Consider the following 288,358-nt stretch of genomic DNA (forward strand, 5'->3'; position numbering starts at 1 on the left):
TGGGGAGGTAAACAGGTGTGTAGGGGATGGGGAGGTAAACAGGTGTGTAGGGGAGGGGGAGGTAAACAGATGTGTAGGGGAGGGGGAGGTAAACAGGCGTGTAGGGGAGGGGGAGGTAAACAGGAGTGTAGGGGAGGGGGAGGTAAACAGATGTGTAGGGGAGGGGGGAGGTCAACAGGTGTGTAGGGGAGGGGAGGTAAATAGGTGTATAGGGGAGGGGGAGGTAAATAGGTGTGTAGGAAAGGGGGAGGTAAATAGGTGTGTAGGGGAGGGGGAGGTAAACAGGTGTGTAGGGGAGGGAGAGGTAAACAGGTGTGTAGGGGAGGGGGAGGTAAACAGATGTGTAGGGGAGGGGGAGGTAAACAGATGTGTAGGGGAGGGGGAGGTAAATAGGTGTGTAGGGCAGGGGGAGGTAAACAGGTGTGTAGGGGAGGGGGAGGTAAACAGATGTGTAGGGGAGGGGAGGTAAACAGATGTGTAGGGGAGGGGAGGTAAATAGGTGTTTAGGGGAGGGGGAGGTAAACAGGTGTATAGGGGAGGGGGAGGTAAACAGATGTGTAGGGAGGGGGAGGTAAACAGGTGTGTAAGGGAGGGGGAGGAAAACAGATGTGTAGGGGAGGGGGAGGTAAACAGGTGTATAGGGGAGGGGGAGGTAAACAGGTGTGTAGGGGAGGGGGAGGTAAACAGTTGTGTAAGGGAGGGGCAGGCAAACAGATGTGTAGGGGAGGGGCAGGTACACAGATGTGTAGGGGTGGAGGAGGTACACAGGTGTGTAGTTGAGGGAGGGGTACACCCATGGGGGTAAGACTTCCTTTTGCACTCCCACTCGAATTTGTTAAAATTATGTTTTGTGTATTATTGTTGACTTATCCAATCATAGAAATATAACGGGACACAGATTTTGAAGTGTTTTCCATGCTTTGCGACATGTTGATCCTGCAACCAGCCCCTCCCCTTCCAAACTACCAACATATCTTTATTTTGCCTGGTCCGCCTTTTTTATTTTTGACTGATGTTTCAGGACTATAGGCCTATCACTACAAATAATCCTACAATGATTATAATAGTCTGACACAGTTTCTGATGAAGTTTCCAGTCTTTGTACAACTGGCCGTCCGTGTCAAACTCGCATGCTGAAGAAACTGATGTTTCCTGAACCGCAACATCGATGAAAACAATAAATTAACAAAATACTCTTTAGTTTTCAAACATGTTGATAATCGGCAATATTACCCGTTTGTGACACATGAACCTCCCCAATATGTCCTCCTGGGAATCGTCACTTCTGGATAAACTCCTACTTGCGTCAGAAACACGCTGACCACATTGTAATGGAGACGAATCATTTAAATAAATAATTGAAATCTTAATAAGTGTTATCTTCCATTGTGTTGTGATTGGTAATAGTTGAGTGAGTTAAGTGTGTTGTAGGGAAAAGAGAAGAGCACTGACATTTTAGAGAAAAAATTATTTTCATAGATTTAATTTTTACCCCCTAAAAAGACAAGCCCCATTTTTTCTGATCCTCTTAGACACTTGGGGGTACCAACCTCCAGTAAATTTGAGTGGGGGGTGGAAAAGGAAGTCTTTCCGTCTTGATTAATTTGAAGCTGGTAAAAGAAAAAAACAAAATACTACACACATCATCACTTATCATCTACTGCCTGATTGTCTTTATAGTTTTACTGACACAGTATTTGACAGACACAGACATATTATGATCTATGGTCCCCACTGTGGTTGCCTACCTGACATTTAGTGTGTACGATCGATCTGTTAATAAGGCAGAGATCTGGTCAGGTTGAATTAAGGTTTCTCTTAGTTTCTAGCCAAGGTTTTCTGACCTGTGGGCCAGGTATTAATCACACAGGTAGGTGGGAGACAGTGAGTAAACAGTTTTGATTCTGATCAGTAGCATTGTCTTTGATGTTAAATGTCATCTACGTTTCACATGGGACAGCAGATCCTACCAGAGGCATGTATCAGTATTGATTACTCTAGCCTACACTCAAAACATGGACCATCATACAAAGTCAGTTATATCTAATGTCTGATTGTGTGCATTATGTAAATCACTCTGGAAAAATAACAAAATTCAAAATAAATCTGTCCTTTTTATTCTGTTCTGTCAGCAAGACTCATCAAAACATGTGGAATAATGGTAGACTTTCCAGGGACCCAGCATAGGTTTTAGGAGATTGTTAAAATGACATGACTTGAGTATGAATTGCCAGGCGTTATAGTGATTGTGAAGAATCATTTTTAGTTTGGATTGCATGATGCCACCATCACTGTACAATGGGAGACTTCCAACATAAATAATACCATTTTGTCATCTTGAAGCTGCCATATTAGATTATTCAAAGCCAGAGATAGCAGGTCCTTCTTAAGTTTTTAATTAAAAAATATAGTATCGGCTCCCTGAAGTAAATTAACAAAAATAAGTTTTAAGTAGAACTAGCAAACTATATTTAGATCTTTAAATGGATGAAAGATTTTCAATTTCATTCAAGGACTGATCTTTAGCATATGTTTAGAAGATTAACTTTGACCTTGCAGAACAACTGTTTCAAGAAACCATAACTTTACGAACAATTTGATACCATCTGTCTAAGGATGTCTGACAGTCTTTAGGGAACTTGTCCTGAGAAATAACCCGTATAGGGATGCCTGACTGTCTTTAGGGACAACTTGTCCTGAGAAACCACCTGTCTAGGGATGCCTGACTGTCTTTAGGGACAACTTGTCTAGAGAAACCAAGTGTCTAGGGATGCCTGACTGTCTTTAGGGACAACTTGTCCTAAGAAATCAACTGTCTAGGGATGCCTGACTGTCTTTAGGGAGAACTTGTCCTGAGAATCCTCCTGTCTGGGGATGTCTGGTTGCCTTTAAGGAGAACTTGTCCTGGGAAACCAACTGTCTAGGGATGCCTGACTGTCTTTAGGGACAACTTGTCTTAGAAACCACCTGTCTAGGGATGCCTGACTGTCTTTAGTGAGATCTTGTCTAGAGAAACCACCTGTCTAGGGATGCCTGACTGTCTTTAGGGACAACTTGTCCTGAGAAACCACCTGTCTAGGGATGTCTGACTGTCTTTAGGGACAACTTGTCATGAGAAACCAAGTGTCTAGGGATGCCTGACTGTCTTTAGTGAGAACTTGTCTAGAGAAACCAAGTGTCTAGGGATGCCTGACTGTCTTTAGTGAGAACTTGTCTAGAGAAACCAAGTATTTAGGGATGCCTGACTGTCTTTAGTGGGATCTTGTCTAGAGAAACCAAGTATTTAGGGATGCCTGACTGTCTTAAGTGAGAACTTGTCTAGAGAAACCATGTGTCTAGGGATGCCTGACTGTCTTTAGTGAGAACTTGTCCTGAGAATCCTCCTGTCTAGGGATGTCTGGGTGTCTTTAGGGAGAACTTGTCCTGAGAATCCTCCTGTCTGGGGATGTCTGGTTGCCTTTAAGGAGAACTTGTCCTGAGAAACCATCTGTATAGGGATGACAGACTGTCTTTAGGGACAACTTGTCCTGAGAAACCACCTGTCTAGGGATGCCTTAACTGTCTTTAAGGACTGCCGTGTTGTGTCCTCTGAAGTTGTCCTAGGAGAGAGCTTGTTACAATATAGATTAACATATGATATTGCCTTCCCTGTACAACATTCAACAACCAGAGTTTCTTCTTCAATGCTGCATGATTGTCTGTAGGGAAAACCCGCCTTTCAAAGAGCCTATCCAGAGGAAAGTCTTATAATCAGTGACTTTTATTTACCATCTCTTTGAAAATTTACTAAAACTTTCTAATTAATTGCATCATGATTGGATTAATCAGCTACAAATTCTGCTTTTTCTGGAGAGATCTGCTTGTCATTTACAGAAATAGAATCTTCTGGTTTGAGTGTATATTATCTAGAACATCATTCTCAGATCTTCAGAATCAGCCTACTACACAGGAAGTACTTCAGAAGGATCCATTACATATCTGGTGTCAGACAGGCAGTGGATCGGGAGCAGTTACCATTTATGGAGAATAATAGATTATACACCGAAGCACACACTGCTGATGTTGTACATAATTTATTCACAGATTTCCTTTATTCTGAAGCCTTTCCTTGGATCATTGAGATAGAATTCACTTTTTTTGTCACATTTTCAGAAAGCTGCGATCAATACTGTGTCAGGTAGATGTGGCTGTTGTCTCTGTTCCTTCTCAGACAGATATACTGGGCTAAATCTATAAACTCCAACCTTCACAGGAATAGATTCTCAGTTAAATAGTTAAAAAAGCACTAAAACTATTGGAAAAGAGAGAAACATTTTCTCTAGATAACGCCGCAGTCTCTTCATAACCTTCTTATTGGTGAACCTTGCTGATGCTACAATTAGTGAGATCATCACAAGTCTAAAAGCTAAAAGAACTTTAATTAATACATATATACATGTTACATATGTAACTACCACCTGTCAATAACTACCACCTGATTCCATTTACCACCTGTTTATAACTACTCCCTGTTTTAATATACTGATAAACACCTGTCTATAACTACCAGCTGTCTATATCTATATATACACCACCTGTCTATACCTATATACCACCTGTCTATACATGTATACCATTTGTCTATACCTTTATACCACCTGTCTATACCGACCACCTGTCCATACCTACCACCTGTCTATACCTACCACCTGTCTATACCTACCACCTGTTTATATATATATATCCTTTGGACGGCCGTAACGTATTTATGCGTAATTATGCATTTGCCCCATTTCATGCACCCTTCTGGAGCCCCACTGAGACCGTTAAAAACTAAATACTAGTTTTTTGAAAAGAAGATGTTCATCCCTATATAGCATGTCAATATCGATTCGGTCATTGCATTAGTGACGTCACAAATCACCTTTGAACATGCCCAAATAAGTCAAAAATTGAGGTCTGAAAACGGATTTTTAGTGTGTGCCCGGAAACCTGTCGTTGTGAGCTTAATTATCAAGATACAGACATGCAGATGGTCTTAAACGATAGAAGAGATATCAAAGTAAGAGAAAATAGAGAGAAAGGGGAAAGGAAGGGGAAAATAGCACCGATTTCCCACGCGCAGGTTTCTGCCTTCCATGACCCGTGCGTGGTGACCTTTAGGGGACTTCCGGTGACTGTTTTTACTTGTTTGTAGTGTGTGCTGTTTGTTATCATCGTGAAAATGGCATCAAACCGTAATCTAGATGCAAACTGCTTTCATAGATGGCATTTGTAATAACCTACTATCAAAATTGAGTCAAGTTCGAATCCTGCCGGCTGTCGAAAGGATATACAACCTGTCTATACCTTAGAACACCTGTCTATACATGTATACCATTTGTCTATACCTTTATATCATCTGTCTATACTTATATACTACCTGTGTATACCTACCACTGTGTATACCTACCACCTGTCTATATCTATCACCTGTCTATATCTACCAACTGTTTATACCTACCACCTGTCTACACCTACCGCCTGTCTATACCTACCAGCTGTCTATACCGACCACCTGTCTACAACTACCACCTGTCTATACCCACTGTCTGTCTATACCCACTGTCTGTCTATACCTGCCACCTGTCTATACCTACCACCTGTCTACAACTACCACCTGTCTATAACTACCACCTGCCTACAACTACCACCTTTCTATACCTACCACCTGTCTATACCTACCACCTGTCTATACCTACCACCTGTTTATAACTACCACATATCCATGACTTCCACCTGTCTTTAACTACCACCTGTCTATACCCACTGTCTGTCTATACCTACCACTTGTGTATAACTACCACCTGTCTATACCTACCACCTGTCTATACCTATATACCACTTGTCTATACCTTTATTCCACCTGTCTATACCTTTATACCACCTGTCTATACTTATATACTACCTGAGTATACCTACCACCTGTCTATACCTAACACCTGTCTTTTACTACCACCTGTCCATAACTACCACCTGTGTATACCTTCCACCTGTCTATACCTTCCACCTGTCTATATCTACCACCTGTCTATACCTACCATCTGTCTAGACCTACCACCTGTCTATACCTACCACTTGTCTATACCCACCACCTGTCTATACCTACCACCTGTAAATACCTACCACCAGTCTATACCTACCACCTGTCTATAATTACCACCTGTGTATACCTACCACCTGTGTATACCTACCACTTGTCTATACCTACCACCTGTCTATACCTACCACCTGTCTATACCTACCACCTGTCTATACCTACCACCTGTCTATACCTACCACCTGTCTATACCTACCAACTGTCTATACCTACCACATGTCTATAACTACCACCTGTCTATACCTACCACCTGTCTATACCTACCACCTGTCTATACCTACCACCTGTCTATACCTACCACCTGTCTATACCTACCACCTGTCTATACCTACCACCTGTCTATACCTACCACCTGTCTATACCTACCACCTGTCTATACCTACCACCTGTCTATACCTACCACCTGTCTATACCTACCACCTGTCTATACCCACTGTCTGTCTATACCTACCACTTGTGTATAACTACCACCTGTCTATACCTACCACCTGTCTATACCTATATACCACTTGTCTATACCTTTATTCCACCTGTCTATACCTTTATACCACCTGTCTATACTTATATACTACCTGTGTATACCTACCACCTGTCTATACCTAACACCTGTCTTTTACTACCACCTGTCCATAACTACCACTTGTGTATACCTTCCACCTGTCTATACCTTCCACCTGTCTATATCTACCACCTGTCTATACCTACCATCTGTCTAGACCTACCACCTGTCTATACCTACCACTTGTCTATACCCACCACCTGTCTATACCTACCACCTGTAAATACCTACCACCAGTCTATACCTACCACCTGTCTATAATTACCACCTGTGTATACCTACCACCTGTGTATACCTACCATCTGTATATACCTGCCACTTGTCTATACCTACCACCTGTGTATACCTACCACCTGTCTATACCTACCACCTGTCTATATGTACCACCTGTCCATACCTACCACCTGTCCATACCTACCACCTGTTTATAACTACCACCTATCCATATCTTCCATCTGTCTATAACTACCACCTGTTTATACCCACTGGCTGTCTATACCTACCACCTGTCTATACCTACCACCTGTCTATACCTACCACCTGTCTATATCTACAACCTGTCTATACCTACCACCTGTCTATACCTACCACCTGTTTATAACTACCACTTATCCATGACTTCCACCTGTCTATAACTACCACCTGTCTATACCCACTGTCTGTCTATACCTACCACTTGTCTATAACTACCACCTGTCTATATCTATATAAATGACCTGTCTATACCTATATACCACCTGTCTATACCTATATACCACTTGTCTATACCTTTATACCACCTGTCTATACCTTTATACCACCTGTCAATATTTATATACTACCTGTTAATACCTACCACCTGTCTATACCTAACACCAGTCTTTAACTACCACCTGTACATAACTACCACCTGTCTATACCTACCACCTGTCTATACCTACCACCTGTCTATAACTACCACCTATCCATAACTACCACCTGTCTATAACTACCACCTGTCTATACTTATATACTACACCTGTGTATACCTACCACCTGTCTATAACTACCACCTGTCTATACCCATTGTCTGTCTATACCTACCACTTGTCTATAACTACCACCTGTCTATATCTATATAAATGACCTGTCTTTACTTATATACCACCTGTCTATACCTACCACCTGTCTATACCTAACACATGTCTTTAACTACCACCTGTCTATACCTGCCACCTGTGTATACCTACCACCCGTCTATACCTACCACCTGTCTATAACTACCACCTGTGTATACCTACCACCTGTCTATACCTACCATCTGTCTATACCTAACACATGTCTTTAACTACCACCTGTCTATACCTACCATCTGTCTATACCTACCACCTGTCTATACCTACCATCTGTCTATACCTAACTTATGTCTTTAACTACCACCTGTCTATACCTGCCACCTGACTATAACTACCAACTGTCTATAACTACCACCTGTCTATACCTACCATCTGTCTATACCTACCACCTGTCTATACCTACCACTTGGCTATACATAGCTCTGTCTAAACCTACCACCTGTCTATAACTACCACCTGTCTATATCCAACACCTGTCTATACCTACCACCTGTCTATAACTTCCACCTGTCCATAACTACCACCTGTCTATACCTACCACCTGTAAATACCTACCACCTCTCTATACCTACCACCTGTCTATAATTACCACCTGTGTATACCTACCACCTGTCTATACCTACCACCTGTGTATACCTACCACTTGTCCATACCTGCCACCTGTCTATACCTACCACCTGTCTATACCTACCATCTGTCTATACCTACCACCTATCTATATCTACCACCTGTCTATACCTACCATCTGTCTATACCTGCCACCTGTCTATACCTGCCACCTGTGTATACCTGCCATCTGTCTATACCTACCACCAGTCTATACCTACCACCTGTCTATACCTACCACCTGTCTATAACTACCACCTGTCTACACCTACCACCTATCTATTTCTACCACCTGTCTATACCTACCATCTGTCTATACCTGCCACCTGTCTATACCTATCACCTTTCGATACCTACCACCTGTCTATACCTACCATCTGTCTATACCTACCACCTGTCTATACCTACCATCTGTCTATAACTACCACCTGTCTATACCTGCCACCTGTCTATACCTACCACATGTTTAAACCTACCACCTGTCTAAACATACTACCTGTGTATACCTACCACCTGTCTATACCTACCACCTGTCTATATCTACCACCTATCTATACCCACCATCTGTCTATACCTACCATCTTTCTATACCTACCACCTGTCTATATCTAACACCTGTGTATACCTACCACCTGTCTTTATCTACCACCTGTCTATATCTACCACCTGTCTATACCTACCACCAGTCTACACCTACCACCTGTCTATATCTACCACCTGTCTAAACCTACCACCTGTATATACCTACCACCTGTCTATAACTACCACCTGTCTTACCTACCACCTGTCTATAACTACAACCTATCTATACCTACCACCTGTCCATACCTACCACCTGTCTATACCTATCACCAGTCTATACCTACCACCTGTCTATAACTACCACATGTATATACTTACCACCAGTCTATATCTGCCATCTGTCTATTCCTGCCACCTGTCTATACCTACCACCTGTCCATACCTACCAACTGTCTATAACTACCACCAGTGTATACCTACCACCTGTCTATAACTACCACCAGTGTATACCTACCACCTGTCTATAACTATCACCTGTCTATACCTAACCTGTCTATTCCTGCCACCTGTCTATACCTACCACCAGTCTATACCTACCACCTGTCTATAACTACCACATGTATATACTTACCACCAGTCTATATCTCCCACCTGTCTATTCCTGCCACCTGTCTATATCTCCCACCTGTCTATTCCTGCCACCTGTGTATATCTGCCACCTGTCTATATCTCCCACCTGTCTATTCCTGCCACCTGTGTATATCTGCCACCTGTCTGTACCTATCACCTGTCTATACCTGCCACCTGTCTATATCTCCCACCTGTCTATTCCTGCCACCTGTGTATATCTGCCACCTGTCCATACCTATCCCTATTAAGCACAAGCCTTATAATTGTAGTATTATTGTATACTGAAGTACAATCTATAGGATAAAGTAATTATAACAAAGCGGTGAAGTGTCCTCTCAACAGTTTAATTGTATTTTATCTATGTATAGTACTAATGTACTGGGAGCTGTATAAGCTGTTTATACAGGGTATCATACAATGTCTCTGTAATCTGTGGCCATGGTCAATATTGACAGTAGGGAAGTCTAGTTGAGGGATCAATACCATGGTTATAGACTGTCCTCACATACTGCTAATATACTGTACATCTGGTCTGGGTCTCTACAAACAGGGATACAGGTGTGTTGTCACATCAAACAGGGATACAGGTGTGTTGTCACATCAAACAGGGATACAGGTGTGTTGTCACATTAAATATCCAATATATATCTCCTCCCTACAAACAGGGATTCAGATGTGTTTTGACATCAAATGTCTACACAACATTGATCTCTTTACACACTTGTTGGAGTGGTTGAGAACATGGTTGACATTGCTCTCGATACAGGAGATTGATGAAACTCTATATGTATCTTAATTGAGGTGTGAGACCTTTGTCTCTAGACTACAAGCGTATCGTCTTGGTTTTAGACCATACTATCTGGACTTAAGGACTAGGGCTGATACAGTAGCTGGATAAAACTCTAGATGTATCTTTCTAATTTAAGACAATACTCTTAGACTAGAATTCAAGGACTATGACTGATTTATCTTCTTGGTTTTCGGCCACGTTCTCTAAGACTCCAAGGACTTAAAATAGCTGATACAGTAGATGGGTGAAACTCTTTATGTATCTTCCTGGTTTAGGAACATGCTCTTTAGACTGAAATTTGATGCAGTATCCAATTTCAGTTCTGAGTAAGGGCTTGATTTGAGGTCCTGTGATAGTGTTCGACTGGTTAGCTCATTGCCAGTATAATGTGAACAGGTGGGGTGTATTGGTTGATGTCTTCGGCAGCATGCTTCAGTGATATAGCACTATAAAAAGGGCAAGAGTTCCACTATACAAGAAGACACAATGTGAACATACCACAGTCTCCCAAAACACACACCTCGCACTTCACACATGCTACACACAGCATACATGGGAGTCCGTCCTTACATAACCATGGCTGTTCATACATTCTGTAGGAGGTTAAGTAATCAATGTTCATTCTTTATACATACAACTGTACAATAGTATATATTTCTAATTTTCCATTTGCATCTGACACAGTGGAGCCTAGAGTCATTTATGCATTTATCACATATGGGTTGGAGAAAAGACAGAGTATCTGGGAAAAAAAGTCATAAACCCATTAGGGAACTGCCTCCATGTGGGCTTTAACATGTAACCCAGAGCTGAAAAGTTGTTATAATGTCAGTATGATTATTTTACCAAATGCAAAATGGTTTACAGTAAAACCTTTGACCACTTCTGTATAAAGACCACCAGCTTACCAAGACCGGACTTTTCAGGGTCCCAAATGATTGGATTTATAACACATGACCTGTATATAAAGACCACCTGTCTATACACACCACTTTTTCCTTGTCCCTTTGCTGGTCTTTATTGACAGGTTTGACTGCATTATAGCTAGTGGTCAGCTCATCTTAATTATCGACCAGTGTCACCTGCTCCTTTAAAAAGATCAATGAAATATAAAATGATAGGTAAAGAGAAAGTGTATGCAATGCTTACCGTGTAGTTACGTAAAATGAACCATGTACTTATCAGATATTGTACTGGGGGAGCTAGAAAAATGCTAAAATTAGTATTTGTTTAGCGATGATTGAGCTTTTTCTGTTCTTTTCTGAACAGTAAATGAACAACAAAGTAATATTGCATGAATACAATTGAATACAAAGTTTAAGCTATGTGTATGTATTTTAAAACACAGCTGTTTGCAGAGTGTCTTCATGTACCAAATTAGATTTGACCTAGAACTTCCTTGTAAATGGTATAAGACATTAGTACAGACCTTTTGGCTGCATGAAACAGGCAGCAATTACTCTGATTTGGCTGTAAATTGGAGCAGCCTTGTGAATACAATAACTACTTATTACCAAACAGATACAGACCATTAACCTGTCATGATGTGTTATAATGTAAAAGTTGGTAAGTTAATGCCGGAATATCTCCGAGGTTCCGCTGTGTCGGCAATTATAATTGTTACATTGATGGCACATCTGTGGAAAAGATCATTAAGGATTTCAAAGAAATTGCTTAATTATGTTGATCTTCAAAAAAGATCGAGATATACCAACTCTACTGCACTTCTATGATAAAAATAGGTATTTATATTGAGTTATTTAAATATAAGTGTAAATTTTCATTATTTCTATGATTCTGTTTATTTTCAATTAAGCTATTTTAACAAGAATTTTCTGGTCGATGAAAATTAAGTAGCATTTCACATACATTAAATGTTATTAGGTAATAATTAATCATTAACATGATAGTTGTCAAAATGTCTGTATATCAGAGTAAAATCAGAATAATACAGAAACTTAGATGGTGGGCAATTCAAATCACTTTTCATCTGTGGTCCATCATCCTTCCGTCCGTCCAGCCCGTCCAGCCGTCCGTCTGTTAACAATTCTTCTTATCACTATTTCTCAGAAAGTACAGATCATTCTCAAATTTCATATGCATGTAGGTTCCCCTAGGGCCCTAGTTGTGCATATAGCATTTTGGGTTCAATTGCTCAACAAGATGGTTGTTAAGCAGCCATCTAAGATTTTTTGTACTGAAGGGATCATTCTCATATTTGTAGGTTTTCCCTAGGGCCCTAGTTGTGCATATTGTGATTGGGACCAATCTGTCAACAAGTTGGCTGCCGGGTAGCCATCTTTGATTTTTATATAAGGTAAAGTTTGTTTTTGCTATTTCTCAGAAAGTAATGAACCGATCATTCTCAAATTTCATATGTGGGATTTGCTAGGGCCCTAGTTGTGCATAAGGCATTTTGGGACCATATGAATCGATCAACAAGATGGGGTCCAAATTGGTCCATTTAACACAAGTTTTGATACCTGTGTAAAAGACCACTTTGGAATAAATTAAAGACTTTTAATAGACTTTTAATCTTGGTTCATTTGGTGGTCTATATAGACAGGTGAATAAAGACTTTTAATCTTGGTTCTTTTGGTGGTCTATATAGACAGGTGAATAAAGACATTTAATCTTGGTTCTTTTGGTGGTCTATATAGACAGGTGAATAAAGACATTTAATCTTGGTTCTTTTGGTGGTCTATATAGACAGGTGAATAAAGACTTTTAATCTTGGTTCTTTTGGTGGTCTATATAGACAGGTGAATAAAAACTTTTAATCTTGGTTCTTTTGGTGGTCTATATAGACAGGTTTGGCTGTATATTGATACATTGTGCATCAAGAGTGAAGTAGTATGCCACCTGTCAGCTTAAGTCTGCAGCTCTGCTGACCAATCAAAATTAACCAAAGATTAATTTTTTTTGTTTAAATGTACAAACACAACCTGTGAAAATCACAGTATTCTCATTTTATATTGTCTTGCTTCATGTAGGTGTCCAGACTTTTGCATCAAACGCCCTGAATCTTCCTGGACCTTCCTGGGTCAGAGGGTCAACTCGTTTTAACTGATTACATGCAGAAAGATAAGAAGTGTGATAGGTTCTGATGGTCTATATATTACATTGATTACAGTGTTGGTAAAGAGTTCACTAGACTGTTAATACCACCTGATGCTGATCTGTTGTCTAGTAATACCCACCCATCCTTACTCAATGGTCGTTAAATGGAACAACACCATTCTTACACAGTAATATCATAGTAAAATTAGAGCAATACAATTTAATTTAGACTGAGGCTGCATGATGAGTTCAGATATAATGTGTTTAGGAGGAATTGTTCTAGGCGAACTTCTATTCACAATACAACGGATAGCGGATCAAATAAAGTTTTAAGGAAGCTTTTAGTAGCCAATCACAAATAAACATCAGTGAATTCCTGGTGTCTTGCAATCATTCTTTCAGAGTTTGAGTCAATGGCATTTTTAATTCCGTAAAACTCTATATTTTCCTTTAATGTTACATGCAGTAATTGGAGAATTCAAACTGAAAATTTAATTCCAGAAGGCCCCTATTTAATTAAAACTTGTCTTTCTGGAAAGCAATTTCATTTTGCCTCCACCTCTCTTAAACATGAATCAAGACATTTTTGAAGAGCAGTGAGCTGGTGTCACTTTTGTTATTGAAAACTTATAGCCAGTCTTGATGTGTTATTGTTTCATAAATCATTAAATATTAAACTCCAAATTAAATTATTTTCCTTTTAATTAATTTCTGTGATCCTTATAGCTAATACATCATGAAATTTAAAAAAAAACCCACTTTTTCCTGATAGTTTATCAGAGAATTCTCAATATTTTGCATCCGCTGCTCTCATTGGCTTAATTATTATAATTAATATAGATAAAAAAATCTGAAATTCTTCAGTTATGTTGTACAGCTATGCTACATATGATAGAATTTTATATCATGATGGAATTCAATGAGTGTTTAGCATTGTTTTGTCATACAGGAACTTCTTCGTCCCTGAAATGTTATAATGGATTGTTCCATTATTTAAATTGGAAGAGTCTAAATGTGTTTTCAGGGGCTTAATTATTAGTTTTGTTTTTTTGCTTTTTTGACTGTTTGTCTTGGGCTTTGCTTCATGAAAAGATAAGGACAGTGCAAACATGCCATGTAAATTATAACTGTTGTGGAACTTACAATTGCAAGGTATATCATTATGTACATAATTAAGGATGACAAATCATGGAAGGCTTGATTATGTCAATATAACTTTTCCTTTCACTGATCAATGCTTACCTTTATTGATATCTTTTGTAACACAATGACTTGGATGTGAATCATTTAAAAAACCAAAATGGTGAATTTCATATATTAAAAATCTCTGGGATCTGTGAGACAAGATTCACAGTAATTGTGGTTAAAATGATGTGACATATTAAACATAAAAGTGCGGATCACCTCTACAGCATGGAGATGTGTGGCGCCATGGATGGTAGATTCGGTAAGATTGTGGTAAACGGGATAGCAGTGACAGTGGAGGTCGATAGATAGTCTACACATAAAAAACACAAATTACGGATGTTCAAAGGCTCTTTGCAGGACCAGTGTATGATAGATTATCCTAACTATATTTTAATTGCACATTTACCTTTAAAACATGCAATATTGCATTTAATTTAGTGTGTGGGATGAATTTACGCTATGTCTTCAAAACTATAACCTCTTTAACAATATACTACAGAAACCTATCCGCAGCTTTCTTCTCACAATGCATTGTTATTGAGACCATCTTAATAATTAAATGATCCACTACCTCTCTGAAATGCTTTTATTTTTTAAAAAGGGAATAACGTAGAACAAGTTTGATAATTTTGTAGAGTTATGTCGCTAAAGTTAATAAGCTTACTGTTAATACTATACATATCATCACCTTCTGAACAATTTAATTATAATGAATTAAATGTTGATTTTCATAATGTGGGTCGTCTTATGTTTCTGGCTGTCATTCTAATATCTGTGCATTAGCTGACAATCACTGCACCAGACGGAAAAACAGCAAAAAGTCAATCTTCACTCTGAAGATAGCTTATGTAGGATAAATTTTGCATTTGTTTTGGTGTTGTCACCCCATACTAGACCATCAATTTAAATTTTCATATGTTATTATTGTTTTTTAATGAAACTTAATATAATATGTTTTGGAATGCATTGTCCAGTTTAGTTTTCTGGCCTATAAACACTTTTCCAACAAACATCTGATATTAGTCAATCAGTTACTGTGATTTAACTTATATTTTCCCACTTTCCCAAGACTAACTGCATATATGGGTCATAATTAATGAAGTGAGATAAGTATTGATCTAAGAAAAATCAGACACTGTGACATAGGTGTCCTTTGATCTACTAAATCAATAAACAAGAACAAAAAACATGTCTTGTTTCTGGATCCAATGATACAACACTAAAACTTAAAAATCTGGTTAACCCAGACGCTTGTAATGTATAATGAATGTGTTGTGAACGCAACCTTAAGACCATTCTTTGACCTTGAGCTACTAAATGAAAAAATGAAGTGCATGTTCTTATACATATGGAACTTTCTATTTGTGTTGATTTGTATGTAGGTGAAAAGTATTGTGTCATATTATGAAGCCTGGAACTTTGAACTATTGTCATAAACTATGAGTTATTCTTAAAGACACACTACCTTTCCGGAGCAAAACATTAATAACATCAGAAAATATATTAGGATGGCCAACTAAGACGACCCGCGTTATGAAAATTAACATGTTATTTTAATCAAATTGTTTAGACATACATTTAGTATTAACTTTAAGTTAATAACTTTTTGCAATTCTACAAAATTATCAATCTAATTTTACATTCCCATTTAAAAAAATTAAAAGCCGTTTAGAAATGTAGCGGGCCTTTATTATAGTTATGTTACTGACCTTGAGTGTAAACTTTGCTAAGACTTATAAAAAGCTTTTTAAAGTTAAAAAGTGTCTTTGTGAGATTGAATTTAATTTTCATGAGGTTAATGTCTGTACATACAAATTTAGAAAGGCTTAAGTATCCTATATATATAGACTTATGAGCTGTTTCTGGCAGTGAATGAATCTTGTTTTATTCATACTAAATTATATGCTCAAAGGGAATGTTATTTTTGTAATATATTTATTTGAAATTGTCAAGAGATTATAAGGATCATCCCTAAGGAACTTTAGCGTATTTACTGAAGCGTGAAAAAAAAAAATCTCAGTACTTAGACTTTGGGAGACTACAAAAAATATTGATAATAAAAAGCAAATAAGAATTATTTTTTTTTAAAGTAAAGATTAATTGTTAAAGTATCAAGCTCTACTTTAATTGGCTTGCAAAACCTCTATGGTATTAGTAGTCATGTTTGAAATATTATTTTTAGATTTTACAAAAGATATAACTTATTTTTGTTTTGCTTGTTAAATGTACCCTATTGACAGCCAGGGTGATCATTTAAGGACATGTCAGGTTTGTTGATGGAATAAAAAGTAAAGTTCCTTGATAAAAATGTCTGAGCAGCAGTCAGTATCCGGAAACTGGCCAAAATGAGGTTTTGAAAACTCACAATCCTAGAGTTGGAGGGATTGTGGTAAAATGTCTGGACATCTTAACCAATCGGCCACCAAGAGTTAGGACCATGGACAGGACATAATTATTTACAATACATGTACATATAAATGAATGGCTTAATTATTGTTATCTAGTAACATACATCTACATGCTCCCTAAATGTGTTAACATCCCAGACAGTCCTGTACATAAACATTCATTATAGTTTTGTATTAAGGATGAGTTTACTACATCACTTAACAGTTCCTGCATCAAAGTTATTCTTCTTTTGTGCTGAAAACGCTATTGACTTAACTTTTAGTCTTTAAAGTTAACTTTTATTATTTTTCAAAGTCAGTTTCCAATTAAAAAGCTGGTGGAGCTGTTTGCTAGGCAGAATTGCCATTGTGAGTTCAAACTTTAATTAGCAAGTTTTAGGATTGGGCAATAACTAAAGGTTCTTACCCACACTTTAAAGAGAGAAAAAGTCTATTTCCAAAATTGGAACCTGCCTTAAGTATTCGTCTAACAGCAGTAAACATGTTCAGTGTTATTAAGGTAGTGAAATTGGCTGTGTGCGTTTGTGTATCAACAGAAAGAAAAGAGCAACTGAAACATTGTCATTGCTTTAATGGCAGATATCTTCTGGATAAAGCTACCTAGAAAATTGGCTTAGTTATGATAAAAAGCTTAACTCATGTTTTATAATTTGATGGAACACAGGAAAACATGAGAAATGAAAATATGCAGACAAAAGATGGTATGCTAGGAAGTCAAAAGACATTATGAAAGGAAGAATTAGTTAGGCTTTACTTTTCTATTGAACTAGCCATAATTCAGGGTAAAACCACCCCATATAAGCAATATGAGACTGGCCTGGTACAGGGGTTGGTAAGTTGACAGGATCAATCATCAGTGATGAGGTAATTAATCTGTAAACATGTTCAGAGGTCTCTGGTTTCAGCCCCAGTCTGACGGAATGACCGAATTTCTCTTGGATTGCTTCTCAATTTTACATATAATGACTGAATTATGCAAATTATGTAGTGTTGTGCTTGTAGGTAAAATCAAGAAGCGTTCCAAAGAACAAATGAACATGGCAGTGATGGTTAGAATAAGTGAGTTACATGATGTTTAAATGGAGTTTCTACAAAGTATGGTACATGACACCTCCAAATGAGATTGTGGATGAACACAGTTATGGGTACTGTTTACCACCACAAGCGTAGATTTTGTGATTTTGACAGGGAAATATCTACCTAGCATATTTTTCATAAATTTCATGATTCATCAAGCCATAACTTGGTCAATGCTTGGCCAATTTTGTTCACCAAGCACTTAATGGAAAGATAAATTATTTCTCTGTAAGGTAAGATATGCATCAATGGTGTGTAGAGCCCATTTATTTAAAAAAAAAGGGTTTAAAAAAATAGGTCTGTTTTTCTCGACCGCCAAGTTCAAACCGTTGATATTATAATATATATATGTATACTGTTGGTGAAAAAATTTCGTGCCAGGTCCCTGTGATTGGCGTCTTACTAAATAATCCATAGAAGGTGATATTGTAGATTTGTCATAGAATTGGAGAACTCAAGAGTAAAAGATTCGGTGTATATGTGACTTCTACATATGTTCAAAGCATTGGTTTATAGTTTGTGGAGCAATTGGTCATGTTACCACACCAGTCAGATTTCTGTGAGGGCCATTTCACAGGAATGTGTACACTCTCTGTTCTTTTACACTCCGAGGCTTGCAGACATTCCATGGTTTAAACAAATCTTTCCTCCAATTTTTTCACAAACAATAACAATGATCGAAAGGCCTTCTGGTCTAAATCATTCATGCAGAACCTATTAGGATGTACCGAGGGATTTGTACCTCTTTATGCCTGCCTGACTCTGTGGCATTGCTGATTTAGGAGCAGTTATTAGGTTACATTCTCAATATCAATGGATTTCCTGGTAAACATGGTACCATATATCAACAGGATGTTTCCAATGGAATAGTTTTGGATTTTATCAAAGATTGAAATCAGAAGTCTGATCTTGCCTTAAAGTGTAGGTTTTCACAAAGTAATGAGAATATATTGTTTGAGGTAGTTTGTTTTAAGTAGGAAAGAAATTGATCCTGTCTTGAATCCAATATTTGGATTTGAATGTTTAAGAATTTTAGTGTTGTATCCAGATTGTTTTTCCTATATTGCTCAAAGATCAAGCTTGATCCATTCATTTTGTACTATCGACTGCTGCAAATTATCTGTTTATACATCTGTGTACAGAAGTGTTTGGTGGGGTGAATGTAGACGATTGCCGGTATGGTGGGGTGAATGTAGGTGATTGTCTGTATGGTGGGGTGAATGTAGCCTGACTGCCGGTATGGTGGGATGAATGTAGGTGACTGTCGGTATGGTGGGGTGAATGTAGGTGATTGTCTGTATGGTGGGATGAATGTAGGTGATTGTCTGTATGGTGGGATGAATGTAGGTGATTGTCTGTACGGTGGGATATAATGTAGATGACTGCCGGTATGGTGGGGTGAATGTAGGTGATTGTCTGTATGGTGGGATGAATGTAGGTGATTATCTGTATGGTGGGATGAATGCAGGTGATTGTCTGTATGGTGGGATGAATGTAGGTGATTGTCTGTACGGTGGGATATAATGTAGATGACTGCCGGTATGGTGGGGTGAATGTAGGTGATTGTCTGTATGGTGGGATAAATGTAGGTGATTGTCTGTACGGTGAGATGAATGTAGGTGATTGTCTGTATGGTGAGATGAATGTAGGTGATTGTCTGTATGGTGAGATGAATGTAGGTGATTGTCTGTATGGTGGAGTGAATGTAGGTGATTGTATGGTCTGATGAATGTAGGTGACTGTCTGTACGGTGTATGATGAATGTAGGTGATTGTCTGTATGGTCTGATGAATGTAGGTGATTGTCTGTATGGTGAGATGAATGTAGGTGATTGTCTGTATGGTGGAGTGAATGTAGGTGATTGTCTGTATGGTGGGATGAATGTAGGTGACTGTCTGTACGGTGTATGATGAATGTAGGTGATTGTCTGTACGGTGTATGATGAATGTAGGTGATTGTCTGTACGGTGGGATGAATGTAGGTGATTGTCTGTATGGTGGGATGAATGTAGGTGATTGTCTGTACAGTGTATGATGAATGTAGGTGATTGCTTGTATGGTCTGATGAATGTAGGTGATTGCTTGTATGGTCTGATGAATGTAGGTGATTGCTTGTATGGTCTGATGAATGTAGGTGATTGCTTGTATGGTGTATGAAGCTGAAGGACAGATTTATATGTTAGAATGACCTCCCCAGTAGCTGTAGAGTCTTTGGTCTCTTGGTCTCTAATGGATTATCTGACAGACTAGGATACAGCAGCTTCATTGGTAGGAAAATGTTTTCATTGATCATCTCCATTCAGCTACAACAACTATCGTTTGTCGTTACCAAATAATGTTGCAGTGCAAAATTGCGTTACTGCCTATTCAAAAGCCATTTTTTAAATTGTGCAATGTAATTTTAACTTCTGGTTTCTTCATAATGGCTGTGACCACATTCTGTGTTAGCAGATTGATGATTAAAATGTTCATAGGAGCTTTAAGGCTGCTTAATTAAGACAAATATCTTTAATAAAATTTGAGTCTGTTATTGATAAAGATACCACAAGGGGTCAAGCGTTTTGGTTAATACAGAATATAGAACATATATATATAGAACATATTATAGAAAGTTCTTATTCCTTGTTTTCATAAACGAAATGAAGAGTTCTGTTATTGTTTCCTTCAGTATATTTTCATTAATTGTGATCTTGAGGCATTCCTTGATCGGCAGAGATAATTTAACACATTGTCTCCTTTAATGTACCAAATATTTTAACTTGCAAACAAACAACTAGCAAACTGTTGGATTCTAAGTGTTGGAGTGTTGGTTTACTACCTGACATCAGTATCAAGGCCGTGCTGATTACAAATGAAAATTGTATTTTTGTACAATTTCAATTTACGAGAAGATTTCCTGAAGCATTTTCATGCTCATAAAATTTAATATTCATTTGAGTATGTGTTGTATTGATTATTTAGCGAAAAATGCTAAAGTATGTCAAGGTCTTAATTTGCAAAAGGCACATTTTAATTTGACATCAGGCAACGTATTCAATATTGAAACAAATTTCTTATTTTACTGTAATGGGATTGGTATGAGCTATTATGAAACAAGCGGAACAGCATTTTCTTTATTTTGATTGGTCAGAAAAGAGGTTATAAGATATAAAAATGTGTGCTTATATGTACAGTGGGCTCTCATTGGGGAATGTATAGTACTGAGTAGGTTAGGCTGACCCAGCTAATAAACAAACCTGTGCACGTGTGACTTAAGATATGAAAATATTGACTTTTTATGATGGGCCCCAATTTTGACCATAAACAAAACATTTTCCTACAATATAAACCAAAAATTAATTTGGAGCTTAATTATTTTCAATCTCTACTGGAAAAATAAAATAAATAAAACATGAGGTAAGTAAACTTGAGGCATTGTTAAGGGAAGAGTACACTGGTACACCTAACTCATTCACACTGGAATTCCATAATGAACTAGTGTAATATTTTACTTAGAAGAGCCTAAATGTGCCTTTATGGGTGAAGAAGAGCCTAAATGTGCCTTTACGGGTGAAGAAGAGCCTAAATGTGCCTTTACGGGTGAAGAAGAGCCTAAATGTGCCTTTACGGGTGAAGAAGAGCCTAAATGTGCCTTTACGGGTGAAGAAGAGCCTAAATGTGCCTTTACGGGTGAAGAAGAGCCTAAATGTGCCTTTACGGGTGAAGAAGAGCCTAAATGTGCCTTTACGGGTGAAGAAGAGCCTAAATGTGCCTTTACGGGTGAAGAAGAGCCTAAATGTGCCTTTACGGGTGAAGAAGAGCCTAAATGTGCCTTTACGGATGAATGACTTAAAGATGCTCCACGGCCAACAGAACATAAATGATACTCATCATTTGAACAATAATTGGTGTTTAATCATATATGTCTAATTCATTTTGCTTTAGGTGCATGCACAATCAGTACTTCATCATATAGGACATAGTGCCACAGAATTTTTTTGGTGATGCAATTAATTATTTTCAATATTTTTTTTTTTGAAGTTAAATGATAAGCTCAATTTTTTTAAATGGTGGTAATGGTGTAAAGTAAGTATTTTGTAACTGAAGAAAAATACCAATTTGTCCGGTAATGGTGTAAAGTAAGTATTTTGTAACTGAAGAAAAATACCAATTTGTCCACTCCCGTTTTTGATAGAGAAAAAATGTCAATTGTCTGAGTGGTGGAGCATATTTAAGGTTGAGTACTATATTTAGAAACATTGGTTCCACAATGCTGTTTCTATAGCTGTATTTTCCTCACTTTCAGCTGGCAAAATGTGAGGCAGTAATGACAGGTACAGGGAGTAGGTTGATGGTTTTCATGGCATACTCTGACTTTCCTTTAGCATCTATATCGGCCTGACACCACCTTTCAGTGACTGATGTTAAGATGTAAAACAAAAAATAAAACATTAGTCTGTTTTACTGATATTAACTGTTAGATAAGATCAGTCTTGGTTGTTTAATTTTAACAATAATGCTGGCTGTTTTTTTGGACTATCTAACTCGGTGGTTTAGCATCATCATAGTATGTAAACATCCCAAGAATTAAGAAACAAAGAATTCTAGTGTAAGTTGTCAGTTCCCAGACACAAACCAGAGATAATTATTCTTCAAAGACCACCTCTTAATTATTTTATGTTGGTAAATAATTGATTATTTGCGTAAGCAAAGATAAGGCACTATTGATATTTCTTGTGAAATATCCATGCTCAAACATAAAACTCCTGAAATAAACATTCTCTCAGATTGAACAAATCTGCACAATTCAATGAGAATTAGTTTTTGACTTAAAAAAATTGTTTATATTATTTCTAATTTGTGTTTTATTTTTTGGAATCAAAGGGTGAAAGAACTGAACATTTTATAATAAACTTAATTAGTATAGAAGTCTAAAGGATGTTGGCATTTGTTTCAGTTTCTTGTGCTATGATCTAAAACCAGAATTGAGAATGATCAAATGCAAAGTACCTGTATAACATAGAAAGTAAACCTTGGGAAAACTCCAAAATATTAAAGAGGGAAAATATGCCATATCGAGGCAGTGTCAGGCTACTTTATGACCAGGTATTGAGTCATTTCAGGCTATAAATGACAATGCTACATAATGGTGTATATTCAGCTGTGCTGATATCTACATTGAGTAACGATCTTTGACTTTCATTTTGAAGACAATTAACTAATACACTTTTTACACTTTTGTGTACGGAGACTTGATCACTCATCTGTGTAAATATTGTACTATTTTGAAATGTCACGAAGAGCCATTCACTTGTTGTGGAGTTTTTCTTTTTCAATGTGACCCTAACAGGCTTCTGTAAATTTTAACATCATAACATTGTCATAAGTAGTTGTAAAATTATCATCTCCGCGAAAAATTTATCACCAGCTATCTGGAAAATATGCAAAAAAATAGATCGCACATAAACAACACGAAAAAAACGCTGTCTCCCAAAACACGCACCTAGCAATACACACACGCTACACACAGCATGTACATGGGAAGCTGTCCTTACATGACCCTGGCTGTTAATAGCACATTAATCAAACAAACAAACAAAATCGCGCCCAAACTTATGCATCAACAAAAATATGAAAGATTTGGTCCACTAGCCTCAGTTACGATATAATCTTTTATTATTCCTGTTCAGCTGGGTGGGTACATATTATGTAATCTGTATTTTGTAATCACAGTCGTCGTGTAATTATATAGTGAGTGAGATGGTTAGTTTCTGTTACCTGTCGTCATGGTCTCCTGTCTGATGTTTAATAAATAATATATGTTACATTTGAAGGATTACACAACAATACACAGCTATGATGTGTATATTAATTACTGTATCTAGGTATTTTCTTCTCTCCTGTTTCAAAGTTTGTGAGTTTTATGCAGCCAACCCCTTTTTCAAGCATTGAGAGTATGCTTAAGAGAGTTTATGCAACCATGTGAGTAGTTGTATCTTCAAGGGCGAAGAGCTGTATTGAGAATGGAGGGAGGATTTAAAAGATAATGTATCAGAATTTGACTCGGTCAATTATCAATGACCAGGTAGCTCAATTGGTAGAGCATCTTGGTCGCGTAGCATGTCCCAAGTTTGAATCCTGAATGTGCAAAATGTGCATGACATGTAAATCTGCGGAAAAAAAGTGAAAATGTCATTGTCTGTAGATTATGCGCCTTAAATTATATTCAATATAATCCATTGTTATAGGGAAGAGATTAATAGAATAAGAAATCCTGAATGGCGATAATGATAAAGTCGGAGGAAATTCAGTGCAAATATATGTCATATCTTAGTTAATTTTCTGGCTTATACATGTATTTGAACTGCATGAATTCAAAACGACAATGAGAATGTTTACTTTTTTTCCTTTTAAGTAAGGTATTGCCAAGGAAACCTAGCTTAGCCTAGTTAATTGACTGAAGTCAGAGTTTGTTATAGACATAAAGTCCATCTGGACTGGAGACATGTATTTGGTATAGACACCATAAAAACCAGTAGATATATTACGGAGTTACACTTACTGCACCCACGGGATGTCTATATCTAAATATATCCCTATACATATCTTCCTCAATCAATACGCGGCTCACTGATAAAACAAAAGGGACCTTCTCGTGGCATATTTCACATCAAACTCTATCTGTACATTTTCAGTTTAATCGTCCATGATGTCAATAATAATAAAGCACTTTTTTATATGCAGTCAGAATGCAACAGCTTAGAAAATTTTACAACCATTATGGTGTATAATTTGATATTACTTCCCTTATCTGTGTTAAAGGTGTACATGCCTTATTACACGAACATACACGTAAAATATGTAATAGAGTTATCTCCTCCTTATTACGGTTAAGATTCTTGGTTATATTTCGATTTCAAAATCGATAGTCATTATTTAAGTGTTATCATAGTCCACTGAAAAGTAATGTATGCTGGAACAATTGTCTCCCCTTATCCCTGTACCAAATTTTTGCTTCATTGAACAGTATTTACAATCTGTGTTAGGATGGCTTGGTAGACGGGGTGGGGATAGACAGACTGAAACTGTTCTCCTGCCTTTTTGAGTCCTGATCTGACCCATTGTGCCTTGTTCTGATATCGAAATCAAAGCTTATTTTCGAGGTCAAACCTAATTTTGCCAAATTTGATTGCACACAAAAAGATTTTAACACTATCACAAATTACACTGTATACTGTGTTCAGTTTGAAGATGCTCCTCCACTGACAAATGCTATTTTTTCTCTATCAGAAACAGGAGCAGAAGAATAAATATTTTTCTTCAGACACCATTAGCACCATTGAAAAATTTAAACCTACTAATTTTACTTCGAGTAAATATTAAAATAATTGATTGCACCCTTAAAACCATTTAACAACAATTATTGTTTAAATGAAGAATATCGTTAATGCTCTGTTGGCAGTACAGCACCTTAAAGAAAAACTACAAATGTAAGATGTGTAAAATGATATGGTGCTAATGTTATCAGTCATTTATTTCTGATGGTGTATGGTTACGATGGCGAGACGTCGATTATTTCTGAAGGTCTATGGTTACGATGGTGACTTAATTGTTAATTTTTTCTGCAGGTCTATGCTTACGATGGCGTGTTGACAATTATTTCTGATGGTGTATGGTTATGATGGCGTGTTGTCAATTATTTCTGAAGGTCTATGGTTACGATGACGAGTTGTTGATTATTTCTGATGGTCTATGATAACGATGGTGAGTTGTCGATTATTTCTGAACATCTACAGTAACGATGACAAGCTTTTGATAATTTTAAAGGTCTATGGTAACGATGACAGGTTGTTGATTATTTCTGAAGGTCTATGGTTACGAAGGCTAGTTGTTGATTATTTCTGAAGGTCTATGGTTACGAAGGCTAGTTGTTGATTATTTCTGAAGGTCTATGGTTACGAAGGCTAGTTGTTGATTATTTCTGAAGGTCTATGGTAACGATGACGAGTTGTTGATTATTTCTGATGGTCTATGGTTACGAAGGCTAGTTGTTGATTATTTCTGAAGGTCTATGGTTACGAAGGCTAGTTGTTGATTATTTCTGAAGGTCTATGGTAACGATGACGAGTTGTTGATTATTTCTGAAGGTCTATGCTATGGATGGTCTATGCTATGGATGGTGAGACGTCAATTATTTCTGAAGGTCTATGGTTACATTATGGCGAGTTGTTGATTATTTCTGAAGGTCTATGGTAAGGATGGCGAGACGTCGATTATTTCTGAAGGTCTATGGTTTCGATGACGAGTTGTCGATTATTTCTGAAGGTCTATGGTAAGGATGCAGTATATAGTATGTTGATTATTCTGAAGGTCTATGGTAACGATGGTGAGTTGTTGATTTTTTCTGAAGGTCTATGGTAACAATGGCGAGACGTCAATTATTTCTGAAGGTCTATGGTAACAATGGCGAGACGTCAATTATTTCTGAAGGTCTATGGTTACGAAGGCTAGTTGTTGATTATTCTAAAGGTCTATGGTAACGATGATGAGTTGTTGATTATTCTGAAGGTCTATGGTAACGATGATGAGTTGTTGATTATTCTGAAGGTCTATGGTAACGATGGCGAGTTGTTGATTATTTCTATAAGTCTATGGTAACGATGACGAGTTGTTGATTATTCTGAAGGTCTATGGTAACGATGGCGAGTTGTTGATTATTTCTGAAAGTCTATGGTAACGATGACAGGTTGTTGATTATTCTGAAGGTCTATGGTAACGATGACGAGTTGTTGATTATTCTGAAGGTCTATGGTAACGATGGCGAGTTGTTGATTATTTCTAAAAATCTAAGGTAACGATGACAGGTTGTTGATTATTCTAAAGGTCTATGGTAACGATGACAGGTTGTTGATTATTCTAAAGGTCTATGGTAACGATGACGAGTTGTTGATTATTTCTAAAGGTCTATGGTAACGATGACAGGTTGTTGATTATTCTAAAGGTCTATGGTAACGATGACAAGTTGTTGATTATTTCTAATAGTTTATGGTAATGATGACAGGTTGTTGATTATTCTGAAGGTCTATGGTAACGATGACGAGTTGTTGATTATTCTGAAGGTCTATGGTAACGATGGCGAGACGTTGTCAGTGTGATTTCTAAGTGTGATTAAGACTGATTGAGGTGGGTCACATGAACTAGGGACTGCAGCTCTAATCAACAATCAACACATATAAATATGCTGTGTAAATGTTGATCAATACTCAACCTGTACATCTATATATCTATACATTCTACTGGAATCTTCTAAATTCTGAAATTATGCAAATCTTGTGTAAAAAGTTTTCCTTCTTGTGAACCTACATGGTAAAGTCTTGGTTTCAGTGATATGTTGTTCAGAATCGAAAGATCGCCAGGTGTAATGTAGCCATGGTTTGTGAACGCACATGTACCTATTCAATGTCAGAGCAAACATTGTAGCATACACGGGACAAAATGCAAAGTCTTGTGCGGTTTGATTTGACAGCTTGGGATCCATCAATAGTGAGAAATTCAAGAACCTTGTTACTGTATTTAGTCCTATTACATCTTCTCCTAAATATCAGTTATTGGAGACACATATTGTTCTTCTATCACATGGTAGCTTAATATGGAAATGACCACTGTGGTCACTTGTAATCTGCTCAACATAATGCAAGTACATGCTGTCTACTTGCAAAAATTTACGCTCATAATGGATAGGCAGGGTATAGCACTTTTTGAACTAAGAACTTTTTATGTGTTTGGGATGTGGTTGGACTCTGGAATCAGGCTGCTGCTTTTAGTTGCATTCAATATAAATTGGCCACAGATTCATTCAGTGCCCAAACTGCCAATGATGGACACATAGTCCTCTACTGTCAATGATGGACACATAGTCCTCTACTGCCAATGATGGACACATAGTCCTCTACTGTCAATGATGGACACATAGTCCTCTACAATGATGGACACATAGTCCTCTACTGCCAATGATGGACACATAGTCCTCTACTGCCAATGATGGACACATAGTCCTCTACTGCCAATGATGGACACATAGTCCTCTACTGCCAATGATGGACACATAGTCCTCTACTGTCAATGATGGACACATAGTCCTCTACTGTCAATGATGGACACATAGTCCTCTACTGCCAATGATGGACACATAGTCCTCTACTGCCAATGATGGACACATAGTCCTCTACTGCCAATGATGGACACATAGTCCTCTACTGCCAATGATGGACACATAGTCCTCTACTGCCAATGATGGACACATAGTCCTCTACTGCCAATGATGGACACATAGTCCTCTACTGCCAATGATGGACACATAGTCCTCTACTGCCAATGATGGACACATAGTCCTCTACTGCCAATGATGGACACATAGTCCTCTACTGCCAATGATGGACACATAGTCCTCTACTGCCAATGATGGACACATAGTCCTCTACTGCCAATGATGGACACATAGTCCTCTACTGCCAATGATGGACACATAGTCCTCTACTGCCAATGATGGACACATAGTCCTCTACTGCCAATGATGGACACATAGTCCTCTACTGCCAATGATGGACACATAGTCCTCTACTGCCAATGATGGACACATAGTCCTCTACTGCCAATGATGGACACATAGTCCTCTACTGCCAATGAGTGTACCACACACTGACTCTGTGAATCTTTTGTACCTCACTTGGCCCGAAGGGCTGGTGATCTGTTGTCATGGTCTGTTGTCCGTCCATCCATCGTCTGTCTGTCGTCTGTCCGTCATCAACACTTCCTATAAAACCCTACTTGTCATAGAGTTCTGTATAGATTCTAACCGGCCAAAAAAATTGGGGGGAGGGGAACAGAGTTTGTATAAAATTTAAATTTTAAAAGAAACAATGATCCTGTAATCAAAACATTACTTGGCATAACAAACCATGTGAGTGATACAGGCCCTCTGGGTCTCTTGTTTACAATTCCTGAAGTCTCTTACTCTAAGGACAGTGCATTTTGCCATTCGTTTTGATTAGTTTAATACCTACTAACAGGCAGGGTCAGGGAAAACTGAGGTATCCTGAGAAAAACCAAAGGTCAGTACCTCATTGTGTACCAAACAAGCACACTAAAGGTACTTGTGTATGATAGATTTGATTGGCTCCTTGTCTTTATTTCCTTTTGACTTATCAACCCTGAGGGTCATTTAAGGATTTGCTAATGCATGGTTTTAGTTTTATAGGGAAAACAGTGTACCCAAAGAAATATCAACAGCCTACAATTAGTACTATTATTCCTGAATGTCCGACCTAAGAGTTGACAACACGTGGGGGATCTGTGGTAGGGTAGTCGTAGCTACTGATTACTGTTACATAATTATTCCTAATTAAGCCTTGATCAGTGGTGCCTGCAATGATTAATTTCTCTCAACAAATTCCATTACCATGGTAACAATCTTTTACAATTTTTTCCCTAGACTTATTGTTTCAGCATAAGCCCTTGGGATAAGAAAAAAGGCATTTCACTGTTTAAATATAGCAAACTTGATCCCCCTGTAAGGCAGAATGGTTTTAGTTGATTAAATGTGTTCAAAAATGCACTCCACAAAATCATCTGTAGATCTGAAGAATTGCAGCACATCCCAAAATTGGCCAACCATTAGCTCTCTTCAATGTTTTCCGCATTGTATATCATGTGACCTCAGAACACGGATCAGCAGATTTTGTTACTTGAAGCTTGATTAATATCTGGAGAAGTTTTTTGACAACCTTTGTTATATGCCTTTGCAATTCAATGTCTCATCATCTCTTGTCCCAATTTTATACTCAGGTGGAGGAGATGTACACTATCAGAGACATTCTAGGTTTTTTCCTGATAATTTTGATGATGCTTGTCGTCATGCTACATGGGGGTAAAGATATGTGGAAGAATGATGGGGAATTACAGTTGTTTCCAAACATTTTCAACACAGAACCATTGTCAAATTGATGATGTTGCAGCCAGAGTGCACCACAGTTATGCCACATGTATAAATGATGTCATGTAAGCTGAGCTGTTTCTTTTGTGTCAGATAGAGCTGTCTTTTCTCTAGAAACCATGAAATATCCATGTTAAATATGAGAAAAAGAGTTGTCTTTTACCCAACAACCATGGGATATGACATGTGCACTCTTATTCTATAGACATGGTTATGATTGGAGGATCATTTCTCTTTACATTTGTTCTATAAATAGCAGCATGCAGCAGACAGGATGCATTTTGATTTCAGATACATTAGGTGTTAATGTTCATAATGCAACAAATTGAATCTGATTTGATTTCGACAGCACAGGAAATGGAATTTCAATTTGATATAGAGCATTCCCATTATTTGAATGGTGGTTACAGTACTCGTTACAAATGATTTACACTGTCTGTTATTGTCATTGATGCAGAAAGGTAAACAAAGCCAAGTAGCTATTGATTTCTCTCTCAGATAGTAAATAATTAAAATCACAAATTTTCTACATTTTAAGTGATTGAATAATTCAACATTGATGAAAGTGTTGTGTTGCAAGTACTTTTAGATCAATAGATTTTGATTTTCAGATCAAATTTTACTATTTTCATAGTAATAATGGGAACTGAAAATTCAGTCTAGTTCATATATATACCAAATTCATCAACCTGTTGCTTGTCAATTCTGATTGTTAAACAAATGACATATGATGGCAGCAATATAATCTTATATCTATAATCAGTATTAATTTATTACCCAGGAGGAAGGGGTACTGTAGACACAACAATTGACCGACTCAACCTCCTAAACTACTGGAAGAACTTCAATGAAACTTGTTTGGCAATAATACTTATACAGTATATACTGATAGGAGTATAATGAAACAAGTTCACTGCGGCCGCCAGTTTTTAGGTCATCTGACCCAAAGGGTCAGGATGACCTATAGTCATCATGCACCGTCCATCGTCGTCCGCCGTGCACCGTCCGCCGTGCGCCATGCGCCGTCCGCCGTCAGCCATGCGCCGTGCGTAAACTTTTCATTCAAACAACTTCTTCTCAATAACCGTAAGGCCCACAGTACTCATATTTGGCCTGTAGCATACTTGGATGAAGGGCTATCAAAGTTGTGAAAATAAATGACCTTGACCTACTTTCAAGGTCACAGGGGTCAAATAGGCTAAAATCTTTGAACGACTTCTTCTAACTAACCAAAAGGTCCAGGGTACTCATATTTGGCCTGTAGCATGCTGGGATGAAGGGCTACAAAAGTTGTGAAAAGTAGTGACCTTGACGTACTGTCAAGGTCACCAGGGGTCAAATAGGCTAAAATCTTTGAACAACTTCTTCTAACTAACTGAAAGGTCCAGGGTACTCATATTTGGCCTGTAGCATGCTGGGATGAAGGGCTACCAAAGTTGTGAAAATAAATGACCTTGACCTACTTTCAAGGTCACAGGGGTCAAATAGGCTCAAATCTTTGAATGACTTCTTCTAACTAACCAAAAGGTCCAGGGTACTCATATTTAGCCTGTAGCATGCTGGGATGAAGGGCTACAAAAGTTGTGAAAATTAATGACCTTGACGTATTGTCAAGGTCACGGGGGGTCAAATAGGCTAAAATCTTTGAACGACTTCTTTTAACTAACCAAAAGGTCCAGGGTACTCATATTTGGACTGTAGCATGCTGGAATGAAGGGCTACAAAAGTTGTGAAACTTAATGACCTTGACATATTGTCAAGGTTACTGGGGGTCAAATAGGCTAAAATCTTTGAACGACTTCTTTTAACTAACCGAAATATCCAGGGTACTCATATTTGGCCTATAACATGCTGGGATGAAGGGCTACCAAAGTTGTGAAAATGAATGACCTTGACCTACTTTGAAGGTCACAGGGGTCAAATAGGCTAAAATCTTTGAACGATTTTTGTTACTAACACAAAAGTCCAGGATACTCATATTTTGCTGGTGGCATGCTGGGATGAAGGGTTAACATAGTTATAAAAATGAATGACCTTGACCTTCTTTCAAGGTCACAGGGGTCAATTAAGCTAAAATCTTTTAACTACACCTTTTAATTAGCCAAAAGGTCCAGGGTATTCATATTTAGTCAATAGCATGCTGAGATAAAGGGCTATCAAAGTTGTGGAAATGAATAACCTTGACCTACTTTCAAGGTTACGAGAGTCAAATATTCCAAAATCTTGAATTTTGAACTTCTTCTCAAGTTCTAGCAGTGTGATTAAGCTGAAACCTGCATGAAATGATCCTGACATGGTCCCGACCAAGTGTTGTTTTATTTTATGTTGATCCAAAATCCAAGATGGCTGCCACAGATGATCCAAGATGGCTGCCACAGATGCCATCTTGAAAACACATTTGAACTTCTTCTAAAGTTCTACCAGTGCAATTTAACTGAAACTTGAAACATGAAATGCGACTGATATGATCTTGTCAAAGTGTTGTTATATCTCTGGTTGATCCCAGATTGGAGATGGCTACCATGACACCATATCTAATTATTTTCCTATACAGCTATTGTCAAGATAGTCAGATGACCGTTAAGGCCCTTGGGCCTCTTGTTCATTTTTGTTTCAGAATAAAATTCTTCAGTCATTGGCATGTTTGGCTTCCTGGATGACAGTTCTAGTTTAAAATATATGTATCTATTGTCATCATGCACTGTCCGTTGTCCGCCGTCCGCTGTGTGCCGAGCGTAAACTTTTCAAAAGACTTCTTCTCAATAACTGAAAGGCCCAGGGTACTGATATTTAGCCTGTAGCATGCTGGGATGAAGGGCTACCAAGTTTGTTCAAATGAATGACCTTGACCTTCATTTAAGGTCACAGGGGTCAAAAAGGCTAAATTCTTTAAATGACTTCTTCTCAAGTCCCCGGGGTCCAGGGTACTGATATTTGGCCTGTAGCATGCTGGGATGAAGGGCTACCAAGTTTGTTCAAATGAATTACCATGACCTTCATTCAAGGTCACAGGGGTCAAATAGGCTACAATCTTTAAACAACTTCTTCCCAAGAACCAAAAGACCCAGGATACTCATATTGGGTCTGCATGGTCAGGATGATGGGTTATTAAGTTATAATGAAGGACCTTGACCTTCATTCAAGGTCACAGGGGTCAAATAGGCTAAAAATTTTAAATGACTATGTTGTATTGTACTAATAGTCAGATGACCGTTAAGGCCCATGGGCCTCTTGTATTCATTTGCAAAATTGTTTTTCTTTTTTAGTTTTTCTCATTTGGTTCTGTAATAACCTGTCATAACACAGTCATCAGATGTCATATAAGCCAAGTAGAATGTCAATATTGTGGTTCTAGATAGGCTCGATGTCTTCCTCAAGGACGTATTGCTATCTTAGTAATCACCTGTAATTAGCCATACAAGAAGGTGTAAATAAATCAGCCTATATTAGGCTGACTGTATAGCAGGCCAGTTCATTATATCTCTCCTCAACACTCGGGAGGAAATTGACATCAGAAAAGGACAATGACGTCACAGGAAGCTGATTTTGCGCTCTCCGGAGAAACGGCTTTTAGCTAACCGACATTTCATTCTCATATCAACTATCAATCTATATTGAGATCATTTGTACAATCTATATTAAGCAAATTCATATTTAAAAACATGTTTGGCCATCTTTACCATTACATCAAAGCTTAGAAGATACTTCAGCACATTCATGTTCACAATTAACTGCTTCCTGTGCAGAAATTGACAACGGTCGCATGCACGCTGGCGGATGCTAAGCCAATATCGCAGACCTAACGTATTGACCTAAAGCATGTGAATACTACAGATTGAGCTTGGCCCAAGTAATTGAAATGACTTGTCTGTCACTCTGCTGACAAATGATCTTTGTAGTCGATAGATATCACATCTATATTCTTTTTCAGATTTATATCAACTCTGCATGAACAGAGATGTATCTTTTTGTTGTGTTGTTAGGTGCGGATCTTGATAATGTTTTCAAAATTAACCTTTGCTTAAAAAACAGAAATGTTATTAATCATTTACAAGAGCATTTCCACTTCTGTAGTGCATAGAGGTATTAAGCTACACATAAAATTTTATAGTGACTTCATCATTTAGCCATTAAGTTGTCATTAAGGCCCTCTTGTGTATGCTCCATGAAGATCAAATCATGTCTTTTTTATCACATTGCCATAAAAAGGCTTTACGTCTCTCTTAGTTACTTGAAAGGAGTTTCTTTTTTCTTCTCTTATATTGACTTTCTTCCATGTGGAGTCAGAAATTAGTTCCCCTCTTATGTGGTCTTAATTGTCTTTTTTTTTACCAGTCTAACTATTGATCTATAGTCATCATGCATCATCCATCATCGTGTGCTGTGTGCTGTCCATGAACTTTTCAATCAAATGACTTCTTCTCATTAACCGAAAGACAGGGTACAGGGTTTAGACATGTAGCTTGCTGGGATAAAGGGATAAAACTTGATAAAACATATTCCATCTTTGCATATTACAGAGTTAGCTCCCTTCCGTCACAATCAATACCTACTCGCAAGTGCAGATAACTCTGTAATATGCTAATTCGGAATACCGGTAAACAGCTGATAGCTGGAGATTTTGTCTCTGTCTTTCCCCTCATCTCCCCTCTCTCCTCTCTCTCTCTCTCCCTCCCTGCTATGTTGCCAAAGTAGTATTAGTGAAGTTATGAAGCATGAAGGACCTCCTATATGATAATATACATTAGTTATATATGTTACACGGTCTGACAACCATTAATTTTTGTAGTTATAGATAGTATGGTGTTCTTAAACTTGCTACATACATAACACAACATTAACAAACTTATTTTTGTTAAAAAAGGAAATCCTTGATGTCATTCATATTAGTCATTAAAGGTCAAATACGTGTGTGGTATTGCTTAAGCATTATATGAGATTTAATATTATATAACCAGTAAGTTTTTTCTTGATAGATGAAGAATCTCTGATCCTACACTTAACATATATGCCTGTTTAGATTTTAACCAAAAAAAAAATCAATTAAATTTGACATTACACGTCACCATAGTGCATAAAACTTTTTTAGCCCACCATCATCAGATGGTGGGCTATTCAAATCGCCCTGCGTCCGTGGTCCGTCATCCGCCGTCCGTCGTCCGTCGTCCGTCCGTAAACAATGCTTGTTATCACTATTTCTTAAAAACTGCTGCAGGGATTTTGTTCAAACTTCACATGGAGGGTCCCTTTGGTCCATATTTGTGCCATACAGATTTTGAGGCTGATCGGAAAAACAAGATGGCCGCCAGGCAGCCATCTTTGATTTTGGCAGTTGAAGTTTGTTATCAATATTTCTTGAGAACTACTGAAGGGATTTTGTTCAAACTTCACATGGAGGGTACCCTTAGTCCCTAGTTGTGCCATACAGATTTTGAGGCTGATCGGAAAAACAAGATGGCCGCCAGGCAGCCATCTTTGATTTGATTTTGGCAGTTGAAGTTTGTTATCGATATTTCTTGAGAACTACTGAAGGGATTTTGTTCAAACTTCACATGGAGGTTACCCTTGGTCCCTTTTTGTGCCATACAGATTTTGAGGCTGATTTTGAGGCGGCCATTTTGGATTTTGATAGTTAAGGTTTGATATCCCCATTTCTCAAAAAGTGCTGAAGGGATCTTTCTCAAATTTAATATGTAGGTTCCCCTAGGGCCCTTGATGTGCAAATTGCATTTTTGGACCAATCGGTGAACAAGATGGCCGCCAGGCCGCCATCTTGGATTTCGATAGTTAAAGTTTGTTATGGCTATTTCTCAGATAGTACTGAAGGGATCTGTCTCAAATTTCATATGTAGGTTCCCCTAGGGACCTAGTTGTGCATATTGCATTTTGGGACCGATGGGTTAACAAGATGGCCGCCAGGCAGCCATCTTGGATTTTGTTATTCAAAGTTTGTTATCGCTATTTCTCAGGAAGTACTGAAGGGATCTGTCTCAAAATTCATATATAGGTTCCCCTAGGGCCCTAGTTGTGCATATTGTGATTTGGGACCGATTGATCAACAAGATGGCCACCAAGGAGTCATCTTGGATTTTGATAGTTGAAGTTTGTTACCGCTATTTCTCAAAAGGTACTGAAGCGATCTGTCTCAAATTTTATATGCAGTATGTTTGAAAAAGTTTAAAAAGTAGAGAAAAGATCCATCTTCCCTTTGTCAGATATAGATCATTCTTTGGTGGGCGCCAAGATCCCTCTGGGATCTCTTGTTTATATACACTTGACTTAGGCAACATAAATACTTCCTCTTTGATTGAAGGTTCTGCTTTGAAATGCAATATGTGTATATAGAATAATTGGACCTGTACAAAATGTGAGAAAATAAATCAATGTGATAAATAATTACAACAAAAAAAACCCCAATTACTTGTATTGGTTTTTCAGCCTTTGTTAAAGTCCTGTCTTCTTTGGATCATTTTATAATTTGCAGTTATACTGATAATATAACCTTTGACTTATCAATCGTTAACACTCAAATCAACTCCTATCATCCAGAAGTTTTACCACTGCAATACTTTCAGTACTTTGATTTTTGTCTTTCAGCCGACAGCATCTATAGCTGAAGTGCCATCTGGAAATGAGAAGACCTTATTTTCATCACGATCTAGAATGAGTCTTAGACGAGGGGATAGGACAAAACGGCGGAACAGCTGTGTAGCAGACCAATCAGGTGAGTGCTTTTTTTTATCTTTGTTTCCATGACAACAAGATGCCAATAATATGTAGAATCATCAGTAAATTCACGCCCCTGTACAATGGGCTGATCGTTATAAAATCTCCTGTCTTTCCTCGCTTTCATTATTTCATTTGTTCTGCCAGTAATTTAATGAGGCTAGAGCCCTTGTCATTGCTCTCCTGCTGTGAAATTCCAATAAGATATATATGTATATGTCCACCGAGTTGCTTCATCAGTAAGCAACAGACATGGATATCAAATGAACTATTGTTAAATAGTTCACATCTGTCACAGCAGCTCAAACAAACGGTGTACAGCAGCGTTTTATCTGGCACCTTGATAGAACGGATATTAGCTTATTTTTTACTTGTTGCATTATGCAGTCAATTCTGATAGGTAGTTAAATGGCAATGTTTCTGTATATTTCTATATAATTTGGTTATGGTAATTTCTTGTTGTCATCATATGTTGAAATTCACTTAAACAGTAATATTGACTGATACCCCTGATGTGTTTACAGTCACGCCTTGTGCCCGTAAACACATGTGTTCCTATTTATGTCAGAGCATGCAAACACAATAAAAATGCAGTGACACATGTGGTACCCGATTGGTTTGATTGACACATGGAGCTTTTAATTGGTTTGTACATTATAACCAACCAATCAATCAATCAATCAATATTTTATTTAAGTGTCACATGTTAATATGTACATAAAATGATCAAGCATATATTATACAAATGCATAATAAATCTAATATCAACATCCAGCCTTATAAGACTTACGAGACACTATTAAGCATAAAACTGATTCTATCAAAAATAAAAATATTTACATTTTATCACAATAAAAATTGCTTGACATAAAAGAATTGTAATAGATTGGCGGAAAAAGTATGAATGTGGTTGGGTCGATCCCTACCCATGATTCACACCATCCCTAATCTTGGAATAAAAATACGAAAGTTGCTCATTACATTAAAATATTAATTGAAGCATTATAAAAATATTGGTAATATTACGTGTCCTATGTAACCACAGGCAGGTAAACTTAATTATCGGTCATGATTCTTTGTAAGAGACTGACTAAGATGGCAACAACTATGCTCAAAGGTTTCAACAATCGCTGGTTGGATGGTACATCCTAGTAACTACTAGTTGTTCTGTATTCAATGTGTCTGTATGTCTGTATATTTTGGGAGGCTGTGGTACATCCTAGTAACTACTAGTTGTTCTGTATTCAATGTGTCTGTATGTCTGTATATTTTGGGAGGCTGTGGTACATCCTAGTAACTACTAGTTGTTCTGTATTCAATGTGTCTGTATGTCTGTATATTTTGGGAGGCTGTGGTACATCCTAGTAACTACTAATTGTTCTGTATTCAATGTGTCTGTATGTCTGTATATTTTGGGAGGCTGTGGTACATCCTAGTAACTACTAGTTGTTCTGTATTCAATGTGTCTGTATGTCTGTATATTTTGGGAGGCTGTGGTACATCCTAGTAACTACTAGTTGTTCTGTATTCAATGTGTCTGTATGTCTGTATATTTTGGGAGGCTGTGGTACATCCTAGTAACTACTAGTTGTTCTGTATTCAATGTGTCTGTATGTCTGTATATTTTGGGAGGCTGTGGTACATCCTAGTAACTACTAGTTGTTCTGTATTCAATGTGTCTGTATGTCTGTATATTTTGGGAGGCTGTGGTACATCCTAGTAACTACTAGTTGTTCTGTATTCAATGTGTCTGTATGTCTGTATATTTTGGGAGGCTGTGGTACATCCTAGTAACTACTAGTTGTTCTGTATTCAATGTGTCTGTATGTCTGTATATTTTGGGAGGCTGTGGTACATCCTAGTAACTACTAGTTGTTCTGTATTCAATGTGTCTGTATGTCTGTATATTTTGGGAGGCTGTGGTACATCCTAGTAACTACTAGTTGTTCTGTATTCAATGTGTCTGTATGTCTGTATATTTTGGGAGGCTGTGTTACATCCTAGTAACTACTAGTTGTTCTGTATTCAATGTGTCTGTATGTCTGTATATTTTGGGAGGCTGTAGTACATCCTAGTAACTACTAGTTGTTCTGTATTCAATGTGTCTGTATGTCTGTATATTTTGGGAGGCTGTGGTACATCCTAGTAACTACTAGTTGTTCTGTATTCAATGTGTCTGTATGTCTGTATATTTTGGGAGGCTGTGGTACATCCTAGTAACTACTAGTTGTTCTGTATTCAATGTGTCTGTATGTCTGTATATTTTGGGAGGCTGTAGTACATCCTAGTAACTACTAGCTGTTCTGTATTCAATGTGTCTGTATGTCTGTATATTTTGGGAGGCTGTGGTACATCCTAGTAACTACTAGTTGTTCTGTATTCAATGTGTCTGTATGTCTGTATATTTTGGGAGGCTGTGGTACATCCTAGTAACTACTAGCTGTTCTGTATTCAATGTGTCTGTATGTCTGTATATTTTGGGAGGCTGTGGTACATCCTAGTAACTACTAGTTGTTCTGTATTCAATGTGTCTGTATGTCTGTATATTTTGGGAGGCTGTGGTACATCCTAGTAACTACTAGTTGTTCTGTATTCAATGTGTCTGTATGTCTGTATATTTTGGGAGGCTGTGTTACATCCTAGTAACTACTAGTTGTTCTGTATTCAATGTGTCTGTATGTCTGTATATTTTGGGAGGCTGTGGTACATCCTAGTAACTACTAGTTGTTCTGTATTCAATGTGTCTGTATGTCTGTATATTTTGGGAGGCTGTGGTACATCCTAGTAACTACTAGTTGTTCTGTATTCAATGTGTCTGTATGTCTGTATATTTTGGGAGGCTGTGGTACATCCTAGTAACTACTAGTTGTTCTGTATTCAATGTGTCTGTATGTCTGTATATTTTGGGAGGCTGTGGTACATCCTAGTAACTACTAGTTGTTCTGTATTCAATGTGTCTGTATGTCTGTATATTTTGGGAGGCTGTGGTACATCCTAGTAACTACTAGTTGTTCTGTATTCAATGTGTCTGTATGTCTGTATATTTTGGGAGGTTGTGGTACATCCTAGTAACTACTAGTTGTTCTGTATTCAATGTGTATGTATGTCTGTATATTTTGGGAGGCTGTGGTACATCCTAGTAACTACTAGTTGTTCTGTATTCAATGTGTCTGTATGTCTGTATATTTTGGGAGGCTGTGGTACATCCTAGTAACTACTAGTTGTTCTGTATTCAATGTGTCTGTATGTCTGTATATTTTGGGAGGCTGTGGTACATCCTAGTAACTACTAGTTGTTCTGTATTCAATGTGTCTGTATGTCTGTATATTTTGGGAGGCTGTGGTACATCCTAGTAACTACTAGTTGTTCTGTATTCAATGTGTCTGTATGTCTGTATATTTTGGGAGGCTGTGGTACATCCTAGTAACTACTAGTTGTTCTGTATTCAATGTGTCTGTATGTCTGTATATTTTGGGAGGCTGTGGTACATCCTAGTAACTACTAGTTGTTCTGTATTCAATGTGTCTGTATGTCTGTATATTTTGGGAGGCTGTGGTACATCCTAGTAACTACTAATTGTTCTGTATTCAATGTGTCTGTATGTCTGTATATTTTGGGAGGCTGTGGTACATCCTAGTAACTACTCGTTGTTCTGTATTCAATGTGTCTGTATGTCTGTATATTTTGGGAGGCTGTGGTACATCCTAGTAACTACTAGCTGTTCTGTATTCAATGTGTCTGTATGTCTGTATATTTTGGGAGGCTGTAGTACATCCTAGTAACTACTAGTTGTTCTGTATTCAATGTGTCTGTATGTCTGTATATTTTGGGAGGCTGTAGTACATCCTAGTAACTACTAGTTGTTCTGTATTCAATGTGTCTGTATGTCTGTATATTTTGGGAGGCTGTGGTACATCCTTGTAACTACTAATTGTTCTGTATTCAATGTGTCTGTATGTCTGTATATTTTTGGGAGGCTGTGGTACATCCTAGTAAACTACTAGCTGTTCTGTATTCAATGTGTCTGTATGTCTGTATATTTTGGGAGGCTGTGGTACATCCTAGTAACTACTAGTTGTTCTGTATTCAATGTGTCTGTATGTCTGTATATTTTGGGAGGCTGTGGTACATCCTAGTAACTACTAGTTGTTCTGTATTCAATGTGTCTGTATGTCTGTATATTTTGGGAGGCTGTGATACATCCTAGTAACTACTAGTTGTTCTGTATTCAATGTGTCTGTATGTCTGTATATTTTGGGAGGCTGTGGTACATCCTAGTAACTACTAGTTGTTCTGTATTCAATGTGTCTGTATGTCTGTATATTTTGGGAGGCTGTAGTTACATCCTAGTAACTACTAGTTGTTCTGTATTCAATGTGTCTGTATGTCTGTATATTTTGGGAGGCTGTGTACATCCTAGTAACTACTAGTTGTTCTGTATTCAATGTGTCTGTATGTCTGTATATTTTGGGAGGCTGTGGTACATCCTAGTAACTACTAGTTGTTCTGTATTCAATGTGTCTGTATGTCTGTATATTTTGGGAGGCTGTGGTACATCCTAGTAACTACTAGTTGTTCTGTATTCAATGTGTCTGTATGTCTGTATATTTTGGGAGGTTGTGGTACATCCTAGTAACTACTAGTTGTTCTGTATTCAATGTGTATGTATGTCTGTATATTTTGGGAGGCTGTCGTACATCCTAGTAACTACTAGTTGTTCTGTATTCAATGTGTCTGTATGTCTGTATATTTTGGGAGGCTGTGGTACATCCTAGTAACTACTAGTTGTTCTGTATTCAATGTGTCTGTATGTCTGTATATTTTGGGAGGCTGTGGTACACCCTAGTAACTACTAGTTGTTCTGTATTCAATGTGTCTGATGTATGTCTGTATATTTTGGGAGGCTGTGGTACATCCTAGTAACTACTAGTTGTTCTGTATTCAATGTGTCTGTATGTCTGTATATTTTGGGAGGCTGTGGTACATCCTAGTAACTACTAGTTGTTCTGTATTCAATGTGTCTGTATGTCTGTATATTTTGGGAGGCTGTGGTACATCCTAGTAACTACTAGTTGTTCTGTATTCAATGTGTCTGTATGTCTGTATATTTTGGGAGGCTGTGGTACATCCTAGTAACTACTAGTTGTTCTGTATTCAATGTGTCTGTATGTCTGTATATTTTGGGAGGCTGTGGTACATCCTAGTAACTACTAGTTGTTCTGTATTCAATGTGTCTGTATGTCTGTATATTTTGGAAGGCTGTGTGGTATGTTCATGTTGTGTGTCTCTGTATAATAAGCAGTGGTGATGGCTATAGTGACCTTCAGTTGCCTCATGTGTAGCTGTCATATACCAATAATCCTCTACATTTAATTAACACTGCAGTGGCCAATGTAGGGAATTTAAGCTGTGTACCTCTGGCAGGCATGAGTGATTGAAGGACACCAATGAGAAAATACTTGAACAATTCCGTAATGGTAAACAGTTTTCCCCAATAGTTCCTCAAGCCTTAAGTTATCGTAACCCTAAGGACAAATTGTTACAATGTTTTATGGTTGAGATAAGATGTACTTTGCCTCAGTGCTTGGGTCTGCTGCTACAACATGTTCTACAAGATAACAAAATCAGATTAAATTAATAAATTGAGTTCTGTGCAATATGCAGGTGTCGTGGGAGATTTTGAGCTAACATGTCATTGATTTTTGGGTTTAGGATTAAAAAAGAAAGCAAATGGAGGGCCTATTATACTGCAAATGTTTGTCACACTGATTTACAAGGATCATACAAAAGAAAGCTGTCTGTATAATTAACAAAAAGGAACATTTTTGACCCTTAGAGTGTTGTACAAGGATCATACAAAAGAAAGCAAATGTCTATATAATGAATAAAAAGGAACATTTTGACCCTAGATTGTTGTACAAGGATCATAAAAAGAAAGCAAATGTCTATATAATGAATCAAACAAAAAGGAACATTTTGACCCTAGAGTGTTGTACAAGGATCATACAAAATAAAGCAAATGTCTATATAAATGAATAAAAAGGAACATTTTGACCCTAGATTGTTGTACAAGGATCATACAAAAGAAAGCAAATGTCTATATATAATGAATAAAAAAGGAACATTTTGACCCTAGATTTGTTGTACAAGGATCATACAAAAGAAAGCAAATGTCTATATAATGAATAAAAAGGAACATTTTGACCCTAGAGTGTTGTACAAGGATCATACAAAAGAAAGCAAATGTCTGTATAATCAACAAAAAGGAACATTTTGACCCTAGAGTGTTGTACAAAGGATCATACAAAAGAAAGCAAATGTCTATATAATGAACAAAAAGGAACATTTTGACCCTAGATTGTTGTACAAGGATCATACAAAAGAAAGCAAATGTCTGTATAATCAACAAAAAAGGAACATTTTGACCCTAGAGTGTTGTACAAGGATCATACAAAAGAAAGCAAATGTCTGTATAATCAACAAAAAGGAACATTTTGACCCTAGATTGTTGTACAAGGATCATACAAAAGAAAGCAAATGTCTGTATAATCAACAAAAAGGAACATTTTGACCCTAGATTGTTGTACAAGGATCATACAAAAGAAAGCAAATGTCTGTATAATCAACAAAAAGGAACATTTTGACCCTAGATTGTTGTACAAAGGATCATACAAAAGAAAGCAAATGTCTGTATACAATCAACAAAAAGGAACATTTTGACCCTAGATTGTTGTACAAGGATCATACAAAAGAAAGCAAATGTCTGTATAATCAACAAAAAGGAACATTTTGACCCTAGAGTGTTGTACAAGGATCATACAAAAGAAAGCAAATGTCTGTATAATCAACAAAAAGGAACATTTTGACCCTAGATGTGTTGTACAAGGATCATACAAAAGAAAGCAAATGTCTATATAATGAATAAAAAGGAACATTTTGACCCTAGAGTGTTGTACAAGGATCATACAAAAGAAAGCAAATGTCTGTATAATCAACAAAAAGGAACATTTTGACCCTAGAGTGTTGTACAAGGATCATAAAAAAGAAAGCAAATGTCTATATAATGAATAAAAAGGAACATTTTGACCCTAGATTGTTGTACAAGGATCATACAAAAGAAAGCAAATGTCTGTATAATGAATAAAAAGGAACATTTTGACCCTAGAGTGTTGTACAAGGATCATACAAAAGAAAGCAAATGTCTATATAATGAATAAAAAGGAACATTTTGACCCTAGAATGTTGTACAAGGATCATACAAAAGAAAGCAAATGTCTGTATAATCAACAAAAAGGAACATTTTGACCCTAGAGTGTTGTACAAGGATCATACAAAAGAAAGCAAATGTCTATATAATGAATAAAAAGGAACATTTTGACCCTAGAGTGTTGTACAAAGATCATACAAAAGAAAGCAAATGTCTGTATAATCAACAAAAAGGAACATTTTGACCCTAGAGTGTTGTACAAGGATCATACAAAAGAAAGCAAATGTCTATATAATGAATAAAAAGGAACATTTTGACCCTAGAATGTTGTACAAAGATCATACAAAAGAAAGCAAATGTCTGTATAATCAACAAAAAGGAACATTTTGACCCTAGATTGTTGTACAAGGATCATACAAAAGAAAGCAAATGTCTGTATAATCAACAAAAAGGAACATTTTGACCCTAGATTGTTGTACAAGGATCATACAAAAGAAAGCAAATGTCTGTATAATCAACAAAAAGGAACATTTTGACCCTAGATTGTTGTACAAGGATCATACAAAAGAAAGCAAATGTCTGTATAATCAACAAAAAGGAACATTTTGACCCTAGATTGTTGTACAAGGATCATACAAAAGAAAGCAAATGTCTGTATAATCAACAAAAAGGAACATTTTGACCCTAGAGTGTTGTACAAGGATCATACAAAAGAAAGCAAATGTCTATATAATGAATAAAAAGGAACATTTTGACCCTAGATTGTTGTACAAGGATCATACAAAAGAAAGCAAATGTCTGTATAATCAACAAAAAGGAATAAAAAGGAACATTTTGACCCTAGAGTGTTGTACAAGGATCATACAAAAGAAAGCAAATGTCTATATAATGAATAAAAAGGAACATTTTGACCCTAGAGTGTTGTACAAGGATCATACAAAAGAAAGCAAATGTCTGTATAATCAACAAAAAGGAACATTTTGACCCTAGATTGTTGTACAAGGATCATACAAAAGAAAGCAAATGTCTGTATAATCAACAAAAAAGGAACATTTTGACCCTAGAATGTTGTACAAGGATCATACAAAAGAAAGCAAATGTCTGTATAATCAACAAAAAGGAACATTTTGACCCTAGATTGTTGTACAAGGATCATAAAAAAGAAAGCAAATGTCTATATAATGAATAAAAAGGAACATTTTGACCCTAGAGTGTTGTACAAGGATCATACAAAAGAAAGCAAATGTCTATATAATGAATAAAAAGGAACATTTTGACCCTAGATTGTTGTACAAGGATCATACAAAAGAAAGCAAATGTCTGTATAATCAACAAAAAGGAACATTTTGACCCTAGATTGTTGTACAAGGATCATACAAAAGAAAGCAAATGTCTGTATAATCAACAAAAAGGAACATTTTGACCCTAGATTGTTGTACAAGGATCATACAAAAGAAAGCAAATGTCTGTATAATGAATAAAAAGGAACATTTTGACCCTAGATGTTGTACAAGGATCATACAAAAGAAAGCAAATGTCTGTATAATCAACAAAAAGAACATTTTGACCCTAGAGTGTTGTACAAGGATCATACAAAAGAAAGCAAATGTCTGTATAATCAACAAAAAGGAACATTTTGACCCTAGATTGTTGTACAAGGATCATACAAAAGAAAGCAAATGTCTGTATAATCAACAAAAAGGAACATTTTGACCCTAGATTGTTGTACAAGGATCATACAAAAGAAAGCAAATGTCTATATAATGAATCAACAAAAAGGAACATTTTGACCTAGAGTGTTGTACAAGGATCATACAAAAGAAAAGCAAATGTCTGTATAATCAACAAAAAGGAACATTTTGACCCTAGATTGTTGACCCTAGATTTTGTTGTAGTGTTGTACAAGGATCATACAAAAGAAAGCAAATGTCTGTATAATCAAAAAAAAAGGAACATTTGACCCTAGAGTGTTGTACAAGGATCATACAAAAGAAAGCAAATGTCTGTATAATCAACAAAAAGGAACATTTTGACCCTAGAGTGTTGTACAAGGATCATACAAAAGAAAGCAAATGTCTATATAATGAATAAAAAGGAACATTTTGACCCTATTACCGGAAGTCAACATACAAGGATCATACAAAAGAAAGCAAATGTGTAAATCATCCATTGCTTGATTGATGAAAGGCATTTTAAGCTATAAATAAGAGCAGCAAACTCAAAAATTAAGATTCTGTTAAATATTGACAGAGAGCTAATAAAACTAAGATTCTGTTCAATATTGACAGAGAGCAATAAAACTAAGATTCTGTTAATATTGACAGAGAGTAATAAAACTAAGATTCTGTTAATATTGACAGAGAGTAATAAAACTAAGATTCTGTTAATATTGACAGAGAGCAATAAAACTAAGATTCTGTTAATATTGACAGAGAGCAATAAAACTAAGATTCTGTTAATATTCTGTTAAGATTCTGTTAATATTGACAGAGAGTTAATATAAAACTAAGATTCTGTTAATATTGACAGAGAGTAATAAAACTAAGATTCTGTTAATATTGACAGAGAGCAATAAAACTAAGATTCTGTTAATAATTGACAGAGAGTAATAAAACTAAGATTCTGTTAATATTGACAGAGAGTAATAAAACTAAGATTCTGTTAATATTGACAGAGAGTAATAAAACTAAGATTCTGTTAATATTGACAGAGAGCAATAAAACTAAGATTCTGTTAATATTGACAGAGAGTAATAAAACTAAGATTCTGTTAATATTGACAGAGAGCAATAAAACTAAGATTCTGTTAATATTGACAGAGAGTAATAAAACTAAGATTCTGTTAATATTGACAGAGAGCAATAAAACTAAGATTCTGTTAATATTGACAGAGAGTAATAAAACTAAGATTCTGTTAATATTGACGAGAGAGTAATAAAAACTAAGATTCTGTTAATATTGACAGAGAGCAATAAAACTAAGATTCTGTTAATATTGACAGAGAGCAATAAAACTAAGATTCTGTTAATATTGACAGAGAGCAATAAAACTAAGATTCTGTTAATATTGACAGAGAGCAATAAAACTAAGATTCTGTTAATATTGACAGAGAGTAATAAAACTAAGATTCTGTTAATATTGACAGAGAGTAATTAAAACTAAGATTCTGTTAATATTGACAGAGAGTAATAAAACTAAGATTCTGTTAATATTGACAGAGAGTAATAAAACTAAGATTCTGTTAATATTGACAGAGAGTAATAAAACTAAGATTCTGTTAATATTGACAGAGAGTAATAAAACTAAGATTCTGTTAATATTGACAGAGAGTAATAAAACTAAGATTCTGTTAATATTGACAGAGAGTAATAAAACTAAGATTCTGTTAATATTGACAGAGAGTAATAAAACTAAGATTCTGTTAATATTGACAGAGAGTAATAAAACTAAGATTCTGTTAATATTGACAGAGAGCAATAAAACTAAGATTCCTGTTAATATTGACAGAGAGTAATAAAACTAAGATTCTGTTAATATTGACAGAGAGTAATAAAACTAAGATTCTGTTAATATTGACAGAGAGCAATAAATAAATTCTGTTAAATTACAGAGGAATAAAACTAAGATTCTGTTAATATTGACAGAGAGTAATAAAACTAAGATTCTGTTAATATTGACAGAGAGTAATAAAACTAAGATTCTGTTAATATTGACAGAGAGTAATAAAACTAAGATTCTGTTAATATTGACAGAGAGTAATAAAACTAAGATTCTGTTAATATTGACAGAGAGTAATAAAACTAAGATTCTGTTAATATTGACAGAGAGCAATAAAACTAAGATTCTGTTAATATTGACAGAGAGTAATAAAACTAAGATTCTGTTAATATTGACAGAGAGTAATAAAACTAAGATTCTGTTAATAATTCGTTAATTGATTGACAGAGAGCAATAAAACTAAGATTCTGTTAATATTGACAGAGAGTAATAAAACTAAGATTCTGTTAATATTGACAGAGAGCAATAAAACTAAGATTCTGTTAATATTGACAGAGAGTAATAAAACTAAGATTCTGTTAATATTGACAGAGAGTAATAAAACTAAGATTCTGTTAATATTGACAGAGAGTAATAAAACTAAGATTCTGTTAATATTGACAGAGAGTAATAAAACTAAGATTCTGTTAATATTGACAGAGAGCAATAAAACTAAGATTCTGTTAATATTGACAGAGAGTAATAAAACTAAGATTCTGTTAATATTGACAGAGAGTAATAAAACTAAGATTCTGTTAATATTGACAGAGAATAATAAAACTAAGATTCTGTTAATATTGACAGAGAGTAATAAAACTAAGATTCTGTTAATATTGACAGAGAGTAATAAAACTAAGATTCTGTTAATATTGACAGAGAGTAATAAAACTAAGATTCTGTTAATATTGACAGAGAGTAATAAAACTAAGATTCTGTTAATATTGACAGAGAGCAATAAAACTAAGATTCTGTTAATATTGACAGAGAGTAATAAAACTAAGATTCTGTTAATATTGACAGAGAGTAATAAAACTAAGATTCTGTTAATATTGACAGAGAGTAATAAAACTAAGATTCTGTTAATATTGACAGAGAGTAATAAAACTAAGATTCTGTTAATATTGACAGAGAGTAATAAAACTAAGATTCTGTTAATATTGACAGAGAGTAATAAAACTAAGATTCTGTTAATATTGACAGAGAGTAATAAAACTAAGATTCTGTTAATATTGACAGAGAGTAATAAAACTAAGATTCTGTTAATATTGACAGAGAGTAATAAAACTAAGATTCTGTTAATATTGACAGAGAGTAATAAAACTAAGATTCTGTTAATATTGACAGAGAGTAATAAAACTAAGATTCTGTTAATATTGACAGAGAGTAATAAAACTAAGATTCTGTTAATATTGACAGAGAGTAATAAAACTAAGATTCTGTTAATATTGACAGAGAGTAATAAAACTAAGATTCTGTTAATATTGACAGAGAGTAATAAAACTAAGATTCTGTTAATATTGACAGAGAGCAATAAAACTAAGATTCTGTTAATATTGACAGAGAGCAATAAAACTAAGATTCTGTTAATATTGACAGAGAGTAATAAAACTAAGATTCTGTTAATATTGACAGAGAGTAATAAAACTAAGATTCTGTTAATATTGACAGAGAGCAATAAAACTAAGATTCTGTTAATATTGACAGAGAGTAATAAAACTAAGATTCTGTTAATATTGACAGAGAGTAATAAAACTAAGATTCTGTTAATATTGACAGAGAGTAATATAAAACTAAGATTCTGTTAATATTGACAGAGAGCAATAAAACTAAGATTCTGTTAATATTGACAGAGAGTAATAAAACTAAGATTCTGTTAATATTGACAGAGAGTAATAAAACTAAGATTCTGTTAATATTGACAGAGAGCAATAAAACTAAGATTCTGTTAATATTGACAGAGAGCAATAAAACTAAGATTCTGTTAATATTGACAGAGAGCAATAAAACTAAGATTCTGTTAATATTGACAGAGAGTAATAAAACTAAGATTCTGTTAGTAATAAAACTAAGATTCTGTTAATATTGACAGAGAGTAATAAAACTAAGATTCTGTTAATATTGACAGAGAGCAATAAAACTAAGATTCTGTTAATATTGACAGAGAGCAATAAAACTAAGATTCTGTTAATATTGACAGAGAGTAATAAAACTAAGATTCTGTTAATATTGACAGAGAGTAATAAAACTAAGATTCTGTTAATATTGACAGAGAGCAATAAAACTAAGATTCTGTTAATATTGACAGAGAGCAATAAAACTAAGATTCTGTTAATATTGACAGAGAGTAATAAAACTAAGATTCTGTTAATATTGACAGAGAGTAATAAAACTAAGATTCTGTTAATATTGACAGAGAGTAATAAAACTAAGATTCTGTTAATATTGACAGAGAGCAATAAAACTAAGATTCTGTTAATATTGACAGAGAGTAATAAAACTAAGATTCTGTTAATATTGACAGAGAGTAATAAAACTAAGATTCTGTTAATATTGACAGAGAGTAATAAAACTAAGATTCTGTTAATATTGACAGAGAGCAATAAAACTAAGATTCTGTTAATATTGACAGAGAGTAATAAAACTAAGATTCTGTTATATTGACAGAGAATAAACTAAGATTCTGTTAATATTGACAGAGAGAATAAAACTAAGATTCTGTTAATATTGACAGAGATAATAAAACTAAGATTCTGTTAATATTGACAGAGAGTAATAAAACTAAGATTCTGTTAATATTGACAGAGAGTAATAAAACTAAGATTCTGTTAATATTGACAGAGAGTAATAAAACTAAGATTCTGTTAATATTGACAGAGAGTAATAAAACTAAGATTCTGTTAATATTGACAGAGAGAATAAAACTAAGATTCTGTTAATATTGACAGAGAGTAATAAAACTAAGATTCTGTTAATATTGACAGAGAGTAATAAAACTAAGATTCTGTTAATATTGACAGAGAGTAATAAAACTAAGATTCTGTTAATATTGACAGAGAGTAATAAAACTAAGATTCTGTTAATATTGACAGAGAGCAATAAAACTAAGATTCTGTTAATATTGACAGAGAGTAATAAAACTAAGATTCTGTTAATATTGACAGAGAGCAACAAAACTAAGATTCTGTTAATATTGACAGAGAGTAATAAAACTAAGATTCTGTTAATATTGACAGAGAGCAATAAAACTAAGATTCTGTTAATATTGACAGAGAGTAATAAAACTAAGATTCTGTTAATATTGACAGAGAGCAATAAAACTAAGATTCTGTTAATATTGACAGAGAGTAATAAAACTAAGATTCTGTTAATATTGACAGAGAGTAATAAAACTAAGATTCTGTTAATATTGACAGAGAGTAATAAAACTAAGATTCTGTTAATATTGACAGAGAGTAATAAAACTAAGATTCTGTTAATATTGACAGAGAGCAATAAAACTAAGATTCTGTTAATATTGACAGAGAGTAATAAAACTAAGATTCTGTTAATATTGACAGAGAGTAATAAAACTAAGATTCTGTTAATATTGACAGAGAGTAATAAAACTAAGATTCTGTTAATATTGACAGAGAGCAATAAAACTAAGATTCTGTTAATATTGACAGAGAGCAACAAAACTAAGATTCTGTTAATATTGACAGAGAGTAATAAAACTAAGATTCTGTTAATATTGACAGAGAGCAATAAAACTAAGATTCTGTTAATATTGACAGAGAGTAATAAAACTAAGATTCTGTTAATATTGACAGAGAGTAATAAAACTAAGATTCTGTTAATATTGACAGAGAGTAATAAAACTAAGATTCTGTTAATATTGACAGAGAGTAATAAAACTAAGATTCTGTTAATATTGACAGAGAGTAATAAAACTAAGATTCTGTTAATATTGACAGAGATAATAAAACTAAGATTCTGTTAATATTGACAGAGAGCAATAAAACTAAGATTCTGTTAATATTGACAGAGAGTAATAAAACTAAGATTCTGTTAATATTGACAGAGAGCAACAAAACTAAGATTCTGTTAATATTGACAGAGAGCAATAAAACTAAGATTCTGTTAATATTGACAGAGAGCAATAAAACTAAGATTCTGTTAATATTGACAGAGAGTAATAAAACTAAGATTCTGTTAATATTGACAGAGAGCAATAAAACTAAGATTCTGTTAATATTGACAGAGAGTAATAAAACTAAGATTCTGTTAATATTGACAGAGAGTAATAAAACTAAGATTCTGTTAATATTGACAGAGAGCAACAAAACTAAGATTCTGTTAATATTGACAGAGAGTAATAAAACTAAGATTCTGTTAATATTGACAGAGAGTAATAAAACTAAGATTCTGTTAATATTGACAGAGAGTAATAAAACTAAGATTCTGTTAATATTGACAGAGAGCAATAAAACTAAGATTCTGTTAATATTGACAGAGAGTAATAAAACTAAGATTCTGTTAATATTGACAGAGAGCAATAAAACTAAGATTCTGTTAATATTGACAGAGAGTAATAAAACTAAGATTCTGTTAATATTGACAGAGAGCAACAAAACTAAGATTCTGTTAATATTGACAGAGAGCAATAAAACTAAGATTCTGTTAATATTGACAGAGAGCAACAAAACTAAGATTCTGTTAATATTGACAGAGAGCAACAAAACTAAGATTCTGTTAATATTGACAGAGAGTAATAAAACTAAGATTCTGTTAATATTGACCGAGAGTAATAAAACTAAGATTCATATTGACGGGAATTCTTCCACACCAGCAGTCACCAAAGTTTGAGTGTAGCTGACATTATCAGTATAACTACATCGGTAGGCGCTTGTCACTGGCATTAAGTGTTCATCGTATACAGTCAGTTGATTGACCTGTCATTGGCTGTGAATGCTAGTCCACACTACGGAATTACGATGATGTATAGACAGGTAGATTCTGTCACCACAAGTGAACATTCTGTTGCGCCAAATCATTGAAGCGTAAAAGGAGTGATCATACTTTTTGCCTAATTCCATCTTTTGGAAATGAATCATTTGTCAGGCTTATGTAGGATTTGATCTGTAACCGTTCATATTTTAGTACAGTCAGATTTTAGAACAATGGCAAAAAAGTGAAAATTAGGATGTATTAGCATGGATATGAATTGAGCACAATTCAGTGGTTTAACATAGTGAAAATGCATTTTTTATAGATTTTTGCATTGTGCATGAATAAGCGATAAACACTAAAATAAAATAAAACTACCGCTGAAATAAATACCTTTACAGTATTCAGGAGACCACTATAATCAAACAACACCACAATACTTCCCCAAGGAGGATTTTTCCTGATGTTTTAGTCTCATTAAAGTCTCTTTTCAACCTAGATCAAAGAAGTTTTGAGATTTCAAAATGAAAATTATCAGTATATCTGTAGCAAGTTGCCAAATACAAATTTAAATCATTAGACTTGTATTATCAACCATTTTGAAAATGTTTTACTTCACTGAGCCTATATATCAGAGCATTGTTAACCATTTTTTGTCTTTACCAATTTTCACATGGGAACAGATTTCATGTTACAAATGTTACGACCTAATTGTTGTTGTGGAGTAGTTAGTGTCTCAGTGCATATATTACAAGTAATTCTTTGTATTCGACTCACTGGTAGCAAATGTTAAACCTACATGGGGAAATTGGACTAAGGTACTGATATGGACCATGACTGGCGGTTACAGTGAGCTGGCTTTCCTTAGCCATCTCTCAAACCTTGCATATTGTCCTTAAATGAGCCTAGCTGTTAACAGGATAAAAAACTAAGCACTCCTACCTTTACAGGGAGCTGACTTTACTGAGGAAACCTTGCATATTTCCTTAAATGAGCCTAGCTGTTACAGGACATAAAAGCAAGCACTCTTATCCTTTACAGGGAGCTGACTTTACTGAGCCATATCTCCCAAACCTTGCATATTGTCCTTAATGAGCCTAGCTGTTAACAGGACATAAATCTAAGCACTCCTATCCTTTACAGGGAGCTGACTTTACTGAGCCATATCTCCCAAACCTTGCATATTGTCCTTAAATGAGTCTAGCTGTTAACAGGACATAAACCTAAGCACTCCTATCCTTTACCAGATCTGACTTTACTGAGCCATATCTCCCAAACCTTGCATATTGTCCTTAAAAGCCTAGCTGTTAACAGGACATAAACCTAAGCACTCCTATCCTTTACAGGGAGCTGACTTTACTGAGCCATATATCTCCCAAACCTTGCATATTTCCTTAAATGAGTCTAGCTGTTAACAGGACATATAACCAAGCACTCTTATCCTTTAGACAGCCGTGTATGCGATAGTCACTCTTCCTAGTACCTATGACAGACAGTGGTGTCTCTACCACAGCTACGCTGTTGTGATATTGATTCGGCTCCATGATGTATGACATTGGAGCTTAAGTAAGGAATTATTCAGCAAAATCACAATACCAATAGAATAGGTCAGTAGCATTAGTCAAATGATGACTTTCTAGTAAGAATCGCTGATGACATATTCTGAGAATAAAAACAAGATGACAAATGCTGGAGAATATCGTTGCATAAAATTGTAAAGGAATACCATTTTAGTCATTCCTTAAATAGTTATATAAAAACTAACCACTGCATGGATAAATCAGCTAATTTTTATTCTGAAATGTTTGCTGTAACATATCCCATATGTTTGTTGTAGATTTTAAAAAAAAGAGAAAGATGTGTGGTATTCTTTATTGGTAAATTTTGAAAGAGTTTGTGGAAAAAGTTTTACCAAAACATTGTTATTTTGAACAATCAGTTAATTGTAAAGATTGCATTCAGCATAATTTTATGTATATTATTAAAACAAATAGTTATAAAAGCTATTAAAAAAGAATTGACAAAGTTGAATCAAGTTGTGAAGTTGTAAAATGTAATAAACGTTAAGGAGGGATTTGTTAATAACGTAAAACGTTGTACCTGATAAATCCAGAACACCTGCCATGATATGCAATTCTAATCAAGAATCTTTAAAGAAAGGGTCAAAATGGTTTGCAAATATTGGTGTGGAAAGATAACAGACATCTAAGCATTGAGGGTCTTTCAGTTGGCATTCACAGCCAAAATGAATGCCAGCTGGACAGAGGGAAATTCAACATGAATTAAGGCCAATTTCATGAAGCAAACTAGCGCTTCATGTTGAATTTGCCTCTGTTCAGTTGGCATTCAAATTGGCAATGGATGCCAACTGAAAGATGCTCAGTACTTATGTAATTTACATTTTCCAATGTGGTAATTTGGAAAAAACTGACAAAAAAGACACTACTGGTATGTGCTAAAATTGACACAGAGATGGAATCATATGGTAAGTTTGATAACAATCTTTTGTGTAATGCAAACATTATTAAGTTGAAAAGCTGCCAAATAAAGTAACAATATTATGAATGAGGAAAAGTTGGCAAAGATAGTAAAATGTAAAGGGAGGATATTGATGTTAGTGCCTTTTAAAGAAGTTATATTCAGAGATGTATTTTAAAAGGTTGCTTTGGGTAAGGTTCTAATTGCTTTGAGTTGCTTCCAATTTTCAGCTGTAATATAGACATGTCCGAACATTAGATTACTGCTTCGGTCATTGTACTGATATCTATCCCTCAGAATATAGAACTGTTATATCATATTTCATTGGTCATTACCTAGCCGGTTGGTCAGTGTCCAAGCTTATGACTCATTTAGTCCACACAGTTAAGGCCTTCAATGTATGGAATTATCCCACGGAATATGTATCTCTGAAGTCAATTCCTATGTATATGATGTCTGATTGGCTGCCTGTAGAACCAGGGGAAATACCCAGGGTCTGAGAGAAGAATGACAGTTAAGAGAGCCGTGTTGGACACATTAATCTTCAATAATTAGTACTGTATAGCACTATAAATTTGTGGGGTCATTATTTGGCAGTTTCCATAGTAAAACAGACAATTTCGTTGAGGGTAAATATCATGGGTTAGGGATCCCTATAGTTTGTTAATTTATATTACACTATGGTTCTTAGCAATGTTTATGATTTTCCTAATATTTTCCTGCATGGTGTGCATTTCAATAAAAATGTGGACATTTCAAAAATAATCTAACAACAAAATTTAGACACTATATATATAATATACAATGTCTTCAAGCTAAAAAATACAGGTATTTGTTACTGTATTGTCCAGCTATATCACACCTGTGTATAAGACACAAAGGCCTTTATTGGTAACATATTGGTTTGTTGTTGGTTTAAATGTTTGTGTCCTGTATACTAATTGTGCATCTACATCATCCAGTGTAACCTTTTGACCTCTGCTGACATCAGATGTCCCTGTATACGAGCCTTGTCCTTGTTACATGGTAACTCATCCCTGTAACAACTGATCAATTCCCTGTAATTCATGGTGTCAGTTTAACACACAGGAGATGTTAGTTGTTTGAATGATTGACAATGTGTTTACATAGATAACCTGACCCCAGAGTTGGTGACCAATCTGCTCCCCAGGGGAATGTTAGCCGGACAAGAATTTATGAAGCCTTGTCACAAAGATGACAGCCCTAGGTACATCACTACTGATATGTCCATGTACAGAGCTCTTAGGCCAACATCAGTTGCACCGTCATCATGTGAAACCTTGTTTACTTTCTCCTCTTTTTTTTTTGAATATTTGAGCAAAACAGCCTTTGTTTTTTATGTCCAATGCATTTATAGGTAAAACTATACAGTCTAGTTTTTACCTGTTTTTAGCTCACCTGGCCCAAAGGGCCGGTCAATTGATCAAGCAGGTGGTCTTTACATAGAGATAGTTGCTTAAAGACAGGTTTTACTCTATATATATGTATACATTAACAGCATTGGGGGAATTGCTCATGTTGAGGTTTCCATGGAATAGTTTACTTTCCTGTAGCTATAATCAAATTCAATCTTATTGTAGCTAATCAAATTCAATTGTTATTGTAGCTATAAACAAATTCAATTGTTATTGTAGCTAAACAAATTCAAACTTCGTTGTAGCTCATCAAATTCAAACCTTATTGTAGCTAATCCAATTCAAACCTTATTGTAGCTAATCCAATTCAAACCTTATTGTAGCTAATCCAATTCAAACCTTATTGTAGCTAATCCAATTCAAACCTTATTGTAGCTAATCATATTCAAACCTTATTGTAGCTAATCAAATTCAAACCTTATTGTAGCTAATCCAATTCAAACCTTATTGTAGCTAATCCAGTTCAAACCTTATTGTAGCTAATCAAATTCAAACTTTGTTGTAGCTAATCAAATTCAAACCTTATTGTAGCTAATCAAATTCAACCCTTATTGTAGCTAATCCAATTCAAACCTTATTGTAGCTAATCCAATTCAAACCTTATTGTAGCTAATCTAATTCAAACCTTATTGTAGCTAATCCAATTCAAACCTTATTGTAGCTAATCCAATTCAAACCTTATTGTAGCTAATCAAATTCAAACTTTGTTGTAGCTAATCAAATTCAAACCTTATTGTAGCTAATCAAATTCAACCCTTATTGTAGCTAATCCAATTCAAACCTTATTGTAGCTAATCCAATTCAAACCTTATTGTAGCTAATCCAATTCAAACCTTATTGTAGCTAATCCAATTCAAACCTTATTGTAGCTAATCCAATTCAAACCTTATTGTAGCTAATCCAATTCAAACCTTATTGTAGCTAATCCAATTCAAACCTTATTGTAGCTAATCCAATTCAAACCTTATTGTAGCTAATCCAATTCAATTGTTATTATAGCTAATCCAATTCAAACTTTATATAAATCTTCTGTATCAAAAGTCTTCATTTGGGGATTGAACTTCTACTCTAATGATCAAAGATAAAAGTTGTTGTATCTGAAAATAGAATATTTCTTCTTTCTGCATCCATATATGACCCAATTAAACCAAAACTTTAAGCTGTTCATCTAAAACAAATTAGTGCTTACTTAAGATTGCTTTTCAGGTTCAAAAGTCAGACCATCAAGGTCACTAGAAATTGAAAAAAATTGTTCTTGTAAAATATTTTAATTCAATTCTTAATGCATTGATTAAAATAAAACTTTATATACACTTTTTCTACCAAGAGTACTTGCTGAGAATTGTTTTGAGGTTCAAAGGTCAATTAAAGGTAACATTTCTTAAATATAAAAATTCATTTCATAGTATAATGCAAATCCCCATGGATGAATCATGCACTGAGCCCACACTTGCTAACTTGAGATTGTTTTCCAGGTCTAAAAGTTAAAGTCATATACTGTAACAGATTAAAATCAAACTATATCAATGATGGGGTCAAATAGAGGGCAACTTAACATAGTGTAACCCTTCCGTCTACAGTAGAAATGAAATAATTTTGTTTATATTTAGTCTGCAAAATGCTTGGCTGAAGGCTAACAATTTGAAAGAAACTAATATGGCTCTGCACTGTAGGTTCCAATAGGCAGGAGGAACAAATCTCAAAAATTGAGTAAATTCAGTAAAATCCTTTTGATATAGAAATAAAAGCAATTCCAACCCCTTTTGGTCTGTCGCATTATTGAATAAAAGACCAGCGTTTTTGTAGAAACTATAACCTTGAACTGATCACAGACTGTTATGATGCCAGTTTATTCATACTCAGCTGAATACCAAATTTCACACGGTGTATCTAGTCATCATATCGACATTGTATATGTATAGTAAGTAATTCTGTAGAAGTTCAGAAAACAAGTTTGGTAATCCCAACCAGTTTGTTTTAATGTTTTATACAGTGTAGTTTACAGGCCTGTCTCCAATGTAGATTGCATCGTGGTATATATCCATTAGCTTCTTAGATTTACCACCGAGACCAAGAGTAAGGCTCTCAAAGAAAATCTTTAAATAACAGGATTCCCAGTGTCGTACTTGAATGGTACTTGAGATAGCCGAGTCTAACATTATTGACAATAGAGTGCAGGCTGAATAATCTTTCTTCGGTACACAAAAGGTTTCCTGAGGCTGTTAGTAAACAATAGATTTTTTAAATGTTTGTTACCATGGATACAGAGGATATCTCAATTGTTGTCATGTTATCATCACTAAAACATTATCTCAGATATTTGTTATCATCACAACAATATATTTCAGCTCTCTCTGATGGTAGTCAAATTTGCCATTTTTGTCCATTTCTTACTTATATATGAATAAAATCCTCCAAAAGGTTTCTTACCATAACAACAATAGATCTCAAATTGATACAAAGAATGCATTCTAACAGGTTTTACAGAAAATGATGAATTATTAATTTTTACTAAGCTTTTGAAGAGCTATAATTTGAGTGTATGTAATAAAAGCAACAGATAATTTCAAGTACTTGGTATAGATTAAAGCAGCTAGCAGAAAGCTTTGTTTTTAATGACATCATCAGATTGCAAAACATCATGTTACCTTATTTGCAACAAATTAGAAATATCATTTTTGTTTGACTCCAGGGTAAAAGCCTTGTTACAAACAAGTGGTAGCATATATGTATATATATTAAACCCTCTGAAAGGACTTTAAAGAAATGCTTATGAAGATCTTCTAAACGTGGCATGTGAGAAAATAATAATTCTATTCTAAGGGATCATTTGCTGCCTATATTGCAATGATGGAAAATCAGCTATTAATTGTGAGGGATATGTAAACAATAGTTTGATGACAGGCTCTAGACAAATTCAAAGATATTTGGACATGTTTTGTCTTGTGAAGGAGAGACATTCTAAGAGATGTTTTGTAACATATAAATTGGTCAAGGTAAATTACCTGTAGAGAAATTGCAAGAAAGATATTAATAATATGTCTGAAAGGAAAAGTTGTAGAAAAATTAAAAGAAATTTTAGAAATGTTAAATGTCTTGGAGAAAAATTGCAGAGAAATTGTAGAAGAATTGTTTTGTTAGAGTCATTAACCAGCATAGGTATACAATATACAATCCTTACATATCTATGTATCAATACTGTTATGTAAGCAGTCAATGTAGGGCACAGTTATGAAAAATCTACTTTATCAGCTTTCCAGATCACAAGAAATATCTCAATATAAAGCGATTGATGTTGGGCAGATATGATATATCAGAAACTATATCAAAGAGGGCAGACCAAGGGTTGCTATAGTCAATTCTTATCGCATACATCCATGCAAGGTTTTGTCTAGAGCATTGCAGATCATTCTTAAACCAAATTGCAAAAAAATGGTGGATTTTGGAGTTATTGATGGCTGCCTCCATTCATTCACAAACAATAACTATGTTAACCCTGTAAACTATGCTTGCTCAGGAAGTCAAGTTGAAAATGCTCGTGATCATATATTAGGAGTTATATAACTGTGTCAGGGAGATATTGATTGGGCTAACTAATGTTATAGCTAGACCTTATAACCATTTATAAAGGCCTCTCTAACAGATTGCATGCTGATGCTGCGTCTAGATTTTGAGTGTAATATAGATGAAAGTGAGCTTTGTGAGTTCCAGTGGCCAGATTAAAATGTCTGACTCCTGCTCCAGCTGTGCTTCAAGGTGATTGATGTGGTCCCAATTAAGACCACCCTCTAACCACTTGGTCATTGGTTTGACCTTTCTTTACTCAGCAATTTCCATGGGACACTTGGTTTAGAATTAGATAGGATAATGTAGTATCAAAGTCAACTATTTAATTGACCTCAAGAAAATAAAAGGGCTTTGTACAGGGTGATAAAACTGTTGTTGATATGATGTAATTTAATCATTGGAAGTTAAATGGATTTTTATCTTAATTTGTATTAATAAAAAATGCTGTGTGACCCTGTATGACCTTATTGTACTATAAGACTTGTTGTGTGACCCTGTACGACCTGATTGTACTATGGACTTCTGTGTGACCCTGTATGACCTTATTGTACTATGTGACCACTATGTGACCTTATTGTACTATAAGACTTGTTGTGTGACCCTGTACGACCTTACTGTACTATGTGACTTCTGTGTGACCCTGTATGACCTTATTGTACTATGTGACTACTATGTGACCTTATTGTACCATAAGACTTGTTGTGTGACCTTGTATGACCTTATTGTACTATGCGACTTCTGTGTGACCCTGTATGACCTCATTGTACTATGTAACTACTATGTGACCTTATTGTACTATAAGACTTGTTGTGTGACTACTATGTGACCTTATTGTACTATGCGACTTCTGTGTGACCCTGTATGACCTGGGGCCGCGGTGGCCGAGTGGTTAAGATGTCCCGACATATTACCACAAGCCTTCCACCTCTGGGATGCGGGTTCGAATCCCATGTGGGGCAGTTGCCAGGTACTGACCGCTGGTCGGTGGTTTTTCTCCATGTACTCCGGCTTTCCTCCACCAACAAACCTGGCACGTCCTTAAATGACCCTGGCTGTTAATAGGACGTAAAAAAAAAATAAACTAAACTGTATGACCTTATTGTACTATGCGACTTGTTGTGTGACCCTGTACGACCTTATTGTACTATGGACTTCTGTGTGACCCAGTATGACCTTATTGTACTATGTGACTACTATATGACCTTATTGTACTATAAGACTTGTTGTGTGACCCTGTATGACCTTATTGTACTATAAGACTTGTTGTGTGACCCTGTATGACCTTATTGTACTATAAGACTTGTTGTGTGACCCTGTATGACCTTATTGTACTATGCGACTTCTGTGTGACCCTGTATGACCTTATTGTACTATAAGACTTGTTGTGTGACCCTGTATGACCTTATTGTACTATAAGACTTCTGTGCGACCCTGTTTGACATTATTGTACTACTCTGTGACCCTGTATAACTTTATTGTACTATATGTGACTTCTGTGTGCCCATTATGACCTTATTATCCCCCGCCCAACGAAGTTGACAGGGGATATACAAATGGGTTCTGTCCGTCCGTCCGTCCGTCCGTCTGTCTGTCCGTCCTTCCGTCCGTCTGTCCGTATGAATGGTTTCTGAACTCTAAAACCAGTAGAGATATTTCCACGAAACTTCATACACAGATTGGTCTTATGGTCTAGTAGTGCCTTTTGCTATTTTTAGGTTTTCATTTTTTGCACTTTTTACGTAACCATGGAAACATTGCTGAAAATATCATATTTTTGTACCAGGTTCGTTTCCGTAGCATAACTGGAAAACTGGCACATTAGTCTTATGGTCTAGTAGTGCCTTTTGTTATTTTTAGGTTGTCACTTTTTGTGCTTTTTTCTGTAACCATAGAAACATTGGTGAAAATATCATATTTTTGTAGCAGGTTCATTTCTGAAGCATGACTCTAAAACCAGCAGAGATATTTCCACGAAACTTCATAGACACATTCTTTTTATGGTCTAGTAGTACCTTTTGCTATTTTTAGGTTTTCATTTTTTGCACTTTTTCCGTTACCATGGAAACATTGCTGAAAATATCATGGTAAATGGTAAATGTTACTTTGCAAAACTCCACCCATCTTTGTGTATATAGTTTAATATAAATGTCATGGCTGTATACCTGATTCAACAATTGCAGCCCCGCTCTACTTGAATTATACTCCATCTTTCTTTAGCTCAACTTCCTTTTTCCTGGTTTTTTTCATACACATAAGTCTCCACAATCAAACTTACTTCAGCTTTGATATCTCCATTGCTGGGGGATCTGAATGCCTATGTCCTTGTTATATTATGTGACTACTGTGTGAGCCTGTATGGCCTTATTGCACTTTTTGACTACTGTGTGACCCTGTATGACCTTATTGTTCTATGTGACTGCTGTGTGACCTTTTATGACCTTATTGTTCTGTGTGACTGCCCTGTGACCTTGTATGACCTTATTGTACTATGTGACTGCTGTGTGATCTTGTATAACCTTATTGTGCTATGTGACTGCAGTGTAACCTTGTATGACCTTATTGTGCTATGTGACTGCCATGTGACCTTGTATAACCTTATTGTACTAAGTGACTACTGTGTGACCCTGTATGACCTTATGGTACTATATGACTACTGTGTGACCCTGTATGACCTTATTGTGCTATGTGACTGCCATGTTACCTTGTATGACCTTATTGTACTATATGACTACTGTGTGACCCTGTATGACCTTATGGTACTATATGACTACTGTGTGACCCTGTATGACCTTATTGTGCTATGTGACTGCCATGTTACCTTGTATGACCTTATTGTACTATATGACTACTGTGTGACCCTGTATGACCTTATTGTGCTGTGTGACAGCCATGTGACCTTGTATGACTTTATTGTACTATGTAACTGCCGTGTGACCTTGTATGACCTTATTGTACTATGTGACTGCCGTGTGGCCTGGTATGACCTTATTGTACTATGTGACTGTCGTGTGACCTTGTATGACCTTATTGTACTATGTGACTGCCGTGTGACCTTATATGACCTTATTGTACTATGTGACTGCCGTGTGACCTTGTATGACCTTATTGTACTATGAGACCTGTTGCTGTAAACATATGATATATAACACTGCATGGCCTTGCCGTGCTCTTCTGCCTATTGTGCTCTCACATTCCTTGTTTTCTATTTTGATACAGAATTCTAGGATATGTTACACTGTTCAATCAGCGTACAATGTCCTGGACTATCAGTAAGCAGAAAGCTTTTCTCTGCTGTAGAATCCCCAGACCATCATTGTCCCCTTGGGACCTAGTATTTCTAGATCTGTTAATGATAGGGATAGCAACCAGAGTCTGCTTAGAAAGGGTCTGGGGGAACAAGCTCTGTCAGCTTAATACAACAAAACAAATAGTTGTTAATGATCTCTGAGAAAACCTGCCAAAAGAAATATTGGAATTACATTTGTCATGGATTATTTAATGTATCTTTGATGGGTTCTATAGCATGTATGGTACATTTACATTTGAATTGTTTCAAATTTCTGTTCACTTTATGGCTATTAAGTTGACAAAGTGTTGATATTGTGATTAAGTGTCTTGGAGAGCTAACAATTTTGTTTAATCACTCAGAGCCATAACAGTTTTAAGAGATAACAGAGGCTCCTGATCAAGCACGGGTGTAATATCCACATACTGGTATCACTGGCAACAAGAACCCTCCATTGCTGGTATCACTGGCTATTATAACCCTCCATTACTGGTGTCACTGGCTACAATAACCCTCCATTACTGGTATCACTGGCTACAATAACCCTCCACTAATGGTATCACTGGCTACAATAACTCACCATTACTGGTATCACCTGCTATAATAACCCTCCATTACTGGTATTACTGGTATCACTGGCTAGAAGAACCCTTCATTACTGGTATCACTGGCTACAATAATAACCCTCCATTACTGGTATCACTGGCTACAATAACCCTCCATTACTGGTATCACTGGCTACAATAACCCTCCATTACTGGTATCACTGGCTACAATAACCCTCCATTACTGGTATCACTGGCTACAATAACCCTCCATTACTGGTATCACTGGCTACAATAACCCTCCATTACTGGTATCACCTGGCTACAATAACCCTCCATTACTGGTATCACTGGCTAGAAGAACCCTCCATTACTGGTATCACTGGCTACAATAACCCTCCATTACTGGTATCACTGGCTACAATAACCCTCCATTACTGGTATCACTGGCTACAATAACCCTCCATTACTGGTATACCTGGCTACAATAACCCTCCATTACTGGTATCACCTGCTACAATAACCCTCCATTACTGGTATACCTGGCTACAATAACCCTCCATTGCTGGTATCACTGGCTACAATAACCCTTCATTACTGGTATCACTGGCTACAATAACCCTCTATTACTGGCAGTGTCACGTCCACTCAAACTATTGTAACCAAACTAAACTAAATTGTTTGTTCATTTGTTTTTGTTTGTTTTAACAGACAGGGTCATATAAGGACATTAAGCCATCCCCAGGAATTGTATCATTAGAAACTGAAGCTAACAATGAACATTAATTTAATTATAGACTTTTACCATTTCATTATTTCGAAGACAGGATAGAGAAAATTTAGACTTTGGTTGAAATCCATGACTTCTGACCACAGCTACAATGTTGCTAGGAGATGTTGACTGCTGATTGGGCTATTATGACATGTTGGTGTATGTTATACTCCGAATCATAAAATGTTGTACCATAAAACCCCTTCGTAATAAAATTCCTTGGGTTTTTACTACATTTTGTGACCCTTGGGTAGAATATCTCTTTTCTTCATGTCTATATGTGATAGTGACAATCATTGATATATATTATTCAATATTGGTATAATAAACAGTTGTGATAATCTATCCCATGATTCACTGTCTAGCTTATCATCCTCTCCAATTAAGGCATGTTCACCAATCAATGGGTTTAGACGATCTGCTTTGGGAAAGATATAGAAACAGAGGAATTCTATCATGAGTCTGACAACCAGCTTCTGTGTAAAGATAATGCTAAAGAGACCCCTACAGGAAAGCTGCATGGTCTTATTCTACTTAAAATCAATGAAGGTGTCCCTTGCTAGTGTCGGTGGTAAATTTCTAACTAATCTCTTTCTGCTGGTTAATTGATTTCCCTCCAATTTTTTTTTAAAAATGGAATCATTAAATTTGCAAGGCACTGATTATCATGACTTGATTATGCCATTTGTAATTTTCTCTTGACAGTCTTTACTGGATGCTTAATGCTTTAGAATAATATTGGAATCTCTTGGAATTTATTCAGAAATTGTCTGCCATCTACAGAGATGGAATTATAATGAATGTTGTTTCCAGAGACTTAATAGGTCATTAGAGATCTCGATATGTAATAAATGAACAAATAGTTATAAACTTTTAGTTTTTTAGGTCATCTGACCTGAAGGGTCAGAATGACCTATAGTCGTCATGTTTCCTCTACTGTTGTCTGCCTTCTGCCATGCGTTAACTTTTCACATTTTTAACTTCTCAAATTCTACAAGTGTGATTGGCTGAGACTTGAATGAAATCATCCTGACATGATGCCAACAAAGTGTTGTTATTTTTCGGGTCGATCCGAAATCTAAGATGGTCGCCACAGCCGCCACTTTGAAAACACATTTCAAAATTTTTCTCAAGTTCTACCAGTGCGATTTGGCTGGAACTTGCATGAAATGATCCTGACATGGTCCCGACAAAGTGTTGTTATTTTTCGGGTCAATCCAAAATCCAAGATGGCCGCCATAACTGTTTGTTATGTTACATTTATTGTCAATGTTAGTTATATAGGTGAGAATGTCTTAGTTGGAATCGTTTGTTGTCAATAGTGGTTATAGAGGAGAATATCTTAGTTGGAAATGTTTATTGTCAACAGCGGTTACAGAGGAGACACTGGTGATGTTCTATATTTAGCTTTGTCACCATTTCAATCAATATCTGGTATCAGCGGGCTCTAAAATCTGCATCACGTAATGTACAGAAAAAAATCTGTATATATAATGATCTGCTGCTGATCAGCAAGGGGATCGTGTGGATGAGCTCTTGCTTTGAGGATTGCAGGCTGTTACGTTAAATTGTCTGAATGGCTGTTTGATTGGCTATTGATTATAAGAATCAGACCTGATGGTTTAGGCTAGTCCCACAACAAGCCATCAACACAATGCGCTAAGTGGAACAATCACTTTCCATTTCTACGATTCATTCTAAGCTGAGGCCGATGTTTCCCTTGTAGACGTTGCCATATTTGAAAAGTACTGCTAATTCAAGAAGTGTCCCACTTCTTCAGTTTCTTCCTAGTTTAGGGATTCTTCATTATCTGTCTGTATGCCTATCTTTCAGCAGCCTTCCTAAATGCCCATGCTGTTTCTCTTGATCTTTGATGGATTTATTTTTGCTGAAACAAGTCTTTTTTAATTTAACTCTTAATAATTAAACACATCAAAAGGTTATGGGGATATTATAAATTGATTCAGGTTGTCTGTCTGTCCCTCCATCTGTCTATCCGTCCATTGGCTGGTATATACATCTGTAAACAAAATGATGGACCAACTACTCCTTCTAAACTACTGGAGGGATTTTAATGAAACTTAATGGCAAAAATCCCTCTATAATGAAGATTGGGTGGCATCAGACAAAGCGCAAACTACTGTTACCTTCATTCTGTCACCTCGTTGTCATATCCTTGACCTGGTGTCCCTGATTTCTTATGTAGGACATTAATACCTTATATGTACAGACAATGCTAATTTGAAAACAGTCTAATATAAATATAACACATTTCTTGTTTATTGCATTAAGTATCAATGATTTTATAGCAATCAAATTTATATTGTTAAATTTGTCTTTAATTTCCCAACAATGACATGCAAACATTGCAATGGAATAAGATAGATAATTTAAATTGATACATAAAAGCCAGTCAATATGATATATAACAACCATAATCAGTGAAAAAATAACATAATGTGAAATTCATTAAGCAACTACAGTTAAAAGTGTGATGTTGTAGGATACATCTCCATGAATAATCAGCCTTCCAAGTCAGACTTCAAAATCTGAAATACAGAGGATTCCGCTTATTTGAATAAGTCATTTTCCAGAAGAAAATATGCAGATAACCGGAGTATTCGAATAGGCGGAGATGACATTTTGCACCTTCGTTTGACCCCACACATATGTATGTTAACAGGCAAATAGATATCGTTTCGTTTACTTGATAAATTATATACACGTAAATTATTTAACCTTAGAACGAACAACAAGTAATTATTTTCGAAGTTGTAAATCGATTTTAATCATTTAATAACAAAAAATATTCCAATATTATATTTTTGTTTACGTTAGATCGACACGTGAATCTTTGAGAAACAGCTGAACGATCGATATCAAATGCAATAACTAAACAGGATTGAATTTGTGTCTGCAATTCTGAACATAAATAATAAACAAATTAACGTACATTTGCTTGGCAAAATGAACTTACGATCGTGATTAAACTTCAAAGTGCCGATCAACTAGTAGTGTTGTTTTTACACATATGTATGAATTCGAAAATGGCGGCAGGTGATGAAGCCATGCGTTCACTGGACCTAAATGTGTTTTTAGAATTCTTCCTGTATTGTTGATCGATACAGCGAATAGCTTGATAACATTTCAGAAATTAATGCATATTCAAGTAGCAATGAAACAACGTAGCAAGTTACATACTGTACAAAACTTGCGGTAGGTAGTTATTGCACGCCGACTTTGCATGCTTTTACGTCTGGAGACGCTTGATACGCACATGTCTGTCGTAGTCAACAAGACTCTGGTTGAATGAGACTACTAGAATGGCGATTGTTGTAAGGAAGCATGGTTTCTCCAACCGATCGCGAACTAAGGTATATTACGTTAATAAATAAACATATTTGAAAGTGCAAATGCTTTCATCAGATGTTTGAGTCAGTGATTATACTAAAGTAATGATCAACCGCTGCTGATGTAAATCGTAACAGCGTCGAATAACTTTGCAGATTTATGCATAAAATAACAAGCCATACGATAACGTTAATCTGTCACCATGATGATTTCTAGTAAAAGCGAAGTATCTTGAAACTTATATCGGCGAATTTCGCTATAAATATATTGCAAAATTGAAAAATATTCGATTTTATTTTTGGAATTTCCCAAATATTTTATTCAAATAACAGGAGGTCATGTAAAAGTCTATTCAAATACACGGAGTTGAAAAACAAAGATAAAGAAGGGAAAAATCGGGACCGCAGAATTTTATGCAAATAACCGAAATATTCAAATAACTGTTATTCGATTATGTGGAGTCCTCTGTACCTAACTCTGGAATTATCTCCCTTTTTTTCCAGAGCTATGTCCCTTTATTTAATTCTATTTGCAGTGCTTGATTATCTCTTGTGCAGTTCTGCTGATTGCAGAGTATAAAATTATCATGTTTTAATGTAATGTAACCTCGGTTTCTTTATATTCCTAATTTACACAGCGGGTCATTTAAGGACATCAAGATCGATATTCAAAGTAACTGTATCAATGTGGATTACTCCCAGTATGTATCTCCTGCCAAAATCCTTGGAGCACATCAATATCACTTAATTACTGTAGCTGTGGTAGAGCTATGGCCTAGTCATCAGAGCTATTACATCATTGTATATCGGCTATCACACCCTGGGACTCCACCATTCTATACACAACACTGCAGTTTTGTCACATACAGCTGTAATGTTGATTTTACTCAAGCATTTTCCTTTTTTTTTACATGTTTTTGGCTATTTCAAGCTCTTATGACCCTAAGGGTAACGACGAAACCTTTGTTTTCCTAGTGCCATTATTTTCTTGAATGATTGGTTCTTACACCCAAAAGGTTGATGTTTAGCCAACGAGTGGCATATGCCAAAGGTATAAGTTTGTTATGAATTTTGTGCAAAAAAATGATGTCTGCTGATAACTAAAGTTTAAAGGTTACAAATCCATTGAAAAATCTTATCAATTTATTCTTGAAATATCCAAAAGATATCAGTGACCAGATACTGTATAGTATCCCTTAGTGGAGTGAAGACTGGCCAGCAATTGTTCCAAGAAATTTTAATATCTTTAGACTTAATTCTTTCAAATGATGGATCGCCAGCTCTCAGTCAAACTGGATGTGACTTTGTACTTTGAATTGTGACATTGAATAGGTACATGTGTATTTGTGGACACAAGGTGTACGATGTTACATCTTACGATCAGAAAATGTCATTTAAGGCATCAAATGTGGACAAACATTTTGAGCTCACCAGGCCGAAGGGCCGGTGAGCTTATGTCATGGCGCGGCGTCTGTCGTCCGTCAATCTGTCCAACAATATTTCCTATAAATCGCTATTAGTCATATAGCTTTACATGGATTTTACCAAATGCCTGAAACATCCTCTGGGAAAGGGGGAACAGAATTTGTATAAATTTTGGCTCTAACCCCCTTGGAGCAGAATGAGTGGGGCTGAATAGGGAAATTAGAGATAAATATTTAAATTCCTTCAAAAATTGAACAACAAACCAGCTGTATTGAGAACATTACCTGGCATTACAAACCACAAAATTTGAAACCATGAGACGTTAATATGACCAAAATTTGTCCATTCCTAATTTTAAATCAATTTGAACCACAAAATTAAATGCATATTTTACAGAAATGAAATTAACTTTGTACTGATTGCTTGAAAACTCACCAATCAGTTAATCAAGCTTGTTTAATTGGTTAAAAATCCTAATTGTATTCACTGAAACTTTTATTAACAGAATGAGAGCTTGATTGATCAAGCTGCTTAGTGATGTAGCTAACTCCCATGCCCGGTGTAATTACTCAACCTATAGTTTCTTAAATCAACACTATTGACACAAATAAAGTCCATTAACCTTAGAACAGTATAAACACTAATCTACAGCACTGATCTCTCATTTAACCTATTTTACTTTGTTGGCAATCTGAATTTTACTTCTATGTAACAGGAGAGAAGAAAATGTAGCGGCCAGACCAGGATTCAAACCCAAGACCTTTAACACTAGCGGAATGCTCTACTGCTGAGCTATCTGGTCACCGATGATCGACCCAGTCCAATCCTGCTACACTCCTCTCTCCTTTTTCAAAGTTTTCCCCCTCGAAGACATACAAGACTCTTATACCACCACCGTGGGTATTTAAGTTGGGAGCCAATCTTGTACCAGGATGAGAAAATGTAGCGGCCAGACTGGGATTTGAACCCGGGACCGATAGCAGAAATTGCTCTTCCGCTAAACTACCTGGTCACAAATGATCGACCAAGTCAAATCCCGCAACATCCATGAAGTAATTCAGATATTGGTTTTGAAATTGATAAGTAGTAGATTTAAAGCTTTTAACGATGTTCCTTCTCCACTAAATGGTAGAGATGTTGAAACCTATCTTAGGCTGTGGTTTGATGTTCGATGCTCCTCTAAATGGTAGGATTGTTGTTACCTATTCTAGGCTGTGGTTTGATGTTCGATGCTCCTCTAAATGGTAGGATTGTTGTAACCTATTCTAGGCTGTGGTTTGATGTTTGATGCTCCTCTAAATGGTAGGATTGTTGTAACCTATTCTAGGCTGTGGTTTGATGTTCGATGCTCCTCTAAATGGTAGGATTGTTGTAACCTATTCTAGGCTGTGGTTTGATGTTCGATGCTCCTGTAAATGGTAGGATTGTTGTAACCTATTCTAGGCTGTGGTTTGATGTTCGATGCTCCTCTAAATGGTAGGATTGTTGTAACCTATTCTAGGCTGTGGTTTGATGTTTGATGCTCCTCTAAATGGTAGGATTGTTGTAACCTATTCTAGGCTGTGGTTTGATCTTCGATGCTCCTCTAAATGGTAGGATTGTTGTAATCTATTCTAGGCTGTGGTTTGATGTTCGCTGCTCCTCTAAATGGTAGGAATGTCTTAACCTGTTCTAGCTATGCTTTGGATTGATGTTCGCTGCTCCTCCAAATGGTAGGATTGTTGTAACCTATTCTAGGCTGTGGTTTGATGTTCGATGCTCCTCTAAATGGTAGGATTGTTGTAACCTATTCTAGGCTGTGGTTTGATGTTCGCTGCTCCTCTAAATGGTAGGAATGTCTTAACCTGTTCTAGCTATGCTTTGGTTTGATGTTCGATGCTCCTCCAAATGGTAGGATTGTTGTAATCTATTCTAGGCTGTGGTTTGATGTTCGATGCTCCTGCAAATGGTAGGATTGTTGTAACCTATTCTAGGCTGTGGTTTGATGTTCGATGCTCCTCTAAATGGTAGGATTGTTGTAACCTATTCTAGGCTGTGGTTTGATGTTCGCTGCTCCTCTAAGTGGTAGGATTGTTGTAACCTATTCTAGGCTGTGGTTTGATGTTCAATGCTCCTCTAAATGGTAGGATTGTTGTAACCTATTCTGACTGTGGTTTGATATTCGCTGCTCTCTTCTAAGGCGTAGGATTGTTGTAACCTATTCTAGGCTGTGGTTTGATATTCGCTGCTCCTCTAAATGGTAGGATTGTTGTAACCTATTCTAGGCTGTGGTTTGATGTTCGATGCTCCTCTAAATGGTAGGATTGTTGTAACCTATTCTAGGCTGTGGTTTGATGTTCGATGCTGCTCTAAATGGTAGGATTGTTGTAACCTATTCTAGGCTGTGGTTTGATGTTCGATGCTCCTCTAAATGGTAGGATTGTTGTAACCTATTCTAGGCTGTGGTTTGATGTTCGATGCTCCTCTAAATGGTAGGATTGTTGTAACCTATTCTAGGCTGTGGTTTGATATTCGCTGCTCCTCTAAATGGTAGGATTGTTGTAACCTATTCTAGGCTGTGGTTTGATGTTCGATGCTCCTCTAAATGGTAGGATTGTTGTAACCTATTCTAGGCTGTGGTTTGATGTTCGATGCTCCTCTAAATGGTAGGATTGTTGTAACCTATTCTAGGCTGTGGTTTGATGTTCGATGCTCCTCTAAATGGTAGGATTGTTGTAACCTATTCTAGGCTGTGGTTTGATGTTCGATGCTCCTCTAAATGGTAGGATTGTTGTAACCTATTCTAGGCTGTGGTTTGATGTTCGATGCTCCTCTAAATGGTAGGATTGTTGTAACCTATTCTAGGCTGTGGTTTGATGTTCGATGCTCCTCTAAATGGTAGGATTGTTGTAACCTATTCTAGGCTGTGGTTTGATGTTCGCTGCTCCTCTAAATGGTAGGAATGTCTTAACCTGTTCTAGCTATGCTTTGGTTTGATGTTCGATGCTCCTCCAAATGGTAGGATTGTTGTAACCTATTCTAGGCTGTGGTTTGATGTTCGATGCTCCTCTAAATGGTAGGATTGTTGTAACCTATTCTAGGCTGTGGTTTGATGTTCGCTGCTCCTCTAAATGGTAGGAATGTCTTAACCTGTTCTAGCTATGCTTTGGTATGATGTTCGATGCTCCTCCAAATGGTAGGATTGTTGTAATCTATTCTAGGCTGTGGTTTGATGTTCGATGCTCCTGCAAATGGTAGGATTGTTGTAACCTATTCTAGGCTGTGGTTTGATGTTCGCTGGTCCTGCAAATGGTAGGATTGTTGTAACCTATTCTAGGCTGTGGTTTGATGTTCGATGCTCCTCTAAGTGGTAGGATTGTTGTAACCTATTCTAGGCTGTGGTTTGATGTTCGATGCTCCTCTAAATGGTAGGATTGTTGTAACCTATTCTAGGCTGTGGTTTGATATTCGCTGCTCCTCTAAGGCGTAGGATTGTTGTAACCTATTTTAGGCTGTGGTTTGATATTTGCTGCTCCTCTAAATGGTAGGATTGTTGTAATTATTCTAGGCTGTTGAGTTTTGATGTTCGATGCTCTCTAAATGGTAGGATTGTTGTAACCTATTCTAGGCTGTGGTTTGATGTTCGATGCTCCTCTAAATGGTAGGATTGTTGTAACCTATTCTAGGCTGTGGTTTGATGTTCGATGCTCCTCTAAATGGTAGGATTGTTGTAACCTATTCTAGGCTGTGGTTTGATATTCGCTGCTCCTCTAAGGGTAGGATTGTTGTAACCTATTCTAGGCTGTGGTTTGATATTCGCTGCTCCTCTAAGTGGTAGGATTGTTGTAACCTATTCTAGGCTGTGGTTTGATGTTCGATGCTCCTCTAAATGGTAGGATTGTTGTAACCTATTCTAGGCTGTGGTTTGATATTCGCTGTGCTCCTCTAAGGCGTAGGATTGTTGTAACCTATTCTAGGCTGTGGTTTGATATTCGCTGCTCCTCTAAATGGTAGGATTGTTGTAACCTATTCTAGGCTGTGGTTTGATGTTCGATGCTCCTCTAAATGGTAGGATTGTTGTAACCTATTCTAGGCTGTGGTTTGATGTTCGATGCTCCTCTAAATGGTAGGATTGTTGTAACCTATTCTAGGCTGTGGTTTGATGTTCGATGCTCCTCTAAATGGTAGGATTGTTGTAACCTATTCTAGGCTGTGGTTTGATGTTCGATGCTCCTCTAAATGGTAGGATTGTTGTAACCTATTTCTAGGCTGTGGTTTGATGTTCGATGCTCCTCTAAATGGTAGGATTGTTGTAACCTATTCTAGGCTGTGGTTTGATATTCGCTGCTCCTCTAAATGGTAGGATTGTTGTAACCTATTCTAGGCTGTGGTTTGATATGTTCGATGCTCCTCTAAATGGTAGGATTGTTGTAACCTATTTAGGCTGTGGTTTGATGTTCGATGCTCCTCTAAATGGTAGGATTGTTGTAACCTATTCCAGGCTGTGGTTTGATATTCGCTGCTCCTCTAAATGGTAGGATTGTTGTAACCTATTCTAGGCTGTGGTTTGATATTCGCTGCTCCTCTAAATGGTAGGATTGTTGTAACCTATTCTAGGCTGTGTTTGATGTTCGATGCTCCTCTAAATGGTAGGATTGTTGTAACCTATTCTAGGCTGTGGTTTGATGTTCGATGCTCCTCTAAATGGTAGGATTGTTGTAACCTATTCTAGGCTGTGGTTTGATGTTCGATGCTCCTCTAAATGGTAGGATTGTTGTAACCTATTCTAGGCTGTGGTTCGATATTCGCTGCTCCTCTAAATGCTAGGGATGCCATGACCTGTCCTAGACTGTGATTTGATGTTCAATGTGATAAAATATCCTTTGCATGCAAGGAGAATTGATAATTGGTTGATTTTGCGATTGCTAAACATCAGAAATTCATATCACGTGATGTCTGCATTTAATACAATTTAGTTCACTCCTTTCAGTCACTTGAGCTTATTTCACCATTCTTATATTGCAATTGACTAAATTTATCTGGCCTATCAAACTCAGTTTAAGTTTACCCCACCTGCTTCAGAGCAAATGTAAATTCTACATTTGATGATTATACTGCACTGTGAATGCAATGATCTGTCTGTAAAAATTAAAAAAAAAGTTGTTTTATCAATACACCTGCTATGATAAGCCCTGAAAAAGTCCTGGTTGGCATATATTGCACACTAGGAACACGTCAACATTAATCAGGTTCAGCTGTGTTTAATTACATCTTAATAACTTGATCTCCTATGTTTATGTTATATTTGGGGAATGTTTTAGCTTATCTTTAAATTTACCCCTGAAGACACACTTAGACTCTTCTAAATCAAAGATTAGACCAGTCCATTTTGAAATTTTAGGAGTGAATGAGTTAATGTTAATCATTCCATCAATTCCAGATCAAATAAAGGTATTGTAATATGCTGTCCGAGGATTCAAATGACACTTGAGTAAATAAATATGTAATTTCTAAGTTTTCCTCTACAATAGCTTTGATTTGTAGATATAGCTGTTGCTAAACCATTATTTTTATTATATCTTTCACTTGCGAAATATGCCTCTTTGGCTCAGTTGGTGTTATATTGAAGGGTGCCTATGTATTGATATTGTCTGTAATAATTAAAGTGAGGATAATAACTGATAGTGTGTGACAAATAATTCTATAAAAAAAACTAATTATATGTAATGAACAGATTTTATTAACTATTGAAAAAAAAAATTGACATTCCATAACAGCTTCATAAATTTACAATAAAATTTACAGCAGATTATACAATACAGCGCTGACTATACAGACTGTGCACACATCTTTTATTGTCAGCATCCATGTGTCCTCTCCATGTGAACTATTGATCACTCAGGAGAAGTAAACAACTTTGGGTTCAGTTGGGATGGGCCAACTTTGAAATCCTAGCTGAAGGACTGGAGCTAGATATCTATGACCTTGCCAATTTGCTGTCAATATTCTGTCAATGTGACTCCGTAAATCTTGCACTCACAAACATTGTCAAAGCTTCCTGTTGTTCTGTGGAACTCTCAGAGAGCTGTTACAATTGAGTTGTAGGATTTCCTACAGAATCATACATATATAGTTATTCTCTTATGACCAAGTCAGTCACTGTATTGATAAAGCTTGCTATGAGGGCTGAGTGGAAAGATGTCCCGACATGTTACCACAGATCCTTCACCTCTAGGTCATGAGTTCAAATTTCATGTGGGACAATTGCCAGGTACTAACTGTATAGACTTACAGGTTGTTTCTCTCTGGGTACTCTGGCTTTCCTCCATATCTAAACTTAACACATTCTTAAATCAACTTGGCTGTTTCTAATTACCAATACAGCATTTGTTTTTAATTATAAACCATAATTGTCTTATAACTTTGTAAAGGCAATTACACATGTAATCTCCATTGTAGGTAGAATGTTGATATCTGTGAGCAGTTTACATTAATGTTGAATTGTTCCCTATTACATTGCTACCTTTTTGTCCGGTGCCAGATTTTGGAAGTATATAACAGAATGTAGGTTCTGATATTTATTTATCATGAGCACTTTATATATGACCCACTTGATCAAGTTTTTAGCTCACCAGCTTAAAGAATAGCAGAGCTTTTGACATGGTCTACTCTGACGTCCGGCCGTCCAGTGTCAACTTTTCCCTTAAAACAACTTATTCTGCAAATGTAGGAGATATACAGTCTTGCAATTTTGCTTGTAATATGCTGGGATGAAGGGCTACCGAGTTTGTTCAAATAAATAACCTTGATCTTCATTCAAGATCACAGAGGTCAAATTTGCTAAAGTCTTAAAATGACTTCTTGTCAGTTAAACCAAGTGGCTGAGAAACCTGATATTGGGCATAAAACATGCTAAGATGAAGGGTTACCAAGTTTATTCAACTGAACTTTGACCTCTATTCAAGGTCGTAGAGGCCAAATAGACTAAAATCTTTACATTACATGTTATTAAGAACTAAGAGGCCTAGAAACTGTTGTTGACTATATATCTGAATTGTCTTGAGCATGGCCATGATTACCAGATAGCAGATTAGCAATCTTTCAACAACTTCTTGTGAATAACTAAGAGGCCTAGAGGCCTGATTTTGGGCCTGTGGTATGCTTGGATGTAGGGCTACCAAATTTGTTCAAGTGAATGACCTCGACCTTCATTCAAGGTCACAGGGGTCAAATAGGCTAAAATCTTTAAACAACTTCTTGTAAATAACTAAGAGGCCTAGAGAATGCATATTAGATTTGTAGCATAGTGGAGATCTAGGGACTTTCAGTCATGGTCTAATTCATCAGATATATCAAAACCTGAACTTCTTATAAAGAGTTATTTTGTATCACCTTAATGGTTTGCCACTACTATATTCTTTGAGGTGTAGTGTAGTGCCAATGGTCAGATGACTGTTAAGGCCCATTGGCCTCTTATATAATGCTATATCACTGAAGTATGCTGAAACACCCCCTCACCCAGTCACATTATACTGACAATGGACAAACCAGTCGTCCCAATCCATTTATGCTGAGCGTTGACAGGAGCAGAAACTACAGCTTATATAGACTTTGGTGTATCACGGTAGGGGAGAAAACCCAGAGTCTTCACAGGGGTGGGCCCTCAACTGAAGGCAAAATGTGAGCTTGTGTCAAGGGAGACGTTAGGAAGAATAAAGTAAGTAAGTAAGAAGAGAAAAGATAAGATCCTAAATTTAGTCACCTTTATGATCATTCAATAGGGGCAGCAGGTACATAATGCCCTACATGCAGGGCCAAAAAAAAACAACACTTAATTGTTCCACATTGACATAGATGACAGGTGAGAAGTTTTCTGTCCTTGTAAACATGTTGTATATTTTTTAGGAATGCATTTGATTTCAAAGATATTTCCTCTCGTTAATAATATTTAACAATTATTATCGTCAAATTCACAATTTCTTTTACCTTCGGCAATGTCAACGCAAAACTTGTGGTGATAGGGTGGGGGTATTTGAAAGGGTTGTTAGATAGTGTTTTTATAATATGCAGGGTGTGCTAAAGTTTTATATAGTGATGAAGTCTGTTCTGAACAAAATTTGAGAATATGCCGGTTTGGCAGTATAATGGGACGCTATACTTTGGGACAACTGGATACAACCAATGTTAATATTAAGGGTCATATCTGTGTAATTTGGAAACGAAGCAAGCAGACATCTCTTCCCCTGGTGACATTTTCAATTTATATCATCTGAGGAGTTCTGCTCTGGAGGGAAGTGTTTAGAAGCTTCAAACAACACCAAGACACCCAAATAACAATGCTGTGGATGATGTCTCCAGACGCCTTTATTTTCATCAATTGGACGAGTGCTAAAAAAAAGGTGACAGCTAATAATCGTAACGGTGTGAAATTGTGAAATACAGAAGTCCGGTTTAAATGCCATGATAGCCGGGTGTAACCACATGAGAGGAGGATACACAGAGCACAGGTTGTATTTTGTGGAGTTGCCAACATCTTTTAAAGGATTTCACACTTGATGGCCAAAGTCCATTACTTCTAGCTCAAATGATGGTTTTTCTGGTTATATATGGTCTGCACCTAAATTACTCCTGTTCCTGATGTGACCAATTCAGCTGTAGAAACCAATAGAAAAGCTAACAGGATAATGTTAATGTCTCAGACTACAGCCCCCTGTAATGACAAAACATTTGTAGTAATCGTCTACTATACAGCTTAATCTATACCTTCACCTCTCGATTGTAACATTCTCCAGGCACACAATGTGTATGTTATATATATGTGTGTGTGTACTATGGTAATTTTATACTGTTTTCTAGGACTAAGAATTTTACAGTAGTTTTCAATCAATTTGGCTTTCTTAATAATGCTCCTACTGATTGATATATGACCATGAATAGTACATTAAATGGTTCTCTATAGTTGGTTCAGATGTATTTATGTTCACAAGAAATAATAAATTGATTAATGTTTTTTTGGAAGTTTTCTTTGATCATACCAACATCAAACCTTGGTTTGTTCCAATGCATTAATTTGTTGTTGTTTTTGTTGAGGCTTTTTTACAAAGTTTATTTTTGCTTACACCAACAGACCTTTGGCTTGAGTTTGCTTACAATAAAGTGTGTGCTAGAGATCTCCACTAAAACCAATGCTATATTTGGGTTTAAGTAAATGTTCTTTTTATGGCAATGTTTTACTGAAAGCAAAGGCTGGTTTTCCTAGAAAAGATGATTTGCTATTGTGTGCCCCATTGAAGGCCAGTGATTTTATGGGTGATTTGCTTTTGTATGTCCCATTGAAGGCCAGTAAATGTATCGTATTTGCTATTGCATTTGCCATTGAAGGCCAGGACTAGTTGACTTAGAATAGGTGAGTTACTATTGCATGTGACATTGAAGGCAAGGGCTAGTTGACTTAAAATAGGTGAGTTGCTATTGCATGTGCCATTGAAGGCCAGGGCTAGTTGACTTAGAATAGGTGAGTTGCTATTGCATGTGCCATTGAAGGCTAGGGCTAGTTGACTTAGAATAGGTGAGTTGCTATTGAATGTGCCATTTGAAGGCCAGGATTAGTTGACTTAGAATAGGTGAGTTGCTATTGCATGTGCCATTGAAGGCTAGGGCTAATTGACTTAGAATAGGTGAGCTGCTATTGCATGTGCCATTGAAGGCCAGGATTAGTTGACTTAGAATAGGTGAGTTGCTATTGCATGTGTCATTGAAGGCCAGGGCTAGTTGACTTAGAATAGGTGAGTTTCTATTGCATTTGCCATTGAAGGCCAGGGCTAGTTGACTTAGAATAGGTGAGTTACTATTGCATGTGTCATTGAAGGCCAGGGCTAGTTGACTTAGAATAGGTGAGTTGCTATTGCATGTGCCATTGAAGGCCAGGGCTAGTTGACTTAGAATAGGTGAGTTGCTATTGCATGTGCCATTGAAGGCCAGGACTAGTTGACTTAGAATAGGTGAGTTACTATTGCATGTGCCATTGAAGGCCAGGACTAGTTGACTTAGAATAGGTGAGTTGCTATTGCATGTGCCATTGAAGGCCAGGGCTAGTTGACTTAGAATAGGTGAGTTACTATTGGGCATGTGCGAATTACGTACCCGGCCTACATTGAAGGCCAGTCTTTTGGCTACAAATATTGCAGCTATTAGAATAGGAGAGTTGCTATTGCATGTGCCATTGAAGGCCAGGGCTAGTTGACTTAAAATAGGTGAGTTGCTATTGCATATGCCATTGAAGGCCAGGGCTAGTGGACTTAGAATAGTTGAGTTTCTATAGCATGTGCCATTGAAGGCCAGGACTAGTTGACTTAGAATAGGTGAGTTTCTATTGCATGTGCCATTGAAGGCCAGGGCTAGTTGACTTAGAATAGGTGAGTTTCTATTGCATGTGCCATTGAAGGCCAGGGCTAGTTGACTTAGAATAGGTGAGTTGCTATTGCATGTGCCATTGAAGGCCAGGGCTAGTTGACTTAGAATAGGTGAGTTGCTATTGCATGTGCCATTGAAGGCCAGGGCTAGTTGACTTAGAATAGGTGAGTTGCTATTGCATGTGCCATTGAAGGCCAGTATTAGTTGACTTTGAATAGGTGAGTTGCTATTGCATGTGCTATTGAAGGCCAGGACTAGTTGACTTAGAATAGGTGAGTTACTATTGCATGTGTCATTGAAGGCCAGGGCTAGTTGACTTAGAATAGGTGAGTTTCTATTGCATGTGCCATTGAAGGCCAGGGCTAGTTGACTTAGAATAGGTGAGTTGCTATTGCATGTGCCATTGAAGGCCAGGGCTAGTTGACTTAGAATAGGTGAGTTGCTATTGTAAATTCTACTTAGTGATGACCAACTGTTCTTCTTTGCTATGACCAAGTCAAACTGGAAGCTAGAATACTGTAACCTTTCTATTCACATTTTCTACTGTCAGGGCCAATAGTAATTTGTACACTCTGAATAGCAAGAATCTGCATACTGGACATTTCTTCAAAAAACCATGATATTGGCAAATGGGCTTGGGATAGATTCTTTTCTATTGACATGTTCTATTGAGAGTTGTCTTCATAGAATAGATTGTTTACATTGGTCATTTGTGGTTTACTGAGAAAACTGACACTTACAGGTTATTTAGAGTAGAGTAAATGGCGGTGTGCTATGTTTAGGAGGGTATGGGGCTGTGGTGGCCGAGTGGTTAAGATGTCCCGACATATAACCACAAGCCCTCCACCTCTGGGATGGGGGTTTGAATCCCAAGTGGGGCAGTTGCCAGGTACTGACCGCTGGCTGGTGATGTTTCTCCGGGTACTCAGGCTTTCCTCCACCAACAAACCTGGCATGTCCTTACATGACCCTGGCTGTTAATAGGACGTTAAACTAATAAACCCAAACCCACTATGTTTATGACCACATTATCTTCTGCAAACTTAACACTTAAAATATTGACATAGATCTTGCACTCAGAGTTGTAAGGCTTAACTTGTCCTGGATACGCATTTGAACTCTTCTTATATTCTTAGCCTGGAATAGTTCATTATGAATTTTCTGGGATAAATGAGTAAACAGTTGTCAATTAGCCACCACTAAGTAAGGCGTACTGTAGTTGGAGTAGAATATGAAAGTCTGTGCTATACTGACCTTGTTGTACTCCTAGAGACAGTTGTGAAGCCTACACTGCTCATTTGGTTACATCAATCAGATTTAATCTCTATATCTAAATATCTTCTGCTGATATTTGTACATTATTCCACCTGACCTAGCTCTGGCCTCATCAGTAGCAGTTATGGTGGTGAAGTGCCAGTTTCCCCGCCCAGACCAGACCACTGGTACCAGTTAATTCAATTATACACTGTCATTATATGGTGTCCTATATCAGCAGCTCAGCCATGAGACAAATCTGTAACATAAATTTTGTAATACAGATACTGGTCATTTCTCTACCAATTTCCAATCTCCCTAGTCTATAGATATATTTCTCTACCCCCATAATACTGGTCAGTTTTCTCTAGATGCCACTCCAGCCCCCCATAATCTGTACCTAGATAGTCATTACCTCTGCCCCTCCACCCCCAGTCACCAACTGTTCTAGATCTACCGTCATTTCTCTCCATTCCATCTGTTACCTAGAGAACTGGATCTTTAGCCACTCCACCCCCCCCCATAATCTGTACCTAATACTGTCATTTCTCTGCCACTCCAGCCCCCATAATCTGTACCTAGATCCTGGTCATTTCTCTGCCATTCCAGCCCCCATAATCTGTACCGAAGATACTGTCATTGTCCTCCAGCCCCGAAGTACCTAAGGATACTGGTCATGTCATTCCAGCCCCCATAACTGTCTGATACCATTTCTCTACACTCCAGCCCCTCACCTAGATACTGGGTATTTCTCTGCCATTCCAGCCCCATAATCATACTGGTCATTCTCTCTTCCATCTCCCAGCATTCCCCCATAATCTGTACCTAGATACTGGTCATTTCTGATAGCCCCATAATCAGTACCTAGAACTGGTCATTTCTCTACCATTCCAATCCCCCTAGTCTGTACCTAGATACTGGTCCCATTTCGTCTGCTCTGCCACTCCAGCCCCCATAATCTGTACCTAGATACTGGTCATTTCTCTCATTCCAGCCCCCATAATCTGTACCTAGATACTGGCATTTCTCTGCCACTCCAGCCCCCCATAATCTGTACCTAGATACTGGTCATTTCTCTGCCATTCCAGCCCCCATAATCTGTACCTAGATACTGGTCATTTCTCTACCACTTCAGCCCCATAATCTGTACCTAGATACTGGTTATTTCTCTGCCATTCCAGCCCCCATAATCTGTACCTAGATACTGGTCATTTCTTTGCCACTCCAGCCCCCATAATCAGTACCTAGATACTGGTCATTTCTCTACCATTCCAATCTCCCTAGTCTGTACCTAGATACTGGTCATTTCTCTGCCACTCCCAACCCCCATAATCTGTACCTAGATACTGGTCATTTCTCTGCCATTCCAGCCCCCATAATCTGTACCTAGATACTGGTCATTTCTCTGCCATTCCAGCCCCCATAATCTGTACCTAGATACTGGTCATTTCTTTGCCATTCCAGCCCCACAATCTGTACCTAGATACAGTCATTTCTCTACCATTCCAATATCTGTACCCTAGTCCACCCCTATCTGTACCTAGATACTGGTCTATTTCTCTGCCATTCTCCAACCCCCATAATCTGTACCTAGATACTGGTCATTTCTCTTCCATTCCCCATAATCTGTACCTAATACTGGTCATTTCTCTGCCATTCCAGCCCCCATAATCTGTACCTAGATACCAGTCATTTCTCTACCATTCCAATCTCCCTAGTCTGTACCTAGATACTGGTCATTTCTCTGGCATTCCAGCCCCCATAATCTGTACCTAGATACTGGTCATTTCTACCTAGATACTATTTCTCTCCCCACTCTCAGCCCCCATAATCTGTACCTAGATACTGGTCATTTCTCTGCCATTCCAGCCCCCATAATCTGTACCTAGATACTGGTCATTTCTCTACCCACTTCTCTGCCACCCATCATATACCTAGATACTGGTCATTTCTCCCATAATCTGTACCTAGATACTGGTTATTTCTCTGCCATTCCAGCCCCCATAATCTGTTACCTAGATACTGGTCATTTCTTTGCCACTCCAGCCCCATAATCTGTACCTAGATACTGGTCATTTCTCTACCATTCCAATCTCCCTAGTCTGTACCTAGATACTGGTCATTTCTCTGCCACTCCAAGCCCCCATAATCTGTACCTAGATACTGGTCATTTCTCTGCCATTCCAGCCCCCATAATCTGTACCTAGATACCGGTCATTTCTCTGCCACTCCAATCCCCATTATCTGTACCTAGATACTGGTCATTTCTCTGCCATTCCAGCCCCCCTAATCTGTACCTAGATACCGGTCATTTCTCTGCCACTCCACCCCCATAATCTGTACCTAGATACTGGTCATTTCTCTACCACTCCAGCCCCCATAATCTGTACCTAGATACTGGTCATTTCTCTACCACTCCAGCCCCCATAATCTGTACCTAAATACTGCGCATTTCTCTGCCATTCAAGCCCCAGTTAACTGTACATAATCTGTGCCTAGTTACTGGTCATTTCTCTGGCATTCCAGCCCCAATAATCTGTACCTAGATACTGCTCATTTCTCTGCCATTCAAGCCCCAGTTAACTGTACATAATCTGTGCCTAGTAACTGGTCATTTCTCTGGCATTCCAGCCCCAATAATCTGTACCTAGATACTGGTCATTTCTCTGCCATTCCAGCCCCCATAATCTGTACCTAGATACTGGTCATTTCTCTGCCACGCCAGTCCCCCTAATCTGTACCTAGATACTGGTTATTTCTCTGCCACTCCAGTCCCCCTAATCTGTACCTAGATGATACTGGTTATTTCTCTGCCACTCCAGTCCCCCTAATCTGAACTTCAGTGACCACAACTTCAGTGACCACATTTTTGTGTCATGGCAGTCACAGCAATCAATACAACATTTGTGAACTAATTGTTTACAGAGTAAGTCAGACCTAACTTGATTAATGCCCCTTTTGATACAGTAACTGTTCATGCAGTGTTTTTATACAAAAAGTAGAAACACCATGTTTTAATGAACATTACCATCATTTGCAATGGTGCCTGAAGGAGAAATAACACTAAGACAAATATTTAAAGTAGAAACTGCATTTGCATGAGCTTCATTCATAGAATGTTTAGTGAGAAATAAAAACTGATGAGTTTAATGGAAGGGATGGCAAGATAACCTGTATTAATCTTAACCACAGTGTTACAGAGATATCATCATCTTTTATGTTTAATATGATTGTTCTACCATTGAACTACAATAGCAATGTATAAATTGTTTTTGGCTATATTTCTGTTTACTCTGCGAAGCAATTTCTTCTAACTTGTCGGATGTATCCTTGAGGTAAATTGATGCCACTTTGAACTGTAAGGCGTGTTTGTACACAATGGCTATAATACATCTGACCTTTGATTATCAGGTTGTCATATTAGGTGTACTTATTATATCTTGCGTGTGCTTTGTTTTTCTCATTTGTCTCCTTAGAGATTTTACCTCGTTAGCTGTGTCATGCATAAATGTTTTCCCCTTTGCGCCCAAGATATACATTATAACAATCTAGTTGTCTTGTCAACTCAGTTGTAAACACACATTTGTCATTGGAAATAACTACAAATGTGATGAAGAATCAACAATAAAAGGGATCTGGCTGTCAATTGTCCATGAACTTGTCATGAACTCAATTGTCCCTCTACATGTACAGTAGCCTTCAATTATATAATGGTTAATAGGTTCTAGTTCATCATTCAGTGGTATTTGTAGGGAATTTGCCTTACAAATGTGAGTGTTTAATTAGATCTTATATATTCTTTATATCAGTTTACTGCAATCATCATAACAGCTTGTTTGTTTCAGAATCTGTTGGTTCAGGGGACATATCTTGTCACTATATATATATATAGACATAATGTATGTTGGGTTTTGGGTCATATTAACAGCCAGGGTCATTTAAGGATGAGCCAGTTTTGTTGGAGTGGAAAGCCAGAGTACTCAGAGAAAAACCATTGACCAGCCATCAGTACCTGGCAACTACCCCACATGGGATTTAAATGTCAGACATTAGTTTCTCTTATCACTTCGGCCACTGTCACCCCATGTCTAATGCAAAAACTTTAGAATGGTTTAAGATTGTCCATTTTGAAAAGAATTGTCTGGTGTTTTACTTTGTCATTAAGACCTGATTTCTGTTTCTTTGTCAATTAATTTGGGTGACAGGTTTAAATGTAAAAACACAAAGACTATCTCACAAAAGATGCTTAATGGATCTCATTATTGCATGTAGAGATAGGTTTTTCTTGTTCCTAATGTGTATAAAATTCATTTTGAAATGGAAAATTAGACATTTAGATACATATCCATCTTGAAATGTTGACAAAAATGTTTGCTAATAGTATATGTTTATAGAGTCCTCATGTTATCAAAGATTTTAATTGAAAAGAAAAGTAACATTCATTTGTCAGATAAAGTTCTATCAGTGGTGGGTGCCAGGTTCCCTATGGGATCTCTAAGTAATGCGTAGTTTTTTTGAGAGCAATATCTTTTGAATGCTTTATTTTCTAATCTTCTAGAGTTCTCAAAGTTCACCCTGGTTATTAATTAGTGAGTTGAATTTTCAAAGTTTGCTTCTTTGGGAAGATAATGTTATTTACACCTTGTGTTTTCCTATTTCAACAAAGGAGTAAATTGAATACAGCCCAGTGATGTATCTTAGACAGAGCAGTTTTGTCAATTTGGACACTACAAACCATGACATATATGGACACTACAAACCATGACATATATGGACACTACAAACCATGACATATATGGACACTACAAACCATGACATATATGGATCACTACAAACCTGATGACCATATACTGGAACAACTACAAACCTATGGGACATAATGGACACTACAAAACCATGACATATATGGACACTACAAACCATGACATATATGGACACTACAAACCATGACATATATGGACACTACAAACCATGACATATATGGACACTACAAACCATGACATATATGGACACTACAAACCATGACATATATGGACACTACAAACCATGACATATATGGACACTACAAACCATGACATATATGGACACTACAAACCATGACATATATGGACACTACAAACCATGACATATATGGACACTACAAACCATGACATATATGGACACTACAAACCATGACATATATGGACACTACAAACCATGACATATATGGACACTACAAACCATGACATATATGGACACTACAAACCATGACATATATGGACACTACAAACCATGACATATATGGACACTACAAACCATGACATATATGGACACTACAAACCATGACATATATGGACACTACAAACCATGACATATATGGACACTACAAACCATGACATATATGGACACTACAAACCATGACATATATGGACACTACAAACCATGACATATATGGACACTACAAACCATGACATATATGGACACTACAAACCATGACATATATGGACACTACAAACCATGACATATATGGACACTACAAACCATGACATATATGGACACTACAAACCATGACATATATGGACACTACAAACCAGACTACATACAACCATGACATATATGGACACTACAAACCATGACATATATGGACACTACAAACATGACAATATATAGGACACTACAAACCATGACATATATGGACACTACAAACCATGACATATATGGACACTACAAACCATGACATATATGGACACTACAAACCATGACATATATGGACACTACAAACCATGACATATATGGACACTACAAACCATGACATATATGGACACTACAAACCATGACATATATGGACACTACAAACCATGACATATATGGACACTACAAACCATGACATATATGGACACTACAAACCATGACATATATGGACACTACAAACCATGACATATATGGACACTACAAACCATGACATATATGGACACTACAAACCATGACATATATGGACACTACAAACCATGACATATATGGACACTACAAACCATGACATATATGGACACTACAAACCATGACATATATGGACACTACAAACCATGACATATATGGACACTACAAACCATGACATATATGGACACTAAACATGACATATAATGGACACTACAAACCATGACATATATGGACACTACAAACCATGACATATATGGACACTACAAACCATGACATATATGGACACTACAAACCATGACATATATGGACACTACAAACCATGACATATATGGACACTACAAACCATGACATATATGGACACTACAAACCATGACATATTGGACACTACAAACCATGACATATATGGACACTACAAACCATGACATATATGGACACTACAAACCATGACATATATGGACACTACAAACCATGACATATATGGACACTACAAACATGACATATATGGACACTACAAACCATGACATATATGGACACTACAAACATGACATATATGGACACTACAAACCATGACATATATGGACACTACAAACATGACATATTTCATGGACACTACAAAAACCATGACATATATGGACACTACAAACCATGACATATATGGACACTACAAACCATGACATATATGGACACTACAAACCATGGACACTACAAACCATGACATATATGGACACTACAAACCATGACATATATGGACACTACAAACCATGACATATATGGACACTACAAACCATGACATATATGGACACTACAAACCATGACATATTTGGACACTACAAACCATGACATATATGGACACTACAAACCATGACATATATGGACACTACAAACCATGACATATATGGACACTACAAACCATGACATATATGGACACTACAAAACCATGACATATATGGACACTACAAACCATGACATATATGGACACTACAAACCATGACATATATGGACACTACAAACCATGACATATATGGACACTACAAACCATGACATATATGGACACTACAACTACAAACCATGACATATATGGACACTACAAACCATGACATATATGGACACTACAAACATGACATATATGGACACTACAAACCATGACATATATGGACACTACAAACCATGACATATATGGACACTACAAACCATGACATATATGGACACTACAAACCATGACATATATGGACACTACAAACCATGACATATATGGACACTACAAACCATGACATATATGGACACTACAAACCATGACATATATGGACACTACAAACCATGACATATATGGACACTACAAACCATGACATATATGGACACTACAAACCATGACATATATGGACACTACAAACCATGACATATATGGACACTACAAACCATGACATATATGGACACTACAAACCATGACATATATGGACACTACAAACCATGACATATATGGACACTACAAACCATGACATATATGGACACTACAAACCATGACATATATGGCCCTTTGTTAAATCTTTGTGTAATTTAACTAAGACATAATGGCTAACTGTTTCTTACTGTAAAGTTTTCTTGTGTCAAATTTGTACAGAGAGAAAGATTTTAAAGTGTTTCATCTTCAATTACATTGCTGCCAGCGGCCATGTTTGGTACTGGAGAGTTCAACTACAGCTGTAAAATATCATCAATATTCTTCTGTTTTTCATCTTATATAATTGTTTTAAACAGAAAGCTTGTTGTTGCTGATTCTTTCTTTAGTGAATTTAAGTAAGTAGGTTACCATTGCTTTATGCTATATCATTATTCATGTTTCCCTTGAAGGCCTACCTTATTTCTGAAACATTTACCGTTTGAGTTTATTATAACAATGATAATGCAAGAACATTGATATGAGGACACCATAAACGAATGCTCTGTGATTTCCTGTGTAAAAACATGTTAACAATCATGCAATGAAGGTTCAGTTTCCTTTTTTACAAATTGCGTAGTGATACCATAAATTGATAAATGATATGAGTATTAACTGTAACTAGATGTGTTGGGAAGTTAGTTGAATACTTATGTTAGCTGATGTTGACCATGTTGCACTCTAACATCGCACCATGTGAAGATGGAAAGTGTGACAGTATGCTTAGAGAAGAACATCAGTATGTCACATGTATGTCAATTCTCTTAAAAGTGACCTTGACCAAATAATCACAACAATCAAATGGAAACTTGTGAATTAGGCCAGCCACGATTCTCATTTATGGTAAGAATATAGTCATTTGTGGCTGGGAAAATTGAATTAATTTTCCATTTTTGTATTTCCAGAAAAAGCCACACTTGAAGAGACAGAGCGAACACTGTACGCCTTAAAGAAATTAGCTCAGAATCCTGAATGTACCTCTTCTCTCGTGGACGGACTAGCCAATTATATGCGAATCATCGTCACGGTGACAGACAGCTCGGAGTGTCCGGCCATTGAGAAAGCCATCAGTGAACTGCTTAATCAGATCCTGCAGGTGAATGTGTTAGAATGATGATGACTGGGACTGGCGTATCTCTGTGGTAATAGAAAGAAAATTTTGTTTCGTCTGTCCAGTAAGAATGGTTGCTACAGTGAAGTGAACATTTATTTGAATGTGCTGTAAAAGTTTTTGTACTTTCCATAGAATTACATATTAATTACGGAAAAATAATCACTGAAAAAATGTTTCAACAAAAGTACAACAGAAATTTAGATAAAAGTTTAAATCGTATAAATCACCATGAAAATAAACACAATGTCACTATCAATTTCATTATTTACCTAAATTACCATGGTTTCTAAAGTTATTTTAGTGTTTACTTTTGTACAATTTACCAAAATTATGATGGTTTCTAGAGTTATTTCAGGTTCTAAGCTTTGTTATCTTGCCATGTCATTTTCATAGGATTTAAAATGTCACATGTTGATGATTGAGAGGAGTTTAAATGGCAAAGGGGAATGGTCGCTGTTGCAATTTGAAACTTTGAAACAGGAAATTACATGTATATAATTGCTTTTTGGTGATCAATTTCACCCACAGCTAGGCTATCATTTCATTAGTTTTCAACACAAGATTAATTCTGCTCCAAATAGTTTTCAACGTGGGCAGATTCAACAACGTTGCAATGTTTATAAAAAATATTTTCAGTTGCATTCTTACACTTAAACAGCGATTTCACAGATCTCTCAAAATGTCATATATTACAATCATGTAATCAGCTAGTTTTCATCTTTTAAAAATACTTAGCAGTATTCATTTTAAAGACAAATCACCTACAGATGTAATACATTTTGAGGCCTATTCAATAATTGTCTCAATTGTCTATAATCCATGGGAGGACAAAGTATTAAGATATGTCAAATGTTTAAAAAAAACATAGACAGACTGAAAAACTTTGAAAACAATTGAAGCCAGGTGACTTTTTGCAGTTTTAGGGTCAGGATGATCTATTGTCATCATGCACTGATTGTCATCGTGCACCGTGCGTTGTCTGCTATGCGTAAACTTTTCATTCAAACCATTTCTTCTCAATAACTGAAACGCCTAAGGTACTGATATTTGGCCTGTATCATGCTGGGATGAAGGCCAGCTACCAAGTTTGTTCAAATTAATTACCTTGACCTTTATTCAAGGTCACAGGGGTCAAAAAGGCTAAAATCTTTTAACAACTTCTCCTCAAGCACCAGAATGCCCAGAGTACTCATATTGGGCCTGTGGTGTGCTGGGATGAAAGACTACCAAGTTTGTTCAAATGTGGTTGTTGACTCACGTAACCTTTAGTAGTTGTTGATTTAATCATTGTATATAGTAGAATATAGGTATGCTTCTCATTGACCTTTGCTTTAACACCAATCAGAATTGTTGACTGCAATTAACCATTGCTTCAACAAACCAATCAGAATTGTTAACTACTACAACAGTTGTAATTGATCACTCTGATTGACCATTGGTTAACAGTTGTAATTGATCACTCTGATTGGTCATTGGTTAACAGTTGTAATTGATCACTCTGATTGGTCATTGGTTAACAGTTGTAATTGATCACTCTGATGGACCATTGGTTAACAGTTGTAATTGATCACTCTGATTGGTCATTGGTTAACAGTTGTAATTGATCACTCTGATTGGTCATTGGTTAACAGTTGTAATTGATCACTCTGATTGGTCATTGGTTAACAGTTGTAATTGATCACTCTGATTGGTCATTGGTTAACAGTTGTAATTGATCACTCTGATTGGTCATTGGTTAACAGTTGTAATTGATCACTCTGATTGGTCATTGGTTAACAGTTGTAATTGATCACTCTGATTGGTCATTGGTTAACAGTTGTAATTGATCACTCTGATTGGTCATTGGTTAACAGTTGTAATTGATCACTCTGATTGGTCATTGGTTAACAGTTGTAATTGATCACTCTGATTGGTCATTGGTTAACAGTTGTAATTGATCACTCTGATTGGTCATTGGTTAACAGTTGTAATTGATCACTCTGATTGACCATTGGTGACAAAATGACTAGCTAGAGACTCTCATTGGTCATCAGTGACCAATTGTACTTGTACACTTACTCCAGTACAGATACAGCTTCAGAAATTTAGAAGCAATCCAAATCAATGCAATTGATATGAATTTAATATAGTTAAATGCAACATTTATTGTAGCAACTGTTCAGCTAGCTTCTATGAATACCCTCATTAAACTCGCGGCTTGAATGTCAGTTACAAAAAGGAACCTTTGTCAATGGGTACATTGTGAATAAAAAAAACAGCCTTCTAAATCATTGAGTTATTGATTGTAATAATGAGCTGGTCTGTAGCTGTTCAGACTGACAGCCAAATTGTACTGAATAAACCATGAATTGGTCGGTGGAAGAGTTGTGCATTTCACTTCTCTATCTCCGGATATTTCCGGGTCATCTGTCCTCTACCGCTGTAGGTCATGATTTAATGTCTGGTTTTACTTCTTTTTAATACTTAGATTTTAGATTTAATACTTAGCTGAACTATGACTTAACCAGCGGGAATGAAAGCTTAATTGTGTAGTGACTTATCTATATTTCCATGCAGAAGATTTCCATGGCAATTAAATTTCACAATTTACAGTCTATGATTCTATAGTAGTCCATTACCAGAAACAAATTCTATGAGAATTTTTTCCCATGGTTTTCAATCATATACAAAATATAAGAAATTAAATTGTATGGGCATTGAGATTGGTTTATAGCTTGTGTATGAAATCTGCAATTTATTGTTAGCAAAAGGCTTAGGAATGTTGCGTTTGCAAAATTCTTTACAAGTACAAAAGATAACTTGACTTAAACAGATTTTTTGCTTGGTGTTTTAAAGCATTATATGGTGATCATTTTTATTTTCTTTTTCAGACATGTTATGATGAGCTACAAAGAATTGAAAGTTTTGAGGAAAAATTCAAGATGTTTTTGCTGTTAACAAAATTAATGACCACAGCTCTAGAACTCCTTCGTGGTGGTCAGTCACTTCACTTCACTGCTCTTAGCATCATCAATCGTATCATTGACATTTGTATCGTCCATAAAAATCATGAGGTCACATCCACCGAATTTCTGCAAAGTACCGATTGTATCCCTTTACCACCAGGGAGCACTGGTGGTCAAGATAGTGTCAGTCCTCAACACAAAAGCCCGAAACATAAGACCTCAAATAGCAGCCCCAAACAACGTGGGGGGTCCACACAGTGTGCCCACCATCACCATGACGATTCCGCCACAAGTGCCAATACAAGTGCTAATACATTTCAAAGGATTTCCTCTGTCCATTTCAGGAAAAATTTTGGAGGACATTCGGATGGAGGTGTTCACTCCGAAAAGACAGACGATTCAGAAAATTCTGATAATGCAAATACTAATTCGTGTGGAACTAGTGTGTTTAAAACACCGCTGGAATTCCTGACCACGTGTGATCCTAGTCAGATACTTAGTGTTCTGCATAACAGTATCACAATGCATAAGCGAATTATAGGGACACGACAAAAATGTACCCCAAGTACTAGATCACGTTTCTGTACTCATCATTGTTTACAAATCCTAAGTGCCCGGATCCTTGTTGTCATGAGTCACGGACTACAGGTCCAGTATCGTATTGTGAGTGGGGGACATATCAAAACACTTGTCGAGGCCTTAGATCCAAATCATGACCCAGTAAGTACTCTGAATAATGTCAAACACAAAACAACATACGAATCATTAAGGTAGTATATTCAAATCCTTTTCATTGCAGTGGAATCATCTTTATGGTTTTGCATTTAGCTCTAGATCTGGTTCTAATAAATGTTCTGGCCAAGATCAAGAGATAGACTAGCCAAACCTGGAAAATAAATGTTTCTGGAATAGTTAATCTCATTTCTAGCTCATCTGGCCCGAAGGGCCATCCGTCCGTCAATATTTCTTTTAAATAGCTACTAGTCATAGAGTTCTGCATGGATTTAAATCAAATTTGGCCAGAAACATCCTTGTGGATGGGGAACAGAGTTTGTTTAAATTTTGGCAGGAGGTGCGGTGCCAAATAGGGGAAATAGAGGTAAATCCTCTAAATTTGACTTGTCCTAGAGTTCTACATGGATTGAAACCAAATTTGGCCAGAAAAATCCTTGAGGGATTAAAATTTTGGCTCTGACACCCCCATGGAGGTGCAGGAGGGGCGGGCCCAATAGGGGAAATAGAGTTAAATCCTATAAATCACTTCTAGCGTTTGCATGGATTGTAACTAAATTTGGCCAGAAACATTCTTTGGGGAAGGGGAACAGAAATTGTATAAATTTTGGCTCTGACCTCCTGGAGCAGAAAGAGTGTGGCCCAAAAGGGAAATTAGAGGTAACTATTCAAAATCTTTCAGAAAAGAAAGAATGAACCTGTATTCAGAACATATTACTTGGCATTACAAACCAGGTGAGCAATACAAGCCCTTTGGGCCTCATGTTGTGTTGTCTAATTAAAATGGGATTGATTTATTAACCCAGAGATTTTAAATCCAATATATTGGCAGACGGTATTGGAATAAGAGTAGTAATGAGTTTCACACTCTACTTTACAATACATCTCGCTGAAAAATGACCATCTCAATTTTATTTCAATCCTTTTTAGTTTATTCAATTATTTGAATAAAAAAGTTTTATACAGAAAGTAGCAGATGCTGATTTCAGATTCTTTTGTGCTTTTTCCTATAAGAATGAGTCAGAACTTTTGATATGAAGAACATAATTCATCAATTCCTTATGTTTTTGTTTTAGATGTCATTTGAGATATTATTACATTGAAATGAACACAAAAGTCTATGTAGGGTTACCATATGGTGCCAATTAGTTGCCAAAAATAGTGTTTTCTAAAGCTTTACCGCTGAGTCCATTGAAAAAATCAATATTAAGCGTTATGAAAAGAACATTACTTTCTGTGTTTCTGAAAAGAAGAAATATAAATATTTTGATTGCATTTTGTGAAATAAGAAAAACCAAATCAATAAATGTTGTGACTTTTCTTTTCTAGCATTTATTGTGCCTACTGCTCCAGTCTCTAGCTTCCATTGCCCTAACTCCTAGTCACCATCAGGTCCTCAGTGACGCTGATATAGCCGACATGTTGATGCAGCTGCTGTTGCCTAGCGATGAATGGTATTACACCAATCACAGTACCAAGTATGCAAAGTTTGTCAAGTACCATGCTGCTCGGATTCTTGTGTATATGGGCCTGTTACACAAACTCGGTGGTCGAGTTGACTTGTTTGACAGAAAGCGTATGTACTTCCCTTAGTCTTGTAAACTTAAAAGGTCCAACCAAATGCTGTTTTAAAAGGTCTAATATTTGTATACTTTGACCATCTTTCTTCAAATTTGTCACAATCTGCTCAAATCTGACTATGCAATTTAAACAACTTGCAATTAAAATTGAACAATTAAGAAAATTCTCTGGTGATGATGCCATCTTATCTAAGGAGGTGGCAGACATTATAGTTGCGTCATCATGGATACCAACACAATCGCTGACCCCTATATTAGTAAATGAATAATTTCATGTTTCTTAATTCAGTCAACACCTAAGCTGTTTTTAGTACTATTAATAGTAACATATACTACGTTACATGCATATTTTTTTATTTCCACACAAAAACTTTACCTTGCATTGTCAGCTTTAAAATCTAATAGATCATTGCCCATGAATAAATTCAGGAGATTTATGATTGAACAAATGTAATACTTTGTGGATTTCGTTAAGGACACTTAAATAAATTAGCTTATACTGGGTAAGTTACTGTTGGATATTATGTATATTCCAGCTTTCAAAGAACTGTCAACCAATGCCTATCTACAAGTCCACTCTCCAGAGGATAGTTTTATAGAACTGATGGCCATGGGTCAGGTGGTTATGTGGAACGATAACCAGCATTTACAGGCTGCTTCTCTTGAAGGCTTAGTGGCCAAACTTATACAGGTAATACATCCACAGATAATGCATTCACAGGTAATACATTCACAGGTAATACATTCACGGGTAAGACTTATACAGGTATTGTACACAGGTAATACATTCACAGGTATCATATTTATGTAGTACATAGTACATTTTTAAGCACATATGCTTTCAATGGCCCATGTGCTTTTATACATGCACAGCTCATGGGAGTGATTTGAGCTTTCTACCCCATTTACACCTTCAGTTCATATGCGAAGCTTGTGCTTTATCACTTAAGATTTTGGGGTAGTTCTTATGTTTTGGTATGGGATGTACTGTGCCATAGAGTTGTTCCAGTCTTGGAGATCCCATCTGTAAGCCAAGTGAAATATTTGTTAATATAATGAAATATTCAAATATTTGTTAGTATGAATGCGGATCGAATCACATGTTAAACAATATACTTGAATTGGGAATGAAGCTCATTTCAATTGTTTGTATTCCAAAGCATGTTTCAATAGTCAAATGAAGTGAAAATTCATAGGTTTAATAAAAATCAATTCTGAGAACCATGGATCAATTCTGAGAACCATGGTTGTGAAATAATATACTATCATAGACCAAGAAAGACAACTCCCATACGCAACATAATTCAGTTGCTCAACTCTATATAAACTATACTAAGGATTTGATTGTATAGCTCCATAAAAGGATAATATAGGAAAATTGTACTTTTAATGTTTTTCACTTCTATGTTTAATTGTATTTGATAACATTCGCTGCAATCATTGTTAACATGATTACTTAAAATTCTTTGTATATTTTGACTTTTTACAGATCAGAACCTCTATGTGAATTTGTTTCCCTGTATAATCATGAGTATTTAGTTCATCAAAATTGAAACCTCTTTTGACCTGCTGTAGGACTTACCTGTTAGTTTGTGGGTTCTTAACATTTTGTGACCTTGACCTGTTGTAGGAGGCGATGAACGATGAGAGCGAGGATACAGGTGAGATCTACGACCTGACTCTCTCCTCATCTATACAAAGTATCTGTGGCCTGATGGAAAACCAATGTAGTACAATGTTAACACCGTTCACCTCGCCAACCTGTTCCTTACAGTTCCTCGCAGAAACAGACAGTAAACCTTTCCGAGAACTTCTCCTCATGGGACTTCCTATGCTTGTACATCCGGTTATAATATTACGTTTGCTTGCTCATAAGGTGTTTGGAAATATGATCCGTAGAAAATCATTATTTGCAGAGACAAAATTAAAACCACCCCCTCCAGAAAATCTCGAACAAGCTGATATGTGTCCACCAAGATGTAATTCCGAGGCTGCAAAGTTACATGATATAAAGCGTGAAGTAAATCGTAGAAGGAGGTCTCATCATCCAATCATAACAAAGTCTTCGTCTGAGGAACTGGATTCTCCCGCGACATTAAATAGCCCAGTGGAACGAGAATTCGCAAAGCAGAATGGCATTCAAACAAAAAATGGCACCACTCAGCGTGCTCTTCGTGCCATTGGAACAAGTTTGGCAAATCCATTTGATTCAGGTCTGTCCAAGCAACAACAGCAGCAGCAACAACATCAACAAGTGCAGCAGCAGCAACAACACCAACAACAACTACAGCAACAACAGAACCAACAGGCAAACGACATTCACCAAATTAACAATACTGTCAGTAGTTCAGATTCTTCTGGGGATGTCAAGTCATCCGCTTCCAAATCCAGGCTTTTTCATTGGCCAAGTAAGAAGCGATTATCAAAGTCGCAAAGCAATGTGTCTTCCAAAGATAGTCAGGACAATAATGTGGGGAGTTTAGACAAAGCCGATTCCAAGTCATCCGTAACATCATCAGAAAATGATATTGATATTCTTGCCTTTCAAAGAGAACTTATAAACCTTCCAACGTTTGTAATGGACACGCCCGCTACAGATGTGTCTCCAATGTTCTCACGTTGTAGTTCAGTGCCAGAGAATTTGGCATCAAGGATGAGTAATAATGATTCAACGACTCCCGAAATGTCTACATATGGTTCTGATCATCTTCATTTTGTGCAACGACGTGGAAAAGGTGAGGATTTTGGTTCGGATCAAGCTATCATTACTAGTTTGCCAAAATCCCCATCTAAGGTTACCATAACAACCACTGACTTTACCCAGCCTTCAAATCAAGGAGGCGGTCCTTTAGCCTTAACACTTCCCACTCAATCATCCATTGATGATGTTGAGGAAAATATTGCCAATATCACTGTGCGCTTTGAGGCCCCTGCATCACCCATTTCTAGTTCTAGTCAAAGTCCACAAGCATTTGATTTTCCTTATCCATTTGAACATCTGAAACTTGCTGCCAATAATTGTTTAATAAATGAAAAATCATCAGCCAATCAGGTGGCTACGTCTAATTTTCTCATTCCTTCACCAACATCTGCAACATCACCAACAGTAACCACTGGTTCTACAGTATCGCCATGGTCACCATCATGTGTGTCACAATCGTCCATCAGCACCAACCTGCCCCACTCAGAGATTCCGGGGGCCCACCGAGGAGTACTACGGGTAGTGGAGACTTGGATACGTGTTTGTAGCAACGACCTTGACTGTAGCAGTCTAATTGTACATGAGATGCGAGATTTTCTCAGGAAAATGTCTGTACTAGGACACGAATATAAAGCTTGGTGCCAAAAAATTGGAGGGCTACTCCATCTGGAGGTAAGTATACAAACATAAAATGATAAATGATATCTAGATTCTATATACAAACAAAAAATATAACTGACCTAAAATCCCTAAATGAAGTTGTCGTAAAAAAACAACAACTGCATTACACGAAAATTTAAAGAATGTGAATAATTTAATGGCCCTTTATATACTCGATATCAAAGATTTATGGAAGATCGGGCTACAGCTTTATAAATGTTAAATGTGTGAAATTTTGTTTTAGGAGAAAAATGTTATGAAACAAAGATCTCAAAATGCAGACGATCCAGATAATGTCAATGCTCAGTACAAAAAGGTAAGAATTGTTCCTGCTAATTTCCTCAAAAAATGATATACCGATAATTGTAGCTTATTGACATCAGATGCCCCGAGCACTAGGAGGACTGTGTGATAAGGGGAATAACTCTGTCTGTTTTGTACTTCGTGTAACATTGTCATCTCAGGTTAGACAGCTAGGTGTTAATATCATACTGCCAATCAAGGGAGTATATTATCATGCAAAAATATTTTGATGTTATTATGAAATTGTAAGTAAATATTGGGGATTTGAGGAAACTGCAGGTTATATTTTTGAAGAGGAATGAAAATCCAAAATGACCTCAGTGTCTCTTAAATTGTCCACAATCAGTGAAAAAATGGTTTACCAAGGTTTTCAGGGACTGATTACCGCATGCTCATATTCAATAAGTCTTGAAAGAGCCATAGCAATTGCATCATTTTTACTGCAGTTAAAATTTTGGAGAAAATCATCCAGAAAGAATTCCCAAAATTAATTGTTACTTATCCACCTCTCAATTATTCTACTATTCATAGAAGAATTATAGAGTTTAAATATGTGATTAGTTGTGAATTAGTTAGATTACCATCTTATGATTAATGAAGCGCATTCCAGAAAATTGACATTACAGTGAAATAACCTACTATATATAATGTTAGATTTTAATTTAGATTATTAGAATCTTGCATGGATCTGTCAATAAAGTACTAGTGGACAGGGATTTCTCCCATACCTGACAGGGTTATCCCACGGTTGCTAGGGAAAAGATAACTCTGTCATTTACCGGGGTAGGCAAAAGACAGCTCACATGACCTTGACAATGACATCATTGATACATGCGGAGATTATTGTCATTAATTGTCAACCTTGGTGATGGCTTTGACCGCCACCTCTCAGCAAGCCTCCGGTTGACCAGCCAAACTCTTTCACTCGGGTAGTGAGATATGCCTGTCCACTTGACAGACTCATGTATTCTAATAATCTCAACCCAAGTGAAAAAACTTGACTAATCAACTGATTAATTGATGGTCAAAATCTTTCATAAGGGTTGAGATATCCCTGACCACCTGTCTGACCCATGCAAGATTCTTTTTCTCCCATTACTTTAAAGAGAAATGGTGAAAATTCAGTTGATATGAATGTCGATGTGTGTAAAAATGGTTTCATCATGTAATAGAAAGACCTTGAACTGTATCCATGGTCAAGGAGGGTCAGATATTCTTAATCATAGAATGATTAGTTATTAAAGGGGGTGTTCATTTGATAAGACAATGTAAAAAGATGAAGCTGTACATAACAAGTGTTATATAGATTATAACAGTGCTATGTCAGTACACACAGAGTATGGGAGAGGTTCCAGAGACAGTGTATAGCTTGGTCACTTGTCAAGAGCATACCATCCTTGTGCCTTCATTATCATTGAAAAGTTGTTTTTCATCACGATTTTGCCACATGCCAGTAGCAATGAAATACCAAGGTGTTTCATTAGTAGAGGCTATCTGCTGTGTATTGTTTGGGTTTTCCCATTCAGCCTGACTCTGTACTATGAGGAGTGTACTAAAGGCTTTGATGTGAACATAAGATTGTATCTGACTTACATTACATCCAGGGATATTAATTACAGATAAGATGGCTGTTTATATTCCCTGATCAAACATGAAATAATTTCAATACATACCCCGGCTGTATAAACTCCCGTGCACTATCCATTTCCTTGTTTGATGTGTGCTATGTAACATAATGTTCTGCTCTTCATATAAACAATTAACAGATGGTTTATAGTTTTAATTAATTTTTCTATAATGCAAATGATTCCACAAACCCAATTTGTGTAGTCAAACCTGTCTATAAAGGCCAGCCAAGGGACAGAGGAAAATGGTCCTTATAGCCAGGTGGTCTTTATACACAGGTTGAATGGTATTGAATTTGGTCACTTAAGACCCCAGAAAATTGGTCTTAGTTAAGTAGGTGGTCTTGATAGTCATGAGATATGAAGTAAAAAAGAAATCATTTGAAAGTCGCAAACAAATCGTTTGGGTCACAGATGGTCATGTAGTCAATAGCTGTAGAGGAATAAGGTACATATTAATTTGTTTGTTAGTTCTGGATAATCCATTAGAGGGATAGAAACAAGGGGGATTGTTATCTGGGAGGGGGTTAAGGAGGGGGAGACAACAGGTCTGTATACACATCGGGAGGTGTTTGGAATACTAGGGATACAGAGAGGGTAATTGGAGGGGTACAACAGCAGACTTGTTATGCTTGAGGGAGTTAGGGGGAAGGGCTGTCTGTCAGTGTCTGTCCACAAAACTTGTTTGGACATCTTCTCCTTAAAGATGCTCTACCCCCGCAGAGCATAAACGATACTCATCATTTGAACAATAAGTGGTGTTTAATCTTGTATATATATATATATATATGTCTAATAAACACAAAAAAATAGTATAGAATGATTTATTTTGATTTTGGTGCATGTACAATTATTACTTCATTCTATATTGGACATAGTGCCACAGATTATTTTCGGGACGTAATCAATTATTATTAGAAGCTCGATCATGCTTTCCCATGGTGGTAATGGTATGAAGTACTGTACACAGGTTATATTTCTGGGTTTTTATTTTCCCTATATTCACTGTTACACCGAAATCCATGAATTTTAAACATTATCGAAATATAACTGAAAAGTATTGTTATCATTACGTGTACATGTTTATATATAGACAATTACCTGTCAACTGAGTAAAAACAAGCCAAGATCGTGTAAAGCAAACAATCTATTTATAACAACTCATTACATGCATTAGTACGATCTGTTTTGTAGTATCAGTTCTACTTCAGTGAATTCTTTCGAGTGAACTCAGGGGTGCATGACGACAGTGTACACACAAGGCAAGATTTAAAACACACATGTTGACAAGGAAATTATCAAATTTTTATGTACAATGTAAATAAGCTTAAATAAAACTGACTTAAAACAATGACGATGTTCAAACTTTTCCCGAAGTATCCGGAGCAGGCCAGTACCTGCACAGTTAAATTAAACCCCCACAAATATGTTCATTAAGCAAAAACACAAAATACTGACCCCACAAATTTAAGCGCTGTAGATTAAGTGCGGTGGAGCATCTTTAATTACTGGTTATTCGCTCACCTGGCCCGAAGGGCTGGTGAGCTTATGATATGGCGCGGCGGCCGGCGGCCATCCGTCCGTCAACATTTCCTTGAGTCATAGAGTTCTGCATGGATTGTAACCAAATTTGGATAGAAGCATCATTTGGGGAAGGGGAACAGATCTTGTATAAATTTTGGCTCTGACCCCCCAGGGCCAGGAGGGGCTGGGCCCAATAGGCGAAATAGAAGTAAATCCTTTAAATCGCTACTATAGTTATAGAGTTCTATATGGATTGTAACCAAATTTTACCAGAATCATCCTTGGGGAAAGGGGAATAGAGTTTGTATAAATTTTGGCTCTGATCCCCCAGGGGCAGGAGGGGTGGGGCCCAATAGGGGAAATAGAGGTAAATCATTTAAATTGCTCTTAGTCCTAGAGTTCTACATGGATTCTAACTAAATTTGGCCAGAAACATCCTTGGGAGAAGGGGAACAGAGTTTGTATAAATTTTGGTTCTGAACCCAGGGGGCAGGAGGGGGCGGGGCCAAATAGGGGAAATAAGAGGTTAGTCATTTAAAATGCTACTAGTCCTAGAGTTCTGCATGGATTGTAACCAAATTTGGCCAGAAACATCCTTGGAGGAAGGGGAGTTTGTAAAGAATTTGGCTCTGATACTGGGGGCTAGAGGAGCGGGCCCCAATAGGGGAAATAGGGGTAAATCCTTTAAATTGCTACTAGTCATAGAGTTCAGCATGGATTGTAACCAAATTTGGCCACGAATGTGCTTGGAGGAGGAGGAGTTTGTATTAATTTTGGCTCTGACACCCTTGAGCAGAAAGAGTGGGACCAAATAGGGAAATTAGAGTTGAATCTTTAAATTCCTTCAGAAAATATTACTTGGCATAACAAACCAGGTGAGCGATACAGGCCCTCTGGGCCTCTTGTATTTCAATGAAAGTTCACTAGAATGTTCAGAGGACCATATGTAGATGATTTATTTATCTACAAATTTTGGTTGCTATGGCTACTATACACAGGTTTTGTGAAAGGACCAATAACTTTGTTAGTGTTTGGATCAGTTTTGTTTAAACTTGGTCAATAAATACAGATTTCTTATTATTCATCATTACATGGTTTAAGGGTTACTGATGGAAACATTTCTGACGCTTCGGAATGGTCAAACTTTAGTTATTGTTTGATTAAAATGAAAATATTTGTATGTGCATGCATGGCCTGGTATAACAAAATGACAAATACAATGGTAATACATAATAATGTATTGTTCAAGATATCCGATGTCATTTGGTTGCCATGGTTATTAAATCAAACATCAAAATGAGTGTAGTGCAGGAGTTTTGGATAATAAAATAAAATATTAAGGTATTCTAGATAGGTTTAATTAGTGAAGTAGTAAATGATAAAATTGATAATATTATGATAGCCTTTCTGTTTTAGATAAAGAATCAAGTATTATAGGTAAATTGATCATAATTATTGCAGAAACATGAGAGATATCCTTGACAGTTTGGTAAAGGTAGAAAGATTGCATGATAACATTATTGTAACAAAAATGTTTATTTGTACATGTGTGATGAAGATTGGGAGAAAACGAATTAGGTTTGGGTAATGTTTCAGTGAGGGGTTATCATTACTTCAGGATCTGTACACACAGGTCGGTAAGTATGCCATGCTACAGAAGGAGATACACACTCTGTCAGGCTGTTATGCTAAAAATGAGGAACTGTTTGTACATTATCTCCTTCATACCTATCTCTTTAGCAGGTGTCAGTATCATGGTCCGCTGACTGGGGGAACTTTGACACCAAACACTTTTTCTTTCTCTCCTCTAAAGATTCGGAGCTGCTGATATGAAAATCATTGATATCTCTGCAAAGCATGTTGCAATTATGACCTCCTGCTGGGAAAAAGGAAATTGGAAAGCTTATATAACTTTATGTCAAGATATTAATTTGATATGTTTTCAAGCACTTTTGCTATCAGTGCATCTGTTATGTTTCTAGAGATGTTTAACTATTGAGTTATAAACTTTTGTCTCTGATGGACTTTTCTATGGAGGAGTACCGGCTAGTAGATCTGAATTAATGATTAAAAGGAATTCATTCCGATTATAAGTGATCCTTGATAGATAAAAAAAGATTAAATGTATACAGGGATGGACTTCTGGAAATGTGCAGTTGCCTCATATATCATAAAACTGATCAGGAGCTGTTATATTCTTATAATAAAAACCTTCAATACCTGGGATGGATGTACATGTAATGAAGGCTGGACAAAAATGTGTTCATTGCCACATAAAACATATCTTGGATACCTGGAACCACGTTGCTACACAAGCGAACAAATTAATAATTTGGAACAAAATGTTGGATCTACATGAATATGACAGTTCTTAAAACAAGAAAAATGGATATTTAACACTAAAATTAGGATTTTATGTTTTCACGAGATTATGTTAGGACAAAAGTACTTCATTTATTTATAGATCACCTGAATTAAAGCTGGAGAAATTCTGTAAGAAATTAAAAAGCTCAACATAATGTTGTACAAAAGAATTAAGGCTGAGTAGATCGACACAGTCACCATTTTTACAAGTTTGTGTTCAGAATATGGACATGTGCCATGCTATCATTTACAGGAATTTGATTTGGTGTGGAGTCAATTAGAAATGTTTTACGTATCAGGTTACCATGGCGACTGGCAGATTACCTACAGCCATACCTACCTTGACCCCAACAGATACAGCTGATCCCAAATTGCCTGGATTGACCTGTGACCTTTCAGAGAGATTCAGTAATTAGCTGGAAGTATTTTGTAGGTGTGTATTTGTGTCTGAGAGAACATCAGACAGGAATCTAACTGAAATATGGATGCATTTCTTACTGAAGATATAAATGGAATTCCTTATGTTGTGTTTATATCGGACTACATGGATCTATATGGATGTCACGAGATAATGGAGCAACATTCAACAAGAAATTTCTGAAGGGGCAATCAATATAATACCACGTGACGGTCAATATGATTTTGGATATTCATTTTAAGAACTTTGACCGTCTTACATGTAAAACATATAACAGTTCATTTCTTCTTTTGACAAGCTTGTAATTTCCCATTTTTAACAACATTAATATATACTGAGAAATTGAAAAGAAAAGTTATCTATAGTATACTTTACATACTGAACATCAAAATGACAAAAAATCTTTTAGGATTTCACGACAGCTAGGACCCACATGTTTGTCAGTACAAATTTGAAACATTCTTGTAAGGATTTATCAAGTCTATAATAATGAAACAGAATAATTTGACTGACTTACTGATAGAAGTAGTGATTTGGTTTAGATAAAACATAATGAAATATCAACAGATCAATGTCTATATAACATCTGTGTTCAGTTCTAGATCAAGGAACTAAGGCACTGTTGTAAATAGGAATGAGGAAATGTTGGCCATGCAAGTTTGTGCAAATTACAAAGGCATGCGGTAATTTTGCTAGAATGTGTTTACATATAAAGGAGTTCATCCTACAGTTTGAATGAAATCAGCTGCCGATTATTATCAGGATTGAACATCACTGAAGATCTTTACAAGCATATAAAGGATTCGGATGGAGGCGACCTTTCCAGAGTGCATGTGGCATACTTATTCCATTGTGGGAGCTAGGAAGCACACATTTGTGTCTATGGTAGATTTCCACGGTGTAGATGTTTTCGGTGTATCATTTGTTTTCGTACTACTGAATTGTGGTTGTTTTGATGAATATATCAACCTTTGTAATGTATAAAACAGAAATAATTTACCAATTCTGTTTTATTTCGTTGTGGAACATTAATGATCCAAATTTTAACCAGTACATCATTATTTAAACTTCGATGAAGTAAATGAACAGGAATTTACAAGAAGGAAACAATATTTGGACGTTTTTATAACATGTCAGTGTATATTTTGCCTGACAATTACTTATACTTCTGGAAACATTGGTGCAATTATCACTGACTGTCAAATGGTTTATAATCATAAACCATCTGAATTAAGCATCTTTGATCTCAGGAAGAAACCCTGCTCTATGTTGTTTTAGTAAAAAAAACAAAAACATTTGGTTTGAAAGACTTTAAAACATGAACAACAGTCAGGTGATTAAATTAAGCTAGTTTTATCATCCAGACTGTTTTCTACAAGACGTATTGCGTGTGATGTGTCCCTGAGGGATGATGACAAACACCGGTGTGACCGTGATGAAGGGAGGAGGCTTGTCCTGCTTTTACTGGGAAAATGTGGAGAAGTTTGTAAACTTTTGTTAAATCGTGACAAATTTTATCTCGGAGAAGTAATTTGTGATTGTGTCAATGGATGAATACTTTATAATTGAAATATCTTTTGATGTAATGCATTATTGATTACAGAAATATATTTTGAAATAATGCATTATTGATAAGTCACAATGATTCCTGGATAAAAAATCAACATTTCAGACAATATATATATATAGGTGCACAGTGTGGCCCTGTGGAAAACTATTCCAGCAAGGGGAGATAACTTGCCAAAGTAACAGCTGGCCTGCGTCATTTCCCAGGGAGAAACAAATATATGGCAGAAAAAAACAAAGATTGCACTGGATGGTCTACTGTGGACTTTTCAATAATGGAATTTTATGTTAAAGTCTCTGTTAAAGAGAGCACAAGAGGAAATATAGTTACGAAATAAGGCGCCAGGACCCTATAATGAATTATCCAAAAGGGAGATAATTCATGTGAATTAGGATTTTGTTGTGGAAAACTCACTAGAATATTATGGAAGGAGATAGAACAATGAGGACTACCACTACAGAAAGGAAATGTGATGTACTGGTGCCACAAATAATTGACACTTTGTCATTGAAGCATAATAGCTGTCTAAGATTTGATGAAACTGAATACTCCGGTCAGTTTTGTCCAGAAAAGCATTTTTCGAAAGACAGGTTTGTGGTACAAAAATGTAAAGGCGTTAAGTGGAAATGTAAATACAGACAGAACAGCCGTCACATAACATATCAGGGATCAAAATTAGATAAAATGCCATGTTTCTGTGGAAATACACCTGGTTCAGAACTGTACAGGTATACCCTGAGACATTTAGCACAATTTGGAGTACAGTTCAGAGTGATAAAGAAAGTCAGATTAAAAACATTTTCGGATATTGTGCAGCGTTGGTCTATTTCAACAGAACCAGGAAATATTTCATTAAGGGGAGATAACCAGCCCCTGGATAACACTTTTATTACTGAGAGGATTGAATACCCTGGATTCTCGGTTGATATAGTGCTACATCGCCAGGTTGAAGTAAGTTTACTCTATAACTCTAACAAAATCATTCAAAAAATTAATATTTTAGACTCATATGTTCATGTGTATGATTTAAAATAACTCCAGCAGATCAATGTTTGTAATACATATTTTGAAATTTTCACATACTAGATACCTTTATGTATGGTATACAAGATGGCCGTGGTTTCCGAGTTGTTAAGATGTCCGGACAAATTACCACAAGCCCTCCAACTCTGTTGAGTAGCTAGTCGACAGGTACTGACCGCTGGTCGGTGGTCAGTGGTTTTTCACTAGGTACTCCAGCTTTTGTCTACAGCCTGGCTGTTCAAATAACATGAAGCTAATAAAACTAAAATCAAACTGTTCACATGGTGGTTGACAATGGTAGCAAGTTATATAAAAAAAATTCCATTTTGGGATTGAGTTTTTTATAACTGGATATGTATCTTGAATAAATTTTAATTGGTTAAAAAAGTGTCACCAGTTTTCTGAGAGAAAAGACTGTAGGATACTAATATACACAATTAGCAGGGTTTAGAAGTTCTGTTGTGATTCCAATATCTGTGATGAAGATAGGAGAGAGAGTGAAGCTGTGAGGTTATCGCTGTCTAAGTGGCCACATCACTAGAAAGGTGGCAGTGACTGTTTACTGATAGTACTCGAGCAGAGATAACACTGGTATTTATGGTTGGTAAGCTCTGTAAGGACTGTCCTATCGGCCATACCTGATATATGGGAATAAAGATCTTTACTTTTCAAGACCACTAATATCATAGTCTCTTATGATACTGCGACGCAATTTTGTAGTCTCTTAATATGATACTGTGACTCAACTTTGTTTACTCTATAACGATACTGCGGCTCAATTTTGTATAGTCTCTAATGATACTGCAACTCAACTTTGTAGTCTCTTATGATACTGCAACTCAATTTTGTATAGTCTCTAATGATACTGCAACTCAATTTGTCTCTTATGATACTGCGACTCAATTTTGTAGTCTCTTTTGATACTGCGACTCATAGTCTCTTTTGATACTGCGACTCAATTTTGTAGTCTCTTTTGATACTGCGACTCAATTTTGTATACATGTAGTCTCTTATGATATTGTGACTCAACTTTGTAGTCTCTAATGATACTGTGACTCCATTTCGTATAGTCTCTTATGATACTTTGACTCAATTTCATATTGATTTTGGACCCCAATAAAACACACAGCCTTGTTAAACAGGTCGTCTTTGTACACAGGTCGAATTCCGCTCAATTTTGCTTGAAGTGGATCATTTTGAATCCTAGGAAAGTGCACATGTAGCCTTATTAACAGGTGGTTGTTATATGTGTAGATGTTACTCTGTATAGCCTTGTCATTAACTCATGTATACAAACCTGTACATGATATGAACATTATAATAAATAACGTTATAATTGTTTAACTTTCTGCTATTTGACTACACTATCATAACCCATACTAAACTTTCAGTGTGTTAGTTTTACTTGATAATGTTTGTATAACGGTGCTGTTAGAGATGCTATCTTTGGTCAGAGTGTCTGACGGTCAACAGAGTTTTTCTTGATGATGTTTGTATAATGGTGCTGTTAGGGACCACTATCTTTGGTCAGTGTGTTGGATGGTCAACAGAGAGAGACATACATAGATAGGGTGACCACTTCATTATGGTGTTTACAATCCTGGGGCTGTGTAAAGGATATAGTATTAATAGACTGGCTAGTGCACAGTGCCACTAGAACAAAGGATTCTCTATCAAGATAAAGGAAATTTTATTGAATGTCATATACTGTATAGTGCTTTAAATTTGCAGGTTTGATATTTGTTGGATTCCAGAACAGCATATTCTCGAGGTGTAATTTCGAGGTTCACCTACACATGTAATTTTTGAATTTATATAACACTATTGTCCTAAGGTACTTCAATGAATTTCTGATTATTTCACAAATGCTTTAAGAATTTGCTTATTTTGAGGACAACCCAAACACAACTGAAAAATTTTACCACTATAAACAGTTAGATCAAGACACACGAAGCCAAAGTGCTACATGTATATTGTCACAAAAAAGTTAAATTAAATTCCCACAGGAAGCAGAAGAAATATATAGTGAGGCAACCTGCATGACATTTATTTATCATTTTATCAAATGGTCAGGATAACATGTGTGTATAGTCATTATGCTTCATCCTCTGTCGTCTGATAGCTTTGTCTATAAGCTTTTTTTTACATTTAGAACTTTTCATGTTATAGCATTAGCAATAAGCTTACACTAATGTCTGAATTGATCCTGATGGTTTTCAGACTATGTAATGTTCTTTTTCAGTTCAAACTGAAATCCAACATGGTCACTACAGCCTTCATCTTGAAAATTCATTTTAAAACTTCTTCTCAAGTTCTACCAGTGTAATTTAGCTGAAGGTGTTTTGCTAAAATTCAAATGCCATTGTCAAGAGACAGTTAAGGCCCTGTGGGCCCCTTTTTTATGCACATTATAATAGTCTTTCACCCTGAAAGAAAACAACTGAGGTGTTAGGCTTGATGCAAATTGAAGAGTATCTTTTAATAATCTCTCGTTAAGCATGCATCTGCTAGTACTGCTTGAATGGACAGAGGCACAAAATCCAATGTTGTCTCCACTGAATCTTTCTTGCAAGCATTTTTTTTATGATAAAGAAAAACACTGTCTTGAGCATCCAACTAAATAACCATTCACCATCCGTCCAGTCCTCTATTGTCACAGGTTGATGGTGATGCTTCAAGCTTTGTTTTAGAGCCTGAATAATATAAGTTATTGTTTTGCGTTTTCAAGTAAAAAAAATGAAAATTGGTAGGCATGATTTTATGTATACAGATATTCTTTTTACTGGTCATTGTACATGTAATTTCAAATTTTGTTACAATGTATATTAATTTGTACACAATATAAATATGTTCCTGTGCATTCCTTACAAGTAGGTTGTGACAGGGATGTTATTGGTAATCCGAGGTTCTCCGAGGTTCTCCGGTGGGACACAAAGAGATCTATCAATGTCTCGTTAGAGTTTCATCAATAAACCTGGTAATAGCACTCCTCCACTCTCATTACGCCTCACTTACAAACACATTTTTACATATTACCATATTTGTTATTAAAAACGCATTGTAACATATCCCCCATTTATCAAAGCTCCATATTTGCGTTCCTGTCTGTATGTGTATGTCCAATAGTGGAACAAAAAGCAACTTCTTCTGCTATAGGACTGAATTAAAGGATTTGTTTGTATACTTTGTCATTTGTTGTACATGTATATAATCAGGGAAACTGATTTTGTATTTAGGAGCTTTATGGAATGTTTTTCTATCTCTTTCTATAAAAACTCTTTTAAAATACTGATAATAGATTTCCATAGCATTGAAAGTACGGTGGACCTTGACATTCTAGACACATCCCCGCCAAAACCATCAGGATTGTTAGTTTTCTGGATGGTTGGCATACCAAGATCATCAGGGGTTGACTGTACATATGTATCTTTATCATTTTTTGATATGATAATTTTATAAAACTGTATCTAAGAAACTAAAAATTCTGCCCATTTACCTAAAGTTTCTGATAATCAAACCTAAGGTCTAGCTGTTTGGTCCTGATAATTGGACAACATTGGTCAAACCTGTCTATTAAGATCACTCAAAGGACCAAGCAAAAATGGTTTTTAGATCCAAGGTGCTTTATACACAGGTCAAAATTGTACTCCCAGACCCTGAAAAAGTGGTCTTATTAAGCAGGTAGTCTTTTTACAGAGGTGGTCGCTAAGGCAAGTTTGACTGTATAACTAACATTAGCCTCTATCACTTTGATTGGAACAGCTAGATGAATTGATTATTATTTGACTCACATGTCTTATGATCTGTGACAAAAAGAAAAATTTAGGAATGAATATGTTACATTCTGGAGCTGTAAGACAATAATTGTATCTCTTAATGAATCCAAATCATCTCATATTTATTTACAATTTACAAATGTAAAAATATATACATTTGTATTGTAATAGAAGATATTAGTAGGAGTATTATTTTTGCTTTCCAATTAAGATACAAACATCACTGTTGAGAAACCATTGTTTATGAGTGTATATAGTATGTCTATACTTCAGTTAATTCCTGTTATATACGGTTTATATAGTTGAAGTGTTTTTACCTAGGTAAGTATACACTACCTGTAATCGACATATAGAATAAAGCTCTCACACGTCACCCTTGTATTAGCCTCACATAGGTTTGTTTACTTTCCCCCGAGATAACGAAACATAGTTTTTCCTCCAGCACCAGACCAATTACGGTAACCTAATGTCCAATGGTTTCACGAGAGGATTAACACAGAAAACAAACTCGATTAGACAGACGGGCAGGTCTGTTGGCTCGCTGTCCCACCCAGATTTCCTCAACTGACAAAAACGGATCACCGTGATCGATATCACACCCAGATTATCAGGGATATGATAACACTGCGTCACGGGGTGACATGTTTGTGGAGATCTGTCTATGGTAATGTTTGGAGACAGTTCCGAAGTGGAGATTTTCTACGAGTGTTGAAGATATTTTTTTCTCATCCACATATGGGTTTGATATTCATCAACATTTCTGATACTATTTAGTATTATAGAGACTTTAATTTTCTTCTGGATTATAGACTGAACTCCAAGCAGCCTGCTACAGATTTTTTCTAATTTTTTTTTCTTATTTTTGTGTGTGTGTATTCTCCGTATATTCACCCTTTTGTCACAATTGCCTACAATGAAAAGATCTGAACATGAACTTGTGGTCATGTCAATTTTATATTGAAAAACCTAGAAAGATCGACTTTTGAAGTTGTAACATTTATTATGTGTTATAGATAAAGAACCAATGGTAGATGACATCAACACAATGAAGAATTAAGTCGGATGATTTAGGCTGCACATTTGACCAGATTGCGAGATCTATCGTAAAAATCAAGTATTTATGATAAAACATGCTTTCACATGAAAAAGTGACAGAACTTACAGATCAGACTTGTTATGACATGGGTTAAAACTTTTACGACTTCATTTATTGGAGCTTTTCTGTGAATTGGAGCTATAAAGTGGTCATGTAAATGTTTGAATCTCTTAAGGAGTTTGCATTGTGCACACATTATGATGTTGTAAGTGGTTGTAAACCAATGTAAAGTGTTGGCTCCTAATTGTGGACATTGTTTCTGGGCTGAGGGTTTGTATGGCCATATGGCCGAGTGACTTAAGTACTTCTGCAGCGGAAGCCTCCAGTAGAAGTATGTTACAACCTGTACAGATTGTAACAGCTCACCTGATCATTGACCGTAGCTCAAGTGGATTAAGTCTTCTACTGTTCTCTGTGCTTTAATATTGTGTCAGGAAAAAATGTGGAATAATTGGATGGTTTGTTATCATTAAAACAAGGGATTAGTTAAGGAATTATGTGCATATGCTAATGTGCAAAAAATCAATGTTAAGATAAAAAAAGAAGACATAACGTCAAATCATATATATGCTGAAGTTATCAATTCAACATGGATTGACTTAATGCATGAATGCATTCACCTGCTACCCAAAGAAATTTGGAAAAATAATATTTTTGACAAGTGGATAACACATGTGTTGATATGTATAGTGAATTTGAAGAGTTTTCCTGAAAAAGTTCTAATTCTGGAGTAAACGAAAATTCAAAGCTTGAATTATTGACAAACGATACATAGATCCATTTTATGGTTGATATTAAGTCTATATAATGGAATACATTAAGACTGCAAAAACATGAAGTTATTCTGGATTGTTTAGAACATCAGTGTTTGAACGCCTACAATAAATACCTTTTAGTCTCTAAAACACATTTTGAAGACTCAAACATACAGAGGTATAGAGATATACAATTACGATAATTCAGAGGAAGCAGACCAGCAAGGAGAGTACATGTATTTGTGTTAATATAAGAAAGCAGTTGTTTCAAATAAAGAACATGTTCTTGTGTAAGCAACTAACAGATATATCACAAGCTGTACAAAGAGTGTGCATGCTGAAGGATGGAATTATTCGGTGCCAAGTAATGTAGGATGGTTTCTCTACAGCGGCCAACATAATCCCACCGTCCTAGGTTACTGTATACAGATACAGGTTTGATGTCCAAGTCTGCGATACAGCTGTGAAACATTAACCTGTTGGGACATTTCTGTCGCTACAATTATTGGACACGGCGAAGAGGAGCAAAGTTAAATTGAATCCTCCTAATATGATCACACCCTTTTACCTTCACTTCAGACTAAAATCAATGGAGCGCCTTAGGAGAGTGCTTAATATCTCAGGCAATATGCTCCATCAACTATTACTCGGGGAATTTACACATTGAGGGTGAAAAGTTGAAATTTGTGTCCACATCACTTATCATTGGAATTTAGTGGATTGTTAACAAAGCCTGGAAATATTCTACAGTTTCATCTTAAATGTAGCTCATCATTAATGTATTATAGTGCTGTTCATCACAATGTTTGGAAAGCTGAATATTGATGATGAGATGAAAGAAAAAGCCGAAAGCCAATTGTCAGTGCATCTTTTCTGGATTAAAATCTATTTCATCACCATGCGTTTCGGTGCTTGATATGTATGTTGATCAGTTTGAATTAAAAGAAACGAAATGCTAAAGAATTAATTTGGATTATTTAGAACTGCCGGACAAGTCGTTGGACCACAGTGTGAGGTCTATAAGTGTACAGACTTATTAAAAATCAATCAAGTACGTAATAACCTGTAACATTAGCGACAAAAACCAATGAATATATCATCACCGACTTACATGGATCATGTTTCAAAGAGCTCTCCATAATCAAGGATCATTTAAATACATAGACAAGTTAATAACCTGTACAGTTGACATAAGCCAGTGTGTCTGTCTTCACCATTATTTGGAATTTAAAGGTTCCCGATTTACCTGGGCGGCCGAAGGATAATACATAAATTTACCTGAGCTATTATCAAAATTTCACAGGTAAATATCAACAGCATCGATGCACTGCTATGAGAGTTTGATAAACACCTACCAACAGACTAACTTTATGGCCCGGAGAATTTATATACTGCCAATCCGATACTATTTTATTGCCATGAACTTTGACCTTCAACATCAAATTACGTCATTTTTATGCAACTCTAAATTCTGGAATTTTAGCAGTGTCATTAGTGTTGGATATGCTTAACAAGAAAATTCTAGGAGTGACCGATGGTGGCATTGATATCCTTAAGTGATTCTGGATTTTAACATTTACATATTTCATCAACCTTAGGAAAGTCTTAACATATAAAGAAACCATGATTGAATGTTTCTGAACATATTGATTGTGCTATTTCTGCGTTGGGATGACCCGTACAATTACATTAGATTACTGTGTGAATTTATCAAAGAGGATCATAAGTTTCTTTGGACACAAGGTATACAAACCTGATGTCCAGCGTAATGGTCACTAATGGCCAGATGTACATGTCCTAGCATCGGCACATTTGAGGATGGTCAGTCCGATGATGCTGTTTTAGCCATACAGTCAGACCAATTAGTCAAATCCGACAAGTGTTCTTGTAGCAGTATGGTCAAGGAAGACATTCCAAAGGTTTGTTTTGATTTGTATCTTTTAATAGTCATAGTATTGTAATTTATAACTTTTACTATAGAATTTGAACTTGAAAACTGGCCATCTTTGTTAGTTGTATGACAAAACCAAGCTATACATACCTGTACAAGACCAAACTGTCAACTAAACAATCATTTCAGTTAAAACAGCAATTGAAGCCAATACCTTGTAATTGTCTCCCCTTTTTATTATAATTGGGATTATATCTAATTTGAATAGTGATATACCAGTTAGGATTCCCATATGTAATTAGATCATATGCTGCCTCAATCTTCATTAAATGTCCAAACATGGATAGAACAAGTTAATATCAAAAAAATTAAATCTTCATTGAGCAAAGCTCAAAGCCATATGATAATTATATAATACCTGGTACAATCATAGTTAGCAAGACAAAGTCTTAGTAGCAATAGGTAGAGTCATGTAAATGATAACTTTTAGGTCACATGACCCAAAGGGTCAGGATGACATTTGCTAGATTGTCATCATGCTTGAGCCTTCATCCACCATTGTGCATCCTGTGCTGTTCACCATGCACCTTCCTTAAACTTTTAATTCAAATGACTTCTTCTCAATAATTGAAAGATACAGCGTATACTCATATTGGGTCTGCAGCATGCTGGCATGAAAGGCTACCAAGTACTTTGCTCTAATTCATAACCTTGACCTTCACTCATGGTCACAGTGTTAAAAAAGGCTAAATTCTTTAAAACAATTTCTTGTGAATATAACTAAGAGGCCTAGAGACCTGATATTGGGCAAGTGACATGTTGGGATGAAGGGCAACCAAGGTGGTTCCAACGAATGACTTTGACCTTCATTCAAGGTCACAGAGGTCAAAATGGCCAAAATCTTTGGTCCAACTTCTTGTGAATTTACTAAGAGGCCTAGAGACCTGATATTGGACAAATGACTTGTTGGGATGAAGGGCAACCAAATTGGTTCAAAGGAATGACCTTGACTTACATTTAAAGTGACAGGGGTCAAAATAGCCAAAAGGGATATGGTGGGATGCAGGGCTGCCAAATTTGCCTGAAATGATCCTAACATGGCCACCACAACTGCCATCCTGAAAACACTAACTGTTGTTTTATTTTGTGTTGATCCAAAATCCAAGATGGCCACTACAGCTGGCACCTTGAAAACACATTTTGAACTTCTTTTTAAGTTCTGACAGTGGAATTTGGCTGAAACTTGCCTGAAATTACTCTGACATGGTGTCCAAAAAGTGTTGTTACAATTTGTGTTTATCCCTAATCGAAGATGGCCACCATAACACCATATCTAATTAATTTTCTATACGATGGTTACCAAGGTTGTCAGATGACTTTTTGTATGTCTATTATATTGAGTATTTTTTAATCTTAGACTGGTTGCAATGCAGTGCAAGTTAAGATTGTGAGGTTTTATGCACTAAGATATATATGGTAGCTACAATATAGTTATGTCAGTGTAAGTGGTCTGACAATAGGTCCATATTTTATACAGAGAAAAATCTTATATAACTAACTACTGTTTTATATATAGGCTAGACTATTACAAAACTGATAACTACTTAGCGACCGGCACTACAGCCACTTACGACACTGGGTGGTGCCACTATATTTAAAACGATTTTGTCACCTCCAGCCAAGTACTCTTATACACTCATTGTGAAAAAAACTACGACCTCACCAGAGGTCAAGGTCACAGGAAACTAGGCGACTGATCAGGTCAAGGGTCAATTTATTTGAAGTTGAGATATGAATGTTTGTTACATATAGCCTTAAGTTAGCACTGAAAGACTTATCACAGCTAGGGTCATGTTGGAGAAATGGCTGACTACGTTTGTGGACTTATTCGAAACCAAATAAAGGGAGAAATTATTTATTTACATTTTGTAGCTGAAAATATTTGATGTTCATTGTAATGAAGTCTTTCAGCTTTATCAGGGAAGTCTTGACCATTTTTTTTATTGTTAACCCCACCCCCCACCGACCCACCGCGGAATTGTAACTGGTTTAGGGTTGACAATATATATAGTTACTATAATAGCCCTCCACCTGTGTTGAGGTGTATGAGTTCAAAACTCAGATGGGACAGTTGGCAGATTTTTTAATGGTTGCAAGACTTAAATAAAATTAATAGAATATAAAAGCCCATCTTTATAAAATGATTGATTTTCGTTCATCATCGATAATAATCATTAACAATTTTCATAATGTATCCAAAATGTCCAAAATTGTGGGGAAGGTTAATTTGTCTCAATTTTCAAATCATGATACGAATTTAAACTACACGAGAAATTCATTAAGTTGGTGTCATACTAGAACTCAGGAGATTGTTGATATTAAAGGCCTCGAAAAATTGCTATGAAGGCTATCTCACCTAAATATTATCATGTAAAGTACATATTCAATCTGAATGAGTGTGTTCTGGTGCATTTACACCTGAATTAAATTTGTACCTGTGGTCATGATTCTGACGAGAATGGTAAATGTTTATAAAGATTGCCTTCATCTTTGATTTAACAGATTTATGCAGAGCTGCATTACTGTATTGTTATAAACAGCTTTGGTGAAGTCTAATACATTATAGCCATGTAATGTTAAGTCAGCGTGGCTAATCCAGTGATGGTTTCTTAGGATCCTTAGTCTGATGAGTATTTGATGATGCTGCGGCCTCAACTGTCAATAAACCTTGATCGTTTTATCTCTACTGAGCACTGTTTGAGCTTAAGATTTGATTGTATTTCTATGGACTGAAAGTGGTGAAGACACTAATGTCGATGACCAATCATTTACTTGTACATGTCTAGGTTTAAACAGTTCACCTCACAAGTACATAAACAGTCTTAGTAAACATGATGAAATATCTATAAAGGTTTCATCTAACAAGATTATACTGGTATAAAAATAATCTGTACTGGAACTGATAGACTAATGAGGATTAGTGAAGGAAAGAATAAACAAATATGAGTGATTGGTGAAGGAAAGTATGAACGAGTATGATTGTGTGTTGAAGAAAAGATTGAAAAAAGATGAGTGAGGGATGAAGGAAAGATTGAACAAAGGTGATTGTGTGTTGAAGGAAAGATTGAACAAAGGTGATTGTGTGATGAAGGAAAGATTGAACAAAGGTCATTGTGTGATGAAGAAAATATTGAACAAAGGTGATTGTGTGATGAAGGAAAGATTGAACAAAGGTGATTGTGTGATGAAGAAAAGATTGAACAAGGGTGATTGTGTGATGAAGAAAATATTGAACAAAGGTGATTGTGTGAGGAAGGGAAGATTGAACAAAGGTGATTGTGTGATGAAGGAAAGATTGAACAAGGATGATTGTGTGATGAAGAAAAAATTGAACAAGGATGATTGTGTGATGAAGGGAAGATTGAACAAAGGTGATTGTGTGATGAAGAAAAGATTGAACAAAGGTGATTGTGTGATGAAGGGAAGATTGAACAAAGGTGATTGTGTGATGAAGGGAAGATTGAACAAAGGTGATTGTGTGATGAAGGGAAGATTGAACAAAGGTGATTGTGTGATGAAGGAAAGATTGAACAAAGGTGATTGTGTGATGAAGGAAAGATTGAACAAAGGTGATTGTGTGATGTAGGAAAGATTGAACACGGATGATTGTGTGATGAAGAAAAGATTGAACAAAGGTGATTGTGTGATGAAGAAAAGATTGAACAAAGGTGATTGTGTGATGAAGGAAAGATTGAACAAAGGTGATTGTGTGATGATGGGAAGATTGAACAAAGGTGATTGTGTGATGAAGAAAAGATTGAACAAAGGTGATTGTGTGATGAAGGGAAGATTGAACAAAGGTGATTGTGTGATGAAGGAAAGATTGAACAAAGGTGATTGTGTGATGAAGGGAAGATTGAACAAAGGTGATTGTGTGATGAAGGGAAGATTGAACAAAGGTGATTGTGTGATGAAGGAAAGATTGAACAAAGGTGATTGTGTGATGAAGGGAAGATTGAACAAAGGTGATTGTGTGATGAAGGAAAGATTGAACAAAGGTGATTGTGTGATGAAGGGAAGATTGAACAAAGGTGATTGTTCGATGAAGAAAAGATTGAACAAAGGTGATTGTGTGATGAAGGGAAGATTGAACAAAGGTGATTGTGTGATGAAGGAAAGATTGAACAAGGATGATTGTGTGATGAAGAAAAGATTGAACAAATGTGATTGTGTGATGAAGAAAAGATTGAACAAGGTTGAGTGATTGATGAAGGAAAGTATGAATAATAAATTTGTTGATTGTCTTCCATCATCGCGGTCCCATCTCGTCCGATATACAGAGGTGCTACACATGGGGATTTTATAGACAGTTACCTGTCACGATGTTAAGTTATGTCATTTACCCTGTAAATATGATCAGGGATATTGAGCTATTTTGGAGCCTATGGCTATAATGTTAATGTTCTGATTTAGCCTTGACTAATAACACTAGACCTACTTACTGTTAACAGTTCTCAGGATTTATCATAGATCTTGGTTTGACCTAAGGAATCTGCAATTACTTTGATTCTTTTGGTTGATTTGAGCTCTGTACAATTCAAGTTAAGGGATTTTCTGACAAGATGTAATGTACAAGTAGGGATCAACTATTTTTTTCTTTTTAACAGAGTTCTAATTACTTATTGCAGCTTCATCCTATTATGCAATATTAGTACAGAACAATTCCAGGTCAATGAGCATTTACCTACAAAAGGTAAAATTAATGGAAAATTTGTAAAATGAAATTAAGATATACCTAGAACAATTTATATTGACTTTCTCACAAATTACCTCTAAATATATAATAACAAAAAAGAAAAAAAAGAAATAATCTTTTCTCATGATATAAATAACCTGTTTTGAAAAGAAAAAAAAGTTGATAAATGATTTTGCTATATTTTGATTTACAGCTCCAACAACTGGTTGTAGCTGGTGACATTCCATGTTCTAAGGAGGAGGCGGCTACCCTGGCCAGTATACAGTTACATATAGAGGAGGCGTGGCCTGAACATAACCTACCAAACCACTCCCATCCCAAACCCCCAGATCTCACCTTCCTCCACGGGGGTAAACTCATAGACCATAAACTCTGGGCAAAGTCCACTGACCCACAGGAAAATCTCCGTAAACGTAAGGAGTTAATACGTAACAATCGTGCAGGCCGTATAACAAGTTCTCGTCGTAAGGGGAGGCTAGTCCGTCAGCTATCTTGTGTTAGTAGTAAAGACCTTGACATTGGAAGTGAAGTTGACCTTACGAAATTCCTACCACCAGATTTTAACTCGTCAAAGAAGATTCGTTGTATTATACAAGTAAGTACAGATTATTTTAAGTAATAAGTAAAATAGGCAAAGACAGTCATCACATAACTGCACTGTAATGGAATGAAATGATTAACCTTGACGCTGCCATATTTGAAAACGGTTAAATACTTTCGAACTACTGGTCACAAGGATTATTTGCATTAAAATCTTAAAATAAAAGCTTCCTCATGAACCAATCAAAGTACTGAAAGTACTGAAGGAGGCGTAGCTCAGATTCTAGACAGGGTAATGATATATTGAAATATTAAAGATATATCATAAAAGAGGTAATAGTACATGTTCAGGTTATTTTCAATCAATATGGATTGAAATAACAGATTGAAAATTCTGTGCTTTCGCAGAATGACTGTTGTTTATTATAGAATTAATGTGGATCAAATATTTGAAAATTGGTTAAATCATGGAAATGTTAAATCTTATAAAGTTGTTAAAAACAAATGCTCCAAAGATCTTGAAAATATTGTATGCGAAATAAATATGAACAATGAATAATGATATATAGAATAAAAATGATGCAAGACTAATATATATTCCTTTTGAAAGTTTGTGTTGGTTTTTACATGTTTTGAAATTTCAATCATAGTTTGAACTTTCTACCATCTGGGCAAAGTGTATGAAAGTGGTAGTTATGCTCCTGCTGAGCTCAGCATATACTGGCAGTAGAACGACTGGCTGACCCATTGTCAGTTTAATGTGACCAGGTGTGTTGGGATGCTTGGGTGTCTTCAGCGGCATGTTCCAGTGATATCATAATACATGTAGCACAATGAAAGGACAAGAGTTCCACTATACAAGAAGACCCTACAAATACAGCGCAGTCTGTGCATGCTACACACAACATACATTGGAGGCCGTCCATGCCATTAATGAACCCAACAATCAAATATTGCCAAATCCAGTGTCAATCTGTCAATGTTAACAACAGTGTAAGGTGAAGTTGAAATCAATGTCCAATTTCCTCTCAAGGGATATTCCATTAAAACATCTAACCCAACTCAGGATATTATAAACATTGATACCCCTGATTTCAATTTCAGAAGTTAATACTGGATTGGAATATTACATTTTGTTGCAATGAAAGTACTAGTTAAAGGAATTGTGCAGTCAAAAATTATAATTTCAGTTTATGCTGGAAATGGCTTTATAAGCACGTGTAGAAACCTCTCCGTGCCATACATATGTTCTAGCTCTAAACCGTGTGACATCATAATAGTCCGTGGCTTATAGCTGTACTATAACTGATGTGCTATCACTTACATCGACGGTCACAGGAAAAGCCGATCAACGATTTTTTATGATTACTTTTGAGTGAAGTTAATCATACAATAACTTTGGCTCGAATGTAAATAACTAAAAGAGTGAAATTCGATGTTTCAAATACTCTAATTTATGCTCTAATAACAGGTATCTTCGTGTAATTATGAAAGAAAATCCACACAGAAATAAAAGTTTCGATTTTTTTTTGTCGAGGAGTTCAGCAACGAATAAGCTTTAATTACATAATATTTTCCTGTAGTCTGTATCTTTGATACATTGTGAATTACAAAGTTTGTGCCTGTAAAATGAAATTTTATGAAACAATTTCAGAAATCCTTTATTAAAGTATTGACGTACATACCAGAAACATATATACATATATGTATACGGTGTATATGTTTCTGTACATACACACCGATGATTGATCATTACCAACATTGTGTTGTGTGTTGCTAACCGAATAAATTGAGATACATTTATTACAATACCGTAAAACGTTTCAACATGTGGTAGAAAGAATTTATTTTTGATATTATAAAAGATCTAAATATTGAGATATTAGCAAAACAAACAATTTTTTCAGACTGTGCGGTCGCTTTCAATTTTTAATCGATATACGAATAGATACATCTATATAGATATATAATTAGCCATATGTCTTTGGTTTGATGGTTATGTAATACCTGGGCCAGGATGTTGTTTACCTGTACCAAACGCCATTCATCGAACTCACCTGTAAGTACCTGGCCGCGGGCAATTTGCTATTCGGTGGACTATGTCGGGTATTTGCTATTGTCTTACTGTCAATCAGGTTAGGACATCCGTTAATTGGATTGTGACTTGAATTATGGAAATCCCGTACATCTATGCTCTAGTTTTTTTTATTGTCACCTCCATTTTTAAAATGAAGATGTAAAAGCAAATGGAAATAAAATATCCCTGATCATACATGTACCTAGGAATATATATATTACATATATATATGTCGTACACAGGTAAAACAATAATGGAAGTTGACTTATTCAGAAACAAAAATGGTTCTAAGAACTATTTCAACTAAAGATTTAACCTTAAAAATTATTCCAGTCTAGTACTGTAATTACGGAATCGTGGAATATAGCAATCACCCGTAATTTCTAAGGTTTTAGGAAAAATTCTAAGCATGTATTTTCATAGCTGCAATATTGTAGCTCAAAAGACTTTTTGACAGAAAATGGTGTCGTCTTTAGAAAGGTATAGTAGGCCGGGTACGTATATTCGTTCTAGTATTTTCACTGTTTCGAATCTACATGTATAGTCATACAAGAAGGGTTACAGCATTACCACACTAAATATACTTATATAAATATCACCAAGTATAATTTTGAAAAGGTACAACATTTCATATCTATATGATGCCTGTATACAAGTAATTTTATTTTTTCATTTGAACACTATGTGTGGTTACTTTTTGGATTATACGATAAATGTTCATATATCATACTATTAAATCTCGGTATGATATACAAAAGGATCGACAATAGATATACTATTTTAAGGATTTAGTATAATTTTGAAATTATGAATTTAAATCTACACTTATACTGTAATTTAGAAACACATATCAGAAATATCATTGATGTATTTCTGCTTTTTAGTAAACGTTATGGATAAAGTTTCAAAGGCAACAATATTGATATACATATCATTTTCGGTATAAGTTCGGTATTGTCACTCCAATATCACATAACTAATAACCGTCCACATTTTACTTTTACTCAAAAACTGTGACGTATTTGCATCGTTATGGTAGAAATTTGAAATAAAAAACAATAATAAGTAATAAGATAGTGTTACATTATACTGGTTTTTTTTATTACACAGAAATTTATATAATATGCTATCTAAATCTCAGTCCAGACTGATCCGAACATCATTTTGATATCGCTATCAAATTGGACAGATTATCTAATCTAAAGTTAGATATATGCTTGTTTGAATGTTTGAAATGGTGTAAATGGAATGTTTTGAAACTGAAAATATCTACATCAGTATCTCATTATCTCTGAACCGTAGTCAACACTACCCGTAAATCACGACCAAAACCAACCGATAGTGCTAAAAGCTAGGCGATTCGTTGGGTGGGACTTAATTTTTCATTCATCCAAAGCAATATCCTGACGTATTATCAAAACAATATTTTGGCTGCACAAATCCTTTAATATCTTAACGGAATATCCCTTTGTATAGAATATACAACATCTGCAAATAAACAAGATATTGTTAAAAACAAGAAAAAAATATATTTCACCTTACATAAAAAAATATTTTTTGTCTTACATAAAAAAAAAATATTTTTCGTCCCACATAAAAAAAATATTTTTCACCATACATAAAAAATATTTCTTGTCTTACACAAACTGTTTTACTTGAGCACGTAAACGTTTTACGTGCTCACGTAATAAGTTTTACGTGAGCACGTAAAAGAAAAAAATATTTTTCACCCTATATAAAATCTTTTTTTTTTTTGGGTCCTACATTAAAAAAAATATTTTTCGTGTCACTTCTGTGCCGCCGTACTTTTATGTTTATTTTTGAGAAATGTTTTGTTAATAATGTTGCTTCAGAATGAATCAAACTACACAGTGATGCTATCATTCCCAAATATTATTCGACATGAGGACTTCAAAAATTAATTAAAACGTTTACATGTCAGAAAATGGGCGATTTTCTCTGTCGGAAATACTCAAAATATTGCCGATTTTTTATAACTTAAACACAATATATGCGCAAATTACCTGAAATATCGTAAACAAACTAATCAAAATTTGTATCGTGGCTCCATCAATATATTTGCTATGTAAAACACTGTTATTGCTGCTTTGTCCGTGCCGATTCACAGTCCGTTCACCGCTTCTTTCACTTTCTATCGTTCCGAGTAATGTGTTTATTGTAGGATGTTAGTACATTATTTGCCGTTGAAAAATGCACGAAAATGATCTGATCAACTGTAAATGAAACATATTAAAGGATTATTGAAGTTTTGACAGCAAGTTTTTAACAAAATTATCAACACTCACGGCTGTAAACTCGCCAGCCATTCCAGGACCAACACGGCGTCAGGTAATGGCGATAGTACGGGACCTCGCCGTTTTTCATGTACGTCAGATTTTCGTTCGGTCAAATTGAATAAAAAAATCGTCAAAATCATTGTCAGATTATATCCTTTTAGGCCTGTGATATTTAAATATCATGACATCGTACTTATAATTACAAATATATACCGTAATATCAACAGCAGAAGCCATGATGGCGTCCCCGGTAACATGAGTGAAGCAGTGAACACATGTGTGATTTAACACTCTGCATTGGAGTGCGTCGGCAGAGTTTGTAACAGTTGTCTCCCTTTGTACGGACTGTTCTTGTTGACATGTTCGTTAGTTTGGGGAATTCTAGTTCATTTTTTATAAAATATTAGTGGATAGGCCTATCAATATTTGATTAAATACACGTAATTGAAAAGGCATTTACTGTCAGTTGAATTATTTTACTTACAAACAAGTTTATATGCAATTACTGTTAGATTCGCGGTTTGCAAGTTAGTCTGCCGTAGGTTAGTAAGGCTAACAGATCTAGATGCAGCGCACTCACTAGTATAAGTACCGATATTGAGACACACTTTCGGTGAGAATAACTAATAACTAATTGTAACATTGAAAATAAGTCTAAAGTAATTAAGTGGGAAATTATAATGTGACTGAAACATGTAATAAACGGAGAACCTCTGACTGCTGTATAATACACAACGTACGTTGCAATACACAGTGTAAAGTTATCTCCCGTAGTTCCGGAAACTGTCGATAGGATTACCAAGGTATAGTGTTCCGGTGATAATTGAAAACCAGAGTGATTACATGATGGCAGGCTGCGCCTCCATAAAAAGCCAGGTTTTTTTATACCAGGACAAATGTAGCTTTCTTGGATATAAAACAAGAAATTGTGTTGACATCAATAATGTACCAATGACATCCTAGCAAAGATGTATGATGTCTCAATTGTGTTAAAATCCTTGAGCAGAAAAATGCCTGAGAATTTTTTTATTGAGTTCCGTAGAGGAGGCTGGAAAATGGTCCTATCCCAATTCCATAGAAAAACTGGGGTATCGTCCCATCCCAATTCCATAGGGAAGCTGGGATATTGTCCCATTTTAATTCCACAGGGAAGCTTGGGTATCGTTCCATCCCAATTCCATACGGAGGCTGGGATATCATCACATCCAATTCCATATGGAGGCTGGGACATTGTCCCATTCTAATGCCACAGGGAAGCTTGGGTATTGTCCCATTCCAATTCCATAGGGAGGCTGGGGCATCGTCCCATTCTAATGCCATAGGGAAGCTGGGTATCGACTCATCCCAATTCCACAGGGAAGCTTTGGTATCGTCCCATCCCAATTCCATATTGAGACTGGGTTATCATTCCATCCCTATTTCCATAGAGAGGCTTGGGTATCTTTCCACCTCAATTCCATATTGAGACTGGGGTATCATCCCTTCCCACTTCCATAGGGAGCCTGGGATATCATCCCATCCCAACTCCATTGGGAGCCTGGGATGTTGTCCCATCCCAACTCCATTGGGAGCCTGGGATATCGTCCCATCCCAATTCCATATGAAGGCTGGGTATTGTCCTATCCCAATTCCATAGGGAGGCTGGGATATTGTCCCATCCCAAGTCCATTTGGAGACCGGGGATATTGATGCCCTACAGACATTTAAAGTAATTTAACCATTTTTACATTTACTCAGGAGAAGCAGAAACAACTGTGGCATACCCCATACTATGACAGTGAGATTAAACTTAAACAACAGTACATCAAGATCTGTAAGAATCTGCCGTCGTTTGGCTGTAAGCTTTACCAAGTGAAGGAACTTTTACGGGGCAACACACAGAAAAAGGTAGGTTATAGCAAGTTATATATTCTCATTAGGTTTTGTGTAGAACAATTTACAATAGATTAAATAAATACAGCACATAATTGGCTTTAAAAGAGTGAAATTCTTTACTATTTAATGATTTTAATTGTCAAAATAAACATGTGTTCTGTTAGTTTTCCAAAAACTCAAAGTTGGTGATGAATTGTTTGAATATATACTAATCTGCAGGCTGTCCGTCTTTTGGGAATCGCCACTGACAAAATAGTTTTGTTAGATAACAAGACCAAACTACTACTGAAAACCCAGAGTATTCGAGACCTTGAGGAATGGAACACAGGAAGTGGGAAATATCACGATGGACTTGTTCTGGAATTCCGTGGTACCAAGCCTTGGCACCTTTCCATGGCAACACTGGACAACCTCAAATCAGTTACGGCTGTGTTGTGGGACGCCTTGGACATGGATGGGAGATTCCTCAACAACGGAACACTCCGAAGGGATAGCTTTGAATTTGGTAATGATACTGTATATATAGTCATAGCTTATTTCTGTAGATTTGGTAATGATACTCACATAAAGTCATAGCTTATTTCTGTAGATTTGGTAATGATACTCACATATAGTCATAGCTTATTTCTGTAGATTTGGTAATGATACTGTATATATAGTCATAGCTTATTTCTGTAGATTTGGTAATGATACTCACATAAAGTCATAGCTTATTTCTGTAGATTTGGTAATGATACTCACATATAGTCATAGCTTATTTCTGTAGATTTGGTAATGATACTCACATATAGTCATAGCTTATTTCTGTAGATTTGGTAATGATACTGTATATATAGTCATAGCTTATTTCTGTAGATTTGGTAATGATACTGTACATATAGTCATGGCTTATTTCTGTAGATTTGGTAATGATACTGTACATATAGTCATAGCTTATTTCTGTAGATTTGGTAATGATACTGTATATATAATCATTGCTTATTTCTGTAGATTTGGTAATGATACTGTATATATAGTCATAGCTTATTTCTGTAGATTTGGTAATGATACTGTATATATAATCATTGCTTATTTCTGTAGATTTGGTAATGATACTGTATATATAGTCATAGCTTATTTCTGTAGATTTGGTAATGATACTCACATATAGTCATAGCTTATTTCTGAAGATTTGGTAATGATACTGTACATATAGTCATAGCTTATTTCTGTAGATTTGGTAATGATACTGTACATATAGTCATAGCTTATTTCTGTAGATTTGGTAATGATACTGTACATATAGTCATAGCTTATTTCTGTAGATTTGGTAATGATACTGTACATATTGTCATAGCTTATTTCTGTATATTTGGTAATGATACTGTACATATAGTCATAGCTTATTTCTGTAGATTTGGTAATGATACTGTACATATAGTCATAGCTTATTTCTGTAGATTTGGTAATGATACTGTACATATTGTCATAGCTTATTTCTGTATATTTGGTAATGATACTGTACATATTGTCATAACTTATTTCTGTAGATTTGGTAATGATACTGTATATATAACATTACTTATTTCTGTAAATTTGGTAATTATACTGTACATATTGTCATTGCTTATTTCTGTAGATTTGGTAATGATACTGTATATATAACATTACTTATTTCTGTAAATTTGGTAATGATACTGTACATATTGTCATTGCTTATTTCTGTAGATTTGGTAATGATACTGTATATATAACATTACTTATTTCTGTAGATTTGGTAATGATACTGTACTTATAGTCATAGCTTATTTCTGTAGATTTGGTAATGATACTGTACATATAGTCATGGCTTATTTCTGTAGATTTGGTAATGATACTGTAAATATAACATTACTTATTTCTGTAGATTTGGTAATGATACTGTATATATTGTCATTGCTTATTTCTGTAGATTTGGTAATGATACTGTATATATAATCATAGCTTATTTCTGTAGATTTGGTAATGATACTGTACATATAGTCATTGCTTATTTCTGTAGATTTGGTAATGGTACTGTACTTATAGTCATCGCTTATTTCTGTAGATTTGGTAATGATACTATTTATATAATCATAGCTTATTTCTGTAGATTTGGTAATGATACTGTATATATTTTCATAGCTTATTTCTGTAGATTTGGTAATGATACTGTACATATAGTCATAGCTTATTTCTGTAGATTTGGTAATGATACTGTACATATAGTCATAGCTTATTTCTGTAGATTTGGTAATGATACTGTATATATAATCATAGCTTATTTCTGTAGATTTGGTAATGATGCTGTACATATAGTCATAGCTTATTTCTGTAGATTTGGTAATGATACTGTAAATATAACATTACTTATTTCTGTAGATTTGGTAATGATATTGTACATATAACATTACTTATTTCTGTAGATTTGGTAATGATACTGTAGATTTGCTAATGATACTGTAAATATAACATTACTTATTTCTGTAGATTTGGTAATGATGCTGTATATTTATTCATTGCTTATTTCTGTAGATTTGTATCACTATAAGACACCTATCTGCTAGTTTGTCAATTGTGTGTTTAAGGTATTTAGATTTGATATTAAGGTTAAGGGGAGATAATCCTGTAGCAAAATCATCTACATGGACAATTATCGACAAGTATTAAATTTTAAACTAATGGAAAATACTTCTGTAGCAAACTGAAATTTTGAAATATCGAATTTGAACTAAGGGGATACATTTTTGTTGCAAACTTTATTAACTAAGGGGAGATAATTTTGTAGCAAAAATAAGCAATTCTTAACAAATTAAGATTAATAGGGACTGGTCATGCAGTCAAAGTCAGTATAATTTTTTAAATGACGATGCAATATTAATGAGTTGGATGAATATATTTTATTTTTAATCTATTCAGTAATTGCCTGCTCTGATACTAGAAACACATTAAAACACAATATACACAAGCTTAATAAACAAGAGGCAGCTCTTATAAACAAAAATCATTTTCGTCACAGATTTTCATAGAAAACCACCTTTACTGCGACCAGCTTTGGAAGGGGGAAGCAAGTACTCAGAAGAGCTGGAAAACCTGCAAAGGCTGTTACATTTCCCCGAAGAGGTAGCAATACTGTTGACCGATATGGAACATGCCTTGTTTAATGAGATTCCTCCGTCCCACTACATACGACAAGTGACCACTGACCTGTCGCGGGGGTCAACCGTCTACAGGAAACTGTCCAGTGTTGAGGATCTAATACAGAGGTTTAATGAGGTGAGAACGCATACAAACGTGGTTCTTAGCTACTGAAACAAAATTATTACTTCATTGCATTACGATTGTCAGTTTTTGAAAGCTATCTGTAAGCAAGCAATAAAATGGAACAAGAAAGTTAATCGACCACATGCAAAATTAGAGACTTTTGGTGTGTGCTGTAGGTGAGTTCGTGGGTGACCCAGCTGATCATCACACAGCCAACACATGAAGATCGTAAGGCCATTCTGTCCTGTATCCTCCGTCTAGCCTTCTACTGCTGGTGCCTCGGTAACTTCAACACTACCATGGAGATTGTGGCGGGGCTCAAGTGAGTTTTTTATTGTAATCTCTAATTCTGAATCACCACCTTCTTTTGTTTTAATGTCTCTACCATGAAATACTAGGCATATACCTATATGTCCTTAATTATTTTGTCTTTTTATTCTGTATTTGCATATTAAATATCTGCCCTTGCGGGTAAGTAATTTGATGTTTCATAGGGTAATGTCATACTTTTCAGAGAAAACAATGTTAAGTTGGACTCACTAAATAATAACATCATAATTGATATTTACCAAAAAGGGAGATAACTCTGTAAAATGCAAAGACAGAATATCTTGGTTATTGTAAACCACCATATTTTGGCAGCAACGCATCATGACTTTTTCTTGATGATTTAAAACCAAGATCTAGACTTCTATTGTCCAACTTTGCTTGTATTTGAAACAATTATTAAGGTTATTTTCGATTTCTCGTGAAATACACAAAATGAAGTTGCATACAAACATAAATTGGTTTACATTCATTATCAGATAAAAGTGTGAGCTGTATATCTTTACTTTTTTAATTTTTCTTTTTTAATGAATTACAAATTTTGTAAACTTTTTGCCGAGTGCAAATTTATAAATGATCTGTAACAAAGGGTTGCTGAATGTGCATAAATCCTGGTCTTCTGTTTAAATTCAGGAAAATTATAATATTCATTTATATTGTAGGTTTGAGAACCAATTGTATTATCCTATTGTAGGTCAGAAAAGCTGAAGCCGTTTTGGCTGTCCTTATGTGATGAAGATCTATCGACCCTGCACATGCTCTCTAACTTCCTGCTGTCTCGTGAGCTGACCCAGGAGTACCGCGAAGCAGTGGGGCGTGGCCTTGACATTCCAACATGTAAGGTGGTGCCATTTTTCGGTGGATTTCTGCGAGAGCTCCGAGCGCTTTTCATCAATGTTCCAAGCATCATAGTTCTTCCTTCCAAGGAAAACCAGTCTTTGGAGGTACTTCATTATTGATATTTCAATAAAACTTACTCAAATAAAAGATAACCTCAAAATTCACGGGACCTTGGTATTGTTTTGAGTAATGATATCCAAGTGTTTTAGTTCAATTAACTTGAAAATATGATAAAGAGTTTTGAGTCAGGACCAACAAAATACTTTCAATCAAACAGATAATTCAAGTTATATGAGTTAAATGAATTTCAAATCAAATGAAAAATTAATATACATCTTCCATGGTGCAGTTACCAGGCTGGACATCCTGCATAAATACTCATTGTTTTTTAATTGACATGTTGTAATACTATCTAAAGGATGTTATCAACTTTCTGTTGGAATCCTGGTGTCAGAGTGAATAGAGTGATGTCTTCCCTGATATCAGATATTGTCAAGTTTGTTTGTGAGAGTCCTAAGTAGACTGGGACGTGAAGAGGTGGTCTATTTTCAATGACTTCCTGTTATGCATGTTTCGTTGAAGTACATTGTCTGCTTCTTTTAACTATATTATTGGTTCATTAGTTTGGTGGGCATGTGTAAAGAAATTTTATGATATCAATAGTCTGATATGTGACCCGATCATTTAGGAATAAAATATTGTAGATACTTGTATACAAGGTCAAGATCAAACTACATACATTGTTTCCATTTGTTAATGATCATTGAAGGATTTAGTACAGAGCTGGTAGGTGGTATACAGAAAGGTGCAGGTGAGGTACATACTGTCTTTGTATTCAAAAATCCTGGTAAATTAGTATTATACATTACAGATCACTGAAAAATTACTTAATATCTTAATGTTTCTCTTCAGCTTTCCATTTCTTTTATTTCAAGTTTATCTCAGACTTTAATGGAGAGGACCGTTTCATGACGAGGATCGGTGTCGGGGGCCTTATAAACATGGACAAGTTACAGCAGACTCATACCATCCTTAACGACATCAGTCTTTTCCATCACCATGGGAGGGGACAGGAAACAGCACAGCGAGAGGAGGAAGAGGTCAAAAGGTCAAACAGTGTTCTTCTAATCATCTCTCAAAGATCAAAATGAACAACTTGATTTTTTTCCCTTTTTCATGCCTAAAATTTCCTTTTTTACAAAGTTTTTAAGATTTAAAAACTACTGAATACAAGAGCCATTAGATCATTTATGCTTGAACATAATCTAAAAGACCATTAATAGGAATGCAAACATTTTGGCTTTGATGTTTACTCGAATGTAATGGCTATGTTGATATTAATTATAAGAGTTGGAAAATTAATTTGAAAAAATACTGAAATCAAATGGCCTTTTTTGGAATTTGAAATTCAATACTAGCTTTGCCTTATCTAATTTTTGTTTAAATTCTAATACACAGTCAGGAAGACTTTGTGGTTGAAGAAGTTGAGAATGAAGAAAACGACTGTGAGAGTGACTATGACCTTGACCTTGACTCTTACCAACCTGTTCAGCCAATCATGAATGACCATGAAGTGGTAGTGATAACTCCCAAACTGGCAGGTCTAAGTCACCACTGGCTACAGTGTATGCACCACGGCAGTACTGTGATTCACATTGAGGACGATAGCTGCCGCACCTATGTATGCTACCTCAAACTGGAACTGGACAATGCAACTCTAACATGGAGAAAGCCCTCCTGGAGTTCGCTTATGCCTGGAAATACATCCTATCCTGATTATATGTTGAAGGGAGAGTCAGATTCTAGCTCAACTCAGGCTTTAAGTATACGTTACACGGGCGGGGAAGATGTGTATGACACATTAGAAGAAGGTTTTGTAGATCTCAAACTTGTGAAGGAGGTATCACATGGGAATGAAGAATCTCTGGATCTCAACCTTGTAGGGAAACGTCATAGTATGGACGACCTAGATGCTAAAGTTAACAGTATATCTATTCTATATGGTTCTGGACATTTAGAGAACAAACGGTTATGGTTCGTGGCACCTAAAAACATGTGTAAGATCTGGTTGCTAGGGTTACAGAGACTCATTAAAGCGGCTCACAAACTTCGACGTCAAACAGACAAAAGGATACAGCTTCTAAAGAACCAATACCTACAGCTGTATTACGACAACGAGAAGTGTGTCGGTCCTACACCTGCCGAGGCCATCAAGGTATGATACAGATTTCATGTCTTGTGATTTGTCTTTCTGTATGTTATACTTGATCATACAATTTTGACCTAAAGCTTGATAGCTATATTTGTAACTACAAATTTTATGAATTGTTAACAAATTTATTTTCGCAAGATACAAATATTTGCATAATTTTGCCAAAGAGCTCAAACACACATTCAGATGTTTAAATTTGTGAATAATTATATCAAATGTATATATGATCACATACTCGTCAGTAAGAGGCCTATTGATTATCAATTTATTTATAACAAAGAAGTTGAAAATAATGAAGACACAAAATATGGTATGATGCGCGAAAAAACATCCATCACCATTGTCCTTATAGTATATCTGTATGTTCTATTATGTGTGCATTGTTTTTGTGAACATTCATGACCATCCTTTATATATAATTTTATGTGTTGTTTTTGTGTGATTTAAGACGAAGGGGCAGAAAAATTTGACAATATTCTGTCCACACTGTTAGAATTACTTCTTTGTCCTAAAAAAGCAGTGGTTTACCGTAAATCATATGATAATGACCCATGGAGAAGAGTTTAAACAGTATCCTCTAATAGATTGGTGACATTTTATCAAAGAATATTTATTTATTATTATTTATTTAACCATGAGGACACATTTCAACTCTTCTTAGCAAACGCCATTACCCTCTTTATGTCAATCATGTCTATACAAAAAGACCACCAAAGGAACAAAAAGGTGGTCGGTACACCCAGGTGGTCTTTACACACAGGTCTGTTGACGTGACTATTTCAGACTCTAAGGATGTGGTCTGATTAGAAGGCTACATTAAATTGTTGTATCTGTTGCAGATATAGGCATGGTTAACTGTTCATTAGTTTCCACAGTAACCACAACAAATCTGTTACACGCATATTAAAGATAGACAGAATATAATAGGATGAATGCATGGTTAACGGTTTCCGCAGAATCCACAAAATTTGTTATATAAACAGATTTTGTTACTCGCATATTATAGATATATGATAGGAACACTGACAGGGAAGAAAATAACTTCATTATTACCATGGATAAGCTGTAAGCGTGTTCACTATAAATATATTTTACTGTATAACAAGTATTTTGACGCAAAACTAAATATACTCAACATGAAATTAAATTTGGCTTCTGCAATTGATGAAATATTTGAACTGTAGATAAATACTTCAAAGGTAGTAATTTATGAGAGTGAAGAGGTAGACAAGCAACTGATTGTCCTTGTAAGGCCAGACAAAACAGGTGATAGAGAGATTGTCCTTGTAAGGCCAGACAAAACAGGTGATAGAGATTTGATTGAAGATCCACGATACCTTACATGGATTAATGAGTTATTGTACTTTATGAGGCTGGCTAAGGACATATAACCTCAGCTGAGATATTGATCATGGTGAGGTAATTATCTCAAGGATCCATACTGTGCAGCACTTGAGAAACTCAAACCTTATGGATCAGAAATTATTTTTAGTTCATGTCTGAATTGAATCTTCTTCATTCTTGATGGTATTTAAGAAAATAAGTAATAATTAACTGTCTATCATTATTTTAATGGCTTAATTATGCATATTGTGAATCAAATGTACATGAGATGACAACATTTCAATGAAACTGTTCTATAGATTATTTCAAATTCTATCTACAGGTGTTTGGTGGGCGGCGTTGGCATGTAGAAAGACAGCTGATGAGTACTCAAGATGTCCCAACGTCTTTCAAACGTACTGGCAGTTTTGTTACCTCAAAGATCTTTAACAAAAAGTCAAATGCTGGATTTTCTAATTCTAAGGTAATACTACCTTGCTTTTATTCATTACGAAATTTAAAACATATTTATTGTCTCTGTAACTGCAGAATTGATTTCCCATCTGTATCCAAGGGATACAGGTACAACTATTACATCTTAAAACTATCAGTACAGTACATATTGCTTTATAATCTCCATGTTTACAAAAAATTACACTCATGGCTACCAGTACATATTGCTGGATCTCCATGGTTACCAGTTTATGTTGCTGGATCTCCATGGTTACCAGTACAAATTGCCGGATCTTCATGGTTACCAGTAAATATTGAAGGTAAATTCCATGGTTACCAGTACATATTGATGGATCTCGATGGTTACCAGTACATAATGCTGGTTTCCATGGTTACAAGTGCATATTGCTGGATCTCCATGGTTACCAGTATAAATTGTCGGATCTCCATGGTAACCAGTAAATATTGAAGGTAAATTCCATGGTTACCAATACATATTGATGGATCTCGATGGTTACCAGTACATAATGCTGGTTTCCATGGTTACCAGTACATAATGCTGGATCTCCATAGTTACCAATACATATTGCTGGATCTCCATGGTTACCAGCATGTAATGCTGTATCTCCAAGGATACCAGTACACAATGATTATCCCCGTGGTTACCAGTACATATTGCTGGATCTCTACGGTTACCAGTACATATTACTGTATCTCCATGGTTACAGGTCCATTATGCTGGATCTCCATGGTTACCAGTACATAATGCTGTATCTCCATGGCTACCAGCATGTAATGCTGTATCTCCATGGTTACCAGTTTATAATGTTGTGTCTCAATGGTTACCAGAACATTCTGTTTTATCTCGAAAGTTACAAGTACATAATGTTGTATCTCCATGGTTACCAGTAAACAATGTTGTATTTCTATGGTTACAAGTACATAATGTAATATCTCCATGGTTGCAGTTCATAATATTGTACCACAATGGTTACCAGAACAGACTGTTTTATCTCCATGGTTACAAGTACATAATGTTTTATCTCCATGGTAACCACTACATAATGTTTTATCTCCATGGTTACAAGTACATTATGTTGTGTGTCCATGGTTACCAGTACATTATGTTGTATCTCCATAAAAGTGTACAAGCTGTTACATGATCATGATTATAACACACATAAAACCTTAAATAGTTAATGTGCTATTCTCTCTCTTTTTTTTTTTTTTTTTTTTGTATCAGCTGATAAACACTTACTTGTCTGTGAGGCCCTGGAAGTGTTGACATTTGTTGTGTAAATCTAGAATCGTGTAATTACCAGGTAGACAATCCATATGGCTTCATACAGAATAGGTACAGATGTATAGTTTTACAGGACAGACGGTAGAGACGTTATTAGATCTGACCACGAACAATGTCATAACAGAGTTTTGGATAACATTTTATAATGTAAGTTATTCTGGTCATATAGCTAAAATATTGTAGACTTGTTATATATGCATTACTGCAAGTATTGGAGAAAGTAAATCGAGACTAATTTAATGACATTTATATGGATTGCCATCTTCAACTTGCTTATAGATTTGATTCATATCCATGAAGTGTCAATATTAAGCTAAAGAAATATTTTGTTTTCTTTTGCAGGATTCCAGTCCTCGAGGGTCAGGTTCTATAGTACCGAATCTATCTTCATCCGACTTACAGAAAATGTCATCACAAAAGACACATCGTACACCAAGCCCGCTTCGTAAAAATAAGTTATCTGAAGTGAACAAATCCTCGATGCCATGTTCAAGTGACCCAAACTTACACCAGAACCAAGTGGTTCAGAAACCAAGTGGTGGTAGTCCCAGTCTTGGATTTAGGCCTAGAAGCATGACGTTTAGTTTTACGAACCGTTACCGATCAAAACGTCGTCGTATGTCGTTGGGTATGCGTACCAATGACAACAAAATGACCCCAATTACTGACTCCTCCCAACTGACATTCCTGGATTTTGTTGATTTGTTTAAATCCTTCAGTCTACGCTGTAGACGAGATCTAAAAGACTTGTATGAACAGCTGGCTTTGACAATGAAACCGACGCCTGGCAAAGACATTCCAACAGCACTCAAGACTAATACATATAACTCGGCCGGTAACGACACATGTAAGTTTTATTTTAATCTTCTCAATTGTATCAATGAGATTACCTCAGATGTTTAAGTTATCAGATATCAAAAGTAATGTACAGTCAGTCATTAAATTGTCATTAGGGATTGGGGGACATGATAAGCATTCCTACAATCAGATATCCATTTTGAGAAAGATATAATTATATCTTGGAATAAGATAGAAATGGCGAGAACACTAGAAATAATTACTGAAACTTAATAACTTAAAAAACCATGGTGCAGTAAATCAGTGCCTTAGTGACAACCTGTTCAATCAAACCACCATTTTACTGTCGTGTCGGTCTAACCGTTGACAAAATAAATGATGTAATACCTCGGTATGTTGAGCGACAGTATTATCAACTGGTCAAGTGGTTCTGTCAATTGTCTGGATGGGCGGAGTTTAGACAGCCTACCCGACGTCAGGCGAGAACGAGTGGGCGGAGTTTATCCGACAATGTCATGGCTGCGTCTGATAAGAAAAACGTGTGTGGAAGATCTTATGCTAACGGTGTACTGACGGACGGTAAACTTCGTTGTGAGATACTTGTGAAATCTTCATTATAAACTAAAGGATTATCTCTTTTCATGAGATTAGTAAAAAAAAAACTGATGTTACGAGAGGAGGTTGTCACAAGATTATAAAGAACATGACTGCAGGGGGGACATTTGACCTAGTCACCTGTTCATCAGAACCCAAGCAAAATTACCAACGAAGTCTTAAGTTTATAGAATGAAACAGTCCCGTTTATTGGAGAGGAATGTTGGTTCCATCGTCCATTTTAGAATTTAGTGGCAATTTGCTGCATTTCCACGTAAGTCCTAACAATAACAGCGTTAGATCTACGAGCGTATTTGTCCTTGAATGTTTAAAAAACGGCACATTCTGTAACATTAACAGCCAAAAAATCTGGAGTGAATTAAAAGTACTTTAGATGGCATTGATATTTAAGAAGTAGATTGATAAAGAAACAAACAGAGGTAAACTTATAATTACCGCGAGGCGGGCCTCACGGCAGCCATTACGTTGTTCTCGACGTAGCCTAACGTTTATGACGCACATTCCCTACCGTGAATTATGCTAGCGATGACGCGAAAAGTTATCCAGTCTATCCCGGCTGAAACATGGACAGCAGCTCATGAAAACGGCGTTATCGCGTTCAATGCCAGAGCTTTCTTTGAAGAAACGTCTGTTGTAAAAATTGCGGGTAATAGAAAGTATGGACACATCCTGCAGTTTTTATGAATACGGTAATACCCGATGAGTTCAGGATAGATCTATCACACGTGGGTCACACATATCACACAATATAAGCGACGCCCACCAAACAATCAACTTGCGTTTAGCGTTATGTTGTAACCCAGTATGCAATAGTATTCTGCAAGTTGCGCGGTGAGTACATCACTGTCATTGTCAACGGTTAGACCGACACGACAGTAAAATGAAATTTAACCAAGAATGACCTTTTCCTTGATAAAGTTAGTGGTATTTTGTCATCATTACAGGCATAATAACCAGAAACAATGCCCTAGATCTGACGAAGGACAGTCAACAGAGACGCAAGATATGTGACGCTATAGCAGTGGCGAGTATCGTGGCTAATTGTGCTGGGGTGGATACGTCACAAAACAGGTGTATCGGTTTGAAGGAGTTTCGGGAATTCCTTGGAGACCACCAAGAGGAATACCTGGACGATGAGGAAATCATAGAGCTCATACAGGTAGGTATCTGGATCACTGGTGAATGAAGAGAATTGCACTGTCCTCGATATGCACATGGCGCACGATAAAAGCCAATACATATCTGTATAGATATGACCACTGCAGTAAAAATGGTTGGTAGAAGTGTCAACCAGAAGGATGCAATATACAGGTTTGCATCAAAGCTTGCTCAAAATTTGGTTGTTCCTTGAAGAAGCTCATGACTGAAATTTCTACTGTTTTTGGACCTTCGTTCTTGTACATTCCATCATAAATGCACCAAAATCATTTAGGCCAAACTCTGCATCTCGCAAAGAAATCCTGGTCATATTTTCTCTTGGGGTAATGGATTTTGAGCCCATCACAAAGGTTAGAAATGATCTGGGCCAGTAAACAGTAAACAATCAATAATTACAAAATGTTCTTTGTAGATGTTACATATAGTTAAGGCATGTAGAGCTAATTAAATACAGGTAGACAATGTTTACAGGTACTAAACATAATCACAGACTTCTTGAAATGATAATCAAATACAAGACCACTTGGATTAGACTAGTTCAGGTATGAAATAGTTAATCAAATACTAGACCACTTGGATTAGACTAGTTCAGGTATGAAATAGTTAATCAAATACTAGACCACTTGGATTAGACTAGTTCAGGTATGAAATAGTTAATCAAATACTAGACCACTTGGATTAGACTAGTTCAGGTATGAAATAGTTAATCAAATACTAGATCAATTAAATATAGGTCCACAAAGGTTGATTAGATCTGTTGTTAATTAGTAATTAAGGTTAAAAGAAGCTTCATCAAAGAACACCAAGCACCTGTCAGGTATGCATGTCATTCTACGTTAATGTTTTATATGATTGCAGCGTCATGAACCAGACAAGTTTCTACGAGAAACCTGTTGTCTGTCATTTGAAGGGTTTGCCAGATTCCTGATGGACAAGGATAATTACGCCTACCTTCACGAGAAGACCAAACATAATGATGAGGTTAGGGACCAAACTTGTCACCAGTATACATATATATTGTACTGTGTAGAGAGTACTGACATATTAGTCATATAAAATAATTGATATTATTGGAAAATGTATAACTGGTTATTTTCACTTTAATTTGGTTTTAAGAGTATATATAATTCCATCATTTCTAATATGTTATGGATCAAATGCTTGCGACAAACAAATGTTGACTCACAAAATATCATCCCCCAAAAATTCCCTGCTGTATGTTTCAATTCCAAACTCATAAATTTTATCATGCTGTTAATTATTTTTTTAACTAGGACATTGACCATCCTCTGTCTCAATACTAAAATCTGTAAATTATTTTGTTGACCAGGACATGGACCACCCTCTGTCTCAATACTAAAATCTGTAAATTATTTTGTTGACCAGGACATTGACCATCCTTTGTCTTAATAATAAAATCTATAAATTATTTTGTTGACCAGGACATTGACCATCCTCTGTCTCAATACTAAAATCTATAAATTATTTTGTTGACCAGGACATTGACCACCCTCTGTCTCAATACTAAAATCTGTTGATTATTTTGTTGACCAGGACATTGACCATCCTCTGTCTCAATACTAAAATCTGTAAATTATTTTGTTGACCAGGACATTGACCATCCTCTGTCTCAATACTAAAATCTGTTGATTATTTTGTTGACCAGGACATTGACCATCCTCTGTCTCAATACTAAAATCTGTTGATTATTTTGTTGACCAGGACATGGACCATCCTCTGTCTCAATACTAAAATCTGTAAATTATTTTGTTGACCAGGACATTGACCATCCTCTGTCTCAATACTAAAATCTGTTGATTATTTTGTTGACCAGGACATTGACCATCCTCTGTCTCAATACTAAAATCTGTTGATTATTTTGTTGACCAGGACATGGACCATCCTCTGTCTCAATACTAAAATCTGTTGATTATTTTGTTGACCAGGACATGGACCATCCTCTGTCTCAATACTAAAATCTGTTGATTATTTTGTTGACCAGGACATTGACCATCCTCTGTCTCAATACTAAAATCTGTTGATTATTTTGTTGACCAGGACATTGACCATCCTCTGTCTCAATACTAAAATCTGTAAATTATTTTGTTGACCAGGACATTGACCATCCTCTGTCTCAATACTAAAATCTGTTGATTATTTTGTTGACCAGGACATGGACCATCCTCTGTCTCAATACTAAAATCTGTAAATTATTTTGTTGACCAGGACATGGACCACCCTCTGTCTCAATACTAAAATCTGTTGATTATTTTGTTGACCAGGACATTGACCACCCTCTGTCTCAATACTAAAATCTGTAAATTATTTTGTTGACCAGGACATGGACCACCCTCTGTCTCAATACTAAAATCTGTAAATTATTTTGTTGACCAGGACATGGACCATCCTCTGTCTCAATACTAAAATCTGTTGATTATTTTGTTGACCAGGACATGGACCATCCTCTGTCTCAATACTAAAATCTGTAAATTATTTTGTTGACCAGGACATGGACCATCCTCTGTCTCAATACTAAAATCTGTTGATTATTTTGTTGACCAGGACATTGACCACCCTCTGTCTCAATACTAAAATCTGTAAATTATTTTGTTGACCAGGACATGGACCATCCTCTGTCTCAATACTAAAATCTGTAAATTATTTTGTTGACCAGGACATGGACCATCCTCTGTCTCAATACTAAAATCTGTTGATTATTTTGTTGACCAAGACATGGACCATCCTCTGTCTCAATACTAAAATCTGTAAATTATTTTGTTGACCAGGACATTGACCATCCTCTGTCTCAATACTAAAATCTGTAAATTATTTTGTTGACCAGGACATGGACCACCCTCTGTCTCAATACTAAAATCTGTAAATTATTTTGTTGACCAGGACATTGACCATCCTCTGTCTCAATACTAAAATCTGTAAATTATTTTGTTGACCAGGACATGGACCATCCTCTGTCTCAATACTAAAATCTGTAAATTATTTTGTTGACCAGGACATTGACCATCCTCTGTCTCAATACTAAAATCTGTTGATTATTTTGTTGACCAGGACATTGACCATCCTCTGTCTCAATACTAAAATCTGTTGATTATTTTGTTGACCAGGACATTGACCATCCTCTGTCTCAATACTAAAATCTGTAAATTATTTTGTTGACCCAGGACATTGGACCATCCTCTGTCTCAATACTAAAATCTGTAAATTATTTTGTTGACCAGGACATTGGACCATCCTCTGTCTCAATACTAAAATCTGTAAATTATTTTGTTGACCAGGACATTGACCATCCTCTGTCTCAATACTAAAATCTGTAAATTATTTTGTTGACCAAGACATTGACCATCCTCTGTCTCAATACTAAAATCTGTTGATTATTTTGTTGACCAGGACATGGACCATCCTCTGTCTCAATACTAAAATCTGTAAATTATTTTGTTGACCAGGACATTGACCATCCTCTGTCTCAATACTAAAATCTGTAAATTATTTTGTTGACCAGGACATTGACCATCCTCTGTCTCAATACTAAAATCTATAAATTATTTTGTTGACCAGGACATTGACCATCCTCTGTCTCAATACTAAAATCTGTAAATTATTTTGTTGACCAGGACATGGACCATCCTCTGTCTCAATACTAAAATCTGTTAATTATTTTGTTGACCAGGACATTGACCATCCTCTGTCTCAATACTAAAATCTGTAAATTATTTTGTTGACCAAGACATTGACCACCCTCTGTCTCAATACTAAAATCTGTAAATTATTTGTTGACCAGGAATGACCACCTCTGTTAATACTAAAACTTATTTTGTTGACCAGGACATTGGACCACCCTCTGTCTCAATACTAAAATCTGTAAATTATTTTGTTGACCAGGACATTGACCATCCTCTGTCTCAATACTAAAATCTGTTAAATTATTTTTTTGACCAGGACATTGACCATCCTCTGTCTCAATACTAAAATCTGTAAATTATTTTGTTGACCAGGACATGACCATCCTCTGTCTCAATACTAAAAATCTGTAAATTATTTTGTTGACCAGGACATTGACCATCCTCTGTCTCAATACTAAAATCTGTTGATTATTTTTTGTTGACCAGGACATTGACCATCCTCTGTCTCAATACTAAAATCTGTAAAATTATTTTGTTGACCAGGACATTGACCATCTCCTCTGTCTCAATACTAAAATCTGTTCTCAGTTTGGAATTACCATCCTCTGTCTCAATAAAATCTGTGATTATTATTTTGTTGACCAATACTAAAATCTGTTGGTTGATTATTTTGTTGACATTGACCATCCTCTGTCTCAATACTAAAATCTTTGATTATTTTGTTGACCAGACATTGACCATGCTCGTCTCATACTAAAATCTTGATTAATTTGTTGATTCCAGGATACATTGACCATTTTTTTTTTTTTTTTACCATTTTTGTCCTCAATACTAAAATCTGTTGATTATTTTGTTGACCAGGACATTGACCATCCTCTGTCTCAATACTAAAAATCTGTTTGATTATTTTTGTTGACCAGGAACATGGACCATCCTCTGTCTCAAAACTAAAAATCTGTTCATTATTTTGTTGACCAGGACATGGACCACCCTCTGTCTCAATACTAAAATCTGTTGAAAATTATTTTTTTGACCATCCTCTGTCTCAATACTAAAATCAGTTAATTATTTTGTTGACCAGGACATTGACCATCCTCTGTCTCAATACTAAAATCTGTTGATTATTTTTTTGACCAGGACATGGACCATCCTCTGTCTCAATACTAAAAATCTGTTAAATTATTTTGTTGACCAGGACATTGACCATCCTCTGTCTCAATACTAAAATCTGTAAATTATTTTGTTGACCAGGACATTGACCATCCTCTGTCTCAATACTAAAATCTGTAAATTATTTTGTTGACCAGGACATGGACCACATCCTCTGTCTCAATACTAAAATCTATAAATTATTTTGTTGACCAGGACATGGACCATCCTCTGTCTCAATACTAAAATCTGTAAATTATTTTGTTGACCAGGACATTGACCATCCTCTGTCTCAATACTAAAATCTGTAAATTATTTTGTTGACCAGGACATTGACCATCCTCTGTCTCAATACTAAAATCTAAAATTCATAAAATTTTGTTGACCAGGACATTGACCATCCTCTGTCTCAATACTAAAATCTGTAAATTATTTTGTTGACCAGGACATTGACCATCCTCTGTCTCAAAATAATACTAAAATCTATAAATTATTTTGTTGACCAGGACATGGACCACCCTCTGTCTCAAAATAATACTAAAATCTATAAATTATTTTGTTGACTGCCAGGACATTGACCATCCTCTGTCTCAATACTAAAATCTATAAATTTTTTTTGACCAGGACATGGACCATCCTCTGTCTCAATACTAAAATCTGTAAATTATTTTGTTGACCAGGACATTGACCATCCTCTGTCTCAATACTAAAATCTATAAATTATTTTGTTGACCAGGACATGGACCATCCTCTGTCTCAATACTAAAATCTGTAAATTATTTTGTTGACCAGGACATGGACCATCCTCTGTCTCAATACTAAAATCTATAAATTATTTTGTTGACCAGGACATGGACCACCCTCTGTCTCAATACTAAAATCTGTAAATTATTTTGTTGACCAGGACATTGACCATCCTCTGTCTCAATACTAAAATCTGTAAATTATTTTGTTGACCAGGACATGGACCACCCTCTGTCTCAATACTAAAATCTGTTGATTATTTTGTTGACCAGGACATTGACCATCCTCTGTCTCAATACTAAAATCTGTTAAATTATTTTGTTGACCAGGACATTGACCATCCTCTGTCTCAATACTAAAATCTGTTGATTATTTTGTTGACCAGGACATTGACCATCCTCTGTCTCAATACTAAAATCTGTTGATTATTTTGTTGACCAGGACATTGACCATCCTCTGTCTCAATACTAAAATCTGTAAATTATTTTGTTGACCAGGACATGGACCATCCTCTGTCTCAATACTAAAATCTGTAAATTATTTTGTTGACCAGGACATGGACCATTCCTCTGTCTCAATACTAAAATCTGTAAATTATTTTGTTGACCAGGACATGGACCACCCTCTGTCTCAATACTAAAATCTGTAAATTATTTTGTTGACCAGGACATGGACCATCCTCTGTCTCAATACTAAAATCTGTAAATTATTTTGTTGACCAAGACATGGACCACCCTCTGTCTCAATACTAAAATCTGTTGATTATTTTGTTGACCAGGACATGGACCACCCTCTGTCTCAATACTAAAATCTGTTGATTATTTTGTTGACCAGGACATGGACCATCCTCTGTCTCAATACTAAAATCTGTAAATTATTTTGTTGACCAGGACATGGACCACCCTCTGTCTCAATACTAAAATCTGTTGATTATTTTGTTGACCAGGACATGGACCACCCTCTGTCTCAATACTAAAATCTGTTGATTATTTTTTGACCAGGACATGGACCATCCTCTGTCTCAATACTAAAATCTATAAATTATTTTGTTGACCAGGACATGACCATCCTCTGTCTCAATACTAAAATCTGTTAAATTATTTTGTTGACCAGGACATGGACCATCCTCTGTCTCAATACTAAAATCTGTAAATTATTTTGTTGACCAGGACATGGACCATCCTCTGTCTCAATACTAAAATCTGTAAATTATTTTGTTGACCAGGACATGGACCACCCTCTGTCTCAATACTAAAATCTGTTGATTATTTTGTTGACCAGGACATGGACCACCCTCTGTCTCAATACTAAAATCTGTTGATTATTTTGTTGACCAGGACATTGACCATCCTCTGTCTCAATACTAAAATCTGTAAATTATTTTGTTGACCAGGATATTGACCATCCTCTGTCTCAATACTAAAATCTGTAAATTATTTTGTTGACCAGGACATGGACCATCCTCTGTCTCAATACTAAAATCTATAAATTATTTTGTTGACCAGGACATTGACCATCCTCTGTCTCAATACTAAAATCTGTTGATTATTTTGTTGACCAGGACATTGACCATCCTCTGTCTCAATACTAAAATCTGTAAATTATTTTGTTGACCAGGACATGGACCATCCTCTGTCTCAATACTAAAATCTGTTGAATATTTGTTGACCAGGACATGGACCACCCTCTGTCTCACTATTACATCGCCTCCTCACACAACACCTACCTCACAGGTCACCAACTTACTGGGGAGTCTTCTGTCGATCTCTACAGTCAGGTACGAGTATAGACATTGTTGGACTCTACAGTCAGGTACGAGTATAGACATTGTTGGACTCTACAGTCAGGTACGAGTATAGACATTGTTGGACTCTACAGTCAGGTACGAGTATATACATTGTTGGCCTTTACAGTCAGGTACGATTAGACATTGTTGGACTCTACAGTCATGTACGAGTATATACATTGTTGGCCTTTACAGTCAGGTATGAGTATAGACATTGTTGGCCTCTACAGTCAGGTACGAGTATAGACATTGTTGGACTCTACAGTCAGGTACGAGTATAGACATTGTTGGACTCTACAGTCAGGTACGAGTATATACATTGTTGGCCTTTACAGTCAGGTACGAGTATAGACATTGTTGGACTCTACAGTCATGTACGAGTATATACATTGTTGGCCTTTACAGTCAGGTATGAGTATATACATTGTTGGCCTCTACAGTCAGGTACGAGTATATACATTGTTGGCCTCTACAGTCAGGTACGAGTATAGACATTGTTGGCCTCTACAGTCAGGTATGAATTTAGACATTGTTGGCCTCTACAGTCAGGTACGAGTATATACATTGTTGGCCTTTACAGTACAGGTACAAATTTAGACATTGTTGGACTCTACAGTCAGGTACGAGTATAGACATTGTTGGCCTTTACAGTCAGGTATGAGTATAGACATTGTTGGCCTCTACAGTCGGTATGAATTTGACATTGTTGGCCTCTACAGTCAGGTACGAGTATAGACATTGTTGGCCTCTACAGTCAGGTACGAGTATAGACATTGTTGGCCTCTACAGTCAGGTACGAGTATAGACATTGTTGGCCTCTACAGTCAGGTACGAGTATAGACATTGTTGGCCTCTACAGTCAGGTACGAGTATAGACATTGTTGGCCTTACAGTCAGGTACGAGTATAGACATTGTTGGCCTCTACAGTCAGGTAGTACGAGTATAGACATTGTTGGCCTCTACAGTCAGGTACGAGTATCAGACATTGTTGGCCTCTACAGTCAGGTACGAGTATAGACATTGTTGGCCTCTACAGTCAGGTACGAGTATAGACATTGTTGGCCTCTACAGTCAGGTACGAGTATAGACATTGTTGGCCTCTACAGTCAGGTACGAGTATAGACATTGTTGGCCTCTACAGTCAGGTACGAGTATAGACATTGTTGGCCTCTACAGTCAGGTACGAGTATAGACATTGTTGGCCTCTATCAGTCAGGTACGAGTATAGACATTGTTGGACAGTTGTACGAGTATAGACATTGTTGGCCCAGAGCTTGACTCCCAGTATCATTCTCATGTTTTCTGTCCTGTAAATCCAATCTTCTTTAGGTGTTATTAACTTTCGTGAATTTCAAGATCAATGAAAATTTATCAAGTTTACTAAAATTATTATCTTAACCTGAATAATTTGATAATATGATAGTTTCATTATTTTTTAAATCTATGAATGTTAATCTTTGATTTTGTGTTTTTGGATGTTATTGATATTTTGTTTTTTCCAGGTATTGATTATTTTTCGGTTTTGTTTTATTCAGGTGTTGTTGATGTTTTAATTGTTTTTTCTAGGTGTTGTTGATGGGTTTTTTTTCTATCTGTTCTTGATATTTTAATTGGGTTTTTTTTCAGGTGTTGTTGATGGTTTTGGTTTTTTCCAGATGTTCATGTTTTAACTGTGTTTTTCTGTGTGTTGTTGATGTTTTAGTTGTTGTTTTCCATATGTTGTTGATGTTTTAATTGTTGTTTTCAATGTGTTGTTGATGTTTTAATTGTTGTTTTCAATGTGTTGTTGATGTTTTAATTGTTGTTTTCCATGTGCTGTTGATGTTTATGTTGTTTAAGATGTTTTTGATGTTTTTATTGTTTTCCAGGTGTTGTTGATGGGCTGCCGTTGTGTAGAACTAGACTGTTGGGATGGAGATGATGGAATGCCAATCATTTACCATGGCCACACCCTCACCACCAAAATATCATTCAAGGTGATTTCTTGTATTCTTAAACATAAATCCACACAATTATAATCTTTAATTGACTTATCATTAGGCATATATAGCCCCACCTTGTGCTTGCAAATGCACATGTTCGTATTTGTTGATGTAGCAAACATTGTAATATACACAATTCAAAAAGTCACATGCAGTATCTGGACACTTTCATTGAACTTTGTCACTCTGTACATTTTATGTTGTTTTTTTTCTGAAAATTTATTCTAGCTACATTGTATATATGCTAGGAGGTTTTGATGACATTGTTTTTATGGCAGGCTGTTGTGGAGGCCATCAATAAGAGTGCCTTTGTGATGTCACCTTATCCAGTCATCATGTCAATAGAAAACCATTGTTCTCTCCTCCAACAACAGAAGATGGCACTCATATTCCAGGTATGAACTAGTATCATTTTTTATTTGCCCATTATTTTATAATGGCAGTTGTGTTTTAATTCCGATGTGAGACCTGATCAGGGCCTGTCGCGTTTTTACAAATGATGACTCTATCACATTCAACGTATGACTAACCTTGACCTTCAGTAAAGATCACAGGAGTTTGAAATGGCTAAAATCTTGAAACAGCTAGCTTCTTTATTTGACCTTTGTTGTTTCAAGGTGAAAGCTGCAATGGAATTACGTAGAGACAATGAAAGTACATGTACTAAGTATTTTTCTCTATCAATCATATATTATTTTACAAAACAAATATTACTTCTTTCAGATATTTAACAAAAGTTTTTGTTTGAAGCGGTTCTGAATTTATTCTTGATTTTATGTGAAATGAAGTTACTTGTAATCACCAGTCGGTGGAAATGATAATTTAAGGTCTCATATCCTTTTCTACCCCACAGAGTGTATTTGGAGAGAAGCTGGTCACCACATTCCTGTTTGAGTCGGATTTCTGTGAAGACCCCCAATTACCATCTCCATGTCAGCTCAAATTCAAAATTCTTGTAAAGTACAAAAAGATACGACACCAGGAGAGCTACACCCTTAAAAAGGTAAACTGCATCCATCACCCATTCCTACCTAGAACGATGATTATCAGTCATGTACTGTTAACTCCTGAAACTATAAACCATCACCCATTCCTACCTAGAACGATGATTATCAGACATGTACTGTTAACTCCTGAAACTAAACCATCACCCATTCCTACCTAGAACGATGATTATCAGACATGTACTGTTAACTCCTGAAACTAAACCATCACCCATTCCTACCTAGAATGATGATTATCAGACATGTACTGTTAACTCCTGAAACTAAACCATCACCCATTCCTACCTAGAACGATGATTATCAGACATGTACTGTTAACTCCTGAAACTAAACCATCACCCATTCCTACCTAGAACGATGATTATGAGACATGTACTGTTAACTCCTGAAACTAAACCATCACCCATTCCTACCTAGAACGATGATTATCAGACATGTACTGTTAACTCCTGAAACTAAACCATCACCCATTCCTACCTAGAACGATGATTATCAGACATGTACTGTTAACTCCTGAAACTAAACCATCACCCATTCCTACCTAGAACGATGATTATCAGACATGTACTGTTAACTCCTGAAACTAAACCATCACCCATTCCTACCTAGAACGATGATTATCAGACATGTACTGTTAACTCCTGAAACTAAACCATCACCCATTCCTACCTAGAACGATGATTATCAGACATGTACTGTTAACTCCTGAAACTAAACCATCACCCATTCCTACCTAGAACAATGATTATCAGACATGTACTGTTAACTCCTAAAACTAAACCATCACCCATTCCTACCTAGAACGATGATTATGATTATAGACATGTACTGTTAACTCCTGAAACTAAACCATCACCCATTCCTACCTAGAACGATGATTATCAGACATGTACTGTTAACTCCTGAAACTAATCCATCACCCATTCCTACCTAGAATGATGATTATCAGACATGTACTGTTAACTCCTAAAACTAAACCATCACCCATTTGTTGTCTCAGTCAGTCATATCATATACAGTCAAAAGATAGCAATTCCATGTAATGATTTTGAGTATTTACTTCAGACAAGGTAAGGGTCAGAGATAAGAATATACGTTGTGTGTATTTCCTGGAATAGCAAAATGCTAATGTGCTTTTCTGTTATTAAAGTTATTGTGTTAATTGCCAAGAGAAGTATATATACCATTTCTCTTCAATAGGTACCGTCTTGTCCAAGGACCAACAGTATGGTCTCCACAGAAAGCACATCTATATCTATCAATGATTTCGATGATGATGACGATGATGATGAAGACGAAGATGAGATAGGTGATGGTGAGTGTTGTGATTTTAAAATAAATGTCCTGTTAACGGAAAAATGTTTAAGATAAATGGAAATAAAATTTTGTTTCAATGGCATTTCTTTTTGCTAAGGGGAGATATTATTAATTCTTTTTGCTAATGGGAGACAATTTTATTATTTTCTCTAAGGGAGACAATTTTAATATTTTTGTTATGGGGAGAATGTATATAGAGATTGATTTTAATATTTTTGTTATGGGGAGAATGTATATAGAGATTGATGGGAATGTATGTCCTACAGTGAGACCTTTAGAATTTTACCTGGTATTTTTGGGAAGCCTATTAAAACCTTAACAACAATACAATTTTACCTGGTATTTTTGGGAAGCCTATTAAAACCTTAACAACAATATAATTTTACCTGGTATTTTTGGGAAGCCTATTAAAACCTTGACAACAATAGAATTTTACCTGGTATTTTTGGGAAGCCTATTAAAACCTTAACAACAATACAATTTTACCTGGTATTTTTGGGAAGCCTATTAAAACCTAAACAACAATACAATTTTACAGTGAAGGAACTGAGAACATCGGTTGACAGTCAGGACAGTCAGACGGGAGATCAGGACGACAAGGGACGTAACTCTGGGTCACGAGCTAGAACAGACTCATTCCTGGATTATCAGTCAAGGTAAAATAGAAACAAACAGCTTAGATATAATGTATATAGACTATCCTTGTCCATGATTATCCTTGGCTCAGAAGAACATTACCAGTGTCTTTTGAATCTGAGTGTATGATGATGTCCTTAGATAATTGTAGTGCTACAAGTAAAACATCAACTGTTCTGGTACCTATGTTCAACCTACCATCCTTTTCATAAGATCTTCAAACTATATAAGATATACTAATCATTTCACAGATTCTGATCTACAGCCAAAACCGAACTGCAGATTATGTACTTATTTAATCATATTTTATTTGAATTTTTCTAATTTAATTGGTATTTATATAATGGCTGTAAACCAACCGTATCTTTTGCTGATCGAGGCTTATTGCATGATTTCATGCAAAACAACTCATACATGCCAATTTATTTTCCCGTCTTAGGCATGTATTATAAGTTTCACTATACATATGCTTGAAACATTTTTGCTGTGAATTATTTTTACAACTGTTAATCACCCTCAAAATTTAATCACACAAAAATCAGTAGGTTTGCATTATTTTTCAAAGAATTTAAGGCAATAACATATCCTATGTATAATTATTCATCAGACCGTCATCTGGATCTTTCGGGGAGAAGACTCGGCCAAAGAGCCATCCGGATCTAGACTGGCAATTTGAGGATGATATACAGGAAATGAAGACACCTCCGAAAACCAAACAGAAGAAGGCGAGCCAGATAGCCAAGGAGTTGTCTGACCTTGTTATATATCTACAGGCAATCAAATTTAGAGGTTTATACTTTAGTTAATTTTCCATTATCATATCTAGTCCTTTGACTAATTCCATAGTTTATTACACATTTTCAGCTTTACTTACCAGTACATATACTTTATTTTCGCAAAATATAATCTTTACGTAGTTTTGTGGATTTAAATGTTTTGTGAGTAATTGTACAAAATATTAATTTACTGAAAAGGTCTTGCATCTGGGGTAGGACAGTGATATATTATGTGATCTAATGACCAGTGTATGTGTTGAATGATTTTCTCTAATCCAAATAATTTATTGAAATAGGGGGGGGGGGGGGGGGGGGGGGGGGGGGGGGGGGGGGGGGGGGGGGGGGGGGGGGGGGGGGGGGGGGGCGGGGGCAATGATTTTCTCTAATCCAAATAATTTATTGAAATAGACAAAATAGATAAGAAAAAATTGCTCTGGGGGTAGGGATTTCTCTGTTTGGGTCACAGACACTGATAACTACAACCCTTAGCTCTGTTCTAACTAAATTCAACCAGTTTTAGACAAAATATATTGAATATGAACATTTTTTAATACACTTTAGGGGGTACTTTTTATGCAAGAGGGGTACATGCCTTTTTAAGCAGGAATAAAAAGTATCCGGATACCTTTTGGTAGGGGGGGGGTTACTTTTTATGCATGACACCGGCCAGTTATAGGTATTCGTCAATATGTTGACATTAAGGACAACACGAAATATAACAATAATTAAAATAATATACCAGAAAATAAGGTTTCAGAAATTCAGTATTAAAATATTTTATCTATAGATAAGTTAATTAGTATTCTTTCAAACTGTAAAAATATATAGCTCATGTTCTAAATCTGAATCTTCACCAAAATGAAAAATATAAATGTTTTGTTAATTAATGTTGGTGATTTTGTATTTTGAAGTTCTGAGTTATGGTAGCATATTACTTAAAATGAAGTTATGTTTTCCTTTTAAAGGGTTAACTGTCAGCCCCAACACTTCAATGAGGAAGAAACCAGCAGGGAAGAAAGTCCTTTTAGGGAGCAACCCAGGCACCCCTCCCCTTATCTCTGGTAAGTCTGTATTACAGACAAGAAAGTAATGCTGATACTTATATTCTTATGTCATTATGGTAGACATTGATACTAGGGGGAAGAAAATTTGGGACAAGGGGAGATAATCCTAGTATCTTTGTGACTGCATTGGCCATGCAGTCCTGTTAATTATAAAAAATAAATTTGTTACGTGTAGACAATATACTTTTCTTTTCTGGTTTGCAGATGGAGTAATAATTAATTAAATTTCTTTTAAGTTTTACTTATATATGTATTGATGGAAGTTAAATTATATTGATAGTATTATAAGCATCATTGAGTACAGCCTATACTCTTGAATGAGTGTAATTGCTGAGTTGGTTCACTCCCAGGCCCTGACCATGGTATACAATAGCTATAGTATTGTGACCCTTGATACTGATGTTGAAATACAAATGTATAAACTTGTGTATGTTTACAGATAAACCAGACATAAACATATTCTCTGGTTATTCCCGCCAGCGCCGACCGGACAGCACCCCACCATGTTACCTTGTGTCCTCACTGAACGAAAGCAAGGCCAAACAGCACTGTAGACGGAACCCCATTGGTGTCATCAAATATCCTTTACTGTCACAGTCTTAATTGTATTTCCATTTAAAATGTTTTTTGTTTTTTTTAAGATAGTCAGTATAGTAGATTCACCAATACTGAACTCTAGTTTCTCCCACAGAAAGAGAGTAGATCTAGCTCTGCCTGTCCAACAGTTTAAGTGTGATTAATATATGGGGAATGTCAAGTATTGTTACCTTACACTTAATATTCACTGTAAAATTGTTCTAATTAGCACCATGTATAGCGTAAAGTGTATAAACTTGAAACCTTGCTATATGAAGATGTTTATAGGTAGATGTCTAGTACAGTATATAAACTTGAAACCTTGCTATAGGGAAGATGTTTTTTAGATAGACAAGAAGACACTATTTTTCCTTGAAACCTTCTATGTTACTCATACAGAGAACAGCTAATGATGACCTAGACACCCCATTGTGCTAGAAGAAGGTATGAGAATAGATTCGTCCAACTTCAACCCCGTTATATTCTGGGCCTTCGGAATCCAGATGGTGGCCCTGAACTATCAGACAGAGGGTAGGTACTATCCCTGGATTACCTCAATATATGTGGTTTTCTATTTCTCCATACTTTATCAAAGAACCTCAGGATTGTGAATTATGATTTATTAGTTTAACGTCCTATTAACAGCCAGGGTCATTTAAGAACGTGCCAGGTTTGTTGGTGGAGGAAAGCCGGAGAACCCGGAGAAAAACCACTGACCAGTGGTCAGTACCTGGCAACTGCCCCACATGGGATTCGAACTCGCGACCCAGAGGTGGAGGGCTTGTGGTAATATGTCGGGACATCATAACCACTCGGCCACCGCGGCCCCAACCTCAGGAAGACATTAGTATATGATCATCTTATCCATATAGAACGAGTGTTGTTATTTCAACTCCAATCACATTAACCTGATTGTGGTGGTTAACCTTCGCCTGGTGACTACCTTGTAAATTTATATTTTAAACAAGTCTGCTCTGTATTTGATTAATGTCTGCCATGGAAAGAGGGACATACGTAGATTTACTTACAGTGTTAATTCATATGTCCACTCCTGTACCTAATCAATTCTGGCCCTGTTCCATCTGGCTTTGATATATGGGAGGCAGGTTGTGGTATTCATTTTAGAAATTTCTAGTTCATTTGAATATGAACCCTTTATATGTTTATATGAATATAAACTGTATTTTCTAATGTAAAGGAGTAGGTACAATAAGGGGCAATTATGGCCCCAGAATGTATAGAAATTCAAACAATGTCAAATCTCACAAAAAAAGCTTTCCAAAAGAGTTGAGTATCGATATTTTCGCAATCAAAGATGATTTTCCACTTACAGTATTTGTAGATGGGTTAAAAGACGATATATTTAGGCCATTTCATGCATTTTTATACATTTTCTTTGCAAAAATGGCTTCAAAAAGCGTAGTTTTCACATTGGCCGCAGCTTTGTCCAAACACCATTTTTTGTCAACAGAACCAACATAAAAATTTAAATCTTTATGCAAAATGTCGAATTTGGACACAAATGCGGCCAATCCGAAAAAAAGAAAATTCTATGAAATTAACGAACCAGAGATCGCAGCGGCGGTAATAATAACATAAAACGGTATCGGGCACGGCTATTATTTATCCGGAAAAAAATAAATCGGAAACATATTCAGTGTGCATATATGAACTAAGAAATTTTTTCAACTAATTACGAAGCATGCGTGGCAGTCGTGTGACGTTCTGTCCCCTGTTCCGAAGGTAGTGAGTCCGAATCGACATTTATACATATATATATATTTTTAATTTCTGAACCCCAACTTTTAAGGAAATTATCAACTCATCCTTTCCCAAAAAAATATATCTATTTATATATTAAAGACCAATTACCTTTCCGAAATAAAGAATTAATATTATTTCAATAACATTAATTGTGTAAGAAAATTATATTTATCGATGACCTAACACAAGGCTTCAACATTTAACAAATGCAAGCTTTCCTTCGTAATCTATTCTAACAGTGAAGTACACTTGGCTGTTTTGCTGTCTGGCGCAGTCAGGACGACGGCTAAAACATAATACGACCCGCGTTATGAAAATAGCATTAGGGTTATTTTGAATAAATTGGTCAAAATGTGTTGCCAATTGAAGTATTAATAGAAGCGCTAAAGAAACTTTTGCAAAATCTACAAACTTATCAAACCTCGTTTTACATTCCAAATATAGAAGAAAAAAGAATGCCTTTCGGAAAAGGAAGCGGGCCTTTTAGTAATAATATGAATAGGCATATACCCAACATTTGAGTTAATTTTAGTAGGCCTACTAGTTACCAATTACAAATTTAAAATATTATATTTCATAAATATTGAACCAGGAACAATCTTAACCTATATAACCGTAAAGTGAAATTTGTTGTTCCAATTATGTTTTCTCCCATTATTCCAAGTTGACATAATTAAACAAAAAAATAATAATAAGGACAACCATTACAATATTCAACATAAGGTACTATGTACATACTTTCCCGGTAGTTAAACATGAAACCAATGAACTTTTACTACTGTGGAAACAAATGTTAATAATGCACATACATTAATCAAATGTTTATTGAATCTAACAAATAAACTATGTTTAAATCAAGAAGACTGTATGGTTGCCATGCTACCAGTATTAATACTAAATATTTAGGAATAAACCACTGCAAGGACACTGGCGTTGCTTGTCAAAAGTATTTTCTTACATCAAAAGATCATGCTTGAAAGTAAATAACATAAAAACAGCTTATTAGTCGAAAAGAAAGGGTAGATGTGACGTAACGTAATTCCCAGAACAGGATACAAACCTCTGGAACACATTGAAAAGGTGTAAGTCCGAAGTCACTTGTGCGGTTGAAAAATGCTTGTAAATTAAACATGACCTGTTGTACATGTATCTAAATCTATTATCTTCCATTATTGCACTTGGAAATATTTACATGAATTAAAGTATTGTCGATTTTACTTTTGTAAATAGCGAGCGTATACATGTAATACATATCGTAAAGTAGTACCGTAGTGTACATATGTAGTAGTGCCATAAGATTGTGATAATATTACCTTTTTGCTATCCTTTTGGGACTTTGATATAAAATTCAAGAAATGTGAAGACTACCCTGTTGTTTTTATTTCTACGTTACCCTCAAATAGAATTAGATGATTAAATAATGTCAGAATAATACCGACAACTGAAATACAGAAATGGAATGAACAGACGTAAAATTAGATTGATTAAATATCTTTAAAATCTCATTATTTTGTGTTTTTAGTGTCTAGAGTGTTGTTGCTATGGAGAGAAAACGGTTGCTATGGTGTAACTATGGGCTATAATATGGTTAAGTGTTATGAAACATGACATGGTTTCGATGATTTCTTATACACATCACAAAGTACTAACTTTCTTAAAGTTTCCACCTTAATCTACGCGTTAGAAATTTTTAAAAGCAATTCAAGCAGTATGTCTGTTTTTGCATCAATACTGTATATATTTCTGTTGCAGATGATTTCCAGTCGGTATGTTATATTTCTGTTGTTTTTTGCCATTTCGGGTCAGTATGTTATATTTCTGTTGTCAGTATGTTATATTTAGTTGCAACAACATAACATGTTATGTTTCCTCTGAACAATCTGTTGTTTTTTCCCAGACAGATGATTTCGGGGTCAGTATGTTATATTTCTGTTGTTTTTTCCTCTGACAGATGATTTCGGGTCAGTATGTTATATTTCTGTTGTTTTTCCCCTGACAGATGATTTCGGGTCAGTATGTTATATATTTCTGTTGTTTTTTTCCCCTGACAGATGATTTCGGGTCAGTATGTTATATTTCTGTTGTTTTTTCCCTGACAGGTTGATTTCAGATGATTTCAGTTGGACAGATGATTCGGGTATGTATGTTATATTTCTGTTGTTTTTTTCCCCTGACAGATGATTTCGGGTCAGTATGTTATATTTCTGTTGTTTTTTTTCCCCTGACAGATGATTTCGGGTCAGGTATGTTATATTTCTGTTGTTTTTTCCTCTGACAGATGATTACGGGTCGGTATGTTATATTTCTGTTGTTTTTTCCCCTGACAGATGATTTCCGGTCGGTATGTTATATTTCTGTTGTTTTTTCCCCTGACAGATGATTTCGGGTCGGTATGTTATATTTCAGTTGTTTTTTCCCCTGACAGATGATTTCGGGTCGGTATGTTATATTTCTGTTGTTTTTTTCCCCTGACAGATGATTTCGGGTCAGTATGTTATATTTCTGTGTTTTTCCCTGACAGATGATTTCGGGTCAGTATGTTATATTTCTGTTGTTTTTTCCCCTGACAGATGATTTCGGGTCAGTATGTTATATTTCTGTTGTTTCCCGACAGATTTGATTTCGGGTCAGTATGTTATATTTCTGTTGTTTCCTCTGACAGATGATTTCGGGTCAGTATGTTATATTTCTGTTGTTTCCCTCTGACAGATGATTTCGGGTCAGTATGTTATATTTCTGTTGTTTTTTCCCCTGACAGATGATTTCGGGTCGGTATGTTATATTTCTGTTGTTTCCTCTGACAGATGATTTCGGGTCAGTATGTTATATTTCTGTTGTTTTTTCCCCTGACAGATGATTTCGGGTCAGTATGTTATATTTCAGTTGTTTTTCCCCTGACAGATGATTTCGGGTCGGTATGTTATATTTCTGTTGTTTTTTCCCCTGACAGATGATTTCGGGTCGGTATGTTATATTTCAGTTGTTTTTTCCCCTGACAGATGATTTCGGGTCGGTATGTTATATTTCTGTTGTTTTTTCCCCTGACAGATGATTTCGGGTCGGTATGTTATATTTCTGTTGTTTTTTCCCCTGACAGATGATTTCGGGTCGGTATGTTATATTTCTGTTGTTTTTTCCCCGACAGATGATTTCGGGTCAGTATGTTATATTTCTGTTGTTTTTTCCCCTGACAGATGATTACGGGTCGGTATGTTATATTTCTGTTGTTTTTTCCCCTGACAGATGATTTCGGGTCAGTATGTTATATTTCAGTTGTTTTTTCCCCGACAGATGATTTCGGGTCAGTATGTTATATTTCTGTTGTTTTTTCCCCTGACAGATGATTACGGGTCGGTATGTTATATTTCTGTTGTTTTTTCCCCTGACAGATGATTTCGGGTCGGTATGTTATATTTCTGTTGTTTTTTCCCCTGACAGATGATTTCGGGTCGGTATGTTATATTTCTGTTGTTTTTCCCCTGACAGATGATTTCGGGTCGGTATGTTATATTTCTGTTGTTTCCTCTGACAGATGATTTCGGGTCGGTATGTTATATTTCTGTTGTTTCCTCTGACAGATGATTTCGGGTCGGTATGTTATATTTCTGTTGTTTCCTCTGACAGATGATTTCGGGTCGGTATGTTATATAAATGTATCTGCTGTTTCCTCTGACAGGTGATTTCGGGTCAGTAGTAATATTTCTGTTATTTTTTCCTGACAGGTGATTTTCGGGTCAGTATAGTTATATTTCTGTTGTTTCCTCTGACATATGATTTCGGGTCGGTATGTTATATTTCTGTTGTTTCCTCTGACAGGTGATTTTGGGTCGGTATATTTTATTTATGGTGATTTCCCTGACAGGTGATTTCAGGCCAGTATGTAATAATTTCTCTTGTTTGTCCCCGACAGGTGATTTCAGGCCAGTATGTGAGTAATAACCATACTGCCAGTACATACATAGAAGTTGAACTACTCGGTATACCTGTAGACTGTGCCAAACACAAAACCAAGGTAGTACCACGTAACGCTCTCAACCCAATCTGGAACGACTACTTCACATTCCATGTAAGGATTTGTGTGTTATCTTATATCTGTTAATAGTGAAGAAAAACCATCATCAAAGAAATGAGTTTCATAATTGTTTTTTTATTAATTTCAATTGCACAGTGTTTGCAGTGAAGGAAAATGAAAGAAATTTAGTTCAAGGTACAACTATCAAAATTATCATTAAATGAAGTTTGAATAATTCAAATTCAAACAAATATCTGCTTGGAAAAAAATGTTTGCTTGCTTTGCAAGGAAAGAGTTTTGATTAAAATGATTTGTAAATAGTTTATGATAATGAAATAAAATAATAAATACAATTTTTATTAATTTTGTGTTACCTAGGTGATGTTTGCAGACCTCGCCTTTTTAAGATTCGTCGTTGTGGATGCCAACACAAGCCATATGGTCTCTCAACGTATTATTCCACTCAAGTGCCTTCGAGCAGGTACCAGAAATGTTGCAGTTCATTTATAGGAGAAAATAGAATAAAAATTCTAAAATATAAAAATAGAATACCTGTCCACAAACAGTAGTATGGAGACATTTACATGTGCTTACCAGTAATTTCCTTGTTAAATGGAAAATATATTTGCTTAAAAAGCCAAATTGTTTTTTAAAGTTATTCGCAAAATATATTCATTTTACTTTACTATCATTAAGAAAATTAAACATTCAATCACTAACTGGACATTAAAAAAAAAAAAATATTCTGTCAACAGAAATTGTTGAGGATAAAGTATTTGATAACAGAAGATAAAAAGTAAACAAATACTATATTGTGTTTATTTTTTATAAATTAAGGATACCGCCATGTTCGACTACGAAGTCAGACCAATCAGCCATTAGAACTTTCCACGATATTTATAAATTCCAAACATGAGGAGGAATCATTGTTAGCCTGTTCTTCCCATGATATCAACGGCCATGACAGCGCTAAACGCCGCTTGGTGTTTGCCAAGGTTAAGGACGAAAAGGACTCTAAAGAAGTAGGTCACACATAAAGTTGAAAATGTGAATGATGTGATCAGTATGTGTCTTTTATTACTAAAGAATCGATGACTCCTAGTGATGTTCTGGGTTGTACAAAGAGACATTTTAATGAAATAAATGACCAAAGGCTCAAACTGTTAAATTGCTTATAAATGGGAATATTATATTTTCTCTGTAAATGATTTCACAAATAAAAAAAATCAAGAATTTGAATCATTTCAATCCTGTTTATTTTATATAGCTGAGCCCCACAGGAGCCAGAGTGAAGCGACGGATGTTCTTCATCAGTGTATTTGGAGTTAACGCCCCTGATAAATACGTGATACTTAAAGTTACCCAGGACACAACTGTTTATGACACAATAGCTCAGGTAGGGGAAATAACTCTAAAGTAACCAACAAAATCATGTAATATATTAATCACATCAGACTGACCTTCTGTTTAATTTTCTGTCATGGTATTTTGGACATACATGTATGTACTGCAGTTATTGAATTAAGACTCACTGCTTACATATATGCCAGTTGGTCTACATTTTGATTCAGTATTTAGTTTGTAGGCCCTGTTTAGTGTTTTTTTGGTAGTTTTGTAAATGTTGCCATGATACTGTTTGTTGTATGTTTCATTGCATTGTTTCTAGGCCCTGATGAAAGCTGGCCGCTCTGATGAGAAGGTGACAGATTATGTACTAGTGGAGGAGGTTCAGAGTGGCTGGGAGCGGTCCATGTCACAAAGAATACTTGATATGATGGAGAAAGTCCTCATCGCCCAAAACGAGTGGAAGGGCGCTGGCAAATTTGTTCTTCGAAAGCTAAGTGACGATCCTAGTAGTCGTGCATGGATGACCACCATGTTGTCTATTGAACACAGGGTATGTAGCATTTTGTTATGTCAATTAGAATCAAAATTTGCATGCTTTCCTAATGTCTACCGTACTTTCTGAGTTCCTCTTTCAAAGTCTTGTGACCTATCAGAATTGTTATTTTTTAGAATTATATAAAACCAATAATCTAGCTGTGGGTAATTAGGGCCCCGCATCGAGATGCTGGTGCCCTATAGTAATCAGGTTGTCCGTCCGTCTGTCCGTCCATCCGTCTGTCCGTTTTTTTTCTTTTGCACATTAATGATGGAAGGGAGTGGAGTATTTTCCCCATATTTTACATGATGATTCCCCATCCATCCTAGATCTGCTTGGTAATTTTTCAGGCTGAAATTAAATTAAAAAATCGGCCATCTTGGATTTTAACATTTAAAAAAATCACAATGTTGTTGCTCTTAACTGATAAACATTTTGTTATAACATTATGATGCAAAGTTGTTCAGAATTAAACAAGGAGTTGACTGTCCAAAGGTAAGGTCATGGGCCAAGGTTACTAAGTCAAAGGTCAAGGTCAAATTTATTTGAGTTAATTGTATGCTCTTAATGTAATGTTAGCTTGGAATCAGGATTCAAGTTAAATACTTGGAAGACTTTTTCCAAAGAATTATAATAATGTACCATCATCGGTTTCCCAATTAATGTTGACATTAATTATTTATTAGCAACATATAGCTAACACGGAAGAATTCGTTGTCAAAATACTACTTTTCCATTTAAGCACGTCAGACACATAGCGGGGCCCTTTCTGACGTGTCAGTGTTCTAGTTTTGGTTGATATACAATTGAATTAACCATTTTACCTTCATACCATATATACCATATATACCATATATACCATATTATACAAATATTTCATGGCCTACTGTGCTCTAGTTCATAATATTTAACCCGAGGTGGTGGTAATCAACAAATGTTATATTGCACGAGGCCGAAGGCCGAGTGCAATATAATATTTGTTGATTACCATCACCGAGGGGTAAATATTATGAACTAGAGCACAGTAACCCATGAAATATTTGTTTTATTACATAATCACAAGTTTTTCAGTTGAATATTATTATAAAATGAATACGACAATCACTTAACAAAATCATCAGCACCGTACCGTACGGAAAAGCTTCAAATCCTATTGAAGATTGACGTATAAACCACGTACGTCATGTTGTAACTCCGGTTTGGATGTCTTAATGTCTTCTTTAACAATATTAGACCTGCATGCAGCCTTTTGATCTAATACATTCGCCGTGTCCGTCCTCTACTCGATAAACGTCTACATGACGTGCTTGTTTCGAGATCTTTAAAGCTAGCGCGAAATTGAACGTGAACCTTTGTGACGTCATAATAACGTAACTCACTGTTACGCGCAATTCCTCGGAGGTTTTCTACAAAACTAGACAACAACAGCGAGGTGTTCCTAAAGCCGTGCAATATAACATCTCGAACCGTGCAATATAACGTTTCCATGGAAGCGTGCAATATAACTTCGAACCGTGCAATATAACAAGGTTTTATTGAACGGTCGGTGTAATAGTTGAAAATATTATATTTCTTCATATTATACCATATATACCACAGCCTTTTAAAGCATACACCCACTCATAGCTTAACGTACTGTTACACACTACATACAATTTGGAGATAATTTTCCTTCACTCAGCTAGTGTTCAGAGGTGATGAGTTGGAATCCCTGTCTGGTACGTTTCTAGTGATCTGTTTTATTTACCTTATGACACTCCTTGTTGATGTATTTTCAGCGTAAGGTAGAAGAGTCGGCTGACACTGCTGACTGGGACAGTGTAGAACAAGTCTTCCTTGTCTGTGTGTACAACGTAGCTCCAGACCAGCCGTACACCATCTTCAAGGCTCCAACCTCCAGCACCGCCCAGGATATCATCACACAGGTTTGAAATATTCTTTTAACTGTGAAAATAAAACAACTGTATACAAACAATCATTTACTTCACCTTAAAAATCTTTGTAGTCATCATTTATTAAATATATTATATCAGCTTGTAGTAATCTCCCGGGACATTTGTTCACCTAAAGATGCTACACTACTGACGAATAGCATTTTTCTGTACGAAAAACATTAGCAGACATATAAGTCTTTTTCTTCAGTTACAAACCTTATTTTGTGACGTTACACCATAACACTACTGAAAAATTTGAGTGTTCTAATTTTCTTCAAGACAAAAATATTAAAACTAATTAAATGTGTCCCAAAAAAAATCCATTGCACTATGATTTATATGGAAGTTTATTGAAATAATGAATTATATTCCCTGGTTTAACAGGCAATGATGAAGGCACATCGGACAGACACCGACAATCTACGTAAGCTTGTCCTGGTGGAGGAGTTAGAAATGACCGCCACCGAATCACTAGGGGTCCACGCCCGACGCCATAGTGGTGAACATGTAGAGCGAAGAATTCTCTCCCCTGATGAGAATGTGTACACAGCCCAGTCAGAATGGATAACAAATGGAAAATTTATGATCATGGATTATGCAGAATATGAGTCCAGTGAAAACCAGGTCTGTATTTTTTTTGTTTTAATTGGGTCAATTCATTGGTTCAAAATTAAAGAATTGAATTAAACAATTAAAGAATTGAATTAAACAAGTAAGATCACAAAATTGATATTTATACATTGTATTTTGAAACTGTTGGTTTTATGTCGAATCGTATTTTATGCAGTAATTTTTGTTCAGTTAAGCCTTTGAAGGTTATCAATCAAGATGACTTTTGACTTGTAGGATAAGAAGAAAGGAAAATCCACGAAGGGGAAATCTGACAAAGGAAGCCTTTCTAAAACCAAAAGTACCAAACGTCTGTCTAAATCATCATCTGTACCACCAGAGAAGGAACTCTTCTGTTCTGCAACTTCAGGTATCACAGTTAAACCTGTCATCTTCATGTCTTCATTATACAAACTTGAAAATTTCAAAAATATTTGAGATAATAGATATTTGAGATAATAGAACATATTTTATCAAAACTGCCCATGCAGCCTTTGATTTTCTTTGCCCCTTCATCTTACCCTCTTATTTAACCCATTTCTCATCCCTTCCTTTCTTCTTTGTACTTTTAGGCTCACTTATACATTTGAAATGGTTTAATTATATAATTTTAATCTGTCAAAGCTGAAGTATGAATTCACTTATGAACATATAAAACTTCTTTTACAGGTTCCTCAAGTGGTGGGTCGTCCTCCATATTCCCAGACCTCAGTCAAGTTCATTTATCTCAGCAAAATACACCAAAGACATCATCCAAGCTCAAGAAGTTTTCAGCCAAATTTTCATCCAAGTCTTCAAGATGATAAACTATTGTACAATTAGTTCCTACATTAATGTATATATCTGTACATGACACCATGTGTATATACTTTACAGTGATGTAAAATTGATACAAGAGTTTCCTCCCCTGAGTTTGTGTGTTAGATATGACAGGACTTGTGACGAAGCCACTTGATCCTGTTACTTTAATTCAGATCATTTTCCTGTTGCATGATGAACGTTTCCTTATGAAAATGAATGGTTCACTAAGCTCAGGAAACCAATTTCACCAAACTCCCTGCCTATCAGATCTACATGATGCAGGTTTCAATGTTTGTGAGGAGTAGATTTGTCTGACTCCTCTGTGTAGTACAATATTACACATTGTACATCATGGAATATTTTAGTGAAATGTTGCAATGGTTTAAATTGTGTTAAAGCCATTATGTATCAGTATAATAAATTCTTTGGAACCTCACTACTGTAGGTTGTAAGTTTGAAATCCACATTGGACAGTGGCCATGCATTGTACGTACTGATGTGTAGGTTGTTTTTTTCTTCGGTACTTTTGATTTTCCTCTGCCTGCTAAACCTGGCTCATTCTTAAAGACCATCATGGCTGTTAACAGGACATTGAAAAAACAAATGTGAATGCTTTCAATTGATATCCTAAACACTGAACATGTCATATACATGGTGTCAGTCTATAAATGCCATCTTTGGGAGCTGTGAATCAATCAAAGTTTATAGCAGGAATGGGAACTTAATGCTAATGTGAAGATACAGTACTGAAATCAACATCTATAATAAATAAGATTACTTTTAAATATGTCTTTTTTTAGCAAATTGATTTGCTTGATTGAACCTTGAAATAGTACCACATGGCTGTCGTGTAAAGAAAAATTAATCTGTTTTCAATCATTTCCTTTTTTTCTCTGCAATGTTTGCTGCTTAAGACAAATAAGATGGTAATTTAAAAAGTGGAAAGATGGATTAACTATTTGTCCAGGTAACCTGATTCAGGTGAGCGATCATTTCTCATTAAAGGTATCGATGAAATATTCACATGTTATTGTTGGGTAAGGAATGTATCCCAAATGTGTTGATTCATGGTTTGTTTTAGTTGATGTACAGGTGGACTATATTCTTGGATTTGAATTATACTGATGATTTGTTAGACATTGTACTTGAGACATACTTGTACTTGAGACATACTAGTACTGGAGACTAGTACTCGAGACATACTAGTACTCGAGACATATAATATAAAACCAACAGTCAAATTTTTATTGTGGTTTGGAGCATTCATTACTTCACTTAAACTTCCTTTAATATTTGTTTTATCTTGTTATTTATAATACAATATCCAGTAAAGTAATAATTACAAACAATTTGTTTAAAACACTGCAATATGAGATAAACCACAGAGTTATTCCATTTTGTGTTCGTTTTATATTAATTACACTTATTACATTTTCTTCTATATTGTATTTGTATTTCATGCTACTGTCTTTTGTAACTTGTATACAGGTGTATATGTTCATGCATCCAGTATCATGGAGCCCGTCAGGACCAGCTGCTAGCTTCAATATCAAACCAAACTCTTTCTACATTGTAGTTTTTACCAAATATATTAGTTTATGAAAGGAATAATAATGATACTGTTTTTACAGGATTTTATTCCACTTTTTTATTAAGTTGTATTAATGACTTTGAACTTTGAAAAAATCTGTATACACTTAACACATGCATGCATGACAGTCAAACAAGACCTTGGCAATTTGGCAGACACTTTAAAGATGGAGGCAGTCAGAAACTTTGTGTTAACCTCACTTCGTCGATTTGATATACACTTCTGCCCTTTAGAGAAATTTATGTATTTCTAACTCAGTTTCACCTCAGCAGTCTAACAACATTTCACTTCAGCAGTCTAACAACGTTTCACTTCAGCAGTCTAACAACGTTTCACTTCAGCATTCTAACAACCCTACACTTCAGCAGTCTAACAACGTTTCACTTCAGCAGTCTAACAACGTTTCACTTCAGCAGTCTAACAACGTTTCACTTCAGCAGTCTAAAACATTTCACTTCAGAAGTCTAACAACATTTTACTTAAGCAGATTATCAACATTTCACTTCAACAATCTAACAACGTTTCACTTCAGCATTCTAACAACCCTACACTTCAGCAGTCTAACAACGTTTCACTTCAGCATTCTAACAACCCTACACTTCAGCATTCTAACAACCCTACACTTCAGCAGTCTAACAACGTTTCACTTCAGCAGTCTAACAACTTTTCACTTCAGCATTCTAAAACATTTCACTTCAGAAGTCTAACAACATTTTACTTCAGCAGTCTAACAACATTTCACTTCAACAGTCTAAAACATTTCACTTCAGCAGTCTAAAACATTTCACTTCAGCAGTCTAATGATATTTCACTTCAGCAGTCTAACAACATTTCACTTCAACAGTCTAACAACGTTTCACTTCAGCAGTCTAATAATATTTCACTTCAGCAGTCTAAATCATTTCACTTCAGCAGTCTAACAACATTTCATTTTAGCAGTTTAACAACATTTCAACAACATTTCACTTCAGCAGTCTAAAACATTTTATTTTAGCAGTCTAACAACATTCCAACAACATTTCACCTCAGTAGTCTAATAAATTTTCACTTCAGCGGTCTAATAATGTTTCACTTCAGCAGTCTTACAACATTTCACTTCAGCAGTCTAACAACGTTTCACTTCAGCATTCTAACAACCCTACACTTCAGCAGTCTAACAACGTTTCACTTCAGCATTCTAACAACCCTACACTTCAGCATTCTAACAACCCTACACTTCAGCAGTCTAACAACGTTTCACTTCAGCAGTCTAACAACTTTTCACTTCAGCATTCTAAAACATTTCACTTCAGAAGTCTAACAACATTTTACTTCAGCAGTCTAACAACATTTCACTTCAACAGTCTAAAACATTTCACTTCAGCAGTCTAAAACATTTCACTTCAGCAGTCTAATGATATTTCACTTCAGCAGTCTAACAACATTTCACTTCAACAGTCTAACAACGTTTCACTTCAGCAGTCTAATAATATTTCACTTCAGCAGTCTAAAACATTTCACTTCAGCAGTCTAACAACATTTCATTTTAGCAATTTAACAACATTTCAACAACATTTCACTTCAGCAGTCTAAAACATTTTATTTTAGCAGTCTAACAACATTCCAACAACATTTCACCTCAGTAGTCTAATAAATTTTCACTTCAGCGGTCTAATAATGTTTCACTTCAGCAGTCTTACAACATTTCACTTCAGCAGTCTAACAACGTTTCACTTCAGCAGTCTAACAACGTTTAAACAACATTTCTCTTCAGCAGTCTTACATTTCACTTCAGTAGTCTAATAATATTTCACTTCAGCAGTCTAAAACATTTCACTTCAGCAGTCTAAAAAAATTTCAACAACATTTTACTTTAGCAGTCTAACAACATTTCAACAATGTTTCACTTTAGCAGTCTAACAACTTTTCAACAGCATTTTACTTCAGCAGTCTACAATGTTTCTCTTCAGCAGTCAATTAAACTATTATGATGGTACAAAAGTCAAATTTTTTGTCATATTACCTTTTTTGAACATGCGTAAATATTTTACCTGCACAAATGTTTTTTGTTGAGCTTTACCAGTAGTAACTAGAGTTACTCCCCTTTGTTTCTGTTTGTCAGTGGATCGATTGACCGAGAAATGTACAGAGTGGTCATTGGTCGAATGTAAACCATTTCAAAACTTGTTTTAATTGTTGTTTCTATTATAAACTAACTTGGTATTATTGATTGTAGAAATATTACATGTTGTGAGAGAGCCCTTTTTGGCAGCCAACAGAATTTTGTATATTGTAACAAGATCTGTGTCTAGTGTCAATGATTGATGACAGCAGCTCTTTGTTAAGTTGACAGAATGTACGTTTAGTGACCCTTTAATGTATTTAGGATTATAAGTGCATGCTCAGTGTAATGTTTATCCAGTCGTTTTTATAGAATAAATAAGCATCTGATGGGATATATCATGATGATATAGGTAAGTCTAATCGAAAGAAGTTTTAAAATCTCAAATAAATTGGTTTTTTGTTGTTTTTTGTAGATCTATTCATATTGGGTTTGTTCTAACAAATTTGAAAAAATACATATTGTTATATTAAACCAAAGTCAGTTAATCTCAATATTAGCCAATGAAAACAAAGTAATTAAATACTTATTTGCTATTCTAAAAAGGAGAAACATCTGAATTATAGGAGAGTTAAACAGGTTTTCTTACATATGCATGATATTCTCAGCAATAATGAAATCTTAAATTTTTTAAAGGACTATAGATACGGTAATGGCTCTCTTTGGCCCCTAAATCTACCAAATTTCAAAGTAAGTATATAGAAATTAATTTGCTGCTTTTGAAATATTGAATAAAAACTTACTGATATTTTTGTTGACAGAAAGTATGTTATTGCTATATAACCATGGTAACTTTGCATAAATTATGCAAATTCGAAAATTTGGTGAATTTTGGCATATTTTTTGATAGTTTTTCTTTTAAAAGCAATAGAGCATAACCTAGAACAAACTTTATATTTTAAGGGAATTAGCAGACACGAAGAATACACCATTTTGAGAAATATAAAAGTTTGTTCTAGAATGCGCTCTATGTTAACTAGATGAAAAACTGCATAAAATAGGTCAATTTTGATTAATTTTTCACATTTTGCATAATTTATATGTAATAAAAATGGTTGTCATGGCAACTAGAACTGCTATATTACCTAATAACACTATCAAATATGTCGTGTATGTAGTTAATATTTGAAATGCAAGATTAACATCCTTAAATAACAGATTTTGAAAAATAGCGGATTTGGGGGCCACAAAAGACCCTTACCCTACCTAGTCCTTTGCAAATACTGAACTGAAGAATAATATTGCATTTACAGTTTAGATAACTCGATTTAGCGTTTTATTTTGATAACCAGCTGTTAATGTTTACTGATTGACATCTATGATAAATGAAAAAGTTGCCTCCCTTGAATTTTAATGACTAATTTATGTTACGTTAAGTATTGTATGATTTCATAGATATTTCTGAGTTAAAATTCTATTGAAACATGTTTTAGTTATAACAAAATAATGTTATGACATATATATCTAACTAGGTTTTATTTAGGAAAAAAAGTATGAATTTATATCGCTTTGAATGCTATTGTTGTAAGTTTGGACTAGAGATACACTGTACGTGTTGAGATGTGTATTAACTGTAGATAGTACATCAAGTGTTAAGTGTCCTTTTGGAACTAGTTTCTAGTCATATAGTCTTATTGTATGACGTTGGGTTGAGCTTGTGAAAGTAACACATCGACTGTATGATGGTACAAAAAAACTAAACTTCTTTTTATATATGACATCATTTCATCATGAACGACAATGACCATAACTAATCTTTATGGCATCATGCAGTATTGTGAATTGCAAAAGTTTGGTTTTACACGAAAAATCATGTATGAAATGTTTTGTGTATTAGAATAGTCACTAGAAATGTTTTCATGACACGAATTATTGAAGAGAAGTCACTAGAATTGTTTTCATGACATTATAATTATTGATGACTATGTATGGCGATGCTTATTGTTTTATACATTTTTGAATAGCTATAGTTACGTTAACTGATCTATTTAATGCATAGAAGATCACAAAGAATGTCCTATGGCGGCGACATCATCCCATGGCTCATTATCACACCGTATATGGCGTGTCTATAAATATATATATATGACATCATCCAGTATGATATCATTCAGTGTTGTTGTTTATTTAAAGTCCAACAACATATTTCAATGTCCTGTTTCATCATAAGAGTTTTATGTAGTAAAATACTATTTAAATCTCTGATTTCATAATGAAATAAATGTCTCTGATATATCGTAATGGTTGTATTTGATACCATGCGGGTATGACGTCATGAGTTCTCACACATGACATATGTTGTAATTGTTGTGTACAAAGAGCTTGTTTTTCTGTCACCTCCAATGTTATTGTTTATCTGTGACGTCAGTGTAATGGAACAGTCCTAAATCTAAACTTCAGTTTTAATTAACCAATCACAAACGACTTTCTTAAAGATAATTTTGTATTAGCCAATGAAAAATGACAAAAAAATAAGAAAGATAAGTCATTTTTCATTGGCTAATACAAAATTAAGTCCACGATTGGTCAATGTTCCTAAAGCGAAGTTTTGTTGCCAATGACGTCACACACTTGGAAGTGGTTCGTGTACGGAAATAAAATCTATGATCTATGTTGATAGTGTGTGTTTCGATGTGTGCAACAGATTGTGGGAAACATATCATTGTGATTTAATAAATATATCTATTTCTATTGCCCGTGTTATGTTGTAAGTAATCTGATTCATCCCTCCAAACACATTGATTAGGAAGTACATTGTTGCCACTAATGAGATATCATCCGCATTTCCAAAATTCCATAGAGAACGACTGGAATATCCATTTGAACATTATTTCAAAATTGATCTCATCCACGGCCTTCAAAAAGGCAATAGTTAAAAACCTTGAAGAACAATCCACATAGCGTAGATCTCCGGTAAAGCTACATTGTACATGTACAGTGGATCCACTGTTCTTAAGGACTGTCACCACTGGTGGTAGAAACGACTTTTTAGAAGAAGATGGAAAATGGGAGAACTTTGTTTAATGTGTCGATCTGTCCGTCTAATAAGATTTAACAATGGGAATATAGATATGTTAATTCAAATTAAACACAAAACAGAAAAGGTCCAAAGCACGTTTACAAGTAATTCGATTAACTGGATTCTTGTAGCCAGACCAATGCTATTGGCTATATATGTTCATGTGTAAATTGTGGAGTCAAACAATCGGCATTGTAAGGATTAGGAAGAAGACAACATGTAGATGGTAAGGAAACGGACTACAGTGATGTGGGGGGGGGGGGGGGTTGGACTGATGAGAGAACCCAGTATGTGATGGAGATGAATTTAGTGATCCAAGCTGTTTCTAGGTGTTCTTGGAAACAACTATTAGTATGGCACAGGAAGAAATACCACCCAGGATTAGAAAGAGGACTTCTGAAGCTGAAAAACCGAAGAAGTGAAAAGTCTATGAAGGTAGGGAAAGTGTTGTGGAGCAGGCATCAGGTCACCCTGTCATCTGGTTTATATGTAACTAAAGTAATGGACATTCAGAGTATAAAATAATTAACCTTGAACAACACAAGACTGATAATGAAAAGGAAATTTTAGAAACGGATCACACATGCAAAGCGAAGAAAAACAACACCAGTTTCAAATGATGGGTGCTGAAGGACAAGCATGGCCATGGTTCGGAACTCCTCCTTTCTTCACTCGGAAGAGTACCGCATGTATCTCTCAATGTAGTCAATCATGGCCCCAGACCTTCATTATCTGCAGCTCAAAATTAACTGATATATTTTTAAAAACAGACATATGGAAAATAAATTCTACCAACATCCATACATACCAAACGCTTCAATAGGAAATTATGGCTTTAATTACTCGTGTATATGGTCAAAACGGAAAAATTACCATAAATATTTTGTCAGCTAGGTATCTTTGAGTGACAATAGCTCAAAAACAAGCACACGGACATATGCTTTAATTTTCTTCAATTTTTTTATGATTTGAATTCCTATTCCAAAAATATATAGGAGAAATAAGGTCAATACAAGACAAATTTTGACTTCGAAGAGAAGTGTTTTTATTCATTAATTAGATTACCAGTAGTAATCATAATATTGTGCCATCAGCAATTTACAGGAAAGAACCTTCCGTATAACGTTACAGGAAAGAACCTTCCATATAAAGTGAGTTTTTTTTATTATTTATATTTTTTTGTCAAACAATATCAATTTTTACATTAATCATATAATCATGAAATATGAATATATTTATCTTCCATGCACATCTTGGTAGAGTAATAAAATATACCTTCCGTATAAAGTTACCGGAAAGAACCTTCTGTATAAAGCTGCAGGAACCTTCCGTATAAAGTTACAGGAAAGAACTTTCTGTATAAAGAAGTTACAGGAAAGAACATTCCGTATAAAGTTACCGGAGAGAACGTCCCGTATAAAATTACAGGAGAGAACGTCCCGTATAAAGTTACAGGAGAGAACTTCCCGTATAAAGTTACAGGAAAGAACCTTCTGTATAAAGTTACTGGAAAGAACCTTTTGTTGTATAAAGCTGTAGGAAATAACCTTCCATATAAAGTTACAAGAAAGAACCTTTTGTTGTATAAAGCTGCAGGAAAGAACCTTCCGTATAAAGTTACAGGAATAACTTTCCGTATAAAGCTGCAGGAAAGAACCTTCCGTATAAAATTACAGAAAAGAACCTTCCGTATAAAGTTAAAGAAAAGAACCTTCCATATAAAGTTACAGTAAACAAATGTATTTAGTCATAAGTATATTTTATATAAGGAATTACCATCATCTCTGTTTATATAGACTGATTTAATACAACATTTTTACAGCAATTAACATCATTCAAAGTTAGCTGTAGGTAAAACTTACAATAACCTATTTACCCAGTTCTTAAATCCATCAAATTTCTGCCAAAATAATATAAAAAAGCACACATAAACAATTATAACATTTGTGACACCTGGTAATGACGGATGGGTTGTGATGCTATTCTTACTATATAAACAGATTCTTTTAATTTCATGACATCGTAGAAAAATATGAAACAAAAATGATATTTTCTGAAATTAACATGAACTTTCAATTCACGAACCATATCTATATATATATTGTAAATAAGTATTACGTTATATGTATTCACATACACACACAAGGCGAGGATGTATGTCTAAGTATGAACAGTCATGCCTAGTTACATGTACCTATCGTAATGTCACAAATTACATTACACAAAATACTACCCATTTCATCTTTGGTAAACGCCATGCTGTAATCACATACAGATACTTACTGACATTGAGTAGCTTTTGTGCTGTTACAAGCAGGGATTAAAAATTCAAAAAGACTTGGTGTGCAACAATGACAGAACATGGCTTCACGTACATGTATCTCCGTCACAATACTCAAGTACTCTCTAGATTTAGGTTATTGTGATGTAACGTATGTTAAGTTTGTGTTCGATTTACATTTAATTAGACTTATTTCATTAATGAATTTAACCTTCAAAAATCATCCATATATTTACACCTCGAACACAATCTTCATCCTAATAAATACCACAAAATAAAACAAAGAATATACAGGAATCTGGAATGAAACTTAGTTTTGTATTAATTTCATTGTGTTGGTGAACAACAAACAGAAGCATTAATATCAATCATCTGAAATAGAAAAATTTACTTATCCACCAGAACCATGGAACAGATTGTTTTAACAACTTTCAGGAAATATTTATATTTTGGCGCACAAGTAAGGTCGAGGAATTTATATTAATACAAATGCCTGCTGTCTAAATTGATAAATCATTCCTAAATAAATTACTAACCACGTGATTGTCCGCCCTGGTATTCACCTTATTATACTATACACTGTTCAAGGCGTTTTCACGATTATCAAATGCATATAACGTACGATATTGTCCAATGTTTAGCCGTTTCTGGCAAAACCAACGTGTATGCGTACAATGTCGGGGAAAAAAGCGAAGGAGGTTAAAGTCATGTGCGATATTTGATCTGTTTGATGGACATCTAGCTAATCCACACTATTCCATTTACAGCGTAGCCAATGGTCCCCGACCACAGATGTACGTATTACTGCTATGATCGTTGGTAGATCCACGGAGGTAACATACATCCTGTATTTGTTCTTATCAGTCAATTTCATCTCTAAAAATTACGGCCATGAGCTCTCCTGCAAATAAACAAATGCGATAGTATCCATCGTCAATAGCAACCTCTTCTAAGTTGAGATATCTTTTTCAAGGTAAGCAAAATACAAATTAATTCACCTCAGAATAACAAATTCTGTATCCATTTAAAAATGCAAATTCAATGTACATTTTAACACTTTTACAAATACAAAACAATGTCATTAAAAACTATCGTTATTATCACATTTTGTTATGCACATTTATATCCAAATCTTCGTTGTCGCTGAATCAATGTATTGATATATTTTATATAATATTGACATAATTCATTTAAATGACTGTATGTTAGAGAATAATCATATGCCATGATCCATAAATGAGTCAGTCTGTTTGGACAATCCTTCCCCAATACTACTGGCCTGTTTGATGATAGTAAAATGCAACTAAATTTGGGATCTTACATTTTCAATTCCTCTAATCGACTTTTTTCTTCCTAACGTCTCCCTTGACACCGCCTTGCGCCTGTGAGAAAGACTCTGTGTTATGACCCTTGGTCGAGATACAGTTTCTTTTCCTGCTTAGCTCTCGGCATAGTGGGACAACTGGTTTGCCTGTTTTCAGTATAATGTTACCGGTTGGGGTATGTTGCTTTCCGTCTTTGGCTTGAGATAACACTATGATAAGGCAAAGAGTTCCAATATACTGAAGCCTCTTAAAACATACATACATGCACAGTCATATACACATTCATATACACATCACATTACATACAGGGGAGGCCGCCCATAAATAACCTTGAGTGTTAATAGGATCAACCACCAAACCAACAAACCACTGCAGATACACATTGATGTTGTACATCAATTCAAAAAGACTGCATAACATGAAATTATTCACAGGTAAGTCAAAACAATAACTTATGGCTTTAGTTTTCATGCATTTCCATAACATTGTACTTTGATGCCTTAAGCATACAACAAAAGATACCAAACTTTGCTGGCAAAGTGGAATTCATTCGTACCAAAACTCTGCATTGCTATATGTTGAATTGGTACCAATAAGGTTTAGCAAGGCAGACATTAGGGAGAATGTGCGAGAATTTAATTATATTGTACTATCTGGCTTCAGGCAGATTCAAGTGGTACACCGTTTCCACTGCGACATTCAGTATGAATACATACTACGGTTGAAATCTGAATTATTTAGGGTCTGAACCAAAGGCAATGATCATTGAACAGTATCTGTGTTCCTACATAAGACAGTGCCCGTACCGTAGTATGCAATTAAATTTCTACCAGGAAGGGAATACACGAGTACATGTATGAAACTGTATTTTTTGCAAATCCCATATTGGTGATGAAATGTCAAATGTCGATATCAATCAAACAATGTCTTTATGCAAGAAACTGCATATAAGAATCGTCGAATTCATATTGACGTTTCGTAGACATTTCTTAAAATCGATGGAATAATGTGTATATGAAGGATAGTTTATATATAATATTTACACTTACCTTCTTCCTCTGCTGTAATACAATTGATACGTATCGTACAAGGGGACCAAGCGAGACAACAAAGAGTAATGCAGGTACATGTAGGGTTGCAAGGCAAATTATATCGCGAGTCTACATTCATTTGGCTATCAGGATGCGCATTTTGAGGGGTCCAAAAGGTTAGATATACATTAAGGTGAAATTGCTTCCGTGTTATATGGATCAGCATGCTTAAAAATTACCACATGGAGCTGATTGTAAGTACAGGTATTCAATTCCATCCATATCATTTAAATGTCAAAAATAGTTGCCTACCGACTCGGAATGATTACAAGTGAAGGCGTGGCTCACCTCTCATTTTCAATACTTTTGGTCATTAACACCCCGATTATTTCTAAAAAGATGACATTCTTTATGTTTATTAGGGATGCATAACCTTTGCGGATATAAGAATGTTTGATTTTTTCAGCAAATCTAAGTAATCGTCACATGTAAGTAATTCATATCAAGTCCATGTGAAAATTCAGGTGTAATTTTGGTGTCTTCATTGGAGAAATAAATACTTTTCAACATTTACCGTGGCTCTATTCATTCAGGGTCTCAAACGTAAAACCTTTGTTGGTTTTGGACCTGTAGTATAAAGAACCATAGGGTTGATAAAATATTGTGTTATTATCATACAGCGGTTTCCAATGCACCAAACATTTAGACAACAAAATATCCCAATTACCAAGCAGGCATACCATTTATTGGTGTGTAACTTACATTGGGTGTTTTAGCATATCCAGTGGTGCGCACCATTGGCTAAGCTAGAACACCTAATGTGTGTTAAATACCAATGCATATCAAAAATATGACAACCAATGCTTAAGACGCACAAATGTGGGCTGTGACACCAAAAAGGGCTAACTTGGATAACACCTATAGCAAACGACATAGCAGAATTAAGATGTTTAGAAAATATCAATGGACTAGCGAAAAAATAAGTACATGTATATTAAATAGAATGATCTTTTAATTCAGTGTAACAATAGAGTAATCTGCTAGATACACTGTGTATCGTAAGTGTACAGTCGACTATTTGTACCACCACCATCTACTTCGTATACCTTGAACTTACTTTTATATATACCTAACACCATCATTACATTGAACGCTTATCTAGGGTCTAAAGAAAATTCACGATCGGGTAATCTTGTTCTCGTAGCCGTGGTTCTATTCCGGCTGTAAAATAAACAGAGCCCACATCATGTGTAAACAATACAAGAGGCCCAGAGGGCCTGTATCGCTCACCTGGTTTGTAATGTCAAGTCATGTTCTGAATACAGGTTCATTGTTTCTTTTCTGAAGAATTTGAATATTTACCTCTTATTTCCCTATTGGACCCCGCCCCTCCTGCCCCCGGACGGTCAGATCTAAAACTTATACATGTACTCTAGGACAAGTAGCGATTTAAAGGATTTACCTCTATTTCCCCTATTGGACCCCGCCCCTCCTGCCCCCGGGGTCAGAGCCAAAATTTATAAAAGTTCTGTTCCCCTTCCCCCAAGGATGTCTGTGGCCAAATTTGGTTATAATCCATGCAGAACTCTAGGACAAGTAGCGATTTATAGGATTTACCTCTATTACCCTATTGGGCCCCTGCCCCTTGGGGTTCAGAGCCAAAATTATACAAGTTCTGTTCCCCTTCACCCAAGGATGTTTGTGGCCAAATTTGGTCACAATCCATGCGGAACTCCATGACTAGTAGCGATTTAAATTAAATGTTGACGGACGGACGGACGGACGGACGGACGACGGACGCCGCGCCATGACATAAGCTCACCGGCCCTTCGGGCCAGGTGAGCTAATAAAAAAGTTGGTTATCAAAACAGCCGGATGACTTTTAAAAAAATGAAAATGTCATTAGTATTGTTCTTTGTAAAGGAATTACATTGGGTTCAATTTCAATTTGTTTCAATTTGTTTATTTCCGTAATATTTTCTAATGGTAAGAGAAGAACGCCCTGAGGAACACCAGCAGGTTCTGGCTAACAATCGTACATGTACATTGTATACTATGGTGACATAATTCTGCCATCGTGTTATCGGTAACTCGACTTCATCAAGCTAATTTTGTCGAATACTCTTACAACATGACTAGTTGAGATATTCATGCCGGCAAATCAAAATATACCATGACTTGCCAACATGATCATATTGGAAAGTGAAAATACATTATCATGGACCTCGTCGTAAACAGCTAAAATGACTTTTCCAGATATGAGTCGACTTTTGGACACAATTATCTCGACAAATTTACTTGCCAACATAATTATCTCAACAAGTCGCTTTATAACTTGATCAGTCAATATAATTTGCTCGGCAAAGTTGAATTACAGTAACGCGACATAAAATAATGCGATAGCTGAAATGCCATCAAACTCACACATTTAATATGAGCGTCATGAATCCACCATAATAAAAAGACACATGATACATCACCTTCGAACAACGAAGTAAGAGACAGCAGCAATGAGAGCAACTCCAAACACAACCCCCAGGATGATTCCGGCTATAGCTCCTCCACTGAGGGAGGAATCGCTGTTCTGTGTCCGCTTCGCTGGAAAAAGGCATAATTATATACCACCATTAATATTGCACATTGTATGTAATACTACTAAATCAAACTGATTGTTCGTTTACTAAATTGGTTTCAGATACATGTATGTAATTAAAAGACATTGCACGATACTGTGTGGTTCTGTAACATGCGGTGTTTCATGTTATTACTTTCGCGACCAAAAGAAAATTCGTGAAAGTTGATAAGAACTACTGAAAAGGAAATCCAAAACTGTATTTGTTATCATGGAAAGTTGATTTACAGTATGTGAGACAATGATTCAGAGAACAGAGATGAATTCGATGACTTACCAATGTTGCAGTTGTCACCTTGCCAACCAGCCACACATCCGTTACTGCACGTGCCATTGAACCGCCCACAGGCATTATTAAGACAGTTTGTATCCTCACATGTAACATTGCACATCAAACCATAGAAACCGGCACGGCAGCCATCCTGGCATATACCTGATGTGACATCACAAATCGTCTTCTTATTGTCATCCGGCTGGCAATTCAGGCACTCATCTTTACATGTCATTCCATAATAACCCGAAGTGCAACCATTCGAGCAATAGCCAGTAAATTTTTCACATTCATTTACATCGTTCGTTTGGAAACAATTGCCACAATTTTCTGAACAGAGCAATCCAAAGTTCCCTGGATAACAAGAACCATGAAATGTAAAAGTGCTGTTGTCGTATTTGTTAACACACTCTGGACATGGGATGCTACAGTTGGCACCTCTATACCCAACCCCACTAAAACCAGTGTCGCACATCAGGCAATCCCCGGAAGTTTGGTCACACACGTAACAATTTTCCGGGCATTTTTTCTCGCAGTAACTTCCGTATTTTCCCGGCATGCAACCTGTTTCACAGTGTGTTGTCTGATTACAGGTGACATCTAAACAACCATCACACTTCGTGGCGCAGTTCGCTCCATAGTAACCTGGTTTACATTCTAAAACATACGAAAAAAATCTTAAATATTGGTTAAAATATTGAAATATCTGGCCAAAGGGTACATGTGTTCCCAAGCTTAGTAGGAGAAAGCAGAAATGAGAGCCACTCCGAACACGACCCCATGATGATCCCGGCTATAGCTCCCCCACTGAGGAATCGCTGATCGGTGTCCGCTGCGCTTTAAAAAAACATATTTATCTGTACAACTATCAATATTGCACACTGCCTGTAATACTACTGAAATCAAACTTATTTTGCATTAACTAAAATGGTTTCTGCAACATGTTACAAAGACGATTTACATATGTACCTTGCGTGCCCAAAGTATCAGAGCGCCTAACATGGTCTACAAAAAGCCAAACATTTGCTCATACTGTAATACACTACATGTACGTTAAGGTATGTCAAATGGTTTACAAATAAAGACATCCTTTCTTCACTTATTTCTTTCATGGCAATAAGCCATATATTTCTTCTGAAGCAGTGTTATTAATGGCCTATAGTATATTATATTTACCTGAACATGCCCCTGTCTCCCGATCACAGATGTCCGTGACACAGTGTTCGGAACAGCCGAAGAAACAATAGTGACCATACGCTCCGTCCTTACAACTAAAGCATGTTCCGTCCGTTTGGTTACACCCCTTGTCACTGCAATAGGCGGAGCAGGCAAGGCCACAGTTCTCTGTATAAAATCCAGGTTGACATCCTAGGGTGCAGTTTCCGTCTGTATTGTCGCACTTCCGGTCAATGCAGTTTTCGTTACATTTCTCGTCGCACATATGTGTAATAGATGAGTAATGATAGCCTTCCACACATGGACCATTGCACACTCCAGTCAAAGAACTGCAATTCTGATTTAAACAGTGGCTACAAGGGACACAGTTTCCCTGATACGCGTAATAGCCGTCTGCACACTGGTTGCAGTAGGCATCGTGTTCCGGTGGCAATGCAAACGAATGGCATGTATTACAGTAAGGAAATTCAACACTACATCTCATGTCACAGGTCGGAGGTATCCAGTCACCTAGGCAGCCGTGTTTACAAAGTCCTGTCAAAGGATCACAGGATCCATTGCAGTGGGGACTACATTCCGTGTCACAAGTCGGGCCATGGTAGTCACCAAGACAACCGTCTGTACATGTGCCGTTATTGGTGTCACATGTGCCGTTGCAGTGCTCACTACACGGGCAGCATCCTTCGTCCTGAATAAACCAGGATTCGTTTTTACACTGCAAACACTTATAAGTCCCTTGTGTGTCTCTTTTGGCGCACTCAGATCGACGACATGCACACATATCACCGTAAACTTCATTCCAACCATCGCACATTCCGAGACAGCTTTTGCCGTCACGGGAACACATTTTACAATGACTCGGGCAAACGTCCTGACACGTATCACCATAGTAACCATCAAAACATCGGATACATGTGCTGTCATCAATGCAGTTTGAACAATTACCAAAACATTGCATTGAGCAATCATCTCCAAACCAACCTGCTGCGCATGTGCAGGTTCCTGTGAGTTGATCGCACTGGTTATCCTTGCAATGAGCAGGGCATGAGGCATTGCAATGGCCACCTGTCCGCCCCGGCAGACACTCGTAACAGTGCTGTTGGCCAGAATTATCTATACATTTCGAGCAGTTAGGATCTTTGCATCGCTCATAACACATATCGCCTGTATAGCCAGGTTCGCATTTAATACACGAGCCCGTGGTTTGAAAACAGCTCGAACCGTACTCATTTACACAGTGTTCAGGGCAGCTATTGTTACATCTCGTGCCCCATCTGTCCCCGTTACAGCCGTACGAACAGTCTCCTGTCTTAGCATCGCAACCATGCCTACAGTCTTCCGGACATTTTTTCTCGCACACGTCTCCGTACCAATCCGGTTGGCAGCCAAAACAGAGACCAGACTGCCGACACCCGGAGTAACAGTTAGGCGAACAGGTCTCGTTACAATAGTCCCCATGGTAGTTCTGGGCACAATAATTACACAAACCCGTCGTCTGGTTACAGCCGTAACGACAGTTCGATGTACAGTTTAGCTCACATTCATCTCCATAGAAACCACTAACGCACGTACCATTGCAGGTGTTGTTCAGACAGACGCCATTGCAGTTAGTACAGTTTTCACCTGCAGTATGTAACGGAAACAGATTAAAGCTTCATTGTAAAACATTTTGCAACAACACATTACGGTGATAATTGACGAAAAAAAAATCACAATAAGACATCTCAATATTCTGTACAATACATGCCAACGTCAAATGTATGTATAGTAATATATAGCTTCAAACAGATCGTTCTTATTTAAAGATGCATTTCTAGCTTTGATCTTGTCCAATGCAGCATTATGACGGACATATGGATTCAATACATAAATATCTCGAATCCACATAACAATTTATCCTACTTAGGAAGCCATGGACATATCTCGTTCTGTGTTCCACTGGATTATGTACAGAAAACATTTCATGAGTAATAAACTAATTTCAGGCTTCATAGCAATCCTTTAACAGAAGCGACGCCCATCTTTAAAGTCATAGTTTTTCGTTATTCGATTCAGTTTTGCTTTGAGATATTTCAGGGGTGGATATCGTGACGCTGATAGATGCTGACACAATGCCAACTACATGAATAATGAATATGCATGCGATGAAATTCACAAACAAGTTTCCGGAAAAAAGGGAAATAGGATATTCTGCTCATAACTGCCAATGCAGCAGTTTTTTAGACAAATACTTCTACCTGTAAAGAAGTGTTTGTTTTTACGATATTGATGGTACAGTATATCAAAACACGATGTATGACCTTATCTAAGAACAAATTAATTTCAATAGTCACATAATAATTCCATACAAAAGTTAATGTTACATCAATATTTTGCGTTTTGACCAGTTTTTAGGTCTGAAGTCTGTTAGGTCTTTGGCTAGCTAGAGACATGCTAGAGTTAGAGCTTTTTTCTACTTACCGGAAGTGTTAGCAAGATTTCTTAAAATCTAGAGAAGTTATGTTAATGAAATTTGGAATGATGACAAAGGTCATGTTGAAGAGAACATTGATACAATTTGAAGATCATATATTCATCCCTTTAGGAGATATCGACATATTTGTACACTGTTCCTATATAGCATATGTCTTACTGGGAGGAGTTTTGTTTCTGTGTTTTATGCATTTTCAGCTGTGATATTATGTCATAGTGCACAAGTTACATTCTGAGTATTCTGAGTATTGATGCCAAATAATGGTGCATCATCCGAAGTATCTTGGGAAATTTAAAGATGCTCCACCACTGACAAATGGTATTTTTTCTCTATCAAAAACAGGAGCAGACAATTAAGTATTTTTCTTCAGTTACAAAAGTTACTTACTTTACACAATTACCACCATTGAAAACTTTGAGCTTCTTATTTTACTTAAAGTGAATAGTCGGGCAAAGAAAACCAGTCTAAATGCGTCCATTGGCCTTCCAAAAGTTCTCACATATTAATACGACGTTCAAGTTCTGCTTAGTTTCCCAGTTCTGACCATTAAAGTAAAGAAAAGTTGAAAGCGTTGAAAGCGAGGCTGTGTGGAAATGTAACCACGGACATAGTGAGCCGGGAGGACGTTTTAGAATTCCCATACTTTAAATTAATTTCTTCGTACGCAGACAGATTTTGACGAGAGATTTTATTTTTCCATTTCATAAGAAATTATACTGGATACATTCACACCATTTTTACCGACTTTAGCATTCCTTGCCCGACTGTTCACTATAAAGTTGAAAATATGAAAAAAAATTAATTGCATCCCGAAACAATTCCGTTGCACTATATCCTATATGGAATGAAGTAATAATTGCGCATGCACCAAAGGCGAAAAGAATTATTTCATGTTATTTTTTGTGTTAATTAGGCATATATATACATGATTAAACACCAATTATTGTTCAAATGATGAATATCATTTATGAACTGTCGGCGGTGGAGCATCTTTAACAATTGACCAGGGCTATACTGGCATTTTTTAAAAAGAGACAATTTGTTGTAATTCCCAATCTTAATTTAATTTATAAAATGATTATAGAGATATTATAATAAAAAGCATGGATCAACTGCAGTGCACAGCATTGCCAGAGACCTCCGAGGCCATTAGCCTCTTGTTAACATTGTACTAAGAATAGCTGTTTATCAATCAAATTTGGGTCAATTCTGTGTTGTGACATGTATAATCGAAAACAATGCATATTTCTGTAGTTATTTAAGGTTTTAGGAATCTTTTATGTAAAATCTGATCATAGTAATGGTTTTTTTAATTGAGAAAATTTAATCAGTATTTTGCCGATTACATTTTGCATGTGTTTTAAAATGAAAACGATAATATAAAATCCCTGTGACTTTTAACTACATATATCTTTAACGTGTCAAATAACAAACGTAAAGCTGAACAGGTTACGAATACAGGTACAATTTAACGATCCTGAACTCTAGTATTGTGTACTTTAATCCTATTTAACTGTACATGTACGTACACCGTATATCCTTATAACATGTTCAACTGATTACACATGCTTTATATGAAGATATTCACGTAATACTATGTTTAAGTAAAGTACACATATATACAAATACAATGTACATATATATACGTAAACTCGCGATCGGTAACCAGCTGCGTGTTACCTTTACCGTTATAATAAGTCACCTGGTGATACATCGTTGTGTACGGTCCACATAGCCTTTGTTTTTTTGTTTGATTAATTAACGTCCCATTAACAGCTATGGTCATGACTCATTTAACACGAAATTTAAAACTGTCTTACTGGTGACAGGGGAATGTTTTATCCCTGCACAATCGTGTGTTTATATTATACTACTTAAAAGAATTCTTTTATCATTTTCACTTCGGTTATAAAGCAAACGTGCAAACCTTAATTTAATTATTCGATAAATCTTAATGATTTATCAGCAGATACGAGTACAAACGTGTTATATGAAATCATATTGCGAGCAAATGTTCATAGATAATTAAGATATAAAGTTGTTCATAATGGCAATAAGAACGGGACATTAGAACCCATTCATTCAGAGACAATATTGAAGGCTTGTTTTGATCATATGAACATTGGCATTAGATATTCGGACACCGCTGTTCACAGCTTTCTCCCTATTTTCTTGATTCGTGATTTGACCTTTGAACTGATTATGATACGATTTGCATAATGCACATGTGTAGCAGTGAGATGCTACCAATCTTTTTATGCGTTCTTGCACTCAGTCAAACAAATTCATTGGTTTTTTTTTTGGAATTTCCTGCGCTTTACATATATCATATCTATGATGTCATCGGCCATCGTACTACATGCATTATTGAACGAAATAAATCCTTTCTAAAAATACAGGTGAGAAATTAAATTCTTCAATAATAACAAATTATTAACAATACCTAGCGAGAAATCGTCCTCTGGTATCAGATGCTGGGAATTCACGGTTGACTGTAAACAACACAGCGTGAAAATACATAAGGTTAATAGAACCAATACACTCCATCCATCTTCCATGGTTAATATGTCACTGGGTGGGTATATACACGTTCATCTGATACTATCACAGACCAGCTACACTGATAAAACTAACAAATGTAGCCATATATTTATACAAATCATACAAAAACTTTCCTTTCATTAACAAAAAAAAATTCCATGACTTATCCATCTTACTCGTAGATGTATTTTATAATTTAACCGTATTTCTAAACACCTGGTTGTGAAATATTTTGAAATCGTTATCGAAGAAAATGTTACCAGATAGTTGTGTATATTTATCTAGTGATAAGCAGCTATATAAGTAGGCTGCCCCCTAAAACGGACAAGCGGATCGCGGAACGATAGTTCTATAAGGAAGAGTTGTTATAGATTATCGATAAAGTCTTTACCATAATGCTATCTTCCTTAAACAGACACGTTAATAAGAGAAGTTGACTTTGATAATGAGTTGTACACTCCGTAATATTTAGCAATGCCTCCGTGTCCGTACTGTTGTGCCGTGTCCGTTCCGTAAACTGATGACGCTATCTAAAGGTGCGGGTCGCCTACATACATGTATATAGATATAGGTCGTACCTCTCCTTTGATAACAGAAAATTAATGATCAGAGGAATTGATCTGGTAGCACAGGAATCCCACTGTACTGTAACCTATTATACATATAAAGGTGGTCCTATGCACTTTTCGGAAAAAACTATCAGATATGTTGGTTAAATTTCAAGTAATCTAGAATAAGAGATTTTGAATACCTTTGGTTGCAAAAGGTTTCTATTAATAGCTATGGTCATGTAAGTACGGCGTTCCATGCATGCGGTGTGTTAAATGTATGTTTTGCGAGGTGCGTGTTTAATTACGTAAAAGAGAGCATTTTTAGGTCATATTTTAATCGCCTTTTGTCCTTCGTGCGTTCGTTGTGCGTGGCAGTCGTCCGTCGTATATCCGTAAACAATTAAAATTTTCGACGTCTTCTCCAAAACTGCTGAAGCAATTTCAATGAAATTTTGCATAAACCTTCTAAGGCATACGACCATTCAAAATTGTGAATTATAAAGTCCCCTATCCGCAAGGGGCTGTGGGAGGGGCCAAAAGGGTTAAAATTTACTATAATTTCAAGAAACTTCTTTTTAAGGTCCTTTACAAAAACTGTGAATTATATTACCCTGGGGTCTCTCGTTTCCCTCTTGGGAGAGGGTTAAGTTTACTATGAAAAGTGAGCAAACAATACTCATTAACGTGTTTTCCTTAAATAAACTGTAGCAAACTTTACCCCCTCTCCAGGGGTGGATGCGAGACCCCAAGGTCATATAATTCACATTTTTGTGAAGGTTCTTAATACCTTTCTATCTATGAAAAGTAGGGGAGAGTGGGGCTAGTTGAGCCACAGGGTTAGTTGAGCAAGTGGCGGGAAATAGTTTTACGTCATGTTTATGACGTCATAATAGATTTTTCCGAAGCCGCCGTTATTTGAAGTGGACCTTTCTATCTATGAAGTGTATTTGGTTCAATCACATCTGTGAGTGGAGAAGATTATTATAGATCATTATGATTCTACCTACCTGATTTCATCTTTTCCTTCTATTTGAAAGATTTTCATATAATCATTGCGGAGGTTGGATGAAAAAGCAAGAGCCTAAAATGAAAACATGTGCAGTACTTCTAGTATTAGTGTTCTGTTGAAAGTGATAAAAACTCTTTCACAACGGGGATAACGTCTTTGTGATATACTTCCACTAAAAGTGTGGAATCAAAAGATGCAGAATATAAATTCGTTAAATATAACTTCCTAAAAGTCGATAGGCGATTCCCGGAGTATCAGAAAACCGACCTGCAGCGTCCGATCTCTAGACCCTACTTACAAAGTATAACTCGTAAGATTAACAAATGACATTCACTACTCGTCTCACTGGTCAGTGGTTATAAGTTTGCATGTGAACAAATTAGCGTGACTATTGCTCGATACGTGTCACCGGTGCTCTTAATATAGTTATACTAGTATTTATATTTGTTACCAAGTTTGAAGAAAATCGGTTAACCCTTATATTACAGTTTTTGTACGGAAATGGCAGAGAGTGACTTTTTTTTTATTAAATCAAAGGGCCAACACTCTGCTAATTAAGATCTGCCAAAATTGGCGATCGAACTTGGCTAAGCCCTTAAGGCATTTGACTTTGTTACTAAGTTTTAACAATATTAGTTTTAAGATTTGTTAGTTATTACACAGTAACTGCAGAAAAATGACATTTGTAGTAAATTAAAGGGCCGTAACTCTAATAAATAACATCCGCGGAATGATTTGATCGAACCTGGCCAGGCACTTGAGGAATTCAACCTTGTTACAAAGTTTGAAGAAAATCGGTTAATATTTATTACAGTTATTGTCGGAAGTCGCAGAAACTGACGCCTTTAGTAATTCAAAGGGCCATAACTCCGCTAAATAAGGTCCATCAACAGTCGCGATCGCACTTGGCCGAGCCCTTAAGGCATTTAACCTTGTCACCAAGTTTGAAGAAAATCGGTTTACATTTGTTACAGTTATCGCACGGCAGCGAAGTGTTACACATAGACTGACAGACAGACGGACAAACCCAAATTAATATCCCCCGTTTCGGAGAAAGCGGGGGATAACAATGAACTCAACACAAATTGACTTTGTTTCAGAGAAATGGGAACTCAGGGTAAAACTTCCTCTTCTCATTTATGGAGATATTAAAACTTTATTTATGTATGTTTTTTCTGGCAGGCGCATGGTTTCTTCAAGACTCAGTATATTTGCTGGAAAAAAGAGTTATTCCCCCCTTAGAAGTCTTTTCAGGAGACTTTCAGGTGGTGTTGACTCTTTCTTTTTACAGACGAGGTCAAAGTTTGACGAAGTTATCCTTTCACTCTGTCCTTTCACTCTGTGGGTTGGTAGACTGATTCCTTGTGATGTACTCAATTTCATTGCATTGTTCTTTTTGTCAATGACAATTTTGTGAAATGTTTATTCATCTCTTCAACACATTCATGACTTTTAAAGATTGATATCATACTGAAAAACAATATCGTTCAGTTTTGGAATATCATCACGTACATATTCATTACTAGTACTGTTGTTTTTCGGCATGAAATTCTTTAACAATCCAACATTGTTTGCGCCCCTTTTTCAAGTCTCTCACGGACGTTTGCAATGTGTAACACTGTAAACACTGCGAGGTATGCAGTCATCAGTCTTGCCTTGTTTTCTTTTCCTCGTATTGTTTTTGAGCTTTTTTCGTTTACGTGGATTTTTCCACTTATACTTTTCAGAAGTTGGAGACAGCAATTGGATTGCAGGCTTCACCTTTCTGGAAAGACAAAACAAGTTATACAATTAGTTCATTATGAACGTTTCCTATAAATCGCTACTTGTCCTAGAGTTCTGCATGGATTGTAACCAAATTTGGCCACAAACATCATTGGGGGAGGGGGAACAGAACATGTATAAATTTTGGCTCTGACCCCCCAGGGGCAGGAGGGGCGGGGCCCAATAGGGGAAATAGAGGTAAATCCTTTAAATCGCTACTTGTCCTAGAGTTTGGCATGGATTGTAACCAAAATCAGCCACAAACATCCTTGGGGGAAGGGGAACAGAACTTGTATAAATTTTGGCTCTGATCCCCCAGGGGCAGGGCCCAATAGGGGAAATAGAGGTAAATCCTTTAAATCGCTACTTGTCATAGAGTTCTGCATGGATTGGAACCAAATTTGGCCACAAACATCCTTGGGGGAAGGGGAACAGAACTTGTATAAATTTTGGCTCTGATCCCCCAGGGGCAGGGCCCAATAGGGGAAATAGAGGTAAATCCTTTAAATCGCTACTAGTCATAGAGTTCTACATGGATTGTAACCAAACATGACCACAAACATCCTTGGGAGAAGGGGAACAGAACTTGTATAAATTTTGGCTCTGGCCCCCTGGGGGCAGGAGGGGCGGGGCCCAATAGGGGAAATAGAGGTAAATCCTTTAAATCGCTACTTGTCATAGAGTTCTGAATGAAATGTAACCAAATTTGGCCACAAACATCCTTGGGGGAAGGGGAACAGAACTTGTATAAATTTTGGCTCTGACCCCACGGGGCAGGAGGGGCGGGCCCAATAGGGGAAATAGAGGTAAATCCTTTAAATCGCTACTAGTCATAGAGTTCTGCAGGGATTGGAACCAAATTTGGCCACAAACATCCTTGGGGGAAGGGGAACAGAACTTGTATAAATTTTGGCTCTGATCCCCCAGGGGCAGGGCCCAATAGGGGAAATAGAGGTAAATCCTTTAAATCGCTACTAGTCATAGAGTTCTGCATGGATTGGAACCAAATTTGGCCACAAACATCCTTGGGGGAAGGGGAACAGAACTTGTATAAATTTTGGCTCTGGCCCCCTGGGGGCAGGAGGGGCGGGGCCCAATAGGGGAAATAGAGGTAAATCCTTTAAATCGCTACTTGTCATAGAGTTCTGAATGAAATGTAACCAAATTTGGCCACAAACATCCTTGGGGGAAGGGGAACAGAACTTGTATAAATTTTGGCTCTGACCCCACGGGGCAGGAGGGGCGGGGCCCAATAGGGGAAATAGAGGTAAATCCTTTAAATCGCTACTAGTCATTGAGTTGTGAATGGAATGTACCCAAATTTGGCCACAAACATCCTTGGGGGAAGGGGAACAGAACTTGTATAAATTTTGGCTCTGGCCCCACCGGGGGCAGGAGGGGCGGGGCCCAATAGGGGAAATAGAGGTAAATCCTTTAAATCGCTACTAGTCATAGAGTTCTGAATGAAATGTAACCAAATTTGGCCACAAACATCCTTGGGGGAAGGGGAACAGAACTTGTATAAATTTTGGCTCTGGCCCCCGGGGGCTGGAGGGGCGGAGCCTAATAGGGGAAATAGAAGTAAATCCTTTAAATCGCTACTAGTCACAGAGTTCTAAATGGAATGTAACCAAATTTGGCCAGAAATATCCTTGGGAGAATAAGAACTGAGTTTGTATAAATTTTGGCTCTGGTCCCGGGGGGCAGGAGGGGCGGGGCCCAATAGGGGAAATAGAGGTAAATTCTTTAAATCGCTACTAGTCATAGAGTTCTGTATGGATTGTAACCAAATTTGGCCACAAACATCCTTGGGGAAGGGGAACAGAACTTGTATAAGTTTTGGCTCTGGCCCCCCAGGGGCAGGACGGGTGGGGCCCAATAGGGGAAATAGAGTTAAATCCTATAAATTGCTACTTGTCCTAGAGTTTTGCTTGGATTGTGACCAAATTTGGCCGCAAACATCCTTGGGGGAAGGGGAACAGAACTTAAAAATAAATTTTGGCTCTGACCCCCTGGGGGCAGGAGGGGTGGGGCCTAATAGGAGATTTAGAGGTTAATATCAAAATTCCTTCAGAAAAGAAACAATGAACCTGTATTCAGAACATTACTTGGCATTACAAACCAGGTGAGCGATACAGGCCCTCTGGGCCTCTTGTTTTATTTATGCAGTTACATGTCACTTGGTGATCACACCATGTATAGTCAATATGTTTTTTGTTTGATTATTTTAACGTCCTAACATTTTGATGAGAACTTGTAAACAATGTAAACTTTAATATGCATTATAACCACCCCTGCGAGACGTTGATGAATTATTCAGAAAAAATCATGAATATTGAATGAATATTCTTCAATTATGCATGTAATTAATGAACTTAAAAACTTCATGAATAATTTAAATTTTAAGAACATTCAAGAATCCTTTCATTCATGAATCTCTTTTATTTATTAAATCATGAACATACATGAACAACCCATTCATGAAAACTCATAAAAGGTTCATGACAATTCATAAAAAAAATTTTCATTAACTTAAAACCATCATGAATGTGATAATTCATGAGTTGTTCATGAACTACAACTCGCAGCAGTATGCACAAGCAATTCATGAATATTCATGAACTTGAGTCCTGTTCATGAAGTTTAATGATTTTGTTTGTTTGTTTGATTTATTAACGTCCTATTAACAGCTATGGTCATGTAAGGACGGCCTCCCATGTATGCGGTGTGTTGCGTGTATGTTGTGCGAGGTGAGTGAACTGGGAGACTGCGGTATGTTCGTGTTGTGTCTTCTTGTATAGTGGAACTGTTGCCCTTTTTATAGTGCTATATCACTGAAGCATGCCGCCGAAGACACCAAGCAACACACCCCACCCGGTCACATTATACTGACAACGGGCAAAAGAGTTGTCCCACTCCCTGTTTCCTGTGCGCTAAGCAGGAGCAGAAACTACCACTATTATAGACTTTTATAGTCTCGGTCAGCGGACAGAACCCAGAGCCTCGAACGCTCAACTCAAGGCCAAAAGTGAGGCGGTTCCAAGGCAGGCATTAGGAAACAATGTCAGTTAGGAAGAAGAGAAAAAATAAGATCGTAAATTTAGTCGGCTTTTACGATAATTCAATAGGGGCAGCAGTATTTTATAGTTTTACTTATAAATATAAGATACCTTGTTGATGTTAACTATGTATTTTAGTTTTTCAAACTCGATCACATACTGATATTTCTGAAAACAATTAACTTATTTCCTATTACAAATGACCAAATAATGTCAAAACAAAAACAGTTTAAAAAAAAAACCAATTATGAATAGTGTTCCCTATTTCAACAACAGGCCCATGGGCCTTAACGGTCATCTGACTATTGGCACAATACAACATAGTACTTTAAATATTTTAGCCTAGTTGACCCCTGTGAATGAACATCAATGTCGTTTTTTATATACAAATATGGTAGCACTTCATCCTTGCATGTCACACGCCCAATATCAGGTCTCTAGCCCGCTGAGTTATACACAAAATAGTTATTTCAAAATTTTAGCCTATTTGACCGCTGTGACCTTGGATGAAGGTCAAGATCATTCCTTTGAACGAACTTGTTTGTTCTCCATCCAAGCGTTTCACAGGCCCAATATCGGGTCTCTAGAACTCCTAGTTATTCTCAAGAAGTATGACCATCCTGGACCTTTCGGTTTTTAAGAAGTCATTTACAGATTTTGGCCTATTTGACCCCTGTGACCTTGAATGAAGGTCAAGATAATTCATTTGAACAAACTTGGTAGCCCTTCATGACATCCAAGCATGTTGCAGGCCCAATATGAAAACCCTGAGGCTTTCCGTTCTTGAGAAGTCGTTAAAAGATTTTAGCCTACACATCTGGTAGTTCTTCATCCCGGCATGCTGCAAGCCTAATATGGGTATCCTTGGCCATTCGGGTCTTTAGAAGAGGTCGTTTAAAGATTTGAGCCGATTTGACCCCTATGACCTTGAATGAAGGTCAAGGTCATTTATTTGAACATACCTGGTATGCTGCAAGCCAAATATGGGTATCCTAGGCCATTCGGTTCTTGAGAAGTCGTTTAAAGATTTTAGCCTATTTAACCCCTATGACCTGGAATGAAGATCAAGGTCATTCATTTGAACACACTTGGCAGCCCTTCATGCTGCAGGTCCAATATGGGCATCCTAGACCTTTCGGTTCTTGAGAAGTCGTTTAAAGATTTTGGCCTATTTGACCCCTGTGACCTTGAATGAAGGTCAAAGGTCATTCCTTTAAAAAACTTGGTAGCCTTTCATCCCAGTATGATACCGGCCAATTATCAGTACCCTTGGGCTTTCTGTTACTTGTATTGAGAAGAAGTCGTTTGATTGAAAAGTTTACGCACGACGGACTATGCATGATGACAATAGGTCTCAGATGACCTAAAAATGCAAAAACTCTCACTGAAAGTATCAATGAAATCAAACTACTTTAAAAACAAGAGGCCAATGGGCCTTAACGGTCATCTGACTATTACACAACACAATGTAGTCGTTTAAATATTTTAGCATAATTGACCTCTGTGACCTAGATTGAAGATCAAGGTCATTTATTTGAACAAACTTGGTAGCCCTTCATCCAAGTATGTTACGGGTCCAATATCAGGTCTCTAGGCCTCCTGGTTATTCTCAAGAAGTTGTTTAAAGATTTTAACTTTTTTGACCCCTGTGACCTTGAATGAAGGTCAAGGCCATTCATTTGAACAAACTTGGTAGCCCTTCCTCCAAGCGTGCTGCAGGCACAATGAGTATCCTGGGCCTTTTGGTTCTTGAGAAGAAGTTGGTTAAATATTTTAGCCTATTTGACCCCTGTGACCTTCAATGAAGATCAAGGTCATTCATTTGAACAAACTTGATAGCCCTTCATCCAAACATGTCAAAGGCCCAATATCAGGTCTCTAGACCTCCTACTTATTCTAAAGAAACTGTCTAAAATATTTTAGCCAATTTGACCCCTGTGACCTGAAGGTCAAGGTCATTCACTTTATCAAACTTGGTAGCCCTTCATCCAAGCATGCTGCAAGCCCCATATGAATATCCTGGGCCTTTTGGTTTTTGAGAAGAAGTCGTTTAAAGATTTAAGCCTATTTGACCTTCGTGACCTCGAATGAAGGTAAAGGTCATTCATTTGAACAAATTTGGCAGCCCTTCATCCCAGCATGCTACATGCCCAATATGAGTATCCAGGGCCTTTTGGTTCTTTAGAAGAAGTCGTTTAAAGATTTCAGCCTTTTTGACGCTTGTGACCTTGAGATCAAAGGTCATTTATTTTAACAAATTTGGTAGCCCTTCATCCTAGCATGCTGCAGGCCAAACATCAGTACCCTTGGCCTTGAGAAGAAGTCGTTTAAAGATTTTAGCCTTTTTGACCCCTGTGACCTTATCTGAAGGTCAAGGTCATTTATTTGAACAAACTTGGTAGCCCTTTGTCCCAGCATGCTACAGGCCAAATATCAGTGCCCTGGGCCTTTCGGTTGTTGAGAAGAAGTCGTTTGAATGAAACGTTTACGGACGGCAGACGACGACGGACGGTGCATGATGACAATAGGTCGTCCTGACCCTTCGGGTCAGATGACCTTAAAATCCTGTTTCATTTGCAATCGTAACCTACTGGCCTAGCTGTCTTTTAGGTCTAGATGAGTAGCTCTAAACAGCAGTGGTTTAAAAAAAACAAGAGGCCCAAGGGCCTTAACGGTCATCTGACTACCTTTGCAATAATCATATGGGAAATTAATTAGATATAGTAACATGGTAGCCATCTTCGATTTGGGATCAACCAGAGATGTAACAACACTTTGGGCCCGAGGGATCATAAAAACTCTCGTATAGATTTTCCCTATCATTTTATTCACGTATAAATAGGATGTCACCCTTGTACGAGGCCTACGTGTGTGTGTATGGCGCGTAAACCGCGAACAAGAAAGCGTTACTGTGTTTATTGATTTCATATAAAAGCAATATACGCTAATGATTTATTTAACTGCTCCAAATCTTTTAGTCGAAGGACGTAAAAATAGTGAACACTGGCATGACACATTTATGTTGTGTTGATGGATTTATTGACGATGGGAGCACAGAAATATACAAAGCGAGAAGTTTATTGACAATAGGAGCAAAGAAATATATGAAGCTGTTCAAACGTTTATATTCGCCAACTCTGTGATGGCTACTTTGCGACATTTTGATCCTGTTTAACTCTCCAAATATATAGACATGCGGGAAGGCCTTCTTGCTTTAGTTGTTCATAGTACACCACCTTTATAGACTCTGTTGTGTGAGGCGGTGTCAAGGGACGGGTTAGAAACAGAAATAATTCAATATTTAGTCGCCTTTTACATACATTGTATCGTGCAATGGGACAGAAAGTCATACCTACAGACAACTAAGTGTTGTCAAGTGAATGATATATCAGTTTTGTCATCTCTCACAGTAAACTGTAGTAGGTTTGTTTTGTCAGTGCGATAAATAGAAAACTATCAAGTGCCTTATTACTACTATCTCCCATAACATATCCGAACCACATCAGGGGTCCGTCCTTAAATGTCCCTAACCTAATATATTTGACACAAATGTCTGCATTTATAAGAGAATTTATTTTTGTCTGATTGTTATAAAGAATCATTTCTGTTTTGTTTGTTTGCTTGATTAAATTAACGTCTTATTAACAGCTAGGGTCATGTAAGGACGGTCTCTTATGTATACGGTGTGTAACACACACAACTTTTTGACATTATACTGACAACGGGCTAACCAGTCGTCGTAATCCCTGTAAGTTAAGACTTAAGCAAGAGCAGAAACTACCATTTTTATAGACTTTGGTGAGTCTCGGCCAGGGGATGTAGAACCCAGAGCATACCTCACAGGGACGAGCGCTCAAGAGAATGCCAAAAGTGAGGCGGTTTCAAGAGAGACGTTAGCTAGAAGAATGTAAGTTAGGAAGAAGAGAAAAGACAAGATCCTAAATTTAGTCGCGTTTTACGATCATGCTATTCACAGCACGGCCATTTTGAAACGAAATCGAGGCTTGGGATGCAAACATGGCAACAAGTAGTAAGCCTACAGAGACGCGCTTGTCATGGAGCAAATCTTTAGCCAACATTTGGTGGAACAATGGACAAACGAAAAGGCAAAGATCCCTCGATCGAAACAACAAAATGGATATAGCAATTTTTTAGAAGGCTATATTCATGACGTGGAAGGTAAGATTTGTTAGGATCAAGGGCATAAGTACAAAAATATGACGATGCATGTCCCAGATAAGAAATGTCTTACGAACCACACAAGGGCTATATTGCTTGGAAAATAAAGCACTGCAGGATTACTATAATTATGGAATCGGAATTATGCGACCCAATAATTTACAGCTTGAAGTTGGTCTTAATTTTAGTGAAAACCGATGAAGATGTTGTTCATGTCAGGGCAAAGGCCTGTCAATCTATGAAAAACCAATCCATCTTACAGATTAATGGTATATATCGGAGTTAGTTGATGATATTCATTTACATGTTGAAGTTATGCATGCATATTACTGGTTACTGTTTGTGTTCATTGCATTTTTTCATTGCATTGTTACATAATACAATAATGAGTTTGCAATTTGTGTCTACTCCCTTAAATTCAAACAATAAAAGGTGTTGCATATAGGGTGAAAATCCGCCCACGATATTCTTTTGATTTTTGAATTTAAATTAGTTAATTGCATTAATACACATATGTCTATAACACTTAAAACCCGATTGTACCATTATTAGGTCTACAGCGCCCCCTACATTATCACTGGTAAATTTAAAGCCTATTGGGCCTTTTACCTGGCATAAGTCATAGTAAAAACACTTAAATCTCGTTTTTCTTATGATTAAAAATACCACGTAAAATTGCTTTTTTAACGACGTATCACACTTTGCTGTATCCAATATCATTTTATCACAAATGAAACTTTAATATCAAATTTGACATAAAATATGACTTTTGAAGTTTTCAATTTTTCGTTTAAGCAATAGAATAAGTAAGGCGCTGCTCGAGTACCCTAAATGTTTGATGTTTAAAATTATATTCAGGTTATCATCGTTTCACCATAAACAGCTGAAGTTGATGAATCACTGGATATGCCACGTTTTTTTTAGGTTTATTTTGTCTACCCCCTATTTTTTCCATAATATCAAAGTACTGAGAGTACACTGTCAAATATTACCGACTTTTCTGTAAGAGTAGAATGTGATGATGAGTTGCGTATTTCAACCAAGCCTTGAAATTATTATCATAAAATCATGTTTATAATATTTTTCAGTGTATCTGTTTTGAAACAGTGGGACATATAATACTGACAGTTATGATTTAACATATACACAATGCCATGTTGCATTCCAGAAACTGTATAAGCATTAAGGTAATAAATATGACAGTATGTGTCCTTTGCCCACTGTTAAAGGGAACTATCAATGTTGCCATCGTCTAAGTTAGGGTGTTAGAATTGTACATGCTATACCCATTGCATACGATCGTAAAAGGCGACTAAATTTGGTACCTTTTTTGCTAGCGTCAATCAGACATCAGACGAGGCGTTATGGCTCATTTTACCTTAAGTATCGCGAAATAATACAACCAAAAAGTTTACCAGGTACTGATTACAAGTTATTTCTCATCAAACATCCTTCATGAAAGTGCATGGTTTCTAGATTATCTAATGAAAGTTCTAGAAACGCTCTAAAAAGTTCTAGAACAGTTCTACAACGGTTCCAGAACGGTTCTACAATGTTAAATGAGACTTTTTCAGAAATGTTCTGAAACTATTCTAGAAATGTTCTAGAATTGCTCCAGTTTTCAATTCCAGAATATTTTTCTAGAATTGTTCTAGAACATTACTATAGAACAAATTCTAGAACAATTCTAGAACGATACTAGAGCATCGTTCTAGAAAACGTTGTAGGACGATTGTAGAATTCCTTTAGATTAATTCTAGAACAGTTCTAGAACTGTCCTAGAACTCCTCCAGTTTCCAATTCAAGAATTGTTCAAGAAAATTATTCTAGAACATTGTTCTAGAACGATTATAGAATACTGTTCCAGAACAGATGCTCTAGAAAAGTCTCATTTAACGTTGTAGAAAGATTCTATAATTCCTTTAGAATAATTCTAGAACAGTTCTAGAACTCTTTCCAGAACCGTTCTGGAGCAGTTCTAGAAATCCCTGCAGGGATATAAGCAACACATTCCCACCCAGTCACATTATACTGACAACAGGCGAACCAGTCGTCCTACTCCCTTAATGCTGAGCGCTAAGCAGGGTGTAACGTGTGTTTCTGAACCCAGAACCTACCTCACAGGGGCGAGCTCTCAATCGAAGGCCAAACGTGAGGCGGTGTATAGGAAGACGTTAGGAAGTATAAATCATTTAAGTTAGGAAGAAGAGATGCTATGATACGATCCTAAATTTAGTCGCCTTTTACGATCATGCACTAGGGGCAGTAGGTACAATTTCCACGCCCTACCTGCAGGACCGCGTTTTCATCGTTAGTTCATTTTAATGTCATAAGGTCATCTAACCCGAAGGGTCAGGATGACCTATAGTCACCATGCTTTGTCCATTGTCGTGCACTGTACGCATTTCGTCGTTCGTATAAACTTTTCATTGAAACGAATTCTTCTCAATATTCGAAAGGCCCAAGAAACTGATGTTAGGCATGTAGAATGCTGGAATGATGGACCACCAAGTTTGTGGAAATGAATTACCTTGACCTTCATTCAAGGTCACAGAATTCAAAAAGGCTAAATCTGTAAACGATTTCTTGCGAATTACCAAGATACCTGATATAAGGCCTGTAGTATGCTGGCATGAAAGACTACCAAGTTCATTTATGGTTACAAGGGTCAAATAGGCTAAAACCTTTAAACGACTTGTTGTGAATAACTAAGAGGCACATATGAATCTGATATTGGGACTGTAGAATGATGGCTTAAACGACTACCGAGTTTGTTCAAATAAATGACCTTGGACTATCTTCATGGTCGCATGAGTCAAATAGACTAAAATCTTTAAACGACTTCTTGTGAATAACGAAGAGGACTAGAGACCTGATATTGTACATGTAGCATGTTTGGGTGGAGGGCAAATGTTCCTAAATCATCGTGCCCGATAGGCCAGGGTGACCTAAAGTGATCGTACTTCGTGCGCTGTCGTTCATAAAATTTTCATTCAAACAATTTCTTCTCAATAATTGAAAGGCATTAAAACTTGATGTTAGATCTAACGTATTCTCAAATAAAAGGTTACAAAGATGTTTGTCAAATGAATGACCTTGACGTTAATTGAAGGTCACAGGGTTCAAATTGGCAAACATAAACGACTTCTTGACAAAAACTAAGACGCCTTGCAGTATGCTGGAATAAAGGGCTTCAGACAGGTCAAATGTATGAAAAAGCTTTTCAATATGTGAAAGGCCTTAAGAACTCAGATAGTGGGTCTGTAAAATTCCGCATGATTTGTTTACTTGACCTACTTTCATGGTAACCTTTTTTAACTATATCAGACACCAAGAACGTCAATTGAAGAGTTCCTAGCGTGCAATATATTATTTGGTGCCCCAAAAAAGTTGAACAATTTCAGTCCACTGGATTCTTTTTCCATTACTGCATAGTTTGACCATGTTTTTTTATTGTGTGAATAATAGTCAGACATCGGCTGTTTGACTTACGAAATAAATCCTAGTTATCCATGACATGCAATAGACATCAAAACAACAGTATATCCTTTTGAGAAATATCTAAGGTCAACATATAAGTTACATCGAAATACATTTCGCTAAACGGAACATTTGCTTAGTAATAAGTAAATAAACCCATGAAGACAGAAATAGGAAATACTTCTGACGATTGGTGTAGGAAATATAAGTCATATTGACCTTATTTTGCTTGATGATACAACATATTGTATAGTTCCAATCCATATATGACCCTAAAATTAACATTTTGTGATATATAGGCAAAACAAGTTTTTTATTTAGATGTAGGTCAAATATCAATATTCATGTCAGTTTGAACGAACTTTGGTACACCAACTTACATGGGATACGTTTTATTCAACTATGTCGTCGCTAAAGCGGCTTTTGATACATGATAGAGCCGAGAGAAGGACAGCTTTCGTTTAACATTTTTAACTCCTAGTACTCTCAGTACTTTGATATTGGGTAAGAAATAAAGGGGGTAGACGTACAAAAGTGCCAAAAAATCGGCATATCCAGTGATTCATCGGCACAAAATTTTCATGAGTCAAGAAATGATATATGAAGATATTTTTGATTGCTAAAATTTTAGGGTACTCGGGGTTTGTCATTGTTATCTAAGGAATTAATTAAAAACTAATGAAATGAAATTGCTCTATTTTCATGAAAAATTAAGAGGAAAACTGGAAATTGCAAGAAAACCCCAACAGATCTGTCTAAGTATTGTATATCGTTAAAAAGATAATACGAAATGCTATGTTATTACACCAAAATAATTTATCTTTGGGTTTTGTATGCCTAAATATGATACATTAAAGGCGCACAAGTAGGAATCGGACGTAAAACTTACAAAAGGTGGCGCTGTAGTCGCATGATTAATCTATTCATGGAATAAGTACTGTTCCGATACGTATTATGTGCCGATTGGTGTATTCGCACCAACAAAACAAAAATCGATCGTGGGCGGCCATGCAACACCTCCTTTGCATAAAGACATTAAAAAGAAACCATACCATACAGTGTGACCCAAATATATTTGAGGACACAATATATGAACAACCCCACATAAACCGTTATTACTGTAACATGTATACGTGTGATGTTTTACTTTATTTGTTCTTATGATCTTGATTGTTGTAAGATTTAGCTGATGTCATGAGGTACGGCACAAATGTCATCACGCTGTCTAATGGATGGAATAAAAACGATCAAGGACTCGGTGATGTATTTTGCTGAAGAATAAATATATCTGGCAAATTTGAGCACTCTGACTTGGAGGGTCCCAAGTTTTAACTCCAGTACAAGTCTGGCCATGCATTTTCAACTATGGACCTCTACCAAGGACGTAGATGACTCGATCACTTATAAATCCTTGCTTCTACATATTGCCTCTCAACTGATGAAGCCCGGGCAACTGTAAAAGATTAAAATTTAGTAAAAGGGCAGAAACTCAGATTTGACTTGATTTTTATAGTTTATCTCCTTTGAACCATGTATCAAAAATGTAAAATTTTATCAATTTTGTATGGACCATTTTCAAAGTATAAATTTAATCCATTAAGCCATAATAAATGCATAATTATGCAAACTTATGAAATTAAGAGAATAATGCAAACTTGTGCCAATTGAGTCTTGAGGGAAACATTTTTATGATTCTTGTTTTAAAGGGAGGTAATTTATCATTTCTGATGTACTATAACCTATAAAATCTAGCTAAATTTTACTTAGCAAATGCATAGATTTAAAATCCAGATTACTATTTGTACAGATTTTTTTAGTTGACACAGCAAATCGTTATATATTCTACAATAAAACTATAGGTATTTGAAGTTCTTACTTCTGTACAAAATGATAAAGATGTATCTTAAGTTAATTGTTGATGGGTAACATAATACACATGTATAAATTAGCATCTGGAATCATAAATTTAACAAATGTATAACAGGTTTTAAGAACAAACCTGTATTGAATGAATTTTAACATTGGAACATATTTTATATCCTATGAAAGCTGTACAGTCATCTACTTTGACAATGATATGCTGCAACCAGGCCAGTTTAATACCAACTGCTCTCTACCTGTTCTATTATTCGTGAACCCATTATTATAATAGGTGGAATTGTGCAGAAAATCATCGACCATTCGGTCATCTCTATGTGAATGCATGGCAGGGAATGAGCCACATTATAGGCCTTTTATACCTTATCTGCCATTTCCTGAAACTTGGGATGAAAGCTGTGCCACCGTTACAAAGTAAGACCTCCCTGCCACAAATCTGGCACATTCTTCAAAGAACTGAGGGTTTAGCACCCAAACCTGTCGACAGTTTGGAGATTTTCAAGGTATTATCAACTACCGTATTCGCCTTAATTAGCGCCCCTCCCCTTTTCTTGAAAAGAGTTGAACTCAAGCAATATATCCCATTTAACTTGAACTTGTTTAATGTTACAAGTTATTTAAGCGCACTGGACTCTAATTACGGCGAATACAGAATTTGACGATGAGTATTTCATAGGAGAACAGTGTATAAGCCTTTAATCATAGTGACTAATCCATAGTCAATTAATAAATATATGTTTCTTTAGTTAATAGCAGAAACATCAACTACTCTTGATAACATAACAGTTTTATAGACTTCGTATATGGTACAAGTCTGTCAAAGCCCTTATCACTGGCCAACATTCATATAAAAGACTCAACTCAAAGGGAGTCATTAGATACATGTATAAGAGAAAACATGAAATTTAAAACTTGCTTACTTTTTATAATAATTCAATTAGAGGTGCAGGTGCAATACTCCAATGCCATATTTAAAAGACAGTATTGATGAGATATCAATTAAATTCGATTTTTTTTAAAATTTTAAATTGAACAGATCAATCCAAAAAAACAGCCACCATAAAAAGAAAAGACGAGTGAGTGAGGGTGTCCTTCCCAATTTGTACTGTCCTGTTCAGCCTATTCCCTGTAAACTGTTCAAGGATACACTTCTAGAACAACTGACAGCCATGAAAAGTGATTCGCAGATCTTGCGATGTTTCTCTAATAGTGTGGAAAACCAAATCACCGAATCAAAATTTGGTCTTGTTCCTTTAGGTTCTGTCCTTTCCTATCAACAGAAACCTGTTACATATGATGGTAATATTTATATCATCAATCATACTGATGAGTCTGTATTTCCTGAATTCCATCTGCCAGAACAGTCTTGTCAGTATGCATTTGTATTTAATTGTGCTGAGCTCGACATTTTTACAGGCATGAGCACTGGTAATTCACTATCTGTAGAAATAGAACAGACATGCCATCAGAGCTTAAATAAGCTATGGCACGATATCCGTCGTCAAAGGTTAATGTCTACCATGTTTAAGGACATTTGTGTCTGGAGGGCAGAATACAGATGTTTGGCTGCTCGGCTACTTAAGACTAAAAATATTCAGACTGCTGCCATGAAATTTGGCTTAGAACATGAACGTGTTGCAGCAAAGCTGTACTCAGAAATAACTGGTAACAATGTTTATTTGTGTGGATTTGTAATCAACCCCAGTTGTCCATACCTTGGAGCAAGCCCAAACAGGAAAGTTTTTGATCTTGATTCTGTACCCAAGTATGGATTGTTAGAAATAAAATGTCCCTACCAAGATACATTTGACGAGTGCAAGTAGTCTGCGGATGGAACATACAAGCTTATACATGTACACCAGTACTATTACCAAGTCATGGGACAAATGGGGTTGACTGGACTTCAATGGTGTGACTTCTTTGCGAAATGCAGACAAGATTATCATAGGGAAAGGATTCACTTTGATGCAGAGAAAAGGCAAGAAATGAAGTTGTTATTGGACAGATTCTACGTTAATCATTTCTTGTCTGAAATCCTGATGCATCAATGAAAACTGCAAGGTCCAAAGTCATTTAAGGATTACAATGTTATGTGAAGTCCAAAGTCATTTAGATTACAATGTATTATGTGAAGTCCATAGTCATTTAAGGATTACAATGTGTATGTGAAGTCCAAAGTCATTTAAGGATTACAATGTTTGTGAAGTCCAAAGTCATTTAAGGATTACAATGTGTATGTGAACTTTTATGTTGAGTACAGCAATAGTGTCTGAAGGAAAAAAAACCTACATTTCATTTAGCACTTGCCACACCATGATACATGTACACAGACAACAAAATTCGACAATAAAAAATATTTTAAGTTTAATGACATTCTAAAGATGTATATATGTAATTGCAAAACAGTAATTTCAATCCAGTTACATGTAGTGTATTTCAGAATATTTCTAGATTTTCATTTTAAGCACTTGGTGCTGTAGTTTTCAAATAATTTTAGAACTCAGTGATAACTAGACAAATAACCAGTTCTAAACACATACTCGTGGTAAAAAATAGAAATATCTATGGGGAAAAAGGTAGTCTATGACATTTGTTTTGCATAGACAAATTATTTTACATTTAAAGATGCTCCAGTGCTAACAAATGACATTTTTTTTGCTATCAAAAACAGGAACTGACAAATTAGTATTTTTTCTTCAGATACAAAAGTGACTTACTTTACACCATTACCATCATTTAAAAATTTGAGCTTCTTAATTATTTTACTGCAAGACAAAAATATTAAAAATAATTAATTGGAACCGGAAAAAAAAATCTCTGGCACTATGTCCTATATGGAATGAATTATTGATTGCGCATGCACCAAAAACAAAAATTATTTCAAAATAATTATTTGTGGTGTTAATTACACATATTTATATACAATTAAGCACAAATTATTGTTCAATTAATGAGGAATGCTCTGTTGGCGGTAGAGCATCTTTAAGGCTTTTTCTTTCTTTATATATATCATAGCTATTAAAACCTGTATAATCCAGAATCATGTCTATACAGGCCTATATAATATGTTGGTCACAATGAAATTCGGTTAAAACATATAATATTGTATTTAATTACATTCTGTGATGTTTGCGTATGTATCATTGATACATCCTAATTGCAAATTAAATACAGGTATAACCTTGTAGTCAAACAAAAGACTACTAAGTGGACAAAGAAAAATGATTTGTATATGCAGGTGGTCTATAAACAGAGGATGATTTTGTTAAATAGTCCATGTTGGACCCAAGACAGTGATCACCTGAAAAAGGTGATTTTAAACAAAATATTGATCACAATCAGTGCATCGATCATTGTACTACAGTTAAAGATGTAACAAATTAATAACCCATTTCATTATTATAATACTGATGTGTTTGAATTTTGCAAACCCAAGATTAATTAAAATTAATAATTGTTGACTTGGTATTGATCATCAACTTATAATTAGACATAATATATACAGATATAGATCTATCTTTATATTTCTTTATTATGAAATATGAGTTAAAACTTAATTTACTACATCATAATGCAGAAATGACTGAAGGTATTCAATACTTGTGATTAACAATTTCCAAGATGATTACTTGCACTCTGAATCTATACTAATGTTTAATTGGTACTCATCACAATTCAAATGTTGCTCACATTCTTGGAAATAACCAACGAATTCAATACATGTTACACTATGGATGTAAAATTTATATTTCTAATTCAAATAGGTATATTTGGTCTTTTGATACTTGGGGCTGTGGTGGTTTAGAGTTAGAAGATGTCCCGACACATTATCACAAGCCCTCCATATCTGGGTTGCAGTTTGAATCCCACATGTGGGGCAGCTGCCAGGTATTTTTTTCAAGTCTTGATTGTCCTTGAATGACCCAGCTTGCTGATGATAGGACACTAAACTAACAAAACCAAAATCATTATTTTGATGTCAATATTAAAGTAAATCTCATGTTTTGAAGTTGCTCATTCACTATACCAATACAAAAATTATATATACAATATAAATAATAAATGTAAAGCCATGGAAAGAGAGCTGGATAATTTTGATACAAGATTTGAATTATTTAAAGAAAATAATATTAATAATGAAGAAGATTGATAAATTAAGGCCTACCATGTTGTCTATATCATGACTTTGTTGTTAATTGTGTGTAAAATTAATGAAAATGACTGTGCCGTTTATAAAAAAATGAAAAATGTTTTTTTTTCTCACTTCCTAGTAAGTTTTTATCTACCAATAAACAAATATGTAATATCATACTTCAATGGTATTGGACATCTGATTTAAATGATTCATCCTTATTCAAATATACATATATCTGATACATAACTGGCTATATCACTACTGTGCAAGACTCTTGACATTAAAATAAAAATATGGTGAAGCTTATGATTAAGTTAACAAAACTTGTCATATGGCAACTTGCTACAAATGTTGATGATAATTTTTGAAAATCACAAAAGAAACTTTAATCAAGGTTAAAACATGACCTTGACAATCTTCTACAAAGAACCTTCATATAACATTTTACGCTAAAATAGAGGTCCTCTGAAATTTGTTAGTATTGCACACACTGTCCATATTTGATTTATCGAAGAAGCTAAATTTAATGGAATTATCTCATCAAAAAATATGGTACTCTTTTATACGTCGAATTGCCCTCTCTACATGAATAGGAAGTCGTGCTATTTGATGAGTTTGAGTCACCTCATGTGCAGAGAATTTGCCCTTTTCACCTAAGAATTGAGGTATAACCAAAGTTGCTTTCTTTTCCTGTAGTAAACTATCAATCAAAAATCCTTTGTCAGCCATAAATTGGTTATGCGGCTCTAACATATCTAAATTACTGACAGGGCTGTAATAGACTTGTCTCCTATACAACCAGTATAAAGTGAGCTAATAAATGACACATCACCACAAGGTGTGTTATGTCAATTGAACTTTTAAATGTTGTATGACTCTTGTAACTGGAATAAGTTTCAGAGTTCAAAACCTTTGAACTTGGAGTTTGTACTTTAATTTCTGTACAGTCTAGAATAACTCTAGTGTTAGGATAAGTTTCCTTAAAACAAGCTGGCATGTTACTGTTAATTACCTCTCGCGATGGCCAAATATTTAAACTACCTAACATCATGTTCAAAGAATGGAACACATCTAGTATAGCGGACCCCACTTTTTTCCGCGAAATATCACGAGTTTATTGACGGCGACCTGTATATATACAGACCGCGTGAGCGGGCGGTCAAAAATAAAAAATATGTGTTTTTATGCAAAAAATGTTAAAATTTGAGCTTACCGTGTCCTTTTTTGGTTAAAAACTGAAGTCTATAAAAGTGGTATTTTCTGCTCCTGCTTAGCGTTCAGCATACAGGGAGTGGGACGACTGGTTCGTCCGTTTTCAGTATAATGTGACCAGGTGTGTGTGTTGCTTCGCTCGGCGGCATGCATCAGTGATATAGCACTATAAAAAGGGCAACAGTTCCACTATACAAGAGCCCTGCAGGTAGGGCGTTAGAATTGTACCTGCTGCCCCTATTGCATGATCGTAAAAGGCGACTAAATTTAGGATCTAATCTTTTCTCTTCTTCCTAACTGACTTTATCTTTCCTAATGCCTCCCTTGGCACCGCCTCACTTTTGGCCTTGAGTTGAGCGTTCGCCCCTGTGAGAAAGGCTCTGGGTTCTATCCCCTGGCCGAGACACACCAAAGTCTATAAAAGTGGTAGTTTCTGCTCCTGCTTAGCGCTCAGCATACAGGGAAGTTGGACGACTGGTTCGCCCGTTATCAGTATAATGTGACCGGGTGAGGTGTGTTGCTTGGTGTCTTCGGCGGCATGCTTCAGTGATATAGCACTGTAAATAGGTCAACAGTTCCACTATACAAGAAGACACAACACGAACATACAGCAGCCTCCCAAAACACGCACCTGTGATCACAATGTATTATAGTTCGTCAAAGTACTTAAAAATAAAAGATCATTGTGAGTTTTTAGTATGACCGAGTGCTGTGTTCTAGTCCGGTGTCTTATGCTTCAGTAGGATAGCAATATAAAAAGAACAATAACTCCACTTCTATAAATGGGCATAGTAGTCATATACCACAGCCTTTCAAAATATTCACAGAACACCACACATTTCAGCCTAATTAATCTGTTGTTTTACTTTGTTAAAGAAAGTTGTTTTGATGTTATATCTATTCTGATTTAATTTTGTCATAATAGTAAACTGTGGCTGAAATCTGCATCAAAAGGAAGCCTTATTGGATTGTATACATGATTATATGGTAATATACCACATCACACATTTCAGCCTAATTAATTTGCTGTTCTGTTTTACTTAATTTGAAATTGTATCTATTCTGATTCATTTTTGTCAATCAAATGTTATTAAAATGTAATGAGTCATGCAATTGGATACTTTATAGGGTCGAACATGAGGTTATATTTCTTCGGTAATCAACTCAAATGATGATACACGGTATTTATAATGATACACGGTATTTATAATGATACACGGTATTTATTTGAAAATGTAATCTTGTTGTTTAACAATACTTCGAATTTGTTGTATTCCTTTCGACAATTATTCATCTTCACCAGTGCTACATTTGACGGCCATATTAATATGGCATTGGTATACCCTGTCGATGGATACATTGTAAGGTGTTGTATAAAACGTTCAAGGACATCAGTCGTGTGACAGAACACATTGTAGAAAAAAGGCAGTTTGTTATCGATTACTAGCATTTAGCATGAAGTCAATTGACTGTCGTATTGATTCAATGATGTTAATGAAATATTTATGTTTATTGGTTTTAACAAATCACATTACTTCAGATACTGAACGGAAATATACATAATGTAAATCGAAAAACATTTTCACCTGTATAAAATCCATAAGAACCTATGGAAATCCGATCGACACATTATTACCTATTATTACACAACTGTGCGGGCAGTAATGGTTGACATTTCATTTCATCGTATTTTATTAATAACAAAGGGATCAAACAACAGGCAAGCCTATAAAGTCTTCTCCCGTTGACATGGTTAACATGTTCTGTTTCACAAGGTAATTCAATGGCCCATTTTCTTGCATACAATACTGACTTCTGGAACCTTTTGTTTATTGAGGCTTAAATGTTTTTAAACGAGACATGCTTCAGTGATACAAACAATTAAACATCGAAACACAAGGCTAGCCTCTCCCTTGTGAGGAAGGCTCTGGGTTCTGTCCCCTAGTTTTCTTTCTTTTATTTCAATTCAATTCTTTTATTGACTTTTGGGTCAATGACCCATCCGTACAAAAGTATAAACATTGTATACATATTGTGTACAACATGTATTATAACATAATTTCATTTGGATTTCAAAAGCTAGTTAATTTATTAATTATAAGTGCAGAAAGAGATTCTTCATCAGATGTACTAAATTTGTACAAATATTTATATACTCTCACTACTTATTACAAAATAAGTATAAATCAGCTTTAACTGAAGGTAAAACAAATAAGCCGACATATTTATATTAAGAGACTTCTGATAGTAATCAGTCAGAGAGACTTATCAACATGAGATTCAGTTCTACGTGTTAACGCTGTAAAATCCAAGTCTAATTAGGTTTTTCTTGTATTGTAAATATGTGTTAATTTGTAATGCACTTGCGACAAATATGTATAAGCGAAAAACCGGTGGTGAAAATATCTCAATTAATGTTCATCATGCTCCGTTTATTATTAATGCAAAATATCAAATAGGTTAGACAGAATTTATGTATTCATTTCAATAAATCCCATGATATATACCACATGACGGTAATGGAGGACATTCATTAACCATGAAAAAAACCCTGCTTTATAGCGACCGTTAAAAACAGCTAATTTTGGGACGTCGTCTTACTTGGCATGGCCTAATTTTTACCTTTCAATTAGATCTAGGCTTCGTATGGAAGGTGATATTTGAGTGTTGATTGTTCATAAATGAAGTTTTAGTCCCTGTACATATGTGTTATTGGGTTCATTATTTATGAAATTGACACCTGATTGAATAGGTAGCTTTATCCAGTAAGTTCTGTAACACATACCCCACCCCAGTGTATGCAGTGTGTTGCGTAAATGAATCTGTACGGGGAAACCTGTTATCTTTTTTCTTTAAAATGAGCGTTTAGCAGGAAAAGAAGCGATCATTTTTATAGACAATGTGTTTTGTTTTGGCTACATGACATAACCCATAGTTTTCTTTACTGGGACGGGTGCTCACCGCAAGAGAGAAAGTGGGGCATAGTGGTGAAAATTCGGTATGAATGTATACGAATGGAGAGTAACGTAACAAATGCTTGAACTGTTCAGCCTTTGCAAAATTGTTTTATGAGGACAGAGTGCAAATGTTAAAACCGCAAGTGCATTTGATGACGTGGTTGTTTGCCGAAGATCGTGATTTTTGTTTTGGTAATGATTTTAAATTCCAACACTATTTACATATAACCTTGCGTCTGTGTCTAACGATCTTCAGGTGTTTGTAAAACTTTCTTTCTAGAAAATTCCGGCGTCGTTCTCCTGATTTATCCTCCGCGTAAGATATGTATGGCAAGTAGAAGTCGAATACATTAAAACGTCATCATCACGAACACCTGACAAGCAACACTTAATGTCATACCATCAGAATATCATTTCATGCACCAATTGTCAGCCACAGATGCATACCAAACAAACAGGATCTCACATTAAGGCCACTTCATTATACATCAGCATGGAGCGGCTTACACGAAAATTATTAATTATTCACTAACGATAATTAAAAAAAATAATTGAATCGATAAGTAGGTAAAACTATTAGTCATGCCTTTTTAGATAAAGTTCCAATTCATTGTGTTGCTGGATAGCACAGATTCAGCTAAAGACTATAGGAATAAATCAAGAATACATGGTCATTATCTGAAAATATAAGTTCTATTTTGGCAAATTAAGAAAAATATGGCTATCCGTCGATTCCGTCCCGAGTAAAAAATACCGCTTTTTACAAACACTTCCCTTTTCGAAACATTCATTAAAACAACACAATTATGTTATTAAGCTATAAATATTCTTTCAGACATTCTCCTCTATTCTAAACCATAAACTGTCTGAATACCATAGCTGTTAATAGCACGTTAATTAATCAAACAAACAAAAGTCTGAATACATTCGATCTATATGTGGTGGGTATACCACGACAATGTCAATGCTGAAAGGTCGTCCTTACATGACCATAGCTGTTAATAGGACGTTAATTATTCAAACAAACAAAAGCAAGATGATAATGAATGTATTATAACCATTTTAATAATATTTTCATTCTTCACGTTTTTGTATATTTTAATTTGTAAACAAAACAAAAAGTCAGTTCAAGTGAATGTCTGTTGAAAGAAACAATGACAAAACATGGGACAGGTGCCAAATATACAAACATCTAGGGTACTGCAGGAAGAATCGTTCCTGCTGCTCCTCCTATTGTGAGATAGTAACATTTATATGAATCTTATCTTTTTCTAATTCTCAATTGACTTTCTCCTTGTGTTTGGCCTGAGTGGAGCGCTCGCATCTGTGCGAAAAACACGCTTCAGTGAGATAGCAATATAAAAAGGTGAGGAGTTTCAACATTGCCAGGAGACAAATATACCACAGCCTCCGAAAACATATATATCACTTAGTCACATACTACAACATATTGCACATATGTGAGATCCTGACTGTTATTAGGACGTTAATCTAATTAAAATCATATCAAAATACAATTACATCCAATATACTCGTAGTTAAAAGCCAATTACCTTTGTTTCTCTTATATTTTTGCAAAGATCATTTAAAATTCACCAGTGCCCTGCAGGTAGGGCGTTAGAATTGTACCTGCCCCCTATTGGATGATAATAAATGGCGACTATATTTACTTTCTTTTCTTCCTAAACTAACATCTTCTTACTAACGTCTCCCGGAATACCGCCTCACGTTTGACCTTCGGTTGAGTGTTCTATTATAGCGAAATTTCTTACGTTTATTGTTCTTACCTAATTGTTTGTAATTTACCTGTGAATGTTTTGATAGTTAATTATTCTGTTTCTCAGATCTACCATATGTCCTTATCTTTGTGGAATTACCGCCAATTAATAAGACGCTCAATTCTTCACTTATCAATCAAAGTGTGTATACTGTCGATATCTCTACCTGAGGCGATGGTGTCATAGTCTTTTTATACAAAAGCGCACACTCTATTGTATTGTCAAGTCTTTTAATTGTTATGTAATTAACCTTACATCCAGAGTTACCTGCCAAACTGGACAGTAGTCACTTAATAAAAACGCCTTTTGGATATTTGGACGCCAGTTGGATCCCAACGGTCAAGCGGACAAGACGGTCCACTATATCGGACTTTTATTACATATTTAGATTACCAATATCAGTGAACTTAAATTTACCTTCTAAGCAATGTGCCACTATTTTGTTTATTTATGAAATGAAAACCAATTCAAATTACCAATACAAGAAACGAGTATAAGCCAGTCGAACTCTTTGTTTTGTGTCCTGCTAGTTAACCCATTATCATCGGTCCGAAAAAAACCAATATTCAATCAACAATCATTCACAACACAAACATTCTTATGATAGTTCGTCCCTGCGAGGTAGCCTCTGGATTCTGTCCCTGGCCGAGACACACCAAAACACACTCGCACTTCATAGATACAACATACCGCATACATGGGTGGGGAGAGGGAGTGTCGTTCTCACATGACCCTGACTGTTAACCGGACGTTAATTAATCAAATAAAAAAGACAAACCATAAAAATGGTAGATTCGTTTCTGCTTCTGTGTAAGAATCATTAAGGGAGCGGGACGACTCGTTCGCCCGTTGTCAGTTTAATATGACCGGGTGAGGTGTGTTACTTGGTGTCTTCGACGATATGCTACAGTGATATAGCACTATATAAAAGGGTAAGAATTCCACTATAATTAGGATGAAAGTACATTTTTGCTATTTTGTATTTTGACTGGTGCTTTGATGAAATCGACTCATTTTAATTAATTTACCTCGATAAACCAACGAAATCAATGCCTATATAACCATACACCAAGCATGTATTTGATAATTAGGAAACCTCGACCAGAGTTACATCCCTTGGGATATCCTTACAGTGTACTCTGATGACCATATTTGTAATTTAAGCTTTTAATCAGCAGGCCATCTCCTGCAATATTCATGATTACGTTGGAATATGGAATTCGATCGTAAAAAAATCACGCGTATTCAATTCCATGTTCTCTACATAACAATTTCATAAATTGACTTCAATTAAGGATTTAATTGAATATTTGTATTATGGAGATATAACACTAAACGCTTCACGGTTTATGACCAGAGTAAAATATGAATGTTTGTTGTACCTGCATAACAAAAAAAATCTAATAATCTTATAAATCAATCAAATACAGACACTTTCTTCAAAATACACAGGGACGGCATTACGCTGTTGTTATAACTAATCAGAAGCAACGTTACAATGTTGTTTTTCTGTATCGGTTGGTCAAGTATTTTAAAGCCAATGAATATCTCTAATACAAGCCAAACTGAATTATTCTGTCAAAGAAAAGCAGTTTCAAAGCATTGTTTATCGATACAGCTAAAATGCTTTTAGCCAATCCATCATAACGTACATGTACAAACTTTAGTACCATGGGTTTTACACCTTAATCACTGTATACATTGCTGTTTTTTTAAAATAAAGAACTTGACCCATGTCATATGGAGGAACTGTGGAAGTGATACAACACAACGACGGTCGAATTCGATGTGGATACTATTTCAACGGAATACTGGTCAATAAATACTCTAAAACCCTATTTGGGATAAAAATACTAATCTTAAAAGCAATCTAAACATATAAACGCCCTGAAATGTACACAATTCTCAATCATATATCGAAAACATGATAGCTCGTCATGAAGTGACTGTCGTGACTGAAACTAAACCCAGTCTTAATAATAGATGCAGTCAACCCAAAGTACATAGAACGCCATAGTTTATTCATCTTCTGCACAAAATAACACTGAATAATAGACATGTTATTTCAATTCTTTCAAAAGAATACTTTTGTCGTTAAAAAGACCTCTACACCACAAAGACAAGTTATTTCATGTTGCGAAAGTCGACAGACCAGTATCTGTGACAAATGCAGCCAGAAGCATCCGTATTGATTGCTATGCTTGGCAGAGTCATGGTTTACTGGGTACTAGACGCTGGGGATTGAGTACTGTTTGTTTACCACCACACCACCATATATCTACAGACACCTTAGCAACTACAGGCATTCGGCAGATATTTATTAGTCGTGTATCTCATATATTGAATCAGATAGAAATTTTTTATCAAAGACATGTAACAGACTCTACTCCAAGGATTATGTGAGCCAACAATCACGATTTTGTGTAGATGGTTTAGAATAGTTACACGAACCTCGGTCGGCCAGTGATGCGTAGCGTGGATAGGCGTTAAAATTAGCACAGTAATTACACAGGATTATCGAATGGGGTTTATTATACGTCCAGATGTACTGGAAAAGAATACAAGTAAGTTATTGCATCGATAATTATTTCTGTGCTGAACCTTAGGTTGATACAGAACAGGTTTCATATTTTCATACAACGAAATGGGTATGAAGCCATTCAAATGTGTTTTAATGTCTTATCTATAGCTTGTGGTTATTTTCAATATATTTCGTTTTTAGTGCTTTGTACCTGTTCATATAACAAAGGAACAGCAGAGTTAAATAGCCTTTTAAACTATTTTTAATTAATTGGGCATGTCCCATAATTTCTTATCGAACCGATGATCTTCGATGTGTGTTTAATTATTAATGTGTGAATCAATGTGTGATTGATATATATGTACATGTTATATGATACAAACATTCTCTTAATTGCATTTTATGCACATATAAAAAGAGTTCACTTCATCATTAATTTTCAAGCAAGAATGACTACATTTTATTGACAGGTTTGTTTATTTTAAGTCTTATTAACAGCCAGGGTCATGTAAGGACGTGCCAGGTTTGTTGGTGGAGGAAAGCCGGAGTACCCGGAGAAAAACCACCGACCAGCGGTCAGTACCTGGCAACTGCCTCACATGGGATTCGAACTCGCATCCCAGAGGTGGAGGGCTTGTGGTAATATGTCGGGACATCTTAACCTTATATTTATTGACAGGTCAAATTGTTGACAGTTTATTGTCGGTATAAAGGATTAAAACGTTTTTGTTTTGGGTTTCAGAATAAATGGATGTCACAAAATCAAAGGCAGATGTCTCTGTTTGGCTTGATAAAATGGTAAACTAACGAACGTATTATGTCCGCTATACTTATGGCGTTCAGAAAAGCTGTAAATAAGGCCAAGCTGAGTGAAGAAGAACAGAAACATGTTCGAGAATGTTTTATTTGTAATGAAGAATTCAAGGATCCTCGACTGCTTGACTGCTACCATACCTTCTGTTTAGAATGCATAAAGGAATATGTAAATGCTAATTGTAAAGGCGAAAGCTTTAAGTGTCCGTTATGTAAGTCAGACACAAAGCTCCCAGAAAATGGACCTGACAGTTTCGAAAAGAATTGCTTCGTCGGAGACGTGCGGGCAGGCGATGGAGACGGAAAGGAAAAGCAATCATGCGATGTTTGCGGTGAGAAATCTAAAGCGGCATCGTTTTGTTATGAATGTAACCAGAAGCTGTGCAAATTTTGTGTGACTTTCCATGAAAAACTTAAAGCTACGAAAGACCACAATGTTGCAGGGATTGACGAATCTGGTGCACGCAAGGTTAAACGCAAGCCGAAATGTCCTGCGCACGATAAGAATGAACTTCAATATTTCTGTGAGGAATGTAAAGAATTAATTTGCATAGACTGTAACATGACGTCACATAAGCATCACAAATCACGTGATGTCGTAGAAGTGGCCGATAATTTCAGACGAGAATTAGCGTCAGAGATCAATAAAGATGAATACTTTCAACACTTAGAAGCACTTAGCAATTTCAGTAAAAACGTTCAAAAGAAACGCAATATGAATGAGGAAAATGATGATAAGCTGATGCAGTCTGTCCAGGAACAATTGGAAGCGTTTCAAAAGGTTCTAAATGAAATAAAACTAGATTTCCTCAATGAGATATCGGATACAGGGATGGCAAGTGAGAGCGAGGAAAAAGACGGGAGAAATACAATGGAAAGACGATTCAAATCCTTTGCCGCGATTTATTACTTTAGTCAACTTATATTGGAGCAGGCTGACGACAGAGCTCTCGTGTCTCACACAGTGAACTTAAGAAAACGTCTAGAATCCTTAAGCACCGATAACGCCAACAAATGCAACGACACGAAGAAAGGCGGGATCACCTTTGAACCTGGTAACTTAGACAGGGCAGTATTGAAAGAACTATTCGGGAAATTACACGACCCCGCCATTGAAGGAGATAATACAAAAACTAATGACGAAGTTGCCCAATCTGATGCGAAACCAGTATTGGTTTGTAAGTTCGACTGTCCCCCTGATGACTGTGTCATTTCAGGCATAGCACCAACTGATGAAGACACGGCATGGGTCTGTATAGGAGCGGAATCTACTGTGCACTTATTTACTGTGGAAGGGAAATGTGAACAAACCGTCACTTTTAGCCATGTCCTTGACGATATTACTTTCATGAGCAGAAGAGCATATGTGACATCCAACGGTGCAAACTTAGTCCGCACAGTGGACGCATCAGGTAAAAAATCAGTATACACAAAAGCAGAGATGTGTGTTCGAGGAATAGTGGCAGATACAAGCAAAAACATTATTTTTGCAGGATGTGTTGAAAATGATGCTTTCTTTGATGTTGATCCCGAGGATATTTCGTCGATTCTTTCCATTGAAAAAGATAAAGGAATCACCAGTTTACCTTTGAACCGTGACGTTCCATATCCTGCCAGACTGGCTTTGAATGGAAATGGTAACCTTGTGATATCTGATTGGGTAGCACAAGCCGTTATTATACAGGACGGCAAGGGAACAATACTGTCTTGTTACAAGGGGGAAAAGGGCAATAATGGATTGGAAACAGATTTCAACCCTCGAGGTATATGCGTCGATAAGGAAGGGAATATTTATGTTGTCAACAGCGAGACGGATACTATTGAAATGCTCGACGCCTCAGGAAGTTATAAGAATGATATCTTAGATAAGGAGGATGGCTTAGATAGCCCTTGGTCTGTTGCATGTGATAAGTCGAATCGGCTATGGGTAGGCTCCCAAAAAGGGGCCATGATGATATTCAACTTGTCAGAGCGGAGTGCTACGGGAAAAAGACCAAGTTCGAAGTCATCAAAAACGGATAAACGAGGCAACACTGCCTCAGAAGATTCTGGTAAAAACAACAGAAATCAGTCTAGAAACGGACAAGATAAATCTGGTTCATCTACTCCAGTTCGTAGATCGGATTCCAGATCCAAGACTGGAAGTCGAAGTGACAATTCAAGAGGGTCGGCTGGAAGCGGTAGTAGTAGAAGATGACTATAATGAGTACCATGGTAAACATGATTTATTTAACAATACATATTTTATGTCTTATTCAACTGTCTCAATCGAACGTAAATATTTTATTATCAATCTCTAACAATGACACTGCACAATGATATGTCGTGTATTGTGAACTGTTCTAACGAAGTCGGTAGACAATGTATGTTGTTTTACATTATTCAAAGCTGACGTACCTGATATGTTCATTTACTATGCAACGTCCAGGTATCTTGGATACGTCTAGAAACCCCTTTGATCTGTTCGAAACTTTATAAGATAAAAGGCACAAGATACATATATTTATTTCTTTTTTATATTTTGAATATTTATCACATACACTTTATACATTTGTTGTTATAGTAATAAAAGGTTGTCACAATTAAGTTATTAGAATACTAAAGATTGGTATTGCTCTGTTGCATGTATTGATTTGTTTGTTTGTTTGAATAATTTACGTCGAGGGGCACAAAATGTTGGAAAACCCGAGGCTTACCGAGGGATTTACAACATTTTGTGATCCCGAGGGTAGAATATCCCTATCCTTCATATCAACGTATGAAAGAGTATTTTTCTATCAAACCTCAATATTTACTACTATTTTTCTCTCTACCATTTGAAATAAATTCGAAAAAAACGCCACTGCAAGTCAATTCCCCATACATGATATTTTCAACGCAAATTCCGTTGTTTGTATCTCTTAAAGTTAATTCACCCTAGTTTCTGAATAAAAAAAGTTAAAATTGTACCTAGAAAATAATAATTTTGTTGACGCCCTGACGTCACGAGGCTTAATTGCATGGGTAGTCATGCAATACAGCTTCAGGCGACATAAGTATATTACCCTAGACCAGCCAGTATTACACGTGTAGGTATGAGAGAAAGCTGCATATAAAATGCTATTTTATATAACATTATTATCTAAAATGTCCATTATATTGATACAACATAACTATATGTAACAATAAATAGTTTCCTCAAGTGGAAAAAGGTAGTCAGTAACTATATATTTACATTCCATGTTGCATTCGCCTATATACCACTAGTATACCAAATTGTGGTATATGAGAGTTTGTCTGCAATTTACAGTGATGATGTATCTGTGTAGGAATACAATGTTAACAAACATGGCCGCCAGTTAACAATAAACAAAGCTAGTAGCCTATCATCACATATGATTTGGATTCGAAATAATTAAACTTTAAATTTAAAATGTTGGCATTAATGAAAATAAAATGAAAATGAAGACGAAAACATTTAAAATTGCAGTAATTAATATTTGGACGCTTAAATATTAAAATACGAAATTGAATTAATTAAAACGTCAATAAAACGGCGTCCAGCGTCTTAGAACGTCGTCTGTTACTGTATCCGGATCACCAGAGGAAATCAAAAACCACTTTGATTTGAGACAGTCGGGCAACACAAGGAAAATACAGAATGGGACTTAAAGAGTTTTTCAAGGTACATATGTACCTGGTAAGCTTTTGACTGTTTAAAGTATAATTACACCGTGTAATTTCGAGATAAACTCAGCTTAAACTAATGGAATGTTCAACTTAGGAACAATCACATCGTTTGAGCTTTACACAGCATAAAAATTTACTTAGCAACACTGATTCCGGAGTGACTAATACATATGTATCTTCCGAGAACAGTAATGTTGTGAATTGATGATTAAAGGGGAATAAAAGCGAAACCATGCACACTCAATCCTACAAAACTATAATAGAAAAGTCAGATTTAAATAGGATTGCATCTTACCTTTCAAGTGGCACAAAAAATACTATTATCCTACGTCAAAATATGTGGTTTAGTTAAATCTTTTTGTCCACTTTGTCTCTCGTGGAATAGCGCGATATTAACTGTCACATCAAGAGATATAATGTTTAAATGTTTTGAAAGTGTATGTTATTTTGTAGATTGTAACGTTATATTGCTAAAATAAAGTCTGATGTGGTATAAAATGTATTTTTGTTTATTTTATCTATGATACCTTGAGGAACTATATTATATTATATCTGGAAAATATCCGCTGTTCCGGTATTTGTACCTGCTGACGTCAGCGATGTGACAAGCGGCAAATTTAAAAGCATTATCAGCGACGTTTCTTAAAAATTAGTTGAATGTAAATATATAACGGGCGACATTCAATTTATCTGTCACCCAAAGTGTATTCATATTGACTATATACTACAATTTGGTAACTGTTTATTGCTTAAAGTGAATAGTCGGGCAAAGGAAACCAGTCTAAATGCGTTCTTTGGCCTTCCAAAAGTCATTGTATACCATAATGATGGTCAAGTTCTGCTTACGGTGTCCAGTTTTGACCTTTGAACTTTTGGGGAAGCCCCGTGTAAATTTAGCACAGTTCTAAATATAAATTCGCCAAACTCTTTGAAAACGAGGCTGCGTGGAAATGTCAACATGGACATGTGTTTCTTAGTCGTGTCGGTTTCGTTTCGTGTGATAAACCACTAATGCGATATGTAAATTGTTGTTTTGAGATGATACATTTGATGGAAATGAAGTATTCTTACATTAATGACAATGCTTTGTAATCATTTTTCGATATAAGCATCTTTATACATGGAAATCGACACAAATATTCTGCCGATGCAGAGATGGGGCCCCGGCAAGGGGCCAATTATTGCAGCATCGCATTCGTCGTATTTTACATCAACCGAATCATGAAGGTTAAATACAAATAATCGTAACATAATTTCCCATTAAAACCACACGAAAATGTTCCATACAACGTCCATGCATGTAGCTGTCAAAGATGTGAAAATAAATTAGCTCATACATAGGTATTTTACAAGTACAATATATGTGTTCAATTATTCGTGTAGTTTTTTTGCAGAGATTTAATTAAATTACCTATGTCTCTGGTTTTTTTTTTTTTTTGTAAACAATATTTGAGTTCTGGAGAGAGATGACATGAATGTCCAGCTGGAAGGAAAGAAACTTTTATGATGTATATGTATTGTACAATGTATATATGTAAACGTACATTCCACGTAGCTGCTATGGAATTACAACTAGGAAATTCTCTCAAACATTGATAATATTTAATTCTTCACATTCATGTAGGCCTATGCTGTGAGAATTAACACATCATATATATTTCCAGAAAACATATAGGCCTACATGTATGTTACTTTCCTTTTCTGTTGTTTCCTGTTCTTTTTTGTGCTCTGGAGAAAAAGATGATTGAGTTGGGAGAAAAGTAATTAATTAAGAGAAATGTGTACCACAGTACTTTGTCTGTAGCCGAGGGGTTCTATACTGTTTTAATAGTCCAGTAATTAATAATTAAATTGAAAATTTCAAAATTAAGATGAAATTGTAAATTCAATTTTTGAATGAAGTGGTTCCCCTCCTTTGAAAGTACACTGAGTGTATACCCTTTTTGGTTTTTAGGAATAATACCTGAATAGGAACCTGAAATAACATGACAATCAATCAGGTATATGTGTGTTGGGGGGAGGCTAAAAGACAGAAGAATCATTAGGTTGGGAAGTTGTAACTTGGATGGGGGGTTGAAATATAGATGAAATAGCTACAGATAACTGGAAGTGGAAGGATGCTTTATCATTGATCTGGTCATTGCATATTTGGGGTTTACATGGCTTTTTTTTGGTTATTTAGTCTCATTGATTTTGGAGCAACTTTGAATCCACATGGTACAGTATATCTTTCTTTTTTCCATGTGTAGCTATTTCTTCTGTATTTCACCCCCCCGCCAAAGCTACAACTTCCCAATAGGTACCACTTTTTTGTTTAGAACTCAAATCAAAGACAGATGTACATAGTACTACATACTACATTTTAGTCTATGTGTTTGTAATCACTGTTACTACAGTATTAATACATAAATGGTCTATGTACAAGTTACACATAGACAATAAATGTGAAATTTGGTTCAGACAAAAAGATTTGTAACATTTCAGATAACTTGCTAGTTTTATGGTTTTATTTATATGTTGAGTCTACTCTCTTGTAAAGTAGAATTTAGAAATCCTAAGACAATGGTATCTAAATTGCTATATGTAAAAAAATCCTTATATTTAAAAGTAATTGAAAAGCTATCTCACAAGCCCTGACAAACAAATGGGCAGGCATATGGATGCAAGAATTATAATCACTGGATCAAGGGGACTAATATAAACAAATATTTCTACAAAGTTAAACAATGAAAAATTATTGCATCATAATTTTATTTAATGATTACAGTTGAAAGAAACATTTAATAACTTAATACTGTTTAAATGTTCTATTCATGATCTTATAGGTCCATATTGGTAAAGTTTACTTTCAAGAGCACTCAAATCAACATTCTTCAGTCTTCATATGATGCTAATTGTATGTATATGTATACATACACTTGTATACAGGTCCAAGGGATGAAATTTCTGTATTCATGTCACTATGCATGCATGGTGCCTGAAAAAAAAGAACCAACATTTTTTTTATATCTGTTGCATACGACAAAAATTGAAATGATCAATTTCAAATATATATAAATGAATAAATGTAGGTTCATTCTACAGGTTTTTATTTTTTTATTTTAGAGAAAACATTTTATAAGTTGTGAATGTGTCACTGATGCATTTAATAGAATCACATATTGTTTCAAAAAAGATACAAAATTCATTATCTATAGTTCCAACAAAAATTCAGAATAATTATAAATGATACATGGCTGCAGAACAGTTCAACTCTGTAAAGTTTGTCATATACACACGAACCAGGTACAGTTGTAATAAATATACAAACACTATTTATTATTATGACCAGAAATAATACTGTATGTGTCCTCCAAATATATCTAAAGAACAAGCTTAAACCTACATGTACATATGTATATGTGTATATCAGAACATATACAATATAATTTTACCAATTAACCTACAATGTAAATCCTACATACAATGTATGTGTATAACACTACCAGAACAGAACAATAATTTACAAATTAAAAATCTATAAATATATACATCAGAACTGTATGAATTGACCGGTAGCATAATATTATAGATTAATTGAAACAAATCTTAGCTTGATAATGCACTAGCGGTTACATTCTAACTGCATTACAACGGTACATTTTATAAATATACAGGGCATTCATTACCCCTAAAGAGGCCCCACGAAAGAACCGCCATTTACCCCAGGGTTACGTTTTACGCGATTGGGGAACAGGTAAAAAACATGTGACCATATGTGACCACTCATTCATGAAAAAAATACTTCTAGGAACTATTTACATAATGATCAAAATACGAAGACTCACTCACTATCAGCTGAGCAGGGAGTACAGTAGCGGTCCGGAGCCGCGTGCTCGTTTGAACTGTTCTCTTCACTATAACAAGTTGTATTAACACTCTCCATGCGTCGTAATGTTTACCGAGTCATTTGTTGGGACTTTGTCGCTGCTCCATTGCCTTTCCTTTCGCATTTTAGGTGAGTCAGTTAGTTGTTTTGGCGGAAACCTTTCGATTCAAAACTACGGTAGCCATGTTTCGTTTACTACGGAGAGTGGTTGATGTTGCGCATGCGTTAAGGTTGAACTGCACTGATAGCCGGTCGGGACGACGCATTAGGATTCCCATAATAAATATTAATTTCTTCGCATACAGAGCGATTTTGATGGGAGATTTTATTTTTCTATTTCATAAGAAATTATACTGGATATATTAACACAATTTTACCGATTTTAGCCCTTCTTTGCCCGACTATTCGCTTTAAGTATACACATATAACAATTATTAAACACGGGACTGTTTACCTTACGCATTATTCCTAATGAAACAGCTATATTTTTCCAACTATATGCGATGATGCACATAACGGTGGGATGTAAAGGGTTTCGCATACAAATTCGGGGTGGACATACTATGAATGGAAACCAAGTAAAGTGTCACAACACATCGATCGCATACACAGAAGTATGTCCTTAAGTGACATTAAACTTCGCCAATAACTTGTATAATCAGTGAGAAAGTGTGATTTACAGACACATAGGTGGGTTTGTTTGTTTGATTAAATTAACGTCTGATCAGCCAAGGTCATGTAAGGATAGCCTCCAATATATGTGGTGTGTTGTGTTTGTTTGTTTGTTTGTTTGATTTATTAACGTCCTATTAACAGCTATGGTCATGTAAGGACGGCCTCCCATGTATGCGGTGTGTTGCGTGTATGTTGTGCGAGGTGAGTGTACTGGGAGACTGCGGTATGTTCGTGTTGTGTCTTCTTGTATAGTGGAACTGTTGCCCTTTTTATAGTGCTATATCACTGAAGCATGCCGCCGAAGACACCAAGCAACACACCCCACCCGGTCACATTATACTGACAACGGGCGAACCAGTCGTCCCACTCCCTGTATGCTGAACGCTAAGCAGGAGCAGAAACTACCACTTTTATAGACTTTGGTGTGTCTCGGCCAGGGGACAGAACCCAGAGCCTTCCTCACAGGGGCGAACGCTCAACTCAAGGCCAAAAGTAAGGCGGTGCCAAGGGAGGCATTAGGAAAGATAAAGTCAGTTAGGAAGAAAGAGAAAAGATAAGATCCTAAATTTAGTCGCCTTCTACGATCATGCAATAGGGGCAGCAGGTACAATTCTAACGCCCTACCTGCAGGGCCATGGTGTGTTGTGTGTATGAAGCAAGATGAGTATCTTGCAGTATATTCGTGTTGTGTGTTCTTGTATAGTGGAACTGTTGTCCTTTTTATAGTGCTATATCACTGAAGCAATGTGCCGAAGATAAACCACACATGCTTTAAAGACGATACTCATCGTTTGAACGATAATTAGTGTTCAATAGTTAATACATCTGACTTATTAGCACAAAAAAGAATATAAAATAATATATTTTGCTTTTGTTTCATGCCCAATTAGTACTTAATTACATATAGGACATTAATTATTTTTAATATTTTTATTTTGAAGTAACATAAGAAGCTGATTTTTTATCAATGGTGGTAATGGTGTAAGTAAGTAACTTTTGTAACTGAAGAAATATAATAATCTGTACGCTCCTGATTTGATAGAGATAAAAAAAAACGTTTGTCAGCGGTGGAGCATCTTTAATTAAATATACACGTAACTACAATTATTGTACGTTTATTTCTTTCTAACAATATGCTAAGGTAACTGCTTATTATATAATGTGTAAATTAATGGCAATATCAAATATATTATTCCCATCTTGAGTTGTTGCTGCCAGCAAATACGCACATTGGGGTTTTGTATCTAACTATTTATGAAAAGATCAAACAGACGAAAAATCTGAAACTCATATCAATATTTATGCTGATTTACATTAAAAATTTATATTGTCCGTTTTGTGAGACCATTTTTTTTTCTAGCATGAATAATCACTGATATGCCAGCTAAGCTTGTCTAGAACATTATTCTCTTAAATCATTCAAAAATTTAAAACTCTATCATACATTTATGATGTCCACAAACACACTTTGCCTTTTAAAATTAATATTTAAAACACATGGCCAGGGAACAATATCATAACGTAGTATAATTTATCTCCGTCAAGGTGCCTTTCAGGTATTTTTGTGACATGTGCATAATTAACTTTGTTATCAAATAATTTCCCAAGACACGCATGTGTGATGCATTCGATGACAATGTGAATATTAAACACTAATCTCCAATGAGGTGTATAGTAGACAAAGTTCCACTACTCTGGATTTCAAGCATTACTTCATAACTTTTCTAAAAGATACTCATATTCTTATTAATATTCATATATGTAAAATTCGAAATTGTTTGTCGCGAATACTGTGACTAATGATTGACCTACCGCAGTGTTGTCCGTCAGCTTCAATAGTACTGAATTATACCAAACACATTTTACTAGAGTTCATATACATGTGTACAATTGTCAAACCGTTGTAGCATTGGTCCATGGTTTTTAAAATACCATTATACGAAGACAAATTGGCCCGTTATGTGTGAGGAAACGACGATGGCATTTCACATGGACTTTAACGTCTCCAGGTTCATAAATAATCGGCATGAATAGTACAGTAGTCATAACCATAGTGTTCACAGTGTAATAAGGTGCGAATGATTATAGACTGCATATACGACATATGGGGGAGGTTTTTACCGGGACACCTAAATGACATACAGACTTTCAATATAATTAACTCGGTTTGCAATTATAAAGCACTTAAATATGTACACGACATCGATGTAATCGGATATATACCGCAGAATCCACATACCTAATACATACCTGGTTATAGTGTGTCTATTCTTATAAGACCTAGCAGGGGTAGTCATAATACATTTTTTTCTCATGTCACAAAATTTCTCATTTTTAGCTCACCTGGCCCGAAGGGCCGGTGAGCTTATGTCATGGCGCGGCGTCCGTCGTCCGTCCGTCCGTCAACATCTCCTTTAAATCGCTACTAGTCATAGAGTTCTGCATGGATTGTAACCAAATTTGGCCACAAACATCATTGGGGGAGGGGGAACAGAACTTGTATAAATTTTGGCTCTGACCCCCCGGGGCCAGGAGCGGCGGGGACCAATAGGGGAAATAGAGGTTAATCCTATAAATCGCTACTTGTCCTAGAGTTCTTTTGGCTCTGACCCCCCGGGGGCCAGGAGGGTCGGGGCCCAATTGGGGAAATAGAGGTAATTCTATAAACAGCTACTTGTCCTAGAGTTCTGCATGTATTGTAACCAAATTTGGCCACAAACATCCATGAGGGAAGGGGAACAGAACTTGTATAAATTTTGCCTCTGACCCACTGGGGCAGGAGGGGTGGGGCCCAATAGGGGAATTAGAGGTAAAATTAAAATTCCTTCAGAAAAGAAACAATGAACTTGTATTCAGAACATTACTTGGCATTACAAACCAGGTGATCGATACAGGCCCTCTGGGCCTCTTGTATGTTGTTATTGTTAAGTTTTTTATTAGGTCTTCCAACTTCTTGGCCTTCTTGTCTTCCATTTTAATGCCTTATTCTGGGGTTCAACTTACTTGGATATTTTGGTATTTTAATTAATTTTGTATTATGTTATTCCATACGACTACAACATATATTTTCGTCACACAATGCACTTACATCTTTATCCGTGAATGTCAATAATACAGAGAGCGATGATATTGAATTGGGAAAAAGAGACCCATAACACTCAGGAAAAAAAACCCAATAAAATGAGACCTTAGTACCAACATGTAGGGCATTACAATTGAACCGGCTGACCTCATTTCATGGTCGTAAAATGTAACTTGGATGTTTTATTAGGTCACCTGAGAGGAAGTCTCAAAGCCCTCTTCAAACTTTGTGAATTATATGACCCTGGGGTCTCAGGTTTCCCCTGGGGAGGGGGTAAAGTTTACGTTAGTTTTTATAGTGAAAACACATTTTGGAGCATTATTATGTGGTTATTTATAATAGAAATTTAGTCAGATGTTGTCAGAATTATCCCTATGAGATGACCATTGAATCCTATTAACAAATTTTCCAAGACTGACCTCCAGGGGCCTTAGGGGCATGGCCAAAAGCGTCAAATAGGCTAACACAAAAATCTTCTTCTGAAATTCTGGAACTGGTAGAATCAAATACTCTTCATATATGGAAAGGTCTTAGGTCCTTTAAAAAAAGTATGAATTATATGACCCTGAGGTCTCATGGGTCAAGTTTACTATAGTTTATTTAGGAAAAACGCATTTATAAAATGTAATTTGCTAATTATTAATAGGAAATAAGTCAAACTGGGTTAGAATTTATAGCCTGAGGTAGCATTTCATCGTCATATCCATATTGGTCCTGGTCTACCCCCAGGGGCCTTAGGGACGAGGCCAAAAGGGGTAAGCCCTGCAGGTAGGGCGTTAGAATTGTACCTGCTGCCCCTATTGCATGATCGTAAAAGGCGACTAAATTTAGGATCTTATATCTTCTTCCTAACTGACTTTATCTTTCCTAATGCCACCCTTGGCACCGCCTCACTTTTGAGTTGAGCGTTCGCCCCTGTGAGCTGTGAGGGAGGCTCTAGGTTCTGTCCCCTGGCCGATACACACCAAAGTCTATAAAAGTGGTAGTTTCTGCTCTGCTTAGCGCTCAGCATACAGGGAGTGGGACGACTGGTTCGCCCGTTGTCAGTATAATGTGAGCTGGTGGGGTGTGTTGCTTGGTGTCTTCGGCGGCATGCTTCAGTGATATAGCACTATAATAAGGGCAACAGTTCCACTATACAAGAAGACACTACATGAATATACCGCAGTCTCCCAAAACACGCACCTCTCACAACATACACGCAACACACAGCATACATGGGAGGCCGTCCTTACATGACCATAGCTGTTAATAGGACGTTAATTAATCAAACAAAAAAACAAACAAAATCATGGGAGTGATTAATTTACTTACAGTGTTTGATCCAACATTGGTTGTCAGGAAAACAAGTCTACAGATGGTGTTGCATGTAACACTCGTCCCCTGCCGTCATTTACATTTTCTACTAAAAAGCATACTATCTCACAGCATCGAGAAATGTCTCATACAAAGTCATTTTACAAGTTTCTTAAGATGAGTATAAACAAAATCCATTGATCCATTCTTAGGTTTTTGTGTAGAATTCAACGTACTTAAACGTTATTTTAATAGTTCCACTATACAAGAAGACACAACATGAATATACCACAGTCTTCCAAAACAAGTACCACGCAACACATCGCATACATGGGAGGCCGTCCTTACATGACCATAGCTGTTAATAGGACGTTGATTAATCAAACAAACAAACAAACAAACAAAGTTTTGGCCCCTTATTCAATTCCATACTGTGTTACCGCGTACCTTTGTAGCACACGTCTTCAAAATAAAAAAAAAATCGTTTTAAGTGGTCTTAACATACCGACTGGAAACCAGTCTCCTCAAAAATATCTATTTTAAGTAAGAGTGACCTTTGTAGGTGACCTTTTGATCCCAAACTGTGTTTTCAAAATCCGTATTTATCTATTCTCAAGTTATCGTCTGGAAATTAATCTCTGCATAAACAATTTTTTAGTAATATTGACTCTCTGACCCCTAATTAAAACCCAATCTGTGTCGTCAAAACGATATATTTTTAGAAACAGTGACCTTAGAAGTTGATAACATCCGGACAGACAAACAAAAGAAGACAGACACTATAGTCCCCTCCGGTTCAAATAAAGAGACTAAAAAAGAGTTACAAGTAATGGTAAAATACCATAGAGCAATGGTACGATACCCTAGAGCAGCATTTACTTCAGTATTATTGTAACATCGGTAAGAGACATTTTTTGCGTATGTGCGTTGCTAAGTATTATGTAAAAAAATGTATACATACAAAGGTTTAAGTCACACAGTCAATAAATTGTGTCACGAGTCATGGTCGAACTCTGAAGAATGCATTCGATCTCGGCCGTCGTCAGTATAATGTGACCAGGTGAGGTGAGTTGCTTGGTGTCTTCGGCGTCATGCTTCAGTAACATAGTGTTATAAAAAGGGCAATACTTGCACTATACAAGAAGACACAACACTAATATATCGCAGTCTCCCAAAACACGCACCTCACACTACATACACGCTGCACACCCATACATGGGATACCGTGCTTAAATGCCCATGGCTGTAAATAGGACGTTAATTGAATCAAACAAACAATGAAACAGATGTATTTGCAATACACAATCTAGCACAAATACATAAGACTTTAAATGTTTGTTGGACGTTCTGGGAAACCAACCGATCCACCAGCAAAAACGTAAATATGTCCATAGATTAAAAACAAAATTGTGTAAAATAAGAGGCATATGGGCCTTAACGGTCATTTGACTCATTGCACAAAACAACAAAGTCACAGTATAAAGTAGTGGTTAACAATTAATATAAACAATACAAGGAACTCATTAGTTGGATATGTAAGTTTCCGAACAAGGTAAATGTCATTTGTTGAACAAACTTGGTAGCCCTTCATCCATATATGGTTGTAACCCATTCAAGGATTAAGAAGGAGTCAGATTTTAAAGCCAAATTCAGCAAAGCTCCCATTTTGGACCCCCGCAGTACTACCCCGATGTGTCTTACCTCGGTCCTTTTAAAATATGATTGTCCTCACCTAAAGTTCCCCCTTCTGAGCCCCGCCCAGATGTCCTCAAGGGTCGGACCTAACTCGTTTATAATAAATATGATTGTCCTTCCCCAGTGATGTTTCACACATAATACGGATGCATTAATCCACTCAAGGAATAAGGAGGAGTAGGCTTTACAAGCAAAATTTCATCAAAGTCCCCCCTTCTGAGCCCCGATCCTCTGTCCCAAGGGGTGGACCTAACTAGTTTGTATAATACATGATAGTCCTTCCCCTATGATGTTTTTACAAAATATGGATCATATCCACTCAAGGGTTAAGGAGTAGAAGGATTTTAAAGCTAAAACAAGTACTCATTGTAATGGACACCGTTACATAATCCTCCAAACGACCACCCCCCTCCCCATCCCCACCTGCAACTAATTAAGAATGCAGTTGCAGTGTATGAACATCTTGGAAGAAATTTTGAGGAACTTTAGTATTCAATGAATTGCAAAAATTTGAAAACATTAAGTTGGCCCAGCGACATTCTTTCAAATTTTTTATCACATTGATCAGCATCCCTTAATACCCCTATATACTAATTTACATTGCAATCAGAGACAGAAATATAAAAACAGGATGTTGGTCCAGCAGCCATCTTGGAATACCAAAATCTTTACGAAAATATTTGCATGTTGTTCGCCATCACTTAAAACCGCTATAACCAATTTTCATTGAGATTGGAGACCTAAATTTGAAGAACAGGAAATGAGCCAGTGGCCATCTTGGAATACCAAAATCTTTACGAAATTGTTTGCATGTTGTTTGTTTGATTAATTAACGTCCTATTAACAGCTGTGGTCATTTAAGGACAGTCTCCCATGTATGCGTGTGTTGCGTGTATGTTGTGCGAGGTGCGTGTTTTGGGAGACTGCTTTCGCCATCCCTTAAAACCCCTATAGGCCAATTTTCATTGAGATTGGACACTGAAACCTGAAAACAAGAAGTGGGCCAGCGGCTATCTTGGAATACCAAAATCTTTACGAAAATGTTTGCATGTTGTTCACCATCTCTTATCTCTTCAAACCCCTATCGACCAATTTTCATTGAGATCGGAGACCGAGACCTTAAAACAGGTAGTGGACCAGCGGCCATCTTGGAATACAAAAATCTTTTATAAACGTTTATATGTTGTTCGCCATCCTTTAAAACCCCTATAGACCAATTTTCATTGAGATCGGAGACTGAAACCTGAAAACAGGAAGTGGGTCAGTGGCCATCTTGGAATACCAAACTCTTCACGAAAATGTTTGCATGTTGTTTACCATCTCTTAAAACCCCTCTAGACCATTTTTTATTGAGATCGGAGACTGAAAACAGGAAGTGGGCCAGCGGCAGATCTTGGAATACAAATATCTTTACAAAAACGTTTGCATGTTGTTCACAATCTCTTAAACCCCTAGAGACTAATTTTCATTGAGATCGGAGATCGAAACCTCAAAACAGGAAGTGGGCAAGCTAAAATTAAGAAAATTTGCCCTTTGGGGCCCCACCCCTCAGCCCCTAGGGGGTCGGACCAGGCTCATTTATATAAAATATGATTGTCCTTCCCTAATGATGTTTCACTCCAAATATGGAGGATGAAGGAGGAGTAGGATTTTAAAGCTAAAATTAAGAAAATTCCCCATTTGGGGCCCCGCCCCTCAGCCCCTAGGGGTTGGACCAGGCTCATTTATTTAAAATATGATTGTCTTTCACCAATGATGTTTCACACCAAATATGGAAGTAATCCACTCAAGGTTTAAGTAGGAGTAACGTTTTAAAAGTAAAAGTTAACGCACGACGCATGGCGCACGACGACGGATGAAGCACGGTGACTATAGGTCATCCTGACCCTTCGGGTCAGATGACCTAAAAATATATAGATTTCATCTTTTTTAATAAAATTTTTATATCTGTCAGTCACAATTTAATGGAACGTCAAAACTTACATAGCGTTTAAACAACAAACATGAGAAATAAATGTTGATAATGTTTCCTGTGTTATAAATGTAGACTTAACCGAATGTCTCTCAGAGAGGATTGTCTTTTATCATAACATGTTATCAGTCATAGTCCTATGAGCAAGCGATGTGTCTTAGTATGACAAGGTACATCTCCATAGATCTGACTTACTGTATTCCTCAGTTTTAATTGTATGGTTTGGCCATTCTTACAGTGTAAGAACAAGATCGTGTTTGACGGTAATTAAATAGCAGGGACGATGGTTAGCTTAAATCAATGATCAATGGGTAGTCTTATTTACAAAACGTGATATTATTACCCGGTAACAATATGTTTGTTTTGTACTCGTTGGCCATGAACATGACTTTAGAGGTTGGACTGTTTATACTATACACCTTGCCCATGGGATGCCATCCTCGGGTTGGGATGCCATCCTCGGGTCAGGATCAATCGGGCAAAATGCGACCTACTGATGATCATGGTGATTTGCAATAAGGAATGCAGATAATAATGATTTAATGAAAATGATAGGTGGTGGTGATGATGATGATTATATAGATCATGATATTGAAACATATTAGTCAATCCTAGATATTTACATTTTTCATTGCAACCCGTCTATGTAACATTACTAAACACAGTTGGCTTTGATCAATGCATCAACTGACATCTTGTGATCTCATGACTGTAAGTTTGACACTCATTCCTTAAAGTGTTTTCACAATAATAACATTTCAGGACTGTGTGTCACTACTTTGATATTCAATGACGTGTAGCATACATTGTACAGCACTAATATTGTGCGTCATTGCTCGCGTCAGCGCACAATATTTACAGTCAGTGGTGAATTGATAGTATTAACCCTGTTGATTTCAACCAAAGGTTACTCAACTTTATTTTTCGATAGATTGAGTATGTCGCGCAATTTGGAGCAGCGCGGATGAATTTATGATGGTCCAAATCAGAAACTTTTAGTGTTTTCAGTACCGATCGTACGTTCGATGAACATGTACAAGTATCAAAATAGGTTTGAACACATAAACATGTACGTGTGTAAATTCAAATGTAGAAAAGCTACATTGTTTATGTTACTACCGTACCTCTTTGAGCAATGCTTCCGTGCGTATGATAAATAAACAATGTTGTACAATGTACAGTTTTGCACATTCCGATGACGTCGGAATGTTTACATGTTGTGTGTCGGTGAGTCTGTGTTGTTCGCTACAACATGTAGATCTACATCCTATTTGTATTTTTAACATCTTTGGTTTTAAGCAAATGGATAAGATACATGTATGTCAGGACAACATCAGTCTTTGGGTTGCATAAGTTTAACCAAAATGACCTAGCACGATAATGCATTTTTGTTCGCCTCGGGGGACAGACAAGTCCTATACGTTATCTACTGTGAATCGGCGAGAGTAGGCCTTACATACACAATGTACGTTTGGGTGTTTCGAAATATCAATGAAACGGAATCCTACAATTGTAGCTTTACAATACTTGTAATAGATATCTCTAATATTTATTGAAGTGTTTGAAACAACAATATAAATATAAGCTAACATTTTGAGAGCGGTAAACGTTTACAGTAGTGGGCTTACCTGTGTTTGTACATGTTCCTCGAAACGATGTCCGATACATTTGAAAATCTCCAAAATCCGGAAACAATGACATGGAACTACCAAAACACCCGTGTATTCAAGTAATTTCAAACGTGAACTGATTAAGTAAAACTCAAGTGATCACAAAATTGAAGAATCTCTCTGTCACACGTACCTCCTTGACACAGGCTGTTTGAATCGGACGCCGCGTCACAACTACGTTAAATATCCTGCCACGTTATGAATTGTGTAAGCAGTGTGTAATCATAAGTAAAAGATTAAAACCAATCGGCTTTGCACCATGGTGTTTTTAACAACAGATAAATAAAACGATTTATAGTTCCATAACGGGAAAACCCCAGATATATGCTTCATCAGACGGAACTCATTTTATTTTTATGTTCATTGAAAAATTGGCGGGAATTTCCGCCACTTCGAGTGGCTGTTCCAAATGCCTGTCGGAACCAAACGATATAATTCAATTTTAGTCTTATAAATGCCATAAACACTATCAAGGGTACATTTTGAGCTATGAAAATAATAGTTAAGACTGTAAATATAAGGATTAAAGTCTCTTTCTGGTGATTCTATCGAAGGATAAAGTTGAGCAGGGTATCCAAATATTTGTTTCATGGAACGCTTCGCGGTCCATTCCAAATATCGATACCCTACTCAACTTAATCCTTCAATAGAACCACCAGAAAGAGACGGTGGAGCATCTTTAAATATTATTATTTACTAGATAAAACAATGCCTTGCAATTGACATATTGGAAAATTAATTTTGATATATACTCCGACATTTTGGTCTATGACAAAGACAAACAGACATTAGAAAATGGGGACGTGCACTCTAAAATGTATCAATGTTTCATCAAAAATGCATCACCGTAAAAGAGATTTTGATGTTAAATTAACAGATTTTGACTGTAGATTTAAAAAGGCTCAATGCATTTGAAATGCAAATATTCAGGGCAATAACTATAAATGTTTAGAGCCTCATGAATATTTCATACTCTGACCTATCTTTTTTTTCTCTCTCTCTTTTGCTTCGTTTATTTGCATAAAATATTTAATAAAGTTATGAATACATGTTGCATAATAAGACCTATTTATTACAAGCGCATACATATGATACTACAAAAAACAGTCGCACTCCAGAGCATATTTAGTAATATATAATATTTATATTGATACTTAACTATGCATTTGCATTCTTAGAGTATAGTATAGGATACTTAATTCGAGTATTTTCAGTACTGAAAAACGTTTCCAGAAATAATCACTGATAATTCTGAAATTATGTTTTTAGGTCACCTGAGACGATGTCTCGAGTGACCTATTCTTATCGCCTTTTGTCCGTCGTGTGTTTGTTACTTTTTCAACTTCTCAGAAACTGCTGATTCAAATTTTTAATGAAAGTTTGCACGAACCTTCTTAGGCATAAAACCAATCGAAACTGGGAAATATAGAGGGCTGTGGGAGGGGCCAAAAGGGGTAAAAATGGCTAAAAATTTTCTTTTCCGCTCGCAGATGAGGTAAAATAAAAAACTCTTTATCGATTAAAGGTCTCAAGGCCCTCTTACAAAATTGTGGGATTTATGAGTATTATTTGCTCAATTTTTATAGGAAATGAGTCATAATGGTTAGAATTATTAGCCTGAGACAGTATTTTAACATCATATCTATATAGGTTCCTGCTGACCCCCAGGGGCCAGAGGGGTTGGGGGCCAAAAAAGGTCAAAATGGCTGAAATTTCGAAAATCTTTTAAATTCAGATTTGATTGAATCGAATGCTCTTCACAGATAGAGAGGCCGTTTGACCTTCTCCAAAATTTGTGAATTTCTTGGGTCTCAGATTTTCCACTAGGGAGGGGGTCAAATACACTATAGTTTATATAGAGAAATCACATTTATGATAACCATAGCTGTTAATAGGACGTTAATTAATCACACAAACATAACAAACACAATTTTCATAGGAAATGTAACAGATGTAATGAAACCAATGGTTGTTTGTTTGATTAATTGACATCTTATTAACAGCTATGGTCATGTAAGGACGGCCTCCCATGTATGCGGTGTGTTGCGTGTATGTTGTGCGAGGTGCGTGTTTTGGGAGACTGCGGTAAATTCATGTTATGTCTTCTTGTATAGTGGAACTATTGCCCGTTTTATAGTGCTATATCACTGAAGCATGCCGCCGAAGACACCAAGCAACACACCCCACCGCAGTCTCCCAGTACACTCACCTTGTACACGCAACACACCGCATAATAGGCCGTCCTTACATGACCATAGCTGTTAATAGGACGTTAATAAATCAAACAAACAAACAAACATTATACGACAACGGGCGAACCAGTCGTCCCACTCCCCGTTTGCTGAGCGCTAAGCAGGAGCAGAAACTACCACTTTTATAGACTTTGGTGTGTCTCGGCCAGGTTACAGAACCCAGAGCCTTCTTCACAGGGGCGAACGCTCGACGCAAGGCCAAAAGTGAGGCGATGCCAAGGAAGGCATTAGGAAAGATAAAGTTAGTTAGGAAGAAAAGAAAAGATAAGATCCTAAATTTAGTCGACTTTTACGATCATGCAATAGGGGCAGCAGGTACAATTCTAACGCCCTACCTTCCTGCACTCTTCATACAAAATGTAGATTTAAAGGTTAAATTTATATAATTTTTTACTGACTTTAAGAAATTGATGAGCCAATATATAATGCTTATACTTCTTTGTTTCATTCGTTATCTGAACTCAGGTGACCGTTTGGCACATGGGCTTCTTGTTATTTTAATGGTCTAGCGACGAGCATCTGGAACAGCCAGTCGGCGGGAATTTCCGCTAACGTTTTAATGAACATACAAATAAAATAGTTGCTTTCTCTGATGTTAAGAACTCCACATAACAGTGCAAATCAGTTTGATTCTAGGCATATGCACAGTAGGATTATCAATTGATGTTTACACCATCCATAACATGGCAGGATATTTAACGTAGGTGTGCCGCGTCGTCTGATTAAAAGCGCCTGGGTCAAGGAAGTGTGACTAACAGAGTTTCTCCAAATTCGCGATCACATGACTTACATTTAATACATTAACATCTAACATTACTTGAATACGCGGATGATATACTGGTTCCGTATTGAAATACTTGAATGTCTTTATGTACGGATTCTCGAAATTATTTTTTTTAATATTCTATAATGAACTGTAAATGTTACAGATAAAAATTATCCGGTTTTCATAATGTTAGCATAGATTTATATCGTTGTTTCAATCATTTCAATATAGTCATTATATATCCATTATAAATATGGTAAAAGCTACATTTGTAGGATTCAGTTTCATTAGTATTTTGAAGCACCAAAACTTAGGTGTTTGTTTGTTTGTGTTTCATGGCCCATCGACAACTAACGTCATTTGGGGCCAAACTACTAGTCATGTAGCAGGACAGAAGTCGAATAATGATTGTATCTAAAAGATTAGGATAAGACGTAGCTAAGTAAGAACCAAACACCACAGATTGTTAAGTTTAATTTCATAAAAAGATTGTATGGGATTAAACAATTTTGGTTAAAACACAAAAAACTCATGCAATGTTGAAGAAACGACAAAAGGTTGGGTTGATTAGATGGAAAACGTTCATATTTTGTAAAAAATGCCAATCTCTTTGATAGTTGAAAATACGATTTTGTATCACGACATGGAACAGTGTGTTCATAACGGAGACATCGTAATACTTATCTCGTAAGTGTTTAAAATCAATACAGTGCAATAAATGTATGTTCCACTGTGAGAGGAGAATCACATGCATGGCATGTAGAAGGATCATCCCTTCTTAAGAGATAGGAATGTGTAAATATGAGTGTCCAGTTTAGAGCCGAGAGAGAACAACTTCCTCTCTGCGTTCTCTCCGACAGAACAGTTTAGGATTAAGGGTAGGTTGTATTTTAAACATTTTATTGTTTGTTTCGGTAGACCAACTTCGTTGCCCTATCGGCCTTTTTCATTCCCCTTTATACCCACTTGACTGGGGATCCAGAGAGTGTAACTTGAGAACACAATCGAAATGTTTGGATCAAAAGATTTTGGATTAATTTGTTCCTAGGGTTTCTTGATTTCAAAGCCCGAAGAACCAAAAGAGAGTCGGAACAGATCATTGCCTTTTCAATGCGGTGTTCTTCCATATGGTCGAGCGCCAGACCGATAACACATGCTTCAGTAGAGAAAATGGAGACAACGTCCTTGAGTCGGATAGAGGAAGAGTTATTATATATACAGCATGCTGCCGGAATATTTTACCATCTGATGAGCCGTCAGTGCAGATTTGATGACATGGTCAGGGAAAGCCCTAATGCACTCCCGAAAGAAGGGTTTGTGTTCTTCGGGTAGATTTTGGCCTCTCATGTAGAGATAAATTGATATCAGGTGTCTGAATGATTTGTTTGTTTGTTTGATTTATTAACGTCCTATTAACAGCTATGGTCATGTAAGGACGGCCTCCTATGTATGCGGTGTGTTGCGTGTATGTTGTGCGAGGTGAGTGGACTGGGAGACTGTGGTATGTTCGTGTTGTGTCTTCTTGTATAGTAGAACTGTTGCCCTTTTTATAGTGCTATATCACTGAAGCATGCCGCCGAAGACACCATGGTGGTACATCTGACACTTTGTACTCATCAATGGTGTCGAAATTTATATTTAGTTCCTGTAAAAAATGCAAAATTTGTTGGTATGAGCTTTTGATTTTGTGGAAATATTTCTTGATGTTGTGGATTGAATACAAGGTTGAATGCTGGGTGTTTGGGATTGGATTTCAGTTGAGCAACATACTTAAAAGTGATCGGGTTGTGTAGTGGTTAAGTCACTCGTCTTTCACCTAGCCGGCCGGGGTTCGATCCCCGGCATGGACGTGAAAAGGTTAGGGGGTCACCTGCCCGATCACATGGGTTTTCTCCGGGCACTCCAGTTTCCTCCCACATTAAGGCCCCTCGCGCGCTTACATCCGGGCCATCGAGAGTGATTTACATAAGTTGTATAACTTGTTTCTCAATCGATGTAAAATAAATAAAGTTTACATTTTTAAGGAGAATTTGTTTTGTCGTTCGTCCACAGATGGCTCATTAGCTTCCATATCGAGACTTTTCACAGGTTTTCGAAAAGCTCCAAGTGCGAGACGCAGTCCTTGATTCTGGATAGGGTCATGCATCTGTAGATAAGACCTGCGAGCCGATCCATAGATAATTGAAACGGAGTCAAGTTTTGATCTAATATTACCTTATGTGATCGAGATCGGGTTATCTCAGTCGAGAGCTAAGATTTTATAACATAATTCCAATCGAGGCTTTAGCCGAGTTTGTGATGTTACAGAATCTTAACCCGATCTCGATCACATACAGGTAATTGATTTTTTTTGCTCACACTTCCGCATATATCTAGTTGTATATAATAAACCCTATCTATATGCGTTTAGAGTACACGTGTATCCTGTCAGGGACCTCTCGGATCAAAGCCGAACAACCACTTCATCTTCGTTTCGAATTTAACTCCAGTCCAGATTCTTTCTTTTGGTGTTCGCATTTTCATTTTCTGTTACGAAATCGTCTACATCATCAGGTGTAGTTGTTATGAATCTTGGGTTGAAGGTCTGATTTTTGCTTTTTGATTCATTAATCTCGCGATCCATAGGGTATATAGAGACCGCAGAACCAAATGATTTTCCGTAGACGATAATGTTAACGTTTGCCAATGTCCAGGTTAAATGAAGTTTTCAAGTCTGGTCAACCATCACTAATTTTGAAGAAGATCATCTCACATACCTGTGAATAAATTTTTTTTCATATCTACCATCTTGCTAAACTTTTAAGTGGGGGGTGCCATCTTATGTTGAATTCCGCACCAAAAAAAATGACCAAAATTTTCATAAAATTCCAATCTTTATTAATTTTCATAAAATTCCAATCTTTATTAATTTTAAAATTTCTTTACATATTTTACATCTACATGTATTGCCCAAACAACAAATTAAACATTTGAAACTGATCCACCCTGAATACCCAATCAGAAGCCTCCGAAACATTCACCCCTCTATGAAATCTTGTGCCCAAAAGGGGATTTCCAGGATTCTATTTTTGGTTTGATCCTGCGGTCCCTTTAGTGGGCAGGCTAGTTGCGCTGGGTAGTGAAGGGGATGTCCCTGGCGATGGAGCTGTGGCTAGTTGATTATGGGGTGGGTTGGCAATAGAAAGGCATTGGGATGCCGCGACTCACCTGTTGACTAAGGCGGAGATTTTTGTGGATTGAACGGTCGTTGAAGAAATTCCTTATCAAATACAACATGGTCATCAAGGCCTTTGATTTACTCGTGTCTTGCACACATTATTATCTCGCCGTCAAATGAGTGAATAACGTACTAAATTTGTATGTATATGTTCCTATAAAAGGTTTGTCAATAGACACAATTTTACCGCGTTTTCCATTTTGTCAAACAGGTACAGTGTTACCAACTCTGAAGTTCATGTTTTTCTTGATCGATCGAGCAGACGATTATCGAACTGAATAATCGATTAGTGTTGACGTAATAAAAAATGTGTTGTCATTGAATGGTGACGTTTTGTTTTATGTTATGCAAACTGTAAATCAGCTGATGATCTGGATTGTGACTTTATTTACCATAACGGGATATTATTGATACAATATATATTTCGGCAAATTAAATATGACAACATTTTTACAAATTATACCATGTACAGTATTGTATCTACATGTATAACTGCTATGTGTGCGAATCCCTGCAGGTAGGGCGTTAAAATTGTACCTGTTTGCCCATATTGCATGATTGTAAAAGGCGACTAGATTTAGGATCTTCTCTTCTTCCTAACTGACTTTATCATTCCTAATGCCTCCCTTGGCACCACCTCACTTTTGGCCTTAAGTTGAGCGTTCGCCCCTGTGAGGAAGGCTCTGGGTTCTGTCCCCTGGCCGAGACACACCAAAGTCTATAGAAATGGTATTTTCTGCTCTTACTTAGCGCTCAGCATACAGGGAGTTGGATTAATGGTTCGCCCATTGTCAGTATAATGTGACCGGGTGGGGTGTGTTGCTGAGTGTCATGCTTCAGTGATATAGCACTATAAAAAGGGCAACAGATCCACTATACAAGAGGACACAACATGAATATACCGCAGTCTCCCAAAACACGCACCTTAAACAACATACACGCAACACACCGCATACATGGGAGGCCGTCCTTACATGACCATAGCTGTTAATAGGACGTTAATTAATCAAACAAACACTCAAAGTTATGTGTGTACACATATTGTATTGCGATTTATACACTTGTTCACCGATTTCAAATTATTTCGTCAGTTAAGCGGACGGATACATGAATGAGTTAAAACTCCGCCAAAAATCACGTAAAGGTACCAGACAAATTAGACGAGAGAGAAAAATCTAGCACAGGGTATCACGTGAGATTACCCTGTCCGAGGTGCGAGAAAAACTTAGTTAGGGTTATTTCGGTCGATCACTGTAGATAACGAAGACGACTTCTCAGTCCCCTTGGCTGAATACAATGTGTTGTCGTGCTACTAGTAACATGACATTTTGCGTAAAATGGAATTACCTTGTTTTTACATTTGCGTGTATCTGGAATGTTACAAAAATACAAGTATGATGTATATGTTGTAGCGAACACCAAATCGTTGCCGACACAACATGTACACATTGGGACGCCATCGGAACTGTATATTGTCAACAATATTGTATATTTATCACATGTACGGGTAAAGGGTAGGCATTAACAAGGTTATTTCATACATTTGTATTCACTCATGTACATGTGTTCAAACCTATTTTTGTGCATGTTCCCCGAACGTACTATCGATACTGAAAACATGATACGGACCATCATGTATTCATCCGCGCGGCTCCAATTATGCGTGACATACTAAAGATATCGCGAAATATGTTTATACTATCAATGCACCACTGCATGAAAAATTTAAAAAAGGCTCGATAAGTATGTTTTTTGTAAAATCGAATTCGGCCAAATAAGCCCTCTTTGTTCTTCCTGTACTCTATAGCCATGTACACTAGTAAACCTAATGGTCATTTCGTGACAGAAATATGTACCAACCCCCTTGGGCTTCTTTAACTAAAATCTACATTTTTTTGCATATTTTGGCAAAATTCGCAAGCAACAAATCAATTGACGACTCAACAGTAATATCTTAGGTTAGGCCTTATGCATATACGCCAAAGAAGTGACATAAAGACATGACAGGGACCCCTAATACCTCAAACTATGAAAAGTCGTATAAGAACAGTGCTGGAGGCCGATACAATAACATAATGGTAAAGGACGTAGATGTAACTAACTGATCGCCAATCAACGTAGCCCGCCTCGTGCTCTCAAACAGCATACACAAGCTGGTATCATTTGGCCGTGACCGTGGAGTTTTGTAAATGTTACCTACAAAACGTCAACAACTGCTTTGCGATATGAAACGGTATCTATGGTAACAGCTTTGTCCTTTGAATCGACTCTGAAGTTTAAAGTATATGGAGAACCCAGTGGGTCAGCATTGCTCTCAGACTGATATTGTCTTTTGTCCAAACATGTCCTAGTGGTCGCAACCTATCAGGAAACAGCAGCGATTTCAGTCGTGTAACAAAATATTGATTAATAGATTGCAAAAAATGTATCATCTATTGATTTATTCGTTTCTTGAGTTAACTTCTCTTTGTGATACTACATATTATCGAAAATGCTAAAATGTTTGATTACTTTACTACAGCACATCCGTTAGGTCTGCACTAATTAGAATTGTGCGCACGATGATAACATGGTATTTAGGTATTTTTTTTACTGTAAGTACATTTTACTGCTGTCTCGTAGGAGCGAATTTTACTAAAGATCGCAATTGTAAACGTAAGCCACGATTTAAAGTAAAAAGCAAAAGTGTCGCCCCAGGACACGTTAATTCGATACTTGTTTACTAGAAAGACTGCCCATAAACAATGTTTGACTAAGGTTATTTTCAAATGTCCTACGCATCTGTTTCAGTATCTATAACAACGGTAGTAGTATTAAATCTGTATTTAATTAAGAACTCACCGCATTGTCGTGGATACGATTGGATGATTGATTGCTGTTACTGTCTCATTAGTTACGAGGTTAAAAGGAGGGTACATAAAGCTTGTCCATGTCTCTTGAAATGGTATCACTAAAAAACTGCTGTCAAAATAATCACCAACACGTCCTACATAGGACACTGGTAATGAGTACACAAACCCCGTACAGCGGTAAACAGGACTATGCCAGGCGAACGCTCAACTCAAGGCCAAAAGCATGGCACACTTGCAAGGAAGATATGAGGATGACGAAAGTCGGTAAGGAAGAAAACGAAGTAATAAAGTCTGATTTATTTCGTGAAAATGCAATAATGAAAGTATTATGATTTTCCTAATCAAAACTTTGTGATAGTGGTAACAAATAAATTTGTAATTATACAAAAGCGTCACAGAAACAAATGGAACACGTGCTTTACAGTAAGGATTTAATTTTTGACTAAATCGTGTTAATGTGCCCGGGTGGGGTACAGTATATTGCTTGATGTCTTCGGCGGCCTGCTTCAGTGATAGAACAATATAAAAGGGGCAAGAGTTCCACAATACGAATTTATCGCAGTCTCCCAAACCAAGCACCTTCAATCTACACACGCTACACACCACATTCATCGGAGGCCGTCTGTAAATGATCCTGGATGTGAATAGGACTAATCAACTAAACCACACCAAACCAAATATATATTGCTATAATCACGTTTAGGTCGCATAAAGTCGACGTAAAACAATTTTACAAATTATCACTCAATTCTTCATCAATAGTTTGTAAAATTAAACATTTGGCTGTCTGTCTGTTATACCTGAACAATTGAAATGTTTTCTGTCTGAACCTCTTTCACACAGAAAATAAGAATAGCTTAGCATTACTAATTCATGGCGCGCGACAAAGTTAATGTTACAAAACCACTGTTATCAGGTCATACTGAAAGTAGTGTTATTTTACTATAGAGTAGGTCATTTCCAGTCAATTCCAAATATAGGTCATAATTACGTAAGCAAGTTGAGGATTACTTTATCAATGTATTTATGTTTTTTTTAGCTTTATTTTTACAAGTGTTTGAACGTGGCTACACGTTAAAGTGGACTCAAGGGATTTCTTTTCAGGTGAGATATTACTTTTTTATCTGAAACTGCATGCATATTTTGTATATAGGAAAAAAATTATATACCTGTCAAAGGGAAATTGTAAAGGTTTTATTTCTATTCATTATATCTATTGTGTATTTGCCACATAATTCAGGTCCTTATTCCTCAACAGGGGATTAGGTTTATCATAATGAAAAAAATAATCTGATGTCTTGCAAAGTATGCGGCGCCATTGTACTATTTTCTCCGCTTTTTGAAAATCCAAAATTGGATTTACTTATATCAAAAATTCGAATTCTTGATATCAAGAAAATATTTATTTTTGGATATCAAAATATCAAATTTTTGATATCAAGAAATTGAATTTTTCTTTTACAAAATAAATCGTATTTTTGATATCTAAAATCGTATTATGGATATCCATATTAAAAATATTATTGGATATCCATAATTGATATTTCAAGAAATAGACCATTTTAAATTTATTGTATAAAGTTATATTTCATGTTAAGTTCACTGAAACTATATGTCGCTTAAACATTTGATATTTGAACATGGATATGTAACTTGAGGATTTAGCTCCCGAAAATTATATGCCGGCCTATGAGAGAGCCGAAATCTGAGGATCATATATTCCTGGTTTTGAGTAAAGCACCTTCAATCACCACCATGTTCAGTACCTTCGGGTTTTGTCGGAATTCCGAATCGTATCACGTGACTGACGTCCACATGGTATGCACGTGGTGAGCCAGGTAACTAGCGTAAGCGCAGATGTGCTTGTTTACGTTTTCTTTCTGGCTTATAAGAGCAAATCGTGCTGGTATATGTCCACAAAGCGAGTATTTGAAACATCTTATTCACACATTGCCATAATTCAATATTGTGTGTATCAAATATTGTAATGTGCGAGCGTTATATTCATTGTAGAACCATTCTGCTGAGGTCGACCACATGTTTTGGTTGCGAAAAATTGTTGACATTTTCTCTTGGTTTCACAACTCTCGTATTACTTCGAGATTGTCACGACGATGTTCGGAAAAGTTCGGAATGATTCGGCATCTTTCGAGCCTATTTTTTATGTGTACACGTTAAAAAGATTTTTTACTTTTATAATTAAAAATACTTTCAGTGCTGCAACTTTATTAAAAGTGGTAAAATTAGAAAAGTTAATCCTCGGACAGACGGAGCAAAATGTGTATAACACTTAAACTTTGTTTGTTTGTTTGATTAATTAACGTCCTATTAACAGCTATGGTCATGTAAGGACGGCCTCCCATGTAGGCCGTCCTTACATGACCCTGGCTGTTAACAGGAAGTTGGAATAATCAAACCAACAAACACTCGTGACTATGTGATAGGCCTAAAGGCTCTTGACATATCAAATAATTGAACTCATTTGATAAATTTCGTATCAAATAGCTACTCATGTAAGATCCTCTATTTACGGTTCTCCTGCTAAAGATGTATATAATGACAATATGTTCCCATGAATCTATGAAAACTATATTTACTGTACCATTTTCTTGCTGAAGACGTAGTAGCATTTGCTACTTTTCCAGGGTCATTCATATATATAACGGTTTTCTACAAATAAGAGCATCTTGACAATCCTTCATGAATATTTATACATGGATACATAGCACACGTAATAAGAATGATTAAGGCCTTATGTATCAAACGACAGACGACATCAATTTAACCGCATGTAATGATATATTAATTACATTTGCTCACATATTCTCTCTGTCTGAATTGCGACTTAAATATTATTTTATTCTTAATTTTCGTGCATTTGTAGTTTTTCCAATATCACTGAACTAACAACAAAAAAATCCATAGAAAAATATTTCGTAATTAAGATTATATAATTTAATTTCCTTTATTTTGTCTCATTCGTTAAAACAAGTATTTTTTCGGGACAAATGGTAGATGTTGATTAATCGAAAATATGTAATTGGAATGTGATAATGACTATAAATTACATGAGAACATAAAGTACATAGGTATTAATCCCGTTTGTCGATTATGTATTGCCATCATCAGGCGATGTGAATGTGACACTGAAATTCATCAAAAAGTATTGACAATAACTCACTTTTTCCCTTGAGTTGAGCGTTCGCCCTTGTGAGGAAGGCTCTGGGTTATGTCCTCTGGCAGAGACAGACCATAGTCTATAAAAAGTGGTAGTTTCTGCTCCTGCATAGCGCTCGGCATACAGGGAGTGGGACGACTGGTTCACCCGTTGTCAGTATAATGTGACCGGGTGGGGTGTATTTCTTGGTGTCTACGGCAGCATGCTTCAGTGTTATAGCACTATAAAAAGGGCAACAGTTCCACTATACAAGAAGACACAACACGAACATACCGCAGTCTCCCAGTACACTCACCTTGCACAACATACACACAACACACCGCATACATGGGAGGCCGTCCTTACATGACCATAGCTGTTAATAGGACGTAAATAAATCAAACAAACAAACAAACAATCATTGAAATCAATGACGGAAATATAAAAAAACAGGAAGTTAGCCCAGCGGCCATCTTGTAATACCAAAATCTTTACGAAAATATTTGCATGTTGTTCGCCATCCCTTAAAACCTCTATAGACCAATTTTCATTGAGATCGGAGACCGGAACCTTAAAACAGGAAGTAAGCCAGTGGTCATCTTGAATTACCAAATATGATTGTCCTTCCCTGTTGATGTTTACACCAAAATATTGATGAAATCCGCTCAAGGGTTAAGGAGGAGTAAGATTTTAAAGCCAAATTTCATCAAAGTTCCCCCTTCTAAACCCAACCCCTCTGTCCCCAGAGGTCGGACCTAACTCGTTAATATACAATATGATTGCCCTTTCCCAACAATGTTTCAAACCAAATTTGGTTGTCGTACATCCAAGGATGAAAGAGGAGTATGATTTTAAAGCTAAAATTTAGAAAAGTTCCCCTCTTGGGGCCCCGCCCCTCTACCCCTAGGGGTCAGACCTAACTCCTTGATATAAAATATGATTGATCTTTCCTTATGATGTTTCACAATAAATATGGATAAAATCCATCCAATGATGAAGGAGAAGTAGGACTTTAAAGCTAAAATTAAAAAAATGTTGCCCTTTCAGACGGGACCCCACAACCATACAAATATGCTATCCAATACATAGGTTCCCCGTAATTGGGGACCTCGCATCTATTGCCGTCTAAGGCCCCGGGGGTCAGCCCTATCATTTGTACAATTGCAAATCCCAACCCTAAAAGGATGCTTACCATTGCATTATAAGTGCTCTTCCATTCTTAGTTGCAGAGAAGAAGTCGTTTATATGGAAAATAGCTAAATTGACCCCTTTTGACCCCACCCTTCAGGCCCCCGGGGGGGGTCAGCCCCATCATTTGCAAAATTTTGAATTCAAACCCTATAAGGATGTAACCATTGCATTATGAGCGTAATCCCATGTTAAGTTGCAGAGAAAAAGTTATTTATATGGAAATTGACCACTTTTGACCCCGCCCCTCAGGCTCCCGGGGGGTCAGCCCTATCATTTGCACAATTTTGAATTCCCACACTATAAGGATACTACCATTGTATTATGGGTGCTATAACGTGCTTAGTTTCAGAGAAGAAGTCGTTTATATGGAAATAGCCAAATTGGCCCCTTTTGACCCCGCCCCTCAGGCCCCCTGGGGGGTCAGCCCCATCATCATTTGTACAATTTTGAATCCCCATCCTATAAGGATGCTACCATTGCATTATGGGTGCTATCCCATGCTTGGATTCAGAAAAGAAGTCGTTTATATGGAAATAGCCAAATTGAACCCTTTTGACCCCGCCCCTCAGGCCCCCCGGGGGTCAGCCACATCATTTGTACAATTTTGAATCCCCAACCTATAAAGATACTACCATTGCATTATGAGTGCTATCTCATGCTTAGTTTCAAAGAAGAAGTCGTTTATATGGAAATAGCCAAATTGACCCCATTTGACCCCGCCCCTCAGGCCCCCGGGGGTCTGCCCCATCATTTGTACAATTTTGAATCCCCACCCTATAAGGATGCTACCATTGCATTATGGGTGCTATCCCATGCTTGGTTTCAGAGAAGAAGTCGTTTATATGGAAATAGCCAAATTGAACCCTTTTGACCCCGCCCCTCAGGCCCCCGGGGGGTCAGCCCCATCATTTGTACAATTTATAATCCCTACCCTATAACGATACTACCATTGCATTATGAGTGCTATCTCATGCTTAGTTTCAGAGAAGAAGTCGTTTTATATGGAAATAGCCAAATTGACCCCATTTGACCCCGCCCTCAGGCCCCCGGGGGGTCAGCCCCATCATTTGTACAATTTTGAATCCCCACCCTATAAGGATGCTACCATTGCATTATGGGTGCTATCCCATGCTTGGTTTCAGAGAAGAAGTCGTTTATATGGAAATAGCCAAATGGACCCCATTTGACCCCGCCCCTCAGGCCCCCGGGGGGTCAGCCCCACCATTTGTACAATTTTGAATCCCCATCCTATAAGGATGCTACCATTGCATTATGGGTGCTATCCCAAAAAATGATTGTCCTCCGACCAGCGGTTATGGAGAAGAAGTCGATTGTTGACGGACGGACGGACGGACGACGGACGACGGACGGACGGACGACGACGGACGACGGACGCCGGACGCCATGTATGGCATAAAGCTCACCTTGGTCCTTCGGACCAGGTGAGCTAAAAATGATTGTCCTTTCCAAATGATGTTTCAAAACTAATATGGATGAAATCCATCCAAGGATGAAGGAGGAGTAGGATTTTAACGCTAAAATAAAGAAAATAACCCCTTTTGGGACCCCGCCCGTCTGCCCCTAGGGGTCGGACGAGGCTCATTTATATAAAATATGATTGTCTTTACCCAATGATGTTTAAAACCAATTATGAATCAAATTTGCATTGCAGTTAAGGAGGAGTAGCGTTTTAAATGCAAAAGTTTACGCACGACCCACGGCACACGACGACGGACGGAGTACGTTGACTATAGGTCATCCTGACCCAGATGACTGAAACATTAGGTCTTATGAAGATGCCGTAAACCACTTGTCTAAATGGTACATAAATAGTACGTCTGGTAATTAAATTACCAATTTGTCGGCTACCTGTCAGTAACTTATAAGGTAGCGATTGGATTGTATTCTGTCTAACCTTCCTTCGCACACAAAACATGCACTAGTTAGCATTGCAAATTCATGGCTTGCGACAAAGTTGATATTACACAATCAGATATCAGGCCAATCTGAAACAAGTGTGATTATAAAAGATAAGGTCATTTAAAGTCTATTCTAATTTGAAAACACCGATGCATAAGTAAGTCGAGGATTATTTCGTGAATTTCAGGTGTTTGAACGTGCCTACTATTTACAGTGGTTTGCTCCCTTTCAGGTAAGATAATGTTTTCTTTTTTAAACAAATTGCTTAGTGTGCACATCTATACTTGAATAAAACCATTTATGTGCCTGGCAAAAGGATATTGAAAACAATCTATTTACAGTTCTCTTTTGTAAAACACTGCCTTTTAATTGAAATTTTGGCGGCATGTGTTTGGTAATTGTAAGCTACACCTGCAAGGAAAATGTAAGTAGAAAAGAGATATAGTACACAATATACATATTGTATGTCTGCCACACGAAGAATAATTCAGATCCCAATAGAGATTTGTATAGTCTTATCACGATGAAAAAGATAATCTGATATCGTATTGCAGATCCTACGTACTCCATTCTTAAATCTATAAGTCTATTTCATAGAAAATGTAAGGTTTTGCAGTAAATGAGTACTGAACATTTCACAAATCATGTGATTTAGCTAATCCCACTGATTAAAGACAACAATAGACGAATCTTTAACATTAGTGAATCTGAAGATTCAACCAGCTGTTCCAATCTTAGATCTTAGAATCTCAGATCTTAGATTACAATACACGTAGAATTCCACAGCAATTTTGACGACACTTTTAAAGGTTATGCCCATGGCGCAACTTCAGCAAAAATCAGAAGGGGAATGTTTACTTAAGGCATTATATTGGGTGTTTGGTAATTGTAAGCTACACCTGGGTGTTTGGTAATTGTAAGCTACACCTGCAAGGAAAATGTAAGTAGAAAAGAGATATAGTACACAATATACATATTGTATGTCTGCCACACGAAGAATAATTCAGATCCCAATAGAGATTTGTATAGTCTTATCACGATGAAAAAGATAATCTGATATCGTATTGCAGATCCTACGTACTCCATTCTTAAATCTATAAGTCTATTTCATAGAAAATGTAAGGTTTTGCAGTAAATGAGTACTGAACATTTCACAAATCATGTGATTTAGCTAATCCCACTGATTAAAGACAACAATAGACGAATCTTTAACATTAGTGAATCTGAAGATTCAACCAGCTGTTCCAATCTTAGATCTTAGAATCTCAGATCTTAGATTACAATACACGTAGAATTCCACAGCAATTTTGACGACACTTTTAAAGGTTATGCCCATGGCGCAACTTCAGCAAAAATCAGAAGGGGAATGTTTACTTAAGGCATTATATTCATTCGAATGTTCAACGCCATAACAATATTAATATAACAAAATAGACGTGCATTCATTGAAAATAATATCACATTTCTTCATAAGGTAAGCGATGTGCGTGACATCGTCAATATACTGTGTTTTAATTAATAATGTTACGGATTAACCGCTAATGTATTATGAATGATCAATTGGAAACGAACAAACTTTGATAATGTATTACATGTTGTGAAACTGTATGATCTAAGCTCATTTGAATAAATCCGCTAGTTATCGTTTTGTAACCCTTCCCATGGGTAAAATTTCGTACTATCACAAGACACAATATGATTATATCGTAATCTCCAAAAGCACAGATACATCCACACAAATATAGCGATTAACAAAAATGCGCATTGCGTCATTACGACATCAGGTCAGTTAGAACGACGTGACGAAACAGGTACATATCACTACACCAACGGGGGTTATAGGATAATTATTATATCATAACTTCACTTTTTGTTTCTTAAAGTGTCAGTTCCGAGCAAGCGGAAATATAAGGCGATAAAAGATTGGTTCACACGTTGTCAGAATAATTTGACAATTGCTTATCTTGATGTTTTTTTAATAACGACGTATTATTTTACACTTTCTTGGTTACAATAAATTCACGCATATTGGTCATATATTTGCCAGATGTGTGCAATTTCCTCAGACATTACATCTACAAATTATCACAAGTTAACAAGTTGTTTATCAATAACACTGAATCTTCACACATCTTTTAGCTTGTGAGAGTAAAAGGTCAATGTCATCGGGTTCAAATGATGGCACTGTATTTTCACTAGAACATAATTTTCAACGTTTTGAAATTCCACATTTATACAGCTATGTAAACGTAGAGAATAAACTGAAAACATGTTCCAATGGATTTATCTTTGACATAACTGGCCCGTCATACGGCCATGTCATACATATGCTGTAGTAAGATACTTGCGTAATAACACTCTTATATAGTGTTTTGACGTCATAATATATATATTACGTCGCATGACTGTCACAGTAGACGAATCCCCACTGGTTTTTTTATATAGAGACGAAATTAAACGTTTTACAAATATATTTCTATTAATAAAAGATGTGGTAAATGGAATCTTACACTCGTGACTATGTGATATGACTAAAGGCTCTTGACAAATCAAATAATTGTATTCATTTGATAAATATCATATCAAATAGCCACTCATGTAAGATCCTCCAGTTCTCCTGCGAACGACGTATAAACTGACAATATGTACCCATGGATCTATGAAAACTTTACACTGCTCTTGCTAAAGACGTAGTAGCATTTGCTACTTTTCCAGGGTCATTCATATATATAACGGTTTTCTACAAATAAGAGCATCTTAACAATTCTTCATGAATATTTATACATAGCACACGTAATAAGTATGGTTAAGGCCTTATGTGTCAAACGCCAGACGACATCAATTTAACCGCATGTCATGATATATTAATTACATTTGCTCACATATTCTCTCTGTCTGGATTACGATTTATATATTAGTTTATTTAATTGTAAAATCAATCTACCTTTAATTTACGTGCATTTCTAGTTGTTTTTCCCCCATTATCATTGAACTAACAAATTCTTTTCTTATAAAACACTATTAAGTTACTGAGATTATATAATTTCATTTCCTCTACTTCGTCTCATTCGTTGAGCGAGTATTTTTGGGGACAAAATGATTGATATTGATTTATCGAAAATATGTTATTGAAATGTGATATTGACAATAAGTTACATGATGATATGAGGTTAATCAGGCGCATAGGTATTATACTTGTCTGTCGATTATATTGACATGATCAGGCGATGTGAATGTGAAACAGATATACATGATAAAGTAACGTCTCCCTTGACACCGCCTCTTTTTGGCCACCAGTTGAGCGCTATACAAGAAGACACAACACGAACATGCCGCAGTCTCCCAAAACACACATCTCGCACAACATAAACGCAACACACCGCATACATGGGAGGCCGTCCTAACTTGACCATAGCTGTTAATAGAACGTACATTAAACAAACTCTATAACAATAGAACAATAAAAACAAACAATCAACCAACAGAGATGGAGGGCTAGTGTTGATATAACTAGAATACCTTACGTATGTATGCTGTTTGCAATGTGATGTGCGCATGAATGTACTGTATGCTGTCTGCAATGGGATGTGCGTATGAATGTACTGTATGATGTCTGCAATGTGATGTGTGCAATAATGTACTGTATGCCTTCATATATTTTTCAAAAATCGTTTGAGACTCCAGTAATGACAGTGCTGTATCCAAGATGGTAGCCAATTTTCTTTCGCGCTGCTTGGTTACCATGGTTATTGACGAGATCAAATCATATAATGACTAAACCATAATATGTTATGAAAATAAATTTATAACGTATATTTGAACCATACGAGACACATATGACTTTCTATAATTAACTAAAGGGTCAATGACGATGCGTATTGTCTGAATGATCTCTTCGCTCAGTCGCTATTTTTAGTTGCAGTTCCCGAAGGCTTATGCAGTTTATCTAATGAAAGTCATGTTAAAGATGCTCCACCGCCGACAGAGCATAAATGATACTCATCATTTGAACAATAATTGGTGTTTAATCGTGTATATGTATGTCTAATTAACACAAAATATAATATAAAATAATTTGTTTTGCTTTTGGTGCATGCGCAATCAGTAATTCATTTCATATATATATATGATATAGTGCCAGGGAATTTTTTCGGGATGCAATTAATTATTTTTTTATATTTTAAACTAAGTAAAATTAGAAGCTCAAACTTTTCAATTGTGGTAATGGTGTGAAGTGAGTAACTTTTGTAACTGAAGAAAAATACCAAATCGTCTGCTCCTGTTTTTGATAGTGAAAAAATACCATTTGTCAGCAGTGGAGCATCTTTAACATACTGTGCAGTTTAAATTTAAACCTATACATTAGTTACTTGTGTCGAAACTCGGTGTAAGAAACGTATATTTATATATTGCAATCGTTTCGTACAAATCCAATTACTACCGTATTGCTCAACCATAAAGATAACACATCATGCACACATTGGATCACGATACTTTTGTTTGATTGATATATTAACGTCCTATTTACAGTCAGGGCCATGTAAGGACGGCCTCAAATGTATGTGGCTGTTGTATTACGATAAAATAAACTCACATGATGAAATATATCTATTGTTTTTAAACATAATCTTTCGATCTGTGGTCTTTCAAATAATATGCATATTATCAAAAACTATGAATCATTAGATTAAAATTGTGTTTTTAAATTGCGTTACAGATTGGAATAGTAAGCACAAAATGCAAGGAATAAATACGAAGGTAAGACCATTATTAGCTCACCTGGCCCGAAGGGGGGAAATAAAGGTAAATCCTTTAAATCGCTACTTAGTCATAGAGTTCTGCATGGATTGGAACCAAATTTGGCCACAAACATCCTTGGGGGAAGGGGAACAGAACTTGTATAAATTTTGGCTCTGGCCCCCCGGACACAGGAGGGGGCGGGGCCCAATAGGGGAAATAGAGGTAAATCCTTTAAATCGCTACTAGTCATAGAGTTCTGAATGAAATGGAACCAAATTTGGCCCACAAACATCATTTGGGGGAAGGGGAACAGAACTTGTATAAATTTTGGCTCTGACCCCCTGGGGGCAGGAGGGGCGGGGCCCAATAGGGGAAATAGAGGTAAATCCTTTAAAATCGCTACTTGTCATAGAGGTTCTGCATGGATTCACACCAAATTTGGCCACAAACATCCTTGGGGGAAGGGGGAAGAGAACTTGTATAAATTTTGGCTCTGGCCCCCGGGGGCTGGAGGGGCGGGGCCCAATAGGGGAAATAGAGGTAAATCCTTTAAATCGCTACTAGTCACAGAGTTCCGCATGGAATGTAACCAAATTTGGCCAGAAACATCCTTGGGAGAATAAGAACTGAGTTTGTATAAATTTTGGATCTGGTCCCAGGGGGCAGGAGGGGCGAGGCCCAATAGGGGAAATAGAAGGTAAATTCTTCAAATCGCTATTAGTCATAGAGTTCTGTATGGATTGTAACCAAATTTGGCCACAAACATCCTTGGGGGAAGGGGAACAGAACTTGTATAAGTTTTGGCTCTGGCCCCCAGGGGCAGGACGGGTGGGGCCCAATAGTGGAAATAGAGGTAAATCCTATAAATCGCTACTTGTCCTAGAGTTTTGCTTGGATTGTGACCAAATTTGGCCACAAACATCCTTGGGGGAAGGGGAACAGAACTTGTATAAATTTTGGCTCTGACCCCTGGGGGCAGGAGGGGTGGGGCCTAATAGGGGATTTAGAGGTTAATATTAAAATTCCTTCAGAAAAGAAACAATGAACCTGTATTCAGAACATTACTTGGCATTACAAACCAGGTGAGCGATACAGGCACTCTGAGCCTCTTGTTGTAAAAGCGGATTATTTTTAATTAATTCTGCGAGATTACATTATAACCAGAGGGATCTTGGCGCCCACAACAGAATGTCCATGTCTGACAATAGAAATATGGATAACTTCTCTACTTTTAGAAGTATCATACGGATTTACAATTTTTTGTTGTCAAACATTAACTGTTTATTGGATTTTGACCACTGTAGAACAAACTGGTATCAAAACTTCCAACTTCTGTTCTAAAAAAAATGAAATACCAAAAAAGGTCTTAAGGTCATCAACAAACATAACTTTAATTATACCATTGTTTAAAAGAATCCTTTTATTTTATACTTAAAAAAATACACCTTTCATTATTTAGTGAAGTGTATAGATTGTGGAAGTATCGATATATCAATTAAAAAAAAAGCTCAAAATCTTGAGAGTATTAATGATAATAATTCATCAGTATATATGTAGTGCTACACTATGACATTCATATTCGATTAAATTCACGGAAACATTAATGATATTGAACACACAAACTTTTCAATAAGTAAAGTGAATTAGATATCTCAATAGCCTATAATAACAATATATGCTTTTATTGTATTTTATACATTTGATGTTGTTTTTTTACAAATTTACACATGCAAACTAGCTTATGGCTGACTTATTTAAATAATATTACATACATGTAAGTTAATTTTATCTCTACGCGCATGTAATGTTTATACCACGCGTGTTTAGATGTTTAACAATATTTTTATATAATGTTGACAATACTGTAGATATGAATCATGTTGGTCCATATTATTGTACCGTCAACACACTGTTTCCAGACAGAGTAGATTGTGATACAGTATGTCTGTCATTTCATCGCGAATTACTGTCCATGTCATATAAATATTGGAATCAATGCACACATTCTATAAATACTGAATTACTACGCATATCATATTAACAAAGAGGTAATTGTGCATAGCAATCCAAGATGGTTACCAAAGCCGCCATCTTGAAAATACATTTGGAACGTCTCCTGTACTGATGCGGTTTAGCTGTAACTTACGTGAAATTATGACATGGCCACGACCAATTGTTGTTGATTTTTTAGTCGATCGAATAAAGCTGCAATGGCAATCTTCAAAACAAATTACTTTTAAAATTTCTTCTTCAGTCTCAGACCTCTAACAAAACATTGCACAAATGGATGTTAACGTGATTCCGACAATTTTGACTAAACCTTTTTTATGACTACATCAAATGACACAGTCTGTCGGTGGTGAGTTCACTTTCGAAGCAAGACAACTAGTTAATCAATCTGATTAAAAAACAGTTCCTTATAACCACTCAAGTTCAATAGAGTAGAGGTAAACGTACAAAATTCCCAATAGAGTCAAACGTAGTCTTGGGCCTGTAGGTAGGACGTTAGAATTGTACCTGCTGCCCCTATTGTATGATCGTAAAAGGCGACTAAATTTAGGATCGTATCTCTTCTCTTCTTCCTAACTGACTTTATCTTTCCTAATGCCTCCCTTGGCACCGCTTCACTTTTGGCCTTGAGTTGAGCGTTCGCCCCTGTGTGGAAGGCTCTGGGTTCTGTCCCCTGGCCGAGACACACCAAAGTCTATAAAAGTGGTAGTTTCTGCTCCTGCTTAGAGTTCAGCATACAGGGAGTGGGACGACTGGTTCGCCCGTTGTCAGTATAATGTGACCGGGTGGGGTGTGTTGCTTGGTGTCTTCGGCGGCATGCTTCAGTGATATAGCACTATAAAAAGGGCAACAGTTCCACTACACAAGAAGACATAACACGAACGTACCGCAGTCTCCCAGTACACTCACCTCGCACAACATACACGCAACACACCGCATACATGGGAGGCCGTCCTTACATGACCATAGCTGTTAATAGGACGTTAATAAATCAAACAAACAAACAAACAAACGTAGTCTTAAGAAGGATCTGTATTTTAATCAGATTGCTAGTTACTGGACATTTAATCTCGGGAAACGTAACCACGTCTCAGGACTTCACATCGCATTTGAAATGTATACATTAGATATATCTCGCGATAATACAGAACTGTTCTGCAAGGGAGGTAACTCGTACAGAACGTATCAACCTCCAGCGAGATAAGGTTGTGTGATGCAAATTAATTAACTGCTTTAAAGTTGCCATTCTGATAAAGATTTATCGGAACAGAATTGCCAGAAAGCATTGCATTGCATGACAAGTTAAACTTGGTAAAGGATCATGAGGCGATCGAGCAGACGCCACCCGTATCTTATTTTCCGTATAACCGTTGTCCAGTAAGTAAGCCATTTCACTATAACTCTCAATGCAATGACAAAATGATTTATTTTGTATTTCATGTTAAGCAATCGGTAGCTAACCAAAACCACTTCGATGTTGAAGGCGCCGTCCGCGTAACTACTAAAGACACCTACAGTGTAAGAACGTTAAAGGCCAATAAAGGTAAGTCTTCGTTCCTTCGCTTGCTAGATCATAGCAGTCTATTAAAAGAACCTAAATTTAGTCGCCTTTTACGATCATGCGATAGGGGCAGCAGGTACAATTCTAATGCCCTACCTACAGGGCCGTGGGTCATGTGAGAACGGCCTCCCAAGTATGTGTTGTGTAGTGTGTGTGTAATGCGAGGTGCATGTTGTGAGAGATTGTGGTATATTCTGTTGTGTCTTCTTGTGTATGGAACTGTTGCGGTTTTTAGTTCACCTAAGACGAAGTCTGAAGTGACCTGATTTAATCGCATTCGGCTCCGTTCCAGTCAAATCATGAGTAATTGCCGTAGGGCAGCGGTGTGAGATTTCACAAATTCGCAGTAACGTTTGACGACATTTCTCCTCATGGATCTGCTGGAATATCTAGGGGGTTTCGTCGATATCTCCGAAACGGCTTTGGCATTCATTTTGTTACGGTCCTCTGACGGTACTATATGTCCTTAAACAATTTACATTTTCGTCTTCTCCAAAACTGTTTAAGCAATTTTAATGAAATTTTGCATAAACCTTCCTAGGCATAAAGCCAATCAAAGTTGTGAAGTATATGGTCCACACACGCCAGGGGACTGTGGGGGCCAAATAAGGGATAAAAGTGACTGAAATTTTAAAAATCTTTTCAAACTAATTGTACCATTCCATCTATTTAAGTTGTATTTGATTCTATCATTTCTGTAATTTCAGAAAAATATCTTTTGAAGTTTAAGACTATTTGACCCTTTTGACCACACCCTTCAAGCCCCTTTGATGGAGGGGGGTGGGTGTCCATGTAAGATCGCTTTGCAAAATAGATCTATATGGCATTTCACGCACGCGGATTTATTTGTGTTAGGATGGAGAAAACCGTTTATAGTGCACCCGGGCCTGCCTTTTGCTTTATTTGTGTTAAGTTAATATTTTGATCATGTATCAGTACCGTGCGTCATATCCTTTTAGGTTATGACATACATGTATATCGAATAGACCTGTAGGCCTAAACATACAATCGAAAAATGTTTACAGAACCACGAATGATCATTTATGATTTCAAATATGCTGTCGAACATGAAAAACACATGACGTACTTTTGCCTACCATCTGAGCGAGAACAGTCCCCCACTTTGCTTCTAAATAAGAATCACGTTTCAATACATACAATCCTATATCACAACAGGTCGCACGCGTATCGAAATCTTGTTCGCCCATCGAGCCCATTAGAACTGTAAAATAAATGTTAATAACATCGTCTGACATTGTGATCCAGAGCGACTCGGAGTAGCCTTGACTAACAATATATAAAATGGAAATCCGACGATGGTTGTGACGTCACGTATTAATCAGTGATTTGACTGAAGTAACATTTCTTCAAAATGTGAAATACATGTAACACATTAAATCAATCCTTTCTCTTTGATTGTTCTTTCGTTTTGGATATTGGCGCTATATATTTCGCGGAAGTAGGCATACGTGTACAATGGGAAATATTTTTCAGGGAATTATTCATTAAATCACTTAAATAAGATACAGAAAATGACCTTATTTTGTCGGCAAAGTTTGCCAAAAACCAGTATGCTCTTTAAAGATGCTCCACCGCCGACAGAGCATAAATGTTATTCATCATTTGAACAATAATTGGTGTTTAATCGTGTATATATATGCCTAATTAACACAAAAAATTACATAAAATAATTTATTTCGCCTTTGGTGCATGCGCAAATCATTACTTCATTCCATATAAGATATAGTGCCACGGAATTTTTTCGGGATGCAATTGATTATTTTTCATATATTTAACTTGAAGTAAAATTAGAAGCTCAAACTTTTCAATGATGGTAATGGTGTAAAGTATGTAACTTTTGTAACTGAAGAAAATTACGAAATCGTCTGGTCCTGTTTTTGATAGTGAAAAAATACTATTTGTCAGCGGTGGAGCATCTTTAAGAATATCTTATTATAGCAGATCTGAAAAAAGTAAAATGAAAGACCGGAAGTAATTTTAACGGAAATTTAGTAATGATAAGAGAGAAAAAGACTTTCATTATGCAGACACGGAGAATAGGGGAATACTGATTTTCCAAGCTTCGGGATTTAGGCCACATTTTCTGACCCCTCCCATGGAATACCCCTATCCTCCATGCATACATATAAAAAGTATTATAGTCTCTCATACCGTTAATCAACCACTGATTATGAAGCTAATTCAACATACAATAATGCGCTTATGTTTTTGTACTTTCAGATAAAAAAGAACGATTGGGAAAAATCCCAATAATTGTGGCGGTTTTATTGGTAGCTGGTATTGCAGTTGGTATATATTTTGTTGGTAAGTTTAAAACCATAATAACACAATACATGGGAAAAAGACTGACTACAATTAATTTATCAATGTCAAAAACCTAACCCTATATGACCCACTAGAACCACAGTTTGTTTTCGTATTGCGTCTTTTTTATTTTCTTCAAGCTAGCCACGAAGGCAAAAAACACACAAAAATTACATTTTTTGAAAGAAACTGCTAATTCAGACTTTCAAATTGGTACATATGTATATTTCAATTTCATCAATTTATCTTGTAATTTATCATATTTAACTAGAATTAAGACAGTATGACATGAAAAGCCGCTGCAACAATAAATTTTGATTGCTTCATCTTAAAACAATCTACCCTAGAGATCCGATGTTACCTAGGAAACACGTATGTTGAATACCCCGCTAGAGCATGCGCCTTATTTTCATAAAGTGTATTATAAATCTACCAGCGATCAAAACTAGGTCATCGTCTGAAGCCACATACTGACCAGGAAAGACGCTAATAATACAGAAAAATACTTTTAAAATCCCATTTCTACTTTTGTAATACAAAACTATCAAGTAATGATTATAACAATAATGACAGGTTGATTACATTGCTATCGCTTGTTTATCTGGCGAACTGTCAATAGCTGAAGTCAGCAGATGCGCAAGCATCAACCGGAGATGGGTCAAAACGCACCTAACTTAATAAAGGCGCTTGGCTCAGCCATTAGCGGCTTTAAAAGAGTTTTGGTTTTATATATTTTATGTCTTTGAATATGGTACATGTATTAAATTAGCGTTACTTTCGTTGCATGTGTCTGCTATTGTTCAATTCCGGCAGAAATGTTGTGGGGTTTTTTCACCCACGGGACATTAAACTACATGCATGTCGTCCATAAAATAACCTTAAAGTGCTCTCATATTAACGCAATGGCCGCTAATGGTATTGCAAGTGATAAGTCTAATAGCAATATATGTGATCTAGGTCGGAGTATGATTATCTGTAACTTATTATTAGAAATATTTTGTAGTTTTTTCTCACGACAAAGAGTTTCTGTTCCAGGACAGCAAGTATTAAACAATAAGCTGTAAGCTTAATCGAGTTATGTCCCTTTAACTAACCATGCACATTATATCGCAGAAAGCAATTATCGTATCGAGTCAAAATATTTGTACATGTCAGTGATGACATAGATTTATGGCTCGCTTAGAAATTTATGGATTTTTTATTTCAGTATAAGACTACTTTTGTGGCTTTTTTTCCTATATAAATCAATTTCATATTAAAATTGTTTAAATGATCCTGAGTGAACAACATTTTACTATTCCATGTATTCACGACTCTGTGTAAACGAGTGCTTTCTCACACAACCTTGAATATTCTTTATCGACTTTAAACGTATGTTTACGAGTACCCTGGTTAATCGAAAACGATCCTGTAAATTCCCTGTCGTATTTTGCAGAAAGTAGTGTATACAGTTCTATCATGTGTATCTGTATGCTAGCATTAGTAGTTCACTGTATCCAACCGGATTTGGGTAACTGTAGTTACGCTCCACAAAAATGGTGAAGGTAATTTCAGTCAAATTTCGCATGCTTCAGCTAACATGTTTGTAGGTCAATAAAAAATAGCCCTGCAAATATGCCCATGTGGAAGGTAACTGAATTCCTGTAGTTATGATCTCGTCAGTGGGTAACTGATTCACTAGATGTTGGTAACTGAAATGCAATAGAATAGTAAACTGTCTTGTAAATACCACACAATAATTAACTGACATGAATATTAAAGTGCAGATGGACACACCTTTTCCTAGTTGATTTTATAGTAAGATCATGTCACTGAGATAGCAAATATAAATGAAAATATTGTGAAAAAAATACAAAACACAAAATAATCCACATCCTTTTCTCTAACAAATTAAGATTATGTAGATGATTCAGTGAAAATTTGGCCAAAGATAAAAGTCTTAATGCGTTCATTTTCATTCCATAAGGCCTTACATATCAAAACGATCAAGTTCTGCTTACGTTGTCCAGTTTTGACCATTGAAAGTATATACAAGCCACATTTAATTTAGCACAGTTCTAAAAATAAAAACTGCCTTACTGAAATCAAAGCGACAACGATTTTAAATCATGCATATTCCTAATCAGTATTTGTTTATCAAAATGTATACTATGAACGGATCTGGCATCTCGAAATTAATTGTGAAAAGATAACCAAAGGGCTATGAAATATACTATTTCACCTGTTAATTCTTGTATGTACACCTCGTGTCGTCTTTTAAAGAATGAGGAAGGCAAATATTCAGAACACTAAATCATATAAAACGTAAACAACAAATATACATGAGATCAGCATTTTATTAATATATGACTGGTGTATTTGTTGTTTTATTCGCCCATGCATTTCTCAGAAGTATTCATCAAATGCAATATCAACCCCAAAATCAGCGGCGAAAAGCATTCAAGGAAACTGGACTTAGTCCAGATACTATATTGCGAGTCCAGTAACCTATCTCAAAATTTGATCGAGGGAATCTCCCATTAGATGTGACGTCATAATCTCTAAAGCCTAAAGGGACTTTCCTTCTGCAATGACGTCAGAATAATTAAGCAATGATGTCACTTTTTCAACTTCATCGGGGTATGAAAAACATTTTGTTTATAATTAATTTTTGAGACAACAAGATAAAATAAAATACGATTAAACGTACAATTTCATTGATTTTCAATTGCATTAGTTTTCTTTCAAATTAATACCCAGCGTCGTTTTATCTGTTGATACGTCACAATAACGTCAAGGTTTAACGCCGGGACACAAGATAAACCTTAGAAACGCCCACCTCATTAAAATTTACAACACATATAATACTGCATATATCATATATTGGCTTTTTGTTTTATATTAAACCATAATTATTTTTGTTTAAGCGGAACAGATAAGAGGGAAGAAAGAGGTGGATAGATAATGAAAGAGGGATAGTGGGTCATGTGAGGACATGACAGTAGTTAACAACTTATTTACAATCATTTGATGATGTTTTTATATAAATAATAGTTTTTGCGCCATTAGACACTTCAAAAACCAACACCAGCCAAAACTTTCAACTTTTCTAGAGTTATTAAAAGAATCGACCGATCAGAAATACGGATGAAGTATGAAAACAAAGAAAAACAAGAAATTGTCACTGGACAATATGACGGGCTTTTCACAAACAAGGATTTCCTTTCAAGGTCATTCATATTAACAAACTGGTTGGCACTAATCGCAACGTGTTACTTGTCCAATTTCAGGACTCTATGCCTTCCAAAACGTCAGAAGAATTCATCTAAAAATTTAAGGATTTTTTGCCCTTATGGCATTAAATGAATGTCAAGGTCAAATATATTATTAAACTAGGTAGGCATATATGTCAGCATGCTACAAACCAAATATTAGGTCTCTGGGTCTACCAAAACTTGAGCGGATGTTTTTAAAAGATTTTTTCGAAAATTTGCACTTTTAAACTTTGACCCTTATTCCAACCAAAAGTTAACGTTTTACAGAAAAGTGTTACCCAAGTTAATTGCTCCATTTTCTATTTTACATAACATATCTAAAACAGAAAGAAATGCATTAAGCCGTCAACGAGACATTGACATAAGTTCAAAACCGGAAGTGAGGTCATAGCGGCCATATTGAATGTCCGACCGATATAAAAATGCTGCTGTCTAACCTTCAACTCGTGCCCTACAATATGGTGACATGAACATTGGTATATATCTTGCCATTTCGGAAATCCTTTGTATACAAGTTTCTGTGCAGAATAATAATAAAAAAAGAACAAAAACAGCAGGTCTTTTCACCTATATGTGAAAAGCCCTAAATATGCATGAATAATGAAAAAAATGTATAATAGGTTGGTCGATCCGAGCCTTATTCGTCAGTTACGCTCCATGTTTGTCAGATACCCACCGTTCACCTAAAATCATAACTCAATTACGCACATTTGAATTTCAGTTGCCCACTAAATGACACTTTTGTGGTGGCTTGTTTCGCTTATTCATTATCATTTACTTATTCGTTACGCTTCAAATTTTATTTATACAAAAATGATTCGTGAGACACGAATAAAAACCTTTAAAATATCGCAAATAACGTAAACTGAGACATGCGAAATCTGACCTAAATCACCGTCATCATTTTTGTAGAACGTAACTACCGTTACCCACATCCGGTAGGGTACAGTGGTAGTTGAACTTTACGCAAATTTTCCATATATAACAAATTAGAGAGACCAATTATTTGCTCTGTTGTTCGACGTTGAACGTTTTCGATTATTGTTATATGTTTTTCCAAATAAGGACACCATGCTTGAACAGCATATCAATATGTGGCCTAAGTAATGCCGTGTATAAAAGTTTGAAACTGTGTTGGTCTATATATTCTATATTCCTCTGCAATACTCCCATAACTAAATTTGATTTGTTGACCTTTTCACAGATATGTTTATCAAAAGTAAGTTTATCATTATGGTGACACCAGTATCCTTCTCCAAGTCCACAAATTTTAATATTTGGGCATTTTCTTTCAGTCTGTATCTATATTTAGTTAATATCCCAATCGCATCATTTTACATTTATCCGGGTGGTAGTAAAGTTGCGAGATATCTAACCATTGTCTTAATGAAAATATATCTTGCTATAATGTTATACCATCCTCTTCTTTTTTATTTCTCTAAAAGCTTTCGTTTCATCCGCGTAAAGATAGGTGACTGTTCCGGTACTTTTTATATCGGGCATATCATTTAAATAGAGAACAAAGTGAAGTATTTTTGTGTATATATATTCTTTCTTGTTTACAGTTGTATCACAGAACAGAGAAAATGAAGGTAAGGGTATTTAGGTTTGTTTTTTGTCAAATGATCAAAGGTCATATAACAAAACCCCCAACAAATTATATTATGTTACATTAAAAGAATCATACATTATGTATCATCGAGGCCTTAATGGTCATCTGACTAATGGGACGATACAACACGGTTCTGTGACCTTGAATAAAGCTTTAAGGTCATTAACTCGAACAAGCAAGGTAGCCCTTCATCCTAGCATCTTACATGTCCAATATCAGGTCTCTAGACAATAAAGAAAGCCTGATCCATAATTAATATTCGGGTCATACATTTGAACAAACTTTATAGATCTTCCTCCATGCATGATACAAGCCCAATATTAGGTCTCCTGTCCTCTTAGTTATGGACAAAGAGTTGATTGAAGATTTAGCAATTCCTGTGACCTTGAATTAAGGCCAGGACCATTCGTTTGAACAAACTTAGTAGCCCCTCATCCAAGTGGTTTGATTATTTTAACGTACTAATTACAGCCAGGGTCATGTAAGGATGGCCTCCCATGTATGCAGTGTGTAGCTTGTGTGAAGTGTGAAGTTCGTATTTTGGGAGACTGCGGTATGTTCGTGTTGTGTATTGTATAGTGGAACTGTCGCCTTTTTATAAAAAGTGCTATATCAATGAAGCATGCCGGCGAAGACACCAAGCAACATACCCAACCCGTTCACAATATACTGACAACGGGCGACCAGTCACCCCATTCCCTATTTGCTGAGCGCTAAGCAGAAGAAGAAATTACCTATATTATATACTTTAGTGTGTCTCGGCCGTGGGACAGAACCTAGAGCCTTCCTACCAAGGGCGAACGCTCAACTCAAGGCCAAAATTGAGGCGGGGGATCTAGGACAAGAGTTCCACTATTACATTGAACGAATATACCTCAGCCTCCAACACATAGACACTCACACATTGCAGACATGGGGAGGTTCATTTAATGACATTGACGATTAATTGAGTGCTAATCTAATCAACAAAACAAACAATTATCAAAGCACAAAACAATTTATTAGTTATACGTAAACTTATTTTAGTAAATGTAAGTTTGTTTTTCAGACCTCAGGAAAGTTTCTAGAAAACCGCATACAGGGAAGACTCTCAATGCTGTTGTTCCCGACGCAATAACGGAGTTCGGAGAGAATTTTACATCGAGAGCAATAGAACAAGAAACCAACAAACGCATAAACGGCTCTATCTTTAGTGGGTAATTTGTATATACATGTAACATTAAAGTAAAACTGAATAAATACGCTAAAATAATAATTAAAATAAATGATTTAATATACGTTATTATTTGTGAATAAGCCATATCTAAATTTGAAACAAAATATATTCATTGAATTAAAAAGAAAGAATAGAGATCAAACGAAGGGACTGTTATTGATTTAGTCATTTGTTTATTAACAGTAGACGACATATTCCACGTATTTTTTTCAGAGACAGATCCTGCTTGTCGTGATTTAGCGAAATCCTCTGTATTTGTGTTTGATTGCTATCATCAGAGAACTTTTAATGACCTTCCCGACAACAGCACTGTCAAATGTGTGTAAGTAGATCTACAATACTGCCAAAGGGTGCAACAGAAATCAGTAAATGACAACAACTCCCAACAGCCTGCTCAAAACTCTAATTTATCATATCTACCAACGTACACGTTATAAACCAAAATCATCTCTCCACCTCAAAATTATCAATATCTGCCTAAATGATTTCTCCTATTCTGAAAACGAACAGTGCTTGGAACATTTGTTATACTGTTACAATAAAAGCAGATGACAGATGCATCGTCTCTGTTTTGATGTCAAACTTGTAGCGGGTTAGTTTTAACACTGAATCACTTAGATAAGTCATTAACGACTCTCTTTTCTCCTCCATCGGAACCGTAGATATTGTAGTCAAGTCAACTTACTATAATACAATCTGATTAAAATACAGATCCTTACTATTGAACGGAGTAGTTATTAGTATCTGAACGAAGTAGATATAAGGATCTGTATTTTAATCAGATTGTATTATAGTAAGTGATGCTGCAATTGTGAGGCGATCTACTTAAATGACATAGTTCAAAATGGCTTTATTATTAATCTAATAAAAGCCGCATGCTTTTGGTTTTATTATCTGGAAATACTGCGACCAGATGTAAATAATGATTCACATTAAAAGATGTCAAATATTTCGCAGCACCTTCAACTCGGATCAAGGATCCCCCAGTATGTGTGTGGTTTTAGTTTGTTAATATTAATGGATATACAAAAACATGTTATTTCAAAGACACATGAATTATCAACTATAACAATACAAAAGCTGTGTCCGACTGTATCCGTATTGCATACAACTGCGTTACTAAAAGAGGAAGTCGATAATAGGCTTTACCTTTTGGTCGGGAAAGAAATGGTGCCTGTGTTGTAATGGAGCACCGTCACTAGAGCACATTTTCTATACTTTTATCGTAGTTTTCCAATTATTTCATGTCCACGCATTTATTTATTATTTTTGTCCAAATCAAAGATAACGAACATTCTCAATAAGTTAATATCTACCGTACCTCTCACAAGACGTACAGTTCACAATTTTTAGACATGCCGTATAATCTTCATTTATGTGGGGAAAAAACAAGGTAAGCGTTATAAACGAGTGCTTAGAAACGTTTTTATAATAGTTTTCATAATCATTAATTTGCTTTATTAGCACCAATTGTAGCTCTAAAGACGAAACCAATTTTCTGTCTGAAAGTCTTCAATATTGCAGTAAGTTAATATGGTAATATATTGAATGAAAAATAAGGTGTTATATTTTGTCTATTGTTTTCCTAGTTACCTGAACAAGGTGGGATCGTGCATACAGGCCCTTCTAGAGGAGGAGTATGGATGGAGTGGAGTGTGAATTACTGGACCAATTCTTTTTACTTAATCTCAACGCACAGTTGCTCTTAGAGAGAAGCAATTTCAACGTTAAAACAGAATGTAAGCATTTTTTCTTCAAATTGGAAATTATGGTTTTAGTACTGCTATTGTTACAATGTACATGTAACACTTTTATCAGATATCATCAGATAGGCAGCACAAGTAGACAAACGTGCAAAATGTGTACGGGCTGTCTTCGAAATGTCAGTATTAAATCGAGACGAGGATAATATTATCTCGCAATTACTTACAAATGTATCTCGCAAAGAGTAGTGAAATCGCGTCATTTCGACATATCAGAATACTTTACATAATGCATACTGAGCAGATCCGAAATCGTTATCGATAATCAGTTTTACTGATTAATTTAACCCATTATCTTATTACAGTTGGAGTTACTCCCCTTTAGCTATATTAGGCGGCACGCTTCAGTGATGTAGCACTATAGAAAGGGCAATAGTTCCACTATACAAGAAGACACAACACGAAACATACAACCACAGTCTCCCAAAACACGCACTTCGCATTTCACACACGTTACACACTGCATACATGGGATGCTGTCCTTACTTGACCCTGGCTATTAATAGGACGTTAAAATAACCAAACAAACAAATAAACAAACTTAAGCTATTAAGTATTGTAAAAATCGTATTGTATATTTAAATAAAAATATAATGTTTGCGAAATGAATATATGTTGAAAACTAAATTGGAGAGGACTTGAATAGGCGCACCCTGATGTCCAATCCATTTGAAATATATAATAGCAATAACATCTTGTTGAAATTAAAAATCATGACGTTCATTTCGAAGAACATAACGTGGTGCTTGTAAACACATTACGACACAATGAAAATTTATAATTTGTCACTATTTACAGTATAGCTAAGGGTAAACTGTTTGCACATTATAATCACAGAGTTATGTGCTCCTGTGGGTAGGTATTGATTGTAACATGTTTATTAGGGTAACTTAAAACGACGTCATTTTTGTAAAATCAACTAACAAGAGGCCCATGGGCCTTAACGGTCATCTGAAAATCCTTTCAACAAATTATAACAAGAGGGAGGGAAAACAAATATTTGGTGAAATAGAAACCGAAACAACGGTGCTTTGGACAGAGTCACAATACAAAATCTTTTTCTCATTCGCAAAAGGTTGTTTGATAAAATTTGGCCAAAATTTTATGATGTGTTTATGACTACTAGCTTTTTCAAAACAAACTCCCTCATGTTCTCCTATTGGGGTATGGGGGGGGGTAAACAAAACCGTGGTTACAGATAGCGTTTTGAAGGAATTTTTTAGAGCTTCTTTGTGATCAGCTGTGAAATGAAGATAAGGACAGATTGCCGCCAACAACATGGTTTATGTGATAGTGTGGTGGAAAGGCTCTTTACCAACAGAATGACCCGTAGGTGTTGGACAGACATGGTTGTCAATGCTGCTGCATGTGTATAATCATAATGAGTTAATTACTGTGTTTTGATAACAGCTCAGTTATATTACAGTTGTTTGCAGTTGTCAAATTGCATGATTTATAGTTGGGATTTATTAGGTCACCTGACCATAGGTCATGGTGACATGTTGTGATAGTCTTTTGTCCATCATCGTGCATCATTCATTGTGCGTTATCCGATGTGTGACGTCCAATAACATTTATTTGTGAACATGACATCTTGAGTAATTATGAATCAAGCTTAATAAAACTTTGTGTGTAGGCTAACATTGGAAATATCTTGAACAAGTTCGAAAATCAGCTTGATTCAACAATCATTTATAGAGTTATTGCCCTTTGCACTAATAATTATAATTGAATCTTGTGGACATGATAATTCGAGTTATTATAAACTGAGTGTAACGAAACTTTGTGTGTATAAGACTGACATTGGAAATATCTTGGACAAGTTGGAAAATCAGCTTGATTCAACTATAATTTACAGAGTTATTGCCCTTTGCACCAATAATTATAATTGAATCTTGTGAGCATGATAATTTGAGTTATTCTAAACTGAGCGTAATGAACCTTTGTATGTAGACTAACATTGGAAATATCTTGGACAAGTTCGAAAATCAGCTTGATTCAACTGTAACTTAATTAAAGAGTTTTTGCCCTTTGCAATAATAATTATTGAACCTTGTGAACATGATAACGTGAGTAAATATGCACCAAGCTTAATGAAACTTTGTATGATCCATGTTCCTATTTTGTGAACAAAAGACATCAGTTGGCTAGTAAATGACCTAACTATTATCAGGTGACCGTTAAGGCCATTGAACTATTATCAGGTGACCGTTAGGGCCCAATGGGCCTCTTTGTTAATGTGTTTTTTTATTTTCACGATTCATTTTTCATGCCTTTGCAAACATCATTCTCATATGACTGTTTATTTTGAGAAATTTTGTAGGGTAATTAATTTCACAAATTTTGGCAAATACTTAAATTTGAACAAAATTAAAACTGTCATGAATATTAACAACTATGTAGCATAAAGTCAGTACTGAAATTGAAGTTAATGGAGGATGATTTTCTATGATGTGGGAAGATAAGCCACTTGTAAATCTCGGCTTTGAACTGCTCTCACAACCATCCCACAGCACACTGTCAACGACCACATCAGTGGCACAGCAATTACTGCTCTAGCAAAAATAATGCGGCTTAGTACATTACACAAATCCGATATAAATTGACAAATATAAATATTGTAGACAATGAAACTAAAGAAACATCAGCAAGTACCATGATCCAAGAACATGGAAAAATTCACATGATTCCTTTTGTGTGCAGCACATGCACCATCAGCTGAGTGACAGAGACAGCATGTAGAAACCACAATGATCCCCTCCTTATGTAAAATATGTAAAATATTTGTCTTTTTGAAAGAGCACAGGCAAAATGGTTCCAGAATTAAAACAAAACCAAATGGCCTTCATCTGGCCATCTTGGATTTTGATAATTGAATTTGGACAGTAAAGAGTGTATCTCTACCAAAAACAATTTTTTATTACGTAAACATTATATAGGGAGGTTCCCCTTGTTGTATCATATTTTGAAGGAAAAGGAGGGAAATAAATAAAAATGAAAGTCTTCAGTAGAATGATTTTGATGATTTAGTTGCTGGCAGCATAATGGTATGTAGATCCATGTAGGATGTAATGTTCTATGTAAAACAGTCGAGAAACAATTAAACCTGTGGAGACGTCATTGTATAAATGTCAGCAGTTGTGCAGGCGACATAGGACTTGTTTACCCAAACTCTGGTGCAGCATTAATTCTAATTAGCTTAGAAAAACAACATGTAATCTATCTTGATACTTTTGTAGCTTTAAGTGTTAAGTCAAACCCACAAAGATCTTGGAACGAGTGTATAGAGAGAAAGTGTGGTATTCTCAGATGTCACATCTCAAATAAACATGTATGTGGTTACTTTTTGAACATGCTATTAACAGCATATTCAGTTATTGATTGTCATAACCATCATTGGTAGGGGTGAACATCGCCGGAAATTTTAACAGGGAATAGACTATAGAATAGTCTATTGCATGTAGACTACACAGTAATGTTTTTGATTGAATAGCAAGGAAAGTGTGAGATTTAATGTGACTATTAGTTTGTTACTTATGTGAGTATTTCATTTTAGTCCAAATTTCAGAAAAATATGATTATTGTAACTATAGCGATAGCTTATTAATTGACATAGTATCGGCAATAGCTTGTACAAATTGCCATCAATTAATCAAATTGAGAGGTATACCATCATGATAATGTTTAGTCTGATGTACAGATTACTTGTTACGCCATTCAATGATTGCTTTTGTGTTTTGCATATTGCTACTTTCTGAAATACTGTCACACAAAAACAGCAGTTTAGGATGTAACAGGTAGTTTTGATGGAGATCGAGAAGCAAAATTTTCATTATAATTAAAAATAAGCAAGATTAACTGTTTAGTATATAATCATAACATTTTTAATGACTAAACTAGTTTTGTTTCTATACATTTGGTATAATTGAATTAATTTACCTGTATTAGAGGGTGACAGTTTCAAGTGTCACCCTGAGGATTTACCTTGGGTGACATTGATATTCCGAGGGATGACACTAGGAACTGTCACCGTCTAATGCAGATAGTATTTATTTCATTACAGTTTCAAGTATTTGCAACCTATTGAAACATTTTACTTATTTTAGCAAAAGTCAAAAACTCACCCTTGGCAGTAAAATAAAATATCAGCTACCATACTGTAACGTTTATAACAATTGTAATATAAAATAAGCATTCAGTAAAAAATAGTCTTGTTGTCTTATGTCTCCTGCCATGTGTTAAAATCTGAATGTTTTTGTAAATTTCATTGAATTTTGGTTTTGTCCTGTCGTCTGTTTCCAACATTAGCAATCTCACGAAGACGCTTGTAATCGCATGTCTCTGTTCACCTTATCAACGACAGAAAAAAAAAAATTGATCAACAGACTGATTTGGCAAAACTATTAATAAATAATAGCTTAAAACAAGATTTGGAAGCGTCGCTTCAAAAAAAAATTGTGTCGAAAGAGAAACTTGCACATTTTTTTTGAGCGATTAATATTTTTCACAGTCAAAAATACACTATCACCCGTTGCTAGGGGGTTGCTATTTTATCCTATTGTACTTAAATGCTAACTCACTCACTCAGCTATGTGACAGCGTGAAATGAAAAATATCTCTTGACCAATCAGGGTGTAGGATTCTGACTTTAGGCATAATAAATATAAGTATATATATTGCTTAAAAATGAAGCCACAAACGAACCATCGTAGAATGATTTGATTGTTGCCATTTTCCCACTTCATTACACTGCCAATCCCCAATGGAAGATTGTTTCAATTGGCGGTGGCGGTTTGACTCAATATCCTGATGTAATCACCATGATATGATAAGAATTGATTAGTGATTAGTTTAAATTGATGGATTGGAGTCCTGGTTGTGCTCCAGGGTTACATGTTGTGTAATCATATTGAGCTAGGAATTGTATTCTTCTGATTCACACACATCACTTATCGGCCGCTAGTGTAAATTATGTGGTGTGAAATCATGTAAGTTGTTTTTCAGTCGGTCTTACATATCTTGAACACAATTTATTTTTGTTATATGCTTGTAATTGATATCTAGGATGTCCTATCCATGAGACCACTATTGTATCTACAGTGTAAATGGAGTTGTTGTTATGGAATTCACATGAGTGTATTTGTGTCGTTATGGATAGTAATTAACATGAATATCAATTATAATAGCTTTACCGCTGTAAGCCAATATTATGGTATATTCATTTTCACATCTGAAATATAATCAAGCTTCCTAATTGGTTGTCAGGACAGAAGTTGAACCTTAAGAAGATTGATTTCTGTTATCTCACTATATATATATAGCTACAGTTACCATGTTAGAACGATTAACACCCCCCCCCCCCTTTGGTAAATTTTGACAACATGACAACATTGACATTAGACAGTGCTAAACAAATTTGTTTTGTGTAAACTTTTGTGCACTATCGCTTACTAACCCCTGGGACCATAGGCCGCATTTGCTGCAGTTCTAATAAATATTTATAAAATTACCCAGCCTTACGTAAGAGAGACAGAATAAAAAACATTATACAATATCAGTGCGGGTGTCTGAACTCTAGATCTGATGTACCCAGAAAGGCAATCAAGCATGACACAGGTAAGTCACTCCGAGCACGGAGACAGGACATGACAGTGTGGACAGTGCTGTAGCAGACGACTATTTTGAACAGCGAAACAAGTCTATCATATCAATATTGATAAAATAATAAACAAACTTCTTTATAACAAAGAACACAATTAACAAAGTTCAAAGTACAAAAATATGTAATTTCACATTTGAAGTAATTAAATTAAAATATTGATTTTTAGGTCACGTGTACATGTTTAAAATAACTCGGAAGTATCCAAATTATTCCGATCTATTTCGATCTGTACAGGTATTGCCGATATTGACCAAGTGATACGGCTCGGGAGGTTCCGATCTATACGGGTATGGCCGATGTCGGTCACGTGGTGCAACTCGGTTTTCCGATATTACCCGAAAGTTTGAAACATATGGCGTTGACTGTGGCAGTTCTTTCAAAACGTGTGATATTTCATGCGACATTTACCGCTATGTCAATAGTATATTGGTGCTTTCATGGATCTGAACCATCATATATAAGCGTCCATATTTACACACTGTATGTTTTATGAGAGTTTGTGATGATAAAATTACAATAAATACAACTTTGATATGTAAGTTTATATGGCTATCAATGAACTAAATGTAGTGTACACTCTTAAAAATAAATTGATTGTGAAATTTTTACGCAAATACATGTACGTATAAATGAGGCCTAAAAAAGGCCAAATTTCCAATTTGAATTTCAACTTAAATACATTATTTAAAAAAATTGTGTGTTTAATTTTCTTGATTTTTTGTCCACATAATTAGATAGTTGTATGGGTTACAATGATAGAATATAAAAAAAAATGACCACAGAACTTTTGAGAAATTAGCCTTTCTATACCCTACCCCCTAAAAATTGACTTTTTCACAATTATATATAATTAGACCAAATTAGTGTGGTTATATTTGTGTAAAGTACATCTTATATATTCAACATTATAAAGTGTAATAATCTCATTATACATATTGTTATAACTGTTAATTTTATGTCACGATGCCACCGATTTGACTCTCCACAAAATTCAGAATTGGCACAAATAAGCCATCATTTTGCCAGAATATCATATTTAAAAATAGTTGTGGGAAATTCCATGAAGATTCCACTTCATTTACCCTTTTGACAATTCATAATTTATAATGTTTTAACGGAAAAATATTTGATCAAAATCTATCTTTCCATCGTCAAGATATCTTAGCTTCAATAGTCATTATAGGCAAATATTCACAAGCAGAAAGGAGTATATATGATAGGACCAGTATTTGGTCTTAATTTTTCAGGCCGAAAAATATTAACTCTGATCCAAATCAATTTTAAATATTAAATAACCGTATAGGGTAGAGTGATCTTAAGTCGGACACGATCTAGAGTCGGACATTTTTAACACGTCTTACCGCCCTTATTCCGGTTACCACGTTACAAAAAAACGCTGTCTACATGCTAAATGAAGTATTGACTTTCTAGAGTTGTCTCCCGTTGATAACTTTCTCGTTTACATATTTTGCCAAGTCCGATCGCGAATAGTAGCAAAAGCGGTACATTTCACTGTGAGAGCGGGTAAAGTTTTGTGATTTCAAACTGATATGAGAAGTCATTTCTTTTGATTATTACGGCATGCAACTTAAAGCTGAAGTTTAGCTGTAAGATTTGTGTAAAACAAATGCAGAATTATCTTCAATTTGCCGATAGACACAGCATTTTATCTGATAATTTGGTTCAAAGTCGCAAACGTGATTTGATCTTGAGTCGGACACCAAAAATGTCCAAAACGATCATAAGTCGGACAGTGAATTTTAACATTATACCAGTGAATATATGTGATATATAGACATAAAGAGGTGCTGTAATTACCCTTTTTTCATCATATAAGTTTGAAACTTTCATCCCTTATTTTTTTTATAAATATTTCTTATCTATTTTTTATTTTCTAATCAGTCTTTTAAGTTTCCTTTCAGGTCACCATTGGTATTCTTCTTTAATTTTTAATCAGAATGTATGGCAGCGCACATTTTAGTAGAAAAACGTGTGTAGCCCAATGAATAAATTTTAAATATACATATACAACAAGATTTCTCATATTTTATTGGTGCCATCCTGTTGATTGTACAGTTACATAATGTACTTTGTAAAGCAAAGAAGTGATATCGAGTACGCAATACACGAATATTTTTACTTGTCCATCAAATAGACAATTTTCTCTGACATATCAATGGTATATATATCAAAACTCATTCTCTGAATCATTTATCTAAAATATCGGCAACACAAGCTACAATGTAGACACAGAAACTTTAATTTGGGATGGCCATGACTCATGATTAGCACGGGAAAAGGATGTTGTCCATCCAGCCATCCTGGAATTTGGACACAGCACTTTTGGTTGTATAGTTTTCAATTCTTTTTAAAGTAATTGGAGCAGGTTCTGCATGTGTTTATTAGGAACACCGGAGTTGCTATTGGCAATCGTCAATTCCTGAAAATGTTTGTGCTTTGCAAAGGACAAAGTCTCCTAGCATCAAAAAATGTACAGTGTATTTCAGAATGGGTTTAGAGCGACAGGCATTTCTCCTTATTCAACTTATGCAACCACGATAAAACACAAACTCAGATTAGGCAAATACATGTAGTTGTTTAATGATAAGGCCAGTGTGCTCGCCACGTCTGACCACGTAACATCGATACATAGCGCGTTTGAACTGCAGATCCCTTTCGTGGTTTGGTACGTCATGTTCTAAACTTTTACTAACATTGATAATTTTTCCCTGGAATCTTAGAAATAACTGAATATACTTTCAAGGAACATCTTATGTTAATACATATAATAACCCAATTTCAAGCATTGTATGAAACAAAACCAATATACATTCCCTTATTAAAATTGACCGCAGTTTCTTTCGTTTTTCAGTCCATGAAATATCTACAACTATTTCGTCAGGCTCATTTGTTATACAAGCTATATTTATTGATTTCCCAGAGATACACTGTATGTAAGGTGGAAACATTTTAAAGTGAAGTATATAGCCACATCTCGTGCCCGCAAACGCACGTGTATCTATTCAATGTCGGAGCAAATGTAATGTTGTAGCATACACAATACAAAATGCATTTTTAGTCATGTGCAGTTTGCTTGACAACTGGCGATATGTCAATTACCGAAAGTAATATGAACAACAAATTTCTTATTTAATGATAAATGACTAATATTTTTGATTCAGAATTGTATAAAATGTTAACTTAATCCGATTGTCCGACGTAATATCAAAGCAATCTGGACTGTCCGACTCATAGTCAAATGCGTCCGACTCTCGATCGAATTGCAGGTTAGGTACTTTATTTGCTCTGTATTGTATTGTAAGGTAAAAAACGAGAGTATCGAAATGGAAATATGATGCAGAAAGTGTGCTCTCTCGGACGGTACCCATTAGATTAATAGTGGTCTTCATATCTCGACGTACTGCTGTTCTGAACACAAAGGGTGTCCGACTTACGATCACTTTACCCTATAGGGCCTAAATTTCTCAAAACATAACTTTTTATAACCATGTACACGATGTGCTCCATCTATGACGTCATCATATTGATGATTTTCTCTCTTCTCGCCAAATTTTGCTAGAAATTCATCATCTTTAGGTTAGAAAAGGCCGCTAGGCTTGAAATGGATTTGGCCGCCACCTTGGAGCAACTTTATATTTTGCATGGATATGCGTAAATACACGATACACAACGTGTGAAAATCTCTTTCTGCTCCACGAAGGCGGCCACATTCATTTTTAGAGAAAACCACTCAAAAAGTATGATTTTTCAAGGATTTTTGTAAAAAATGGCGGGAAACTGCATGTTGATGACGTCATAGTGAACATAATTGACACATGCAGGATATTTTCGGGATGTAATGTGTTAGCAAATGTATCCAACTGTTATATGGCAAAACATGTTGTTCTTTACTAGAGAATTAATTTTGCGGCCATATTCGAGTCTTAACGTACCTTCTCCTTTGAATTTTGGCGCCAAAATTGTAGCCTTAAAAAGCATCTACGTAACAACAATCAAAGTTGATTACTCGGCAAAATTGGAATATCTTGATTTAATTATGTGTTTTCCTTAAAACACATACATGTATATTAATTTACAAGTGTCAAATATTCACAGTTTAACGGAGATTATCAGAAAATGTTAACAGTCCAATTACTCTATTGCTATGAAATCTTGTTCTATTCAGTACGAGAACGTATCAACATATATATCAGTCCATTTCTTCTTTTTCGTATGAGATCAGTCTGTCAATGATGATGATTAGTGATCTATGAGTTATGAGTTTGTATGAGTTATGTAATTTGCTTCATGAAAAAAACATACGTGTAGCTAAAAGTTAAACCAATCTGGCCAAATTCAAAGATCTGACAACATTTCTCCAAGGTTGTTGTATAGCTATACACCTACTGTGCAAATTTTGATTTTCACCCTGTATCAAGCTTTCGGCAAACCAAACTAAGTACAATCTCGACAAATAAGCCGTTTATCGACTATTCTATCCTTATTTTAATGTTAAAAGGTAAGACACAGTTATAGATCTCTATTCTTCATAATCTTAGTCGCAAAAGTGTTTTCATGTGCAGTTTCAATATTGACCCTAGGATGTCAGAGCAAACTGCGCATTCGATCACTGTTTGGAACATCCTTAAATGATATATGCTTTCACTGCAACAGGGTTAAATCAAAAATAGTTTGAGACCAAACTTCTAAATATTAAATGATTATTTTCAGACTGATTGGTGAAACTTCACAGCATACAGTTTTTCTTTTGCTAAAATTTTGGTAACTTAGCTGAGGTCATTATACACAGGTCCTCTGAAATGGCCAATAACTTGATTTTTAGTGTTTCAATCAATTTGTTCAAACTTGGTCAATTGGTGTGAGGTATGGACCTCTATATTTCGCCATGGTTACCATGGAAATGTAAAGGATGAACATGTTCTGATATAAGGGGTCCGGGTGTTAGCCATTGGCATAAACAGTTCTAGTCTATCAAAAGTAACTATAGAATGCTAAATTGCTGCTCTCCTCCTGTTCTTGTCATTTTCTTATGCTGGTTACTGTGAGAATAGTTGACCCATATAAGATAATTATTCCATTATAACCATGTAGACCGGGGTTTCAATGGTTCCTGACTACCATAGTGTCCCTAATTGATTATTTCACATCTTCCTCTTTTACACATTATCTCATGGATTTATTTAATAGACAACTACTGCTATCGTTGATGGTAAAACTGACATTAAGAAAAGATGGACAAAGGCAGCTGTTCTCGGTCTATTGAAGTCACTTTATAAATAGATTCTGTATGGTCATATATAGTCTCAGAATATTGGTGTAGAATAATGACTGATCTGATAACAGATTCACATTTCAGCCTATAGATTTAGAGTCATTATTGAGTGACATACATTAGACATCAATAAATGTTCATGATTGTCTTTTATACATTCCTCCACTCGTAAGACTCTCAAAGGACCATCATGTTCCTAGTGAATTCCATCATTTTTGTGTGATTATGGAACAGTTTGTATGGTAGGTGTTTATCTACCAGGTAAGAACAGTTTCTTCGATCTCTGCAACTAAGCATGAGATAGCACCCATAATGCATTGGTAGCATTCTTATAGGGTGGGGATTGCAAAATTGTACAAATGATGGAGCTGGCCCACAGGGGGCCTGAGGGGTGGGGGTCAAAAGGGGTCAATTTGGATACTTCTATATAAAACGACCTCTTCTCTGCAACCAAGCATGGGATAGCACTCATAATGCAATGGTAGCATCCTTATAGGGTTGGGATTTGAAATTGTACAAATGATAGGGCTGAACCCCTGGGTCCTAATAGACGGCAATAGATGCGGGGCCAAAAAGGTCAATTAGGCTACTATTTTCATATAAATTACTTCCTCTCTGAACCTATGTATTGGAGAGCATATTTGTATGGTATCAATAGCATCATTGTATGGTTGTATTTCAAAATTAAACTTTTGGAGTCAATTTTGCTAATTTTTCTAATTGTAAGAGTCTTTGTGATAATTACCAGGTAAGTAACAATTTGTATAGTAGTTTTTTTTGTGACAAGTCCAGATAAGTAATATGACAGGTAAAAAACAGGTGTACTGTTAGACAGACCTAATAGACCTTTTGTTTTCATTAAGAACACACAAAAATCATTGATGCAAAATCTTTAAAATGAGTTCCTGATGGCATAATTTGATAACTTTTATTTGGAGAATTAATTTCCTGTTGTCTTTTGCATCACGAGACCTACCATAGACACATCTTACTTGAACTTTGTCCTTTGAACTTTGCCCTTTTAATTCCCAGTCTGGTATCTATGCTAATTATCATTGTTGGTGATGGCTTGGTTAACCTAGGGGTGCCTCTCTAATACCAATGAATCTCTAGCAACGTTTGGAGAAGGTTGATGTTCTAGCCTTCAACGCGTTCATGCTTACAATTAAGATATTCTGCAAAGTTGACTTCTCAGACCTGAAAACATTGTCCTTGGCCATCAGTAGAGCTTGTGTGAAGTAAGGGACTAGAAACATGCCCTTTAATTACTGTTCAGCTAAAACGTGTCTCATTTCCTCTCTCAGAATCTAAGATAGGTTTGCTTCCACATGAATAATCTTATTAATCATTACTCTTTGATGATCAAAAAGATGAAAGTGTCAGCACCAGTCATGAATGATTCCAGCTGAATAATTTAAAGTTCAATAGTGTTGAAGTTATAAGTTGTTTGGTATGTATAGCTATTGTCAGTGTTTCTCTGAAACCGATATTTTATTACCTGAGAAACAGTTATAATGTTTACGTAGCCACTTTGCCTATTAACCTGTAACAGATGTCAAATCTCATACCTAACATTTGTCTATAGGCCATATACAGGTAGTTTGGGGCTATGAATAGCTTTATCATCACCGCTAATTAGTGCCCTCGTAATCACTAGAAACATGAAAAGACAGTTTCGTCACAGAGTGCGTTTAATGATTTCCCTTGACAAATTATTAACACGTTTTGATCTGATACCGCGGCAAGAGTGCAGATATAGCAAGAGTGCATATCAAACATATCGGGTTTGTTATGTGTGGTAACCAGAGGTGGTCTAAAAAGAGAATTCTAGGGTACTTTTAGCATTGGCATCGCTAAAGCTAAAGTTGTGTGGAAAAGATCATTAAGCTATTTTTGATCAGAAATATTTAGTTAATGTATTTATACACAACAACATAATGTGATACTAGATAAAATATGGTCTTTACATATGTACATGTTAGGTTCTATGTTGAACTTGACCACTTGGGACTAACCTAGAAAGTGGTCTTTATACAGTGGTGGTCACTTAGGTAGGTTTTGACACAATTAAGTCTAAAAATGGCTCCATTATATATTTTACCTAATAACTACATTAATTATTGTAGAAAATCACAATCCTTGTATCTCAAGTTGAGTTATCAACATATTACTATTATGTAACCATTGCCCTAACTAGATAGCGAACTAGACGTAATTTACATGTGTAAACATAAAAAAACATTTATGACAATGGGATTGGTCATTTTGTTGTTTATTCACGGACGTTATAATACTTATATCTCTATAAAATTACAGCGTATTTTAATTGCCAACACAGTGTGTTTGAATTCACACATAATGTTCATATTTTGGTGTACTATTTACAAAACACATGAATTTTTTACAAAAGGAAAACAGAAAAAATTGTTTTCCGCAGAAAGGACTTTTCAAACTTCATCTCTCTATATATCATTTACTAAAATTAATTTTGAAATATACAGTACCGTTTGTAGAAATTTCTACACTTTATTTGTAAAATAAAAAATCAAGAATGAAGCAAAAGACACAGTCTGAAGCCAATTGTTCTGGAAATAAAAGGCCATCACATGAATTACAGGCCCTTTGGACCTGTTCCTACATTTGTTAATGCCTTTAGTCCTGTAGCTATTGTCTTGTGTCATTGGCAATTATTGTTGAATTCCATCAATCAGCCGCCAAATCCTTGGGAGATGTCGTAGGCAACTGATCGTTAAGTTTACTAATTACACAAAGGTTATAAAATGGTCTAGTCGAGCAGAAGTCTTATTTCCTCGGCTATTGAAAGTCGGCTGTCGAAGGTCGTTGACCATAATACTGTGTTTATATTTCTGTAGTCTGAAGGTGACATTAAAGGGCTGGCTAAAAACAAACATGAATTGTATGGTTATGTCATTCCTTTGTTTAGTAACCTTTTCTATTCTTCGTGAGAAGTTGTTGGGTAACCTTTTCTATTCTGCCAAAGAGAATGCTTTGTTTTTATTAAAGTGAAGGTGACCTTCAAACTCCAAGTATCCTGAGTGGTTTTGGTATTAATCAGAGCACTGATTACTTAGGAATACTGTGGCCCCAAAGCACAATGTTCTAATAGATAGCTTATTTTAGCTAAAAGATTGAGAATGTTTCCTGACAAATATAAAACAGTTTTCCAGGCTCAAATGAATATTGTTTATCCTCTTCAACATACAACTTAAAAAAAGAGAAAATCTGAATATTCTCCAGGGAATTATCTATAGAAAGAATGATAGAATTTATGAATTTGCATGTTCGGTGATTTAGATCATATAATGTAAAATGTTGTAGTTTGGATTCTATAACATGGCACAAAAAATCTACTCTCAAATATTTACATCTGTCATTGGAAGGACATATCTTATCAAAAATAAGAGACATTTCCATTCCACTATGTTACCCAATCAATATTTACCTTAACTTAGATGGTTACATCCTTGCTCTGTTTGTACCATTTTGCATATTCTGCTATTTTCATTGTCTCATTTGACTGTAGGTTAAATACTCCTGCTTCTCCCATTGTCTGAATCAGTGACAGTGATAGGTTCGTTATGTATGACAATTTGTACATTCTACTATCTCCACATTTCTACATTTAGCATCTGAATCAATTCCTTAATGTGATTTTGTCTGATGAAAAAGTCTACAGTGTATAAGAATGACATAAATAGCAGAATGGGATTAAGGCCAGGCCTCTGTCATACCGATGTAATTAAGTTTACAAAGATTATAATAAGGATATATTAATCGTGCTCTCTGATATAATAATGATATATTAATGGTATTCTTACTATAACAATGATATATCAATGATGCTTTTACTATAACAATGATATATTAATTGTGCTCTCACTATAACAATGATATATTAATGGTGCTCTCACTATAACAATGATATATTAATGGTGCTCTCACTATAACAATGATATATTAATGGTGCTCTCACTATAACAATGATATATTAATGGTGCTCTCACTATAACAATGATATATTAATGGTGCTCTCACTATAACAATGGTATATTAATGGTGCTCTCACTATAACAATGATATATTAATGGTGCTCTCACTATAACAATGATATATTAATGGTGCTCTCACTATAACAATGATATATTAATGGTGCTCTCACTATAACAATGATATATTAATGGTGCTCTCACTATAACAATGATATATTAATGGTGCTCTCACTATAACAATGGTATATTAATGGTGCTCTCACTATAACAATGATATATTAATGATGCTCTCACTATAACAATGGTATATTAATGGTGCTCTCACTATAACAATGATATATTAATGGTGCTCTCACTATAACAATGATATATTAATGGTGCTCTCACTATAACAATGATATATTAATGGTGCTCTCACTATAACAATGATATATTAATGGTGCTCTCACTATAACAATGATATATTAATGGTGCTCTCACTATAACAATGATATATTAATGGTGCTCTCACTATAACAATGATATATTAATGGTGCTCTCACTATAACAATGATATATTAATGGTGCTCTCACTATAACAATGATATATTAATGGTGCTCTCACTATAACAATGATATATTAATGGTGCTCTCACTATAACAATGATATATTAATGGTGCTCTCACTACAACAATGATATATTAATGGTGCTCTCACTATAACAATGATATATTAATGGTGCTCTCACTATAACAATGATATATTAATGGTGCTCTCACTATAACAATGATATATTAATGGTGCTCTCACTATAACAATGATATATTAATGGTGCTCTCACTATAACAATGGTATATTAATGGTGCTCTCACTATAACAATGATATATCAATGGTGCTCTCACTATAACAATTATATATTAATGATACTGCCCACTATAATAATGTTATATTAGTTGTGCTCCCTGCTATCATAATATGTATTAATGGTGTTCACACTAAAATAATATATTAACAGTGCTCCCCATTGTTATAATGGTATTATAATGGTAATATCACTGTAATAATGATATATTAATGGTGCTCCCACTATATCAATGATATATCAATGGTGCTCTTACTATAACAATAATATATTAATGGTGCTCTCACTATAACAATTATATATTAATGGTACTCCCCACTATAATAACGATATAATAATGATGTTCCCCCTTATATTAACGATATATTAATGGTGCTCCCCACTATAATAATGATAGATTAATGGTGCCCCTGCTATAATAATGGTATATTAATGGTGCCCCCACTATAATAATGATAGATTAATGGTGCCCCCACTATAATAATGATAAATTAATGGTGCCCCCACTATAATAACGATATATTAATGGTGTTCACTACTATAATAATGATTTATTAATGGTGTTCACCACTATAATAATGATAAATTAATGGTGCCCCCACTATAACAATGATTTATTAATTGTACTCCCCTTCATATTAAGGTATATTAATGGTGCTCCCTGCTATAATAATAATATATTAATGGTGCTCCTCGCTATAATGATAATATATTAATGGTGCTCCCTGCTATGATAATGATATATTAATTGTGCTCCTCGCTATAATAATAATATATTAATGGTGCTCCCTGCTATAACAATGTATATTAGTGGTGTTCCCACTAAAATAATATATTAACGGTACTGCCCACTATAATAATGATATATTGATGATGCCCACGACTATACAACACATGTATTCTTCCTGTTCCCTCCCTTGTCACAGCTAGAACATATGTACATGTACGGTGCCTTATGTGTTACAAACACAACAACACACAGGAACACTTTCTACAACTCTAATACTGTAGCTATACGGTATGGTTTGTAACTTGAGTGTTTTGTACTACCCCCTTGGGTGACATAACGACGCTCATGTGGTCTTATAATGACACAATATCATTGTCTGTAGTGCATGTATAGATGGATTGCTAGCTGTCAATCAAACAGCATTTGCATTGTGTATTGTGTAAGCTAAGATGTTTGTTACGACATTGAATAGGTATATGTTTGTGTGCGAACAAGAGGCATATCTACAAATTGCATGGCGATCAGTCAAGTGAGCTGTGTGATCCCTATAGAAACCTTGAGATAAGGACCTTAATAGTTTACCCTTCCCTATAGCAACTGTGGGATAAGGACCTTAATAGTTTACCCTTCCCTATAGCAACTGTGGGATAAGGACCTTAATAGTTTACCCTTCCCTATAGCAACTGTGGGATAAGGACCTTAATAGTTTACCCTTCCCTATAGCAACTGTGGGATAAGGACCTTAATAGTTTACCCTTCCCTATAGCAACTGTGGGGGATAAGGACCTTAATAGTTTACCCTTCCCTATAGCAACTGTGGGATAAGGACCTTAATAGTTTACCCTTCCCTATAGCAACGTGGGATAAGGACCTTAATAGTTTACCCTTCCCTATAGCAACTGTGGGATAAGGACCTTAATAGTTTACCCTTCCCTATAGCAACTGTGGGATAAGGACCTTAATAGTTTACCCTTCCCTATAGCAACTGTGGGATAAGGACCTTAATAGTTTACCCTTCCCTATAGCAACCGTGGGATAAGGACCTTAATAGTTTACCCTTCCCTATAGCAACCGTGGGATAAGGACCTTAATAGTTTACCCTTCCCTATAGCAACCGTGGGATAAGGACCTTAATAGTTTACCCTTCCCTATAGCAACTGTGGGATAAGGACCTTAATAGTTTACCCTTCCCTATAGCAACCGTGGGATAAGGACCTTAATAGTTTACCCTTCCCTATAGCAACCGTGGGATAAGGACCTTAATAGTTTACCCTTCCCTATAGCAACCGTGGGATAAGGACCTTAATAGTTTACCCTTCCCTATAGCAACTGTGGGATAAGGACCTTAATAGTTTACCCTTCCCTATAGCAACCGTGGGATAAGGACCTTAATAGTTTACCCTTCCCTATAGCAACCGTGGGATAAGGACCTTAATAGTTTACCCTTCCCTATAGCAACCGTGGGATAAGGACCTTAATAGTTTACCCTTCCCTATAGCAACTGTGGGATAAGGACCTTAATAGTTTACCCTTCCCTATAGCAACCGTGGGATAAGGACCTTAATAGTTTACCCTTCCCTATAGCAACCGTGGGATAAGGACCTTGATAGTTTACCCTTCCCTATAGCAACCGTGGGATAAGTCCTAAGCACGGGATAAGGACCTTAATAGTTTACCCTTCCCTATAGCAACGTGGGATAAGGACCTTAATAGTTTACCCTTCCTATAGCAACGTGGGATAGACCTTAATAGTTTACCCTTCCCTATAGCAACGTGGGATAAGGACCTTAATAGTTTACCCCTATCTGGGATAAGACCTATAGCACCTTCCTATAGGGGATAAGGACCTTAATAGTTTACCCTTCCCTATAGCAACCGTGGGATAAGGACCTTAATAGTTTACCCTTCCCTATAGCAACTGTGGGATAAGGACCTTAATAGTTTACCCCTTGCAACGTGGATAGGACCTATAGCAACTGTGGATAAGGACCTTAATAGTTTACCCTTCCCTATAGCAACGTGGGACTTATAGGCAACCTAAGGACCTTAATAGTTTACCCTTCCCTATAGCAACTGTGGGATAAGGACTTTAATAGTTTACCCTTCCCTATAGCAACGTGGGATAAGGACCTTAATAGTTTACCCTTCCCTATAGCAACCGTGGGATAAGGACCTTAATAGTTTACCCTTCCCTATGCAACTGGATAAGGACCTTAATAGTTTACCCTTCCCTATAGCAACTGTGGGATAAGGACCTTAATAGTTTACCCTTCCCTATAGCAACCGTGGGATAAGGACCTTAATAGTTTACCCTTCCCTATAGCAACCGTGGGATAAGGACCTTAATAGTTTACCCTTCCCTATAGCAACTATGGGATAAGGACCTTATAGTTAATATAGCAACTATGGGATAAGGACCTTATACTTTACTTTTCCCTATAGCAACCGTGGGATAAGGACCTTAATAGTTTACCCTTCCCAATACCAGAACCATCCAGTCTCCTAAGTTGCATGAACTTATAAATGTATAGCTGCCAATATTCTATTCATTTTATTTTTATAAAAATGGCATATAGGTTTACAAAGTAGCTGAGGCTTAATTAAAACAGCCTAGACTTTGTTGTTCATATTTTGGTATATCTACAATGACTGGCATTTTTTTCATCCAATCAGGGTGTCAAAGCCTTTTGTCATTAAGGGAGGATGGTGATGAAAATTAAATAGGTATTTTATGGGATGGTTAGAGCTCTTTAGGGAAAGAAGATAATTAGTTTCTTGAATGTCAAAGTGGCATGGTATATTAGATAAAAGCTGTTGATAGTGTAATCAGGACGAAGAATCGTTACATGATCGGTGTTTGACAAGCGAAACCATCTTGACCTACATGACTTAAATACCTGGTAACTAGTACTAATTGTATGCAGTTAAGTTTAAAATCAACCTCAAGGCAGCAGATTTCATTTTTTTTTTTAAAGTTAACTAGCCAATAACTCATACTTGTCATGCAAAGTCCTGAACTTGTTCTCATGAAGGAATCTCTTAAAGCTGACAATGCAAGTTAATAACATGCATTTAAATTTTTTAAAAAATACATTGAAAATTTTTTTTTCAAAAATTGTTTCTGAGACATCCCCTAGTAACGACAGTGCTGTATCCAAGGAAGTGGCAGCCATTTTTCTTTTGCTCTGCTTAGTAACCTTCACTGGCCAATTGCAACCCCAATATAAAGCATATGGGACTTGACACAGTCGTGCGCCATTCTAAACCTATCTTGTCTCAGATACACATGCCCCGATATTGCAAATAGCAATGTCAAATGGAAAATAAACACTGCACTCGCTATTATGATTTCATTGAAGTAATATATGAATGTGTTGTCAACTATATCCCAAAATATGTTCAATATGAGCTAATAAAACACTTCAATATGTACTAGGTTACTTGTATATTGATAGGTGTTTGTCCTTGATAGTTATTGCTCGTTCGGGACAGGGACGTATACATATAGACATGTGTACATGGTCAGTTGAGTGCATCGAGTACGATGATATACGTGGAGATATGTGGATGGATTATTGTTTGGATTTCTATTCACTTGTTTTTGATGCCGTGAAACAGCATCCTTAGGTACGCTTGGAGAGCCTGTGCACATCAAAACAAAGAAACCAAAATTAAAAGTTGTTTTGTTCATTTCACGTAATACTTGATGGTATGAACCACAGACATAGAATTTATACATACGTATACACCATGGATGGAGTGTTTTAAGTGTTCAGTTGGGACTCTATGATATTTGTATTACTCCGAGAACACTGGTCTCCCGAAAATCACAAACAACGCCTTCTTCGCTGTCTTCCTCCGCGACAGACTTTCGGTGGATTTTGGATTGTGTATGTTTATTTAAATTTTACGTAATTAATGCTAATGATCGATTATTGTAATCAAATGTTAGGAAGGTAACTGCAAAATAAAGTTCTTATAACGTGTATAAAGTTTTTAGTGTTGGTTGTATTGACGAACTATATCTGAGATATTATTGCGCAGTAAAAGTTAAAAGTTTTGAGTACGTACGTTTTCCTCCCTTGATCTGTCACTGGGAGTTCTGTCTTTTGTTTATCGACAACTGTGGTATATTGAAAGGGAAAAAGTACCAAATCTATCAACATAAACTTACAAAATATAATGATAATATAGATCTATTTATGTAGGAGCAACTTAAAGTGACAAATGAACTTATATTGCCGTGTAATGTACGGTAGCCTTATGAAGACTTGCTAAAGTCCGATGTATTGCAGGAAGTTTTCTTGATGACAGCGTTCTTATGAATTCAAAAGAAATTTGACTGTTATAAGTAACCAAATAATGTACCCTTTACTTGACAAACATATATGGCCATGTTTTATTATAAGTCAAAAGTCGGCAAAGCAAAACTAACGATAAATGTTCTGCACGGTAATATCTCGCCAACCAGTTACTGTTAGGCTTACGAAGACTTGCTCAAGTCCGATACATTACATGAAGTTTTCTTGATGTTAACGGCTAGCGTTCTTGTGAATTTAAAAGAAATCTGAGTGATATACGTAATGAAATATAATGTACCTTTTATTTGGCAAAAGTATCTGACCATCATTTATTAGTCAAAAGTCGTCAAAGCAACCCATGTTAGTTTTCTAAAAAGGAAACCAAAACATATCCGGAAATGGTAATATTTGTAAAGTTATATTTTTCCGAAAATATTCTTCAATGTTAAGTGGATATTAAGATACAAAAATGTTTACTTATCATTTTTTTTGTCTTTGAAGAGAATTTGATGAAATTGATAATTCAAGATGGCCGCCACACCTGCCATCTTGAAAACACATTTTAAACTTCTACTCAGGTTCTACCGATGCGATTTGGCTGAAACTTGCATGAAATTATCCTGACATGGTCCCGACAAAGTGTTTTTATTTTTCTGGTTGATCCGAAATCCAAGATGGTCGCCACAGCCGCCATCTTGAAAACACATTTTGAACTTCTTCTCAAGTTCTACCGGTGCGAATGGCTGAAACTTGCATGAAATGATCCTGAAATGATCCCGACAAAGCGGGGTTTTTTCGGGTCGACCTGAAATCCAAGATGGCTGCCACAGCCGCCATCTTGAAATCACATTTTAAACGTCTTCTCAAGTTATACTTGTGCTTTTTGGCTGAAACTTGCATGAAATTATCCTGACATGGTCCCGACAAAGTGTTTTTGTTTTTTGGGTTGATCCGAAATCCAAGATGGCCGCCACAGCCGCCATCTTGATTACATATTTTGAACTTCTTCTCAAGTTCTACCAGTGCGATTTGGCTGAAACTTTCATGAAATGATCCTGACATGGTCCTGACAAAGTGTTGTTACATCTCTGGTTGATCCCAAATCGAAGATGAATACTATGACACTATATCTAATTAATTTCCTATATGATTATTGCCAAGGTAATCAGATGACCGTGAAGGCCCTTGGGCCTCTTGTTAAGTTATAGATCATACTGTTACTAGTGACATAAAACTATTTTTGGGTCCTTTTGTTTTGGTCAACTTTTGCAGACCAGGAATCAAGATGGCTAAATGATGGATAAATAGCATTTATTTAACGATAAAACGATGTCTTATCATCATTCAGGGGAGGTCACTCTTGTCATATTAGGCTCTATGGAGATTTCGGGAACTTTATGTGATGGCACCCATCACAATTAGATCTTGTTGTTGATTGTAACTGCCTGTTATACATCTCCTTTCCTTCCCTGATATTAACCACACTCTACCTTAGTACTACAGACCAACTGATCGTTATAAAAACTCACAAAGCCTTTGTTACTATACACATTAACTATCATCTCTGTACTTCTTACAATGCAAAGATCAATAAATGGCTAATTTCAACACAATTCAACCTGTGTAGATAGACCACATAACTTTTAAGATGATTTTTACCTTTTTTTGTCCCTTTGGTGATATTCATATGCATGTAATATAAGATGATAAGACAAGTTTGACTGATAGAGATTTATTAATTAGTAGCTTATGTAATTTTAGATGTATATTTTGATAAGCAGGTTGAGTCTAAAACAATACAATATGTCAGTTTAGTTATAAAGTCATCATGTGACTAATTGACCTCAATTTAAAATATTTTTTCTTACATAATTAGCTTGTTTAAATAAAGTAATATTTACAGGTACAATTTTGTAATTTATTAAATCTGATCAGTCCTACAGGTATGATGAAGTACAAGCTCTCTGATGAATGATTGCGTTCCATGTCGGGGGCTAACTGTAACACAATCTGCTAGTGATGGACATCCGTTCTAATTAAATTGTGGCGTGCGGCGTGCTGCTAGGCGCTGTCATTGCCATGTGTCGTAGATTCACTGATATTTATCATTGTCCTGAACTAG

General features: G+C 36.1%; 4 protein-coding genes across 9 annotated transcripts; 3 read left to right on the top strand and 1 right to left on the bottom strand.

The window, feature by feature from the left end:
* The first annotated feature begins 32,718 nt into the window (after positions 1-32,718).
* On the top strand, positions 32,719-89,387 carry LOC138334400 (uncharacterized). Its single transcript, XM_069283070.1, has 3 exons — positions 32,719-32,757; positions 36,620-36,746; positions 89,179-89,387. The coding sequence occupies exons 1-3, from the start codon at positions 32,719-32,721 to the stop codon at positions 89,385-89,387; spliced, it is 375 nt and encodes a 124-aa protein (XP_069139171.1).
* A 2,880-nt stretch (positions 89,388-92,267) lies between these two features.
* LOC138334401 (1-phosphatidylinositol 4,5-bisphosphate phosphodiesterase epsilon-1-like) lies at positions 92,268-164,987 on the top strand. Its single transcript, XM_069283071.1, has 37 exons — positions 92,268-93,052; positions 94,394-94,640; positions 95,181-95,335; positions 96,275-98,017; positions 98,250-98,321; positions 119,297-119,698; positions 125,755-125,904; positions 126,112-126,397; positions 128,909-129,165; positions 129,330-129,475; positions 130,175-130,424; positions 131,256-131,428; positions 131,779-132,535; positions 134,199-134,339; positions 135,954-136,458; positions 137,969-138,183; positions 139,041-139,163; positions 145,386-145,490; positions 147,369-147,476; positions 147,761-147,877; positions 148,336-148,485; positions 149,687-149,801; positions 150,342-150,459; positions 151,047-151,228; positions 152,181-152,276; positions 152,719-152,875; positions 153,277-153,386; positions 156,372-156,385; positions 158,530-158,685; positions 159,010-159,112; positions 159,469-159,653; positions 159,899-160,027; positions 160,298-160,528; positions 162,292-162,438; positions 162,832-163,071; positions 163,294-163,426; positions 163,726-164,987. The coding sequence occupies exons 1-37, from the start codon at positions 92,309-92,311 to the stop codon at positions 163,857-163,859; spliced, it is 9,096 nt and encodes a 3,031-aa protein (XP_069139172.1). The 5' UTR covers positions 92,268-92,308; the 3' UTR covers positions 163,860-164,987.
* Positions 164,988-172,351: 7,364 nt separating this feature from the next.
* Positions 172,352-184,500, bottom strand: LOC138334753 (multiple epidermal growth factor-like domains protein 10). 6 transcript variants are annotated; one of them, XR_011210163.1, is made up of 7 exons: positions 184,201-184,500; positions 179,285-180,907; positions 178,115-178,765; positions 177,686-177,803; positions 176,323-176,426; positions 175,780-175,832; positions 172,352-173,750 (listed from the first exon to the last, which is right to left on the bottom strand). XR_011210163.1 is itself a non-coding variant. In XM_069283465.1 (6 exons), the coding sequence occupies exons 1-5, from the start codon at positions 184,313-184,315 to the stop codon at positions 175,787-175,789; spliced, it is 2,553 nt and encodes an 850-aa protein (XP_069139566.1). In that variant the 5' UTR covers positions 184,316-184,500; the 3' UTR covers positions 172,352-173,750; positions 175,780-175,786. The 6 variants fall into 6 exon arrangements, 4 of the variants coding, with proteins under 4 accessions (XP_069139566.1, XP_069139567.1, XP_069139564.1 ...); XR_011210162.1 differs by having other exon boundaries at positions 175,780-176,426; XM_069283465.1 differs by lacking the exon at positions 176,323-176,426.
* Positions 184,501-212,577: 28,077 nt separating this feature from the next.
* LOC138335721 (E3 ubiquitin-protein ligase TRIM56-like) lies at positions 212,578-216,170 on the top strand. Its single transcript, XM_069284881.1, has 2 exons — positions 212,578-212,864; positions 213,564-216,170. Exon 2 carries the CDS (start codon positions 213,639-213,641, stop codon positions 215,829-215,831), a length of 2,193 nt encoding a protein of 730 aa, XP_069140982.1. The 5' UTR covers positions 212,578-212,864; positions 213,564-213,638; the 3' UTR covers positions 215,832-216,170.
* The last annotated feature ends 72,188 nt before the right edge of the window (positions 216,171-288,358 follow it).

The sequence above is a fragment of the Argopecten irradians genome, chromosome 11, assembly GCF_041381155.1.
Source record: "Argopecten irradians isolate NY chromosome 11, Ai_NY, whole genome shotgun sequence".
In the NCBI taxonomy this organism is placed as follows: Eukaryota; Metazoa; Mollusca; class Bivalvia; order Pectinida; family Pectinidae; genus Argopecten; species Argopecten irradians.

Bases quoted from the DNA above. Each gene is read 5' to 3' on its own strand.
- LOC138334401 (XM_069283071.1), top strand. From the start codon at position 92,309: ATGTTTTTGCTGTTAACAAAATTAATGACCACAGCTCTAGAACTCCTT. The intron at 147,878-148,335 runs GTATGAACTAGT...TCTACCCCACAG, and splicing joins AGATGGCACTCATATTCCAG to AGTGTATTTGGAGAGAAGCT. The intron at 163,072-163,293 runs GTCTGTATTTTT...TTTGACTTGTAG, and splicing joins ATGAGTCCAGTGAAAACCAG to GATAAGAAGAAAGGAAAATC.
- LOC138335721 (XM_069284881.1), top strand. From the start codon at position 213,639: ATGTCCGCTATACTTATGGCGTTCAGAAAAGCTGTAAATAAGGCCAAG.
- LOC138334753 (XM_069283463.1), bottom strand. From the start codon at position 184,315: ATGGAAGATGGATGGAGTGTATTGGTTCTATTAACCTTATGTATTTTC. The intron at 180,908-184,200 runs GTATTGTTAATA...TACATACTGCAG, and splicing joins AGAGGACGATTTCTCGCTAG to GTGAAAACTGTACTAACTGC. The intron at 176,427-177,685 runs GTGATGTATCAT...TTTATTTTACAG, and splicing joins TCTTACTTCGTTGTTCGAAG to CCGGAATAGAACCACGGCTA.
- LOC138334400 (XM_069283070.1), top strand. From the start codon at position 32,719: ATGCACTGTCCGTTGTCCGCCGTCCGCTGTGTGCCGAGC. The intron at 32,758-36,619 runs GTAAACTTTTCA...TTTGTCTTTCAG, and splicing joins CCGTCCGCTGTGTGCCGAGC to CCGACAGCATCTATAGCTGA. The intron at 36,747-89,178 runs GTGAGTGCTTTT...TTGTATTTCCAG, and splicing joins CTGTGTAGCAGACCAATCAG to AAAAAGCCACACTTGAAGAG.